Here is a 288,358-nt window from a genome sequence, read left to right on the forward strand (position 1 = left end):
GGAGTTTTGTCCTAAGCTTGTGAGAGACATTACGTATAGGGTGTTTTTCCTAGCAATCAGCTCCATTGTGAGCTCGGAGCTCAAAATGCAAGACTTGTGGGGCTCATAGAGTTAAATTTCAATGCTGTAACTTCCATATTTGCATTCCCTTTTCCTTCCCACAAGTTGCAGAAAGTGTAGGTATGGGAGAGGAGGAAGAAGTTGGAAAATTATCCAATACCAGGAACTCCTTAGGGTGGCATTATGGAGGCATCACAGGAATGTGAGAGGACAGGAGGGAAAGGCAGGCAGAGGCATGACCAAAAAAGTGATGGGAGCATGCCTCCTTTATAATTTTGCAAAGCCTTCTTGATTTTGTGCCTTAAAAATGAAATATTTCATAACAAAACCTAATTAATGTTTGAATTATGACCTGACCTATGGGGACAAAAGTATGGTAGGCAGAATAATGCCCTCCTGCAAAGAAGACCATGTCCTAATCCTCAGTCCCTGTGAATATGTTATCTTATGTGGCGAAGAGACTTTGCAGATGTGATGAAGTTGAGGATGTTGAGATAGGGAGATTATCTTGGGTCACCTAGTTGGTCTTAATGTCATCACAAAGGTCCTTACAAGTGAAAGTGGGACAGAGTCAGGGGGAAGTGTGCTGCTGGTTTTGAAGGTGTAGAAAGGGGCCATGAGTGGAGAAATGCAGACAGCCTCTACAAAAGGCTGGAAAATGCAAGGGAATAAATTATCCCCAAGAGGTTCCAGTAAGGAACAGTTGATTTTACCCTGGTACCATGACATATTTCTGACCTACAGAACTTTATAACAAAAAATATGCATTGTCATAAGCAGCCAAGTGTAGTTATTTGTTACAGTTCCTACAGAAAACTTATAGAAAAGCAAATGCAGTGCATCAAGCACTTTATGGGAAGATCTAAGTGGGACACCCAACATAAACTGGGGAGCTCAGGGAAGGTTTCCCTATACATAGGAAATCAATGGAAAAGGAGTTTCCAGGTCAAAGAGGAGGAGAAAGAACATTCTGGTCTATGGAGTCAGGGTGGTGGTGAGACAAGAGCAACAAAAGGAATAAGGTAAGAAACAAGAGTTGGTTTGGAACACCACAAATCATCCAGCCTTGTTGAAAAACAATGTGGCAAGAGATGAAGCAGGAGAGGTGGATGGGGGAGAGCAGAGCAAATTCTCTCCCTGGGGAAGGGTTTAAGTTTTCAATAAGAGCTCATGGGGGAGGCAATGAAATGTTTTAAAGAATGGTGTGTGTTTGTGTTTGTGTGTGTGTGTGTGTGTGTGTGTATGTGCATGTGTTAGAGGACGGAATGACAGTAAAATTTGCATTTAAAATTACGTGTGTGTGTATAGACACACACACATATATTTTAAATGCAAATTTAAAATAATATTAAAATAAAATAATTTTAATACATTTTAAATGCAAATTTTAAATAAAATAAAGTTGCACTAAATACACACACACACACACACACATATACACAAAACTTTCCCTTTCAGCAAATAATCCCTGAACGGAAGTAAACAACAGTGATTTCAAATATGAACCTGGGTCCAAATGCCACAAGCCACAGGCTCTCAATATCACAAGGCAGGGTGTTAGATTTACAGTTAGACTCTCTTTCAACGTGGGTGACAATTCGTAGTGTTCTTCAGGAGGGGAGACTGCATCTGCTGCATTCTTCTGCACCCTCAATCCCTCCTCTTTTTAGTGGAGTGAGTAGGAGAGGGATTTATTCAATGAGGGCACCCTGGGTGGTTTGGGGATGCTTTAGTCCCCACCTAATCTCTATCAGACCCAACCAAAGCCACTCCAAACATTACGTAATAGTAATACTTTTCCTTAATGTGGATAATCTTAAAAGTGAGAAGATATACAGTGCTAGAAAAATTTTAAATGGTTTGTACATATGCTGTCATAAAAATAATAATCAAAGCAACAGCTGTAAGAGAAATCCATAAACATCAATCCCCACCTCATCCCTAACCCCCCAATATCCAACCTCTGAGAAACACCACTGGAGTTTTAAGTTAATAAATAGTTTATAGATTCTCCTGAGCTTCCCTCTGGAGGTTGCCAATATATTGTGACTCCACACTCTCATGAATTCTGAGTTTTCTCTGCTTCCCTCCACAAAAGATTTATTATAGTTACCAAGGGAATAGTCTATTTGCAGAACAATGAAATAAAATTATGATTTCATTCTAATTAGAATGACCACTTTCACTTAAAGCCTCCCCTCCCCCTGCAGAAACGTACACAAGAATCTCAACTTCATCTCTGACCTTGTCGATTTCTTCTGGAATACTGTCTTAGTTCCAGGGGCTGTAACAAAATAACATAGACTGGTGTTAAACTGGCTTAAACCAGTTATTTATTTCTCACAGTTCTGGAGGTTGGGCAGTCCAAGATCAAGGCACTCGGAGATGTGGTGTCTGTGGGGGCCTGCTTCCTGGTTTGCAGATAGCTGCTTTCTTGCTGCGTTCTCACATGACAGAGATCTTGTCTCTCTCTCTCCCCGTCTCTTTATTTGAGACAGAGTCTCACTCTGTTGCCCAGGCTGGAGTTCAGTGGTACACTCTCAGCTCACTGTAGCCTCTACCTCTTAGGCTGAAGTGATCCTTTCACCTCAGCCTCCTGAGTAGCTGGGACTACAGGAGTGTGCCACCATGCTCAGCTAATTTTTGTACATTTTGTAGAGATGAGGTTTTGCCATACTGCCCAGGCTGGTCTCAAACTCCTGGACTCAAGCGATCCACCTGCCTTGGCCTCCCAAAGAGGTGGAACTGCAGGCATGAGTCACCATTCCCAGCCTTTTGTCCCTTCTTAGAAGGGCACTAAAGCCCATTCATGAGTGCTCTACCTTCATGACCTAATTACTTCCTGAAGAGCCCACTTTCACCACCACATTGGGGATTACGATTCCATTATATGAACTTTTATGGGGGAACACAAACCATTCAGTCCATAGCAGATATGGTGAGACTTAGGTATGAAATGTTTTCCTTTAACTTTTACTTTTGTTGCCATCTTTGTTAAAAATAGTTGAAAGATAGAAAATGACTTAGCTCTGCAGTTCTGGAGGACTCACTGGTACTCCACTGCATCCTGTGTTTACCCAGCTCAACCCAAGCTAATGGAGAAGTAGATTTCCTTCTCCAGGAAGGGTCAAGGCCAGGAAGAGAGGTGGACAGGTCTCAGAAAGCAGGCGGTGTCAAATGCTGAGCAAAAGCCAAGCCCAGAAGGAGGAAATGTAGTGTTTATGGAACCAACTTGCAAATGCAAACATGAGCAAACCAAGGCAATGTAACAAATGATCCTCAACAGCTGGATTTCTTCAGTGCTGAAACTTATAATAAACATCCATGGCTATCTTTGCAACATGATTTGTCTGTAAATATACATACATCTATTTAATAGAACCACAAGGATTAGTTAACAAAAAAAGTTGCCTAAGAACCATCAACTTTCACTTCTCCAATTGGGTCACAATCTACAAGTTAATCTGTTAGTAAAAAAAAAATAAATAACTTTTCTCTCTAATTGTGGTGGGAATCAGTAATTGTAGGATTCCCAGGAAGATTCTGAAAAGCCCTTGGATATTGAAGGATTTGAATTGCAGTTTTCTCAATCTGTTAAATGTTGAGGAGGGGAGTGGAGAAAATTTTTTTTTCCCCCCACAATCCTAAAAGTTTATTAACTTTCAGAGAGACACAGGAGCCAACCTGAAAGAGTTCCCAGTGGTCAAAGCTGGAACCATCTGAGCAACAAAATTAATAATGTAGTATTGAATTCTAGCCAAAAATATAAAATAAATATACATGGGTCCATATTGACATAACAAATACTGAAATAAATGATTGAATAAACAAGAGAGATGGAACAAATCTTCCTTACAGAATAATTCTAAATAATAATATATGGATACTCCCTCCTCTGGGATGGAGTTTAATCTTGCCCTCATCTTGAGTGTGGGTTGAATGGAGTCATGCCATTCAGAGTAGAGTGTATGGAAAGAGAAAAACAGCTTTGCAGTAGATAAACCTGGCAGACACAACCTTAACTAAGGGATCAAGGTCAAGTCACCAGTGATAAGTCACGTGGCCATCGTGCCATCATCCCTGAGAGGATGAGATGGGAAGGCACTTCATCTCTGAGGCTTTCCTCCCCCAAGTCTCATCATGAGAAGAAAACAGTAGACAACACCCATATGAGTGGGTGTCGAGGTACCCCCACAAAACTATACCTTACCAGAATACTTTATCACAATACTTTACTAGAATTCCTTACAGCTGTCGAAGTCAAGAAAAGACAGAGAAACTATTATGAATTAGAGGAGACAAAAGACACAGGAAGTTAAATGCAGCATGGTATCCCGGCCGGGATCCTGAAAGGGAAAGGGGTTAGCTTAAAAGCTAGTGACAGCTACATCAAGTCTGGAGTAGTGTTAATAGTGGCAGATCAATGTTAATTTCTTTTTAAAAATATTTTTAGTAGAAATGAGGTCTCGCTGTGTTGCCCAGGCTGGTCTCGAACTTCTGAGCTCAAGCGATCCTCCTGCCTGCCTTGGCCTCTCAAAATGCTGAGATTACAAGGCGTGAGCCACCGTTCCGGGCCCAGTGTGAATTTCTTAGTTTTGACAAATGTGCCATGGTTGTCGAAGCTGTAGGCATTAGGAGACACCGACTGAGGGGTATATAGAGGACTCTCTCTACTATCTTTGCAACTTTTTTGAGTTCCAAAAGAAAGTTTTTTAAAAAAAAACAACAAAAAAATGCACTTGTACGCCATAAATTTATACTAAAAACAATAAAATCAAAGATTATTTAAAAAACAAAAAAGTTTATAAACTTAGGGTGCAAATAGAAACTTCTTGAAAAGCAGCAGCCGATCCCCTCCCCCAACCCGCCTGTACAGCACCCTAGCGAGGGGTGTGAGGGTCACAGCCTGGCTCTCCCGCGATGGGCGGGCGCGTCCAGCCGCGACTCCTCCCCGGAGCCTCACCGGCGCCGGACTCTGCCCTGGGCGCGCCCCGCGGGGCGGAGCCAAACCTGCGGGCTGTGGCGGCTGCACTCCCAGGACCCTGGCAACCGACCCTGGCCCCAGGGCCCGATCACCCAGGGGAGGAGCAGCACCGGGACCCCGTGCCGGCTGGGCGCCCCCCAAGGTAGGCGAGTCCGAAGGTAGGGATCTTCGGGCCCGGTCCCTGCGGCGCGCCCCCGCATCCCCTCCAGGTATGTGGGTGTCCAGGTGTCTTTCCAGCGGCTTCCCCAGCGGAGCTCCTGGCATCAAAGACATTTCCTGTAAAAGGGTCCTTGGTGAAGAGGTAATCCTTCCTGAAAATCTAGGTTCTGGGCTCGAATTTCCTGGGCGAGAAGTTTCTTCTCCACTGGGAAGAGTTACTTTTTTTCCGCAGAGAGGAACCCCTACTTAACCCGGCGCACACCTGATTATTTATTTAGGTTGTTGTTATACAATCCGTTTGCCAGGGGTCCCCGCGATTTCTGCCTGCTAATTTCAGAGGCTGTGGAGAAAAGTCCTGCGGTAAACGCCCTGACCTGGGAACTCCAGCGTGGTGACTTTGACAGGTCACTGCGCTCGTATTTTTTAAACAGCAGAGATGAATGAGGGTGGCTGTCTTCATTCATTTGTCCGGGCTTCCGCAGCTGCAGGTGTAGTTAAAAGAACAGCCCATTGCTTGACCGTTTCCTTCATGTTGAGTAGGCATCATGAGATTTTAGAGCTGGAAGTTACAGAGTGCTAGGCAGCTAGACAAAGGAACACTTACCTTACTAAAGACTAGTATGGGACCGTGCAGGTGTAGTTTTTAGACTGGATGATAACATAGCTGTGAATTTTCAGCCTTTTTGGAAGTGAAGACAAAATTGAATATAAGGATCAGAAAAAGCAACAAGCCCTGAAGCTAACTGAAGCTGCGTCTGTTCCCCATTATATTCTAATTGTTTTATTTTAGGAATCAAAACCTCTTTTACTTTCTTGGTGTATATAGATCGGATGAAGTGTCAGAATACAAAAAGGAATTATTCTGTGTTTGTGATAGAGAGGAGATAATCTGTCCTTTTGATTTTACCTAATGCTATTAAATATTCAGAGCTACTGAAGTCCGGTTTTCCTGAAATGTGAGCTGGGCAGGAGTGTCAGGTACCCTGGCAGACACAATTGGTGCTGTTGTTACGCTTTTCCCCTGCTGCCCACTCCCTTCTCCACCGCACTCCCAGTTTGAGTGAAGGCCCTTGACACAGAGGAATTTCTGCCCAAGGCAGGGAGTGTCCCCGTGTGGTTCCTCAAATGTTTACAGAAAGAATGAAAACAACTATACTTCCTGGGACCCGGGCTGACGTCACAAGGCCAACGTCATAAGAAGGTTCTTACCTCTTGTTATTTACAAAATAAATTGATCCCTTGTCCTAACTAGAAAGAGACTTTTGAAATTAATACTGATGCTATTTTGTGAATTACGGATAGGCATGTTATTTGTTAGCTTATTTGTTTATAGTGTGCTCAACACTGAAGGTGAGTTGTAATCCAAATTTTGGCCAAAGCTAAAAAACGTAAGCTAAATTTAGACAAAGCTGAAAAATGAGGTGTATGTTTGCTTGGAATAATGACTGAAAAGGGAAATAACTGAAGATTTTGGTGGGAATGTAAAAGTCTTTTAAAGTAGTAGTTTCTCATCTTTTGAACTGAGATATTTACATCAAAATTATATGGCTATTTATTGACTGAAAATATTTCATAATGGCAAAATTTTACCATGAATTTACTAACATGTTTAAATGAATGTCATTTACTAAAATGACATTCAAAAACAGCCATTTATGTGGGTTTGGAAAACGAGAGAGAGAGAGAGATTGTGTGTGTGTGTGTGTGTGTGTGTGTGTGTACATTCAGTTTTAGAAACTATTTGGTGCATCTGTAAATTTGTGGGCCTATTCATGTAATCACTAAAACAATATTTATTGAGGGCACTGTGTTCTGTGTGAGAGAACCAGATGGGAGGGGAAGAAGGTCTGGGCCAAACACAGCCCTGTGTAAATAAGACACAGTTCTGTCCTCCTGGAATTGACTACATTGGAGTCCTCCAGGCCACCCCCAAGTCAAGGCCATAGATTTACAGACCACAATGATCCATTCAATTTCGACCGTGACTGAAACCAGATTAGTTTCGAATCACATATTTCCTTAAATTGATTTAAATAGTCAAATCTAAAAATGATAGAGGAGCTTGTGTGTTATTCTGGTCAGTGGTTTTCTCTTTTGTTTAGGTTGGGGAAGAACTTAGGAATCATGTGTTTCAGGCTTAATGCTATGAAATATTAACTTAAAATAGCTAAGTATCAATTTCATGCAAATTAAATAAAAACTAAACTTGTAGTATGGATCACAATAATCTAGAGACAAAAATTAATAAACAAAAAATTTAAAACGGAAAAAAAATCTATCCATTAAATTATTTTTTTGCTATAAATTAGAAAAATATGACTATAATTAGATTTTCCCCCTGGAGGAAAACAGCATCTTTATTCAAGTTATTCTTACTTTTCCTTCTGTTTTTTTTTTTTTTTTTTTTTTAACAGCTTTATTGGAGATATAATTTACGTACCATGAAATATATCTAAGTGTTTCAATGATTTTTGGTAAATTTATTGAATGGTGCAACCATTAGCACAATCCAATTTTATATCATTTCATCATTCCTCAAACATCCCTGGGACCTGTTTGCAATCACTCACCATTCTTAGCCCAGCCCCAGACAACCCCTAGTCTATTGTGTCTGTTTAGATCTGCCTTTTCTGGACATTTCATACAGATGGAATCGTACAATATATAGTCTTTAGCATCTGGCTTTTTTCAGTTAGAATAGTTGTTGAGATTTATTCAGGTTGTCACATGTATCTGTAGTTGGTTCCTTTTTATTGCTTGACTAGGGTTTATTCCATGCCATGGCTATGCCACATTTTGTTCACCATTTAGTAGACGTTTATGCAATTACATTTGCATGGTAAAACAGATACGTTGGTGCAGCTTCCATGGTAGCATAATGTGAGAATAACTGATGTGAGCCAGCCTCTTATTTGGTGCTTTGACTCTCTTCTATGATAATTTTAAATATGAATGCCAAGAGTTAAACATCCGGGTTCCTATTAAGCAGTGGTGTTTTCTGCGTATAACTGTCTAGAGAACAAACCAACATTAAGAACTTCTTAACTTGGCTGGGCACAGTGGCTCACGCCTGTAATCCCAGCACTTTGGAAGGCCAAGCTGGGCGGATCACGAGGTCAGGAGTTCGAGGCCAGCCTGACCAATATAGTGAAACCCCATCTTTACTAAAAATACAAAAACTAGCCGGGCATGGAGGCATGCGTCTGTAATTCCAGCTACTCAGGAGGTTGAGGGACGAGAATCGCTTGAACCCAGGAGGCAGAGGTTTCAGTGAGCCGAGATTATACTATTGCACTCCAGCCTGGGTGACAGAGGGAGACTCGTCTGAACTTCTACCTTTCTCCAGCAATTTGGGAGGCTGAGGCGGGTGGATCACCTGAGGTCAGGAGTTGGAGACCAGCCTGGCCAACATTGTAAAACTCCTTCCCTACTAAAAATATTTTTTTAAAAATTAGCTGTGTGTGGTGGCGTGTGCCTGTGATCCCATCTCCTCGGGAGGCTGAGGCAAGAGAATTGCTTGAGCCTGGGAGGTGGAGGTTGCAGTGAGCTGAGATCTCGCCACTGCACTCCAGCCTGGGCAACAGAGCGAGACTCTGCCTCAAACAAACAAACAAACAAAAAGAACTTAACTTTGCAAGAACATTGACTTTTGGTATACCTCTATTAGGAATCAGGAAACTGGAATAGCAGTTTCCCGCCAGAATTGTTTTCTTATATATCTCCATTGATCTTCCTTTGTGCTATTATGGCAAATGCATTTTGGGGGTGGGGGCGGGTCATGTTTGACAACTTATGCTTAAATATCCTCTTAAGGAGATTTCTGTAGTTGAACAGAAATCCTTTTATAAAAATCTAGTCAGTTCTGTGAGCCTAAAAAGAAGACAGTGTCTCTCTGAATGCCTTTAAGTTCCTACTCAAATTGCAAGTTTCTTTCGGGGGAAAAAAAAAGAGCATCAAAATAACTTGAGGTCTGTTTTTGTGTGTATGCGTGTTTCAAGACAGGGTCTTATTCTGTCACTCACGTGAGAGTGCAGTGTCAGGATCCTAGCTCACTGAAGCCTCAAACTCCTGGGCTCAAGTGATCCTCCTTCCTCAGCCTTCTGTATGGCTGGGACTACAGGAACGTGGCACTACGCTTAGCTAATTAAATTTTTTTTTTCACAGATGAGGTATCACTGTGTTACACAGACTGGCCTCCAATTCCTGGCCTTAAGCAATCCTTCCACCTTGGCCTCCCAAAGTGCTGGGATTACAGATGTGAACCACTGTGGCCAGCTTTAGAAGTCTATTTTATGGGCAATTTAGAATGCAAAAGATTTTTTTTTAACATCTACAATTTGAAAAGAAGATAATGTAGGTTAAATAATATAGTTTTCCAAAGCTGAATGTCTTCATTTGCAACACATTTTTTTTCTGCTGGAAATGTCAAAACAACTTCCTAAAACTCCTAGGTGAGAATACTACTACTGTTTTGATGATCTGTGTGTGATTGGATGGAGTAATCAATCTCGATTGGTAATACACCTTTGTTTCCTTGATAAAGATTTTTAAAATTCTAAAACAAATGCATTTTTTTTTAGCCTTATACTGATGATTTTATACCAAGTATCTCCTAAGAGGTATTTACCATCTACAGGAATCCACCTTCATCATTCTCACTTTCAAATACTCCAGGGATCAGATTAGGGCGGAGACATTCACCAAGCTATGTTGGTTTATCAAGAGAAAGAAGGCTTGATTGGTATTGAAGTGTAAGCACCTGCTATTTATTTTGATGAGGTCACTTACGTTGTTGTGATCTGATACAAGGAACTTAGTTTTACCCAAAGTGGGAGGCTGCCTCTGACACTTCTGTCTTTCTATAAACACCTGGAATTTGGTAGGACGCTGCTCTTGGATACGTCAAACATCTTCATGGTGTGGGAGGGTGGGCGATGGTATTGATGAAAAGTAGGGTCATGGCCGGGCTTGGTGGCTCATGCCTGTAATCCCAGCACTTTGGGAGGCTGAGGTGGGTGGATCGCCTGAGGTCAGGATTTTGAGACCAGTCATAGGCAACATGGTAAAACCCCATCTCTACTAAAAATACAAAAATTAGCCAAGTGTGGTGACATATGCCTGTAGTCCCAACTACTCGGGAGGCTGAGGCAGGAGAATTGCTTGAACCTGGGAGGCGGAGGTTGCAGTGAGCTGAGATTGAGCCACTGCACTCCAGCCTGGGTGACAGAGTGAGACTCTGTCGAAAAAAAGAAAAGAAAAGAGAAAAGCAGGGTCCTGGCTGTTTCAGACCCTGAATAAGTGGACATTTTCATCATTGATCCAACAGTGTATATGCAGATGGACAAATATGAAGAATGAAAACATATTGTGATCTAGAAAGCTATTAGAAAAGGAATGGATAGATGAGAAAAAAAGTTCTAGGTTCATGAATTAGATTTAAAGTTTGTTGGAAATATTCTTATATTTCCTATGTATTATTATATATTTCCTTCTACTTTATCACCTTTAATAAACAGGCTTTCCTTGTTTCTGTCATACTGAATGCTAAGTTTAATTGACTAGTCACGTAGCATGAGCTAGAATCAACAGCCCAGTTGCCTGTTGTTTTTAACAACACTGATTCCATTGCTATCTATCTATCTCTCTATATGTGTATATATATAGATATATATATTTGATCATTTACACTGTTTTGGGGGTCAAGAATTTGAATGAAGAAAAACAAATCCAATTAATTTTGGCTTCCAGTTACTTCTGATAAAATCAGTGGAGGTTCTTGGATTTTGAAATCTCAATTATGCATTGCTTTTTCTAGATCCTGCCAGATTACTATTTTTTAAAATAACATGTACAAATTCATCTTTTTCAGTGTAGAGTATTGTAAGTTTTGGGAAATTGTTATAGTCATAGAACCATGATCACTAACAAGATATATTCCCCCACCCCAAAGTCCTACGTATTCCTTTTGTAGTCAACCTGTCTCCCACTGCCAGTCCCAAGTAACCACTAATCCCTTTTGATTCCTACAGTTTTTACTTTTCTAGAATGTCAAATAGATGGAACCATAGAATATGTAACCCCTTGAATTTGGCTGTTTCAGTTAGCATGATGCATTTGACACTTATCTATGTTGTTGTGTGTATCCCGTAATTCATTCCTTTTTTTTTTTTTTTTTTTTGAAACAGTCAGACTCTGTCGCCTATGCTGGAGTGCAATGGCACAATCTCAGCTCACTGCAACCTCTGCCTCCTAGGTTCAAGCGATTCTTGTGCCTCAGCCTCCTGAGTAGCTGCGATTACACATATGCCCCCCACAACTGGCTAATTTTTGTATTTTTAGTAGAGATGGGGTTTCGCCATGTTGGCCAGTCTGCTCTCGATCTCCTGACCTCAGGTGATCAGCTCGCCTCGGCCTCCCAAAGTGCTGGGATTACAGGTGTGAGCCACTGTGCCTGGTCCATTCCTTCTTAATGAGGAGTTGTATTCACCTGTTGGTGAACATTTGAATTGTTTGCAGTGTTTGGCAATTATGAACATTTGTGTGCAGGTTTTATGGAATATAACTTTTCATTTCACTTGGATAAATACCAAGGCAGAGGGTTTATGGGTTGTATACTATGTATTTAACTATATAGGAAACTGCCAAGCTGTTGTCCACAGCAGCTCCACATTTTCCATGCCCATCAGCAACAGACAGGAATTCCACCTGTTCCACATCCTCACCAGAACTGTTATGGTTTCTCTTTTTCCCCTTGTTGGATAGTTTTTTAAATGACGTAAATTATGTTCAAGCTACAATAATCCAGGACAAGCTCAGAAAACTGTAGGTATTTTATAAATTCCTGGGCTTTTCACTTCTAAAGTATTTTATAGAGCCACAAATGACATTTTCTAAAAGGACATCATGTAAATGTTGCAAGTGACTGTGACATATGTCATTGACCTCAGCTTCCTTTTATATTTTATTGACTGGCAAGTGTTAATCAGGTTTTGGGGTGACTTGTTAATAGAGAAGTTCAAGTCAAGAGGAACAATTGGCTGATGGATTAAGGAAGGAATTGTGAGGGGAAAACTAAGCTTGGGAACTGACACTTTCAAATCATGTCCTACAAGCAAATGTCCACAATAAGTTGTGAGTATAAACATTATGTTTCAATATTAATTTAATGTGCATGAAGTCAGATACTCCATTAAGCACTTTTCATGCAATATCTCATTTAATCCTCACATAACTCTGAGAAAGTTGGCATTCTCATCTGAATTTTTCTGTTGAGGAACCGAGGCTTAGGAAGTTTAAATCATTTTCCAGGACCTCCCAGCTGGTGAGGAAGTGGAACAGAGTCTTGTAGGCAGAACAACTGAGTGCAAATCCCTTGTTTTTAAGCCATGCAGCCAAACTGCCTTTGTTCATGGAGTAGATCTACTGGGACAACAACATCTGTTCAGGCTCCTGAAGGACACACCTGGGACCTCCCATCAGGAGTTCTGTGACTGTTACTTAGTGACCTACTTTGGAAAACTTTGATTCTTCAGCTATCTTGGGCCCAAGAAGTTGAAGCTTAGAAATTCCTTCAGAATGTAGCGGAGGCAAAGTGGTAAGTTAGAAGGAGCTAGCAGACTCCTGAGAAAGAGCCAGACAACTCGTGGCTTGGGATCCAATGGCCCCCAACTAGTTATCTTTGTTTATGTTGTTGAGCCTTGTTTCTTCGTCTGCAAAATGGGAATAATAATGCCAACCTCTCAGGGCATATGTGAGAAGTATTATAGAGAGCATACCCTACCGGGCATACAGTCCTTACTTAACAAATCCTGGCCCCTGCTTCCCACTCTTCTCCAGATGGGAAGGGATGCGTGTGCTTTGCACCTTTTTGCAGTTTAGTTGCTGAACTGAACATTGGCTGAAACTTTCAGCTGTTTTTCAATGCTTCAAATTATGCCAGTGAACTATGAGGATAGACTATTTCATGAAAAAGACATCTGAATTTGGGGTCAACCTATTTGTGTTCAGTTGATGAGGTTCTTATAACCCTGAAAATCTTACATCTTTTTTGGTGCCTTATTGCATTATATATATATATATACACATATATATATACACACACACACACTGAAGATAATAACTATAACACAGTGTCGTAATGATTAATTTTGGCAATATGTGAAAAATTATTTGGTAAGTGGCACCTGTTTTGTCAATAGCATGTATTTGTATATTGTGTTTACACCAATATTTCATTTTTCCTCCAAAATAGCTTTTATCTTATATCTAAGAATTTTCTGTAGCACTGGCTATAATATATGTGGATATACAAATGAGTAGCATGCAGTTGAATAAAATTAATTCTACTTAGCAAAAGCTTAGATTCTTATTTGAAAACAGAACTTGGGTGCAGTGTAACATACATGTCTTTCGTATACTGTGTGTCATTTTCAGGTAAACTGCGCAGTCACCTGAGATTTAGCCAGCTGACACTGGATGTCACCATTGTGCTGCTTAAAGTAGCTGCAGAACAGGTGTGCTATTTAGTATTCAGGGCACAGTTAGTCTCATCAAAGGTTTGGAGATATGTTCGCTGTTTTCCCTCATATAACCCAATTATCCTTGTGGCACTTTTGTAGTCACTTACTTTTTCAGTTTCTAATATTCAAGCTCTATAAAATAGGAATCAAAAATGAACAAATAATCCCTTAGAACCAGGAAACGAAAACCTGAAAACTCAGAAACTGTACTGAAACCAAGCAGGGCTCTTGATTGCCATCCGGAGTAATTGATTCTGGCTGACTTAGTAGAAGACGAATTTACTGAGAGGATATAGAGCAGCTACTGGAATTGATGGGAATGTTGAAAAACTAGGTTTGGAAAATGGGAGGATCTCATATACTAGGACACCAGTGAAATCAGGTTGTGGGATGAGGAGTTAGGGTCCTCCTGACATAGCCACTAGCCACTGACCACTGGATACTGCCACTGAATTTGCTGCCACTTGAAGCACCACTCTGTGTCACAGACCCCCCCCCCTTTCCTGAACAATGACTGGATTTCCACTGCCTCCAGCTCCAACCAGCCAGATGGCCATTCCCTGAGTTGCACTTCCAGCGGGAGCTCTCATTTGGCTGATTCTAAGTGTTGTCCCTATGCCCTAGCTCCAAGGAGTGAGCATGAACAAGAGACCTTTACTGCAAGACTCATACAGACGGTGCCTCAGCATATCTGGGAAGGAGATTCAAGCACTAGCTAGCCAAAACCTGCCAGACATCCAACATGGTGCTTTTCAATCAGCAGGCCCCAGATGTGAGTGAAGAATACCTCTGTGTGGTCAATCAGATTTTGTTGCCCCTTCTCTGGGCTGACCTGGGGTCAGTTGTTTATACCTTGCAGTACCTGGCAGCTTCACTCTTGTCTTTGCCTCAATCCTGGGGGATCCGTAATAGCAACGGCTAAGCCTGTTTTAATGTGGCCAAGGAGACAACTCCTTAGGCAAACTGGAAGTCTCAAAAAGTTTAGGGCAAAAAGAAAAAGGTCTTGCAACATTAAAAGAAAAGAAAATGGTAGACTTTGCTGTGTGCCGTGGTTTCCTTAGAACACTACTCTAGCGACCGGGTGCCATGACTCATGCCTGTAATCCCAGCACTTTGGGAGGCCAAGGTGGGTGGATCACTTGAGGCCAGTAATTCAAGACCAGTCTGGCCAACAGGGCGAAACCCCATCTCTACTAAAAATACAAAAAAATTAGCTGGGTGTAGTGGTTCACCTCTGTAATCCCAGCTACTTGGGAAGCTGAGGCACGAGAATCACTGGAATCCAGAAAGTGGAGGTTGAAGTAAGCAGAGATCATGCCACTCCACTCAAACCTGGACAAGAGTGAGACCCTGTTTCAAAAAAAACAAAAAACAAACAACAATAACAACAAAAATCAGAACACTGCTCTAGGTACATGCCAGCCTCTGCTCTTGCTTTCCCATTTGCCTGGAACTCTATTCTCCTAGATCCTAGAGAGCCACACGGCTTGCACTTGATTTCTTCATCTTTTGCTCAAATACCAACTCCTCAGATCAGCTTCCCTCACTGCTCATCTAGAACAGCACCTCCTTTTACCCTCAGTCCCCTGATGGACTTTCTTCATGTCACTCATCACAGCCTCCCTTAGACTCCCTCTATATTTACCTGTTTGTTTAATGTCTGTCTCTCGCTCTGTACTGAAAATCCTATGAAACTATGGTCTTTGGCTCAGCCCTGTAACCACAGTTCCTAACACAGTGGCTTTCTGTAAATATTTACTCTCTCAATAAATGAATCAAGGGTCAAGTAAAGAAGGGAAACACCCTTGTTACAGTCTCTACAATATGAACAGTGTGTGTAATCTTTTTCTAGGGTTGCTCTAACAAAGTACCACACACGGAGTGGCTTGAACAGGGAAATGGATCATCTCTCAGTTCTAGAGCCTGGAAGTTCAAGATCAAGGTGTCTGCAGGGATGTGAGCAAGATCTGTTTCGTGCCTCTCCCCTGCTAGTGGTTTGCTAGTAATGGTTGATGTTCCTTGGCATATAGAAGCATCGCTACATCTCTGCCTTCATTTTCACAGGGCATTCGGTGTTCTCGTCTCTCGCCACATTGCTCATTTTCATAAGGATATCAGGCATATTGGAGTAGGGATCGCCCCTACTCCAGTACCTGACCTCATGTTTACTTAACTAATTACACCTGCAAAACCTTATTTCTAAATAAGATCCCATTCTGAGGAACTGGGGGTTAGGACTTTAACATGAATTTGGAGGGAGGACACAGTTCAACCCGTCACAGGCACTTGTTTGTGTTTATTGTATAAAACTTCTGCTGTTCTCATGTCATTAACCAGAGCACAAGGTTCAGGTAGATTCTCCTGGGTGCCTGGTGGTGTGGTGGTTTATCAAATGGATTACAATTCACAATAATATGTGTACATTGCTTTGTGGATTGTAAACTCTTCATTAGATGGTAGCATCATTGTTTGAGGAAACTGACAAATAATCAGTGTATTAGCAATAAGGAATTTGTACCACGGATTTGCTAGTCTTAAAGTCCTCCAAAGCAATTTTTCCTTCATAGCCCAGTTCAGTCTGCAGATTATTTAAAATATAACCTGCTTCTTTCCTGGAAGAAAGGAAACCACTCAGATTGCTTGTCAGCCTTAATTGTGGATAATGGTTTCATATTTTAAGTACTTGTTTGACAAATATGTACAAATAATTTATTATATATTATATGTGCTGCTGTAAGTGCTTGACAAATATTAACTCATGAACAACCCCACATTGATTATTGTTGTTAAGAATTAATATTATTTTCATTTTACTGTTAAGGAAACTGAGGCACAGAGCAGTTAAGGGACTTGATAGAGGTCACACAGGTACGGAGTGGCAGAATGGAGCCATGAGACTAGGCAGGCTGCCTCTAAACTGTTTCGGCTGTGGAACCCTCTTTCTTCACAGAAAGCCTCATGGGAAAATTCAGTGTGTGTGACAGAACAAAGCAGAGCTGCTGTGGTTGAAGTTGAGGTGGCAGAGCTCTGTCTGTTCAGCAGCCCTCCGCCTCCTCCCTGGGAGCCCTGTTTGAAAGGCCCTTGTCTAGGAAATACCTCCTCTTGGCGTGATGCCACCTGTAAGCTGTCTTCAATCCATTCTAGCATAAGACAAAGAAAAGTATTTCCTTACTTTAATTAACTGATTGTGATTTATTTTGAAATTTTTATCCCCTTAATCTACTTCTGGCTGAAATAAAATGCTAACATGGATTTTCCCCAGGATAGTAATGCCATATGGCAATTTGGACTTTGCCGGCTTGTGTTCCCCTTGGGTTTCTTTCTACGAACCAAGGACTCTGGGTACAAAAGTTTTCTGAACCAAAGACAGATATGGAATTTAATTTCATATGGATACAGTTATAAAGCTTTGCAACCAGATAGAGGTGAACTACCTGCCCTGCTTGTCTTCTGTGGCCATTGATAATATAAAATAACAGGGTAACAATATTGCCAGTGACAGTCCATTGAGTGCCTTCTGTTAGCAGGCATTAAAAAAAAAAAAACACAAAAACTTCATTTTCATATCTCTAGGTGTTATCACCCCTATCTGACAGCTATTTAAGTGAAAACTAAGATTTTATGTAACTTGTTTAACATGGCCCAACCAGTGAGGGGAAAAGGTGGGAAGTTTTCAGAAATATCAGTGATCAAGAGACAAAATTCCTTGATTTTAAGAATAAAAGGTACATACGAGAGTATATTTTAGGATAAAAGACGTAAGGCCCGATGCAATTTTCAAATTATGAAAGAGCCTGAGAATGCAGACAGATTCATTCTAAAGAGTGATTCATTCCTGTGATAAAATGCCTCTTATCATCTGTTAATGTACACACTGCATAACATACGAAAAGGAAAATGAAAGTAAATCAGTCAAAGGGGACTGTAGATCAAGGGTACTGTACTGGAGGAAAAAACCAACTCAGGCCAGATCGATTGCTTTGCTTGCCTCTATTTTCCCACTGGTCCTGCCCCACTCCTTGCCAAGCCCTAACCCAGAGGTCAGCAAACGTTTCCTGTAAAGGGCCAGATAGGAAATACTGTAGGCGTTGCCTGCCACATACTTTCTCTGTCACAACTACTGAACTCTGCTGTTTGTGGTGCCAAAGCTACACAAAAGATATGGACACAAATGGCCATGTTGCATTAGAGTAAAACGTCATTTATGGGCACTACGTTTGAACTTCATATAATTTTCATGTGTCATGAAATGTTATCCTTTGATTTTTTTCAACCATTTTTATGAATACTAAATTTGAAATTCATATAATTTTCATGTACCATGAAATGTTATTCTTCTTTTGATTTTTTGTTTGACCATTCAAAAATGTAAGAACCATTCTTAGCTCTGGGGCTGTACAAACAGGAGGGAAACCAGATTGAGCTCCCAGGCTGGGGTTTGCTGACCCCTACCCTGGCCTGACCATCGTCTCTCTGGCTTCCAAGCGTACTGCGTATTGACCCTATGGGTGTTTCTCTTACTTCAAGCATTTAAATGTTGTTTTGCACCAATATCTTAATCCCGGAAGAGACTTCAGAGGACCCAGTAAGAGACGTACTTCCACTCGTAGTTTGCAAAAGCACACTTGCAGAGTTGCTGCTGCCAAATCAACTTCTGCTGAAACAAATATTTAATAGAAGCCATAGCTGCTAAGAGGATTTATAATAAAATGGAAAATTCTTGGCATATTCTGTCAATTTCATTGAAGATTAAAGGACTTTGTAGTGTCCCCAGAAGTGATCTTGTTTCAAAGTGATGCTCTCAAATATGCAAATTCTTTGTTTTTTTCCAGCCTAGGTCATTGTTAGATTTTAAATATTTTGTTGTTGTTATTGTTTCTCTCCAGGGAAGCCAGTCTTAATATAATGGAAACATCTCTGAACTTCTAAAAGACCAAGGTTGGAGTTTTAGCTCTTAATTTTACTTCATCTTGGGTAAGTTAATGTCACTATGGGAGTGGAGTCTTGGCTTCTTATCAGTAACAGAGGATTAATAATCCTACCTCACAGGGCTTTTTATTATAGTTTGCTTATTGGTTATTTACTATTTATTATAGTAAATAATAATTATAAGCTCACTTTACATATTTCTTACCCCAGACCTGGATCAGTCAAGAAGTCCTAGTTTCTTTTTAGTAGGATATGATATTCAAAGACTACAGTCTGGCAATGAGGGATGCTAACCACTACTATTTCTAGGTTTATCGGTGAATAAAGGTAGAATATATATTATTTTAAGGAAAAGAAATCATTATTTTCTACCTCCTGGGTTCAAGTGATTCTCGTGCCTCAGCCTCCCAAGTAGCTGGGATTACACACGTGTACCGTGCCCAGCTAATTTTTGTATTTTTAGTAGAGACGAGGTTTCACCATGTTGGCCAGGCTAGTCTCAGACTCCTGACCTCAAGTGATTGGTCCACCTTGGCCTCCCAAAATGCTGGGATTACAGATGTGAGCCACCATGCCCAGCTTCACCTAACATTTTTGTTCTTTATTTTATTTTTTCTTTTATGCTAAATAGCTTGATTCTTCATGATGTTAACACAATTACCTGTTGGCTTTATTCTACAGTGCGAACCTGTGTACATAAACACACACAAACACAGTTCGCAGTTCAAAATAGCAATACCAATATTTCCACTAATAATATTATGAGTGAATATTTGTTCAAGATTGTTTTGCTGTTCTTTTTGTTCTTAGAATATAGCACAGCAGGGATCGATAGTTCCTGGTATGTCATTTTTAATCACTTGAATAATTCTTGTGGTTACAGAACTTGATATACAGATATATTTATTTGTTTAATTTATTTCATTTCACCTTTATTTTGGACGATTACTTTTTCTGTCAATTTTATTTCATAGTTAAATAAAATATATACGTGGTTTAGTATTAAAACCTTAAGACACAGATTTCTTCCTTCCATTCCTATTTCCTACCCTTCTTGTAGAAAATATGATATTATATATTCTGTTCTGCTCTATGCTTTTTCATGAGATAATAATACATCCTAGTGATGACTCTTTAGCAGTTGATAGTTTATTTAATCTATCCTCTTCTTGTTGGCATGGGGTTTTTCCAGACTCTTACTATTAGTTCTCCTAATAGTAAATCACCTTCACGGACTATGTATGAAGATACAAACACACACAAAAAAATATAATGTTGTTATAATTGTATCATGTTAATTCTACATTTATTATGTGCTTACAATGTGCTAGACTATCTATAAACCTCATTCCTTTTTACAGTCTGAGATTTTAGATTTTTCCAGTCTGAGATGATACTGAATAAAAAGAGAAATTTCAGATTTACCTTCTTAGATTATTTAAATGTGAAATTTTTAATTCAAGATTCCTTCAGATGATATGGCTTTATATGAAGTTAATTCCTGGATTTATGACTATATACAGATACCAATGATTTATAGCTTTTCTGCTATATTTCACCATAGTGATAAAACAACTTATTTCAGTTTATGAACCATATAATCATACAATCAAAACAGTCTGTTTTGCTTAGCTGATTTATGTTTTCTTAAAGCCAGAATTCATGATGACAACGGTGACAGTGACCACAGAAATTCCGCCAAGGGATAAGATGGAAGATAATTCTGCCTTGTATGAGTCTACGTCCGCTCACATTATTGAAGAAACCGAGTATGTGAAAAAGGTATGTGGGTAGCAGAAATCATTAGTATGATATGATTTTTAAAGAGAAATTCCAATATGGGCTGGAGGACTTTGTTTCCCTCTCCATAGAACATATGTAAAGGAACAACTCTAATTTGGCAAAGGACACTCTTCCTAGCTGAAATTTAAACCCATGTTTAGTCATTTCTCTTGAGGATATGAAACTGTTCCTACCCTTGGAGTAAAATAATTTTCCTCACTCAGTAAAATTGAATAATGGGCCAGGAGGGTTCAGAACACCTATCAGCACTTAATTTGTCCCTCACTATTCACCACTGGATTTCCTACTGTTTTATAATGTTTTCCAGTGGTTTCACGAGTGTTGATCGTGTTCCCAAGTAGATGTTTACATTTCCTGCTGAGTTGGTGCCTCTCGTTACCTTGTTCCTTTTCACAGTTCAGGGTAACTATTGTCAGTGACTGTGGGTTGGCATGTCACTTCATTAAACGTGTGAAGTCTTATGAGAATCCAAAATGATAATGGCTGACAAGAAATATATATTCTTAACTGTTTCTTACAACAGACATGTATTAAGCACTTAAAATGTGCCAGAGTAGGCCAGGTACAGTGGCTCATGCCTGTAATCCCAGCACTTTGGGAGGCTGAGGCAGGTGGATCACCTGAGGTCAGGAGTTTGAGACCAGCCTGACCAACATGGCAAAACCCTGTCTCTACTAAAAATACAAAAAAATTAGCCAGGCGTGGTGGTGGGCGCCTGTAATCCCAACTACTTGGGGGGCTGATGCAGGAGAATCACTTGAACCCAGGTGGCAGAGGTTACAGTGAGTGGAGATTGCACCATTGCACTTCAGCCTGGGTGACAGAGTGAGACTCTGTCTCAAAAAAAAAATTATAATAATAAAAAATTTAAAAATGTGCTAGAGTATAAACCTCGCTCCTACTCTCACAGTCTGACAATCTAAGAGGATACTGAATAAAAAGAGAAATTTCACATTTTACCTTTTTGGATTATTTAATTAAATAATGGACAAATTCTGGCATAGTTTATAACTTGCTCAGATCAATTAATTCCATCATCTTTGAGTGTCTTGCAACTCCATAGGTCATCAAGACATGGGGCTTATATTTCATGCATAAATGCATGTGATCTCTCAGTAATTATTCTGTAGTAATTACTTAATAGTAATTATTTTGTAGTAATTACTAGGTAGTAATTATTTTGTAGTAATTAGTAGATAGTAATTATTTTATAGTGATTACTAAGTAGTAATTGTTTTATAGTAATTACTAAACAGTAAATTAGTACTAAATTACTAAAAAGACAAAACAAAACTAAATAATATTAAGTACTAATTACTAAATAATAACTGTTTTGGGGATAATATTTACTTAAGTGATGTGTTTTAGATTTGTCTGAGAAAGAGTTGTAAAGACCAAATGCTTACTTTCAGCAATCCAAACAATATTAGCCTAAATGCAAGTTAGGTTGATGGTGGCAGTTATTTAAATCTGATATCAATATATATGTATTACTTTCTAGGTAATCAGGTACCCTGTAACTGGTATTGAGAAAAAACTTTCGGCATTAAATGCCTTTGAAACGAATTAATTTTTTTTTCCTTTTCTAGATTCGAACTACTCTGGAAAAGATCAGAACCCAAATGTTTAAAGATGAAATAAGACATGACAGTACAAATAACAAACTAGATACAAAGGTAATAATTTACTGCAGAAGATTAGCATAAAGCCATTTAGACTTTTTAAAGTAACTTTTTGGGCAATTACTAAGTTCATTGAAGCTTCAAAGGATGAGTGTTGAAATATTTCATGCATATCTAAAGATGTTAATGGCCATATGTGTGAAATGTTTAACCACAAATGTTATGAGATCAAATTGGAATGGCTAGGCCTTACTTGAATATGTTAAACAAGGCTTACTTATCGAAAGTAAATGAGAACATGTTGGTCTAGCCAAGATTCATGACAGCAACATTTCCCAATGACAGGCAGAGCTTTTAGTCTCACGTGGGCCACACGAATAGACATACACAGTTGAAGCTTTTAGGCCTGAGTTGAGTGAAGATTTTGTCAGATAAATAGTTGATAAGCTTGAATGTACTCCCTTCCCCAACATCAGCTTTATATACCTCAGGTCGAGCAATCTGCACTTAGCTTTGCCTGGATTACACCAAGCTAAACCACATCTGAGCCAAGTGTACTTCATCAGTGTTGTCCACTATAAGCATGGCCACAGAGTCCACCATAACGTGGGGTATGATGCATAAATGTAGTCATTTTCATCACCCTCAGCCTCCCACACTAACATAACTAGCTTCCATTATTATTTAAAGTACTTCTAAACTAGAAAACAAGGTTATGTTTAGGAATGAGAGGGAAGATTAAAAAATTCAGTTTGGGCTATGTTGAGCTGCCTGTTAGACCTCCAAGTAGATGCCCATTCCCAATGTTGAGATGTTAGGAAGAAGAACCATCCCAGGAAGCTGAGATCAGGCTGGTGGATTAGAAGGAACAGGAGATTTCAAAGCTCTAGGGTAGAGCCTAGATGCTGCATTTCTAACAAGCTCCTGTTGATGCTGAGCTGCTGGGACTGTAGACCACACTTGAGAGTACTCTCTAGATTATCATGGCGAAGTCTCTACAGGGCCAGAGGGCTGGTGATTTGATGTGTGGTTGATCTGCTCACCTTTTGTGGTTTGAAGCTACTCCTGTCAAGGCCACTGTAGCAGGAGTCACTGAAGGCAAATGAGGAGAGGGTTTCAGAAGCAGGGCGGGACACCCCTGTCAAATGCTGTCCATGGGCCAAGGAAATTGAGGACCAAATGCCCACCATAGATAGGAGGAGCTTCCTAGTAATGTTGACATTGTGTTGCTGTGTGTCTGCCTCAGCCACCTCAGTCCACAGAAGGTCAGCAGATCCACCATGCATCAAAACATCAGCCCTCTGGCCCTGTAGAGATTTCACCATAGTGATCTGGGGCCTTGCTACTCTCAAGTGTGGTCTGCAGTCCGAGCAGCGCAGCATCACCGGTAGCATGTTAGAAACGGAACATCTAGGCTCTACCCCAGACCTGATTCAGAATCTGCATTTTTTAACCAGATCTATCACCCAGTAATTCATAGGCATATTGAAGTTTGAAAAGCACTGATCAATGATCTTTGTAGCCATCTGCCACTGCTGATAATCTACCTTCTACAAGAGTTTTTTCTGTCAAATATTCTTTAACAAATTAAAAAAGAAAATAATTCCTACTTTGTATATGGAGAGTAGAAATATGCACTAGGGTCTGGACTATAAGAAACCAAATTGTGGCAGAGTTATGGTGAGGGAGGATGTTATCCACATACACTATGTTCTTTTTGTTATTTATTTCTACAGTCGTAGTTATTATATTATAGTGAAAATATTATATATTTTGTTGTTAAACAAACTGGGATTCTAATTCTGGTCTGGCAGTTATTTTAGGTATAACCCTAGGTGTGTTCGTTAAACTTTCATCTTCAAATTCCTCACCTGTGTAAAGGGCCTAGCGCCTTCCAGTGTTTTCAGTATTCAGACAAAGGACTGTATGTAAAACATGTAAAAGATGAGCAGGCGCATAACAGGTGTTTAACAAATAGAAGTTGTTATTATAATTGTAGGGTATGTGTAATTGTGAATAGTTTCTCTGTTTTGAAATAAATTGAAAGAACAGAAAGAGCACACAATAACTATTCAAGAGGCTGTGCCAGGAGCTCTCCCACTCCTTTGGTGCAGAAACTTGGGCCCTGGTCCTCAGTTTCTACATCTGTAAAATGGACAGGTTAAGTTAGATGGTTTATTATTTCTTTTTCACCTCCGTGTGTCCACAATTCCAGATGATATTTATGTTCCAAGTGTATTTTCAGTAAGCTAGAGCTTACATCAAGTTATAATGGCAGTGCCATTCAGTTCTGATATCTCTGATTGGAAATTTAATATGAGGTAATTACAGTGAAGCATCACCAAACATTGACCATTATGTATTGTAACTGTTAGGTCTGACTGTTAGTCTATAATGCAATGTAACAAAAATGTAATTATGTCAACAACTTAGATTTTTTAAAAAATGTCTGGCCTTGTGGACATTATTTATCTCCTAAAAAGCACTTATCAGTATATTTGAAACTATAGAAAATATAAAAGTTAAAATGTCATTCTACCTCTTTCAATATAAGAATCTGTTCAAATTTGAGCAAATATAGAAGACAGGTGCTTCCAGAATTTCTCATTGATATTTGAGATTCAAAAGATGTTTATTTATGCTGACCTGAAGCCTCTTTGCTATACGTAATACTAAATGATCATTACTGTTGTCAAAGCTTGTAGAGGAAAAGATAGTTAGGTCTATGATTGTCATTTGTCTGTTTCAGCACTGTGGAAACCTTCAACAGGGCTCTGATTCTGAGATGGATCCTTCTTGTTGCAGTTTGGATTTGCTCATGAAAAAGATAAAAGGAAAAGACCTACAGCTCTTAGAAATGCACAAAGAGAATGAAGTATTGAAAATCAAGGTATGACTGTTAGAAGTTTCAAATTCTGTGTTTTGAGCCTTTGCGCTAATAGGATGGGTTGTTAGCATTGGTGGCTCTGTAAAAGCAGAGAGATGTATACACACATCCATAGGTCCATCTGTGTGTTCCCTTACATAGAGAAGCATTTTTATATTTCACAAATCATATCTCACTGTTTTATTTTTGAGGCTTCTTTTGTTATTGAAAATATCTCACAAAAGTTCAACAGTTATACAATTTCAGTCATGCAAGATGACTAGACATCTACTGCATAACATTATGCCTATAGTTCACAATACTGTACTGTACACACTTAGTAGATCTCATGTTAAGTGTTCTTACCACAATCCACAATACATTTTTAAAAGTGTGTTCATATTTAATAAATATTAATTATAGCCTTCATAGTCAGATGCCACAATATTTTTTAAATTTGTCTATGGCTGAATGCTTTTGATTTTCTTCTTTAAGGTTTATTTTATATGCAGTCCTGCAATGAATATCTTGATAGGGAAATCTTTATAGTCATTCTTGATTGTTTCCTCAGGTTAAATCCCGGAAAGATTCATGACATTTTAGCATTATTGTCCTCAATACTTTAACCTTGTCCCACTTCTATTTCAGGAAGATACACTTTTTAACACTGTTATGGACATTAATGATAAAAGGCTTGCAAATAAGTGTATACGCTGACAGAGCAGCATAGAGTTATCTGAACAGTGAGGACTATCACTGCAGGGCATTACTGTGCACAGAGCTCTGGTTTGGTTTGACTATGGCAAATCTGCCTTTTCAACAGCCCCTCTAAATAGGGAGTTTCTCCTTTTACATTTTCCTCTTACCAAATAACAGTGTCTTCTCTCCTATCCATTGTCTATGAGGCTGTAAAAGGTATAGTTATACCCTTGGTGTTCTTAATTGCCCATCAAACTGTTCTGCCTTTAAAGTTTTTTTGTTGTAAATGTCAGAACATGCATAGTGACCTTTTTTCTAGCTGGAAGCCTCCAGAGAAGCAGGAGCAGCAGCTCTGAGAAACGTGGCCCGGAGATTATTTGAAAACTACCAAACACAGTCTGAAGAAGTGAGAAAGAAGCATGAGGACGGTAAACACTTACTCCAGGTACCAAACAGGCAGCTTGTCTATGGGAGAACTAGCCCCCACCCTGAGCTGTTCAAGTTCATCTTTCTGGAAGAGTTAGAAATGAAACAAGCAATGGCCAAGTGACTTGGCAAAAGACTTGGGAAAGGAGCGGTGTGCTAGTCTTTTCTGCCAGTTTCCCTCGCCCCTGCTTAGCCCGACACCCCCAGATGTTGCTGAGCTGCTGTGTTGCAGTTGTTGCCCGATCCCCCATGAGCACAGGTGGGAGGGAGGCAGTGCCACCCTGCCTGGAAATCTGGGCTGGCCCTGCGGAGCCTGACTGGTAACCTCTCTTCGGGTTCTGCCATTGACTTGCTAGATGACCCAGACTGAGCCATTCTTCCTGTCTGGATTTGGGTGTCCTTGTCTCTAGAATGAAAGAGTTGGGCTAGACACATGATTTCAAAATTGTTTTGGACTTAGGATACATACTTTGGGTTATAGAAAATAGAAAACAAAATATGTATCTATATGTTTTTAAAAATATATAAAGATATATATTTTTAAAATATATAGTTATATATAATAAATTATATTATATATAAAGTATAATAAATAATATATAATATATAAGTTATATATTTTTATATTTTAATATGTAAATATATAAATTTTAAAAATAAAAATGTACATACACTTATACATGTTCTTTTTTGTTCATTTGTTTTTAAATCTGAAGTATATACACTAGGGCCAATAAAATCTGTCTGAAAAATATATTCTAGAACTGGAGAAGTCAAAAAAGTGTGTGTATGCCTGTATGTGTGTGTTTGCCAAAATTAAAAATATAAAACAGCTAATAGGTAAGTTCACTCATAATAGTTTGGGGCACCCAGGTGTCTGTCAGCTCAGGCTGTAGGAAGGTCCCCAGGGGAGTACAGTAGGAAATTCACTGCCTAGGTGACACCCTTTCATGCAGCAAGCTGTGGTAGTGATGGTTGCATACTCACATGCATGCAGGGTGCAGATGAAGAACATAAGCGGGAAGCTGATGAGGGTGCTATGCTATGGCGGGGGGCTTGTGGGGACAAGAAGCATGCATCCCTGTAATGTGGGCTCGGCACTAGCCTGGAGTGAACTGACTGAAAGGCCCGCTTGGTACTTACAAAGGAAGCCAGACACTTATTTTTCCCTGTGAAATGTCAAGCTTTGTTAAATACACATGCGGAAGAGTAACAAGTTAGTCGACACAGTCCCGCTGTAGCCTATTACCTGCTAGATGGAAACTTCTCTCCTATGATCCCTCAGCACAACCCCTGCTCTATGCCTGTGAAGTAGCACGGTGACACGCTGAGGAGAGTTATTCTGATTTTATGACACTTTCTGATTAAAAATAAAAAGTGTTTTAATTGAACCTGTATGGTTTTTTTTGGTTCTGGATAATAATTGTTGAGAAAAAGTCAACAATGTTGCTTTTGTTAAATTAGCATCTTTCTCTCTTGTATCAATTCAGAAAGTATGCTTTATGGTAACAAATGGAAGCATTCTAGGAAGGATATTTATGTTTATTATAATATTAATTCTTGATTTAATGTTGTTGTAGTCTATCAGGGTTATTTTGAAGGAAACACTGAAATCAAAAAGAGCAATTCTAAGCAAGTATGAATTCTGAATTTTTTTGGCTAATTAGAAAATTGTAGAAAGAGGTAATATGTGTATAGGTTTAATAAAAACAGAGTTTTCACAACACAACTGTTTCTCTGACCATAGGTTAACAAGCTTGAAAAAGAACAGAAATTGAAACAACATGTTGAAAATCTGAATCAAGTTGCTGAAAAACTTGAAGAAAAACACAGTCAAATTACAGAATTGGAGAACCTTGTACAGAGAATGGAAAAGGTACAGCCCTGGAGAATTAGAGGATTTTCTTACTGACAGGGTTAGGATGAGAATGAAATAAAATAATACCAAAATAAATAGGATATTAAATTAAATAAGATAATGTTAAGTGAAAGTATTCTTTACAGTATTTGCCCTTAGGAAGCATTTAATATTAATTTTCCCTTAAACATTTCATATGATCTATACTGTAGTGATTGACTTACCTTTCTGCAAATACTGTAGTCATATCATCATTTGTCACTTTCTAGGAAATACATGACTTAGAAAGGGGAACCAGGTGAGGCTGTGAATGCAACTAATGGAAAAGAGCACAAAGTCCATCTACTAGGAGTATTAATATAGCAGGTCCCTGTAATCACAGCATTTTTATGTATTAGAGTCAGTGCAGTATCCATTTTTGATCACCCAAGTCTACTTTGTGTTTGTAAAAACCTATGGCTGCACTAGGAGAGATACAGTTTACATTAAGAAAAGCCATTCTATAGAAATTGGAACTTTAAGAAGGCACATTTAGAGAAGAGTAATAATAGAATAAAAATTTGAAAATATTTCATGCCATGTTCATTTAACTAGCTAGCATTCCAAATATACACAAAAGGTGAACACGTAAATTTGTGTATGTATGCCTTAGAATTTAGAACTTGGACAAATCAAGGAATATTATTTTTTAATAGCAAAACAAAGAGAAAACTGGCATCTCTGAAACTGAATTGGGGATAGAGAAAAATATAGGCTTTGGATACTAGTAAATATTGCCCAATACATTTTTTATATTTATTGTATTTGCCTCTGTTATTTTTAGCTTTAATTTGTTTTATGAGTCTGCCTGGGTTTATGCCATTTCATAAATATCATTTCAAAAACATCACATTTCAATATTTAGGTTTCTTATCAAAGGAACTTTGATTTGTTTAAAAATATTTCCCAAGAATTTAAAGTTTTATGACATTGTGATTTGGTTGAATTCGTAGTCTTGGTGAAGGACCTATGAGGAAATCATAAAAATTAAATATGCCCATTATCAAGTGGCTCTAAGATAACAGTATTCAGCTGCATGTGTATTATGTGGTAGGTCACTGAGTGTTATACTTTAGCAGAATCACTGGGCTAGAATATCCTTAAGCAATTAGTTTATCCAGGCATGACAGTTTATAATTATGCTGTTTTGGAAAAACTGTAATATTTGGATGTGTACCTGGTAGTGGCAGAATACTTGATCCTATAATAAACAGCTTAATACAACTAAGATAGCACAAAGAATGTTTGCATTAAGGAAAGAAAGACAATTCTGGGAAACGAATAGAATTGCTTAACCAAACAGATTGATTAACCAGCTTGAAATTTAAGTTTAGTGTAGAGCTCATGCCATCTCAAACCCAGTAATATTGGGTCAGGTTTAGTGCCCCCAAATTAACAAAAGAACAGGCTGGGCACGGTGGCTTATGCCTATAATCCCAGCACTTTGGGAGGCCAAGGTGGGTGGATCATGAGGTCAAGAGATCGAGACGATCCTGGCCAACATGGTGAAACCCTGTCTCTACTAAAAATACAAAAATTAGCTGGGCGTGGTGGCAGGTGCCTGTAGTCCCAGCTACTTGGGAGGCTGAGGCAGGAGAATCACTTGAACCCAGGAGGAGGGAGGTTGCAGTGAACCGAGATTGTGCCACTGCACTCCAGCCTGGTGACATAGCGAGACTCCATCTCAGAAAAAAAAAAAAAAAGAACAGTAGAAGATAATTTCTATTTCCTAGTGATCCTAGGAAATGTATACTAGATGTTAGTTCATCTCAGAGTTCTGGGGTATATTTACTTGACTGTTTACTAAACAAATATTTGAACACCACCATGTGTAACAGAACTAGGGGCTGAATATATATTTGTGAATGAACCCGTCTTTTTTTGTGGATATGACAATGTAGTATATCTGGATTGTGTGAGGCTCAAGGAACTTCCTAAATTTCCCTTTCTTAATTCCTCTATGAGTCCTTTAGGGAGGCTGAAAGCACAGTCAAAGGCAGAGGAGTATGCCCTAGAATAAGGTTCAGTGACTCAGATCCTGGCAGGACATTCTTGGGAAGTGATGGCCTAGTTCCTGCCCTGATAATAACTCTTAATAGTGGGCTGTCTCCAGGAGATCTTGGACAAAGGAAGTAGACAGGATGCGCATGACTTAGTAAGGCCATGCAGCAACCTTCCAGAATAATTCAGTGACTTTCTAAAGTGCAGCCTACTGGAATCTCTGGAGGGTGATGGTAAGTGGGGACGATGTGGAGGGGCAATGTGCAGTTTTATTTAAAGTAAAAGATGGTTTAGGCCAGGTGTGGTGGCTCATGCCTATAATTCCAGCATTTGGGGAGGCTGAGGCAGGAGGATCACTTAAGGCCAGGAGTTCGAGACCAGCCTGGCCAACATGGTGAAACCCAGTCTCTCCTAAGAGAACACAAAAATTAGCTGGGCATGGTAGCACGTGCTTGCAGTCCCAGCTACTCTGGAGGCTGAAGTATGAGAATCACTTGAACCTGGGAAGTGGAGGTTGCAGTGAGCTGAGATGACGCCACTATACTTCAGCCTGGGTAATAGAGCAGGACTCTGTCTCAAAAACAAAACAAAACAAAAAAAGCAAATTGGTTTTAAAATACTTTATATTTGTGAAACAAGCAAATAAATAAAACTATAAGGAACAAAGTTGGGCAACATCTTGGTTTAAAGAGAGACTGAGGAGACAGGCTGTGAGGTAGGGTGTCTCAGGGAGGGAGTGTGGGCCAGAATAAGGGGAGGGTGTACTGGGCCTTTTGTATTAATAGGAAAAAGACACAAATTCAAAAAGAAAGTAAAAATTAAAAATGAACATCCTCACAAAGGTTGATAAATATTGCCCTGGTCGTGGGTGCCCCCTGGAGAAAAATCTACTTGCTACTCACTTGAACAATCTACTGCTCCAGTAAATAGCCATTAGTGGTATGAGGTCTGGTAATGAACACATTACTTAAAACCTTCACCATCTGTCCCACTTTAATCAGGAATGCAGTGAGAATGAATTCCATAAGCACAGTGATAAGCTAGCAAAAATGCCCAGTAAGAGCATTTTAATATGGCATATGTTCCGTTTGCTAGCAGTGCAATTCTGTTACATCATATTTATTTTCTAGTGTCATTGATTTAGCTCCATTGCAATTTTAGAGCTCAAAGGCACTTTTGAGACCACCTAGTTCCTCATGATCATTTTGTAAATGAGGACAGCATGAACCTGAAACTGTTCCACAGTCCTCCACTTTCTACATCACAACCCTTTCCGTTATGCCCCCGTCTTCTCTCATGCTGGACAAAAATGATAGAGTTGGTTTCAAAACATTTAGATGTTAGCATTTGGCCATGATTGAAATTGGTGCCTTCTCCGATCAGCCTGGTGAGGGAAACCTGGAGCTGTCTGGAGGTATGGCTCTGGGAATAGTGGGTTGCCCACTGTGTGGTGCTATGAACTCCCTTTCCCTTTCCTGAAGACATTGCCTGAAAAGTGCTATCTGGTATGGTGAGATTTTCTGTGTTGTCAAAGAGGAGGCAAAAAGAACCCAAGCTAGATGGCAGAGCCTGGCCAAGGGAGAGCATTTACTTGTCTGGTTGTCTGGTTCCCTTGACCCCTGTTTATGAAAATCCATTAATCAAGTGTAAGACTATTAAACATTTGTTAGGCACCATTTTCCCTCACCCTACAAATTCAAAATACATTATCTGTGGTGTGTTTTTTGACAATCCAAGTCTCATCATACGCTTGTAAGATGTATCTGTGGGCCGGGCGCAGTGGCTCGTGCCTGTAATCCCAGCACTTTGGCAGGCCAAGGCGGGTGGATCACCTGAGGTCGGGAGTTCGAGACTAGACTGACCAACATGGAGAAACCCCGTCTCTACTAAAAATACAAAATTAGCCAGACGTGGTGGCGCATGTCTTTAATCCCAGCTACTCGGGAGGCTGAGGCAGGAGAATTGCTTGGACCTGGGAGGCAGAGGTTGCAGTGAGCCAGGATCGCACCACTGCACTCCAGCCTGGGCAACAAGAGCAAAACTCTGAAAAAAAAAAAAAAAAAAAAAAGAAAGGGGGGGCGGAGAGAGAGAGAGAGAGAGAGAGAGAGAGAAAGAAAGAAAGAAAGAATGAAAGAAAGAAAGAAAGAAGAAAGGAAGGAAGGAAGGAAGGAAGGAAGGAAGGAAGGAAGAAATCTGTGATCCCTCAGAAATAATTTGAACACAGCTAGGGCAACTCCAGGGCTATTTTTATGTGGCAAAGAATACTATAAGAAAAATTTGAAAAAGCATACAGAACACATAAGATATGAAGTAACCAGTGCCTTCCAATTATTATATATTGAGATCCAAATATGTGCCAGGAAGCCTGTATCTCTTTTACATATATTATCTCTATCATCCCAACATTTCAATGTAGGTAATATTATCCCCATTTTAGGAACACTCAGAAGATACAAATATGAGTCAAATGAATATAGAATGAATACATGTCAAATGTTGTAACTCATTAATTAATGAGGGAAACAGTAAGATGAGAAAGCTGGTTTAAATAAAATATTTTCAGAAACTAGTCATTTATAGGCATTTTGGAGAAAAATTGAAAATAGTATAGGATTACTAGATTAAATTTAAAAAAACAGTTAATATTCTTTAAGGCAATTAAACCATAACCTTTGGGATTATGTCTTCTACCAGACAGAAATCTACAAATTTACATGCAACTTCACAGACCCAGGGCTCTAATCAAATAATAAATAATAAAAGCGAACAGAGGAAAATTCTCTGAGAGAATTAAATAAATCTTGGGTCAGATAATTAAACGATGACCCAATATGACATTAAAACTGCGTGCTGTATATTGTTTTTATTTCCAAGTTTGGGTTAATTTTTCTTAACATTGGTAAGGCCCGAGAGTTGAAAACCTTGGCCAAAATTTAGAAACCAGGTTAAGTCCCTACGTACAATCTTTGTGATGTTTCTGCTAGACAGCACTGCCTTGTTTTGTACTACTCACTGAGATGCTGCAGCAGGAAGTAATTTTAAACAGCATTATAGATAGTTTCAGCACACGTCTTCCAGTCAATTCCATCCAAGTTGCCAATACCAATTCCTGCCTCTTTTCAATCTCCCTTGATTCTTTCCAACTTGGCAACCTAAACCGTCAGGCCAAAGCACCAAATTCCTTTTTTCAGCTGAGTGCCATCAAATATAAAATGAACACAGTCATCTCAGCTTCGTTTTTCATGGTCTTTTCTGTTTTCCTTTTGAATGGAAAGGCTTTGGCTTAATAATCAAATTAAGGCATCTTTTTAAAACATATTCTTTCCCAACATCATAAAATTGCAATCTGAGTTTCTCCTGTATCCTAATTGGAAAGCATTTGTATCCTTTGTGGCCTTGATCCTTCATCAAAAATATGTTTATTGTTTTACTACCTTCTGACAGATGACACGTAGTACCTAGAGGTATCTAGTGTCCTTGGATACCAACAACTCAATCTAATGCAGGGGAAGCAGATGTAAGGGTGGGAGAGCCAGGGTCTAGCAAGGGATGAGCTGGCTGTTTATGTGTGGTAGGATGGGGAGAGGTGAGTGGGAGAGGTTGAACTGAACAGGCTATGGGCAATGCCTTGGAAGATGAGCAAAAGAAGTCCTCCAGGCAGGTGAGAGAGTGAAGACAATTATTTTTGGCCTATAGTTGAACTATGTGTAAAGCACACAGGAGAATACTCAGCTAGGTTTCCTTGAAGATAAGAGTAACAGCACATGGGAAATTAACTCTTTAGCTCAAGCCATAGTTCTAGTATGACAAGAGGAAGGCCTTACCAAACATACACATGTAGTTCAGCAACATTTGTATCTCATTTTCTCCTAGGAAAAGAGAACACTACTAGAAAGAAAACTGTCTTTGGAAAACAAGCTACTGCAACTCAAATCCAGTGCTACATGTGGAAAAAGGTTTGCGAAGCTACCTGTTAAGTAAAAGCAGTTCCTGATTTCTTTCCTGTCCACTGGTATGCCAGCGAGGGAACAGAAGGTCTTCTGTCCCCCAAAGAAATAGGATGACTGACAGTGCAGGAGGAAGGTTGAATTCCTGGGATTAACAGTCATGTAGTTATGTGCCTCCCCTTCCTCAAACTCAGAGGAATCACAGAGCAGTTGGGAGCAGGGGGCAGAGTCCATTGGGGGTGCAGGGAACCCCACGGGAAGGTTAGTCTTTCTGAAGAGTGAATGAGTGAGTAAGCCTGGCACCTCCTGGTTTACCGTTTATGCTAAGGAGGACGCTTGAGAGGTCTTTATTCTCTGATGCTTCTGTCTTAGTTAATGAGTTTCTTTTACAGCTAACATTGCACTGGCCAGCCCACAAGCGGAATTCTAAGATAGTTTCCTGATACTCCTTAATTCTGTAGGGTGAAGGAAATACTAGGGACAATATCCATAGTTCTTTGGACTTATAAATACTCACAGTTTACAAGCAGTCACAGTCCTTAGTATGCTGGGGGTGGGTTTGTGGATATCGCCATAATCGCTGTGCTACTCAGCTGCTATTAGAAAAAGTATCTGTATTATCGTGTAATAAATCATATAATAAGACATTTTCTGAGATTTTTCTTTATTTTTTAAAAATTCTAGTCCAACACAATCATTGTATGTTCTGATATAATTACATTGTTCAAAGTCAAATCAATTTCAAGATCTTAGTTTGTCATCCTAGAACTATTGTTTGCTAGGATATTAGGCACTGTTATGGACAGAATTCAATGATATGTCATTTATTCAATGATATGTACTCAGACATCCCTCTTTCTCAGTCTTTCGATTTCCCCTCTACAGGCTCCGTGCTGCTTCCTTTCCTTTTTTATGTTTTTTCCCACCTGTCCTCATCTGTTGTACCTTCTGCCTGGCTTGTATTCCTGCATTTTGGACCACATATGCCAAAGCCCAGAAATGGGCTGATCCTGGCAATTACACACACACACACACATTTGAAACATACAAGATTCCAATAAGTTATTAATTTTCCTAGCTTCTTCCCTGTGACAAACATGTAGCCCAAAACAGGGGACTTCTAAGATAGTTTTATAACACTGCACATTTCTGTAGAGATTGAAGGAAATACTGCAGAAAGTATCCTTAGGTCTTGGAATTACATATGGATATTCATAACTTCAATCTAAGTAAATCTTCAGTTAATATTTTTCTTAAATAGGCAGAGCTTTTCCTTGTAGCAGAACTACTGATTTGTATGTGTCTTCCATTAAAAGTTCAGGCCGTCCAAGTTTGATTTTTTTTTCCTTTAAAAAATGTGTTTTTAAAAAATTGGTGATAGGGCTATTGTCCGTCTTTGAGCCAACAATGTAGCTCTTTTAAAAACCAACCTGATCTATTCTTTCACTTCTATTCTATATAAACAGTTATTATAAAGAATTCTTTAAAAGCTCCTAAGGAAGTTTTAGAAATTTCTTGGGGAAAGTGGATGTTTGGTGTTTCTAGAAAGGTTTTTCAACATCCAGGCTTATGCAATTTTTATAGATTGTGGGTATCACACATATTTGTGATTACTTATTACTTTGAGCTTTATGTAGAGGCATTCAGTTTCTGAAGTGACAAGAAAATGAAATCAGTAGGAATCAGACTCTTTTGGTTGAAGTAATAGAGACTTGATTAAGCTACCACAAAAAAGAGGGTTTCTGTTAGGTTAAGATTAGATAGATAGGGTCATAAAAAGAAGACAGAGAAGTTAAAAAGATTTGTCTTCTTAAAAATAAGGTTGACTCCATATTTCTATTACCATTACTGGTAATTGACATAGGTAAAATGCTTTGCAGTTTTCAGAATAACCTCAGGTACCTTCTTTATTTTAATCCTTGCATTCACCTTTCCAGGAAAGAGCTGAAATTCTAATTGAGTTGTGCAAGATTGCTCAATCTCTCAGAAGTTATAGAGCTGGGAATTTTCGCTCCTACATTCTCATACATAGCAAAGCATGTGCTCATTTTACTGTAAAAGATTTTGACCATCTTTCTTTTATTTCTGGAAACCTCTGAAGATCTCTCAAACTGGGTTCTTCATTCCTCTGAGTAACGATTAGCAAAAGACCATTTTCCAACTTTTCCCTCTGCCCTGCCACATCACAAACAAATATGCAGGCCTTTTTAAGAGTTATCTTTTGGGGAAACATATTTGGGATTGATACGGTTTGGCTGTGTCCCTACCCAAAAAGATGAGAATCTTGAATTGTAGTTCCCATAATCCCTATGTGTCATGGGAGAAACCTGGTGGGAGGTAATTGAATCATGGGGGTGGTTAGCCCAATGCTGCTGTTCTCGTGAGTTCTCACAAGTTCTGATGGCTTTATAAGGGGCTTTTCCTCTTTTTGCTTGGCATTTCTTGCTGCATGGTTTTGGCCCGCCATGGGAAGAAGGACATGTTTACTTCTCCTTCCAACATGACTGTAAGTTTCCTGAGGCCTCCCCAGCCCCGCAGAACTGTGAATCAACTAAACCTCTTTCCTTTATAAATTACCGAGTCTTGGGTATGTTTTCATAGCAGCATGAGAACAGACTAATAGGGATTGTAAAAATAAACAGTGTTGGCCCTTCCATATTTACATAGATGCCGCTTAGGAATGGAAACTCCTTAGAGGAGAAAAGACCTTGAAGTTGAGGTTGCATGTCAAAGCATATAGTTGCTACCTAAATTGTACATTTATCTGTGGTAGTTTGGGGTGGGAGTGTTCTCTCAAGGCACGCCTTTGGTACCACCAACGAAAATAATAATAAAGAAGAATTTTATGGAAAATAGACACATTCATGAATTTTGTTGAAATGCAAACAGGACTACACCTACATCCAAGTTGATTCTTTCCCTTAGTCTGGCCTGGGAATGGGAATCTGACCTCTTCTGTTCTTGTGGTTGTGGTCCCTAGTTATTCTCTATTCCATGGGGGGCCCATAGTCAGTGATATTCACACTCATGGAAGTCCAGAGAAACAATGGATCCTAAATAGAAGGCAATATGAGTCCCCACAGATGGTAGTAAGATTCTTTTATAGCTTCAAAGAAGCTCTAGGATGCCACTAATCTCACTATCTTCTCTATCCTGTGGGATTTCTATGTAGGGCTATTCATATTTCCAATGCCTCTGAAATCTATAGTGTACCCAGAAGTAGCCTCTTGGAGCCTGCAACATGGCTTTCATTGCTGCTTTTACTTTCTTTGTCTCAGCACCTAGCTCTTTTGGTTTCTTCTGGAATTTTCATTCTCATAAACATCTTACTATATGAATCCCTGGTAATAAATGTACTTTATAAAGACTGAAATGTGTTATATTCTTGGGCTGTGTAAATATGGCCATGCTCAGGCTATTCATGCCCTTTGTGAAGTTTTTAAGAAAATCTAAGGTTATTTATAAAAACTATGCAAAATATAATATGATTGCTTAAATTAGAAAAAAATTAGATAATGAGGACAAGGAGATAAAATAATAGGTATACCATAAAGTTTGTTTACAAAATTAGGCCCATGGATGCTACAAACTTGCTCACAGGAGACCACTGACTCAGTTTTAAATTTTCCAGCAGCCAACCCAAACAGGAAATGATGATTAGTTTTGTGAGTCACAATTCCACATGATTAAAACCAATCAGGTGTTTGCAATCATTCAGTTATTTCTAATCTAGCTATAAGGCCAGAGTATGGTCATAAAAAGAACCCTGAATAATGTTTTCAACTTACCCCTTGTAATAAACACAAAGGCTTACCTCAAAACATCATCTAAACAGAATAGCATGATGCCAACAGAATCCAATAAAAGCCACTATAACAAGATCAGAGGGCACTGTGAGAAAATCCAGTAATGCCACCCTCTGTGGTATAAGTTGACCCAAAGATAGATTCTCGAGTATCGTGAGGAATGGAGGGAGAGACAATTCTCCATGAACTCACTTTCTTTTCACCAACCCTTTGGGAGACGTTGGGGAGTACAGAAATTGAGGGTGGGCTTCCTGTCAGGTGCGGCTTCTGTGATCATCCCATGTTGCTAATTAGAGGCAAAGTAATTTCTTTTCACATTTCTGCAGTTAAAGATAGGATTGACTTCTCTTCTTGAATGCTAAGGAATCTAACAGGAAGTGAACCAGAAATAGTTGTCTCTTCCCCCTCCTTCAGTGATGAATTGAGAGAGAATCCTCAATTCCCTCCCTCAAAAGGGTAGGGCAGAGATTCTCTTCTCCTTTTGTTGGGGCTTTTTTTTTTTTTTTTTTTGCTTGCCCCCATTGGCATTCCAGGCTGCTGTTTTTTTCCAGCTCCAAGTCTGGGATGTGTGAGATAAAAAGAAACCCCAGAAGATTCACCATTGTGTCATTTCTTGGATCCCAGGTTCTGGAGCCAGTCTGCCTTCTTCTCTCCACTATTCAGAGTCTTCTTGTGTTTTTTTTTCATATACAATATCCAGGGCTTTTAGTTGTATTTAGTGGAAAGAATGGGGAAAAGCATGTCTTCTACATTTTCTTAGAAGCCAAAGCTTTTCAGTTCTGCTTTAATTTCCACATTTGCTTTATATCTTTATTCAGTTGCATTGTAGAGGAAAACATGGTCAAAAATTATGTTGAGACATCAGAAAGCAGAGCAGGAATCCTGGATACGGACATTTGCCTCCTTTTTTTAGACTTGACCCTTCCTTATGTTTTCTTCCTCCAGTTTTGCTTGTGTACCTCTTTATTAAGACTGGGCTGGGTGTAGTGGTTCACGCCTGTAATCCCAGCACTTTGGGAGCCTGAGGCAGGCAGATCACTTGAGGTCAGGAGTTCGAGACCAGTCTGGCCAACATGGTGAAATCTCGTCTCCACTAAAAATACAAAAATTAGCTGGGCGTGGTGGTGGGAGCCTGTAATGCCAGCTACTCAGGAGACTGAGGCAGGAGAATCACTTATACCCAGGAGGCAGAGGTTGCAGTGAGCCGAGATTGTGCCGCTAGGCGACAGAGTGAGACTTTGTCTCAAAAAGAAAAGAAAAGAAAAGAAAAGTGCTTTAACAGAAAGATAAACAGCAAAGCTCAAAAGAGGATCAAGTGGCAGCTTACTTAGATATATTTTTACATTTAAAGGTCTTAAATGGATGACTAGGCTTCATGCTTATTGGACAATCCTAATAGAGATTTTCTGCAATTTCCTTTAGTCACTGTTTTAGCGTATTAATGGAAATAAGTGAAGCCTCAAGGCCTTGTGTTTTCAAGAGTGCTTCTAGAAATATTTTTCTTCTACTTTGAGGCCAATTTCAAGTTTTTGGTGTTTTTTTTTCCCACAGTGAACTTTATGGTAATATCTTCAAGGGGTACATGGGAAAGTTTTCTGAGCTTGGTATTTTTGATAGAAAAATAATAACATCTGTTCCCCGTATCTCAAGCCATCTTTTTTCCCCAATGGTTCCAAGGTTCTAGGTCATGGGACACAAAGAGAACCATTTTAAATACTCACCTTTAAGAGCTTACAGTATTTTTATATTTCGTGCATATTCACAGCTAGCTTGCCTCTGCAAGGTGTCTTAAGCTCTTTCTCATTACTTCCCAGGAAAGTCCTGAGTCTGACCATTAAGTGGGTCATAGCTGCTCTTTCTGTTATTTTTATCTTTTCTTCTTTCACTATCCTTGCTGGAGCAATTTTGAATTTTAGCACCAGCTATGGACCCAATTTCTGTTTGCCCTCTGTGTTTTGATTTTTTATATTTTTTTAGACGGAGTCTCGCTCTGTCGCCCAGGCTGGATTGCAGTGGCGCAATCTCACCTCATTGCAACATCCACCTCCTGGGTTCAAGCGATTCTTGTACCTCAGCCTCCCCAGTAGCTGGGATTACAGGTGCACGCCACCACGCCCAGCTAATTTTTCTATTTTTAGTAGTGACAGGGTCTCACCATGTTGGCCAGGTTGGTCTCGAACTCCTGACCTCAAGTGATCCACCCACCTTGGCCTCCCATAGTGCTGGGATTACAGGTGTGAGTCACCACACCCAGCATAATTTTTGTATTTTTAATAGAGATGGGTTTCGCCATGTTGGCCAGGCTGGTCTCGAACTCCTGGCCTCAAGTGATCTGCCCGCCTTGGCCTCCCAAAGTGCTTGGGTTACAGACGTGAACCACCATGCCTGACCTGTTTTGATCTTTATATTCTCCAGTCATCTTTTCCTAGTAACTGAGGTTTTCTTCTGAGGCTCCTCAGTTACTCCATCCTCTGCATGTTCGCAGCAATTCTACCCTGCAAGGGTTCTGAGCAACATCTGCAGATTTCTCAGCCCTGCCCCTTGCACGCTCCCAATCTCCCTGGACTTCTGAAGACATCCTGCCCCTGAAGATTCTCTGTGGGCAGTAAACCTTCTCACTGTCTGTTAGGAATGTTTGCAGACATCCAAAGTCTGGTCTCTCCTTGGAAAGCTCGTCCATCTCCCCGCAACATCCTTAGGGTTTGGAGCCTTACCCGCTGGGGTCCTGAAATTTCGTCAGTCTCCCGTGCCTCAAGAAGCCTCTGAACCTCAAATCTAGGGACAACTGAAATCTAATGTGAATACAGGCTGGTGCTGATGCAGCCATTCTCTGAACTTGAATTTTGGAAATACTGTGAGAGCTCAGTATTGCTGCCATTGCCAGTTCAAATTACATGGGCACAAAGCGTTTTCATCTGAATCAGGCATCAGCTTATTTCTTTTCAAACACTTCCTGCCATGGACCGTGGAAAGGAAAACAAGGGACTTCTTGCTCATTTACGTTGTTTGGATTCCCTACTGCCCCTCTCCAAGAGAGAAAGACCAAGATAAGGCTTTCTGCCAGGTACGGGGTCCTTTAAGTGATCGTGTTATAAAAAGCAGATAAAATATCGGCACAGCTGAACTAGTGATCTTCCTTCAGCCTGTGTTGACAGTCTACATTTCTTTTATGGCTTTTCTTAATTTGATAGTTGCTTGTAGTATTAATTAAGAGGAGGGAAATGGACTTTTGCAGTGAGATTTAGTTGTGTAGGTATGATAATCAGACATGTTTCTGATTATCATCTAAAACAGAGTAGCACACTTGATGCATGTTCTTGTTCCCCCATCATTTTGTACCTTCTCTTTTTGTTCTCTGCATCCTTCTCTCAGGCCCCTCATTTGCTTCCCTCCCCTCACCAATGTCCTAGGCATCCTGTTCCCTGCAGATTTCTTGTGCCTGTACTCCCAAACATCCTCCTATCTTCCCCTCCTGTCTCTTTCAAGAGTCCTGGAAGTTTACAATAATTTATTTTATAATTATAAATTGTAAATTTCTTTTGTTTTTCTTTCCAGGACTCTATTGGACCAATTAAAATAAAGCTTCCTTTTTTTTGTTTTAATTTCAACTTTTACTTTACCTGCGGGGGTACATGTGCAAGTTTGTTATATGGGTATATTGCCTGATGCTGAGGTTTGGGCTACTGTTAAATCTGTCACCTAGGTAGCAAGGCATAGTATTCAGTAGGTAGTTTTTCAACCCTTTCTCCTCCATTCTTTCCACCTCTAGTTGTCCACAGCATCTATTGTTTCCTTCTTTAAGTTTGTGTTTACCCAGTGTTTAGCTCCCACTTATAAGTGGAATTGTGCAGTATTTGATTTTCTTTTTATGCCTTAATTCACTTAGGATGATGACCTTCAGTTGCATCCACGTTGCTGCAAAAGACACAATTTCATTCTTTTTTATGGCTGCAAAGTATTCCAGGGTGTATATGTAACACATTTTCTGTATTGAATCCACTGTTGATAGGCACCTAGGTTGTTTATATGTCTTTGCTCTCATGAATACTGCTGTGATGGACATACGAGTATACGTATCTTTTTGGTAGAATGATTGGGTTTCCTTTGCGTATATACCCAGTAATGGAATTGCTGGGTTGACTGGTAGTTCTGTTTTTACCACTTTGAGAAATGTCCAAACTGCTTTCCAAAGTGGCTGAACTAATTTACATTCCCACGAACCGTGTAAAAGCATTCTCTTTTCTCTGCATCCTGGCCAACATCTGTTATTTTTTTACTTTTTAATAATAGCCATTATGACTGCTATGAGATGGTATCTTATAGTGCTTTAGATGTGCATTTCTCTGAAACAATGTTTTAGTCCATTATATGAAACAAAATGGAAACTGATAACTCCTTTTTTAAATTAGAACATGCTGTATAGTATCTTATGAATTTCCACCATCTTTGTGATACACGTAGAGGCTGAGGCAGGTGGATCACCTGAGGTCAGGAGTTGAAGACCAGCCTGCCAAAATGGTGAAACTCTGTCTCTACTAAAAATACAAAAATTAGCCAGGTGTGGTGGCACATGGTTGTAGTCCCAGCTGTGAGAATCGCTAGAGCCCAGAGGTGGTGGTTGTGGTGAGCCAAGATCACCTCACTACACTCCAGCCTGGGTGACAGAGTAAGACTCTGTCTGAAAAAAAAACAAACCACCACCACCACCACCAACAACAACAAATGAAAAAAGGAAACAGAATTGGGATGACACTGGATAAGAGCAAAGGCCAAGTGACTTCTCTGAGGTCACAATGCTTCTAAGCTTGGTAGTGTTGTCACAATGTATGTGGCTTCATAACTCTAATAATAGTAGCAAGTAGAGAAATAGCCAAAACAGTATAACCAATTCCAGTTACCTGAATGGAGCTTTGGGAAAGTATAAATAATCTAAGTTCAAAATTGACTTTTTTTTACCATAATGGTTGATGTGGACTCAAAAATATTTGCTGGAATTTAATTTCTTCCTTTCTTCTCTTTTTTTTCTCCCTTTCCCTATGGACCAATAGTAGAATTACCAAAAGTAGGAAGCCAAAAAATAAAAAATAAAAAAAGACAATCACAGACAATCTACAACATATGCTAAGCCCAAATCATTAGAAATTGGTTTCTTATAAATATATTAATAGATAAAATCTCCCTTTCTGCTCCCATGTTCTGACTCTGCTATTGCCATGCAATTGTCTGTGAAGTTTGATGGGTGCCAAGTCTGTGGGTGCTCAGACAAGGTAATTTAGCATATAAGTGCTTTATCATACTGAATACAACTTGATTCCACTACCTGCTAGAAGAGTCACAGATGGTCAGAAAGGAACTTTTGACATGAATTGATATTCTCATTCAAGTCAAATCCAAACAAATCAGAGCCCACTTCATAGCTATTTATCTTCAGTGTGTCCTGTGTGGCATAATGGAGCCCTGGGGTCTTACCTACCTGATCCCCAGTAGTAGTGTGGTGTGGAGGAGGGCTAGCAGTAAGGGCAAGCTATGGAACGTGTGAGCCAATCATTTTCTCTTGCTCTTTTTTCCTTTGTATTCCCAGTTGCCAGGATCTTCAGAGGGAGATTTCCATTCTCCAGGAGCAGATCTCTCATCTGCAGTTCGTGATTCACTCCCAACATCAGAACCTGCGCAGTGTCATCCAGAAGGTCAGTTTAATCAACTGTATTTATCTGGTAAACAATATGTTTATGGTGTGGAGCCCAAATATGAGTGGCTTGACTGGACTTTCGAAGCAATGAGATTTCTCTTCCTACTGACATATCCTTTTTTGTTTCTCATGCAATATGGCTCTGTTTCCAATGACCTCTCTTGTTTGTAACACCAACACCTGTAATACTGTCAATGAAGATAGCTTGGAAAATTATATGTAACTATTTTTTAGATGTTTCGGTGATTTTCTAAAAGTATTCTGAGCCAAATAATGTACACTGGTCTTTAGACAATTTCACAGGTCAGGAGATTCAGCCCTTCCTTGAGCATGAAATGATCTATTTATATAACCTCATAATTTATTTAGGAGATGATTTAGGGTACCGGTGTAGCCTGGCCCTTCTTCTCTGGGAGCAGCCTGACAGGTGGCAAAGTAGAGGCAACTGTGGTAGCAGCCAGCTAGATGGTGGAGTGTGTATTTAAAATCTACTTCAAGATATGCATTGATCTGGTTTTGGGGGTCTGTTTTAAAATTTAAAATCAGACTTCTATTCAATTACTTTACTACCAAATAGAAGTCCTCCCAAATAACTCCAGAGCCTTCCTGACACAGATACAGCATTTGTGCTTGCTTGGCTATGACCTCACTAAAAGGCCAGATAATTGAGTAGTGGAATTTGAGAGCCAGGAGGGACTTTGGGCGCACCCCACACCCTCTTTTTATAGAGCAGTTTAATGACAGCTAGTCGTGCCAAAGTTGGTCTTAGAATCCATGTGTCCCCTCTCTTCTTTCACCGCTTTGAATCTCGTCACCCCACCTCCTGACTCCACATTGCCTCTTGGCAAAGCAGGTTCACCTTATTATGCTGCTGCTTGACAAATCTCTACCGCAGGGAGCCTCTGCACACCAGGCAGTGGCCTTGCATCCTGTCCACCAGCAGCTGCATCTGCAGGATGAGAACATCAAGTTGCTGAGACGCAGAAGGGTGGCCAGTGCTGCTTTCATAGGATGCACTCCTGCTGAACTTGGTTTAAACAGGTTATCCAAAGATTAAAGCGAATCACGGCACCAGCTGAGGGCTTTCAGCCCCAGGTGTCAATTTGGCCTGCTACTTTCTGTTGCCTGCTGAGTCTGCTAATGCTGTGGGATTTAATTTTTTTTAAATTTGATGAACATCTTTTGACTTCAGAAATCCATACAATTTCTGACTTAAGTAACTATTTCCTGTGGTCTGACAAGGTTTTTCCTATTGTGTTTTCTAATTATTAGATGGAAGGATTAAAAAATAATTTAAAAGAACAAGACAAAAGAATTGAAAATCTCAAAGAAAAGGTTAACATACTTGAAGCCCAGGTAAGGAGGGAACCTATCTTACATTTTGTTGTGAAGGTGTTAGTGTGCATGTGTGCGTGTGTGTGTGTATCTGTGCATGCAAGGGTATCAGTATCAGTGAGCCTATGTATGAAAGTATGCAATTGTATGCCTGTATAACACTACTAGTATTTCTGTTTGGGAGCGGGCGTGTGAGTGTCTGTGTGATTGTGTGTGCTTTGTCTATGTCTAAGTGTATGTGCATGTGTCTCTGTGTGTATCCAAGTGTCATTTTGTGAGTGTGTCTGTGCATATTCTATGCGTAAGAAATTAGCGCTATGGAAAAAAGGATGGACAATTTAATGATTGTTAAATTATGAAGTGTTTAAAAGATTGTATTATGTTATTAAATTATTAGCATTATTAATGTTAAATATTAAATAAATATTATTAAATTATTATTAAAAGTTCATTCAGATTTTCCAGAATATTCGCTGTAATGGAGAGACAGATGATAACCTCTCTTGATATGGGCTGGAATCAGAGGCTTGCTCAAGTACACTCTTGTGTAAATTTCACTCTAGTCAGATGGCCAGGCTTCCTGTCTCCTGCCTTTGTTAGTACACATAATCCTTTCCTGGCTTGAGATGTCCTCTTTCCTCCTTTCTTCATTCGTATCCATCCTGGCCTCCCAGCTTTGCCTCCAGGATTACCTGCTTCTAGAAGCCTGTTATAATTGTCTTGCTTTTCAGTGTTTTAAAACTGAGCACAATATATCCTAATGTCCTGGGATGAGACATGCTTTTCTTCCCTCCCACTCACTCCCCCTTTCCTCAGGACCCCTGTATTAGTCTGTTCTCAGGCTGCTAATAAAGACATACCCAAGACTGGGTAACTTATAAAGAAAAAGAGGTTTAGTGGACTCACAGTTCCACATGGCTGGGGAGTCTTCACAATCATGGCATGGCGGAAGGTGGAAGCCATGGCTTGCGTAGCAGCAGGCAAGAGAAGTGTCAGTAGGGGAAATGCCAGATGCTTATAAAACCATCAGATCTTGTGAGAACTCACTCACTATCATGAGAACAGCATGGGGGAAACTGCCGCCATGATTCAATGATCTCCACCTGGCCCTGCCCTTGACACGTGAGGATTATTACAATTCAAGGTGAGATTTGGGTGAGGACACAGAGCCAAACCATATCAATCCCTTTGCTGGCACTCAGCTGCCGTCCTCGGCTGGCGATGCCGCTGCCTTGCAGGAAGTGCAGTGAAGTCCCTGCCAAGGTTGGAGTTCCTCTGAAGACCCCACAGCACTTCCACCTCACTCCGTTTCTTGCCGTGTCTCTGCTTCTGTCTCTGTCAAATGGCTCATCACCCACTGCCTGGAGCTGGGGACCTGTTCTCCTCCATCCCTCAGTATTTTGATTTTCTGCTAATTGTCACCTGCCAATGTTAATGTTGCCCAGTCCTGTGGACTGTGGAGATGTTCTGACTTCCCACTGGAGGCCTTATAATCTTTTGGAACTGTTCCTTCCACTACCATGTTCTTTCCGCTTTCCCCAAACAGAAGATAATCCTAATAATAGTTTTTTACATGTTAATTTTTGTAGCCTCATTTTCCATTTCTACCTTCCCAGCAGACAACTGTTCTCTTTTGGTTTTGAGGATAGACCTCACTGAAGCTCACACTCTCCTTAGACTCTCGCCCTCTTCAGGCTGTATGGGACTGATTAACACACTGCTCTCAGCTCTGTGCAGCTAAAAATGCCTTGATTGTGGAATAATTGGCTCAAAACTAGTGTTCACTCAAGTGCCCAGTAATAGCTGGCTAATTTATATCAGCGGACCTTCAGATTATGTGATTCGTGTCACAGTGAAGCCTCCTTGTATGAAATGTTCTCTAAAGACATTTCTTCACAGCCTTTCTTAGTGGCTTTTTGGCAAATGTTACTTGATAAAATATTTTTTCTTATATTATTACATATAGCAATATATTATATATTTCATATATATATATTTTTAAACAGGGTCTCACTCTGTCACTTAGGCTGGAGTGCAGTGGCATGATCTCGGCTCACAGCAACCTCTGCCTCCTAGGTTCAAGCGATTCTCCTACCTCAGCCTCCCGAGTAGCTGGGATTACAGGTGCACACCATGTCACCTGGCTAATTTTTGTATTTTTAGGGGAGATGGGTTTACACCACGTTGGCCAGGCTGGTCTCAAACTCCTGACCTCAAGCGATCTGCCCACCTTGGCCTCCCAAGGTGCTGGGATTACAGACATGAGCCACCATGCCTGGCCTATTTCTTGTATTTTTTATGTAACTAACATTCATTTATTCCATATAAGTTGGGACATAATGGATAAGCAACTAGAACAAGAAAATCACTGATAAAAGTACCATCCCTGAATACTAAATCAGCATAGTTGGGTATATCTATGTTTTGTGGGAATCTATGTGCCTGTTATATACCTGTGTGTACATACTAACTATAGAATATATATGGCACTGCACTGTGCCTATTGAATTTTCGTTTTTAAACTTTCATTCATTTTATTCATTTTTCCACATCACTAATTATGTAATTACTTCTACACTTAATTATTGAGTGGCTACTACGATATAGGCACTAAATTCCGGAAAACAATGTTGAACAAAATAGACATGAGTCCTGCTCCCTGGAACTTACTGGCTAGTGAGTGAATTTCTGGACTAAATTCTTATTGAAACTGTTCCAACAGCAAATCAGCCTATTTTGACTCCAATAGCTTACTGCTTTAATTATTGTACATCTGTAATATGTTTTATGGAGAGGTTGTTTTAGGGTTGGCATCATTCTCAGATCTTTCACTTCATATGGTTCTGGGCTCTGCTCATATCTAATTAAGTGCCCATTCTTGTCACAAAGTCAAGGTGTCAGTGGTACTACTGCTTCTAATTCAATTTTGTGTTCTTTAGTTATGCCTATTTATTTATATTGTTCCCAATGAGGATTTTATCTTCCTAAATAAACTGACAACTTAACCCAGATACTGTACATTATCCAGTTGGCCTGTTGGTTAAACAGTTAGACAAGGAAGATGTATTTGTTTCCATTGTACTCTGTTTGTATATTCCAAAAGTTAGCAAATAATTACTGACTATTCAGCAATTATGCCACAGAAATAGATGTGTGTCCCTCTCCTTTCATGGAAATTTCTTGGTTTGTGGCAGACTCTCTACAGTAATGCGACAGAACCTCTCAGTGTTGTCTTAGATTCTCTGTATGTAGCTCAACCCAAGCCAGTGTTTTCTTTTTTTCTTTTCTTTTCTTTTCTTTTCTTTTCTTTTCTTTTTCTTTTTTTTTTTTTTGAGACAGAGTCTCACTTTGTCACCCAGGCTGGAGTGCAGTGGCATGATCTCATAATCTCGGCTCACTGCAGCCTCCGCCTTCCGGGTTCAAGCAATTCTCCTACCTCACACTCCCAAATAGATGGGATTACAAGTGCCCACCACCACGCCTGACTAATTTTTGTTTTTAGTGGAGACAAGGTTTCACCATGTTGGCCAGGCTGGTCTAGAACTCCTGAATTCAGGTGATCCGCTTGTCTTGGCCTCCCATGGTGCTGGGATTATAGGTGTGAGCCATTGTGCCCAGACTCAAGCCAGTGTTTTCTAACACTTGTATAAAAAAAGGCTTCCAATAATAACAGTATCTGAGGAGTGACTTTATGTTCTCAATATTTATTTTCTTCAATAGGTAAATCTTTCCTTCACAGCAATGGATGTTATTTGCCCATCTGAGCTTTAAAAAGTCCAAGCCATATTTACTTACTCATTCAACAGATTTTTTGTGTGTTTATGGTGTGTCAGGAAATGTTCTAAGTGCTGGGTGTATGGCCATGAATGTGACAGATTGTCCCTGACTTCATCTTACTTATACTTTGAGGAAACAGACAATAAATACATAAACAAGCAAGTTTACAGCTTGCTCAGGAAGGGCCAAGTTCTCTGAGGACGAGTGGAAGAGTGTGGGGAGTCATAGAGCAACAGGGATTAGGGAGGGCATCTCTGAGCATGTGATGTTGGACCAGGTATCCAAATACCTAAATACAGTGACTTTGAGCCATAGTGATTCCATTTATTTTATTTTATTTTTATTTTGTTATATGTTTTTTAGGGACAGGGTCTCACTCTGTTGCCTAGGCTAGAGTGCTGTGGCGTGATCATGACTCACTACAGCCTCAACTTCCCAGGCTCAAGCAATCCTCCCACCTCAGCCTTCTGTGTAGCTGGGAATACAGGCGCACACCACCATGCCTGGCTAATTAAAAAAAAAAAAAAAAAAAAATTGTAGAGACAGAGTTTCACTGTGTTGCCAGAGCTAGTTTCAAACTCCTGGGCTCAAGTGATCCTCCTGCCTTGGCCTCCCAAAGTGCTGGGATTACAAGTGTGAACCACTTCATCTAGCCTCATAGTGAATACATTTCTATCCTATTCCTGGTGAATGGCTTGTTATAAAGCTTTTAAACTAGAATAAAATGTGCAGGAGTACACTGTCTTGCACTGCAAATTTAAGGCCACTGCCCATTTTGGAATTCCTGAAATAACAGAAGGGACTTATTCAGTTTATGAAAAATGATCATCAGAGCTTGAACAACCCTTTAAACACATCGACTTTTTAAACCATAAAGACAGCACCACTTTCTCATTCATGCTAAAATCATTTGTCTCTGTTTAGTCATGCTACATATTTTGTTTTCTTTAATCCTCAAAGCTGCTCCAAGAGAGCTATTATTGACTACATTTTGCAAGTGACAAAACTGAGGGTCTGAGAAGTGAAGCAATTTGTTTAAAATCACTCAGGGAGCAGGTGGCAGAACCTGCATTTGAGTCTGCTTAACTTTGCAGCACATGCCTGCCCATCAATATCTGCCTATCTCTGTATCTGGGTGATATGGTTTGGCTGTGTCTTCACCCAAAGCTCATCTTGAATTGTAGCTCCCATAATTCCCACGTGTTGTGGGAGGGACCTGGTGGGAGATCTTTGAATCCTGGGGATAGTTTCCTCCATACTGTTCTCGTGGTAGTGAATAAGTCTCATGAGATCTGATGGTTGTTTTAAGGAGAAACCCCTTTTGCTTGGTTCTCATTCTTTATTGCCTGCCTCCATGTAAGATGTGTCTTTGCATCTCCTTTCCCTTCTGGCCGTGATTATGAGGCTTCCCCAGCCATGTGGAACTGTGAGTCCATTAAACCTCTTTCCTTTATAAATTACCCAGTCTTGGGTACATCTTTATTAGCAGTGTCAGTACAGGCTAATACACTGGGTGATTAAATGTGTGTGTGTGTGTGTGTGTTGTGTGTGTGTGTGTGCGTATACATGTTTGTGAAATATATATGTGTAGCCAATATATTTTTAAACACATGGTTACAACATTAAGTTTGTGTAATCTTTTACATTGATTTTAGTCATTGTCACAGTTACTATATTAAATATTTTCTATTTTACTTCTAGCTTTCAAGTAATGGAAATACATCCTTTTTTCCTGTGTTGGTCTTTCTATCCTAGCAGTTTTTTTCCCCTCCCTATAGGCAATAACATTGACTCATATAACCCTATCTTTTAAAAAATCTTTAATTCTTCTTAACCAGTTTTAAATATCACCAGAAAATTTCTGCTTAACTCTACCAAAATTATTTACTTTCTTTCTGTTTTTGCATATCTTTCATCATCTTAATTTACAGCTCTGACACTCATCTTATAGTTATTGCATTTCTAGTTTCTTCACTAAGGACCTGCTCCTTAGGAAATGCATTTTCAGAAATTACTGCATTTTCTAAACTTTGAAGATTACCCTACTCTATATAAGCACCATCATCCTTAAAATTTAATTCTGGAGTGTGTTGCTAAAATATTAAGTATGCAAAAAATTATATTCTTTTTGAAAACTATTTCAATAAACTATCCTTAGATGGAACCATAATAATGGCAGGCATATTCTGGCCAGTGATTTGTAGTTTTTAAATAAAACTCATGCATATACTGTCCTAGTTAAAGGAAAAATCAGAAAAGTCTATGAATCAAGACTAAATGCCTAAATCTGGTAGATGAAACAAATCAGCATGGAATTTAAAATAAATTAAAGAGAGTCTAACATAATAACTCTTATGCTTTTATATTATTTGGTACTGAATTGGTTGAGAAACTGGGAGTTTATTCTGGGGAAAACCTAAGTAGCTTATACCTAATTGACCAGTCACAGAATATTTTCATTTCAATGGTGCTTGTCATCAAGAGACTGCATTTCAAATTGCTTTGTCAAGTGTAAAGTACTATAAAGAGGGACTTTTTTCTAGGCACATGCTTGGCCTATAATATGTGCCTGCCCTTGTTTGGAGTGTATAATAGATTTATATTCATTACATGAGGAAATCTTCACCATCAATTGATCAAATCTGAAGTACATTTCCCGGGTGAAACTTAGCTTCACTCTTGAAATTTCACAGTGAAATGATGACTGCATGTGAAGATACTGGCTCCATCTTTGAGTTATTATTCATGATAAATGCTGGGAGCTAAGAAGGGGCATAGTCCAAGGCTGACTCTAAACAATTGACTTACTCCAAACCATCAGGTGGGATTTCAGAAAATACCTTGTAGGCCAGATGCAGTGGCTCTCACCTGTAATCTCAGCACTTTGGGAGGCTGAGGTGGGCGGATCACTTGAAGCCAGGAGTTCAAGAGTAGACTGGCCAACATGGTGAAACCCTGTCTCTACTAAAAAAAAAAAATACAAAAATTGGCCAGGTGTGGTAGCACATGCCTGTAATCCTAGCTACTCGGGAGGCTGAGGCAGGAGAATCTCTTGAACCCAGGAGATGGAGGTGGAGGTTGCAGTGAGCCATTGATGGCTATAATGGGCCATCTGGAGGGGCTATTGCCATCTCACTGGCTGCAGCAGGGAGGTGTGGCAAGGGCTGCATTCTCTTTGGAGCCCACAAGAGCCCCATGCCTGCTGGGCACAGCTGTAGCTGCTTGAACTGTGGCTGCAGACTCAGGAGTCCCTGCACTCCTGGCAGCCCTGGAAGGCCCCCTTTGCCCTTGCAGGCTCTGAAGTGCCTGCTCCCACTGCCTGGCTTCTTCCTGCTGTTGGCACCCTCCCCAGTTTTGGAGCAAAGTTGGGGCCAAGCCTGGGCACTGTCACAGCTCAGCCGGGTATGTACATGTTTGGGTCAGCGCTGACATGCCAACCCCCTTCTGCCTCAACCCCCTCTGGACTTTGGGCACCAATAAGCATGGGAAGGAAGCCAAGGGGGTGCTGAGGGCAGTTTGCTGCTGGCCTGAAGGTGCCCCTTGGCACAAACAGCCTAAGTGCTATGAACCACAGCAGAAGGCAGACAGGCTCCTGGGCAGAAGGGGACAGGTCCCAGTGAGTCCCCACCTCCAGGACAGGGAGGGTCTAAAGGCTGGAGGCCAGGCTGCCAGTCCTATGGACTGGAGTAAGAACTTGTGTTGCCTTTTCGGGGCCCACTCATGGATGCCCATGGAGGAATCAGCACATACTTCCTTCCCCTCGGAGGCCATACAAGCCCCAGGCTTAGCCAGAGCTGGGCAGACATTGGGATGACCAGCTGCAGAGAGGAGCTACACTCCTGGGCCTCCTCTCTGCTGAGACTCAAGCAGATATTGGGACAACCTGCCTGCAGAGAGGAGCCACTCACTCTAGGGCTTCCCCTCTGATGAGAGCCGCACAGACGATAGGGCAGTCAGCTGTAGAGAGGAGCTACCCTCTCTGTTGATAGCTGAACACTTGGGATTACTTGCCTAGCAGAGAGGAGCTACCTTCTCTGCTGGGAGCTGGACACTTGTCAGGACACCCTGGCTGTGGAAAGGAGCTGCCACCTGCAGGTTTCCTCTGAGCTGCTCAATAAACCTCCTCTTTGTCTTGGTCACGCTCCACTTGTCTGTGTACCTCATTCTTCCTGGTTGCTGGACAAGAACTCAGGACCCACTGGATGCCTGGGCTAAAAGAGCTATAACACAAACAGGGCTGAGACATGCCCCTTGCTCTCCATGTTGCTGGCAAAGAGAAGGAAAAAAGAGCTGTGGCCCTTTGGGCAGCCCAGACCTGGGAGCTCCCTGAGCCAGGGTTGTGACTCTCTTTGGGGCCTTGCGGTTCCTGGCATCTCCAAGCTTCTAGATGCCACCGTGTACCCCAGTGCCGGCTGTGGAAGCTGCTTGTGGTGCACCTGGTCTGGCTGCAGCCTCGCAGAGCCAGCACCTATGCCAGTGCCTGGCGCTGTGTGCCCCACTGCAGCAGCCGGCATGTTTGACTGTGCACAGTGGCTGGACCCCACGCTTGCTCAAACACCCCTCACGATTTCACACCTGACTCGCCCTTGATAGGCCTGAGACCTAGGCCAGTAGCGTGCAGCCTGCCAAACTGAGTGGACAAAATGATCCCAACGGACCCAAGTAAAACTTTGGCAAAGGCGCCGCTGGCCTCAAAGGTTTCCGGCCAGAAAAAATTACACCCTGTAACACTGAGATTGCACCACTGCACTCCAGCCTGGGTGACAGAGTGAGACCCTGTCTCAAAAAAAAAAAAAAAAAAAAAAAAAAAAAAAAAGAAAGAAAAGAAAAGAAAAGAAAAAGAAAAAGAAAAAGAAAAATACCTTTTAAACTGTAATTACATGACTCTCTACGTCTGTGTTCCTAGAAAGGGAAGGGAGCTGGTGTGCTGCTGTTCATCACCTGTCATCGTTCCACCCAGCTACCTTTTGGTCCCAGACACTTTTATATGGGTGTGTCCTTTAAAGACCCCTGACCCGACAGTGCAACCCACTGGCAACTCCGCATTGCTCATGATCCTTCACTGTTTTAAGTCTCACTTTCCAGATCTGGGAAGTGAAATTGCTCGCTTGACTATGTTGTAGAGAAAACACTGGCTCTGGACGGGAGGACACAGCTTGGCATTGAGCTCTGCATGAATAGGATGTGGGGCACTGGAAGTCTTTGGAATTCAATTTGTAGTTATAAAAATAGTACTTGAGGCTGAGCACGGTGGCTCACACCTACAATCCCAGCACTTTGGGAGGCTGAGACAGGTGGATCAGTCAAGTCCAAGAGTTTAAGACCAGTGTGAACAACATGGTGAAACCTGTCTCTACCAAAAATACAAAAATTAGCCAGGCATAGTGGCGCTTACCTGTGGTCCCAACTATTCGGAAGACTGAGTGGGAGGCAGGTTGGAGCTCAGGAAGTGGAGGTTGAAGTGAGCTGAGATAGTGCCACTGTATCCAGCCTGGGTGACGGAGCCAGATGGTGCCTAAAAACAAATAAAAAAAGGCACTTGGACTAGAAAATCATAACCAACTGCCTTTACGTCTTAAAATCTGTGCCAGGCACTAGTTGAGCACTTGACATATTTTTTATCTCATTTCAAATCTGTGAAGAAGGTGTTATTATTATTATATCTGTAATACAGTTGAGGAAATTAGGCACAGAGAGGTTAAGTAACCTAAATGAGGTCACATAACCAGTGAGTGACCGTGCTAGGATTTGTGCGTGAGAACTTGTGCTCTAACCATTACTCCTGTTCTTAGCTGTTGCATGAACTCCCAGAATTATGAGAGTGATTCCAGATGTAAAATATTATGTTCATACGACACTTGTTTCTTCCAACAATTTACACAAAGTAGGCAGTACGTGTATCATTTACCGCTAGTATAGATATGAAGAAACTAAGGCTTCATAAGAAAATTGAGGCTATAGAGGCCATGAACTTACATTAATAGTAAAGAGCAGATGGGACCTATTTTCATGGGGTTTATAATCAAGAGATTGCAAAAGGAAGACGAACATGTGATCGATATTATGGGTATCTTTAACAAGGTTCCCTAAAAGTTCTTTTCATTTGTCTGTATTTTTAAAACTCAGTAAAATAAAATATAGATCCTTCAGCTGTTGAATTTCAGATGCTAAATCAGAATACTATATTTTAGTCACTTTGTAAATTATACATTTTCAGGGAGTATCTGCATCTTCAGAGATAATATTTAGTGACTTTCAGCTGTCTATTTTCTTTGTTCTATAGTATAACTGCAATAACAAACTTACTGCCAAGGAGTGAGGCAGGTGTTGGGTTGAATAGAAGCATTCAGGGTGTAGCTAATAAATGTGTTAGTTACTTGATGTCTGCATTTTTTTCAATTTTAGAATAAAGAACTAAAATCCCAGGTAGCGCTTTCATCTGAAACTCCTAGGACAAAGGTATCTAAGGCTGTCTCTACAAGGTAAGGTCTTTGTCTTCTTCCACCCCGTCTTCACAACCTATATTGAACATGTTTGACATTCAACCCACTGAAGAAAGATTCCAGTATGTCACTACTTATGTAATCATTTGTTTACTGTCTGTCCCTCAGTTTCTGTTCAGAACTGTGTTAATCTTATTCATCATTTAATCCTCAAAGCCTAACGCAGAAATACTAAATAAATTAATGAACAAATTTAGATATCTCTTTTTTCTTCTTTGCCCCAAAACAAGCCCAATCTCAACTCCAACACCTAGACATTATAGATCATCTCCTTTATTGTCTTTCCTCTTCTGTTGCTCTATTTTTATGCCATTGATGGACATTTTAATCTTTAATTGTTGGCATTTATTGAAACTGCTATGTTGTCAACTGTAATAAATTATTAATATAAATATCACCAGGGCAAGAATAGTTCTTTTTAATTTCCTGCATTGCTAAGGACAAGGTTCTTCAACAACTATCTAATAATGAATGATTTCAAGTGATGATGACAACCTGTTAAAGAAATTGAAATGATGGTTGAAACCAACTAAGTCATTTTTTTAAGTTAAATTTTTGTTGTGGTTGTTGGCAGAATCAGAATCTGGGCTCAAATCTCATTTCCACAAACCCCATGAAATTATCATTTAAAAGAAAACATAGTTTCTAATTACATGTATCATTTAAAAAGTGATTAAAAACTTCCTCTTCTAGCAACTTTTGAATTTCCCAAGCTAGTCTCTCTTGGGAAGAATCTCATTTTCTAAAACTCTCTTCAGCCCAGTGCCAGAGGTGGAAAAAATCAGACCCACTGTGATTAGCATCAGTCTAGGAATGCAGGAAGATTCTTCTCTCTCTTTAAAACTGTCTGAAACAGTATTTCATTTTGCTAATGATGTACGTAATTAGAGACTAGAAATGAAACTATTAGGATTCAAGTCCTCTAAAATCTTTTGGCCTACAGATGCTTGTTATAAGCTTTTTGGCCACTAGCCCTGCAACTTCTAGGAAAGAAAAGAAATGGAGCCCCAGAGGTTTCCCAGGAGGAGATGAAATGCCTACATTTCAGAAACAGGGAGAGTGGAGTCACTTCAGTTGGGGAAGATGTGAAAGGTTTGGACTAGGAGAGCAAGCGTGACATTCCAAGGGAAGGAAGGATGGCTAATATTTTGCTGCCTTCCATCTGTACCATTCCCATTGGAGTGGTGAAGCACTATGGCCAATCATAGCTGCTTGGACCTGGAGGTAATGGGGCCAGAATGGAGCAGATAAAGAAACAGCTGGTTATCTTCATATGGTAACTACTCTAGTATTGAATGCTGGCACTCTGGCTGGTATATAGGGGTCATGTTGTAGAGAATGACTTCTTTTGCCAACTCTTTAGCTACAGCTATTAATTAGCATTTAACTAATTAATAGTTAAAGGTTTACTGTTCTTTTTCTTCTCCCTGTGACTTGGGAAAGGCCAAATGGGGGAAATTTCCTAACTGCAGTGGTGAAACGAGACTGAATGGCCCCTTTGTTCTGTGATTTTTGATAGAAATTCTTGTGTCAATGATATAAAGCAGCAGTCTCCGACCTTTTAGGCACCAGGGCCCAGTTTCATGGAAGACAGTTTTTCCATGGACCAGGGTGGAGAGGATGGTTTTGGGGTGCCTCCAGTGCATTACATTGATTTCTATTTTTATTACATTGTAATATATAATAAAATAATTATAAACTCACTGTAATGTAGAATCAGTGGGAGCCCTGAGCTTGTTTTCCTGCAACTGGCTGGTCCTATCCGGGGGTGAGACAGATATTCAGGCATTAGATTCTCATAAGAAGTGTGCAACCTAGATCCATCACATGCACAGTTCACAATGGGGTTCGCGCACCTATGAGACTCTAATGCCATTGCTGATCTGACAGGAGGTGAGCTCAGGAGGTAATGTGAGCGATAGGGAGTGGCTGTAAATACAGATGAAGCTTTGCTCTCTTGCCCACTACTCACTTCCTGCTGTGTAGTCCCATGCCTAACAGGCCATAGAGTGGTACCAGTCCCTGGCCCAGGGGCTGGGCACCCCTGATATAAAGGCAGGACCCACATTTGCAGAATAAAATATGGCCCATTGGTTGCTTGAAAAATGTAAGTGGTAGTTTGGTTTTGTAAATCTGGCTTTACAAATATACAATGGAATTAACTCTAGAGAGAGATTTGAGTATAAAGATAACTGTTAAGACTGAAATTAGAAAATTATGTACACATAAAACTTATAGACAAATAGTATTGTGGTAGTTGAGTATGGTGGTCCAGCCATGATCACTAGAGTTTAACATTCTGCATTTTGATCATCATGTTGTCTTTTCTACAGTGAATTGAAGACCGAAGGTGTTTCCCCTTATTTAATGTTGATTAGGTTACGGAAATGAACTGGCTGGCTGAAGATCTGATTTAGAAAGACTGCGTGAGTCTTATTTATTCTCTGAAACACAGCACAAATTTCATGTTAAAATGGCACAATGCCATTATTTAAATGGAACTTATTATATACCAATGGCTTTGCAAGAAGATGACATTTCAGAAAATCAAACAAATATATATTTAACGGATGGACTCTTCAAAACTTACCAAGTAGGTGAAGAAACCAGGTGCCTTCCCGTGATGGAAGACGGATTCTGCTTTAAATTAAAAAAACACAAATCTGAATCTTGTTTTCAGATTTTTTTCTACGGGGACTGTTTTAAGGTTATCAACTCTGACTTTTTTGATAGTGGTTTTTAAGAGTATAAATAGAAGGGAGAGTATATATGTATGAATGAACATACATTTCCTGCATATATATGTATGAAGGGCATATATATGTATGAATGAGCATACATATTTGAAAACTGACTTTTGGATGATAAGAAAAATCTTACAGTGACATGAGTTCATCTCCTGATCCATTGTTTCTTGGAGAATTATACTCAACTGAATTACGGACAGGAGAAAGAGTGGATTTCTTTTAGCTAATTCCCCAACCCATATGCCCCTCTGAAGTTGAGAGTCATGGCTGCCTCACCACACATCAGAGAATGACTGTTCTTCGGTAGTTCTGGGATTAAAAATTGGTTTCTAGAGGTAACCTGTACACATAAACACACAGGGATGCACATGGCGTCCTCTACCTTTGTGACTAACTTTCTTCTTGATATTTATTAATAGTATCTAAATAAAGTATGGGGGGGTAGAAAAATAATGCTGTTAGCCCATACTTCCATGAAAACATTTATTATAGGCTCAAAGGAATAATGACTGCTGTCTGCAGCCAGAAAGAATCTGAATTCATGAATTGGAATGATAGATCTCGTGTTTTTGTGAAAGTTTGCTTAAATTCTGATACATGCCTTCTTTGTAGGTGGAGTTTGTGATTGCAGTGAATAGACCAAATCTGACTTGCAGAAATGCAGACACACAGTCGGGAAAGAACAAACTTCAATTAAATGTATAATGAGAGACCTTGGTCCCCCTAAAGGATGAATTTCCTTTAGGCCTTTGATCTTCCCCTCTAGTGTGTAACTTTAAATATTTGCTCAGGAAAGATGCTGACGCTTTCATAGTGGAATGTGAAATATCAGTATTGTCTATAAAGTATTTGAAGATATATAAAAATGAGATGATATAATGTATTTATAAATTTATCCAAGTACTGTAATCCTTGAATTGTTGTGTAACTGTATGTGAGTTTTATGCTTCATGGTATCTTTGAAAACATTTTTATTGCTTGCTTATTTTGAAGGTATATTTATCTGTTAACATTTAGGGCATAGTTACCCTATGCCAGGAACAAGACTAAGCACTTTACTTGCATTAATTCCTTTTATCTTCCCCAAAACCCTCAGAAGCAGATCATATCATTTCTGTTTTACAGAGGAAGATACTGAGAGTGGTTGAGTAATTTGCCCACCTGCTAACTGTGAAGCAAAAATTTGAGCCTTTTGACTTGGCTATTGATATTCATTCTACTTGCTCACATGGTGGTCTAAGAAATTTCCCAGCTATAGAAATCTCTCTGTTTTTGCCACTTTAATCAACACATAGCTTCCTGGATGTCTGCCTGTGTTATTTTGTGGATGACAGTAAGAAATAACAAATACTGATAAAATCAATATTTTGCCGAAATGAGTTGATCTTTCACCAGTTGGACTACCATTGTGAGAACTCAGTTGAGATAAACTTCCCTGCTAAAAATCTGTTTATCATACATTTATTATTTATGACTTTATGTCACATTGAAGAATTTCTTCGTGATACATTTTCAGGCACACTTGTAGGAAAATTAGGACCATGAATCCTGCTTTAAATATTTGCAGTGTAGTAAGAGAATCCGTCTTTTACTAGGAGACCAGATTCCTTTAATACCTCATTCATCGTGCTGGATTGTAATAAATTTCAGATTTTGGAATGGGCTTATTTAACTGACCTAACAATCTTGATGATCTTAGAATAAGAAAAACTTATTCTAAGGTCAAAAGTGGAAAGACACTGCTGGTTTTTATTTTGATTTCACGATACTCATTTTTGAACATGGAAATACAGTGGTGAAACCACCTATGCAAAAATGATAACAGTGAGAAAAGTACGACAGTGAAAGAGATCTGACCTAACTATCTATCTTGCCTCCAAACTGCCCTTGGTCATTCCTGAGTGTGGGCCAAGCTAACTTTGGGAGAAATTTACTTTATAGGTTAAATTATAGTAGCCCTTCCCAAAACTAAATGATTCTCCTGCCTCAGCCTCCCAAGTAGCTGGGATTACAGGCACTCACTACCATGCCCAGGTAATTTTTGTATTGTTAGTAGAGATGGGGTTTTGCCATATTGGCCAGGTTGGTCTCGAACTCCTGGCCTCAGGTGATCCAACTGCCTTGGCCTCCCAAAGTGCTGGAATCACAGGCATGAGCCACCACACCCAGTCCGCTTCTGCACTTCTGATGACCAGATGGCCCCACCTGGACAAGCAACTCCTCTGTGGCTCCCACCCAAAAGCGGACTTAGCGCAGGAGGACCATTTTCCGCACTCCTATGATTGCGTCCCTGACTAGTCAGCATTTCCCATTCCCCCAAGCCCCCTGCCCACCAAACTGTACTTGAAAAACCCTAGCCTCTGAGTTTTCAGGGAGGCTGATTTGAGCCAGCTTTAGGTGCATTGAACTCTTTCTCTATTGCAACCCCCCTGCCATGATAAATTAGCTCTGTGTAGCCAGAGGGCAAGATAAACACACTGGGCAGTTACAGTGGAACATACTACAGATGAGACCTGTTCATGACATCTTCAGGCTCACTCTGGAAATCTTTGGATTTCCTGAGAATAAATAAGCCATTTCAGAGACCCCCAAAAGTCCGAATTCTTCAAATATAAATGTGTCTTTATAATACCATCAGCCTCATCATTTATGTGTCACATATGGATTGTTTCCTATATCCACTATCATAAAATTATCATTTGAAATGTTTTTTTTTTTTTTTGAAAAAAAAAAAGACACTTCTCAGTGAGAAAGCAAGATTACAAGGGGGAATAATATTTATTCAGCTAAAAGAGTACTCCAGAGGAAATACGGGAAAACAAACACTAGTTCAGTTTTATTCTAAATAAATGTACTTCTAATTGTACTCTTGAATTTATTGGATAGCAAGGTCTGAGGTGGTTCTGAAATTCATACATGAAGTCAGGAAAAGAAAAGAAACTTAATTCTACCATGATTACATATGTCCTTACAAATTATCTTTATGAAATGTTTAAACAATTGCTGTAGTATATCTTTCAAATAATTGCTTATAATATGCCTTACCATAAAGAAAATTGATGCTACATTGTGGAATTATTTGGTTTTATTTCTTTTTATATTAAAATTATGCATAAATAAATTAAGTAGTGTTTTGGGTTTTGTGGTGTTTTTTGTTTTCTGGGTTTTTTTTTGTTGTTGTTGCTGTTGCTGTTATTGTTGTTGTTTTGAGACGGAGTTTTGCTCTCGTTGACCAGTCTGGAGTGCAAAGGTGCAATCTCGGCTCACTGCAACCTCCACCACCTAGGTTTAAGATATTCTTCTGCCTCAGCTTCCCAAGTTGCTGGGATTACAGATGCCCGCTAACCATGCCCAGCTAATGTTTTTGTATTTTTAGTAGAGATGGGGTTTTGCCATGTTGGCCAGGCTGGTCTCGAACTCCTGACCTCAGGTGATACACCCGCCTCAGCCTCCCAAAGTGCTGGGATTACAGGCGTGAGCCCCTGGCGCCAGACCAGTAGTTTTTATCTGATTGTTTATGACAATATTATCCATAGTGTATGTATTGTTTTGGTCAGTCAACAGATTTTTTTTCTGCTGCTTTTCCTTGGATTCAAATTGACAATAAAATAAATCTGCTAAGCTTTTACTCTAAATTTGTAAAAAGAGTTATAAAATTAAGAGGAACACAGACACACACACACAGCTTCTCAAATTCATTCATGTTTCTTTACTTTGAACATCTCTACCTCTCTTCTGACCTGCAAATAAATACAGAATCCTTGTCAATATCCAAGTAGTTACTCTATCTACCCAGAACTGAAAAGTCCCCCAACTAATATTGCAATCATTATAACTTCCTTCTTGTCTCCCTTCCTTCCTATTTTTTGGTGGAAAATATTAAGGAGGCAATAAAGATTTAGGTAATAATATTAATGGATTTATTATTAAAGTATATACTACCCCATGACATGCTATCCCAAAACATGGCACCGTGGCATTTGAGAAAACAGCAGAAGCAGGAAGGCAACCCTTACTTTCTGTCCTTCTCCCTTGAAGCAGGTCATAAAATCTAGCACGAGTTTATTTTTTAAACTTTCCCCTATATGACCCTCATTCAAGAGGTGTCCTCCTTATACCCACAGGAAAGGAATATCCCTATCTGGGAAGACACAGGGATACAGAACCAACAGGGCTTGCTAATTTCCCCCAACTTTGTTAACATTAGCTCATACTCTTTTTCTCCAATATACTTCTTCACAACTATCCACATATTCATCGAAACTAGCATTAAAAAATACACAGCTTTACCTATCTCTTCAGGTCTTAATGTTCTTATAAAGGCTCCTATGCTACATACAACTTATATTAAAGAAATGTGTATATTAGTCTTTTATTAATCTATCTTTTATTATAGGGGCTTCAGCCATGAACCTAAGATGGGAAAGAAATATATTTCTTTTCCCCTGCACACAAAAAGGTGTTTAAAGTTGTGGTAGAATTATGGAAAATTTGGATTTATCCTAGGCATGTAAGGTTGGTTTATCATTAGAAAATCAACTAATGTAATTCACCATATACACATAATAAAGGGAGAGTAATTATATGATAATTTTAGTACATGAAAAAATCACTTTACAAAATTCAGCACCTTTTCATGATAAAAACATTAAGCAAACTGGGAATCATAGAAAACTTCATCATTTCTGATAACGAGCATTTATGAAAAGCTTTCAGTTAATATAATTAATGGTGAAAGACTAATGCTTTCCCTACTGATAGTGGAAAAAAGGCAAGGATGCCTGCTTTTTTTACCACTTATCTTAAACATTGTACTGCAGGTCCTAGTCATTGGAATATGGCAAGAAAAAGAAAAGAAATAAAATGAAAAGAAAAAAGAAATAAAATGAAAAGAAAATAGAAAGGAAGAATAAAAAGAAAAGAAAGAAAAGAAAAAAGAAAGAAAGAAAGAAGAAGGAGAAAGAAAGAAAAGAAAAAGGAAAGAAAAGAAAGAGAAAGAAAGAAAGAGAAAGAAAGAAGAAAGGAAGGAAGGAAGGAAGGAAGGAAGGAAGGAAGGAAGGAAGGAAGGAAGGGGCATACAGATTGGAAAGGAAAAAGTAAAACTATCTACATTTTGCATTTCATATAATTATTGATATAGAGAACTCTAATGAAACTACAAAACTACCAGATATTGTATACTTGAACTTTGCTAAGGGTATAGTTCTTAAATATTTTCACCCCACCCCACACACACAAAAGGTAACTATGTGAAGTGATAGATATGCTTATTAGCTTGATTATAGTAATCATTTCACAATGTTTATGTATATCAAAATGTTATATATCCTAAATATATATAATTTTAATTTGTTAATTATATCTCAATAAAGCCGGGGGAAAAACTGGAAAAAATGAAGTTAACAAGGTCACAGAGTACAAGATTAAAAGGATCAACATATTAGCAGTGGGTGAAAAGACAGACATATCAATGGTTGGAAAAAAGAATCCATAAGTAGGTCCATCTAGACGATTGATTGATTTTTGAGGAAGATGTCACGGCTATCCAATGGAGGAAGGAAAGTCTTCCCAATGGTGCCAGAAATACTGGAAATGTCTGCATTCGGTGGGGGGAACAAATAAGCATTGATCCTTACTAAATACCATACACAATAATTAACCTGAAATGGGCAACATTCCTAGATGTAAAGCTAAAACTACAAAATTTCTAGGAGAAAACCTAGTAGATTATCTTTGCAATATTAAGGCAGGCAAGATTCTAAAAGAGCACACAAAGAACATGAGCCATGAAAGAAAAATAAATTATAATTGAATTTTATTAAAATTCATCTCTTTTGCTTTTTGAAAGATACCACTAGAGAAACAAAAAGTAAGCCATAGAATTAGAGAAAATACAACATATATAGGGTTTGAATCCTGAATAAAGACTCTTAAAACATAAATATAATAATACAATAAAAATGGGCAAAAATGATTGAACCATTGCTTTACAAAACAAGATATACAAATGACAAATACACACCTGAAAAATGCTTAATACATTAGCTGTATAAATACAGCCAAATGCAAACTAAAACCACTAAGAGTTACCGCATTAGTGGTGTCTAACACTCTAACCCATTAGAACAACTAAAATTAAAAGGACTTACCCTTACTGAGGATGTGGGAAAACTGGACTTTTCATTTAGTACAAGTGGAAATGCAAAAATAGTACAACCACCTGGAAAACAGGCCGTTTCTTAAAAATTTAAATATGAACTTGCCATTTGAGCTAGTGACTCAATTCCTCATTATTTTGCCCAAGGGAAACAAAAGATTCTTTCCACGGAAAGAATTGTATGTGAATTTTTGTAGCACTTTATTTGTGAGAGCCTCAAACTAAAAACAAATGTCCATTAACAGATAAATAGATAAACAAAATGTGGTACACTTATATATTAGAATATAACTCAACAATATACAAGGACCAAATCACAAACAAATATATACAATAGATAAATCTCAAATCCTTATGTTACATGAAAGAAACCAGAGAGAAAAAGAAGATATGCTATACAATATCATAATGACAGAGAACAAATTAGTAGAGTTGACCTTGAACAACACGGCATTGAACTGCAAGGGTCCACTTATATGCGAAGGTTCTTCTGCCTCTGCCACCCCTGAGACAACAAGACCAACCCTCCTCTTCCTCCTCTTCCTCAGTCTGTTCAGTGTGAAGACAAAGGTGAAGACCTTTATGATGATTCGCTTTCACGTAATGAATAGTAAGTGTATCTTCTCTTCCTTAGGATTGTCTTAATAACATTTTCTTTTCTCTAGCTTACTTTATTGTAAGAATACAGTATATAATACATATACCAAATATGTGTTAATCGAATGTTTATGTTATCAGTGAGGCTTCTGGTCAATAGCAGACTATTAGTAGTTAAGTTTTGGGGGAATCAGAAGTTATATGCCAGTTTTTGTCTTCCTGGTTAGGGAATGGTCTGTGCTTGCAACCCCCACATTTTTCAAAGGTCCCGGGGACAGGAGTAGAAGGAGGAAGAGACTACAAAAGGGCACGGGGAAACACTGGAGGCCATAGCAATGTTTAGTGTCTTCCAAATGGTGATGTTTTTTATGGGAACATTCCATGGCAACAGTCATTACATTATACAGTTTAAATATGTGCTATGTATTGTATATAATATTTGCTTCAATAAAGTAGTAAAAGACATGAGCACTGTTATTCTACAATCCACCCAATCAGGTTCTCTGGCAGGATTCACTCATTTTTCTTTCAACGAATATTTATTGATCACATCCTATTTGCCAGGCACTGTTCTAGATGCCAGGGCTACAGTAGTGGGCAGTTTGGGGGTGGGGTAGACAGGGAGAGGCAGGGAAGAAAGAAAAAGTCTTTACCTTCATGGGAATACATTCTAGTGAGGAGGGACAGATAATATAGTCAGAGGTGTCTGAAGAATTGAAGAAAAATAAAGCTGAGCCTACGAATAGGGAGTTTTAGGGATGACAGTGTGGTTGCAATTTTAAATTGGGTGATAATTTAACAAATGTTAACTACAGATTTGCAATTTAAATAGGAGAGTAAGACTCAGTATCATGTAAATCCTTACCTATGCAATATATTTTGTCATATTTCCTTTGTGTAAATCGTTCCTTTTATTTGATTAGTAAGTTATCCTTCCAGTTCTTTGAATGCTGAGCAGTGATTAGCGAACAAGGTTTTGGAATCTGTATCTCAATCCCCTCCTGGGTCTAGTTTCCCCAATATACTGAGAAAGCCCATGTTCTCTGCAAAATGCATTGAAAGAATAACTGCGCCTAGATGGTTGAGTTAAGTGGTCTTGCTTTGATCTCCCCTCTCGGCTAGAGGAAATACCGCTGGAAGTAAGGGGAGGAGAAAGGGCCCAAGGTTGCTCAGAGTCAGAGTACTCATAATTCAACTTTCTAAACAGCACAGCTCCAAATCACCCCTTCTGGTTCACTTTCTCTTGAGAGTGAACGAGCTCATGATGTAACTTTCTCAGAGGTATCAATCGAACAGATGAAGTTCTCTCTTGTAATCTTGCTGGTTTTAATTTTTATCCTTTTGGTAATGGACAGTCTTTTGTCTTTCTCAGAGAAATGGTCCAAAACTATGATAATTGCAAAAGTCAGATTACCATCACAAAACATTGAGTACCTATAATATAGCTTTAGTTAAATCTTAATTAGTGTATAGGCTTCCTAAGCTGTAATGCAAGTCATCTAAATGAGTTTCTAAGAGAACAGCCATGCTCATAATATTATGGCTATTCTTTCCCCACAAGTAGCAATCCATACTAGAAATGAAATTCTCCTTGGCATGGAGAACTGTGAATAATACACCTTATACATGGCTTTAAAAACAGAAATTCTATCATTACAGTGAATGTCCAGCAGCTCTTTTTTTTTAATCTTTCCTTAATATGGGTCATGCTATGACTTTTTAAAAATTCTATAAAACCATTAAGAAAAATGAGTTCCCAGTTACTTATCCTGAATTATTTACCCAGTGGGCAAAATATTCTGCCCGTGAGAAACAGCATTATTGCTACTGGGGAATAAAGTTGAGAGAATAGTGTCAAGGATTTATTTGCCTGCAGTGGGAGAACTGTTTATCTTTAAATTAAGAACTCATCATTATCTTGGCAAAGCCGATGTAAGTGACATATGGAGGGAGATCTACTCTGGGAACAAGTCAGCCTTTGCAAATGAACATTGTAAAGGAGGCTGTACAGTTGTGGTCTGGAGTTGGCCTCAAACGCCATCTTTCACCAGTGTGCCACTAAGATAGATACCACCACCCGCTCAGCATTTTCTTATGGAGAAGAAATAGGTTATATTACGTGGAAGTGCTTATGTACTAGGGAACACTTCAACATGTTAACTGCTAAGTTTAATAACTGTTTCCTTCAAAATCATTTTAAAAATTCACTTGCAAAGCCCAGTCTTTAAATAATTAATGAAAAATTTGAAGAGATAAGTAAAAATCGCTTTGCTAAGTCCAAATCACTTATTTCCTAGTTCTGAATGGAATCGATTTTTAATGTGATACAAGTTCCATGCTAATATTGGTTTAATGTTTCCCACTCACCATATACTCAACTTCAGCACAGCAATAAAGTTGCTTTGAGTACAGAAAATAATTGATAAAAATGCATTTTTTATTTGAAAAGTGTGCAGAAACAATCACTGAATACAATTCTCAACCATAATACTCAAACCCAGACAACACAAAAATCATTGGATGCTATGATTTCTGAAGCCACTAGAACTTTGGTACAACAAAATAATGACCTAACAGTGTGCGTCAGGAACCACAGTCTATTAAGGGGCATATAGAATAAAAACTCCATGTTTATAGCTTTTTTTTTTTTTTGAGACGGAGTCTCGCTCTGTCGCCCAGGCTGGAGTGCAATGGCCGGATCTCAGCTCACTGCAAGCTCCGCCTCCCGGGTTCACGCCATTCTCCTGCCTCAGCCTCCCGAGTAGCTGGGATTACAGGCACCTGCCACCACGCCCAGCTAGTTTTTTGTATTTTTTAGTAGAGACGGGGTTTCACCATGTTAGCCAGGATGGTCTGGATCTCCTGACCTCGTGATTCGCCCGTCTCAGCCTCCCAAAGTGCTGGGATTACAGGCTTGAGCCACCGCGCCCGGCCCCCATGTTTATAGTTTTAAGTTACATTTATAGCACTAGACAAAACAGATCTGTGTAGGAGACAGACAAAATAATCAAACGTGCTTAGCCTGAAAATAAGGATAATATTACTTGAAGGTAAACTGTTGGGATACAATGAAGCACTTCAGTGTTATATTAGAACAATGTCTACTTTTAACACACTAAAGCAGGATAATTTATTTTTTAAAAAATAATTTCAGATACAATCAGTATCTCTTGCAAGGCTATGGACACAGAAGCCCTATTTGTACATGGAAGATTTTGACCAAGTTGTAATATACTACCTAGAATTCATTGGTTTCCTTGAAATAAATACAAGATGACATACATATTTTGTCAGTAATGAGATGTATTAAACATTTTCAATCAAATACAATGACTTCAAGTTGCCTGCCCATTTTTAGTTTTTAATACTTCTACTGTACGAAAATTTGTGTGTTTTCCTTGCTATGATACCTCTTTTCACATCAAGCAGTTTAAATTATAACTGTGGTTTTTTATTAGATTTTAGTTTGTGAATAGTGTCTATTTATGAAATGGAACATAATTTACAAACCACTTTCTTATACATATCTCGTTTGAGCCTGACATGAACTCTGTGAGGCACATATAAACACATACAGGGTTTATAAGCCCTATATGAGGATAAATCACTAAGCTATTTAATGACCTACTCATGGTTCCCAAGTTGTTCTTTCTGGCCACTTTCCTTTCTACAACACTAGGTGTTTTCGCAAAGAGCATTTGAAAACAAAATCACCTGGAAAAAGAATAAAGATAAGCATATGTTATTACTTTTCTAGGAACAGAAATTATTTTAATATGCCAACAGACATAAAGACAGAAGCCACTGATTAAATAAGGGATCCATTAAGTTAAGGTCAGACATGCTTGCTCCTACAGAATTTGCTAATAATCCTTGTAGACAAAGTCAGCTGAGGGATGTTAGCCATTACTTCCACAGCCTGCTGGAAAAGAACCAGGAAACCCACTCAGTGAAAAGATGATTTATTTGTATATTAGTTTTTCTGAAAAGATGACAAAATAGTTCCACTATTCTGGCAGTAATGTTTTTGCTTTTGTGTTAGTGATATTCTCTCTATATAGGAAATGAGAAAATATCTCAACCATGGACTGTTGATACAAAGAACTCTGCAGGAAAACGTCTTTGTGATGGTACTCCTTGAAAAACTAATCAAGTGCTTTATGAAAATATCATAAATCTAATTTTTCTGTAAATTAGATTTATATGCAATAAACAAAATATCTCTAAGTGTCCCATATTTTTATGCCAATAACGAAATGTTTTTTGTTCGGATATTTTTACTAGTTTAGTTCTAAGGGCATAAACCTCTACTTGGTAGAAAAAAATGGACACATATTTGCTATGGATCTGGTTACAAAAAAAACTATCTGTTACTAGGTCTTTCTTTATTCGGACTCACAATCAACCTTCTCAAAATCGACCTTTGAAGTATGACCTTCTCCAGGTTCTGCTGTATTCAAGGGCACAATTTAAACAACTTTGAACTCTAATTATCTTTATAGTTCTTGCATGACAATGTCATTGTAGTTGGGTCTCCACCCAGAAATTCTAAGGCAACAAATTTATAAAATTCTCTATATATCCAATCAAAATTTGTATCAGTTTTACTTTATGAGACAAGCAGCTTCATGGATTTATAAAGCATTGAAACGACACTCATCCCAAATAATAGCCTATCTCCATTTTCATGTATAAGAGCTCAGCACTTCCCCCAGAAATAAGCTGACATCACCTTGGTTAAAGATCCAGAAGAAAATATAGCTTATGGTGAATTCTTAGACAACTTTTGCAAACATAGGCAGCATCTTGGCATCTTAAAAAATGATAAAGCTTTCTCTAAAATATTCAAATACACTAGACTTCTTTTAATGTCTTTTTTTTTTTTTTTTTTTTTTGTTGAGACAGAGTCTCGCTTTGTCGCCCAGACTGGAGTGCAGTGGCCGGATCTCAGCTCACTGCAAGCTCCGCCTCCCGGGTTCCCGCCATTCTCCTGCCTCAGCCTCCCGAGTAGCTGGGACTACAGACGCCCGCCACCTCGCCCGGCTAGGTTTTTGTATTTTTTAGTAGAGACGGGGTTTCACCGTGTTAGCCAGGATGGTCTCGATCTCCAGACCTTGTGATCCGCCCGTCTCGGCCTCCCAAAGTGCTGGGATTACAGGCTTGAGCCACAGCGCCCGGCCCGACTTCTTTTAATGTCTTAAAGCTTGTTAGTAGAGAGGAAAAAACAACTCTTCTATCACTTTGGAAAATACCAGCTCTCAGATCTTCTTTATAAACAGTTGTTATGTATCTTAGGAAACCAGAGACTTGGAATATTATTTCTTTATAGTTGAGTTTTAGATTATAAATCCAAAATCCTTTACGAATGAGGATTTTCCCCTCAAATGCTTGGTGTAACATTCCATAAGGAAAGAATTATGTGCCCTTTTTTAAATGAAGAGAGATGCAGAACAATGAACAATCTGTTTCATGAACACAAGGTTATATACTATGCTTAACTAACCACTGCACCAGTTGCACAGTACTGCTTCTCTTTCTAACTGCTGCACTCACTCCACTGGTGAAGAGATAGACAAGCTTCATCAAATTTGTTGATTCCCAGTGTACTCAATTTACAGCTTAAAGAACATCATATTGTGGCTATTAAATTATTTTTAATGTAGTCTTGTCTTTCTCTATGGTCAAGTGTCTCTTTCTTACAAAGGGGACAAGAAAGGGCTGATTAAAATTCTTGCCTGGTTCATCTACCTGTACAGGTTGGCAAAGAACAATTTATAGTAGAAGGATGACAAAGACACCTATCTGGTTAAAAATAACATAAAATGTTTACTTTAGAAATGGCTGGTTTTGAATATTTTGCAGGGCAATAGCTGATAATACGAAAATAATAGTAAATTGGGAAAGTGGTAACTCGCAAAAGTTTTAAAACTCTTACGGAGAGACCCACATGCTCAACTCTTGACATTTAGTATTTTCTCTGCGAATCCTTGATTTCTTATCATCATCAGACCAAGACAAACATTTTGTTCTCTGGATTATTTTTGATAAATTTTTCAAAGGATCTTTCTTTTGCTACCCTGTTAGGTAACCTTGTACCTAATCACAGCTAAGAGTCTCAGGTAATGCCAACTTCATAAGAAGTAAGTGAGGAGACCAACAGAAGGTGGTTAAACTCTCCAGATTCCAATAAAGTCATTGCATCCCTTGGTGATAATATCAGAAGATCTTTAGCTGTGTTAGTGTCTCTGTGAGGGTTTCCTATGATATAACGTTATAGGAAATGAGCTATGTGGTTGGAGGCAAATTTGGTCACAGAGGTATCTGAGGCACTGAGTTACAGCAATGTAAACATCAAACCAGTATAAATACTCCGGAAATGGTTTCTATATCAGAAAGGAGCTTCATGTACATTTTCAACATTTCTCCTAAATACAGTATGTTTTACTAAAGCATTGGGAGATACTTAGTAACAGGACATATCTTAGCTAAAAATACATGCTGTTGTGGGGTAAGTTAGGGGATTTGGAAATCTTTAAAGTAGTCTATATAGTTTATGGCACCAGATCAATTTGAAATTGTAAAATGAATTATACAGAACTATTAATCCTGAAATAATGAGAGAAAGAATTTCTAATAATGATTACATAGAATCTGGGGTCAGGTGTCAAACTTTATGGATAAATTTTTTTTTAGATCAAGCATTTATTTATAAGTAGAACAATATTTTAAATCAATTTTTTCACTTCTCATTCCTTTTGAAATTATTACCCAATAATTTTTACTTTTACAGGAATACCCCTGTAATTATAGGTATCATCAGCCTCTGCTTCATACTACAGCTATCAAATAATGATCTTAAAACAGACCCTGAAAAAACACTCATTAAATAACTGACAGTGACAGAATCTTGGCATAAGTAAATCAATCATATAACTGAAAATGAATAGAAACAAAAAGATATATCAAAACAGAATACTTCTAGAGTTTTATAAAGGCTTCACATTCCTGATTAAGGAAATGCAGGGGACATTACAATTTGAATCCAAAGAAAAAATTGATATAATGACCACAAAAGTTCATCAAAATTTGCCACAGCAGTGGCAATATAACTTGTTCCTGCTCACTTTCCTCCCAGAAGAAACATCTTAAATGTTAGCTTACAGTTTTCTATCTTCATGGCACAGGCACTGAGATAATGAAGAGCATCCCAGAGGAAACAACATGGGAGGGAATACCCAGCCACGATCCATCTTAGAACCTGTTGCGATGCTGCAGAAATCAGAGGAGCTGCCCAATTAATGCTGAGAATTTCATTGGGGACTAACAGCATGAAAGCTTTCAAATTATTAATAATTTGATTCATGGCACATTTATGGGTCTAGTCCATCCTAAGAACATTATAAAGAGACATTTCCTTGTATCTGTCTGTGTTTTTGAAACTGAATCAATACCAGATAGAAGTTGGTAGAGGGAAGCTGAATGATGGAATGGGATTTTTAGGGTCTTCAATGTGTATAACTTCACAAAAAATATGCACAGAGTATGAAAAAAGTAGGTTTGATGGGGAAAAAATTATAGGACAAGGAAACAGCCTGTAAAAAAATTGTATGCTCATAATTTAAAAAATGAAAATATATTGTCTTTCTTATTGGTAAAATTGACTGAAATAAATAATATTTTGATAGGAATGGCTTGTGTTTATCAGAAACTAAGATCAAAAATTAAGGTAATGTTAGTTTAGACACAAGGACAGAATAGGCCAATGAAAAATGATTTCGTTATTATTTTTTAGAAAGAAAAGGAAGCTTTACATTTAAAAAAAATACTGGCCAGTTTTTTGGTGATATAAGATATAGGTCCTTCCTCACCCAACCCCCCAAATACAGCTCAACTATAGGTGTTTTGCCTTCGGCAAAATAAAATCTATTGTAATATAGAATGAGGTATTATCAATTTTTATGTGATTAATGACATGAAAATTCAGAGTGACCACAGAATTGATCCATAATTGTTCCAAAGTTACTGATCAACAAAGTAACACACCTGCAATTCTGCAGCTGATTCAAAGTCAGGAATGGGTGGGATTTGGAGGGAAGAAATATGATTTAGAGTTTCCAGTGCTTTTGTAAACTAAAAGGAAACCTGCAATAATTGTCACTTTTTGTTTCATATCACCATAAAATATTTATCTAAAAAAAAGTTTTCCTTGACTGCATTTTAAAAGAGATTTAATAAACCGTAACTGTTAATTTCTCCTTGTGACTATTTTATCAACATGTGCTAAGAAAAAACGAAATGTAAAGCTGAACACCAAACCGATTTCTAAAATTTTGTTTGAATTGGAAACCTCTGGAGTTCTCTGAATACCAGCTGATAATGTCAGCTTCTAATTGGCTTGAGTAAAATTTGGCTAAGTAACCCTTCCAGACATCTCTAACAGATACATTGAATTTCAGCTGTACAAATGCCAATTTCTCATACTTTCATTTTTTTCCCAGGGTATTTGTCTTGTACTTTGTCATTTACAGTCCTGTTCTTGTCAATGTGCTATATATTAAGAATATAAAGATGGCATTATGACACTATCTCCTGCATTTTAGCAGAAGTGTGACATTTACCTATTTGTAACCTTATCAGTAATCTATTCATTCTAGTACAGCTTATTGGGTGTACATAGTATGTCATTCTTAATTAGCCAAATAGAATTCTTCATTGTGTATCCATTTTTAGTTAATACGTTTTCCCCAATGCAAATCTAAAAGTATACATCTGATTCAATATAAGAAGTAAACCCAACCTTTTAGAAATTCTTGTTTCTGTGTTCGCCCTTCAGTAGCCCACCCTTTTCTCCAATGTGACAGGTAACTTGTTCTGATTTAAAACTCACTGATATTTCTTCTTGTATGTTGTCTTATATACTCATTTTCTCTATAAGAAAAACAAATTGAGTATCCATGATGATGAGATCACATGTGGGAAATCTTTGATCTTGTTTGAAAGGGTCTCGGGGATAACTAGTCAATTCTTTTGAACACTGTTGACTATTCTGGTTTCTTAAAATAGATTTTCTGGCAGAAAAAGAAAGACATGCCATTGTGCATGGTTTACTCAACGACAATTGTGTGGTTTGTCATTGTTTATAAAAGTAATATTTTGGTGGGGTTCTTGATGTTCAGTTTCTATTTAGAGTCTAGCAGACACATTTCTTCTCTGGTGGCTTTTCCCCATCCAACTTTCCAGAATTTCCACCATTGACAGTATCGGGGATTTGTGTCTTCTCCACACACTGTTCCATTCGCTTCATGATTAAGTCCAAAAGGGTTTCTACAGCTTTCTCCACATTCTGTCCAGTTGCTGCACTTGTTTCAAAATATGGTATGCTAGCATAGAAAGGATGACAAATATTTTTGAAAGGAAGAAATCAGAACAGATACAGCAAGATGTACAAGTGAATCACACATGCAAAAACGGCTGGCTGAGAGATTGTGAAATAATTATGGTTTTGCTGGCTAAGTTGGAAAGCATCCTTGTTTTTTCCTCAGTGAGTAAAAATTGGTGAGCTGCTCTTTATTATGATAATAACCAGTTTTACGGGCAAGGAAATTGACACAAGAAGTAGTCAGGAAGTTGAAGCCAAGGCATTATCACTGCTTAAAAAATTAGGAGGGGAAAAATACCCCCTGATCAATAAAACTACTGACCAACATTACTATTAAAATACTGCTTCCCTTCCACTCAATTATCTAGAAATCTGCTTTAAAAATAGGTATGCATTGAATAAGGATATTCATGTGAATACAGTCAATGTTTATTTGGATTTAAAAGTTTCAAGAAGACATGTAAATTGTACCGCTTTCAGAGAGAATTCTTCCATAAAAAATGGCAGATATGATAAAGCTACTTTAAATTTAAAAAATAATGACAGATTCTGCTGCGGAAGTCAATTTACAATTACATGGGGTGCTGTTTCTGGTTTTTTTTTTTTTTTTTTTTTTTTTTTTTAAGCTGCCATTCAAGCTCAGCTGGGATAAAGACCACATTTTCATGCCCATGTCAGGGATTATTCCTTAGAGTTTTACATCTATTGATTGAGAGGCAGAAGAATACAGTGTTTAAGAGCATGAGCTTCGATCTCAGACTGCCTGGATTGAGTTTAAGTTCTGCCTCTGCATTAACTCACTGCATGGGGTGGCCTTCCATCAGTTACTTAATCTCTCTGTGACTCAATTCTTATATATAAAATGGGATAACTCTAGCTATGATGGGTCAAAATGAGTTAATGTCTAGGAACTGTTGGTAGCACATTATAGGTATACAGTAAGTGTTAGGTGCTCTTATTATTAAGTAATTCATTAATACATCACACATATCTTGCTGAATGATTGTTTTAATCCAGGTGCTGTTCTTGGTTAAGGGGATTTCTTCTAATATCAATCTAATGTCTCTGCTCCATTTGTTGAAAAGCAGTGTGCGAAGTCACATGCCATCTCAGTGTAACTGACTTACCCATATTTGTCAGCCAGTTCCCGAGCTTGCCGTTCATTGACTTCCCTCTGGTCTGGTAGGTCTGCTTTGTTGCCAATTAATACTATATCTGGATTTTCACAATAAGCATTTGCTTGCAGTTGGCCTTGCAAAGAAAGCAGATGGAACCAGCAAGTTATTGATAAATAAGTGATGTGAAATGACTGCTCATATTCCAGATTCCTGATCTAATTGTTCATCTCCAGTGTGGTTGCTCACTAGTTATATTAGCCAAGTTACTTCCTCTTCCCAGTCACAATGTGCTTATCTATTAAATGGAGATAAGATCCTACAAATTGCAGATTATGAAGGGGACTAATAATATATATGAAACACCTGTATTAATACCCAACATTTAGTAAATGTTAGGTGCTTTTATTATTAAGTAATTCATTAAAACATCACATGTGTTCCTTTAGAAGATCTTTTTAATCCATGTGCTGTTCTTGCTTAAGGAGATTTCTTCCAATAATATATATGAAGCACCTGTGTCAATACCAAACATTTAGTAAATGTTAGGTGCTTTTATTATTAAGTAATTCATTAAAACATCACATATATTCCTCTGGAAGATCTTTTCAATCCGTGTGCTATTCTTGGTTAAGGGGATTTCTTCTAATAATATATATCAAGTTGCTAGCACATAGTAAGTATTCAGTAAATATGGAATACATCTGGGAGATGCTCTCTGAAATGGCCATAACCACTTCACACCATTTGTTCCTGAAATATAGGTGGAGGTAAATAGAACATGATTTTTAAGTGGATAAATTTGCTTTTTCCTTTAGGAAGTTGCTACCTTTCCTTTCCCTAATCTTTGAAGTGATGATTTATAGTGTGGAACATTTTTTAATCACTACAAATTCATGTAGAAACAATTTTAAGACAAGTAATTTGTTTTTCTCTTTTCTCCAAAAACATTATGTGTTGGGGGGAGGGGTGAGGAGAGAGAGAGAGAGAAAAGAAGGAAGGAAGGAAGGAAGGAAGGAAGGAAGGAAGGAAGGAAGGAAGGAAGGAAGGAAGGAAGGAAGGAAGGAAGGAAGGGAGGGAGGGAGGGAGGGAGGGAGGGAGGAAGGAAGGGAGGAAGGGAGGAGGGGGGAAAGAGGGAGGGAGGGAGGGAGGGAGGGAGGGAAGGAACTTTAGTGAAGTTAAAGATGTGCTGAGATTCACTTCAATATGAGCAATGGGAAAACCAGAGACCACATACAGGGAAGCAATGGAGGGAGAAAGGGAGGGAAGGGTGGGGAGGGGAGGGAAGGGCAGGTCAGGGAAGGAAGTGAATAGTAAGAAAAAAAAGGAAAAAATATAAGAAACCTGTCAAGCTGTGTTTTCGAGGTTACAGAGGCTGCTCTAATGTCTATCATAAGGCAAGCTGTGTGCTACCTTGCCGAGACCAAAGGAAGAAGACAAGGAAAGGCTTAGTCTGTAACACCAATCACTTGGGTGTTAAAATTAAAGTGTTATTAGGCATGACAATTAATTATCTTAAATCCCAGCAATATCCTTCTGGAGATGTTTAAAAACAAGGGAGACTCTCATCTGCCTTGAAAACGGATAAACAAACCATTCTCTGAAAGAATTTAATAAGCTTATTATCTCCTTGTCTCCTCAGAATCTAATGCTACCACCAAAATTTTAACGAAATACAGTATTAAATGGAAATAAAGGACAGATCCTAAGATAAACATTCGTTTGGAGAGGCAATTATGAAAGTCAGAATTTGTTTCCCCATTGTTTACAAGGTTATTGAACCCACACTGAGAGTGGTTCTATATAATTATTATATAGAATAGTGAATTATATACAAAATATATTATCAATTTTGCATAATATGTAGTGATAAGAAATGTATCTATTTTGAGCATCTACTCTGTGCCAGGCACTCACCCAGGTGTGGCATATTGCATTGAAATAAAATGGAAAAGTCTGCACTTTCATAAGAGCTTACATTCTAGTAGTAGAAAGCGTCAAAAACACAAGTAAGCCAAAAATACATCACATCATGTCAGGTGATGGCTGGGACTGAATGAACTCTAAAACGTGTTGAGGGGATATAGAGTGATGAGTACTATTTCTGATGGGGTGGTCAGTCAAGAGACAAATAAAATTTGGATAAAACTTGGAGTGTAGAAATGGTATGGTTTGGAGCCATGTCTCACGTTGAAATGTAATCCCCATTGTTCGAGGTGGGGCCTAGTGGGAGGCAACTGGATCGTTGGGGAGGATTTCTCATGAATGGTCTAGCACCATCCCCTGGTGCTGTTCTCATGATAGTGAGTTCTCATGAGGTCTGGTTATTTAGAAGTGTGTGGCACATCCCCTTTTGCTCACTTGGTGCTCCTGCCATGTCAGATGTGACTGCTTCCCCTTCAGCTTCCATCATGATTGTAAGTTTCCTGAGGCCTCCCCAGAAGCCAAGTAGATGCCAGCAACATGCCTCCCATACAGCCTGCAGAACTGTGAGCCAGTTCAACCTCTTTTCTTTATAAATTACCCAGTCTCAGGAATTTCTTTACAGCAAGGCAAGAATGAACTAACACAAAAAGTAAACCAAAAAATACATAACACATTATCAGGTGATGGCCATGAGCTATAAAGTGTGTTGAGGCGATACAGAGTGATGAGTACCATTTTAGATGGGGTGGTCAGTCAAGAAATAAATAAGGTTTGGCCAGAACTTGAAGTGAATGAAGAAACTAGCACAGGGCTATAAATGGGAGAAGAGGAAACAAGATAAAGAGAATGGCAGGCTTTTCATATTAGGAATAGCATGGGACCCAATTTGGCTGAAGTCTAGTGAGCTTGGCCCGAGTAAGAGGGAACTAGGGAGGAAGCCCAGACATCATCACAGTGACCTTGCAGGTAAGTGAAGCACTCTGGATTTTATTCCAGGTAAGATGGAAAGTTACAGAAGGACTTTGAGCAGGAGAAAAACATGATCTAGTTTTTAAAAAATACAACTCTAGCTACAGATGGCCCAGACAAATCTGGAAATAAGAGCAGCCCCATAGGACGACTCAGCTGTCCTGCTACTTGTATATCCTGCTAGGATCAAAATTCTTATTTGTAATAAAAAATGCAAATGAAATATGCCCTTTATTACTACATCAAGTAAAACATAAAGGAAAATTCCAATACTTCCCTCCTGTGTTGATGTATGTCAATATGACTTTAGTAATTTATTAGGCAACATTTCAATTTGTATTATATCGAAGATTCCACGGAGGCTGGAGATTTGTCTTTACACGGTTTCCTCACATTTGAACCATTTTTTAAAAATAAAATTCCCAAGCAGCTGACTGACCAACACACGTGCTGTGCCTCGCCTTATCATTATGCGACTGGTCTGCTCTGGTTTCATGCCTAATTAACCCACTAGTGTTTAACACACCTTAAGTGCCAGTGTCCCCTCAGAAAATACTGCCAATTTTCCCTGTGATCTCTCCAGGTCAAATGTAGTAGCTCACTTAGGTTTAAGAAGTCCTTCAAGATTTACTGGAAAAGTGGAATTAATGGCCTTTCAATGACAATAATAAAGATCTTAAATACAAGTGGTGATAAAGCAACATACACTTCCTCTAAAAATATCAAAGGAAAATACAATTCCAAGCTACCTAGGGTGGTCCACATAAAGGCTACCACTTTGAAGGTGACGCAGTGACACAGGCAACACTAAACTCATGACTTTGAAAGTTCATCTGTGGTACCCAATCTGGTTTCATCTTGTAAGACCAACAAGCACCTAGGGCAGTTGGGTCCCAAAGCGGCCAATGCACATTACTCAGTCCCACTTACTCATCCAGTTTCTGACGTTTAAGAAGCTCTGTTGACTGGTGAGGTCAAACATTAATAAGAAGCCCATGGCGTCTCTGAAAAATGCAGTGGTGAGACTCCGGAACCTGCCGAGGAAACACAGTGGGTAGTTCTGAAAGTTAGTCCACATAACTTTGACAACAACACGAACAACAGCTTCCCTTTCAGGCATGAATTCTCCGTGGCTAGCCCTTATGGAATATCCTAGGGGAATGGGAATGTGGGCAGAGAGACTGCTGAAGAACGAAGGGAGAAGATTTGGTTGTACATTTTTTTCTAAGACCACTTCCTGCCTTTCTGATCTCACAGCACTTTATACACACAGTTTGTAACATTCAATCACGGATTTGCTTACACAGCTTCTTGGAATCTTTTCGGCTCGTGGGCATTTTGTGGTCCACAATTAAAACGTAAAGCACTTTAGAGTGGGGACTTTAACTTACACTTTCCATCTTTCTTTTCTGTGCCCAGAAGAAAGCTTGGCACACAGTAGCCTGAAAATGAATGCCTGTGATGATATGAAGGAAACTGCAACTTGTTAGCTACAGGAACTGGAATTCTTTTGTAAGGAAAAATATTGATGACAAAACTCTTTTTAAAAAGCACTGTTTGGGGATAAAACTGAGCTTCAGGTTGGCATCTAGGATTCACGAGGAAAAGGAAGATGATTGAGGGACGGAGTGGATGTCAGGACAGAAAAGAGACATAGTCATTGGTGAAAGGAGGAAAGAACTCTCATTTCTAATCAGGATTTTGGAGAATTTGCTCTTTCGTGTGCAATGCAGTTTTTCCCTGCCTGGTCAGCTTTCCATGCCCCCACTCCCGTCCCCAGTCACCATCAACCATCTTTAGTGAAGTTAAAGATGTGCTGAGATTCACTTCAATATGAGCAATGGGTAAAACCAGAGACCACATACAGGGACCAGAGAAGGTTTTGAATTTGGCAATGGGATTTTAGAAAGGCACACAACTTTGAACTAGAGATATGCTTCCTATCCTAAATGTTCTTCTAATTTTTGGTCTCCTATTTTAGCTAATTTGTAGATCCTTTGTGTTGATTTCCTCCGAGGTCTACTGTTGACCCCTCTTACTCTACATACATTGACTGGAAAATCTTATCCCCTTCCCTGGCTCACTTGTAGCCTGTATGTTGAGAAGCCCAAAATTAGAGATCTAGAGGTTTCCTGCCTTTCACATTAGATGCCTAATTACTTGTCGGATATTTCCACCTGGAGGAAACTCAGGCACCTCCAACTTCATACATCCAAAACCAAACTGGCCACCCTTCCTAATTTCTTTTTCCATTTATACATCACCATCCTTCTGGTTGCCACGATGTCTGGTTGTCACCTGATGTCTACAGTTAACACATATCTTTTGACCTGCTCATTTCTGTCCATCTACTCTACCACTGCTCTACATTCAAACCCATTCTGTCTCACCTGGACAACTTCAACAGCTTTCTCATTAGGCTTCCTGTGTCCAGTTTTGTTTGGGACCCTACTCCTATCACCATTCCATTTCTTCCCATAGATTATATCAATGCTCTACTAATGACATTTTTAATGATTAGACATCGCTTGTAAGCTAATGCACAAACTCCTTACAAAGCTGGCAAGGCTCTGCAGGAAGTGATCTTTGTTCATCTATCCAGCTTCATCCCTTTGACTACCCACAGACATGCTGACCTTTTAGTTCTTAGAAATTTCACTCTGCTCCCCTGGGCTTTCACATATGCTGGTCTTTCTGTGGGTTACCTTGTCTTAGTGCTTCCTTTTCTTCCTACCACTTTGTTGAGCCTGGATTGTACTCACTCATACATTGTGCATGAGTACATAGATAATGGTATCAGAGGAAATATCACTTTCCCAAGGGGCCTTCCCAACACTGCATGTGGGCTATGCGCTCCCCCTGGTGGGCCTGCCTATGTCTTTGTTTTCCTGTTACTTTCCTAAGGCTCCATTGCAATTGCTTGTTCATCCAAATTCTTTCCTAGACTGTAAGCTCCATCAGTAAGGGAGCTGTGTTTCTAACTTGCTATCCATCGTATTTTCATGGCTCAGAACATGGTATTTGCTCACTAAATATTTGTGAAGTTAAACAGTGTAAGAGAAAGAAAGAAACAGTAAAATATATGCAATTATTAAATATGTAAATGACTGCAACAGAGAATGATACTTTTCATATGAAAAGATGGGAGAACAGATATTTTCACTGCTATTTATTTCCAAAGTAGGATTTGTTTGTAGGGCATCATCATGATCTAAAAATGTAGAGCAGAAATACCAAAAAAATTTATTCAATTTTTTCTTGTGGATTTGTTTCTACCATTCCTTGGAATCCCACAGAGATTATAGTGCATTGATTGAATAGTTATCCCTCTTTGGAGACTAGCTGTACCCACAAAATTGTCTCCTACTCGACCATAATTGTGTCATGCCAGGAAAACTGCTCTTTGTTCTCTCCTTAAGTGTGTGTGTCTCATTTGAGGACAAGACTTTGTGTTATTTCCTCTCATTGCCCAGAGCATATGACAAAGTTACTGAAAAACGTGCTTGCCATAGTGATCTGATTGGGGCAAACAATTTCTCCTCCACAGCAGCATGGATAGGACATGCTTATTTCAGAGGAGTAACAGACATCCTGCTCTATTCTGTCCAGTATCTTTGATATCCCCCATTTCCCCCACGAGGAGACTAGTAATTCCTTTCCAGCCTCCCCCACCCATCTCATTCTGTCTATTGAGTCAGCAGGGTGGAGGAACCAGTGAAACCATGTTCCAAAGAGTTAAAGAAACCAATGACGACAGGAATTGAGTTTGCAGGATGGCAGATAAAGAAGGAAGTAACTTGCTGAAACACTGACACTCCCTCTGCTTATGAGATAAGTGAACTGGCTGAAATCGACTAGAACTGATATGGCCGACTGGAATCTGTACAGAACGAGCTTGCTAATGTCACAGCCTGAATTTCTACCACATGTTTCATACTAACTCCCCTTGAATTTCCACACGTGACCCCTGAGATAGAATGCAGAGATAAGTGCCCATGTCCAAGGACTTTCCAGCCCTCCCCTTTCCTTCCACGAATCACCTGTTAATCTCAGAACCCATTCCTTCCCCAACCTTTTCTAATAAAAATACTCTTCAAAAAGCCAGAACAAAAAGACAGATTTGAGCTTGACCCTCCTGTCTCCCTGCAAGTCGATTTGCAATAAAACCTTTCCTTTTCTCAAAATTCAGTGTCATAGTATTGGCTTCCAGCACGTTGAGTGATGACTCCCTTTTGCTCCAGAACACTAGGATCACAGAAGAAACAGACCCCAATGCCACATTATCACTCTTCCCCCTCACTGGGAATGAAGTCTGTGCCCTGTATCCTTTAAGTTTCCATAAGGGCCATGCGTTTTCTCTTCCTTCCCATGATGTGACTTCTATCAATACCCATTATCTTTCATGGATTGCACAGCCAGATGTCCTTAGGCACGGGGCTGAGGTGTGAGGCTTTGTTTATCTTGCTTAGCTACACCTTATATATACACAGAATGCAAAATTCTCAGGGGATGAATAACCTAAGTGTTCCAAAGGCTGCCCTGAGTATTCCCCATTTCCCCCCTAGAGCAGCTGCCTTCAGGGGACAGACAGAGAAGGCTGCCATCATGCAAGGCTGACATATCATGTGCGAGGACATATGGGAACCACATTTTCTCATATTACTTCAAAAATGAATTAAAGTGCTCTATAAAACATACATCTTTGTGACAACAAAACTGACATATGAACAGAGATTCTTGTGAGGAATGGCTTCAGAGGAACCAGCAGTGTTGAAGGGTGTGTGTAAATGGAATTCACAGTCAAAAAAGCTAACAGAGAGGGCCCAGCACCTCTCCTGGCGTTTACACTCACTGAAAGCGAGAACGTTTTGGATGCATTTCAAAGACGGAAGTGTTTACAAGCAGAAGCATTCTAAGACATACGATGCAGGATTTGGAGGTATGTGCCTTCTAAATATCCTCTCTGCCAATTTTTTGCCACTTTTAATTTAATCTAATATTGAAAAGATTCATTAGCTTGGGGTCTTTTGCACTTTGAAATCTTGGATCTTTTTTTTTTTTTTTTTTCCATCTGACAATAGAATAGTACCTCCAGCTCTAAGGAATTAACACTACCGAGTATTAGCTTGGACACTGTACCAGAGACAATGTGAAAAGCCAGACAAGATCTCCACACCTGTAAAGATGACAATTTCATTGGGGTGAGAAGGCTCCAAGTGAATCAGTGAACAACAGTTAAAGACAGAAATAGAATGTTCACTTTATGACAAGGTGGCATATAATTATTTTAGACCTTAAGGGTGAAAGAACTGGTGTCTGCAGTAGTTCAGAGGAAAAGTGAGTTTGTTTCAGCTGGGATGTTCAGACAGGCTTCATAGAGGGGAGGAAATATGAGCTGGGCCTGGTACAAGGAGAGGATCAGAAAAAGTGGGAAAAGAGTAAAATATTCTAGCTGGAGGGCAATTGTTTATGATCAAAGTCTGAAAGGACAAAGCCAGTCGCACAGCATGGGACAAAGAGGCTGTGTTGAAATAACAGAAAGAGACAAGGAAGATCTTAACACCCTTTTTTCAACTCCCTCTTCAAGTAGCACTTATAATGGCGTTAATTTCCCATCTTCATTCAACTAAATTCCAGAGAACCTTTTTTTCTTCTAAAAAGTGCAAAGACAGTGCAGAGCAAGAATCTTCAGAGAGATTTTTGAAAGTCTGATTTTTGAAATTCGTACCAACTGCACATGGCTACTGTGATTAATTAATTACAAATCATTTATTTTTATTTCTGGATACAAATGTCTATTTTGAAACCAGGAGAAGAGTTGCATATTATTTCTTTTTCAAATTCACATACAGCATTCATTTTAAAGTAAGTTTTTCTAAGCTACAAATAAAGCAATTTACTATTACCGCTCTTGTCCCGCAGTGTCCCAAAGCTGAAGATGCACTTTAAATGCTTTCCCTGAAGATCCATTTGGTCCTTGTGCATTATAAACCTGAAAGACACAATGTTCATTAGTTGAGGTTGCTTTGGATTTTGTCAATACTCAAATTCTCTGGGTTCACTCAGCATGTTTTTTCTCAATTACTATAATCAAAGTTCATAGTGCAGAATAAATATTTGCTCTATATTTTTTTTCCCAGAATTATCACATGTACTCTCACTTTTAAATGTCAAGTGCAAGTATGATTTTCAACACAGTTTAGGCATATTGCAAACTTAAATTAGACACCTTCTGTCATTTCCTCATGAGGCAGCAAACATCAGATTTAGGACCCAAGTTCTAGGTTCAAACACAAACTCTTCATTTAACCTCTTTGAGTCTTATTTTCTTATCTCTAAAATTGAGATCCATAACCCCTTCCTGCTTTACAGAGTTACTTCAAACTGCAAACTTCAGTGAAATCACAGATGTTAAAGCATTTTTTTAAAAACAGTAAAGTGCTTTACAAATACCCGAATATCTTTTGCTGTAAAATGGACTTTCAAAATGACTTAGCCATGAAATATGCACAGGATTTCTCAATAAGTTGACACAGGACATTTCAAGCCTTTCTTCACTAGTCATTTAGTCAAAGGCTCTTTTTAGGTAAGTTTAATTTTTTAAAAAAATTCTGGCCTTTTTATTGTTTAAGCAAAGCCTAAAATACTTAATATTTACTCAGTTTCCTTAAGTATAGTTTAGTGAATATGTTTTAAAGGAAAATTTCTGCAAGGACATATACCCAGACACTGGAAAGGAGAGAAGGCAGAAAAACCCTGAATGGGTTGTCAGGGAGTTTGCTAAGCCTACACAACCATGTATTGACTTTCAGATCAGGTCCAGCACAATATAAGAAACCATGATTCAACTTCCCAGGCAATGGCTTCCAATTACCATTTCTTTTGTTTTCTTTCCCAATTCTCAAGGAATGAGTGGATTTGTGACATCAGCTGGAAGCCACAGCCATCTTGGCAATCAAGGATACCCAGGGTGGCAGTAAATCTGGCTGAGCTTCTGTGCCCATGCTACACATCTCACATGTCACAATATCCTTATTCCTGTCAATAGTGTCTAGCATAGGAGAAGGAAGTGGTTGTGATTCTCACTTAAACTCTCTTATCTTGGAAAATAGCATGATTGGTGTCTCACATTCTGTTCATAAGAAGCCAGTGATTGATGGCTGAGTCTACACATAAATAAAAATGCAGCAAGAACTTAGAAAAAGCTCATGTTCCAGATATTTGCCAATCATACTTTTAACTTCTTTCTTAAGAGTGGGGAAATGATCACTTGCTCTTATTGAGGACTTTAACTCAGGTCAGAGTTAATGTTTTTAGATTCTAATAATTCAAGTTTTGAAAGATTTCTTAAGAATTTGTAGAAAACACACTACACAAATCAGTAAAATATTGATTTGGATTGCCTTGTATACTTTGGGAGACAAGAGAGTGCCATTTAATACTTTTCTAGGAAAATGTTATTTATATTTGAAAAGCAGCAAATAATATTCTAAAATAAATTAAAATGACAGGTTATGAATCTCATGTGACAAAAGAGACTCCAGTGCAATAAACATAGCTTCTTCATTCTTATTTTATATAGGGGGATGAGTGACAAGGTTAGCAGTACGATTAAAAACTCACCACACGTTTTTCCCGAAAGTCTATTCCTACTGTAGTGATGAATTTGGGATTGAATTTATTGTCTGTGTATCTATAAAGAAATGTTGTCTTCCCCACCCCTGAATCTCCGAGGGCCAGGAGTTTGATCAGATAATCATAGTCTCCATCGGTCATAGTGATGGTCTTGGTCGGTCTGTATAGGAGAGGGAAAACAAGTATGTTTTGATTAAAGTTGATTTTCATTTGCTTTATATCAAAATACAACATAAATTTAATTTTCAGGGTTAAAAAGTCGAATACTTCTATTCTGCCATATTCAAAATTAACTTGATCAAAGCAGCTTTAGGGGTGAAGGCACATCTAGTATTTTACTCAGTACAAATAGTTTTATATCATATCACCTCGTATGGAAAAATATGCAAAATATCAGTTGCCACAGTGTATTAGTCTGTTCTCATGCTGCTGTAACGAACTGCCTGAGACTGGGTAGTTTATAAAGGAAAGAGGTTTGACTCACAGTTCAACATGGCTGGCGAGGCCTCAAGAAACTTACAATCATGGCAGAAGGAGTCTCTTCACAGGGTAGCAGGAGAGAGAATGAGAGCTGAGCAAAGGGGGAAGCCCCTTATAAAACCATCGGATCTTGTGAGATCTCACTATCATGAAAATAACATGAGCAGCATAAGGGTAACTGCCCCCAGAATTAAATTACCTCCTACTGGGTCCCTCCCATGAAACATGGAGATTATGGTAACTACAATTCAAGATGACATTTGGGTAGGGACACAGCCAAACCATATCACACAGCAATAGTAGAACTTAAAGTAAAAAGTCATAGACTTGTGTTTTAAAACCAGTGCATTTGGGATTAGGAGGATGGTATTAGGAAGAGGAGAGAGTCACAGGGAACAGAAAACCCAGTTCAAGATTATGCAGATATCCTACAGAGAGACGTCACTTATAGACAGATAATGGAAGAAAAAAGCAGAGGGATATGTTTTGCATCTATCCATGCAGGATGAGCCTTCTATATAATCTGTATACAAATTATTCCTTTTTAATTTAAAACATTTAACAACTGACATGACAAGCTTTAATCCTGTACTGGTAACACCGAGAATACCAGGACATGTATTTGACTGACACAATTGCCTACTTGGTGAATTCTCCACTCTTGAGTAGAGCAAAATAATTTACTGCTCAGTACAACTTCCTGAATCATGGGCTATATTAATAGAAATGGGTCATATCTCATGTGAAGGAAGGCCTATGCAGATTTTTCTAGAATGCAAAGGTTTATCTCAGTATTATGTGAGAGGGAGGAAAACTTCCCCACTCCCGAAGATCCAGAAAACACTGTATTCTTTAAGCATTCTGGGATAATTAAAATTAAATTTCAACAACAGCCTATTCTATGGACATGATATGGTTAGAGTTTGTGTCCCTACTCAAATGTCATCCTGAATTGTAATCCCCATAATCCCCACATGTCAAGGGAGAGGCCAGGTGGAGGTAATTGAATCATGGGGGTGGTTTCCCCATGCTGTTCTCATGATAGTGAGTGAGTTCTCACAAGATCTGACGGCTTTATAAGGGGCTCTTCCCACTTTCGCTATCTCTCTCTCTCCTGCTGCCTTGTGAAGAAGATGCCTAGCTTTCTCCTCACCTTCCGCCATGATTGTAAGTTTCCTGAGGACTCCCCCAGCCACACTGAACTGTTAGTCAATTAAACCTCTTTCCTTTATAAATTACCTAGTCTTGGGCAGTTCTTTACAGCAGTATGAAAATGGACTAATACAGGACATATCTAAAATTACTAGATAATTCTAATAAATTTTTATGTGTAAAAAAAATTGGTACATGTACATGTTCAAAAAATTAAAACAATTTTTTTGTTTTTATATTGTTACTTTAGTCACCTATCAAAACTGAAAACTTTTATGTCTTTGGGTAAATAATGATGAAGAATAGAATGAGGTACTCATCAAATAATCTGGTATCATTATATCATTTGGAATATTTGCATTGCTTTACATTATACTTTATTATGAATGTATGTTTCTTTCATGAATTAATGCTTTTTGAGGTAGGATGTTTTTAAAGTTGCAAATTCATACTTTTACTCTAAAGCTTCCCTGCCGTATAACACACTTTCTTCACTAGTAGAGCTCTCTGGATGGATTTTTGCTGACCATCGGTGTTCTCTTTAAAAAAAAGAGAAAGAAAAATAAAAGATCTAGACAAAGAATAATCATTTCTTAGGAAGAGATCCACAGCACCCATCAAGACCAGTCTTCCTTAATAAAAGGATACATGTCTCAAGTATTGCCATGAAGGATACACATGTCTCAATTATTCCAATATAGACATTGGAAAATGTCTATATTGTGTGACTGCATAGAATTGACTGGCATCGACCTTCCCTGGCTTAGGTGATCCTCCCAACTCAACCTTCCTGGTAGCTGGGACTACAAACACATGCCTCCAAACCTGGTTATTTTTGTGCGTATTTTTTGTATAAATGGGGTTTCACCATGTTGCCCAGGCTGGTTTCAAACTCCTGGGCTCAAGTAATCCACCCTCTTCAGCTCCCCAAAGTGCTGGGAAGACATGAGCCACCACACCCAGCCTGGTAAAATATTTCACCAGGACTGTATCATTGAATATGTTGCTGCTCTTATTCTTACTTGCTGCTCTTGGTCAACCCAAATGGGTAGCTAAAGGAGTTTTCTGCTGAAGTGGTATGATTTCCCCCCACACTTAAGGTCTGTTATCACCATCACTCTACCTTTTTCTCTCTTCCCCTAAACTTGCTCACGTAAAACTATTTTGGAGGGTGATAATGTTTGCCATTTCACCAGTAGAACTGGATGAAACTGTTAATTTTCAGAAAAAAAGACAGTGCTGAAATTTATTCTAAGATATTAGTAACTAAAGCCAAATTCTTCCCTAGGCAAGAGCCTTAATTTTTTGAGCAGAGTTTTTGGGGTGGGGGTGTGAAATTGAAGACACTAGATTCTGTGGCTCCCTGAAAAAATGAAAAGAATGGAGTCAATAAGACACACCTACATACTTTAAAATTTTGCTTACAGTTAACTTTTTTTTTTTTTTTTTTTGGCAAATGTGTGTGTATGCATGCGTGACAGTCTCAAGAAATGCTAAGTCATGAGCAAATCTAGTTAAATGTCTTCAATACATAGTGTTAGGCCCAAAGATGAAAACTTTAAAAATGGAAGTTCTAGTCTAGCTTCTGACAAGGTATGAATTTACTTAAAAGTGAAATAAGGATGTGAGAAAATACAATGTAATTTTGCAAGATAGAATGATTAATTGATAAATGAGTTAAATCCTGGTTGTGTTTTCAATTCAAACAAAACAGTGTCTTCATGGACTGCAGTGATCCAAGAAGATTGCAGAGGAAGGAAAATTTGCATTTAACCTTATAGCAGGGAGGGGAATTAGACATGAGGAGAGGAGATACAGGACCATGGCATGAGAGATTACTTTCCACTTGTAGAATGAGAACACTACCACTTGCCAACTACATGACCTATCATGTTTTCCTGATTGGCAGGCAGATTGTTCTCCGTTGTTTGCACATAAACCTGCCTGGGGCAATACTGGTGCTACCTCCTAGTCAAAGTCTAATCCAGAGTGAACAATCCAGGCTAACACAAATCAGTTCCACTGTGGCCCACACTGCCTCTTTGCTATAAGTGGGTGCTGGACACTTTGTGACATTTAACACAAATTCCACCTGAAATGAATGCAAAGTTTGGCACTGTGGAAAAATCTTTATTTTTCCATAGGCTATTTGACATATTAAGCTAGGTATGAGATAGTTAACTTCTAAGCTTCTTTCAAAAATGAATTTTACTTCTTATTTTTTATATCACTACTCTCCTCTCTCTCTATGTCTACCTCTCTCAACACACACACACACACAGACACACACACACAGTATTTGGCTCAGCTCCTCTTTTTATTATTATGTGATTTTTTTGAATCCTAAAATCATATAGCCTCAACATTCTATTGTTGGTTGTTGGCATGGCAAATACACCATAAAAAAAAGTCTTGGCAAAGTTTCCTAGAACTGGGCTAAAAAAATGATGTGGGAAGGATCAAAAGGCTGACAAGTTTAACCTTTTGTTTATTCCTGCACAGTGGCTGATGGTCTTGCTGGTTCTTGGTTCTGTGGATATAAAAGGGAAGAAAAGGTCAGAAGACTACAGTGTTTCAGGAAATGCATCTCACTCAGTCCTTATCATGGTGTCACAAGCTGTACCACAAGAACCAGGAGGACTTTTAGATACAGAGGAGCACTTCATGGGAAGGCGAGGGGCTGAAAAGAGTAGGGAAAAGAACTGAAATGTATCACACCCATGAGGCTCTGTTTAATGAATAATTGTAAAGGTAAAAAGGAGCCCAAGTAATCAGGTGGTGTAGCCCCTCAATTTTTGGATGAGAAGTCACATGCAGAGAAGGAAAATCCAAGATTATTATTATAATTTGAAATACAAAGTGTGTTAGATAGGAACAAGGTAGGAATATTTTTATTTTATATAGAAAGGGAATTTTATCCTGGATATATGCAGAAACAGAATTTCCATAGCTAGAATATCTCAAACGAAGTTGCTCATGGATTCACTCTTACCCACTCTACCTCTCAGCTCCCCCTATTTTTGTTTAATGTAAGTTCCATTAGCACAGAAACTTGATCTCTTTTGTCTACTGCTGGATTCACAGAGCTCAGCTCAGTGGCTGTCATATAGAAGGAGCTCAATACATATTTGTTGAGTGTATAAATTTATTTAAGCTATCTGCAGCCATGCAAATGTCATGATTAATGAAATTAATCTCATGAGCCATTTGTGGAAGAGGTATGCATCCGAGTGCAAGGACTTGGATTCTCCCTTCTTATCAGTGAGGTGAGTGCTTAGATTAAAGGATCACTGTAGTGCTTTCCAGGTCTGGCTTCCTGAGCTCATTTTTGTTTTTTTTTCTTTTCTCTTCTTTCTTTCTTTCTTTCTTTTTTTTTTTTTTTTTTAGACAGAATTTCACTCTTGTTGCCCAGGCTGGAGTGCAATGGAGCCATCTCAGCTCACGGCAACCTCCGCCTCCTGGGTTCAAGTGATTCTCCTGTCTCAGCCTCCTGAGTAGCTGGGATTACAGGCATGTACCACCACGCCCAGCTAATTTTGTATTTTTAGTAGAGACGGGGTTTCTCCATGTTAGTCAGGCTGGTCTTGAACTCCCGACCTCAGGCGATCTGCCGGCCTCGGCCTCCCAAAGTGCTGGGATTACAGGCATGAGCCACTGCGCCTGGCCCCTGAGCTCATTTTTCTCTTAAGTTGCACAAGAGTACAAAACCTTCTCAAAATAGAATATTTATATCTTCAGAGGAATAGTTTCAAATAACATGAGAAAAGGCAAAGCACAGAGAAACTGCACTCAAAAGTGAAATTTGTGCTGGCAGAGAACACATAAAGCTGTTAATTGAATAGGTCAGGGCTCAGAGAACTGGGATCCTCCGTATAAGCATCAATTTGCCATCTAACATACCCTCATTACTACCTCTTATTTGCATGGCATTTTGCATGGCTCTGAGGATATACTCCTTGCTTGCCAGTGGGGAGCTTGGCAAATGCTACAGTTACATGTTGATGGCTACTCCACATTTGGAATCACCCACACACATTTTGGTGCTCTTTGCTAGTGTACTGGATAACAATCTCAAGAATGCCTTGACAAACTATGAACCTGTGACTTTAACATATTAAATTAACAGAAACCAATTTAATTTTTTTTTTTTTTTTTTTGAGACAGAGTCTTTGTTGCCCAGGCTGGAGTGCAGTGGCCCAGACAAGGCTCACTGCAGGCTCCGCCTCCCAGGTTCACGCCATTCTCCTGCCTCAGCCTCCCAAGTAGGTGGGACTACAGGTGCCCGCCACCACGCCCGGCTAATTTTTTGTATTTTCAGGGGAGACGGGGTTTCACCGTGTTAGCCAGAATAGTCTCGATCTCCTGACCTCGTGATTTGCCCACCTCCACAACTTAAATATTCTTAAGGCACTTCGGAAATCTCAAAATAGTAGGCAGATAAGGTATCAGCGACATTTCTTTGCATTCCATGTACAAAGTGTCAATAAAATAAAGCTGTCAAGCACAAGATATTGATTGACTATGAAATACTCGTTCCCGTAACCACATTTATGCCCTGAAGGTTAGAATTAAACTATGGGTGGCTAAAGTACTCTAAGGACCTTCTGACTACCAAGAGAACAGAAGGTATGTTTCTGAGGGAAGGGGAAGTTTCTTTAGTGTACTTTTTTTTTAGCATTTTGTTCTATTAGGAAGGCAGTTAATTTTTATTTCAACTCTACTTAAGGACTATCTAGAATTAATTCATGAGTATCCGCATGAAAGGTTTCAGATCACAATTGCAAACATAAATTAACATCAACCAAAAAATTACTTTTTCTCTAAATAACATATTTGCCTTTGGCTTAGTTTAGTTGCATCTTTTGAAACTATAGGAATATTCTTTCACTTTTTATTGCAGAAAGTTTCAAACATATACTAAGTTTGAGAGAATAGTATAATCAATTGCTCAGCTTCTAAATTATCAATATATAGCCATTCTTCTTTCATCTGCCTGATAACTCTCCACCTACCAGATTATTTCGAAGCAAATGTCAGACATGATGTTTTTTCATAAATAATTCAATACATATCTGTAGAACAAGATCTCTCAACCTTACCACGATTGGCATGGTATATATCTACAGAGAAGGTTATTATGTTGACTTCTTAAGAATTAGATAGGTCTGAAATCATGTGTTAATGATATTTTAACCTATATTTCACTTACAACACATCAAAGTCAAGTATGTTTTCATATGTTTAATGGTTTTTCAATTTATTATTTTGAATTTTCTAGATGTACAACCATATCCTTTCTTAATAGAGCTTTAAGGTCTTCCTCTCAAATTCTTATGCTTCCTTTGTTTTTTCTTATCCACTTTCACTGGCCAATATCTCTATCATAAAATTAAAGAGTAGTAGTGGGGAGTGGGTTTCTTTGTTTCTGATTTTAGTTGAAAATGTTTTTAGCGTTTTCCCATTAAGCAACATGCTGGCTACTTTTAACATGAGTGGTTATTAAATATGTTGATTGAACTTTCTTCCTCTATTGAGATGATCTTCTGATTTTTCTCCTTAGCTGGATTTTAATGGATTTCCTAATGTAGAATCATCTTTATATTTTTGAAATAAATTTTACTTGTTCATGATGTATCATTTTTAATGTGCTGTTGGGTTCTGTTTTTTATATTTTATCTAATTTTAAAAATTGGTATTCATAAGTAAAATTTGTCTTGTTTTTGAAACAATCTTTGGTTTTGACCTTTGCATTATATTAACTTCATAGAATGTAAAATGTTTCCATCTTTTCTGTGCTCTGAAATAGTTCATGTATTCTTGGGATTATCTGATTTTTAAATGTTAGAAAGAAATTCTATGTAAAACCACATTGTCCTGGTGATGTTGTCTGGGACTGTTTTCTGAATTATCTTCTGTTTTATTTGGTAATTGGTCCATTTAATCCTGTTTTTTCTTAGGTCAGTTTTGTAAAGCTGAAATTTTGTAGAATATTAACCATTCATCTAGGAATTCAAATGTACTTATATGGAGTTGTACAAACTATTTTCATATGATTTTTAAAATTCCCTCTGTTTTGATACTTATTTCCTACTTGACATTTCTAATTCTGTATATTTGTACCTATTTGTGGAAGGCTTTGGAAAACAAAGCACCAGTGTTATTTCTTCAAGAGTTTATTTTTATTAATAATATAGCCTATGTCATTAATTCTATTTCCTACCACCATTCACTTTTCGCTTAGAGTGTCCTCTTCAGCACTACTCTTGTCTTCTAAATTTAATCACACCCACAATTCTGCTGTCCATGAGTTCTCGCACTTCTCCAGTTTTACTCCAGTTTCTATACACCAACTAATAGACAAGTACTGTGAGGTTAATTTCTAGTGAACCTTGAAAATCTGGACATGAATTTGCTAAAACCCACATTTGCTCAAGGAACATTCTTGCTGGGAACTCTGACGCTTGTCAATAATGTTTTGTAGTCAGTGTTGGGAAAGGACTTTTCCCTGATCTAAGACATTTTGCCTGAATTGAATGTGTTTTTAAATCACTGTTTACTAATAATATTGATCAATTCAGATCAACGCTTGTCATGCATTTCCCTGCTACAAATGATTACAACTCAGCAGGACCCAAACCAGCACAAAGCTATTTTGTTCCCAGGTGCAGAACAATATTGTCAGATACTCCAAATGGATTCCATCTGAGAACAACATGAAAGCAAAGGGCTAGTATTATCCCTGAAGCTCACATACGCCCATGGATAGAAAGTGAATCCCTAATTAATATATCCTTTAGAACACTGTTTTGCAGATAAGACCCAAATCTCAGGGTTAGTTAAAACAATTTAGGCTTTTGTCTTCAGGTGAGTAAATGATCAGGAGGAACAAAACAGTACTACACAAATTTGCTGTTTCAGATTCAGAGAAGACTTTGCGAGATTGTGTTTATGGGCTATAAGTAATTGAGAAACATTTTAAAATGCTGATAGCCTAAAATATCTCTTAATAAAAACAGAGAGTTTAGTTCATGACCAGCCTGGCCAACATGGTGAAACCCCATCTCTACTAAAAATGCAAACATTAGCCAGGCATGGTGGTACACGTCTATAATCCCAGCTACTCAGGAGGCTGAGGCAGGAGAATCACTTGAACCCGGGAGGCAAAGGAGGTTGCAGTGAGCTGAGATCACACCGTTGTACTCTAGCCTGGGCAATAAGAGAGAAACTCCATCTCAAAAAACAAATAAACAAGCAAACAACAACAACAAAACAGAGAGTTTAGAATGTCACATCCTTCTTGGAAACATAAATGATAAATGTGTGCAATGCCAAAGCGTGCCCAGGGTTATGCTGAGGGCTAGGTGTACTGGGCCTTTCTTGCATTGCTATAAAGGAATACCTGAGAGTGGGTAATTTGCAAGGAAAAAAGGTTTCATTCGCTCATGGTTCTGCAGGCTTTACAGGAAGCATGGTGCTGGCATTTGCTTGGCTTCTGGGGGAGGCCTCAAGAAGATTACAATCATAGTGGAAGGCAAAAGGGCAGCAGGCACATCATATGGTAAAAGCAGGAGCAAGCCACATACTTTTAAGTGACACAGCCAAGGTTCCTAACTGGGCATCAGAAGTAGAACACCACACTTAATTAGTTCAAGCTGGTGGCCAGAATAAGAATTTAGAGGCATCTCCCCCACTTAGCATCTCTCCCACTTTTATTTTAATAAAATAAAAACTAATCTTGTGCAAACACACTCACTATCACAAAGACAGCACCAAGCCATGAGGGAACCAACCCTGTGACCCAAACACCTCCCAACAGACCTCACCTCCAGCATTGGAAAACTCATTTTCAACATGCGATTTGGACGGGGACAAATCTCCGAACTATATCACTAGGTGTGTGTGCAGTTCCATGGGAAGCCACGAGTTTCTTTGGTAAATACTTTGCGCTACTGAGGTTTGAGGTGGTGAGAGAGGCAGGCAAGTTCTCGTTTTTTTCTCATGGATTCCTATTGAGTCTTGCTTCCCCTACTTCATGTCCATATTTCTTCGCTGCCCCTGGTTCTGCTAACTTCAGGTTCATAAGACATAAAAGCACCAGGTGGCCGGGCGTGGTGGCTCACACCTGTAATCCCAGCACTTTGGGAGTCCGAGGCAGGCGAATCACGAGGTCAGGAGTTCAAGACCAGCCTGACCAACATGGTGAAACCCCGTCTCTACTAAAAATACAAAAATTAGCCGGGCATGGTGGTGGGCGCCTGTAATTCCAGCTACTCGGGAGGCTGAGGCAGGAGAATCGCTTGAACCCGGGAGGCAGAGGTTGCAGTGAGCCGAGATAGTGTCACTGCACTCCAGTCTGGGCAATGGAGTGAGACTCCATCTCAGAAAAAACAAACAAACAAAAAGCACCAGGCTTACGAAGACTGCCCAGCCAGCTCCTACAATTGCATAAGGTCTAATCTGATTAATAATGCTATTGTTCAGTAGCACTCTGCAATGGGAATAGCACAGCCAAGGTTGTTGACTGCATATCAGTAGTAGAACACCACACCTAACTGGCTCAATCTGGTGGCCAGAGATAAGAATTTAGAGGTATCTCTGCCACTTAGCATCTCTCCCACGTTTATTTTAATAAAACAAAAGCTTATTTTAACCAAAAACTCATTTTTGGTTGTTATTATCGTTAAAATAAGTTTTTAAACTTAAACCAAAAAAAGTGGGCTCCCCACCTCCTGCTCTTTCCTTTAAAGAGACTGTTCAGGCATTTGCTCAATACTTTAGTGTGACCCACAGCCTACTCCTTATATACACTGCTAGTTGCCACGTGCTACGTGCTCTTCTTGTTCTCGGTCTGACTCTTCATGCCTGCCTTGTGTGACCTGGGGATGAAGGGCTGTCTCACTGACTCATCGCACCCTCCCTGCCCAGGATCTGTGCAGAAAAACCTTTGAACTTGTTTCCTGTTACGGCGGTACCTTGAATTTGTGCCTTCCATCAAAAACACGAGGAGTTGCCCCACATTGGGTTTTCTCCAGGACACCGAGGAGAAAAAACGGTTTGGCTCCCAGTGCCAGAATGATGGTCAGGCAGGCATAAACTGGACACAGGTCAGACAAGAGCCACCAGAGTGTCTGTCAGTATAAACATTACCTGTTTGAGGGATCCCTGCCCTCACCTCCCCTCCCGTCACAGGTAAGACAACTAGGGATCTGGGCTTCTGCCAGGTAAAAGAAGGATCCCTGCCAGGTGCAGTGGGTCAACCAGTAATCCCAGTACTTTGGGAAGCCAAAGCGGGCGGATCACCTGAGGTCAGGAGTTTGAGACCAGCCTGGGCAACATGGTGAAACCTGTCTCTACTGGAAATACAAAAAAAATTAGCCTGGTGTGGTGGCACATGCCTGTAATCCCAGCTACTAGGGAGGCTGAGGCGGGAGAGGTGCTTGAAACCAGGAAGCAGAGGTTGCAGTGAGAAGATATCGCGCCATTGCACTCCAGCCTGGGCTACAGAGCGAGACTCCGTCTGGGAGCGCGGGGTGGGGGGCAGGGGCGGGGGCGGGGAGGCGGGGAGAAGGAGCCCATCAGGATCCCCTGTTCACACTGTAAACACCCAAGTCCATCTGCCCTTCATTTCCCTTTAGGACAGTGTTGCTAGCAGGTCTGGGATTGGAACCCCAATTTAGCTGGGGGCTCTCAAAACACACTCATAGTGATTCTGGTTTTTTTGATAAAACTCTCACTGATAAAACTTTCCAGAATGTTGATAATCCAGCATCAGGTACCTGTCTTTATTTTTTTAAGTTTAGAAAATTAAAGTATAGATATTGTTACAGCTAGGATAGGGCCATGAACAGAGCTGCTATTTCAAATCTGACATTCTGCATAACTTACTTTTAACCTATACATTCCAGTTTTGAAAGACAGCCATATAATTACCATATGAAGGTATCCTGCTTATATATCCTAATAACCAGCTGAGAGGGTCTTTCAGTGAACTGGCCTATAGTTGAAGTGTCTATCACATATTCAATTTCAGTATTTCTATACTCACTGAAACAAAGTTATGAGCATTTAACATTAGCTTATTTAACTCTAAGGTGTAGTTTTGGCATTTCCCTCCAAATTCTCCAAAAGAAGACCTGTAGATGCTAACTTGTCTTAAAATCAAATAGCAAATGGATCAAAGAACTTTTGCTTTATATCCATCTATCGACCTTCAGCTCACATTGATGACAAGGAAGGGGAAAATTTGGCTCCTTGTCTAATTTACAGCCTATTAAGCCAAAGGAAGAATAACTGTTTCATGGTTTGGAATAGGGCACCTTCAGAGATTACTCTCAAGTTAAAGGCCTCGTGAAATCCATAAAGGGTAACTGGAAACTTCATAGATAGTTCTTTACAACATTATGGTATAGAATTTTATGGTTATTTACCCAGACAGGTACACTTGGCAATTTTTATGTACCGACTAACATAATTTCCACACAAATCTAATAAGTTTTCACCAAACAAAGCAAATTATGACTATGAAGAGAAAAGGGCCACACACATACACACACACAAAGCCATTGCAGTAACAATAGCAAAAATATAAAAAATTAGAAAGGAATATTTGAGGCAGCTCAAATGATAGTAGAAAAATGATAAAACAGTGCCTGATATGTATGTATGTATTTAATCATATATATACTTAATATATAATATATATTTAATCAGGTACTGTTCTATCATTATTCTATTATCATCTGAGTCTATTATCATTTAGTCTAAGCACTAAACACTAATGATTAACACATTTAGTCTTTAAAACAATGCCACAACACTACACATTTAATTTAATCCCTCTCAAAATCTAGTTGACTTTTCACAAAAATCACAAGCTGATCCTAAAATTCATATGAAAATGAAAGGGACACAGAATAGCCAAAACAATCTTGACTGAAAAATAATAAAGTTGGAGGACTTATACTTCTCAACTTCAAAACTTACTGCAAAGTTATAGTAATCAAGAGAGTGTAGCACTGGTATAAGGATAGACAAATAGATCAAAGGAAGACAAGTGGGAGTCTAGAAATAAACTCTTACATTTAGGGTCAATTGTGACAAGGGTGGCAGGACAAATAAATGGGAAAAAGAATAGTCCTTTCAACACAGAAGCTTTAATAGAAAAATTAACCTAAATGGATCATAGACCTAAATATAAGAGCTAAAACTATGAAACTCTTAGAAGAAAATATAGGAGTAAGTCTTCATAACTCTGGATTAGGTAATGATTTCTTAGACTCAAAAAAAAAAACAACAAATAAATTTAAAAATTCTGTGCTTCAATAGACACCATGAAAAAAAGGAAAATACAACCCCTAGGCTGGGTGAAAATACCTGCAAATCATATATGTGATAAGGAACTTGTATCCAGACTACATAAAGCACTCTTTAGCTCAATAAAAAGACAAATAAGCAAATTTTAAAAATGAGCAACGGCTTTGAAGAGATATCTTCTCAAAGACTGCATATAAATGGCACATGAAAAGAAGACAAAACAGCATTAGTTCTTAGAAAAGCATGAGTCAAAACCGCAATGAGATATCACTTTACACCCACAAGGATAGGTATAAAGAGATGGACAGTAACAAGTGTTGTTGAGGATGTAGAAAGTTGCAACCCTCCTATATTGCTGGTGGGAATGTAAACGGAGCAGCCACATTGGAAAACAGTTTGGCAATTCTCCAAAAATTTAAACATAGATTTAACGCATGACCCAATGATTCCACATCTGGGTCTAGACACAAAAGAAATGAAAACATATATTCACTCAAAGACTTGTACATGAATGCTCATAGCAGCATTATTGATAATAGCCCCAAATTATAAACAAACCAAATGTCCATCCACTGAATGTGTAAACAAAATGTGGCATGTATGTACAATTCAATGTTATTCTCCATAGAAAGGAATGAAGTGCTTATAAGGCAACAATATGGGTAAACCTTGAAGACATTATGTTAAAGTAACAAAATCAGAAGCAAAAGCCAAATATTTTATGATTCTGTTCATATGAAATGTCCAGAATAGATAAATCCGTATAGACATAATGTATAGGCGCTTTTGCCAGCAGCTGGTGAGAGGAGGATTGAGGAATGACTGCCAGTGGATATGGGTTTCTTCGGACGAAGGGTGAAAGTGTTCTGGATTTAAATAGTAATGGTAGCACAACTTTGTGCATATTCTAAAAAAACACTGAACTGTACTCTTTAAAAGAATAGATTTTATGATACATGAATTACATTTCAATAACGCTGTTATTGAAAACCCCAACAAGGTAAGAATGTTATATTTTCTCTTACAAATAATTTTTCAGGCCTAGCTCTACAACACTTGTTTGTTTGCATTGTAGTTACTTACTAGTAAGTATCATGCATATTCAAACAATAATACCCTCCTGAAACCAAATTGAAATTGCCTATAGAATACATTTTATCTATAGGCCATAGAATACATTTCTATCAAAAATTAGAAAAGAATATTTGAGACAACTCAAATGATAATAGAATAATGATAAAACAGGGACTGATGTAGATAAATATATTCAAACATATATACCTTTAATCACCTATATATTTAATCATATATTATATATATTTAATCAGGTACTGTTCTATCATTATTCTATTATCATCTGAGTCTATTATCATTTAGTCTAATCACTAAACAGTAACGATTAACACATTTAATCTTTAAAACAATGCCACAACACTACACATTCAACTTATTCCTTCTCAAACTCTAGCTACCTTTTTCCAAAAATCACAAGCTGATCTTAAAAACTCATATGGAAATGAAAGGGACACAGAATAGCCAAAACAATCTTGACTAAAAAATAATTCTCACAAATAAAGTAATTCATTATTTATAAAAATGTTTGTTATTTGACAAAGTTCCAACAGCCAATCTACTGTGCACATGTGCTTACAGATCAGGAGTGAGTAGTTGAAAATCATTGAGAAACAGCAGGGCAGGTTGGTGATCCAGGCACCGCCAAGCGATCCTGGATCAGAACTGGAGCATGTATATAATCCAGTGGGTCCCACACTGGGGATCATCAATATTCCCTGTGAAGTTTACAAATACCAACTCGAGGGACTCTCTGGATAAGCTGAAGCAGAATGTCTTCAGGCAGGTCTTGGACAAATGGGAGCTTAAATATTCCACTAGGAATCAACAGAAGAGCAACCAGGTCTGGAAACTATTTTTCTCCATCCTCATCCTTCACTTTGAGACATGTCTAGAAGGCACTATTCCAGAATCTTGAGACTCTATAAATCCCTTCAGCACCCCATTCCAGTGTAGAAAACCCATTGGTCAAGAAAAGAGCCTATTTATCTATTAATAATTTGATCCTGTGGCAGTTTAGAGCAATTTCTCCTTACTGATGGCTATCAGCAAAGCTTGGCACATAGCTTGCAGATTTCTCCTTCTGCTGAAAACTGTTATAAATGTCCTTAATATGCTTTCCCCACTACATATGATTTTGTTCCCTCACAAATTCTAAATTTCCCTGAAAAATAGGAGTAGCCCCCAAAATATTATAATTTTACTCACTCAAAACAGATGCACTGAGATGTTATATAAATGTTTGGATTAAATAAACTCACTTCAAGAATTTTTGGAAAGATTTATCATTTGATTTCAAAAATTGTTCTGCTTGTCTTCTTAAGTTGGTTGCATGACTCAATTTTTCTAAGGGAGTCATGCTTTTTTTTTTCTTTAAATGCTTTCCTAGATCCTTTCTGCCAGGACTCCAGCTAAGGAACAAGAAAAATAAATGTAAATTGCTTGAAATTCTGTGAAGCTGTATATTGAAAGAATCTTTCAAATAAGTCTCTTCTGAGACTGAAAACACTTGTGATGCGATGAAGCAGAACCAATGTCATTGAGCAGACTAGGAAGTACACCCAAAGAGGCCAATGCCTTCCCTAAGATCAGTCACCAAGACAGGAAAACGGGTTTTCCTAACTTAGTGGTTCTCAAACTTGGCTGCTTTAAAAACTCCCCAGTGCCCAGGCCATACACCAATTTAAGTATTGTAAATCTGAATTCTGATATGACAAAAGTATGTGTACCTTTTAACACTCTCCCTAATGATTCCAACATGTAACCAGGGCTAAGAAGCACTGCCCTACCTCTTAGTCCAGAAACTCCTCACTGCCAATGAATGATTCCTAAGTCTCACTCTACAGCTACTAGAAGAGTAGACCACACTCATAAAGATATGTCTTTTCCTAAGACAGTGCTTAGTTAGGAAGATGGCTCCTTTCCCACCATAGGCACCTGATTCAATGGGCTCACCAGCACCAGTCGCAGCATGATTCATTGCCCTTATCATGAAAATGATATGCCACCCTCAGTGAAGCAGATAATCCATCATTTTTCTCTGTAGATTTAGGTGATATACGAAAGCATATTACATTTATATATGCAAATTGAAGTTTCTACTCCTAAACAACGTCTCCATAGAGAAAAAGATTTGGTTTTAAGTTAAAAATATGGCTCGTTTAATAAAATGCTTTATTAAGTTTTCTGACATTGGCTTATTACTTGCAAATTGGGTTCATTTTCTAGGTAACAGCTGCTTTGAGGAAGTCATGCCAAAGTTCCACTGCTTTGCTTTGTTATCAGAGAAAGGACAAGCTAATCAAAATATCTGCCTACAAGTTCTGCCTCTCTGAGATGTGGGGAAGCTGAATTAGATAGCATCTATGGGTTCGTAGGCAAATATCTATGAAAATAAGATGTGTCATTTTATTAAAAATTTCTCACTTAAATATAATTCTAGATAACTCACAGAGCCATTTGATTCCAAGGAAAAGCCAAGATCTCTTTAGAAAAAGAATGTTGGCTATTCATTGTTTTAGCAGATATTTTACAAGAAGCATTTTATGAGTTGAATAAATGCTGGAAAATGGATATTATATCTACAGAGTATGGAGTTAGTCCAAAGAAGGTGCGTGTTTGTTTCACCAGTCTCTTTCTACCCTACATAGATGCCTATGGAAATAAAAATCTCTGACTTGGAACTTTCCTTCTGCGATGTGCACAATTTGAAACTGAACAGAAAATAAGGAAGGCAATTACATATGATTCTTAACTCTTATGTGATTGGGGAAAATATTTCTTCATCTGCTAACTTATTTGGAATGAATTCTACCTCAGAAAATCTAGGGTTCTAAATCTGACAGAGGAGTTCAGAGGAGAGAGGAAAAACTCATAAAGGGATGTGTGGTGGGGTGGGCAGAAATAATCAGGAGGGCTTCATGGAGGAGGTGAGATGAGAGCTGGAGTTTGATAGCGAAAGGAGTTAGGGAGAGCTGGAATGAGGAGAGTGGTGGTCCTGGAGGTAGAATATGCACGAATGTCATTGGTTACAGGAGATTCGGTTTAGATGGAAGCAGAAGCTTCTGGGGCCTTGGCAGATGAGGTGGGATCCGAAGGGTCATTGTTGTCTATGGTATAATGGAAAGAGGCAGGCATTGGAATCCACAGCCCTGAGTTGAGAAGCTCAATTTTAGCCATTTACCAACTACAGGAAAAAGTACTTAACCCTTGATTCTTAGGATGTTTATCTGCAGTCGTGCGTATGTAACATACCTGGCTCCCTCCCTTGAAGAGGAATTCACACGAATTCCTCTCCACTCTTGACATGCCAAGAAATAGGGAACCACAAAACCCTTTTGACAAGTACCCAATCTAACAAAAACACAAAACAACTAATCAATTATTATAGGCTACTTATTAATCTAACTGAAGTTACCAACTTCATCAGAGCAAAGGTAGTATAGAAATCTCAAGGGAAAGGCATGGCTGAGTTTTTAAAATCTGGTTTTACTTCTGCTTCACAAAGCACTAGATTATGCACTAGATGATTTCAGCCACTTCATCCCCTACTGGAGCTCTGATTAAAAATACAATATGTCAACATTGACTAATTACAGCTTTAATGAGTCTACTGTTTACCTCTTGGAAGTAACCTAATTGTTTGACCATGTTTCAAACTCGCCTAGTGTTTTCCAATATAAAACATTTATAATTTTGTCTTTGTCGAGTTTCACTCTCCAGCTGTTACTGGTGAGAAAAGTCATCATTAGCACAAAGACATTTACAGCTATGACCACCTTTCCCGCTGCTGGGTGCTTTTTAAAGTTTAATCAGAACAGAGCAGAAGGCAGATTCTTGGTGCCTCACTCAGAGCCTGCTAAGGATATGACAACGGAGAGTGCCATTCCCAATTCTACAATATTCTTTAGCTTTCAAATTGGTGATTTTTTTTGGATTAATTGCAATTTTTGGTTGACAAAAGTCATGAAATATTTGAAAGTGTGGATGGTTTAATGAAATTACACTTATAAAAAAGTTGCTACTTAGAACTGTGCATTATGCTTTTGCTAAACTTTTCATTAAGTTGGGACAGGGATCTTCATATGGAAACATATTCTGTTGACTACTGATATTCACAGTGACTGTTCTTGCTGAAAACGAATCACAAATTCAGTAATAAAATAAAATAAACATCAAGAATTGTAGTTCTTACAAACTAAGATTTGTTATAAGACAGTTGTTATGACATAGGTTTGCCTGTAATTTTCCGGACTTGATCTAAAAGGAGAGTTTGTGGCACTTGGAAAGGACACAGACTGGGCTGTGTTACATCTCATCTCTGCAAAGTCACCGCCCTGAAGCCTACTCCTGGCCAGGAAAAAATATGACAATTTCCATTAAAAAGTGACATGTTAATTTCTCATATATTTGAACAAAAGGGAACATATAACTTACTACATTAAGTCAAACACTAAAAGGTAAATGTTAACATTTTAGTGGAATAAAGATCACAAAAAGTTATCATTCACAAAGAATAGATTTGCTGTATCTGACACTTCCAGTTTATTGATGATCCAGTCTCAAAGAAATTCTTGGGGATCACTCTGCTCCTCCAGTGTCAAAGAATGCTCTTCCTGACTCGTTTCTGTTAATTTTTAAAAAGGCAAATCCAAATCCAAATTTTATTTTATAAGTTTCCAATAACCTAAACTGCAAGCAGTGAAGCGGAGAGAAGGGGATTTTTAACAGCTAAACTCACGAGTTTTCCTGCTGGAACCTGAGCCCATTTTGGTAGGTGTTATTCTTACAACAAAAGGCATAATTATGAAAACTAAAGGTTTACATGTTAAAGTTCAAGTATATAAATTCTAATGCATGGAATAACAAAATAGAAATGCTTCACATTTGCTCTATCTATGAATACATTGAGTTGAGTATATCACTGTATGTAACTATGAGAGGGTTTATATTTTAGAAGAATGTTAGCACTGTCCTTTTCTGATAATATTACTCAGTAGTTAATCAACTAGTTCATATTTACACGATGACGATTACAGGCTAATATAAAGGTCCATTATCTTTCTCCTAATCAAGCAAAGGTTGGGACTATGATGTTGTAAACTTTAAAATCTTCCAACATCATCTGAAAGAGCTGATTTTCCCTGGGATTTAAAATCGAAACTAGTTTTATAAATCTAACTAAGGGGGCGGGCGCGGTGGCTCACGCCTGTAATCCCAGCAGTTTGGGGGGCCGAGGCGGGCAGATCACCAGGTCAGGAGATCGAGACCATCCTGGCGAACACTGTGAAACCCCGTCTCTACTAAAAATACAAAAAAATTAGCCGGGCGTGCAGTCGCCTGTAGTTCCAGCTACGGGAGGCTGAGGCAGGAGAATGGCATGAACCCGGGGGGCGGAGCTTGCAGTGAGCGGAGATCCCGCCACTTCACTCCAACCTGGGCAACAGAGCGAGACTCCGTCTAAAAAAAAACAATAAATAAATAAAAAATTAAAAAGTAAATCTAAGGGGAAGATGATCGTGTTGAATATCCTTTATCTCATGGTATACAGGTTTATATTTTCTTAAGCAATCTAATTAAATAGGACAAAATAGGAGGAATGAGTATAAGGATGCAAGCTACATTTTTTTCCTGAAGCATAACAGCACTGAGTGGGCTATATCATGTTTATGGATTATAGAGGATGAGCAGGGTCATAATGAGTGCATGTGCACATGCGTCTGCATGCCTGCCCACATGTGCACACATGAATGCACATGCATGAACACATGAGCATACACAACATACACAGGCACGTCAAGCATGCGCCCATCATTAAGCTGGTGCATGCACATCTTCTATTTATATGCCAGTCTTCTATTTAACCTGATCGTGCCAGAAGATATGTCTATTTTGAATGTTTATGGAGTAAACTAGAAATATATATAATTTGCAATACAAATTTTATAAATTTGAAATTTTTTAATATTCATAATTCAAAGTAGGAGAGTGAGATGCTCTTTTTTATTGATAATTTGAAAGTTATCCAACATGCAAAAGCTACTCTACCTCTAAAGGGTGTGGTGGGTACGATGGAAATGATTCGTAAGTCTCTTTACCTGGAAGTAAGGGGGAATTATTTCCTGGATGGGCAGAAGAGAACAGAGGAGAGAGTGTTTTGTAAAAGGTGTGAGTGGGTAGGTAAGACAGCACATGTCATCAGACTTGTTAAATGAACACTGACAGAGTACCCAGGTGGAGACCTTATGAGGTTGGGCATTAAATGTGGAACAGGGCGCTTCAAAAGGAAAGATCAAAAAGTTTCCTGGGGACTCTATATTGTTAACGGTCTCTCTGGTTCCTGACTTTGATAAAAATGAATACAGCAAATACATTTATGAAACCTTTGCATGCAGAACACTAAACCTAGGAGAGAGAAGAAAATGAAATTTTTCCTTCATTTATGGAAATATATGTACAGTAGTTTAAAAACATTTGAAAAGCAACAATTATGATGTCCTAGGTAAGAAATTAAAGAAACAGTGTGGGTTTTATCATTGGAATTAGAGTTCACAATATGCTTGTAGCATAGCTTCTTTTACGAAACAAAGATATTAATCTTCCCCCAGATTAACTCATTAACTCGCCCAGCAAACATTTATCAGGTGCTAATATGCATTGGGCACAGAGTTTATTGTGAAGATTACATGAAGCATCCTAAAAGGCTCCACTGCTCCCTCTCCAGCAAGACCACTGTAACACCTGAAATGGCCACATGCCCTGGTCTGCTCAGCACAGGCCCAGCTGACATTCCCTGTTGTTAGTGGCACCCACCTTCACCCTCTGAAAGGCCCTGCTTTGGATAAACTGCAAGGTCACTGCAACTAATAAGAGCCTCCTAACTTGTCTCCATGCCCCCAGTTTTGCCCTTCCCCCATCCATTCTCCACATAACAAGCAGAGTTATCTTTTAAAAATATAAGTCAGACCACATTACTGTTCTACTTAATATTTTCCAGTGGCTTCCCATCAAACTGAAAATAGAACCTAAAGCCACTTGTCTGGCTTATGAAATGCTGCATGATCTGGCTCTGGCTACTTCTCTACTAATACTCTTTGCCTTCTTTCCTATATTTCTTGAAGGAGCCAAGTTTCATCTGGCCCCAAGGCCTTTGCACTTGCTGTTCTCTCTACCTGAACTTTTCCTTCTCCCCAACTTTCATAAGCTGACTCCTAATTATCATTCAGTTCTCAGCTGAAATTTTTCTTCCTCAGAGAGATCTTGCAGAACCCTGTATCTAAAGAAGGCTCCCATTCATTTTCTGTGGCTTCCCATATTTTAATTCTTTTTATAGCCTTTCTCCCCAGCTGATGTCAGTCTTCTTGTTCATTAACACTTGCTTTTCCCTCTAGGGTGCAAGCTCTAGGAAGGCAGAAGCTTTGCACGTCTTGTTTACTTTAGGGTCTAGCTCAGTATAAGTGTTCAACAAATGTTTGCTGGAAACACTAATACATACCCTGTTGGATCTAATTCAGTGTGGTTGTATAATAAAGACTACTGGTCTTGGAGAACTTCAGGGTGTACATATAAGAAAACTGAACACTGCACTTTATATAAGAAAAAGTATCTCTACTCAAAGGTACCTTATATGTTGAATCCAAAGAAGAATCCAGTCCAAAACTCACAAATATAAAAGCTATAGAATTAAGGGATCCTGATGAATTAGTATATACTTTTCAATAGTACACTGAACCCTGTCAATAGCTGCATTTAAGACAGCAAATTACTGAATACCTACTTTTGCTTCTGTGGTTTTCAGAACCATGCTCGGTAAAAATATGTGTTGGGGATTTTAATGAGATACTGGAACGGGTCTTATTTAGGTGCTGAAGGGTAAGACTCCTGAAGAGGAATTCCATTCAAGAGAATCATTGGCTCAAATGCTTACTTCTACCTTGTATCCAAGGCTGCTAATGGAGCAACAGAACACCTTGGACATCACCCTTTGATGATATATATTATATAATACAAATAATTTGTACTTTAAATGAAGGCAAGAATCATGCTAAATCAGGGGTCCCCAACCCTCATGCTATGGACCCTTACTGGTCAGTGGCCTCTTAGGAACTGGACCGCACAGCAGGAGGTGAACAGCCAGAGAGCAAGCAAAGCTTCATCTGTATTTATAGCTACTCCCCATGGCTCACATTACCACCCAAGCTCCGCCTCCTGTCATATCAACAGCAGCATTAGATTCTCACAGGAGCATGAATTCTATTGTGAACTGCGCATGCAAGGGATCTGGGTTGCATGCTTCTTATGAGAATCTAATGCCTGATGATCTGTCACTATCTCCCACCACCCCCAGATGGGACAGTCTAGTTGCAGGAAAACACCTCAGGGCTCCCACTGATTCTACATTATAGTGAGTTGTATAATTATTTCATTATATATTACAATGTAATAATAATAGAAATAAGGTGCATTTGAATCATCCCGAAACCATCTCCCCTACCCCAGTCTGTGAAAAAATAGTCATGAAACCAGTCCCTGCTGTCAAAAGGTTGGGGACTGTTGTTTTAAATGGATAAATATGGCTAGCGTTTCAGGAAAATTCAAGAGAACATTGTCATTAAAGGATATAAATAACTCACATTATATGTAAACTAAAGGATGAAGCTCGTATGGTACCATTATTTTTATTTTGGACTTGATTCTTCAGCAGCTTATAAATTAATTGTTCTGTAAGGGACTGGACTCTGAAAGCAGGTCTGCTTGTAGACAAATTTCAGCTATGTTGAGTTCTCAGAACCTGTATTATAGAGATCTAAATGGTGGGCTAGGAAATTTCACACTTAATCATTTTTTTAATCTCTACATATTTTTTAAGTAAAGGTTATGTTTAATCTCATTACTCCCACAACCACCTAAACTAAGCCTTTCATTGATCTGCAGAGTAGCTAGTAAAGAGGCACAACATATTTGTTAAATGGTTAATAGAAAAGACACAAAGAAAAAATTGGAATGGGACATATTTCTACCAAGGAAAATCCTAAATGGGAAAGTGGAGAACCAGAAGCTTACTAGAATAAAGTCAATAGGCACATGGAGAGACACTTAAGAATGAAAAAGTGTGTATGTGGGTGGGTGGGAGGATCCGAAGTCAAGCGCCTGTCTTCCCTTTCTGACAATTTTGTTCCTGGCTGACTCTAAAGATATTGCAAAAATTTCTAAATATCTGTATTTTAACTGGTCTCAACCCACGTTTGTTGAACTCAGGATTCTAAAGACTAATGTAAATAATTAACCTGGGAGAAACCTCTCTGCCCCTTACTGGTGGCATTTCATTGAATGTACAATATTCTGCACTTTCACTGATCCCCAAAACTAAAGGTATATGTTGAAACAAGATGCAGTAAATGGTGGGGAGTAAAGGAGGAATATCAAATTGTTCATCTAGAAGTTATAAATACATATTGGCATTACTGGATTCTAGATGTAAAAGAAGCCACAGGCAAAAAGCTACACAAAAAAATACAAATGAAAGAGGGTGGAAGAAAGAGGATAATGTGAGGTGAAAAAACATTAGATGTGAGATTATGAAAGGTCTAGGCTGGAAAAAAGGGAATTTTATAAACTAACAAAAGCTATATATCATTCTGCGCTTACAACAGGTAGTCCATCCAAAAGTAGATGAAGGGAATTACTAACAGTAATACCCATAAAAAAAACCCACTGTATATAAATCATGTATGATTGTGATACTTCCAAAAAAGACAGAATCAAGTAATTTCATACCAATTAACAGGATTAGCAAAACATCAAGTAGTTAACCTAGTTTCCATTTCTCTTCTTTCACAGTACTTAGAGAAAACTATACTTACAATTTCATTGTTGCTGTCACAGCATTATCTTTTGAATTCTGGGCCAAGACCCAAGTCAAAACTACTCGAATCAATCAAATTGTGGTTTCAAGATTTTATATATACATACACACACACACACACATATATATATACACACACACATATATATATATATAGAGAGAGAGAGAGCACAAGTCCACAACTTGCCATAGACTGCCAGGAATCAAGTTCTCTCTGAAATTCAGACTTTATAAAGTTCTTTCTCATCTACTTATTGCTGAATGTTAAGATTTCAAGTTCAGTTGCTCTTCTAAAGATGCTTCTAGGTGAATTGAGATTGCCACAATTAAAAGAATTTGAGATCCCATTGCAATTCTATGGTCTCTGACTCATAATTGTGCCCTCACTGACACATTGCCAAGTTACTCAGAACACAGCATATCCTCAGTTTTCAAAAAGAACATCAAGACAGTTCATTCAACCTTTACTGAACATCAACTATATGCAAGAGACTTTCAAAATTGCTTTAAAGATGGAGGCAGATGAAAACACCTAAGCCAGGAATAGAATTCAGTCCTACTCTCCTCCCTGAACCTATGCCTCAAATTTACTGGAAGATAATATTATCAGGAAATGACCTTGAAACAGATACTCATATAGTGTTCTCCGCTGCAGAAACTAGAATGGTTTTGTGGTCTGTCTCTACATCCTGAATTTCAAAACAGACATCCATAAAGGAAGAGAAACAAGATAGTTGGCATGTGCAGGAACAAGATATTTGCCCCTAGTGTTTTAAGTCAATTCTTTCATTTTAGTGGCATGTCAAGGCATGGATACGATATACACACAACTTGAGGGCAACAATAAGGTTCATTAGCAAAAGACACTACTTCTTTTCCCCTGAAATCACAGCTTATAATTATATCCTTTCAACTTTTTTTTTTTTTTTTTTAATAAGCCCTTCATGCTCAGGTGATCCAAGGCATGTGAACCAACAAACACAAAATCCAGAACTACCTTGTAAAGGCTTTAATAGAGATCAAAGAAACTTGAGCCTGAAGAAATTTGACCTGTTTGGTTTCTCTTGACTAGTTCTCTCAAGAAGGCATTTTGGCTGAGATAAGCATCTGCTGAGAAACGGAAACAGCTGTTCTGAATCATTTTCCAAATTAAAAATAGGAGTTTCTGAATAGTGTGAAGAAAGGTGGAATCTCAAAATTATGCCATATTGAGAAGTATCCTTACTAAGAATTTTGGGTTAAACATGTGGTTTGAATCCTAGCTCCTCACAGTATTAGCTATGTGGCTTGAACAATTTCTTTGACCTGGTCCTCAGATCCCTCTTGTATAAGTAGGGATTTGTAGGGTCATACGGTATATGTGAAGCACCTGGCATACCACTTAGCCAGTGGGGAGATCTTGAGTAGGTGGAAATGATCTCTTGGTACTAAGTACTGTCTGCAACCATTTCTTCGCAACCTTTGCATTTCTTTGTTACAAGTGTTGCAACTGCAAACACTCACTAATAACATTTCTCATTTTGTGCATTAAACCTAAATAATAACTGAAATGAAGAATTCTGTTGTTAGTAAACCTGTGTTTCTCTGAAACACAGAATGCTCAAATACAATGAACAAAAGTAGCATAAAATACAAAATGTGCTCTAAAGGGTTTACAATTTAAAAATTGATTTTTGTGTGATCACCAAAATAAGTATTAAGTAAAAACAGGTGGAAAGAATTGAACGGTACGCTTAAAATGGGTGCTTTTTTGTGTAAATTATTCCTCAATTAAACACAATCACAGAAAAAAATACTGTTGCCCAAGAATGATTCTTGGGATTCTGATGAAATTGGTCTGGAGTGTGTAGCTTGGGCATAGGGAGTTTTAAAAGCGTTTTAGGCGATCTAATGCAGAAAAAAAGAAAAAAAAAAGCAGACAAACAGGATGCAGAATAGGGTGGATAATAATTTACTGATGCCATGTTTAGCCAATAAAATTCAGGACACCCAGTTTAATTTGAATTTCAGATGAAACACCAATTTATTTTTTAGTGTAAATATGTCCCAAATACTGCTCACTTAACTGATGTCCCATATTTCATTTGGCAACCCTAAATAGTATGCTAATTCTTGTGCCAAAAAGGGGGAAAAGAATTATATATGTGCCTAATTGTTTTTATATGCGTAAGATAGATTTTGCAGGTTTGCTTCTGGGTAGACAAACTACCACAGGAGACAAGGAGGAAAATGACGTTTTTTACGGTATACTTTGGTGCTTTTTGAATTTTGAATCACATAAACATATTACATATTTTTAAAACAAACACTATTATAAAGTTGAAAGATAAACAATTTCTAACAGGATCTAAAAATCAATATAGGGAGACAAAATGAATAATACATGTGATGCACCTAGCAAACAAAACCAATAGAAGTTTGCCTAAATATTTGGTTCTATTACACTCATTTTCTCAGTGTAGTCAGATATCTATAGAATATTAACAAATACTTTTTCAGTTGCCAGACTATAACTCAAATTAATATTAGCAACCTCCTGTTGCATTGCACTTCCATATATTAGTTCATTGAATCTTCAAAATAATCTTCAGAGGTTTTGCAAATTAAAAGGCTTAACCTCAGAAAGGGTAAATAATTTGCCCAAGACCACACAGCTAATGAGTAGCAGCCTGAGGTTTGAAGGTCTGTAAAAATCCACAGCCCTTTGCTTTTAAATACAACACAACACAACACTCTCTTTAGGAATATGTATTCCTAAAGAGTCAGAAAATTCGTCTTTAGGCATAAATATCAATGCAAAAAGGAAAAGCACTGAATAAGTCCCTTCATCAGTCACTCAGCTATGAAACGTGACACACTGGCAAAAAAAAAAAAAAAAAAAAAAATGTATTCTGAGGCCAGGCATTGTGGCTCACGCCTGTAATCCCAACACTTTGGGAGCCTAGCATGGGTGGATCACTTGAGGCAGGAGTTTGAGACCAGCCTGACCAACATGGCGAAACGCTGTCTGTACTGAACATACAAAACATAGCCAGGCATGGTGGCATGCGCCTGCAGTCCCAGCAACTTGGGAGGCTAAGAAAATCGCTTGAACCAGGGAGGCAGAGGTTGCAGTGAGCTGAGATCGCACCATTGCACTCCAGCCTGGGTGACGGAGTGAGACTCTGTCTCAAGGAAAAAAAAAAAATTTTTATATATATATATAAAATACATACATATATAAATGTATATAAAATATATAAATATATATTATATATAGTTTGTTTGCTTTTAAATAAATATACAGTATACTTCACTTTGTGTAATACTTGTGTTCCAGGAAAGTTGTTTGTAAATTACATATATGCAAATATAATTATATTTAGAATAAAATTGGGAGTCTGCTTCTTAGACAAACCCTGTTAAGTGTTTTTTAGACAGGAAGATATTTTTATAATGTGCCAGAGCACACTTTGTTTATTTTTGGACAGGGTATAACATTAGATGATCTAGGAGTTGGCTAATTGCCCTTTGCATTTGGGGGTCTTAATACAAAACATGGTTTTGTATTAAGTGGTTTATGTGTGAAGAGGAATTTTGCCAAATTTCAGAGGATTTAACTAGTTAGATTAAGTTTCTAACTCGAGCCTACCTTTAGCTAATTATTTCTTTTAAAGGTATGAGTAAATATTTACCAGAGAACAGCTTAACGCCTCTTAAGTGATGAAAGCAGTATTATTTTCACAGCTTATTGGAGACAAGAGTATGTCAGGGGTCTAATCAGTTTCCTTTTGTAAATGGTTTCAAAAACTTTTTTCTAAAGTCTATCTTGTCATATAATTTATATATATTCCCTAGTGATTTACTTTCTTTTTGTTTGTTTTGAGACGGAGTCTGGCTCTGTCGCCCAGGCTGGAGTGCAGTGGCACTATCTCAGCTCACTGCAACCTCCACCTCCTGGGTTCAAGAGATTTTCTCCCGCCACAGCCTTCTGAGTACCTGGAATTACAGGCACATGCCACCACACCCGGCTAATTTTTGTATTTTTTAGTAGAGACAGGGGTTTCAGGAAGTTGGGCAGTCCGGTCTTGAGCTCCTGACCTCAAGTGATCCGCGCTTCCTCGGCCTCCCAAAGCGCTGGGATTACAGGCATGAGCCACCGCTCCCGGCCGATTTACCTTCTTTAGAGTGCAGGTGCTGGTGCGGAGTGAGAGGAAAGATCTAGAAATGGCAATAGAAAGCTAATCTTTCAAGAGCCGTTAAAGTTAATAATTTTTAAAACAGTTGACTAAAAGCTAGCATCCCGTTGGAAAGAGATTCACAGCCTCCCTGGATAGTTGGCAGGATCTGCAACCAACGTCCGGGTGGGAGTGGTGACTAGGTGAAACAGCCCTTCACAGATCTCTCTAGCCTGAGTGTACCAAGGCTGGGCACATGGAGATTCAGGCAGGCCCTGAATTCCCCATGCATTTTCTCCCATTACATTGACATTTCTGAGCTGGCAGTATTACAATGCCAAATCCATGCTTTAAAAAAATCAGCTCAGGACTCAATCTCTAAAATGAAATCCCAGATGTGCTGCTGACCTGGCGATGGCTCCATTTGTCCCCATCGCTGTCTTTGTATTGCAGTGTTTGAGCCATTATCTGAATATTCTATTTCTTATTTATTTCTAATCAGAGTGATAATTTTTTTGAAAGAACAAAATGAAAGAATATGTATAACATGATAGATCTATGTCATCAAAGATTATGTCTCAAAGCAACAAATAATTAAAGAGTTTACATTACTTTTAGCTCCCTAGGAACAGACATCCCTCCTATCCCCTCTCTCCACCATACCATGAAATTTTTTAATGTTTTTATGTATTTAAGTCAGTAGATATTTTCCAGAATGCATTACATTCTGGTAAGGTACTGCCTACAGTTAATCTGCATTAAAACTATGTTAGTTTCAATAAATCAAATTGCATCTCCATTTAATTGTATTTGTTACATTTAATTGAATCAAATTTTTGTTTACTCTTCTAAATATTAAGAAATAGAGGAACTGAATGGTTTGTATCTTTTATAAACTATGATGGTTTTAAACTGAAGCTCTCATTTTTCTCCTTGCAGGTCAGCAGCCAATTCTTACCCAAATGGTTCTTTACCTATAGTCTGGGGAAATAGATGTATATCCATGTATGAATAAATTCCATGATTTTTCCTATTTAAATTTTAATGATATAAAGGACCAAGGCCTAACACAAAAACTCTATAGTGCAAAAATTGTTGATTATGCAGTTATGAGACAGCCATAAACATTATTTTCATAAATTCGTTCTTCCAGAATATGTATTCCTAAAGAGTCTGTTAAATCAAGTTTAGCCTAAAGTTGCCTCCTTACATATTTAAGTTCAGCCTAAAGGTTTTTCTGTACACCATGAACTATACAAATGGAGGTGTAAACCGACCATAGCCCACACCTGTGCCAGTCACTGAGTTTGGCCAAATATAGCCAACTGTTCAAATCGTGTTCAAATAAGGCAAATGCAGAACTTGTAACCAATCCAGTTGTTTCTGTACCTCACTTCTGTTTTCTGAACATCACTTTCCTTTTGCTGTCCATAAATTTTCTTCCACCACATGGCTGCGCTGGAGTGTCCCAATCTGCGTGATTCTGGGCCTAAGGGATTCATGAATTGATCATTGCTCAGTTAAACTCCTTTAAATTTAATTTGGCTGAAGTTTTTTTTTTCTTTTTCTTTTTTTTAACAAGTCCCAAATGTGTTAACAACGATGTTTGGAAAATCAGGACAAATTAAGCTAAAACATGTGGACATCAGCAGCCAATCCAGAAAATATATGGGGAGGTTCAAATGAGTTGATAAGGTTTTACTCAGTCTCCTGTTTTTTTCTGAACATTTCTTTACTCACTATTTGAACCCGTATTTCGTATGTTTCTCCACATAATATCAGAAAATTTTAGCATCAGTAGTAAGACAAATTAACAAATTAAAATGAGCATAGATATTTAAAAGAGTCAAGGACTTGGAGAAGGGAGTTTCAGATACATCTAATGTCATAATTAACACAAGACTTCTAATTAACATCATATTCCTAATTGGGTAGTCTATTATGGGTTGGAGACTATTCTCATTTTTCTGGGCTGCCGTATGTTGACTCTTCAATTTGTAGGCCAATGCAGATGTCTTCTTTTTACAGTGGTTTTAGGGGTACCAACACAGCAGCTCACTCAAACATATCTCCCCTTCCAGTTTACCAGAGAGCTGGGTATTCCTATCATTAGGATAATTTCACAGGTGCAGTAGAAATGCATTTTATGTCAGAGCCCCAGAAACATGCAGAACTTCAGATCCCTGTAGGAATGCGTTCACAGGGCAACGAAAATAGCATCAGTGCCTTGAGCTTCATTATTGTCCATTTAAAAAGCAGTCATGGCTGGGCATAGTGACTCACGCCTGTAATCCCAGTACTTTGGGAGGCTGAGGCAGGCGGATCACTTGAGATCAAGAGTTCAAGATCAGCCTGGCCAACATGGTGAAACCCTGTCTCTAGTAAAAATACAAAAATTAGCCATGCAAGGTAGCAGGCGCCTATAATCCCAGCTACTCAGGAGACCGACGCAGGAGAATCGCTTGAACCCAGGAGGTGGAGGTTGCAGTGAGCTGAGATCACACCACTGCACTCCAGCCTGGATGACAGAGGGAGACTCTGTCTCAAAACAAACAGACAAACAAAAAAGTCATGTGAAGTCCATTTCTACTTTATTTATAAAAGTACAATGGGAAACGTTGCCATTATGTGCTTTGTGGCATAAACTTGCTCTTAGAATTTACTAATAGAAAAAAAAAAGCGTCTCTCCCAAATATCTGATATATTTGCTTTAGCCTGAAAAGAAAAGCTTAAGGTATTCATTGCCTTCTTTTTTGCCTCTATTGCCTGGAAGCTCAGAGTTCAGTTTTTTGCTCAAATATGGTAGGTATCAAAGGTTCTCTGGTTCAACTACTTTACCTCTCTCTACTCCTAGACTACATGGCTTGGTTCTTGCTTGTTTTTTATTCTTCTTTTACATACTTGATTGAATTTTTATCTCTATTCCTAAATGATTGCAAATTATTTCATGGGAAGAGATAGAGTTCATTCTTGTTATTCACAGGAGTTATACGTTCTATAAAGTTGCTACAAACACTGAATTAGTGAATACCAAGTCATTGCTATTAGAGGAAATGGGATTAGGCTCCTGTGAGCCTCTGGCCACAGTATTTTCATCAACTGAGCAAAATAGAACATTATTTTCTATGTGCTTTCATTTAAAGATATCTTATATAATATATAGTTGATTCGTTAACACTGAACTCATGGTCAACAGCACTATAACTCATGCCTGAACGAAACTTATCTGTGTATCTTCTCCTTAAGGCACATACAGCCTGCTTGCCCTTAAGAACACTAGACAGTCCCTCAGCACTGCCCATGGGGGATATTTTAAACAGAGAAACCGCCACTTGAAAGGACAAAAATGTGAAAAATATGGTATTAAATAAATCATGAAAAGGACACTTGTTTACAATATGAGAGCTAAAACAAGAATGTACAGCACCAACTTGTTTGACCTCAGTTGAGAATATGCAAGTTGTATGCAAATTTTTACCACTCTGTATATGCCTGCAAATAACTACAAAAGCACCATGGTATTGATTCTGGGGTCACAAATAAATGTTATTAAGCAGGCAGATTTGCAAATACACGATTATTGAATCACAAGGATTGATGGTATGTTATCTCAAAATTAATATTATTATATTTTGGCCAATTAGCATATTTACAACAATAAGAAGAGCAGGTTAACAAATAGAAAGGAGGGTTCTGTGGGAGTGGAACTGGTGAAAAGTATACTTGGATAACCTTGTAGAAATATGCAAAAGGCTAGAGCAAAGACAGAACGAGCATATTCCAGGGGGCAGCCAGGGGTTCTGACCAGCGACTCAGGGCCCTGGGAACAGACTAGGAAAAACAAGGTAAGGCTAAAAAGGAGACAGCATTAACCTATTTCACAATTTTCTTTTTTTTTTTTTTTTCTATTGCAATGACCCTTCTATTATATTCATTATTGCTTAGCTAGAAGTATCCGGAGAGACTTACTTTCTTCCTAAATAGATTTTATTTTATTTTATTTCATGTTATTATTATTTTTTTGAGATGGAGTCTCACTTGTCGCCCAGGCTGGAGTGCAGTGGCATGATCTTGGCTCACTGCAACCTCTGCCTCCTAGGTTGAAGAGATTCCCCTGCCTCAGTCTCCCGAGTAGCTGGGATTACAGGCATTAGCCACCACACCCGCATAATTTTTTTATTTTTAGTAGACAAGGGGTTTCACCATGTTGACCAGGCTGGTCTCAAACTCCTGACCGCGGGTGATCCTCCCACCTCAGCCTCCCAAAGTGCTGATATTACAGGCATGAGCCACTGCGACAGGCCCCAAATAGATTTTTTACCCTACACTTAGGCTAACACATCAGGCCATGTGAGTGGGCATTGTGATGCTAATAGTAGCCTAATGCATAAGGAGCTTTGGCCAAATTGTTAGTAAAAGTTGAGGCATCAGATTCTAAAGGAAACCTGATGTCATATTTCCAGTGTTGATGATGAAAAACTTTATTAAACCTGAAAGAGCCAACTCCCTCCCTATACCTCCATTTTCACAGCAACACCCACATAAAGACACCCAACCGGTGAAAACTGGTAGAAAGGCAGGCTGGAAAATAAACATGTGAAATGTGTAGGACAAAATAAGCAGATCAGCTCATTTATTTAGGATGCTGCAACGTAGTAGATTCTCAGTGTCTCAGGGATCTATTATGTAAGAAGTAGATCTAAATTTGGCCGAGCACAGTGGCTCACACCTATAATCCCAGCGCTTTGGGAGACCAAGGTATGCAGATCATTTGAGGTCAGGAGTTTGAGACCAGCCTGGCCAACATGGGCAAAACCCCATTTCTACTAAAAATACAAAAAGTACCCAGGTGTGGTGGCTAATGCCTGTAATCCCAGCTACTCGGGAGGCTGAGGCAGGAGAATCACTTGAAGCCGGGAGGTGGAAGTTGCAGTGAGCCAAGATGGTGCCACTGCACTTCAGTGGGTGACAAAGAAAGACTCTGTATCAAAAAAAAAAAAAAAAAAAAAAAAGAAAGAAAGAGTAAATTTTCTATCTGTACTGGGACTGTCTTCAACTTTAACCCTCACAGATCTTCCATTTTGTGAAAATTATTAGGATTATTTGTATCACAGACCTCCTTAGAAATTTTAACTCATAATCATTTGTCAGGGTGATTGGCTAATTCATTGTCTCTTCCCACAGTTATATCCCTCAGAAGATATTGATATATTGAAAAACTATATCAATATGATGTGTTTTATTCATGAACTTGGCTCAGTTCTTGAAGTGGCACCCTCATTATCTCTGATTAATATGACACTCTTCTCCTCCTCCCTGCAGCCATCTCAGGGTTATGAGATGGTTTTTCTTCTAGTTCTGTGGCTCTTATCCTTCCTGTCCTTCATTTGGACTGTGGTCCTAAACCTGTTAGGATGGGTAACCAACATACAGATTATAGTGTAGGAGGGACCTTGCCCAAATAGTCATGATTTTTAACATTAAATGTTTTGATCTTGTTATTTGGCCAAATTTTACAGAATTTGAAGAAACATTTCAGAAAAGACTTTATATTAACATTTTCCATTTTAGAAGAATAGAAATAATCTTCATGTTATTATGATACGTTAAAGTGTTAGGATCAAGTAGATTGACTTGAAAGTTAGAATGCATCTGATTTCCAAACAGGCCAGTTTGCTCTGCTTTCTTTTATAATAGGTTGACATCAGACCCTTGGCCCAGCTGATATGCAGCCGGAACACACCAGTGTGGTTTATTTTGATTGATCAGCAGGTGTCGTGCTCGTTGTTGAATGTGTTTAGTATCACCCTTAGTCCCTGGAGAATCAGGAGAGGAAACAGCAGAGATGAGTGCAGATATATTACTGACACTCTTAAAAATGACTCTTCAAGTGTAAATTCTCTTTGCAGTGAGTCAGAAAGAAGCATCTTCTTAATATAGAATAGGTTAGCACTGCTAAAAAAAAAAAAAAAAAAAAAAAGAGCTTTATTGAAAATCTAAACTTACAGGTATGTTATTACCACAAAGCTTTAACAAAAATCAACTGTACAGGGCATTAATTTATTGTAATTTATTATAGTGTTTTCTTGAACTTCAACAATCAGAGATATTTTTACTACAAATTCTATGTAGGTTATGTTCCTTGCTGACACAATATCCAGTGACAATGGTACAAATGAATTTGAAAGACAGTGATTTACGTTATAGAAGTTTATGTTACCTGTTCATTAAAAAATAGTATTATTGAATAAATTGAAGAAACTTGCAACAAATACTTTTGTCTGAAACTAGGGGATGGAGGGTGAAATTAGTTGCAGCAGCCCTGCAGACTAAGAATGTTTTTAAATAAGCTCTTGAGAATACACAGATAAGACCTAACAGCAAGGTGTGTCTTAAAATTTATTTTAGTCAATGTTTTGATTTTTGCTTTGATGTAAGGGAAAAAGATTTTTACCTATCCTATTAATATATAAGGTTGTCTTGTTTATCTTTCTTGATATTATCTTCTAAACTTTGATGGACTTGAAAATGTCCTGATAAACCTAGTTATACCTAAAATTACTTGAAAATATTAAAAGAAATTTTCTTTTCACATAAAGCTTTACAGAAATCTTTTCTGAAAAATAGTTCAAAGCTGTATGCCCTTGAAGTAAGACTGGAAGCTATTTCAGTGCAGTTCATTAAGTCCTCTAGCAGTTCTGTAAAGAAAAACGCATCAATTCTCTCCAAGAATATCAATAGTTATCTGATCTAGACTTTGCTTGTGCTGGAATAAGCAAGAAACTGTTTACAGATCTTTTCTTACAAATAAGTGGGGCAACCAATTCCACATTCGTTTTCTAAATTTCTCTGACTTGAAATTATCATTTGGAGATAAGCCAAGTACAGATAGAAAACCAGGACTAAATTTCCCTGTGATGAACGAATTAGTTTAGTTTAGAGCTATTTCTCACATAGTAGTCTTCTGTCACTAGACATTTGACCTAACTTATTCCTTCACAGTCACACACACATGTTCATATGGCAGATACTGGACTCCATTTACCTTAATCAATAAGGTATGTTTTTAAGGAGTCAAGCTGTTGTCTGTGATCCCTGTCAATTGTCTAAATCCTTAATTGTGAGCCATTTTATTCTATGTAATGAGTCTATTTTTCTAGGCTGGAGGACTGGAAATTGGACTGAATAGTATATTGGTGTCTTGTTTCTGAAGCCAATGACTGAGGAGGCAATATAGCACTAATGATTACTCTAAAATTATTAAGGTGCAATCAACCAAAAGATCTTTTGCTATCATGTATCTTTGAGGTTGGCCATTTAGTTTGCAACGGTGGACCTGTTTGCCGAACCTACAGTTATTTATAAGCCCATCTCTTATTCTGGTAGTTGGCTAAATTTGGCTTAGAAAATAATGTCATCATTCTCAATGGAAAAATGTTCAGGCTAGTTGATCAGGTACTAATACTTTAGTCTGCAGAATGACCACAGCATCTGACAATTCACCAGCTCAATCTACTTACATATACAGTATTTCTCAGTGCTCATGGGGGATTGGTTCGAGGACCCTCGGTCAATACCAAAATCCACAGGTGCCCAAATCCTTGTATAAAATGGCACAGTATTGGCATATAATGTCCTTCAATATATTTTAAATCATCTGTAGATTACTTATACCTAATGCAATGTAAATGCTATGTAACGAGTTGTTATACTATATTGTTTAGGGAATAATAATAAGGAAAAAAATGTCTGTACATATTTAGGACAGATACAACCATTCATTTTTTCCCCAAATATTTTTGATCGGCAGTTGGCTAAATCTATGGATAATGAACCTATGAATGGGGAGGGCTATCTGTACCTCTCTCCATCTCGAGATGGAGTCTTGCTCTGTTGCCCAGACTGGAGTGCAGTGGCGTGATCTTGGCTCACTGCAACCTCTGCCTCCCGGGTTCAAGCAATTCTCCTGCCTCAGCAACCCGAATAGCTGGGATTACAGGCGTGCACCACCACGACTGGCTAATTTTTGTATTTTTGGTAGAGATAGGGTTTCACCATGTTGGCCAGGCTGACCTTGATCTCCTGACCTCATGATCTGCCCACCTCAGCAACCCGAATAGCTGGGATTACAGACTTGCACCACCACGACTGGCTAATTTTTGTATTTTTGGTAGAGATAGGGTTTCACCACGTTGGCCAGGATGGCCTTGATCTCCTGACCTCATGATCTGCCCACCTCAGCAACCCGAATAGCTGGGATTACAGGCTTGCACCACCACGTCCGGCTAATTTTTGTGTTTTTGGTAGAGACAGGGTTTCACCATGTTGGCCAGGCTGGTCTCAAACTCCTAACCTCATGATCCGCCTGCCTTGGCCTCCCAAAGTGCTGGGATTACAGGCCTGAGCCACCGTGCCCAGCCGGCTATCTGTATTTTTAAATGTTAAATAGGTGGGAAACTGATAACTTATTGTCAAAGATAGCCAGTCAGGTGTTGTTGATAGTATTGGTGAATAAGCCTCAAATTCTATGCAATTCCCTTCCTGAGGATGGACTTAGAAACTCTACAGAGGAAGACAAAAGGTCCTTTCTACAAGAGAGGATAGTGACCATATTTTCAGAACTATGGATCAAAACATTTATTTAACTTGCTAAATATTTATTATTCATTTTACCCTGAATCTGCCAGTGTAATGGAATATTTAAAGTAGTAGGTGCTCCAGAAATTCCAGGCCATAGCACTGCCATCCAGATGGTCACATTAGATTTTACTGATAAAGTTATTTTTGCCCTGCAATTCTTCTCGTAGAACTCTATTTTTAAGCCTGGAGCCTCTAACATTAGGCATGACTTTGGACTTTTGTTACATGTAAACAACTTTTGTTACATGTAAACAAGCAAATATATTTACTGGGAACAGTAATTTATAGTTGTTTTTAGCCATAACTACTTTAGCAGAAATTAATTTATCAGAAAGACTGGCCAACAAATCATTGATTTGCTAGCTTGGGGGCTGCAAAATGGCACTAAGCACTGTAGAAAAACATCAAAAGAGAGAAAGATGGGCTCTGAAATAAAGTTCTAAGAAAGATTAATTTTACCCATGATTTGTACTGCAAGAAAAGAACTTTACCCTCAATTAATATGAAGGATACTCAAGAAGACAATCTTACCTTCATGATAAAATAGACAAGTCATAACATTATTTGCCCAGACAGAATTTTAGGAGCCATAGAAAATGTTTGACCTTATAAAAAGCTTCATTATTTCCAATTAAGTAGGAGAAGCTGAAGTTATATTATTTCTTCACAAATTCTGCAAAAAAGCATCTTTTGATTCTTCCTTACTAAGGTGTCATGACAAAGCAACTATTATTTAGAATGTTATTGACTTATGTATAGACATTATTGCTATAGTGTAAATGTACTTCTGGAAACTCATCACTGGAATAAATTTCATAAAAATATTCACTCCTATAATTCTAGTATAAATCCAGTTCTGATCCATGTGTACAGGGTAATTTTAAAGTCAGAGTAATGAAGTGATATTTGCTGCTAAAAAAGCAAAAAGATATTCACCATTCAGTCTACTTCTTAGACTTTTCTTAATTAGTGTTCGATTTGAGGTATACTCTCAGCATCTGGGGGTGCTAGATAGTACATCACGACAAAGAAATAGGACTTTAGTAAAACCTTTACTTTTCTGCCCTTATATTTATTTGTCCTTGGGACCCTGTGGTTTGGAGAAGACCTAACTGTTGCCTGCATCACCTAGTTCAGTTGTGCCTTGAAATCATTCCTTGGGCTGATTTTGGTAATTGTGTTACCTAAAACTGGACTCAGAAAGACTATGGCTACAATGGGAGAATGTTTGTTTACTTTAACTCTCTTTCATGTTTTCCATGCTGTGCATATTTACAGCACAAAGGTCTTGTAATCTTAACAAGTTATATGTAAAAACGTATTCCAAAGAGAAAGCAGTAGTAAGAAAAAATAGAATTTGCAAAACTCTTCCCATTAAAGTCAAAATTACTAAACTTTTGATTTTCTTATACAATAGCCTAGACTTGAACACTGTTATATTCAATGAATGTATACTTTTGCTGATAATAGTTCGAAGCTGAAAATGGGGATGCTTATTGTTGGTCTTTAGTCAAGGGTTTAACATCAATGTACATTTTCACCCTTGATAACCATGTCAAATAGTCATCAGTTAAAATGATTCACAAATGTTCATCATAAGTTGTAGGAGGACTTTTTCCAGCAATATGTGTGTCTTTCCGTATTTATTATTACTCTCTTATATAAGTCCATATACTCTTTACAAAACAAGAGATTTGTCCCTATAATGTTAGCTTACCTACAATCAAAACACAAGAAAAAACACATTGATATTTCCCAAAAGAATGTGAAATGTTGATCAATTTACAGATAGGGATAACACAGAAGATTAGCAGTTCGATACTAGTTTAGTGAATAATATAAGTAGCCAAATGCTTAAGAAAAAAAAAATTGAAGTCCACAATACTGTAATCAGAAATCTTGCCTGGAATATTTGTAGGTGTGGATTATGTGTCTGACTCGTACATGAGTCATTTAAATGTTCTCCATCTATGATCACCACAACAGAAATAACTCGGATATTGCCATATTATAAGGAGCTTTTATGAAAAACATATTTGTTCAAACTAGATGTCTCAAATGATGGATCCATAACAAAGAAAGAGTTATACACCTGAAATCCAGAAGGAACACAGAGAACATCTCAACTGAACAAGTAGGCATGCAATATGTTCTCATACTAATTATTTAATAGTCAGAAATACTTGTGATGGAGAGTGTGAAGCACCCAGATGGTGATATAAATAATTTTTATAAATTTAATAGAATATCCCCCAAACTTTTTCAAACAGTGAACTAAAAAAAAATTAACATGGAGATGAAGAAGAGGAAGAGAAGAGGCAGGAGAAGAGACAAGGTAACTTTCCCTAAATTTGGTCAATCATTTGACACGTTTTTCAAGTCAATTTCTTGACAATATTTTACATGTTATTGGAATCTACACAAATACTCATTACTAGACAATTATTCTGTAATTTTTCTAGAACATCAAGATACATTTGTTATGCTTTGGTAAGTAGATCTTGAGGATAAAAGTGTCATCAATTTTGTGACAGCAAAGCTAGAACAAAGCTACTAATTAAAATGAAGAGAATGGGAGTTAATTTGAACTTAAATAACATTAGCTGGGCATCAATTATTAGAGCATGATATTAATGAGCCAGAATCACTTGATTCAATCACTTTCTGTTGGGTTCCCAATCTCTACTACTAGAACGTATTTATAATTGAGATATGACTTGTCATTTTTCACAGGGTGGGTTGGGAGAGAACATAAGCGAAGAGAATTTTACACGAAAGAAAAATTACTTAGTGATTGCCCCCACAGAAGCTACAGGCATATTTATTATGTCCTTCCAATTTAACAACAATGATTTTAATGATAAATACATATATATACACACATATATATAATTAGATATATAACCTTAAATTTTCCCTAAGTCCTTCCAGAACTTAAATGTACTTATTAGCTAAAGCAGAGTAGTGCTTGCAGAAAATAAAGAAAATAATTATTCCTCTCTTATGGTTACTCCACCTCCTTCTTTCCAAGACCTCCTTGACAGATGGCATTTGGTCTCATAGATTTTGGAGATCACCCATGTGCCTGTATTTCCCAGTCATTATCATCAGCCTGACCTCTCCTGAGAGGTCTAGATTTCAAGAGTTATTTTCTTGAGCATATGCAATTGAATAACCACAGTTACCTCAAATGCAGTACTTCTTCCTCCCTTAACCTGCCTTTCCTTTTCTATGCCTGATTTCAATTTTGGGGACCACTATTTATCCATCTATTGCCTTAGTAGAACCAGAAATTTAGACTTCATAATAATTTCTCCTTTCCCCCCATGTCTGGTTAATGCCCACTCCTGCTAATTATTTCTTTAATATTAATATAATTTATCTTCTCCAACTTTACAATTTCAGACCTTTGGTATTTCCCACTCCTCACTGATCTCTCTACAGTTTTAACCTCCTTAAATTTATCTTCCTCTTTATTACCATAATACTGCGTTCAAACCACTAACTGAAAACTTATCAAGTTACATTAAAATTATCTGCTCATGTAACTCTCTATTTTACTTGATTCTAAGTTCTTTAAGAGCAGGAACTATGTCTTAATGACCATTACAACTAAAGTACCTAATATGACCTGCCAGATAGTAGGCACTTAATGAATGTTTTAAGCAAAAAAATTCAGATAGACGAAAATTATACCAGAGATTAAATTGGTATTGTCAGGTTTAACACGGTGACAGGTCTTTTGTTGTAATAACATTGTCACCTTTAACCAACTTAACATTTTTCTTAATGTTTATAATGTCCTACAACAGGTAGAAATTTTGCTCTTCAAAGAACGTCATTCATTCTTGGATTTCTTATTTTCGTCTTTCAGATCAAGTGACTATGCACAATGCATAAACTGAACTTTCCACAGTTCAGTTTACTGTGGAAAACACCAATTAGAAAGCAGTTCTGGGCTATTTTTAAATCCTCCGATTCTAATTTCTACGTACTTTTAGAAAACATGATTCCTGAAAAATAAGACAAAAATATTTCTACTGGTTATAAAATATTGCAATGCAAACAGAACATATTTCTTTAAACATATAGTTAATATTTATGAATTTTAATTGTTCCTTTTCTATTTTGAATTAGTTCTCTGTTCTCAAGTTGCCAAGCTTATACCCTCATGTGTCTCAATATTTACAATATTGATTTTAAGAATCAACCTCACTGCTCTAGACTGCTTAGACCTTCACGGCTTTGTTTTACTAAAATCACTAGAATCTAACACCTTCTAGAACTGAAGAATGGGAAACTGGTTTCCGGGTCCCTGGCCTCATGCATAAGTCTACTTTAAAAGTCAAAGTGAACTTTGAAAGGGTGAAAACTAAGGAATCAGAACCATGGAAAATACACTTGATAAGAAGATCTGCTGGGAAGCAGAATAACAGTATAATTAGAGGCAAATTCATCTTCAAAGCAACTCAGTTATTATCATTTAATCATTTCCAAAGAAAACCTCAATGTAGAATTTTATGACTTCCTCAGAGCTTGCACAGGAAACAGATGCCCAGCAAGGTTTCTCCATGTTTGCAGAGGACACAAAGCCTGCAGGTTGGTGTACCTGTACTTAGTGATCAGTATGTTTTGTCTTTATCCATTTTTCATCTCTCCTCATCTTTATCTAAATATAAGCTGCTCCATAATCACAGATGAATAAATTCTTACCAAGTACGTACATTCCTGAGGGCACCCAAATTCAAGGTGTTCAGAAACAATACTAATGAATACTTGTTGGGTATATCTTACTTTTGTCTTCTTGGTTTTCCTAATAGGTAAGTGAAAAAATAAAATATAGCAAAGGAGATCTGGGGAGACTGTATGGGACAATTTCAAAATAAGTAGCACCTGATGATGGCCCAGTGACGTTACAAGAAAAAAGCAAACCCAAAATTGCTCATTTCATCTTATTACTATTACTGCTATGCAGGCTTCATCAACTAGCATCTCGTTTCCAACTGAAGATTAAAGAATAGACCTTTCAAACTTGATGGCCTATTTATTTAAGCCTGTTTTGTTATGTTTTAACCCTCTGTTATAAATATGAGAATATTTTCATCACAGCATTTCTTTTCCTGTAAGATATGTTTTGCAGTGTTGTTTCCTAGGTTCTTCCTAATAGAAGCTTTTACTTCCAAACCTTGAGAGGCAGTATTTGAGAATAGGTATTACAAACCTTAGAAAGATTAAGATCAAAGATTGAGTGGGAGAGGGACAGATATAGGGACTGGGAATGACAGTTTCCATACAGTTAGTTGTGATATCTATCTTTAGTTCGCTTAAAGAATTAATAAATTAGCAAACAGGTTGCATTGCTCCTACATTTTACAGCATTTGGGACAAAGTCCCAGAAAATCAGAGGCTTAAGTTACTCCAAGGAGGCACCTAAGTCAGTATGTGGCACCTCTTGATATTAGAAAAAGTGTTTAATTCTTTTCAAAGTCACTAAGACACGACTAGTTTCTCTTTCCCTCTGAAAAATCTAATTTCATTTTGAATTTTTAATATTTAGATATGTACAGGAACACTTATCAACAGTCCATTTTGTTTATGAAAATAATATATTTTGAATAATAGACCATAAGAACTGAATAATTCATTTAATGAACTTCTCAGGCTTTGATTGCCTTGCCTAAGTTAGATTGGGCAAATATAATACAAGCTGATTTTGCTTTTTCTAATTATTATTGTTCTGGTATATCCCTCAGGTCAGATTTAATACATAATCTCATTTTTTTCTGAGCAAGTTAAGGAGAGAAACAAGAAGAAAACAGATTAATTTGACTCCAAGTTCAATATGATTGAAAATAAATTTATGTGCTAGAACGAAGCCAGAAAGAGGACTAAAATGAAGTCTTGTACTTTTTCCCTAAACTTATTAAAAAGAAATTTTCTGTCTATTATAGAGTTCATATGTTTCTATCTCTTCTTCCATGTTTACGTATATGCACACACACACACACACACACACACACACACATACTTATGCACACAGATTTATGTATAACATAAAGATAACCTTAGGTAGATCTAAGGTTATCTATCTATCTAATCTATCTATCTATCTATCTATCTATCTATCTATCTATCTATCTATCTATCTCTACCTATCATCTATCTAGAGGGATAGACACATAAATGGAAGGAAGAAAAGGAAAAAGAAGGAAAGAAGGAAGGAAGTAAACATAAAACAAGAATTATGTGTTGCCCAAGTCTAGAGTTGAACAGTAGGGATGTTAAAATAACCCTTACCTTTTATTTTACACAGGAGAAAATCAAGATCCTTAAGGAGACTGAATGCCCTGTCTATAGTTATACACTACTCAACACTAGGAATATTTGACTAATAATAGACTTCCTACTGGTTTTATTTAAATCCCAGTCTACATCTAGACTACAGGAGAAGTCTACATCTCCTCTCTATGAAGTCGTTTCCAAAATTATGTGAGTGGGTCTTGGTATCCTTGAATACAGCTGTAGCTACCTAGAAACATTTTTTCTGCTTTTCTGGATATTAAACATTTGCTTTATAAGGCAGTCACTACTTAATTTACTTTGATCTGTTTTATATTTTATAACTAAACTTTCATTATCAATTCTTAATTTAAAATATCTATAACATGTTATCAAATATTAAACAAATTGTGTTCTTGTATTTGTAGGATTACAGCTTTGGATGAGAGCTTGAGGGTTGTTTAGTTCAACCTCCCAGTAGAAGCCATCTCTATAACACCTCTGACAAGTTAAGTTTTAGGTTGCTGCACTTCCTGATCTTCATTGGTCTTGTCTAGTTTCTGCAATGACTCTTCCCCGTTGGTGCCTCCAGACTCACCTTGTGCCTCTCTCTGCCACCTGCTTTCCATTCTCCAAACTCCTTTCCTCAGTTTCTTGAATACTCCAAGATCTTTCCCAGGTTAAGAATTCAGCAAATGCTTTTGTACCATCTGGTTTGTTCTTTTTCAACCCCTTCACCTGACTAGCAACTAGGCAACCTTTAGGTCTCAACTGAAATGCCCTTTCCTCACAGTAGTCCTCTTGACCACTTCTGCCATTAGTCTTTCTCATTTAAAGAAGTGATTTGCAGTCGCAATAACTTCCCAGCTTTCTTTGATTTTAATTTTCTTTTGGTGTTGTGTAGACCTTCCATTTTGAACACTATTTTCTTTCACATAGAAAGAAGAGGGATTCATGGCTGGGTGCAGTGGTACACACCTGTAATCCCAGCACTTTGGGAGGCCAAGGCAGGCAGATCACCTGAGGTCAGGAGTTCAAAGCAACCTGGACAACCTGGTGAAACCCCATCTCTACTAAAAATACAAAAATTACCCTAGTGTGGTGGCACATGCCTGTAATCCCAGCTACTTGGGAGGCTGACGTGGGAGAATCACTTGAACCCCGGGGCAGAGGTTGCAATGAGCGGAGATCACGCCACTGCACTCCAGCCTGGGCAATAGAAACTCCATCTAAAAAAAAAAAAAAAAAAGAAAAGAAAAGAAAGAAGAGGGACTCAAAGTAGAAACTGAGTAATTCTACTTTCTCTCACGTTCACCAGCACCAGCATGAAGGGAGATGACCCTTCTTTATTCACTGCTTTGTTTCAAACAATGTGAAAATAATCTATCACTCTCGTGAGCATTTTTTCCCAGGCTTCCACTCACTGTGCGTTACTCTTCTTCAAACTATGCTTACAGCTCTGACAACACCTTCCTTATTTCTAATTATATGTTTCCTTTATTCATCTGTTCTAGAAGTCATTTAAAAATATTGAATTTATTAGAGCTTCTATGTATGTGGCCTCATGAGTTTTTCTGGGGGCATCCTTCTTTTCAATTATCTTTAGAATTAGGTGAAACGCTATTTTCAGAATTTTTTAAAGTTAGTTTTTCTGAATATCTTATTTTGAGAACCCCATCTCTTTCCTGAACTGTCAATGATTCCACACTGCTACATGCAATCATCACTTCCCTGTCCTCATCTCACTGTTTATCTTGGTCCTGTCTGACCCCATTGACCACACCCTTCATCCTAAAAAACATCCTGGCTTAGGTTCATGATGACATGCTCATCCAGTTTACCTTTCACTTGAATGGCTTTTTACTGACTCCTCCCATTCAAGGTCCCAAATGTCTGCATAAGCCAGAGCTGCATCCTCAAGTCCTGATTTTTTTCTCTGTAATCTCTCTCTGAGTGATGTCCTCAAGGCTATCACTCTAAATAGCATCCATAGGCACTTGCCTCTCAAATTTCTATATCCAGCTATGATGTCCTCTAGGTGTTCCAGATTCATATATGCAAAAGCCCAAGTTGATAATTCCACTTGGATGTTGAAAAACACTTCAGAAGGCTGCAAAGAAATTCCTCATTTCCCATTAAAACCGTTTCTTCCCTAGCTTTATCCATCTTAGGAAATGGCCTTCTGTCTACCCAGTATCTTTCAGTAGAAATCCTGTTGATCATTTGGTTCTTTTGTTTCTTCACCTCCACCTTTATCCAATTTATTAGTAAGTTCTGTCAGCTCTGCCTTCAAATATCTTGAAAATAGAATCTCTCTACTTCTCTAGGTGGCCACTGTTCTGACCCTAATCTATGCCACTGTCATAACTGGTCTATTGGAATAGCCTCCTAACTGGATTCTCTTCTACTCTGGTCACCCTATGACTTAGTCTCTTCAAGGAAGCCAGAGTGATCTTTTAAAAAGATCACCTGGCCGGGCGCGGTGGCTTACACCTGTAATCCCAGCACTTTAGGAGGCCGAGGTGGGCAGATCACAAGGTCAGGAGATCGAGATCATCCTGACCAATGTGGTGAAACCCCATCTCTACTAAAAATACAAAAATTAGCTGGGCATGGTGGCACACGCCTATGGTCCTACCTACTCAGGAGGCTGAGGCAGGAGAATCACTTGAACCCAGGAGGTGGAGGTTGCAGTGAGCCAAGATCATGCCACTGCACTCCAGCCTGGCAACAGAGCAAGACTCTGTCTTGGTTAAAAATAAATAAATAAATAAATAAATAAATAAATAAATAAAATAATAAATAAATAAATAAATCACCTCCCCTGAGGCTTTTCTTGACCACTGAATCACACAGTCCCCTTCAGGTCACTCTCACTATATTATCCTTTAACATTTTTTTTTCTTAGTATCACTAAAAGTTCCAGAATTACTAATTTATTTACTTATCTGTCTCTCTCCAAACCCCAGATATAATTTCCATGACAGCAGAGGCCTCGTATATCTCACTAACCTCTGTTATCCACAATGCTTAGAAGAATATTAAAGTTCATAGTATGCTCAGTAAATATTTATTGAAAAACATTCAACGGGCTATGTCTAAATCATAGTGTTTTGTCATTTTACTTGGAATAAAAAACAAAGGCCAACAAGTTTATTAGGACCTTCAAAGTCCTCCAAGACCTGTCCCCATTATCTCCTCTCTTCCATTTCTTGCCACCCCCACCTCACTCCCTCTATGCCAGGTGCGTGGGCTTCTTTGCTGTTCCTGAAAGATGCCAGAATGCTTCAATCTAGAATGGTCTTCCTCCACATATCCATGTGGATCATTCCCTTACTTGCCTCAGATCGATAATAAAATATCATCTCAGTGAGGCTCTTCCTGGGCATCTGATATAGAATTTCAGTTCTCCCTGACCCCAGCCACTGACACTTTCTGCATGCCTCCTGGGCTTCATACTGTCTGCTGAGCACTTCTCGCTAATGTGCCATAGACTCACCCTGCTTATCTAGTTTGGTCTTTGTCTCCCTGGTAAAAGACAAGCCCTATAAGGTCAGGAATTTTGGTCCACTTCTGTCCACACAGAGTTCAGTGCATAACACTTTTAACAAATATTTGTTGAAAAAATGAACGAGCAACTTAATTAATTATTTATCTCAGTATATTGAGCAGTGGTTTAGTTAAAAAGACTAAATTTATTGAAGATTTTTTTGGCCATTTGATAAACAGAGTGTTACTCTCCTTATTGGCAATCTAGACAAGTTTGTCTTATTTAAGGAGTGCCAATGGGAGGTTAATATTTGGAGAACATGAATAATGATTGCAAAGGGTGTGAAACAAATTGAGTAATACTATCAACTCCATATTTGGGGTTTACAATAGGTTTGTTATTATGCGTAGTGATGTTGCTGCTTCCTACTTCTATAGGATATACTTAAGCCCCATATATACCTAATAATGAATTTTTAAAAAAATCATTCCCCTTTGGCAGCCATCTTTAGAAAGGAACATATTCTTCATGGGAAACACTTGGTATGTCCTGTCTGTTTTTATTGAAATCATTTTCCTGCATCTCAACGTTACAATTACTTGCTTAACAGCTGAACTATTGGTCAACCTGCTGTGATGAATCAACTCAAGAAACTGGATTGATTGAGAGATGAGCTTTATATGAGTAATTGTTCTATATTTCATGCCCTACTGATCTGAGAGCCCAAAAACCTAACCAAAAATTTGCAGGAGTGAGGGTGGGAAAAGAGCAGCTTTCTATTCTGAACCACCTGGACATTTGGATAACTTCCATTTTTCCAGAAAAACAGTGAGATAAATGAACAGCAATTCTGAAACCAACATATAGTTGTAGTGTAAACTGGCATACCAACTGATCTTCTCCTACCAAGAAGATCAATTATATTAGAGTTACCTTCCCTATTGGGTCAAACATGCCTGTTCCAGAAATGACCTATGAGAAAGAGGAACTGTGGTTTGCTTACATTCAACAGATTCCCTTTATTCCTTCTTGGCAACTATGAGAACAGGCTCATCCAGTTTCATCTGCTGTTTTGTTTTCCTTTCGAAGGCAATGTCAGTAACACTGTATGAGAGGCCATAGTCATTTCTGAAACAGGAAAGCCCCATTAGTTTTAAACTATCTGTCAAGATTACCCTTTTTTGGTTATCGGTAGGAGTCACCTCCTGCCTTCAAGGATGGCTGACCCCGTCTGGGTAGAGGATTATACTAGGAAACTGTGAAAAATAACTGAGGGGCAATGGCACATGACAGGTATGTTTTTCTCTTCATCACTGCAATATGGACTTTACAGCAGCTTGAAAATTCATTAAACTCAAATATCTGAGTTTATAATAATGCTTAAGTCCCTCTTTTCCATCAACTTTTCAAAATTTATAACCATAAAACCCTGCATATTTTATATAGATATTACTGAATACATGTGATTATAACTAAATATTGAGAACCATAGACATTTTTCTTATAAACAGAACACAATCAAAATTCAGAGCTGTATTATATTAAACAATAATTTTGTTGTTAATAACCTTGAAATTATATGTTATTACTTTGGACTTAATGCTGTGCAGTTTAAAACTGGAATTGCATAACCTTAGCTTTAGATCTTGACATAAAAAACTCATAAAACATGATACAGGTGTGAAGGCTCTAACCAAACACGGCTTTTTCCTAGGAACGCAGTCTGCTTGCAGTTTACCTACTTCAGTAGTTTTCAGAGGCTTAATTAATATTGCATTGGGTGGGAAAGTCTTGAAAGCTAATTTATTGTGACTACTTGAGTGAACACACATGCACACATATACCCTAGTTGGTGCGACACTTAGATCAGAATTCGAAAGTAACAGAGCAAAAAACTGGAAAACAGAAAGTACTCTTAAGGTCTCTGTGGCTATTTCATGTAAGGAAGTGCATATAAATGTCTTATCACTCTCCTGGCTTGCCTCACTAAGTCACTCCTCCTGGAATGAAACTCTAAGCACATCATCATCCATGCTTTTTCTTATTCATTATTTTGATTGTTTTTTTGAGCTTCAAATGAAAGGAAATTAACATTGCTGTGCCTAGGCTTTTTGGTTTTCTTTTTGCTTTTTTTTGGTGGTAACCAGCTGTTTGATAAGTGTTTACTCAAAGAGAGCCAGGTCGAGTTCACCCATGCCATCCGTGCAGCACACATCACTACTGTCTTCTTTGCAAGGATTTCTGATGGAAACCGCGATCGAAGGTGTACAGGCACTCACACACGCACACACACACAGAGGCCTCACTTAACAACAGTGCAGGCCGGCGCTGCAGCACCCGGGTGGGTGGGAACGCGTTCCAGCAGCAACAGCCCGCCTTCCCAACTCACCAGCCTGCGAAGTTTCCTTGCCGGGAGAGCAGGTGTCAGATTTCAGAGAGGTTTCCTTCCCCTTCTCAAGCCCTGGAACTCCCGGGCTCCACCGCCAGCAAGGAGACAGGATCTGCTCCACAGGGCGACGAGCACGGGGACAGCTCCTTATCTCCTCCAACCTGTGGCTCCGGATGGGTCCAAGGCCAGGCGGTCCGCAGCCCCTGCCCGTCAGGACTGCGAGTGGCAGGGCTGGTGGCACCACCCTTGGAGTCCGCCGCGGTGGCGGGGCTGGGTAAGGTTTGTGTGAGAAGAAGGCGTGTCTGCAAGTCCCAACGCGGATGTGCGGAGCTCACCTCAGGCAAGTCTTGCTGGTGACTCAACTGCTGCAGTGAGAAACACACTCCGCTCCGGAATGAAATCTCCACACTGTGGGGCTTCGAGCCCTAGCAGCGAGCTCATTTTTATTCATTTTTTTTTTTTCCTGTGTTTTCTTTGATGTCTCTCATTCAAAAAGCCCAGGGCGCTGTGAGAAGAACTGGGGCCCTGGCATTGCGTTCTGTCCTCCGAGGGAGTGTCTTATTAACTATGGGGAGTGAAGGTGAGGGATTGCGAGTGGGGAGCAGAGGATGGCCTCGGGAAATAAAAGAGGGCATTGGAAAGAAATTAATATTTCAAAAGTTAGGATGTGTTCATATGAATGCATTAATTGTATGCAACATCTAAACTCACTTCCCAAAGTCCTAATGCACTTCCTAAAGTCACTTCAGAGGTCAATAGGCTACCACTAAGTAAGATAATGAGCACACGGAGGCATTGAACAAATATTTATTAAGCACCTACTATGTGCTACGCCCTGTTCTAAACACATTAGATTCGTCCACAAAGCAACGATCCTGGCTGCCCATCTTGGGATTACATTTTAGACACATTCAGACATCCCTAATTTACAGACTGGTAGTAGAGGTAAGAATACAAGCTTGGGTACATTAGAGTAGCAACCGATTTACTCCTCTGTGAACAGAATTTAAAAGTTCCAAACCTGTGACTTGGATTCATGTTAGTAAACAATGAGATGTCAATGACTGCTTGAATTTTAATTGCTTAACTTGGTTCTTATTCAATGCCCTAGAGACAATCTGGGAGGCACTGCTGTTATCAGCTTCCAGAGAATTTCTTGTAGAAAGGAGCAAAGGAATAGCCCAAACCAAAACACAAAACAAACAATAGCAAAGTAGTGGAAAAATTGAGTATTAGAGAAAACATTTTGGTCTCATAGAAATCTGTCTATTCTATTATGAAACTATTAAAGAAGTTCTATTTTATGTCCTTCAATGTTCTTGAAAGTTGAAAAGAAGAGTAATAATACTTTCATAGTGTTATTGTGAGGAATTGACTTCATATCAGTAATGTGCGTAGAACGTGCCTGGCACAGTAAGTTCTATGAACCTGTTGGCTATACTTATAATTTTGGTAACACTTAATCTACTCCATTTTCACCAAGTAAGATCCAGTTCATAAAAATTATTTTGGATCTACTACATAAAAGCATATGAGGCTCAGATTGTAGATTTTTCAAAGTATGTATGCTTGGAATCTATATTTATGATAAATCTACTTTGCATTTAACAGCAATATCTATGTGTATAACAAGTATGTGTCTATGGTCCCAGACAGAAATAAAAGAAAGAACATAAGAAACTTGAATCTTTTCCACTGTTAACACATTGATTTAAAATCACCCTCTGTGCTATACAATGATAACCCATATTCTTTACCTAGTTCATGTGTTCACCACTGACATTAATCCTAATAGCTATTATTTCCTGTACGCAATATAGTTTCATCTCATTTGACTTTCACAACATTACTGTGAAATAGGCAAGGCATCTATTATATTTATTGTCTCCATTTTCAGAATGAGGTAACTGAGGTTGAGAAAGTCGCAGTAAATCTGTCCAAAGTGATGAAGTTCAAAAGACGGAAGTCAGGTCTATTGATCCTGAATGCCGAGCTCATAGTGGTCACTGCATTGTGCTACCTACTTGCAACTTCTAGAAAAAGTTTCTGCCATGAGAAAATCTGACACACACATTTATTGATTACTCTCCTTGCCACCTTTCCCTAGATAAGTGTGTCACCTGCTTAGGACCAACTCTTGCAGGAATAGCTCTCCTGGAGTGACTTGCCACATAGAGTCCTGTCTCTGAGGTTCCAAGGCTCAGATCCAGTAGTGTTACATAGTGACACTATCAGAGAGTGGCGGAGCATTTCCTTCCCTGGGAAGAGGGGTTCCAAGAAAGAGAAAGAGTAGGAAGACACAAGAGAAATATTGCTTGGCCACTCCACGAAGACCACTTTGACTAGAGGTAGAGCAGAATAAAAAATAATGGAAAACCAGTGAAAACACGGGGACAGCATTATGTGTCATGATAATAGTAATAAGGTCTTCCTCACCTGGAGTTTATGTAGCCCAACTTAACTAGACATAACATCTGTCTAATTCAATCAATATGGCACTGAGGTAAACGTTAATGTACATGGGGTGATATGTCGTTACAAATGGCAAAATTATCACATGTATTTCATCTCTCTTCAAACTGCTTTATTACAAGAATAAATGAATTTTTTAAAATGTTACTGAACCACAAAGTCAAATAAGCAGATAAAATAACAGATAAACTTGCAATGAATTTTGGAAGAAGCTAAATCAGATGGAGGCGTGGTGGCTGATTTGGAAGAGCAGAGGATTCTATACATTGCATGCCTGCAGGAGAGATTACGGATAAAAAGCAAGCCAATTCTTCCTGCAAAACCTGGGCAGACTCAGGCCTAGGAGGCAGAAATCTCAGCATAGAAGGAGGCCAGGTGGTGGGGTAAACACAGGGGTTTGGTTGTACGTCTGTTTACTGGAATGCTTGGACCCAAAGTTCCCTTCCCCACTGTCACACAATCAACCAACCATAAGTTCCTCCATCTGCTCAATCCAGCTTCCAGGAGACTGGAGGTTTATTTTCTGGAGAAAGTAAACTAGAGTAATTTGTGGTTCAACAAGATGAACTGAACACATGCCTTTTTACCCTGCTCCTAGAGATAATGAATAAAAAAAGAAATTTATACACAAAACAGGAAAAAAATCTTTTGAAATTGAAAATATACTCAACATTTACAAAAAACTGACAGATGGGTGAGAAGACTAAGTTGAAAAATCTTCAGGAAAGTAGAGCAAAAAGCTGTAGAAATTTTTTTTAAATGGAAAAAAATTCTGACTAATGGAAATCTCAGAAAGCTCTAGAAAAGAGTTCTTTCTATGCAGAAAAGGATAAAAACACTAATTTGAAAAAAAATGCAAAAACAACACCAGAAATGAAGATGATGAACTTTGGGGGTCAAAAGTTTCACTAAACGTCCAGGAGAACAATCCTTTAAATTAATCAAATAATTAAACTCATTGAGATATATCATTCTGAGATAAAAGAAATGCAGGAATAAAGAGAAAAACCTAAAACATCTTCCAGAAACATAAAGCCAATCACATACAAAGGAAAAAATAAATGCATCTGATTTCTCAAGAGCAATAATGGATCCAGAAGTTTCTTTGAACACCTTCACATTTTTAAATGAAATTATTTTGAACTTAGAATTGTATACCAAGACAAACTGTCAGCCAAGCTTGATTTTAAAAAATTTTCAGATATGCATGGACTTAAAAAATACACATCCTGTGTGCCATTTTAAAGTAGCAGTTCCCCAAATAAGCTTGTAAATCAAGAAAGAGGAAGAGATGAAACCCCAAAAATGCAGGCCCAACATAAAAGGCAGTAAAATAAATTCTCCAGAGCAATAAGTGTGAAGCAGGCCTAAAGAGAGGTGAAGAGATGATCTGCAGCAGGAATGTCTCTGAGAAAAAAAAAATGAAAAGAAAATGATAGATTGTTTGATACACATGTGCATTTGAAAATACAGTAGATAGTGGGAAGTGCCCACCAGATTCCATGTTCTGCTCTTTTTCCTGAGCACCACACTAGATTTCATTTCTTAGCCCCTTGCAGGTGGGGACGCATGTCACTGAGGTCTGGTTCATGGATTGTGGGCAGAAGTCATGTACGTCACTTCCAGGGTATGCCCGGAGATCCTCTACACTTCCCCTCTTCTCTTATTAGTGTGCAGATGCAAAGAACCAACGAAGAGCTCTAAGGCCCTAGAAGACATGACAGCCCTTAGACGAAAAGTCATGACCCTGAACTAGGGTGTGACATGGCAACCCCAGCTGCCACATGCTGGACTACCACATGAGCTAGAAGTAAACTTGTATTGTATAATGCCAAGAAGATATTTTAGAGTTGTTACCACAGTTAGATCATTGTGTTACAGTTGTTAAGATCAGTTGGAGGCAATTGTGAATAATATACAATAGGTACAGAGTGTGCTGAATTAATTTTAAAAGGACATTATTAACTCCATGAGAAACAAAAAGTTGCAAGAGAAAAGAAACATTATGATAGAATACCACTTTGTTCAGATCTGGACATAATAAAAATGTTGGGAACACTGACACGAGTATTAACCCTAAACTATAATAAAACTACAGGTGGAGGATGGCAGAGGGAAAGACTCTCCATGTATATGTGCATGTAAGACAACTAAACCCTCAACTATTATAACAAAAATCAATAAATAATGTGTAAAGTTGCTAAAGAAATAGCAGGATAAGCAAACCAGTTAGAAATATAAAAGTACAGTTAAGAAGCTACTGAAAGAGTCAAATGTTTGCCTGGGGGATTAAGATCAGGGCTTAGGAGGAGACCTGCACTGTTCCACAAGAACCGTAGATTTTGATTTTAAGTTATGAGATATATTACCTTAATAAAAATAAAATTAATTTTAAATTACACTTAAAATACACAAAAGGAAACAAAAGATATTTGTTCTATAGAGAAAACATTATGCTTTATTAAAGTATTTATATATACTTTAATATAATGATCTATAAGCAGTGGAGAAAGTGAATTGAAATGCAGAATGAAGAAAGATTTGATAGGTTTGCACAATGATTTATTCATTCAACAAACATTTATTAAGCAACTTGTGCCTGGTACACTGCCAGGTATGGGGGATGCAGTGCAGAACATGAAGGAAAAATAAAGGTGTGCTCTAAGAGAAAATCAGCATTTTAAGCTTTAAGTAACAAATATATTTGGTTTCTTCTCTCTTGTCTTCAGTAGCATGAGCCACTGACCTTCTGGTCATGACAATGTCTTTCATCCTTCACTATCCTCTTAAAAATTTCTCTTGACTTGACCCCCTCACTGATGAGATCTGAGATTTTGTAACCCTTTTCTTGCGATTGCAGGGAAGGCTTCACCAGAAAGTTATGCACGGGTGTGCCTCTACCTCCTGCTGATATTCTGTTCATGTGAAGAAGTCTGTCTAATCACAAATCAAAATCCACCCTTCTCCAGTTTGAGAAAACCTCACAGCACGACTAACAAGTCATAAGACTGGACTTCCAGACCATGCTAGTTTTTTTCACAACGAAGATGTAACTTTGAGAAATATATATGCTTAAGATACTTTCTACTGGCAAATTACTTTAAATGTATAGCATATAAAGACCTATTTTAGATATATTCTCATTAAACTGGCTATGTTTTCACAATTGTACCTACAGCATCTACTCTGTGGTGAGGTCTCAACCTTCCCAGTTCCAACCTCATTTTGCCTGTTTTTTAGAAAGTGTAATGAAGATATACTTGGACCTTATTAGAAATTATTGTAATTTTGTCTGATTTTTTCTTCTTATGTTAGAGGAACATGCTGTGGGAAAGGTCCAAATAATGTCACGAGTGATGTTCACATATAGCCTTTATGAAAAGTACTAACTTGCCAAGAAGTCACAGTAGTGTGGGTATGCCATGATCCTGTCTATGAATATTTGACATCTTTATTAAAAAACCTATAAGCAGAATTTTAGAAATAATTACAAGAACAAAAATTGGTTAAAGAGAAGAAAAGTTATAAAAATAAGAACTAAGCACACAGGAAAGAATAATTCATTTTCTACAAGTCATATGAAAATACGCATACATAACTATAGTCATTTATTAGCATATATAATTGTATGTGTGGACATAAGTACAGTCATATGCAAAGCCATATAAAATTTATAATTATATTTGCTTTGCTGGTAGCTTTATGGTGAGCTGCAAAATAAAATGTCATATGGGCTTACCATATAAGTACAAATGAATATATGGTGATTTCTCCATTTTCCCAAAAGCTGTTACCTAAAACCAGTGTTTTTGTTACTTTTGCTACTTTTTAAACTGCAAACACTTCAAGCTGTGATGTCATATATTCAGGAATGACTATTAAGTCATCTTAAATTCCTTCGCTGGCCTTTTAACCAATTATAAGGTATTTTTTTCTAGGCATCGCAACTAACACTGACTAATGTAATTTCAGGCAAATACGTCTTTCCTTCTCAAAATACACTTTTATCAAATTAATTTGATGATTGTTTCCTTATAAGAGAACTGTCGGGACTCCAATGTTAAGATAACTATCTCTTTTTTAAGATATAATTTGGGAAATCATCTTGCCTTATTTTTGGCCATATATGATGTTATAAGTTGTAAAGAATAACAGCTAGTTGACTGGGCGTGGTAGCCCATTCTTGTAATCCCAGCACTTTGGGAGGCTGAGGTGGGTGAATCACCTGAGGTCAGGAGTTTGAGACCAGCCTGGCTGACATGGTGAAACCTCATCTCTACTAATAATACAAAAATTAGCCGTGCGTGGGGGCCATGGCTGTAATCCCAGGTACTCGGGAGACTGAGGCAGGAGAATTGCTTGAACCCAGGAGGTGGAGGTTGCAGTGAGCCGAGATCGTGCCATTGCAATCCAGCCTGGGCGACAAGCGTGAAACTCCATCTCAAAAAAATAAAAATAACAGCTAGTTAATTAAGGTTTGATCATAGCCAAGAATCACATGCTATATGATTACTTTTTTAAAACTATACTTTGGAAAATAATGTCAATAAACCTTATTATTATGTGCAACGTGATCTATTTCTTTTTTCTTTTTTTCTTTTTTTTTTTGAGAAGGAGTCTTGTTCTGTCACCCAGGCTGGAGCGCAGTGCCATGATGTTGGCTCACTGCAACCTCTGTTTCTCAGGTTCAAGTGATCCTCCCACCTCAGCCTTCTGAGTAGCTAGGATTACAGGTGCACACCGCTACACTCAGCTAATTTTTTGTATGATCTAGTCAATTTTTAATATCAATATGGTAACAGCTTATATGCCTATAAGGAATTTTTATTATTATGTTTTTTTATATTTCTAGTAGTATACTAAAATATGTAATGTAATGAGTATGTTTATATTTTTGTATATTTTATAATTATATTATTATATTGATTTAGAATTATAATTTTATAATATTGATAGTATATAATATTCATTAATAATAATTATGTTAAAATATAATTATTTATAAGTAAATTTCTATTTTTAAAGTAATGTGAAAATTCTAAATACTACAGCCATACAATACCTTCTGAAATATGTATTGCTGCCATAAACACTAAGTAGGTTTCTGTTCTATGGATTTTTTAGCTACAGATTTCATTGCTACTGAAGGTTGAGTGGCTGGAATAAAATCCCCACATACTTCATATAAAATATGAATATGCTAGAACCATTCAATTTATTTTAAATCAATTATAAACAATATATTTTTATAGTCATATATTTGGTGTGAGTCTTAACAGAAGAGATAAGTTTTATAACAACTGATAAAAAAAACACGATTAGGATAAAGATACAATTAATAAGAACTTCTCATTATCTTGCATTTCTCTCCCTGTAAAATGTGGTGAACACTAGTCACATTGGTATAGGGCACTCAAATCTCTTTCCTGTTTGTGGGGCCTCCTCGGATGCATGTCTTAGTGGGAGTCCACTGAAAAAGTCAGAGGTCAGGTGCTCATGGCAGGAATAGTGGTGTGTAGAACCTGAATGCAATAGCACTGAGTGGTTCCAGTGGAGGCATCCTAACCACATGGTTGAATGCCTTTGCTTATGGCTCTAGTTCCATAAGATGCCCTGGAGTAGGGACAACAAAATGCCAAATGAGGGAGAAGAAGTCTTACACCAAAACAAATATAGAACTTGATCATTTGTATGAGCAAAGTGAGAAACATGTATGAGAATGAATTCTGAGGGTGCTCGTACCAAGGAGAAAGGAGCACAATTTTAGAAAAGGATGAATTGATTAATGTAGATGTAGAGGATATAACATACCAGTTTGATTAGCTGGGAGGGCTTGTAATTGTTTTCTCAGTTTGATGAAACTCAAACTCAGATTAAACCCTGTCTTAATTCAAAGACCCACCCTAACTCTTTAGGAAGGGCATTGCAATACCATTACAAATACACTCAGAATGTATGCTGTCTGAAATTTCCTAAAGGATTGTTTATTGGTTGGTTAATTTGATTGTTAATTACCTTGGTTATTTGCCAAGGTAATTGGCATTGGAGAACAGGAACATTTCCAGAATAATAGAAAAATTGACTCTAAGCTATCACTAACAGCTGGATAACAAGAAATCCACTGAAATTCAAAGATTCAAGTCAGGATTTGTGGCTTAACCAACTTCAACTTCAATGTGGGCTCAGTAGGAGTCTCAAATCCACCTCATATCTATTTTGCTGTTTCCTCCCTTCCTACAGATCAAAGGATAATGTGACAGAAGAGTGAATTCAGAGATACTGAAACTATGCAACACAACTAAAGAGAATATGTCCAGGACAGTCATTTTCTGAAAGAACTGCAGAAATTAATGTCACCATTAAGGACTTGAATCCTTAATGGTGATACTAATTTCTGGTGATTCTTATGAGATCTCCTCTAGGTTCTCTACACTGACTGTGTGGAAGGTGGATGGGATGGGTCTTCAAGAATGCCAGCGAATAGCTATAAACTTAATCAGATAATAACTTCAATTGCAACTAATGCAGCTAACCAAATAGATACATATTCTAATACTTGGTATATTTGGATAGATGGTTTTAAGAGACTTACTTACTAAATTACTTGCAAGACTTTCCAACAAATCCAGATTTCAGACAAAGCCATTCTGTTTCTCATATTTTATGCCCAAGAGATTTATGATAAACTATTTATTGATAATAGAACAGAGTGATGAATAGAGCCTGTGACATTCCCTAGTAGGATAATTAGTTTGGAAGCCTATACATTATAAACTTTAGGGTCTTCCCAAGTTCCAGAAAGGGTAAGATCAATAAGAACTCTAAATCTAAAGCCTTGGATTTTACTGCAAGTTCTGCCAAAGATACGTGATAAATTAATCTTTGATCTTATATGTTCAAAATAGAAGGTTTTAAAATAACTCATTCTGCTGATGAAAGTTTCACACACCTGATGCCACAATAGTTGTCCAAAGAATGAATGTTTGTTGAATAAATAACTGAATGAATCTGCTAATTACCTTCACATCCTTTGCAAGGAAAGTTTCAAGGAAAAGAGCACAGAATTTCTTGCTTTAAATTTCAGAAATTTTGATTTTTTTTTAATAATTGAGATGTAAAATGTTAGAAATAAAGATTTGTGAAAATGATTTAAAGTATTGTATATCAGACTCTCGAAATAAATGTGATTTGAAGTAAAAAAGTCTATAGCAAATACATTTATTGAGCCATAATGATACAAAATATTTGTATGTTTTTCTCTATGAAAATTAGGAAGGGGAACTCCTTCACATTAGTCATTATATTATGACCTTATGTCACTATTGGTGATAAACATATTAGCAACTCTCTGTCCTGCATTTTAATAAATAAATCACAGAAATGCCTTGGCTATTGCTGGTTGCCCTTAGCCTTGCCACAACTCATTAATGGACAAAATGGATTTGTGACAATCAGAAAATACACAGCCCAAACTTGCACTTACTGATCCCAACTCTAAGATCTTTTAACACTTGGCACCACAATCTGGAACCTGCTTCCTCCAACTAACTGGAAGTGTTTTTCACTTTCTTTGAGATTATCATTGTCAAGATAAAAATTATCCTTAAATCTTTTCTGTTTCAAAGTTAAAAAATAAAATAAAATATTTGCTTAAACCATTCATTTTTTTATTAATGATCATTCAACAAATTAAAAAGTATTTAAACGTATAGCTCCAAATATGTCAATCCCTCAGTCATCTTGGCACAGATATACTTACTGATTTAAAAATACTACAAATACACGTTTTGAAAATATTGGAAATTTGTGAAATATCTCAAAGTTGAATTCAACACCTAATCCCATGACTCTATGATCCCATGTTTGATGTAGAAGCAACTATTATTGTATTTCACCCACTCTTGATTTGGCCTTCGCTGTATACCCTCAATTTGGTCAGTAGGGACCAGAAAGCATTTTTAACCTACTAATGTTTTTGCTGGCACAATTGATATTTTTTAGCCATGACAAGGAACAACCAACTTTACATTTCACAGTAACTCCAGAAGGGCTTGCTACTCACACTTAAGCATATTAAAATAATGGATGTTTATACTGGTGAATTTGTGCCATCACATACACAAACTATATATTAAGTCAGTTGAAAAAGGGGTTTCGATATCTAAACTTGATAAATAAACATATTGAAACAATTTTTATACTTAAAGAGAGAAGATTTATTTAGACAGCAATTTATTAATAATAATACTGGCCAGGCACAGTGGCTCATGCATGTAATCCCAGCACTTTGGGAGGCTGAGACGAGTGGATCACCTGAGGTCAGGAGTTCGAGACCAGCCTGACCAACATGGAGAAACCCCGTCTCTACTAAAAATACAAAATTAGCTGGGCATGGTGGGACATAATGAGCTATAACTTTAAGAATTTTTGTGTAGTAAATACCATCATGAATTGCTTTGGGTGATTTCTTAAAATGGTCCTCAATGTAGAAGAATGACATGAATAGCAAATTATTAAAGAATTATCAAGAAAAGTAGGTAAGAGCTTCTCTAAGGGAGTGAGGGGTTTATAAAATGATGCTCCTTGAAGATTTGGCTAAATCAATAAATTGATTTTAGAGTAAGGAATTGATAGACTATTCTCAGGTACACAGATTTTGATAAGTCCAGAGGCAGAGGGATTTGAGGTTATATCTCCCAGGAGTGCTTGGAAAATAGCTGTTATGTGTTGGTGGTTAAATGAGAATCATTATCCTTTAGCCAATGATGTAAGATGATGTCTTGCCACAAAAGCTGAGAAGTCTGACATGGCTATGTCTGCACAAAGGGCTCCCTATTTCTGCTCAAGTTTAAAACAGCGGAGGATCCTCTGCAAGTGGTTCTAAGCCTTCTCTAGTACACACATAACATACTCCCGAAATAATACTTCATGGAAGATTAGTATGACCCTTGGACAACAATTGAAGTAGTTATAATCCATGCATTTTCAGTGAGAAAAATACTGCCCCAGGGAGGCAAAATTTGTTGTTGGGAAGTGAAATAATCTTACTCTTTTTATGTATAAAGCACAGATATATCTATGGCACATAAACGGATACACAGTGTATCTGCGGTATTAAATTTTCATTTGGGTGGCAATTAGGGAAAAAAACGTCTGAAAAGGCTTCTTAGGGTGGGGTCGGGGGTTGAGATGGTTGTTGTGAAATAAAGGATAAGAAAAACTGATAAATACCAAACACAAAATAATAACAGCACATTCTTTTCAGCCCTGACTCACAAACGTATTCACAGGCACTTAAACATATAAACTTGATGAACATAACCTCATTCAATATCCTATAATAAAAACTATTTGTAGTATATATTCTCAAGTAACTGAATGGGTTAACTCAGTTAAATGTTGAAATACATCTATTCAAAAGATTAATGTGGTTTTAGAATATTAATATTTTGGCATGGTTGTTATTCTACTAATCCTATTTTTGTGTCGGGAAGATAAAAATATATGCTTAACAAACCTTGCCTTCTTATTGTTTACAGAAGAGGGATTAGATATAGCTAATCTAAGAAGTATATCCTGTCAATTGCTAAAAATACTTTTAAAACAGCCAGGAGGGTAATCTGCTCTGGAGTATTGAGTTGCTCAGACAAGGTAGGATCACTATTTGGGATTTAATTCTTTTAAAATGTTTTCTAACGGCAACTGGAGAAAGAATACAACAACATGTGAAGAAAAGCCATAGATTTCCCTCCTCCATTTGATCCTATTCCTTTGAACTAAATAAAAAATATTTCCACATTAATGTTCAAACAAATACTAACTTACGTAGGGTTTTAAAAATAGAATATCTTTATTCAATAAATCTGGATTGTAAATCTGGATCTTTCACAGCTTTCCCAGTGCAATGGCAAAGTTGAATAGTTACTGCGACAAAGTAGTTGACATAGCCTACAAGTTTGAAATATTTATTATCTGGCCCTTTACAGAGAAAGTTTGCTGTCCCTAACAATAGAGGATTTGGTTAAATAAATTACTGTTCATCCACTCAAAACAGACTGCATTTATTGAAATGTTATTATAAGAGAGTGCTTCATTAAATGAAAATAGATGCAAAATGCATATGAACTAAGCAACTGAAAACAGCATACATACTGAAAGTCAATTTTTGTTGAAATGTGCACATATACACAAAGTATTATGTTAGGTGCTTCGAGCTGAAAGAGCTTGGCTCTCAGAGTTTCACAGACCCAAGTTCCATTACTGACCATACCAACTAATTATCCTTTGTGTGGGAAAATAAGTTACTTTATCTTCTTTCTCCATTAAAAAAAAATAACCTGGGGATGTTCAAGTATAGATATCGCTCATCTCCTTCCAAAAACTGATTTGAGGTGAACGGACATATTTATATCTACTCCTGTGTTAATCTGTTTATGTTGCTGTAAAGGAATATGAGAGACTGGGTAATTTATAAACAGATTTATTTTGGCTCATGGCTCTGTAGACTGTACAAGAAGCAGGGCACCACCACCTACTTGGCTTCTGGCAAGGCCTCAGGAAGCTTACAATCATGGCAGAAGGCAGAGGGGGAGCCAGTGTATCACGTGGTAAGACAGGGAGCAAGTCAGAGGGGAGAGGTGCCATGCTTTTTGAAACAATCAGATCTTGAGTGAACTCATATCCACTCATGACCATGGGGATGGTACCAAGCCATTCATGATGGATCCACCCCGTGACCCAACACCTCCCTTTACATCCCACTGTCAACCTGGGGACCACATTTCAACATGAGATTTGGAGGGGACAAATATCCAAACCATATCAATCCCTTATGGAGATTTAATCACTAAATGAAGCACGTAAACTTTCTCATAGGATGTCTAGTATGTGGCACAGCAGACTACATTTTTAAATGTTCCTCTTACCTCTGCTTCAAGAAGGCAATAGAAGAAGGTAAGAAACTCCTATCTTATTTATTTTTCAATAAGCAGATGGGATACAGAAAAGAGTAAAGAAAACCCCTTCAGCGCTGGGGTATTCTCCAGCCACAGTGGTAGACAAGAACCACAGAACCTCAGAGAAAAGCTACAACGGAGAGCAGCATTAGAACAAGGTATTAGCATATTTCTATGCATGACATCTTGTTTCTTCTCTGAATTATGTCAACTAAGGGGTATAATTGCAGAGGATGAGAGAGAATCTGCTTCTTTATTCATTCTATTTCTCAGGCTGAGACAGAATTATCATTTGTACCAAGAAGATGGGGAAAATATTTCTTGAATTATTAGTTTTATTTGCAACTATTTGGTATACTGTTGTGTATAGATGTATGTATACATATATATATGTGTGTGTGCACGTTTGTATATATTTTGTTTTCCTCACACTACGATTTAAATTATTCTAGTATTTCATCTTTAAACCACTAGAAATAAAGTATTAACAAAATCAATTCCTAAAATGTCCTTGTTAACTAATGTAGAGTCATAGAATCTCAAAATTTGAAAGCAATCATCTAGGTTAGAGTTTCCCAAACTCTCTCCCATGGAACACTATGTGTGAAAGGTATTAATAGTTGCGTGTGTCTGTTAAAGGAGTTCCATGGGAAATGCTGCCTCTACTACTGTCTCTGCAATGAGCACTAACACATTCAGGTCTCCAAAGTAATCAAACTTCTTTATTTAGCCTGTCTCATCAAAGGTAATTTGGCAATAACATTTCTTTACTCGTAAAACTCCTATTTAACATCTCCTAGGATTATCTCCAGAACATCTATAAATTTTCATGTAGTTAAATCCACTCATTCTACAGATGAGGAAACAAAATCACGTACAACAAAAAAAAGTGAACCCGGCAACTCAGATCCTCCATTCATTTCTGTTTGCCAACTATTGATCTCAATATTACCCGGATTCTAAAATTCTGTTTAATACAACAACATGTTTGTCTTTTCTCCATCCCCAAACCCCCCAAAATGTCAATGAAACTAATAGAAAGGTATTCACTCATAAAGACAATAGCAAGGAAAAGGTACAACAGATATTTTGACATTAGCAAGTGTGCTTATTACCTTATCAGAGCAAACTTACACAAAATCCCTGTACTAGGGGTCATGGAGGAGAGTGATGGATTCGCTCAGAACCACTGAGATGTTCAGCATTTAAAAATACCAGGTAATGTAAAAAGTATTGGGTGGATAGGAAGTTGCAATAGAGGCATTGAGTGAATGTCTTATGAAAGAAAAATAAATCTCAAGACCCCCAAATCATTAAGCCAAAGGGAAAAGTCAAGGTGGAAACTGTGTCAGGCAAACTTGCTTCCCATTTTATTCCTAAATAAGATAGCTACAAAGATAAAAAGCCACATACCTCCCTCACAATTTGTCCACAAGGAAATTCTCTGGCGCCTCAAGATCTTTACCCTAAAACACAGTTCTGTTGAATTTCACCCTGGCAATGTAAATCGATAGCTGATCTTCACAGGTGTAGGACAGAAAGTCATTCCTCTGCCCACCTGAGACAAATGCATATCTGATTGCTTCCTCTGCCCTATTGTTTATGTAAAAATGCAGATTAACTGAGTCAGACTAAAGCATAAGTGACTATTCCTCCATCCTCCTCTCACATGTAAATTGTGTATTCAGTGAAAGGCTGATCAAAGACTCAAAGGACTCAAAATGCAGCAGTTTGTCTCTTCTCTACCTATGACCTGGGAGCTCCCACGCTCTTGAGTTGTCCCACCGTTCCGGACTGAACCAATTTACATCTTATACATAATGATTAATATCTCATGTCCCGAAATGTATAAAAGCAAGCTTTACCCCAGCCATCTTTGGCACATGTCATCAGGACCTCCTGAGGCCATGTCACAGGTATGTCCTTAACCTTGGCAAAACAAACATTCTAAATTGGTTGAGACCTATCTCAGATACTATTGAGTTCACAGTCTCTATGTAGTGTGCCTCTTCCCCCATTCAGAAGTTTAGGAAACTGGAGACTAACCAAAAAGTAATAAAACAATCCAAATTCTAATATTATAATATCAGGCTATATTTTTTCATAGGAAATGTATTCATTTCAGGTAACATTTATTGAGCACCAATAATAATGGACTAGATGCTGAAGATACAAAGATAATTTAACAGCAGAATTCATACAAAAGCCATGATTCCTGGTCTCAAGGAGTCTATAATTGCAGGGAAAGGGTTCACAGAGGTTTTCTTATTTATATATATATATATATTTATATTTTATATGTATATTTTTTGAGACAGGGTCTTGCTCTGTCGCCCAGGCTGGAGTGCAGTGACACAATCTCGGCTCACTGCAACCTCCACCTCCCCAATTCAAGTGATTCTCATGCTTCAGCCTCCCAAGCAGCTGGGATTACAGGCACCCACCACTACACATGGAAAAAGACACACACATACACACACACACACACACACACACCCCAAAACAAAAAAGTACTTTTTAAACACCCAGGTTGGTTAAGTCTAACAGAATAGAAAGAGCCTGAACCACAGTATTATCATTATAAAAATTTTCATTGTGACAACTCCTATAACAATAACTTAAAAATATGAATGGGGCTGGGCATGGTGGCTCATGTCTGTAATCCCAGCACTTTGGGAGGCCTAGGTGGAGGGATCACAAGGTCAAGAGATCGAGACCATCCTGGCTAACACTTTGAAACCCCACCTCTACAAAAAATACAAAAAATTAGCCGGGTGTGGTGGCACACACCTGTAGTCCCAGCTACTCAGGAGATGGAGGCAGGAGAATCGCTTGAACCTGGAAGGCAGAGGTTGCAGTGAGCCTAGATTGTGCCACTGCACTCCAGCCTGGGTGACAGAGTGAGACTCTGTCTCAAAAAAAAAAAAGAATGGGAAAGAAATATATATCTATTTATATCTATCTATCTATACATGTTATATATTATTTATATATAATTATATATGTTATATATTATTTATATATAATTATATATATATAAAATCATTGCTAACATTCTTGGACCCATTTCCTTATCCATTTACTCATTATATATTATTATATAAAAACATATAACACATATATATATATTCATTTGGATACTCTATGCTTATATATACTTGAAATCAAAGTGAAAAGATACAAAAAGAGAGACTGCTCCTTTAACCAGTCTCCTATGCTCCCCACACAGTAACACACCATAGAGCTCCATGTCATACCATACACCAGGCTGCATCTCCCTAAGAAGAGGGCAGTTCTGCATTAAGCAGATGATTCAGATACCAGCCAGTTTCCAGTCCTTGACCAAAGGCTAAGTACACTGCTTATCTGTGCCGGCTGTCAACATGTTTCAAAAACTGTGACTCTCCACAGAGCACAGGATGTGGGTACCAGAACAAAAAAGGAAGCACTAGCAAAATGTTTTATATCTTTAAAGGAAATCCCATGGGTTGCAAGCAGATCAAATGGACTAAGTATATCATTCATATTTTCACAATGCATCATGATGAAACAGCTAAATTAGAAGCTATACAATTGAGTGACCTGGTATAAAAATGAGCACATAGTTTCACATGAATTGGGTTTGTTTCAACTTACGATTAATCAATGTATGATTTTGATGGGGTGGTACTTGTATTTGGAGACTTAAATTATAATTTCCAATGGAATAAAAATTAAATGCTTCTCTGAGGCATTTTTATTACTCTATATAAGATCCAATCTTCTGAAACCTGATCTTCAAAGCAGGAACTTAAGTTTCATACAATAACTAAAACAAGTGCTTGGTGAATGATGAATTAACCTCAAGAAGACATTCAACTCTATTAGTGATTCTTAAGAACTTGTACTGTGCTTTCAAGACATGAATAACACATGATTCCTGAACTCACAAATTACCTACGCTAGAATTTTCACATCAATACTACTGGATTGTAGTCTTTTCAAAGAGGGAAGTCTTCAATCACAAAGGACAAATTTGCTCATGAATTCTCTAAGTATATACAGAAAATTACCACCATTTATTGTTGTGAAAATTGTTTTTGTGCTTTGTATATATACCTGAAATAGTACCCTGACATTTTAAGTAGGAAGACATAAATTTCTACAAGCACAGAAAAAGGAAAGTATGAAATTTTAATATCATACAGTCTTTGAAGGAACAAATAAACCAGCAGGAAAAGAAACCCAGACCCAGAGTAAATCTTTTTGTAGTGTTTTCTAGCATAGCCTTTCCTAGGGATGAATGCCACAGTGACCCCTAGTCTACACGAGTTGTTTTCCAGCTACATCCCTGGCACTTGATAAGATTCCCTCTTGCTGCCTGTGATGCCAACCAGAGCTGAATGCAAGGGAAGTGTGCAGAGTGCCTTGTGTCCCTGGAAAGGCTTTGCTGAGGCTCTTAACTCGCTGAGGCTCTAGGGAGGGTGCTCAGAGTGCCCTTGGATTAAGGAGACCTCCAGAAACCTCCCTGTCAGCTTGGGCACATCATGCAATGGTGGAGAGCAGTCAAAAATTTAAAAAACAAAGGAACAGAAAACTCAAACAAAACAAAACAAAACAAAAAAACCTTTTCAAAGACATATAAAAAGAGTGGCCACAGCAGAAAGAAACTCTCATATACCTCACCCATAGATCCCATTTCCCAGTCAAGTTTGGCCAGTTGTCCAAAAAATATCTTCCAGAGCAAAAGGATTCAATGGGATCATATGTTGTACTTAGTTTTCACGTCTCTTAATTTTTGTTTAGTATGGAACCACTCTAAAGTCCTCCTTTGACCCTCACGATCTTGACACTGTTGGAGATTACAGTCCAGTTGTATTAGTTTGTTTTCACACTGCTGATAAAGATATATCCGAGACTGGGAAGAAAAAGAGGTTTAATTGGACTTATAATTCCATATGGCTAGGGACACCTCTGAATCATGGCAGGAGGCAAAAGGTACTTCTTACATGGTGGCAGCAAGAGAAAATGAAGACGAGGTAAAAACAGAAACTCTTCATAAACCCATCAGATCTCATGAAACTTATTATGAGTAGCATGGGAATAGCACAGGAAATAGCACGGGAAAGATTGGTCCCCATGATTCAATTACCCACCCCTGTCCAACATGTGGGAATTCTGGGCGATACAATTCAAATTGAGATTTGGTGGGGACACAGCCAAACCATATCACCAGTTTTTTGGTTGAATGTCCTTCAGTTTGGATGTTTCCTCATCATTAGATTAGCTGCTCTTTCCTAGAAATCAAACTTTAATATGCATAGGCATCTCATGGAGAATTTAACTAAATTGCAGATTCTGATTCAATAAGACCATAGTTCTGCATTTCTATCAAGTTCCAAGGTCATCAATGTGACTGACCACATTTTAATGGGAGGAGCCCCATAAGACACCAATCAAGAAGAGGGAGAAATAATCAGGACTGATTATCCACCTTTCCCCTCATCAGGACTAATCCCATGATCCTTTGTGATGGTTTAATGAAGTCACTTCCAGAACTCCAAACTTTCCTTAATCATTGATTTCACCACTAGAAATTCCAAACTTCCAGAACTATTGATTCTCTTAATCCTAAATGAACCCCCAAACCTGTCCTAACCAAATTATCATCATCCCAGTGAATGGTTCCATCATCCTCCCAGTTGCTTAAGTCCAAAGCCAAGACCCTTGCTTCTTCTCTTTTGCTCAGCTCATATTGCCAGTCCAGCAGAACCACCTAACTCCAAGACATATCCCAAATCTGTTCACTTGTATTTGTCTCTACGGTTCACAATGTATTGCATATCCCCATCCATCATCTCTTGCTTGCACTACCACTGTAATTTACTGACTGGTCTAACTGCTTCCATTCTTGTCCCCCTTCACCCAGAAGCCAGGGAGAACTTTGAAAAATAAGTAAGTCAGGCTCCCCTGCCTGAAACCTCTACTGGCCACTGATCATGTTTAGGGGAAAACACTAATGCAAACTGCTCATTTTGCTTTCAAGGATCTTTGGGATTGCTCTCATATCCTCTTGCTCACTGCACTCTGGCCACACTGGCCTCCTTGTGTTTTCTCTGATCAGTCAAGCCTCATGCCCCTTTTGCCTGGCATATACTTCATCCTGAACATCACATAGCTTGCTACTTCCCACTCCCAATTCTGCTCAAAGCCATCTCTTAGGAGAATTTCCTATTGCCTTATCTGAAAGATCCTGTATTCCCAGTTTCTGTACTTCTCTATCCCCTATCTTTATTTATTTCATCATAAACATCATCACTATATGAAACTATGCTATTCACTTTTTTCCTTGCTTAGTTAGCATTCCTTTCTTCTTCTAGATATACATTCATAAGGAAAGAAATATTGTATTTCTTTTTTCACTCATGTATTTCAGCTTCAGTGCCAGTTGTAACAAACTCAATAAATATTAACTGAATAAATGAATGAAGAAATAACTGCTACTTTAAATCAAAATGCTTATGTAAGCAAAGGACTGAATGGGGAGTTGATAAAACTGTCACTCCTCACATAATTACTCACCGTTGACAAAACCTTTCCAAATCAGCATGTGTCCCATTGACAAAGACTTGACATAGCCCATTCTCATGCTATGTTCAGGAGCTTACCTAAAGTTTCACAGAATGATCCTGGTCCAGTTAGACTTTATAATGCTGATATGCCCCATGCTAGCCAGGAAATTTTTCCTGACTTCTCCTGGTTTCAAGACAGCAAATTGAGCTTATATGTTTAAACTCTCTTTTGCCTTATGTTCCATTGAAATAACTAAGGAACTTAGAAATAAGAAAATATCTGTAGCAGTTTAGGAATATAGGGAAGTGTAGAATCACACATCAAGAAACCTTGAAAGATTTCAGGAGGGTATAGAGATGATTTGACCTGAGAGAAAATCTCCTCTTGCTGATCATTCAGTCAAAACAGAAAGGAGCTATCTTGGACATAAATTAGGAGATTACTGCAACAAATCCTAGAAAAACCTTGACTCTTGAATCACCATGTACCAGATATAAGAGCAGCAACTGAACCAGTGGGCAAAGGCCAATGGAAAAGCTATGGCAAAAGAACTTCAAGCACCAGCTAACTTCAATTGCCCAAAGCAAAGGAATAACGGAAGAAACTCAACTCAGTTCAGGAGTACAACCTCTGTGTTCTCCTTCTCCAAGGATTTCTACTTCTAACAGTTTCACAGGGGTGTGTGTTTTCCATTCTAGCAAATATTGCAAAGATTGTATTTGTAAACAATGTAAAGATTATTTCAACTTGATTTCATTGTACCATGAATAACCTTGATCCCTGGCTTTACTCCTTCATCTGCTAACCAAAACGAAGGTTTTGTAGCTTAGAGAATCCCATGGTCAAGTATCTTACTCAACAAGAGGGACCAAGGTGCCTGATGGTTGATTGCTTTTGGCCTATGTATTCTGAACTCAAGTCCATCAGCTGTTCCATCTCCTTCTCACAGGCCCCAGATTAGAGCTTGTCCTCAATTCTCTGTAGCCCTCCTCCACACTAAAAAAATAGGGATGACAGTTTTAATAGGGAATAGCAAAAAGTTACCTCCATAGTTGCTGACTGAGCCCATATCTTCCATGGGTTTAACAAATCTAGATCAGAGGTCTCAAATCTTAAGGCAGTGGTTCTCACAGTGAGGCCATAGAGTTCCTCCTGTGGCAATGGTTGGATACATTTTTGGTTGTCACAATTGGGTGGTAGAGTGTGTGTTACTAGCATCTAGTGGGTAGAAGCCAGAGATGCGCTAATCATCCTGAAATGTACTGGACAGCTTCCCAAGCCCCAACAAAGAATCGTCTGCCTCAAAATGTCAACAGGTCTGAACCTGATGAACCCTGCTCAAAGGTCAACAGGCCTAGATGGGCAATAGTAAGTGTGAACTGGCCATGAAGCAATAGGGCATCATGGAGAAGCTGGTGACCTGGGATACAGTGATGACAGATTTTCCAGTTTTTTAGGAGAGAGAAAGACTGTAGGTTTTTAATAGTCATATACTTTGTCGTAAATCAGTTTGATAGTGTTTTTAAATAAATGTTGAAGATCAATTTTAGAATGTTGAAAAACTAAATTAAAACACAGGAACAGGCCAGGAGCGTTGGCTCACACCTGTAATCCCAACACTTTGGGAGGCCAAGACAGGTGGAATACTTGAGGTTAGGAGTTTGCAACTAGCCTGGCCAGCATGGTGAAACCCCATCTCTACTAAAAGTACAAAAATTAGCCAGGCGTGGTGGCGTGCACCTGTAATCCCAGCTACTAGGGAGACTGAGGCAGGGGAATTGCTTGAAGCTGGGAGACGGAGGTTGCAGTGAGCCTAGATCATGCCACTGCACTCCAGCCTGGGCAACAGAGCAAGACTCTGTCAAAAAAACAAAAACAAAACAAAACAAGACAAAAAACAGGAACAAAACAAATTTAAAAATTAAATGACTCCAAAAAATAAAATAAAATAAAATTTAGTGGTCTGGATCTGGCCTGTGGATTGAGGGTTTGCCATTGCAGATTTAGTACTTTACTTATTATATATAAGCCGATCATAACAGCATAATAAAGTCTAAGCACCCATGAGAGCAGACAGCAGTTTAAATATGGGCATTATAATAACAGTAATAACCAGAGAAAATGAATACAATGGAAAAAAAGTTAGTATAAACAAGAGGTGAATTTATAGCATCATATTCCTGGTGAGATTAGAGATGAGGCTGGGAAGGTAAGCAGGGACAAAGTGTTAATATCTGTAATCTATAGCAGTATTTCAAATAGGTACTGCAAGGAATACTCCAATAAAAGTGTAGACAAAAATTACAAAAGGTACCTCTCAAAAGAAGAATGGCAAACAGTTGCAAGAGATGAATATTTGCAATGACAATGAAGTCAATGTAAATTAAAATGAAATGATCTTCATCAATTATACTAAAAAGGAATTAATGCCCAGTGCTGTGGAGCATTGGTTGGGGGGATGAAGAGCACCTCTAATGCAATCCTGGCAAATGTAAACGTTCTTTGCAACCTAGGCTTTGAATCACATTAAAAATGTACGTGTTCTTTCATGCACAAGTCTACATCTAGGGACTTATCTTAGGGAAATAATTGAACAGGTGGATACAGGTAAACACACAATTCTGTTCATTGGAACATGATTTATAATAGCAAATAATTAAAAATAATTCCAACGTCTATTTACAGAAGTTTGGTTAAATATAATTTATTAACAACCACACAGTGTGGCGGTTTACAGCTGCCAAAGGGAATGAACAACTCTATGTATGGAGGGAAGATAGATTATAATATTTTTATAAACTCAAAATATTATCAGTGAGTAAAACATATGGAAAAGCTGACGGACAGTCAGTTAAGTCTTTGAAAGAGAAGTTCTCACTAGTTCAAGTTCCTATTGGTTGATGTCCTTTCTGATTGTCTCTGTGTGGTGGGATAATGGTTCTTCTGCTTAAAAAATCACTTTATTGTATCTTCTGTTATTTTTTCCTGTATATATTGCAAGTATACCTTGCTTTTGTAATAAAAGTATTAACCATTGCTTTTTAAAAAACATAAATTATTTTCATGTATAAATCAATCTGAAACATATACATTTAAATTTATAAAATATGAATATCATACCCTATGGGGAAACCTAGTATAGTATTTTATGACCTACAAAATTATTAACCCCAGATATTACTTGGTCTTTTAAGAATCAAGAAAATTCCAGTTGATTTATTTGTTTCTCCTTGAGTCTGAGAGAAATCATTAGCAAAAGTGCCATTAAGTTAGTACATTTTCTGTCATTGATGATAAATGAAGTGGTCCAAACAAAACTAAACTAATCATGTAAACTTACTATATTTTCCCTCATGATCCTAGCATAATCAATAACACAAATTTGGAAGTTAATGAGTCACAATTTTAGTTAAAAAATATTAGTCTAATATTACACAAAGTTTAATTTTTGTAACTCATTCTAAGCATAGCCTAAAATAAAAAATTGTTTCCAGAAAAAGACCAATGACAATAGTAAATTTCTTTTAAGTTAAAATTGCCAGAAAACTTGAATAAAAGACAGTCCTTACATATGTGATCCTCTTGTGATTGTGGCTGATAAAACATACAATTTGATTTTTACCTTCATCTTTGTCCTTGAGGATTTTAATGTTCTAATAGTTTCTTAAATGTTAATAACACATTTAGGACATGGACCATTATTCTTTTGATCTTATAAGATGTGGCTGTACACTACATTAATTCTTAATAGGAAAATAAGTCATAAATAAATAATTGTATTTAGTGTTCAAACAACTAGTACATCTTTGATATACAGAACATTATGACTGAAAGTTAGCAACTTAGAAGTTTCAGAATCTCCAAGTCCTATCATCTTCATATTAAGTAGTACTTTGAACCGCTGCCAGTACTGTCTATGTTTTTCCTATTTTCTTTGAAGGCCTAACACACAGAAGAACTTCCCAAGTGTTGGTTGACTCACCTATGCAGAATGGAATGGTTTTTCTCTGCCTGGACACTTATATGAAAAGACTCTAATACTCTCCTATGAGACCAGGATGCAGTGGAGACAGAGAAAGCCTGGGTACCCGAGGTCTTGGTTCTCATCTAGCTCCACCAGCACTAGTTCTTTGATCCTGTCATTCATGTCATCTTCATGCTTCTCTTTTGTCATCAGCAAAATGGAAGAGTTGTGCAATAGCTGAGGTCTCTTCAAGCCCTCACCCTCTATGACTCTGTGACCAGATCCAAGAACACACTTCAATTGTGGATTTCTCAGGGTCTCCTGTTGGCATCTCAGCCTTGGAGGAGGCCTGCCTCTATGTTTAGTTCCTCTACGGTGGATGGTGGCTTCCCATGCTTGTGATTATTCAGGAAACAGGACATGAATTGCTAACCAATGGGAAGGAGGAATGAACTCTCAATATAAAACATTAATGAGAAAGAGAAATAGATCAGAGAAAAGGAAAGCAAAGTCAGTTGTTAGATCATAGAATAGATGGTGGTTCTTGCACTAGAACCACCTAAGAAGTTTTGAAAAAATATACCAATGTTCAACTTATCCCACTCAATTAAGTAAGAATCTTTAAGGGGAGAGCTGACACTAATACTTAAAGAATAAAAACAATGTCTCCTGTATATTTATGTTGCACAGCCCGGATTGAAAACCACAAAACAAGATGATGGTGAGTATATCATTTGAGGAAGGGAAGAAGTTAAGTCCATTCAGAAATACCATTATGCAAATAGAGACTGTCTTTAAAAATGACCCAGACCACTCCCTAGACGAGTCTATTGGGCAGCCAAGGTTGGACCCACTAGACCATAAGTCACTCTGCAATCCTTTAATATTTGTTCCTTATTAGACACCAGACTTAGGTCATTGGAAAATAGAGATAGATAGCTGTTTAGTCTGTCACCATGAGTGAGAAAGAGCTGTACTTTAGACTAGACTATTCTGAACAAAGAAATGGATGCTTCTGCATTTTATTTTATACTTTATCTTATATTTTATTTCATTTTGACAGAGTCTTGCTCTGTGGCCCAAATTGGAGTTCAGTGGTGCAATCGAAGCTCACTGTAACCTCCACCTCCTGGGGTTAAGCAATTCAGCCTCAGAGTAGCTGGGACTACAGGCACATATCACCACATCTGGCTATTTTTTTTTTTTTTTTTTTTAGTAGAGATGGGGTTTCACCATGTTGCCAGGCTGGTCTCGAACTCCTGACCTCAGGTGAGTCACCCACCTCGGCCTCGCAAAGTGCTAGGATTATAGGCATGAGCCACTGTGCGCAGCCACTTTTGCATTTTAAAAGAGATGCGATTCCCTAGAAACTATTTCAAATTCTTATAGCCCTGTGCACACATTTGTACTCAAATATCTGCTTGCCTTTCTGCATATATCATTTATTTGCACCCACTTAGAACTAGAAATATATTTTCTCGATGTTGACAGAATTAGAGGCATTAGTCACATTAGACATGATCGGGGTAGATAAAAGTCTGCATCCCTGTTTCTGAAACGGAGCGAAGACTGCAATGACTCTTCTTAAACTCAGATGTTGTAGAAAATTATGTCTTTACATCTTGCTCAGGACCAACTACTGTGTGGCCAAGCTGTTATTACAACTATGATGCCACTATTTTGTCTTATTTTCAGGGAAGTGCTGGGTAGAGAAGGGCAGGGTCCCAGGCGAGAGGTCCACCCTCGGGCCTGTGTTTGCAGACTTAAGTGAGAACAGGCACTCCTGTTCTTGCACCCAAATGTTGCATATTCCAAGACCACTCTGGCCTGCCATGCCCTCACATCCTGTGCTCATATAAACCCAAGACCCTAGCAGGCACACACACAGTGGGTGAACATCGAGAGAAGCAGAGGAGTAGACCGATAGACACCAGCAGACAGCAGCAGACTGGCAAACCAGTGATGGCAGAATGATGCAGCAGAGTAAGAAAGAGGGGGAGTCTGGCCTCTGGGTATCCTGACTCCAGGGGAAGACCACCTTCCCATTCCATCTCCCCTTCTGGCTCCCCACCCATCTCACTGATGACCACCTCCACCACTCAGTAAAACCTTGCACTCACCCTTCAAGCGAACATGTGATCCGATTTTTCTGGTACACTGGGCAAGAACTCAGGATACAGACAGCTATCATACTGGTCCTCCGCCCTTGTGATAAGACAGAGAGTCTATCGAACTGATTAGCACAAGCTGTCTACAGATGGCAAAGACGGAAGAGCACACTGGAACACATGCCCACTTGGACTTTGGGAGTCACAGACACCCACCTCTAGATGGGGCTGGAGCCCAAAAGCACTCCCCATGGCCTCTGTACCTGCCCTTCTGCATGCTTCCTCTAGGGATTTGGGGAGTGGAGCAGCCAAAGAGAGTCACACCCGTCACACATCCTGCAAGGGGGATAAGGGAACTCTCCCATTTCACCAGTCTATAGTAATAGAAAGCAGATCAGTGTTTGCCTGGGGACAGAGGGACACAAGGAAACTTTGGGGATGATGATTATATTCATTTGATTATTGTGATGGCTTCATGGGTGTATACATGTTTCAATACTTATTAAATGGTACACTAAATGTGTGCAGCATATGTTGACTAGACCTCAATAAAGTTGCTTAAATAAAAATGTTAATGATAAATACAGGTTTTCTGCATAACTCACCTTCACACCTGATTCCAATGTGAAATTTAAGCTTTTACCTTATGACTTCATCCATAATACAAAGCATGCATACATGTGAAACTGACCCAATAGTCTTAGAGACAGTTTCTGGGATATACATAGAAATCGACCCTTCTAGTCTTAAAGCTTGAAACTTACATTTGTTTTATCTGAGTTTCTTCCTTAGGAAAGGATGCCCAGGCCTCTCCAAAAGTATCAAAGAACTGAAACTCACTAGATCATCACTTCCAGACAAATGAGGTTCCAGACCCTTCATTCATCATGATTGCTTCCTAACCATTCCCTACTTCCTCTCTTCCCACACAAAGTCACATTTCTTCCCTGCTGCATAAACCTCTAATTTTAGTTAGTTAGGGAGATACATTTGAGACATATCTCCCATCTCCTTGGTAGTAGCACCTGATTAAAGCCTTTCTTGGCAATACTTGCCATCTCAGTGATTGGCTTTTTGTGTGGCGAGGACCTAGATGGAACCCTTGGCATTTCGGTAACACATGTACATCCATAATACAATGTTGGCCTTGTTGCTATGGGGTAAATTTACCAGTGAAAGGTGAAACATTCTCATTAAAACTGGGGGTCTAGCACAGCTACTTCCTAGGGCGGGTGTCAACTCTCTTGACTCAGGTATGTGACAGTGAATGGCATTGTGGCAGCATCACAAATTCTGTAAAATTAACCATAAGTGGGAAAGTTTGAAAAAGTGACTCTAAAGCTCAATTTCCTTCCTGGTATAAAGATGATAAATTTGGAAAGCTGGTGATGGAAACAGACTAGACTGCCATGCTGCAGTTAGGAATGGAAGGTTTCACTGTGAAAAATAATTCTTGTAGTCTCTACATTAAATAGTAGTCAAAAAAGTAACAAATAGATAGTAACCAGCCATGTAATTTAGAGGATGACTTCATTTGTGCATTATATGACAGGATTGCTGGGCTTGTCTCTATTTACATTTTTAATTATTTTGTACTAAATAGAAGAAGCAGGACACAAACACATTGGGGGTGGGGGGAACCTAGAAACTAAACTGCTGGAGATGGTGGCATTCTGGAAATTGCTCCTCACTCTAAAGGGGACCACTTCTGTTGAGCGCTAGCTAATCATCACCATAGTACATATTGTCAAGTCTCTCCTTCTCCAAAAAAAGCTGGGAATTAAGATATTTTACGTGAACTTCCATTAAAACAATAGGAACAGCCATTCCAATATTTTTTCCAACATTGTATGAATCAAATACACACATCAGTATGTGATCTCTGTCAAAACCATTTTAATATCCTCAGACAGAGAATCATCCTACATGTAAGACTGTAATTTCATTTCTCAGAAAAATATGAAGATTTTTGTTTTTACTCTATAAGAGCTTATGTCAAACTTATGCAAAAGGTGTACATTTAATACAGCTACTGGAGCTCATTTTGATTATTCTCAACTTTTTATTTAATAAAAATGCAATCTTACTGAAATGTCATTGATAATGACACTCAGAAAAAATATGCAAATGTGTTCATCTAGCACTCAAAGTGTATAGGGAGTTCTAAGAAGACTAGAGTGTACAATGAAGACTAATATTATCTAGTGTTTTCTTAGTTCAGGGTTCCATACTAACTACTTTGTATATACTAATTTACTTAATTCTTATAACCACTTGAAGTACTAGTTTTATAATCTCCATACAGATAGAAAAACTGAAGCATAGAAATTTAAGTATTTTGTCAAACTTCTTCCACACATAGGAAGTGGCAGAGCTAGGATTCAAACTCAATCAGGTTGGCTCCACAATCTAATTTTAATCCCTCTGACAGCCTGCCTTTCAAATTAAAAAGTTAATAAGTATCCAAATGATTGTGCATTTTTATGTGGATCATGACAATTATACCAGAATTTCAGGCTGTATGCATTCTTGTGATGCAGTAAATAGAATAAATGTAACTATTTTAAAAAATAGAGATGGGATCTCACTATGTTGCCCAGGATAGATTTGAACTCCTGGGCTCAAGAGATCCTCTCACTTCTGCTTCCTGAATAGTTCAGACTGCAGGCATGTATCACCACGCCTGGCTTCTAACTACTTTCAGACTTGATTGGATCATTACAGTGTGCCATCTTCTGAATTTATTACAAATCACCAGTGGTGTTTTCAGCCCAATATGTAACATGAGGAAGACTTTATATGTTCATCACAAGACTTGATTTGCTTACTTGCTGTTATTTCAAACATATCACAATGTCCTAAGAAATGAACATTGGAAGAGACAGATCCTAGGGATTATCTGGTCCAAACTCCCCTTAATTGAGAGCTTGGGAAAACCATGTGGAAAGGACATCTCTCTCTCTCTCTGTTTACTGTCAAAATTGATTCAGCATATGTGGGGATTCTTGTCCTTTATCGCCTATCCATGTTCCTCTCTCATTATGCGGCATATCACATGAAAGAGGATACTCTTTCTGGATAAAGAATACTCAGAGGAGGAAATGAGAAGGTGTCAGATCAAATGGCTTTTCTCTAAGTCGGTTTGCTAGTAGTGGACTTGAAATATTTTTAACCCAACAAATTCTGTTTCTGTTTTGTCTGCTGAAACATTTTTGTTGAAAGGCTCAAGGAAAATTCAAATATTCATTCATTTACCAAGTTTCTAAAGCATTTACATCAGGAACTGAGATAGTCTCAATTTTCACATAATAATATCAGAAGTTAGCCATTATGTTGCTGTCAATAATAATAATAAAAAAATCTACAGTTGATGCTTGCACAGCAGGGGTTTGAACTACATGGGTCGATTTAAATGCAGATTTTTTCAACCAAATGCAGATTAAAAATAATTCACGGGATGCAAAATCCACATATACAGAAGGCTGACTTCTCCTATACTCCAGCTCTACCAGAGGACTGTGGACTTGAATCCTGGAACCAATTCCACTACAGTCAAAACTGAGGAATGACTGTATTATGTTACTGACACTGGTGACAATTTTGCAGATCTCTTACACCCGTGTATTTTCTATTTTATGAGTACTACCAGAACTTTAGAATACCTACTTTTCGTTAGAAATTTGTAAAACACATTTTCTTCTGGTAGTAATCCAGTGGAGATCTTCGTGATTTCCTTAACACCAGAGAGTGTTAGGTCCTGGAGCAGTGAAGAAAAAAATATTTCTTGTTTGGAATATAAAAGAAGACAGTAATAGCAATTATAGTAATAACCAGAGGAAACAAATAAAATGATTATTTAGGAAACCAGGGTCTATTCAATTTATTCACTAAGTTGCAGGCATAAATATATTTCTTCTTGTCTATTAACATGAGTGTTCATCTAAGTTCTTAAATCTTACTCAGTTTATGCTACTGAATAAAGGGGTTTAAATTGTTATTTATTTGACCATGTAGAAAGACCAAGGCGTGGAGCACACAAAGTTAATGAGCCTGATTTTTTTTAAGATAGGGTCTTGCTCTGTTGCCTCGGCTGGAGGGCAGTGGTACAACTATGGCTCATGGTGAAAGGGGAAAGTTTCCCTCGTTCCCCTCGAAGGGCATGTGATGGGAGTGTGGTTCGATTCTTCAGTGCCGGGCTGCTCAAACCTCTAGGGGAGCATACAGGCGGGCAGGCTGTGAGGCTCTAACCACAAGGCAGAGTCTAGGGGTGAATGTTTCCAGCTCCTAAAGCCCCAGTGGGCGTGTGTTATAGGATCTCTTAGTTTGCTGTCTATAGGTGGCTCCAGCTCAATTAGACCCTCTACCTTGTCACAAGGACAGAGGGCTTTCTGTATCCTCAGTTCTTGCCACAGCGTGCTGGAAAAATCGGATCACACCTGGGCTTGGAGAATAAGTGCAAAGTTTTATTGAAGGAGCTGTCCCACCATGGAGAGCCAGAAGGGAGATGGTTTTTCCCTGGAGCTGGGCAGCCTGGGGGTCCCAGCTCTCCTCCGACTGCCCCTCAAACTCCACCTCGTCCCTTGGGTTGATGGCCTGCCGGCTTGCCAGCATCTGCCGGTGTGCTCTTCAGCCAGCGTGCTCCCTAGATGTCCTCTCTCTGTCCAGCTGCTTGTGTCTTTGTCTGCTAATGTACTCCTCTTGATGTCTGGCCACCTGTGAGTCTGCCTGCTAGGGTCTCGGATTTTTATAGGCCCAGGATTGGGGGCGTGGCAGGCCCAGGTGGTCTTCGAAAATGCAATATTTGGGTGCCAAGGCAGGAGTGCCTGTCCTCACCTAGGTCCATGGAGGTGTAGCCCTAGCCAGGGACCACACCCTTCTCTACCCAGCACTTCCCTTCCGCTCTTTGGTATCATTTAAAAGGACCACACTCTTCCCTTCCCAGGACTCCCTTATCAAAGGCAGCCTTGACCTTCTGGGCTCAAGTGATCCTCCTGCCTCAGCTTTCTGAGTAGCTGGGACTACAGGTGTGTTCCACCACACCCAGCTGATTTAAGAATATTTTTGTAGAGATGGGGTCTCACTATGTTGCCCTGGCTGGTCTTAAACTGCTGGCCTTAAGCAATCCTCGGACCTCAGCCTCCCAAAGTGCTGGGATTACAGGCGTAAGCCACCGCACCCAGTCAAGTCTGATACACTTGATCCATACAGAATTGGGGTTTCTTCTTTTCCTTTCTTCACTCTTTCTTTCTTCTTCTTCTTTCTTTCTTTCTTTTTTTCTCTTTCTTTTTTTTATACTCTAGATCACTATTGTGAGACAAGCCTATAAAGTAATGAGAGAGATTAAAATGGAAAACAAATATTGGATGCTAAAATCCAAATGACAAATGATACCTTCTTGTATTAGTCATCTGGGGCCACCTTCTTAATGCAATGTTCCTGTTCAAAATGTGTTCAGAAATCCACTTTTAAAATTGCCCTTAGTGTCTTTGCAATAGTCTTAGCAACAGAAAAATTTTGGTACTTTGAGGATGAAATTTATATTCAGAAAAAGCCAAAAATTATTCTGAATCTAGTGTGATAAATAGAAGAGTTGAAGAAGTTCAGTGATGTCATGCTCTGCATGGTTCAAAATTAAGGCTTGAAGATAATTCTACAAGTGCTAAAATGTTTTACAGAAGTGTTGACAATATTTAAAAAGTCATAATTTTCCAGAGCAAAAAGATTTTAGAGATAGCACTTAATTGGATTTCTAAATTCTCATATGCTTTTATAAAAAACTACACATAGCTATTCTGTAATAATAAATCTTGGAGATAGCATATTGAGAATGTGGACACCTTATACAAAAATAACTCCAAGAAAAAATAAAAAAGTTTTTATTTATTGAAAATTGTGTCTATTAAGATATATGCTAATTACCTTGCTTTTTGAAAGTAATCTGGCTGTTTACTAAATTGTTCATTCTTTTCTCTAAATTTTAATGTGAAAAAACTTATTGTGCTTGTATTCTAGAATCATACAAGATTAAATCACTGATAATTTTTATGTAGTCAACATTCAAAATGCCTCTAGATATGGTCATGGCGGTGGCTAGAGAAAATGGTTGGGAGAATTTGAAAAGGAATAATTTTTCACAAGTACACTCATTCATTTTGAAAAATGTTTTGAGGTTTCCTGGATACTGTTTCTAAATACTGTTGCTAAGCCTCACTTTTACAACCATCTGGTTTATATATCTTTTTTCCCTTAAATATGCCATACTTCACATGTACTTTGATATAGTTTATTTGCAGAGATGAACGTTTAGAGAATATCTTGTAAGATCAACAAATTGTGTGTGTGTGTGTTTAATAAAAACATCTTTAAATACTCTAAATACTCTTTTTTTTCCTACAAATATCGAATGACCAGGTTTCAATGATTCATTGCTCAACTTCATTAATTTTCCTTCAATAAGGAATTTATCTCATGTTAAGCTGTGACTAACAAGAGCTATGAAATCCAGCATTTTGAATGAATTGATAGATCAATTAAAATAATTACAGAATTTAGTTTTTAAAAAGTATAGCTAAATAGCAATTTATCTCAAATTTATCAAAATAATCCACTGCTCAAAGGTAAAAGCAAAACCTTAGTAAATGTGGAATGCACTGGGATAGGTTGTTCACTTGAAAAAGTCCTAGTAACAGATAACTTTACTGTACTTAACTTTAATTCCAAAAATGAAATAGGAAGGAAGCAGAAAGTAATTTTAACATAACCAGTCCTTCTGATATGTTAAGTATATTACAAAGACTATTTGATCTAAAAACCCATGTAAAAGTTACAAAAAGTCACTCATCATATTGTTTTTTTTCTAACAGTAATCATTTGCAACATCTTACCAAGTTCAAATAAAAAACATTATTTTGTGTTGGAAAACAGAAAAAAGAATGTAGAGATAAGACACATGAAATCTGTATTTGGATAATAATATATTCAAACGAACATGTATACATATATTTATGTAGCAAAATGGTATTTGTATACATTACTTTTCTATCATTTATTAATTATTGGGGCAATATTATCTAAACATCTTTCTAATATTTTGTTTACCTAGTATTTAAAAAGAAATAACTGTTATTTAAATGGTATTCCACATAGCAATTTAGAAAACATTAATCACTTTGACTAGAAGCATACCATGGTATACATAATTTTATTATTTTGATGCATAAAAAACAGCATAAAGCCAATGGTATGAATATAGAAATAACATGTTTCAATGTTGACATGTCCTTTTCATTTTCATAATATACTTTTAAGGATGCTGGCCGGGCGCGGTGGCTCAAGCCTGTAATCCCAGCACTTTGGGAGGCCGAGACGGGTGGATCACGAGGTCAGGAGATCGAGACCATCCTGGCTAACCCGGTGAAACCCCATCTCTAGTAAAAAATACAAAAAAATAGCCGGGCGAGGTGGCGGGTGCCTGTAGTCCCAGCTACTCGGGAGGCTGAGGCAGGAGAATGGCGTAAACCCGGGAGGCGGAGCTTGCAGTGAGCCGAGATCCGGCCACTGCACTCCAGTCTCGGCGACAGAGCAAGACTCCGTCTCAAAAAAAAAAAAAAAAAAAAAAAAAAAAAAGGATGCTATGGATATGATCATCAATAAGAATTGAAAATTTTCTTACAGCTCTGCCTGTGATGTCTTATATTTCTTCAACTGCAATGTTGCAACAAAAATTAACTTACTCTACCAGGTGTCTAAAATTCTCCTTATTGGCAAGATAACCAGGCACAATACTTAGGATAAATATATTAGGAAAAAAATGTCACAGTTACTTAGGACCATGAATTTGTGAATTTCATAGTTTGCAGTTTCAGTGACCTCTTAAACACTGTGAAAATCGCACACACTCTTCATCCAAGTGACCATTCCTGTGCTACCAAGTTCCTTGCAATGCAAGCCTTAAGCAAAGGGGTGAGATACCGGCCAAATCCATGTTTTATTCCCTGACAGACAGTTTGCGGATGGAAGCAGAGGCTCCTACACAAAAATAGCTTCTTCTCAGATGTCACTGTTGGCAGATCTACTCCAGTTACTAACTCTTAAGTATTATTATCCTTTATTCTTTATTTTCTTTTTCTAATATTACTTTAAAGTTGAGGGAGAGAACCAAAGGTAAAATGAGAGCATTTCCAAGGGACATAGTCGTAGAGTTGTTGTTCTTAAAAATCAGCTGAGCCCAGTTACAGTGGCTCACGCCTGTAATCACAGCACTTTGGGAGGCCAAGGCAGAAGGAGCACTTGAGGTCAGAAGTTTGAGACCAACATGGCCAACATGGTGAAACCCCATCTCTACTAAAAGCACAAGAAGTAGCTGGGTGTGGTGTCAGGCACCTATAATCCCAGCTATTCAGAAGGCTGAAGCAGAGGAATCGCTTGAACCCAGGAGGCAGGGTTTGCAGTGAGTTGTGATCATGCCACTGTACTCCAGCTGGGGTGACAGAGTGAGAATCTGTCTCAAAACAACCACCACCACCACAACAACAAAAAACACAAATCAGTGGAATCACCATACTTTAGTACCATGTACAATTAACAATTACTCATACAAACATTAAAATGCTTAGAGAGTCTAGAAGTCTCTAAACCTGTGACTCTTTTAGTGAAATTTCTCCCATTTGAGTTTGTGTAAATTTAGTCTGGGCTAATTCTTTCCACTCTATTTTTTGTCTGGCCTTGCTGAGAAAGTAGAGCAAGGAGGGACACAGGAAGAGATACACCAAAAACATTGATGAACGTAACTGGTGCCAGCAACACACTCAAAGTTGAGCTTTTCTTGGATCCCACAATAGCAACTTCTGAGTGACAACTGGGGTCCATGTAGATTCAGATATTTCTGCTCCAACATTCCTTGAGTGGAATCTTTTACTAGAACTTTAGGCCAATTAAATTGACTTGAAAACAATCAATGTGAGTAAATTATATAGCACAAGTGATGAACACTTAACTTAGGCATGTACATATAGAGCCAAAGCCATAAATTCTTCATAAACCTCACTGGACCATCTCACTAGGGATTGGCAAGTTAGAGGCATTTTTGTTTGTTTTTTGTTTGTTTGTTTGTTTCTTTTTTTATCCAGTCAATGTTTTTTTCTGAAAGCTTGCACTGACTTTTAAAGATTTCTCTCCATTTTATTATATTTTTAAAGCTTGATGCCATTACTGCTATTACTTAGATTTTATCTTTTAAAAATTCTATCTCTGCTTCTGTTTGTGTGTTTGCATATGATGAGAAGTCAAAACTTCTGCCTGCTAAGCAAGATATCAGGCCTTCTCTCTGAACAGGGAACAATAGGATCCTCTCCATCTCTTCCTGTGAAAGTTACTTTAGAAGCTCCCATGGGACAGTAAAGATGTCTCTTGTTTTGGTTTATTCAGAGCTCCTTCTCCTTTACAACACTATAGTTATACTTGGAGAATGATTCTTTGCTCGCTTTTAGACCACGTAGTTCCTATAGGAAAGAGAACCTTCCCCAGAATCAACAGTGGGCACGTGACCAGAGTGAAAGGCTCAAAAGCGATGAACTACAACTCCAGATAATTTTGCATGAGAAGGAAATAAACCTGGACCAGCTGGCAGCTGGTACCCCCTACAAGCAAGAAACTGCCTGTCCATGCAGCCAACCTCGGAGAAATGAGCCAAGATATGGGGACTGAGCCCAAATGACAATTCAGATGGTAATATCTTTCACTCCGTCTTTAATACTGGGAGGTTTTTGAGCTTCACTATTCAGAATACCCACTGTGTCTTGAACTGTTAAATTGCCTTGGGCATGATGAATTAAGAAAAGCAAGCGGCCGGGCGCAGTGGCTCAAGCCTGTAATCCCAGCACTTTGGGAGGCCAAGATGGGCGAATCACAAGGTCAGGAGATCGAGACCATCCTGGCTAACCCGGTGAAACCCCGTCTCTACTAAAAAATACAAAAAACTAGCCGGGTGAGGTGGCAGGCGCCTATAGTCCCAGCTACTCGGGAGGCTGGGGCAGGAGAACGGCGTAAACCGGAAGGCGGAGCTTGTAGTGAGCTGAGATCCGGCCACTGCACTCCAGCCTGGGCGACAGAGCGAGACTCCGTCTCAAAAAAAAAAAAAAAAAAAAAAAAAAAAAAAAAAAGAAAAGCAAGCAAACTTAACTCAATTTCTTATTAATTGATGCATATGAGCAAAACGGAATTTTATTAATATCTGCTCATGCAGAGTGATGTGCTTAAATAGTGTTATTCAGGAGGCAAACACCTTGCAATAAATTTTAAGGCCATTTTTATAGCTCAATAGCTTTTTGAAGTGAATTTTAACTGTCACCACTCCTCTTCCAGTTGCAGTTGATAAACTTCAGATAGTCCATTTCCAGATAAATGTTTCTGAGATTTTTCAAAAATAATTACTTGAAAATTTAGGTTTCACAGTGATTTTAAATCTCTCAAATTTATTATGTTAACATTTTCAATGACTTACAGAATAAATAACTTATAGAATAATTTAAAGACTATTCTTATGCACTTCCACTGCATATGTTAAAGATACAAAATATGTGTCTAGAGTTAAATGTTATTTAATTAAGTATTGAAAGATATTCTCTTGTGTAACTTGGGATTTCCATGATATTTCAGATGAGACACTTTTCAGACAGCTGTGTCCTATTTTATTGCTGATTTGTATTAACCAAGTGGCACATTAGGGTATCATCAGGGAATGAGACAGAAATAAAGCCTGGGTCCCAGCTGCTCTCTGTGAACTTCCATTCTTTTCTCTCTGTGTGAGATGACACAGAGAGAGAAAAGTGAGAACAGGTCTGGAGAGACAGTAAGTGTTGTCAAAGGCATGTGACTGTTAATATTACTTTTCTTCAAAAATTTGGAATTGGTTAGAATTATTCAGGAAAGACTCAAGGAAATAATTTTTATACCAAGATGAAAGGACATCCTTTCTCAGACATTTTAGTAACGGACATTACATTATCTCAGGAAGGAGGAAATACTCTGCAGAAGACAGAAAAGATGAAATAGAGGATGAGGAACAGTATAGAAAATCAAGAAGAAGAAGAGAAAATAGAAGAGGAGAAGAAGGATGAGACAGATTGGATGCTAAAAGCATGGAAAGAGAATGTGGTTTTGGAAAGAATCAGTCAGACTAACATAGCTTTACTCCCATTTCCAATGCTTAAAACCTTGGACAATACTTCCCTTTTTGGGCCTCCATAGTCACAACTGAAAGATAAGAAGAATGTTTATGTATTGGTTTCATCTTAGATTGCTGATAAATAAGACATTTGAAGCATCTGCCATGGTTGCTGGCCCATAACTGTTCATAAAATGCATTGCATCTTCTCCTTATCCTTAGGCAGTGTATACATATTACACGTTTAAACAACACATGCCTATTTAATACCTTTCATGTTCCTAACACTGTTTTAGGCATTGAGCATAGAACAGGGAACAAAACAAATAAGACCCCAAACTTTCATGGAGCTTACATTCTGATGGCAGAAGATAGTTATAAACAAAATAAATCAGTATACTGTATACAAATTCGTGTAAGGTGTTGTTACTGGGGTATATATAAGAAGGAGGGGGATAGTCAGTATGGGGGAATCATTTTTTTAAAAGGGTGGTTAGGCAAAGCCCCTCTGACAAAGTGGCATTTTGAAAAAGAAAAAAAAAAAACCCAAGGAAGGTGAGAGTAAAGAACATTCATCCAGGGCCAGGTTCAGTGGCTCACACCTGTAATCCCAGCACTTTGGGAGGCTGAGACTGGTGGATCACTTGAGGTCAGGAGTTTGAGACCAGCCAGGCCAACATGGTGAAACTCTGTCTCTACCCAAAATACAAAAAAATTAGCCAGGCATGGTGATACACACCTGTAATCCCAGCTACTCGGAGGCTGAGACAAGAGAATCATTTGAACCTGGGAGGCAAAGGTTGGGTGAGTCGAGCACCCAGGCTGCTGCACTCCAGCCTAAGTGACAGAGTCAGACTCTGTCTCACAAAAAACAAACAAACAAACAAACAAACACACACACACACAAAAACCCAAAAAGAACATTCAGCCAGATGGAAGGGCAAGTACAAAGGCCCTGAGGCAGGAATGTGACTGGCTGATAGGTTGGGAGGACACTGTGACTGGAAGCATACACCATGGGGAGGGAGCAAAGGACATATTTAGTAAGGCAGAGGAGGGCAAAGTAATGGCAGGCTTTCACCCTGAGTGAGTGCAGAATCCATCAGAGGAATTCTATCTGAGGAATGACATGATCTGATATATGTTTTAAGAGTATCACATTGTCTGCTGCTTTCGACCCAGCAATCCCATTACTGGGTATACACCCAAAGTAAAATAAATCGCTCTACCAAAAAGACACCTGCACTCATATGTTCACTGCAGCACTATTCACAATAGCAAAGACATGAAATCAACCCAGGTCCTATCAACAGTAGATTGGATAAAAATTATGCGATATGTATATCCCATGGAATACTATGCAGCCATAAAAAAACAAAATCACATCTTTTGCAGCAATATGGATGCAGCTGGAGGCCATTATCCTAAGTTAATTAACACAGGAACAGAAAACCAAATATTGCATGTTCTCACTTATAAGCAGGAGTTAAACACCGTGTATGCACTTGGGTACTCCCGGACACAAAGATGGGAACAATAGACACTGAGAACTCCAAAGTGGGGAGCAGAGGGTGGAGGGTAAGGTGTGAAAAACAACCTATCTGGTACTATGCTTGCTTCCTGGGCAGTGTAATCATTAGAAGCCCAAACCACAGCATCATGTAATATACCCATGTAACACATCTGCACATGTATCCTCTGAATCTGAAATGAAAAATAAAATGTTTAAAAAAAGAAAATGGAATGCAAAAAGGTGAAGGCCAGTTATGATGGCAATTGGAAATTTGGATATTATTTGATTCCTGGGTTCAATGTACATCTGTGGATCAGAAGCAGCCTCTCTCCTTCATTCCATGTCACTCTAACTTCTGCTTTGATTGTTTCAACTAATAACATGACTCTCCAGCCATAGGTTAGCAACGACTTTCTGTAATGTGATCAAATTAGCATACTATAGTGAACTTCCTATGGATAACTCTCCCAGTACCCTTGTCTCTGAAAACTGTCTCCCTCTCCTTTCTTTCTCATATTTCTATATGGGAGCAAACGTATTTGGGTAACATTGACCCTACCTCTCGTCACAAACAAGCATTCAGGGCCAGGCACAACCCAAGTGGCCCAATGGGCTCCTACCTATGTAATTATGAGAGTCGAGTCTGACTGTTCTCTTAAGGAGTGAATGTAAACTTGGGACATGTTTGGCATTCATTTTCCACCATGAAGACTGCAGTGGAAGAATATGGTTTCCACAGGGAGGGAAGAATGAAGCCTATGCCCAGAGGGAAGCAGGGACAAGAGAGGAGAGAGTGCAAAGTACCTGCTTCCTGGTCATTTGTGATGTCCAGCTTCCTGGGTTTCCATTAGACACCTCACAATAAATTGCCTTTTCGCTTACCTTAAGCTGGAGTTTGTTACATTCATATGTAATATTAAAACTTTAAGAGCCTGACATGACAACAAGAAACCTAAAGTAGAATAATCACAGTGTATTATGCTATGTATATACATACATACACATACACACACACACACACAAAGCCACAGCCTCCATAATTAACATTTTAAAGCTGAAGCAAAATGTTTACTAATTAATGAGCTGTTAGGTGAAGCAAATTCACCACATTTAAAATGCTTCTTAGAAATGGCTATCAGAGCTGCAAAAATCACAGTAGGGGAGATGATAAAACACATTATTCAAACTCCAAAATAATTGAGATAATGATAATCATCATCTTGGTGTGTTCCCAAAAGCATTTAAAAAGTTATCATGAGGCCAGGCGTGATGGCTCATGCTTGTAATCACAGCACTTTGGGAGGCCATGGTGTGTGGATTGCTTGAGGTCCGGAGTTCAAGACCAGCCTGGCCAACATGGTAAAACCATGTCTCTAATAAAAATACAAAAAAAAAAATTAGCCAGGCACCATGGTGCATACCTGTAATCACAGCTACTCGGGAGGCCGAGGCAGAAGAATCGTTTGAACCCAGGAAGTGGGGGTTATGGTGAGCTGAGATCACATCACTGCTATCCAGCTTTGGCGACAGAGTGAGACTTTGTCTCAAAGGGAAAAAAAAAAGTTATTATGAGACTCTTGTCAATGTTATCCTAAGAAATCCATAATGACCCCACCATTGTGTCAGATGCCTATTTTTTTCTGTTTTCCTGCAGGGTTCTGATACTTTATTTACATTTTTAATGGAACTAAGTTGAATACTACATGCTATATTTTCAGTTACAAATTGTAGCCTCAGCTATTGTTTACTGATTTGTTACTATGATTTTCTGAAGTTATACAAGAGTCATCTTGACTCCTATTCAGAAAATATTCAGGACGTGTATGAACAGTCCGTGTTTTATGATCAAATTTAAGGAATAGCAATTTTGAAAATCATTGTAGACATTTTCTTGGAATTTCCATTATATTTATATGACCATCAATGACAAAAATATATCAGAATAGCCAATAAGGTTATCCCTTACTGTTGTGTTATACAAGTAAAGAAATAGGAAGGAACAATGGAAGGAAGTGAAGTTTCTCAGAGTAAGTAGAATGCACTAAGTTGTTGCTGCAAAAAAAGTATCTTTTCATAGTGGCCCATCCAAAATATCTCCTACATTCAAATTTCTTTTCCTCTTTCCATTACATTTTGCAACCATGCTATCTGACTTTATTGTTAAATTTTCCAAATCTGTGCTAAAATACATTCAGTAACTTCTTGAAGTCAAATTTCAATGCATTTTATTTTGTAAACAGGACATGAAAATGACATATCAGATTGGCTTTATATTGCTATTTTGTCATAAACTTTATGGATATTAGAATAACAACTGCACCAATGTGCAGGATATTCTTTAGAATAATGAATTCGAACAGTAATTAATTTCTTTACCCTGAGCACAGTGGAATGTTAACTATTGCTGGGCATGATAGCCAACAGAAAATAATTTTTCTCATTAACTTTCTAAAACCTTACTCTTTATACTTCAGAATAAAATATCCCTATAATTAATAAATTCAAGAATGTTTAACTTTTGAACTCATTAAAATTTTATTTAAAAGCTTAGTGGGCACATTATTGTACAGGATTGGCACTTGTGCTATTTTTATGAGTATAATCGGTATCTAACATTTAACTTTTTGTGTGAAAAAAATTTCCCTGAGAAAGATGTAACATTTCAGAGTAGTCCTATCAGTAACCCCTTTTTGATCCTAAATAAACAGATATCACAGCTACCTGATTATAATGTTTGCTCATTGGTTATATAGCTACTGCTGAACCAGCAAAGAAGTTTGTCGGCTACCATGTGTTATATGCAATGCTATAAATGCTGTAGCATGGTGCCTGTGGACAGCATACCGGGAACTCCTGCAGAAAAAGGTATGTAGGATGGAGCTAGAACCCAAATGGATGGAAGCTGCAAAAGGAAAAGCCCAAATCTAGTATCACAAGTTGAAAGTTTAAGAAGCAAATTCAAGTCCAGTCTGTGTAAGCATCAAGTTATTAGAGATTCAAATAGGCAGGCAGGACTAGATGCAACCAAGATTTTGTGGAAGCAAGGATTTATAGGGTTAGGCAAGCTCTCTGGACCTTGAATCATGACTAAGACTAATAAAGTGTGGTCAAATTCAGGGGCCTGCTGAGAATGAAAGCTGGCTGAACTAAGCATGAAGATCAGGGATAGGCTCCATTCTCCTCACCCACTGCCCTCTACTCTCTTCCAACTGTCAGAGAAAACTAACACTACGAACTCAAGCAGAAAGACCAGTGGGCAGGTAGTTTGGCCTTCTGTACTAATGTTAGAGACAAAGGCTGCATTGTGATACCTTCAATCAGGTAGCAGCATGGAGTAGTTGAGTATTTCCACTTCCTGCTTGGTGAGTAGGAGGGAGCCACAGCTAGCTGGCCATTTGGGCTGTCACTGGGCCTTAGAGATCAGAGATAATGTAGGGCAGCTAAGGTGAAGCCAGCTTAACCTCACCCAGTGGGTGGAAGAGACCCACACTATGCATGCCCAGCGTGATCCTAATAATTTGGGTACTTCTCCCAGCCCTGCAGGTCATGGTACAACCATGGGTGTGAATATGAGGCTAAATAGAACACTGTTAATGAGCTGTTAGCCTATATGCTACTCCTAATACATAGCTCAGCATTATCCAACCTCCCAGGTGGTTTATCCAGTGGTTTGCAAACCTCAGTGTTCAGTAGAATCACCTGGAGAATTTGTTGAAACACAGATCCCTGAACCTTCTTCGTAGTTTCTGATTGGGTAGGTGTTATGGGCTTATGTCCCGCCTCCCCCAAATCCATATGTTGCAATCCTAACTGCCAGTATCTCAGAATATGACCATATTTGGAGACAGGGCCTTTAAAGAGGTAATTATAGTAAAATGAAGTCATGTGGGTTGGCCCTAATCCAATAGGAATGGTGTCCTTATTAGAAAAGGAGATTAGGAAACAGACATGTAAGTGCAGAGAGAAAAGGCCACGCGAGGACACAGTGAGGTGGAAGCCATCAAGAGAGGGGAGACACGGTGAGGGCGAAACCATCAGGATGTGGAAGACACGGTGAGGGGGAAACTGTCAGGAGAGGGGAGACGCGGTGAGGGGGAAGTCGTCAGGAGAGGGGAGACAAGGTGAGGGTGAAGCCATCAGGACGGGGGAGACACAGTGAGGGGGAGGCCATCAGGAGAGGGGAGACACAGTGAGGGCAAAGCCTTCAGGAGAGGGGAGACAGGGTGAGGGCGAAGCCATCAGGAGAGGGGAGACAGGGTGAGGGGGAAGCCATCAAGAGAGGAGAGACACTGTGAGGGGGAAGCAGTCAGGAGAGGAGAGACAGGGTGAGAGGGAAACCCTCAGGAGAGGGGAAAGGGGAGAGAAGGTGAGAGGGAAGCCGCCAGGAGAGGGGACAGCCAAGGGCAGAGACCTCAGAAGAAACCGACCCTGCTGCCATCTTGCCTTGGACTTCTAGCCTCCAGAACTATGAGAAAGTAAATATCTGCTGTTTAAGTCACCCATCTGTAGTATTTCATTATGGAAGCCCTAGAAAATTAATGCAATAGGTCTTAGGTGGGACCCAATAATGTACATTTCTAGCAAATTCCCATTGACGCCAATATCACTGGTCTGAAGAATCGCACTCTGAGACCCACTGACCTAGTCTTTCCAGCTGATGGAATAGCTTTCACGTCCTGGACCTTTTCACATTGCTGGGTAGATTCCTCCCTGGCTGTGCTGAACTTGAGTTTGACCATGTCCTAGAGGCATTAACTTGAGGCATTAATCTTGGGATTCTGTCTGTGTTGTGCCCCACTGAGCAGTCTTAGGGGATTTGTCCAACTCCCTTCAAGTCTCTGGATGTGGGATTCTCAATGGGATAACAGAAATTGTGTTATGCTATGGAAGTGACTGTAAATTTTTTCCAAAACCTGTACTCTTGATCTCAACACTAAGCAGCCTGTAATATAATGTAATATGTGGAAACAGGACCTGGAAATGGCACCATCAACATCTCTGGTTGATTCTTATATTTCTCAATGGTGAGGACCACAGCTACAAAATTTTAGAAGATGAAGAAATAACTGCTACTTAAAATAATCTAGAATGACATCATTGGAGACAACTAATTCTTGAAGTGTGAAAGGACTTAACTTGGCTGGGCACGGTGGCTCACGCCTGTAATCCCAGCACTTTGGGAGGCCGAGGCAGGTAGATCACGAGGTCAAGAGATCGAGACCATCCTGGTCAATGTAGTGAAACCCTGTCTCTACTAAAAATACAAAAATTAGCTGTGTGTGGTGGTGCGCACCTGTAGTCCCAGCTACTTGGAAGGCTGAGGCAGAAGACTCACTTGAACCTGGGAAGTGGAGATTGCACTGAGCTGAGATCATACCACTGTGCTACAGCCTGGCAACAGAGCAAGACTCTGTCAAAAAAAAAAAAAAAAAAAAAAAAAAAAAAAAAAAAAAAAAAAAAAAAAAGAAAAGAAAGAAAGAAAGAAAGAAAGAAAAGGACTTAACTGTATAGAAAGTAAAGATAAAGAGATTCTAGGTAGTAGAAGTTAAGGTGAACAAAACAGAGTGGCAAGAAGTGCATGATGCCTTTAGAGACCCTGAACAGATCATTTTTATTGGAAGAGGAATGGAGAGGAAGGAAATGAGGGCAGAAAACTGGGTTAAAGCAGAAGAAGATGGCCATAAATAGAAAATAGTAATCAGTTATGGCTCCAATTTACTGAGCATTTACTAAATGCTATACTCCAGGAGGACAGAGTCACTTATCCCTAGAATCAAGCAAATTGTCTGGCAGAAAGCAGAAACTCAATACAAATGGGCTCAGTGAAGAAATTCAAGGGCCTGTGTTAGTTGGTTTCATCAAAAGCTGTCTGCAGGTATTGTTACCTCCCTTTACAGGTTCACAGAGCTAATTAATTAACTCAAGTGTCAGACGCAGATTTGAATGCAGAACTTTGTGACTCAAAGATCAGTTGCCTTCATTCATGCCATGCTCTTCCAGCTAAGGAGTCAGATTCTTATGCTGAAGGAAATGGAGAAACAGTAGAGGATTTGGAGCAAGAGAAATTGGGATTCAGGCAAGCTAGCCATTTTGGAAAAAAAGTTGATAAATATGGCTTTAAGGGCAAGATGCTCAAATGCTAACCCTGGAAGCACCTTAGAGAAAGGAATGTTGATTATATTGTGAGGTATGTCGAGAAAGGACACGTGACTTATTGGTAAGAAGGAAATTGCCAGGTCAACATTAGGCTGAAGATTTTTGAAGGAAAAACTACACATACATGTATAATTATGAAAAGCTATAAATTATTCCTTGTACCTTCACTTGTACCTTGAGTTCTGTAGCAAGTTGACTTTTTAAAAGTTTTCATTGCCTGACAATATTGCTACCTTATATATTTTTTCTTTTTTTTATTGTGCTTTATGTTCTAGGGTACATGTGCATCACATGCAGGTTTGTTACATAGGTACACATGTGCCATATTGGTGTGCTGCTACCTTATATTTTTGCCGGAAACAATCAGTGAAAGTAAGAGCTAAATTAAGAGCAAAGGAAGAAGAGAAATAAAAAGAAGGGGTGGGGGAGAGAGACGATGTCACTCTATTATGTCCAAAGAAGTACTTTAAAACTAGCTAATTTTAATTAAATTCATGAAGAAACTTGTTTTTTATTACATCATAAAGGAAATAAGAAAATACACTTTGCAACTTAAATCTATGTTTCAGAAGGTAATAGGGAAAATTATGACAAGTAGTAAACAAAATTTATAGCTAACGTTAAATACAGTCACCCTAAAGAACTGCAGCCGTGAGTACAGATAATTTACTTCCTGAGTACACAAACTGCATTTGCAGTTCTCTTCTCTGATTACGTAAAACGAAACGTAAATTATTTCCATGCTGCTCCACACATCTCTCTCAACCCCTTCCAGTTTGTATTCTAAAACTCTCCACTGAGTTTAAGTGCAGCTAGAGCTCACGCAGAGTTTGCATGCATGCTGGGCTGTAGAAATACTGCACCCATTTCTAACCCTGTAAGGATCAGTTTTCAAGTCAATACATTTTCTCATTCACTACTTGCACCCATCCCTGTACCCAAGATATCTAAGAAAACTGCAAGTTCTCTGTGCCGCACAAATACTTTCTCTTTCTTCTCACTCACTGTTAATTAATTACCATTCTTGGGATGCCCTTCTTTGCTTAAACAGACAAAAATTCAAATCTTCAATCCTGTAACATTTAATGCATTTTATCAAAAAGTTATTGTAAATTTGAGGATTTCTCTCACACTTCCCGGAATGTATACAAATAAAGCATGCATCTAAGCACCATATTTTTATATGTGATCTATGTTATTATGGCCAGATTTATTTATTATTTTAATTTTTTTTTTTTTTTGAGACCAAGACTTGTTTTGTCACCCAGGCCCAAGACAGTGGTGCCATCTGGGCTCACTGCAACCTCTGCCTCCCAGACTCAGGAGATTCTCCTGCCTTAGCCTCCTGAGTAGCTGAGACTATCAGTGCGTGCCACCATACCCAACTAATTTTTGTATTTTTAGTAGAGATGGGGTTTTGCCATGTTGGCCAGGCTAGTCTCAAGTGATTCACCAGCTTCGGCCTCCCAAAGTGCTGGGATTACGGGCATGCCTGACTACGCCAGACCTGAGATTTATTCATTCATCAAACCTTCACTGTGTGACTGACATGGAGCTGGAGATAGTCTAGGCATTTTGGTCATGAACATGAATAAGACTCCAAAGGTGTTCACAGTCCAAGAGGCGGGCACACAAACCAACAACTGTAGAACATTGTTGACATGGCCCACACAGAAATCCACACAGGGTATCGTGGCAGTACCCACTAGAATTATCCTCTGTGAGGATAAAGAAGTTGTCTGTTTTGTGCACTGCTGGTTTTGCAATCTCCTAAAATGAGTGATGACTACTCTCTTCTGGATTGTCCTTATTATGATTCATTCAACCACAAGAGATGGAGGTTTCAGGAAACCAGGGTTAGAAACAGACCAGCTGGTTGGGCTTTACTGACCCCTGTTGCCTACACAACTCAGGGCTCAGTAATACTCACAATGAATCAGGCTGCTCCTGCTTTCTGCCTGAAGGTCAGAGGCTTGATTTTATTGAGGCCTCAGAAAAAGTTTGGTTTACTCGGTAGATGGGGTGGAATAGAAAAGTGTGGGGAAGAGATGGTGAGCGCCTCTGCCTGTAGCAAGGCTTTGCCTGCCTGAGCAGGAGACCATTTCTAGGATTATGGGCAAATTTCTTTCCTCATCAGAAACACTAACAGGCCAGTTTCTATCATTTTCTAAAAAAAAAAAAAAAAAAACCACCGTCAAGCAAATTCAATTTAATTTGCAAACAAATAGGATTTATACACAGGAATTTGCAGATTCTACATGTTCTGATTTTTGTACAACTCCAGCATCTTTTCCATAAGAGATTTTTGGTGGAGATGCCAGCAAGTCTTATAATTTTCCCATGATTATCTTATGACATCACTACACTTCCTGGTGCCTGGTGCACTGCAAGGCACCTGGATGCCCAGTAGGTGCATGATGTTGAATGACAGTGCCAAGGCTGACCATACACTGGTATAAGTGATGGGTGCATTAGCAAGAGATTGGGGAATGGTAGAAATTGGCTAGGTGACAAAGAGGGGAGTTTCACGAACATTTCAGGAAGAGGCAGCAGCGTGAGCAAGAGCTCTGAGTTGAGGCAGCATAGACACGGAGGAAATTATAAGTAGTTTCATGGGAGAGGGATGTAGAAGTTGATGAAGGGATAGACAAAGTTAGATTGCAGGAACCATTATGTGTCAGATTCAATTCACTGCAGCAGATATTTATTCTGGGGTCAGACTCCAATTGGTACATATGCATTAGTGGCATCCTGAAGGCCAGGAGGCAAAACATGACAATTGACAGAAATAGGAAGAGTTTCCGCGTGATGAAATGACCAGTTTGTAGCCTGAGGCAGCAGGCTTTTGGAGACAAATTACACATTTTCCTTGGCAATATGATGCCAAGAGGACAAAACTTAGGCCAAGAAATCCACCCTGTTCTCTGGAAGAGTAATGGCTGGAATATTGTTAATTTGGCATCAATTCCAGACTTAAGAATAAGGTCTGAAGTGCAGCTGCTCCATTCTATCATTTAGCTAATGGAAGCTTGAGGATTTGCCAGACATTGTTTCTGGGTCTTACGCAATTTCAGAGCTGCTTCATGTTGATGCTGTGGTCATGGCCTCTAGGAAGATGCCACACCAAAGAAGGGGAGACACAGTCCCAAGTTGTACCTGGGTGAGAAGCTGAACACCTGCTCCGAGGTCAGGTTCTCTGAGAAAGCAGTGGGAAGGACAGAGGTCAAGTTCCTCCCAGGATGCAAAAGCAGTGACTGATAGCTCCCGACAACACACAGGCTTTTTTGTGTTTATTCATTCATCTACTGAGCAGATATTAATTAGGTGCCAAGCATTTTTAAGGTATAGTTCTAGGTTCAGGGCTCAGGGGATGCAGCAGTGAGCAAAACACAAGCAACCTCTGATTCTGTGAGGGGAGGCTGAGAATATACAAATAAATATCAGCTATTTCAGATAGAGGAAAGCTCTGTAAAGAAAACAAAGCAGGATAACAGGATAGAGAATGACCAAGAAAAAAGAAAAGATGCTATTCTACTGGCTTGAACAGTTGTTGAACAGTGTTTCTTTATTATAGAATATAAATGAAAGTGGAAATGAACAGTCTTCACCTCTCTGGGTTGTAAAGGGAATTAAAAGGAATGTGTTTATGAAAGACTTAGCTATCTATCTAAAATGCAATAAGCATCACTAATCAGTTGCTTACATTTTTACTGCCAGTTTTTAATGAGGATGAGGATATTCTAGAGGTTAAGCTCTCTTAACAGTAGTCAGGAGAACTGGCTTCAAAGCCTGCCAAATGTTCTGTGTTTGGATTCTGGTTCTACCCTGAAAACCCATGTAACCTGAGTCAGTTACTTTATCTCTATGAGCTTCTGTTTTCTTACCAATAAAACGGAATAATAATAGTACCTTCTTTGTCAAGTTGTTGGAAGGATTATTGAGATTACACATCAAAAGGGCTTGATTCAGTGACTGGCACAGAATAGATACTCAATATAAGTTACCTGTTAACATGTTAATATTTTTGGAAAATTTTCCTAACATTAAAATCAACCTTCTAGGGTTATAATTGTTTCTGAATAATAATACACGATTTTTTCTCTCTTACCATCACTTGTTGGAGGAGGTAGAGTAGAATGCTGGTTGAGGGTACAAATTGGCAGGGATGCCGTGTGTGTTAGCTACTCAGTTATATAGTTTCTTGAAGGCATCTCTTTTTACTATTTGAAGACAATAATATGATAGGAAAAAAACAGAAGTTGTATTTAGTTAAATTAATTAACCTATTCTGGCTGTAGAAAGTAGATTGTCTCAGCCAGGTGTGGTGTCTCATGCCTGTAATCCCAGCACTCTGGGAGTCCGAGGCAGGTGGATCACGAGGTCAGGAGTCCAAGACCAGCCTGGACTTGGTGAAGATGGTGAAACCCCATCTCTTCTAAAATACAAAGATTAGCCGGGTGTGGTGGCAGGTGCCTGTAATCCCAGCTTCTCAAGAGGCTGAGGCAGACAATTGCTAGAACATGGAAGGTGGAGATTGCAGTGAGCCGAGATCACGCCACTGCATTCCAGCCTGGGTGACACAGTGAGACTCCATCTCAAAAAAAAAAAAAAAGGAAGAAAGTAGATTGTCTCTTGCTTTATGTCTCTGTGTCCTCTGCTAGAATGTGAATCCTCATGACAAAGAATCCTTCTTATTCATGTGTATCTATAATACCTAAGATAGTGCCTGGCAGAGTTATGTGCTTGGAAGATAGGGCTACCTGTGAAAAAATTCACAGAAAAAGACTAAAGACTATCATACTGCATCATAGAATGAAACTAATTCATGACCATGGCAATACCTCCATCCCTTCCTTTGCAGAAGCTTTGTGGGTGGTTTCCTTTTGGGAAAATCAGGCCAAATTCATCTCTACCCTTGGTGCAGCCACTCTGCCTCTACAGCCCCTTCACCAAGGCAGCATGCCATGGTTGCTGAGCTTCTATTTGGAAGGTACATCAAGAGCATCTTTGAAGAGAATGCGCATCCCTGTATTGAATGATGACCTTAGTAACAGGAAAATTTTGATCCCTCTAACTGTTTACTTGAGTCTAAAAACATTTATTTCCTTTAGTGCTTTAGAAAATGAAATTTCAAAGCTAATGTCTGCTCAATTTAATTAAATGCAGGACAGAAATATGAGATGGCCTTTGCCAAATGAACCAAAAAAGGACTGGTGAAGGGAAGAAGAAGAAGAAGGGGAAGAAGAAGAAGAAGAAGAAGAAGAAGAAGAAGAAGAAGAAGAAGAAGAAGAAGAAGAAGAAGGAGGAGGAGGAGGAGGAGGAGGAGGAGGAGGAGGAGGAGGAGGAGGAGGAGGAGGAGGAGGAGGAGGAGGAGGAGGAGAAGAGAAGGAGAAGGAGAAGGAGAAGGAGAAGGAGAAGGAATAAGGAAGAGGAGGAGGAAGAGAAGGAGGAGGAGGAGAAGAAGAAGAAGAAGAGGAAGAAGAGGAAGAAGAGGAAGAAGAAGAGGAAGAAGAGGAAGAGGAAGAAGAAGAAGAGGAGGAGGAGGAGGAAGAAGTAGTATTGGCATAGCAATTGATTTATGGCTTTAAAAACATTCTGAAGATACATTGGATTTCAAAGTGCATGTAGATACAGTCATCAAGTACAAAATGTGTGAAAGGAACACTGAATTAAATTCTGTAGCAAATTGATATTATTCTTCCAGACAGCAAAGGGAAAGTTGTACAAAGAAAGGAAGAAACAGATGAAAGCATGAAGGAGGACATGTAATGCAATATACAAGGTAGGTATAGCCTGATGATTATACCAAGTACATCCCTAATGAAAGCTTGTTAAATAAGTGAATGAATAAGAAGCATGGCTTATAGGATTGATTATGCAAGAGATTCAATATTAAATGTAACATCTTAAGGGTTTATTTAATAATTAATAAAAGAGATTGGGTTTGGAGTAAGGATTTTAACTGTCTTAAGTCAATGTAATTAGTTCAAGGCAAAATGTCTCTTGTTTTCACACTTGATGTCTATTTGAAATTTGGCTGCATATAATGATTAAAACGAAAGATCTCACATTTTGATTCAAATTGCTGTGTGGAACGATAGCAACAATCAACATGGATAAGCCTAGAGGCCAATACAGAATTAAGGATGAGCCACCACAACATTCTCTTTTCTCCAGCAGAGGCAGGAGAGCTCTAATTCCCAGGCTTCATTTGCACATGCTGTTATTCACAGATGAATAAAGTGTGCCACTTTGTTAGTCACCCCCTGGGTCCATAGCACATAAGCACAGACAGGAAATGGTCCAAAAACCATTGGCATCTAACCCATGATACATTATGTTACTAGATATCTGGCATGAAAATTGGCTAAACCTCATCAGGCAGTTGCCAAATGTCATTTAACAAAGCAGTCCCTATCCAGGACCTCTATGTGACTATACTGATAATATTGTCACTAGAGGTGAAGAGACACAGTCCCTAAAGAAACTCATCATTAGAAATAAACATGGCAGCTCACCAAAAAGCAAAACCAACATGATGAAATTAAAGAGGAGCTTTTCAGTAAACCAGTGTGTTTGTGTAGGTTGCATGTGTGTGAGTCAACGCGTTCAAATGTGAAAGTCTTTATTCCATTAAGTAATAGAGATGATATATTTTTCTCTTAACTGCCTAAAGTAGTGACTAGGCTTCGTCAACATCATAAATAAAACAAATACTCATTCTTGCTTGTGGTCTTCAGATCACAGTGTCCAAGGCTGCTTGGGTTTTGTCCTTTCTTCTAACGATTTTGGAAAAACTGAGTGAAGATTTCTCCTTAGCCTGGCTTCTTTGTAAGTAGAAATATCCCCTACTACCTTCCAAGCATGAAGTCAAATGTGAGTTTTTAAAGATAAGTGAAGGAGTTCTTTTGATGAACTTTTTTCTTTACAAAGTCTTTTTAGAGCAATCACACACAGACACACACAAACACACACACACACACACAAAATTATCAGCTCTATCACCATAATACCCCCTTTATATTTCCAACCTTGATTTCTCACTTCAACTCCAAATTTCCAAATTATCATCTAATATTAGGCAATTCAAAATGAAATGTGTCCAATGTTGGGCTCATTGTCACTCTACCCTTAGAAATGTTTACCTCACTCCGACTTCTTGTCATGAATGGCACAGATATGAGTCCAGTCACAATCCAGCCAAGACCCTGAGACATTAGACTCTTCAGTATCCTTCAACTTCCACACAAGTTCTGTTAAATACTCATGTTGTTGCAAATTCACCAAATTGTATACATTAAATACGTGCAGCTTTTTGTATATCAATGCTTCAATAAAACTGTTTATGAAAACCAGTTAATGTTGATCTTATCTACAAAAATGACTCTTTTTTCAGTGTCTTCTTAGCCACACTAACTGTTATTGCTTTAGCCAGAAGTCAGCATTTTCTGGGTAGTGGCAAAAAATACACATTGGTCTTTCTTGCTCACCCCATCTTACTGCAATCTAATCCATCCGCCATCCTCGTGCTGCATGGAGCCTTCAAAATACACATCTGTTCATATCTAGCCACTCCTGAAGACCCTCCAGTTTAACAAGAAAGGGACAGAAAGTAAATGAGAAAAACTAGTGTCTTTGCTCCTAGAATTAACATATAAATATAATGCATTTCTAATTTGAACCCAAAAAAGATTTTTTGAATTGAATCAAATGATGCTGATGTTCATAATGGGATAAAAAGGGCTGGAGAAAATGTTGAAAAACAGAGAGGGATATTCTTTATCTAATACTAGAAAGTACTATACATCTGCTATTAAACAACATGGTATAGCAATAGAAAAAAAAATCAAAGAAACAGAATTGAGACTAGAAATAGATCAAAGAGTAGTGGTCCCCAACATTTTTGGCACCATGGACTGGTTTTGTGGAAGACAATTTTTTCATGTTGGTTCGGGGTGGTTTGGGGGTGACTCAAATCCATTACATTTACTGTGCACTTTATTTTGATTATTATTACGTTGCACTAGATAATGAAATAATTATACAACCTACCATAATGTAGAATCAGTAGGAGCCCTCAGCTTGTTCTCCCGTAATGGTCCCCTCTGTGGGTGATGGGAGACAGTAACGGATCATCAGGCATTAGATTATCATAAAGTGTACACTTTTAGATCCCTCAAATGCACAGCTCACAACAGGGTTCGTGATCCTATGAGAATCTAATGCCGCTGCCAATCAGACAGGAGGTGGAGCTCAGGCGGTAATGCAAGTTATAGGGAGTGGCTGTAAACACAGACGAGGCTTTGCTCATTCACCCTCCACTCACTTCCTGCTATGTGGCCCTGTTCCTAACAGGCCACAGACCAGCAGAAGTCCATGTCCCAGGTGTTGGCAATTCCTGTCTTAGAACATAGAACTTAGTGTATGATGGCCAGGTGTGGTGGCTCACACATGTAATTCCAGAACTTTGGGAGGCCAAGGTTGGTGGATCACTTAAGGTTGGGAGTTTCAGACCTGTATTGCCAACATAGTAAAACCCAGTCTCTACTAAAAAGACAAAATATTAGCCAGGCATGGTGGTGCACACATGTAATCCCAGTTACTCAGGAGGCTGAGGCAGGAGAATCACTTGAACCCAAGAGGCAGAGGTTGCAGTGAGCCAAGATTGCACAATACAGCCTGGGAGACAGCAAGACTTTATCTCAAGCAAAAAACAAAAAATAAAAGAAGAACTTAGCATATGATAACAGTTTTATTTAAATTCAGTGGAGGGAAAATGTGGTTTATTTAATAGATAGTATTGGTCCAATGGACTGTTTAACTAGAAAAAAAATGAAACCAGATCCCTGGTTTACATTATATAATACAAAAACAAATACCACATGGATTAGAAACTTAATCATGTATATAAAACCTTAAAATCCTGCAAGAATATCTAAGTAATCACATGGAAGACCTTCTTAACCACAACTGGAAACCCTAATAGTGTAAGCAAAAAGATACCAGATAAAGTTAGATCTTTTGTATGGCAAAATATGCTACTAACAAAATCATAGACTTTGAATAAATATTACTATTGCAGAGGATAGAAAAGAGCTCTCAAAAATTAGCAAAAATAAAAAAATAAAAACAAGACGGACAAACAAAAGAGGCTATTTCTAGAAGATCAAATTGAAATGGTAAAGAAATATACTTTTAAAAAGATGTTCTTATGTAATCATCAGATGGCATTTTACACACAGTGGACTGCCCCAGACAGATGTGAGCCATGGAATCAAAGGAAATTATTTTGGAATTTTAAGGATTACCCTATTGGATTTCTGACTTGCATGGGGTCTGTAACTCCTTTCTTTTGGCCAATTTATCCTATTTGGAATGGGTGTATTTATCCAATGGCTGCACCTCTGTTGTATTCTGGAAGTAACTAACTTGCTTTGATTATACAGGCTCATAGACAGAAGAGACTTGCCTTGTCTCAGATGAGACTATGGACTGTGGACTTTTGAGTTAATGCTGCAATGAGTTAAGACTTTGGGGGACTTTTGGGAAGGCATGATTGGTTTTGGAACGTGAGAAGGACATGAGATTTGGGAGGGGCTGGGGTGGAATGATATGGTTTGGCTCTGTGTCCCCACCAAACCTCACCTCGAATTGTAATCCCCATAATCCCTACATATCAAAGGGAGGACCAGGTGGAGTCAATTGGATCATGGGCGCAGTTTCCCCATGCTGTCCTCATGATAGTGAATGAGTTCTCATGAGATGTGATTGTTTTATAAGTGTCTGTCATTTCCCCTGTTGGACTCACCTTGTCCTGGTGCCCTGTGACAAAGGTGCCTGCTTCTCCTTTACCTTCCACCATGATTGTAAGTTTTCTGAGGCCTCCCCAGCAATACAGAACTGTGAGTCAATTAAACCTCTTTCCTTGATAAATTACCCAGTCTCAGCTATTTGTTCATGGCAGTGTGAGAATAGACAATAAATCCTGAGAAAAACATGAGAGGTTGCTGACACTGATTACCTTGAGAAAGTAGTTTAGTAATGACAATGAAGAGGCAAAGGTGGAATCAAATAAGGAAAGCCTGCATATGACCACTTTTAGTCATATGAAAATTATATATCTATACATAAAGAGTAGGAAAAAAAGTTGCAAGTTACCAATGGCTCTTCAGTACCTTTGAACAATGATTTTTTTAAATTAAAATTTGTTTGCCATTCAATACCTTTCACAATGCAGCCATTGCTACATATTGCTACTTCCAGCCACAAGCCACATATCGCTACATTTTACAAACATCTTCGTGCTTTATCCATAGGAACATTTTTGTGTTCTCATAACACAGCCCATTATCTAATCCTCTCTTTTGGATTTGCTGTTATATCTGAAAAGATTCCCTTTTTAATTACCTAATAAATTTCTACTCGTCCCACAAATGCGAGCCCAAGTTTTACCTCCTCCAGGTATCCACCCACTCTCCCCGTATCTTCCTTGTCTCTCCTCTGCATTGGCCCCTACTAGACAGTACTGTAATTATTGCTGTCCCCATCTTTCCTCTCCAAGTCTCTATTAGCTGGGATTCTTGGAAGAAGGGACTCTCTCTTATTTATTACTATATCCCTGATCATTATTTAATTTTCCCACTACCTCCCCCAACACAAGCATTCCCCGAGATGATTCTAGGTAACTTTACGGAACAAACATCCCTTTACAATCTGATTACTTGCTGGAGATAGGTTGATCTTATTGAGTCCACACAATAAGCAGAACTCAAGTCACACAATTATAGCAACATTCCATGTGTCAAGGGTGGCATTTATGCTTATTTTGTGTAAATTGTGGGAAACAGGCAAATTAATCAAGGTTTGACTTCAGCTGGTTGTGGACAGACCACATGGAATGAAATCAGTATATATTAAATAAGATAAACATTGAAGATAAACAACATCATTGACTTCATACTATTATTCATGGTCATCATCTAAGCACAAAAGTGAAGTGATTTTCTAATTGTGTTTATGAACACCTTGATACGAAGAGTCCTTTCCTACATTATTTTTAGTTGTATCTTGCTTTTCAAAAAGAGTCACTAATTAATCACCATCTACTGTGGTATCTCAAAAATACAGAGTTGAATAACTATGGCAATTAAATACCCTCATGACCATTACCCTACCTGAGAACTATACTATGACCTTTAGCCATTTTAGTTAAAAGAGCTGTATAACTCCTGAAAAATCAATACTGCCCACCACACATTGGCATGAGCTACTGGGTAAACAGTTGTGTGTGGAGTTATTTGCCTTTCCAGGTTATTTGCCCAAGCAAAAACCTGTTTTAGGAGTATTAGAGCAAACATTTAGGAGGGCAAATGGAGAAGGTATTTGGGTGTTTCATTCTTGTAAGCAATCTGTTAAAAATGCAAGATAAAAGAAAGGAAAATCTTTGGTTCCTAGGGTGGGAAAATCTGTAATTGACTAAAATTTCCCTACCTTCCTCCCTATGTGTTTAGAACTCAAATTTGTGGTCACTCACAACTTAGTGAATTGGATGGTCCTCGAAAGTTCCTGGTCAGCTTTGGCCAAATGCCTGCATTCTTGTCATTTGGCACAATTTAAGGAGGAGCCAAAACTGAACCAGTCATAATCTTCCACAAGGCTCCATTAGAAAAGTCACATTACAATGCATTAGCGATGACTAAGCTCCATACATCACATTAAAATTCCCTAGGCAGCCATTGTTTCCTCACTTCAGAATGAATAACAGAAATGACATTTCACAACTAACAACCTGAGTTTATTATCTCTAGAGAACCAGCACAGAAACTACCAGAGGGGATATGCAACATCAGCCAGTCATTTTCAGGAGTTCCTCACCATAGATTACTAATATTTCATTCACTACGCCTATGTCTTTAGGCATATTTCACGGATTTGTATGCAGAGGTAAAGCCCGACTAAAATGTAAAGAATCTGCATTGCAGAAACATAAACATTAGATCTAGGAGGTATTTTAGCACTTATTTAATCTAATCTCTTCATTATATAAATGGGAAAACACACCAAAACAAAACAAAAACCAAACAAAACAAAAAGGAGATGTGGAGACGTTCAACGATCTGCTCAAATTTTAAGGCAATTGAAGGCAAAGCCAGAAATGAAACCCAGGTCTCCCAAATCCTAACCTGATTCTCTTTGCATATGCCTGCCTGCTTCTACTCAACTGCAAAACAACCTCTTTAGCTTCAATTTACAGGTCCATCACTGTCCTTTCACTCATCCATAATGACTCCATTTACTGTGTTTCCTGTTGACTTTGCTTTATATTTATTTCTATCATTTCCTGCTTTGATTATTTCTGGAGGGTCTACCATGAAGATGATGAAGTAGTAAGATGGAAGAAAGTCATATGTTATTCCGTGTAACAATTACAAATCTCAGACTGAACTCCAGGAATTCTCAGGCAATTCTGGACGTGTGATTGTTGCCCATTCATTCTAAAAATGTGTCTTCACCAAAAAGTTGGTTTTTTAAAAATAAGTTTGGAAAACTATAATTTCATCTAGAAGAAATTAATGTCCTGCTGTAAATACATTGGTTTAACTTTAACTCAGAATTTCCCAAATATATTTGAATATGGAAACTCTTCTTGTGTGTACCTAAGTTTCTGAAACAACTAACCTTCCACAAAACAAACATTAGTAAGTTGCTTTATCACAGTGAGCAATGGGGTGTGGGCCAATATCTCCTCCTTCAATACTTTGTTTTACTAAAAAGAATTTACAAAATGTTTCCTGTAGGCAGCTCATTGTGTGGTTGAAGTGGGTATGGGGAAAGGAAAGGAAGAAGGAGATATAAGAAGTTAAAAATGACTCTGGATTTCTTGAGTTTATAATTGTATTGGGTATAAACAAGACATGCAACAAGTAAGCAAAACCCTAAGGCAGTAAATAATTCAGTGTCCAGTATCTCCATAAGGTACAGATGAAGGCACTGGGATTTTTCATTTGAACTTAACTGGAACAAAGCATATTTTAAATTAGATCCTGAAGGACATACAGAAATGAAAGTGCCTGGCACAAGGTTGACCAATGCATATTTGCTTAACAAATGAAGGACATTCTGGGTTAGGGAACAGCACAAACAATATCTTGAAGTCAAATGGAATGAAACATGTTATTCATGGGAATGTAGAACCTAGGGTGTCTGGGACAGGAGTGAGGGTGAGCATTGGCTCCAGGGGATGGGAAATTAAGATCAGAGAGGGGCCGGGCACAGTGGCTCACATCTGTGATCCCAGCATTTTGGGAGACTGAGGCAGCAGGATCATTTGAAGTCAGGAGCAAAATAAAGATTGAAGTGGAGGAATTTAAGCAGAATGTAAAAATCGTTATGCTAATGAGAACTCCAGAATCTTCCCAAAATCATTTTTTTTTTATTTTTATTTTTTGGGTTTTTGTTTTGTTTTGTTTTGTTTTGCTTTGTTTTTCCTTTTCCTCCCTAGCATCTTACAACCTGCCTGGGCATGAAATAGGAATTTAAAAAATGTTAGTTAATTAAAATAACAAATGAGCACGAAGAAAAGAAGCACAGTGGAGAAGAACTGGAGAATTTCTGTTTGGGAAGTAAAATGACACAAGCAGTCTTCTTCAAAAACATTTCTGGTTGGTGATGTCTGATGGGAGTTGAATTGTGAGATGCTTCAGACAGCATGCAGCAGTTAGAAGACAAAGTTTGGAGTTTAGGACAAACACCTTCCCTGGAGTAGATAAATTTGAAATGCATTTTGAAAGAAGAATCAATAAGCCTGAGGAACAATGAAATAAAAGGGACAATGGAAAAACAGCATCCAAGTTTAGACTTAAGATAGTGGTAGGGTCAGTCACAGAGAAAGGAAAATTCTAAGAGGGAATAGGATTCATAGAGGGATTCTATGTTGGGAAATAATGACAAATATCCAAAGGGAGATGTTCTGTCACCTAATGGTGGCGTAGGGAAGGCACAACTACTCAAATAGCTACTCTCACATCTTAGCCTATTTCCCAAATGATATATGGATATGATTATTATCATCCCCATTGTGCAGACGAGAAAAGTGAGTGGCAGAGATATCAGATGTTTGCTTTAAAATACACTCACTCAACAGGGAGTATGGCTAAGACTTTAATTCCTACAATATTTACAATATTGCATTTCAGGAGATACAGAATTGAATTACAAAGTCTGGTCAGAGACAGAGTATTGAAATTTACCCATATGCATATGAGAGTTGAAGTAGCAAAATAATGCTTATTCCTTGAGCATTTAACCAAGTTTGATGGGTGTTCATTAGGTGTCTGGTCTGTGCTTGGCTCTGTGGCAAAATGAGGCAATGCAAAGATGGTAAACACAGGGTCAATGACATCTAGGGAAAGCTAGGAGGAAGAAAGAGGAATCCATAAACAAACTGCAGTAATAAAAATCAAGAACTCCTGCTTCATAAGTATCTACTACAGGCAAGACAGAGAATAGTCTCCTGAAAAGAAATGTGTGCATGAGAAAGAACAACGTTCAGACATCAGAGCTGGCAGAGAGATGACTTGATTAGAGGTGACAAATGTCACAGATAACCAGGGAAAGAGAACTTATAAAGTTTCCCCTTCTCAATACTTAACACAAACCAAGAGTTGAAAACCAGGCTCCATCATACCTCTCATTCATCCAATTTGCCAGTTTCTACCGAGACCAGACACTTGCTGGAGTCTTGAATTGAGTGTGGGACTTTAGTACTTAAAATGGATATGCCCAGAGGAGAAGAAACAAATAAGGCACAGGGATTTAAGGATAAAAGCCTGAGTCATAAAGTTTTTCAAATACATTCAAATGGCAGAGACTCTTCCTACCTGTTTCTCTCTCCTTCGAACAGAACTGGAGGAATCCACTTCACATAGTACCATAGGCAGAATATTTCGGCCTGTATTTCCAGGCTTCTCTCCCACTAAACCTGGACACAGTACACACATGTTACATCCATGATCTCATTTGCTGTCCCTGGAGCATGTACTGATAATCACCGCCTACCAAAATCATGCATCCCATCGTAGCTTTGCTCAAATACCACCTCCCCCATGAAGCCTTCCCTGAACAACTTGGCCTGAAATGGCCTCTCCCTTCCTGGGCTCTATGGCAATTTATGTTTTTGGAAGGCGCTTGTCCCTCATTGGTCTGTTTCGTGACTTCTCATGAATAAATAAATAAATAAATACAGACATATACATAAAATGATGAATTTATTAAAATACATTAAAATATTTCAAACACTAAAAATACCAGTACAGTATGTGAACCATAATACTCTCACTTTAGATTGCTTTCCCTTGCCCTCCCTTACTGCTTTTTGTCTATATTATTTACTTACTCTTTGAAGTTTTAAGTTTTCTGAAAGTTTTCCTTGCCTTCAGAAAACTTAAAACTTTAAGCGTTGTTTTAAAAAAGCCTAATATTCATCAAAGCCTTGAGCTTAGAGACTCAATAAATATTTGATGAATGAATGAATGCATTAAGTAAAAATAAATTTAAAGTAAAATACATATCTTTAATTTGCACATTTATTCCTTTATGCCTGGGTACACTCATTGTGATACACGCTGAACCCCCCAGGTGTGAGGGATATAGGTACAAGCAAAACAGTAAAAAATCCCTGCCCACAGAGCCTGCAAACTGGAGGAAGGAGCTACAATATGCAAATGGAGGAGTAAAATATTTGTCAGAGTGGTAGGTGCTGGGAAGAATAATAAACAGGGAAGACAGATAAGGAGTGGGGCCTCCTTATCTGTATATGGGGAGGAGGAAGGTATGTGATTTTTCAAGATCACCAGGGAAGACCTCAGAGACAAGTAATCTTTCAGAGTGTTAAAGACGTTACTGAGAAAGCCTAGCACACATCTGAAGGAAAGATACTCCCAAGAGAGGAAATAGCAAGTGTCAAGGCTCAAGTCAGGATTGTGCTTTGGATGGTCTAACTTATTGCAAAGTACACAATGTAGCAGAATGAACAAGGGCTGGAGTAGAAGGAAATAAAGTTAGACTATTGGGGAGTGTATTCATTTCCCAGGGCTGCCGTAGAAAATTACAACCAACTGGATGGTTTAAAACTACAGAATTTCCTGGCCAACATGGTGAAACCCTGTCTCTACTAAAAATACAAAAATTAGCCAGGCGTGGTGGCACAATTCTATAATCCCAGCTACTCAGGAGGCTGAGGCAGGATAATCACATGCACTCAGGAGGTGGAGGTAGCAGTGAGCCGAGATGGTGCCACTGCACTCCAGCCTGGGCAACAGAGCAAGACTCCATCTCAAAAACAAAACTACAGAATTATCAGAAGTGTGAAATCAAGAGGTCAACGGGGGGATTCTTGAGGAAGTTCACAGGGAGAATCTATCTCATGCTGCCAATCTTTGTTGTTCCTTGGCTTGTAGATACATTACTCCAATCTCTGCCTCCATCTTCACATCTCCTTCTTTGCTGTGTTTCTGTATCTTCTCCTTTTCTGTCTCTTACAAGGAGATTGCCACTGGATTTAGAGCCCATCCTAATCCATTAGGATCTCATCTCAATTCTTACCCTAATTATATCGGTAAAGACTTAATCCCAAATAAAGTCACATTAGGAGACTCTGGGTGGGCATGGATTTTGGAGTGATGCTAATCAATCCACTACAGGGAATAAGGGTGAAGCAGCCAGAGCAGTTAAGAGACCATTCAGATGTCAATAATCCATCAGAGGCATCGTCTGGTGACACAGAAGTGCTTCTATTTCAGATTTTCAAATAGAGCCAATGAGATTTATTAACACATTGGATTATTGCCTCTTGAGTTTTTCTTCTTCACCACTTTAGAAATAAGAGAAGCATTGGTTTTTGGAAGAGAAAGGGCTATGTGGTAGCCCAGTGATTGTTATTGCCTACTTGAGTCGGCTGTGAACAGAGGATAAACTGAGATGAAGGTTTATAACCGTTGTATGTTAGCAGGGAAGTAGGGTACCTTTCCAGTTTTACTGTTTGGTATTTCTTATTAAAAATACCCATAGCGTAATACATTTTGCTGCAATTCAAATAGAGCAAAGTTTTGAAGATAAATTGTTCTGAAGATAGGAAATACATTTATGTGGCAGAGATGAATAAATGTGTTGAATTTCTCATGCAAACTTTAGTACTGTAACAACTCTATATTTTGATTCACTCTATCTATTTGAGTGAAAATATTTCTTTTTAGGGCAGGAAACTGATCTCACCTATCTAAAAGCAAAGCAAAGACTTACATCTTAAAGAGTTTAAGGAGTTGAGCTCAGCCTGAAAAACGACGATGTTGCTAGGTATGAACTTCTGAGTTCTCTGGTGTCAATTTAAGCTGAAATCTTGATTTACTTCCCACGTCATAACTTCTGGGAGACAAGGCATGCAGGGAGAATGAAGGAAATGAAACACTATAAATTATCCCATTTATGATATCAGATTCTCAAGCAAATATCTTGATATTCAGTACAATAAAAAAAGAATACCTCTCTTTTAACAGCTGTCTCTCCATAGACCTTTCCCATTGATTCAACAATGATCTCTTCCTATATATGATCTAAAGAATATTCTCCTATTTCCTAAGAGTAGTATTCAAAGACCTTCCATCTAGCTGTAATGCTTTCTCTACCTTCCACAGTTACTAACACAATGCCCTAAACATAAGGGCTCAGGTAAGCATTAAGTATGTTGAATGGAACGAATGAGAAGTTACTGATTTTTTTTTTTTTTTAATTACAGTGAAGGCAGCGTCTGTATCAAATGACCAGGGAATTGACAACAATCTTAATTGTCATACCTCTACCTTGAAATTGAATTAAAAAACACTTGATTGTTATCTAACAGAGGGAAACACATTGTCTAGAAAATACAGGCTTACAAAAACCTAGGTTACAAAGTACAACATTGATCTTATACCTAACACTCAAGAGCTGAGATCACGCCACTGCACTCCAGCCTTGGCAACAAGAGTGAAACTCCGTCTCAGAAAAAGAAAAGCAAGTATTGTAGAGGCATGTCAGATAATTCACTAATAAAAACATTTCTAGATTTTGTGAATTTTTTTGTATTTGTCAATTTTTAAAAGAATTTGTAATTTATGGGATTTTTGTCATTTTGAAAGATTATTTTCATACCTAATCAAAACAGTTACTATTAATAGGTTGAAGTCTTTGCTGGTTGTTTTTTATTTCAAACATGGCTGTGACAAAGGACAGATTTTGGTGGCACTGGTATTAGCTTTCTATGTAACATTCAGCTTCCCCCTGTGCAATAGTTTAATAAGATCATTGCCCACTGATACCAGGATGATTTTCCTACATATTCATTTGGCTGATGGAACTCTGATGGCTGTGCTAAAACAGGGGCATTTGCTATTATTGATTTTTCCTTCCAGGAATTCAAACTAAATGTTAATAAAGACGGAGATCTGGTGTCAGATGAGGCATCAGATGAGGCATTTGCACAATAAAACTACTGCAAAGTAGTGATCTGATGTGGATCATACTGTTGGCCTGTTTTATCTGACTTCTCCTTAGCTCTGAAAAGGGTGAAATGCCAAAGCGCCTGGAAGGGGAAATCACCAACTTGTAATGTATCATGGTCTTTAATTGTGAGGATTGCATTGTCATTATCATATAGGGGAAGAATTCTGGAGACTCTCCCTTAAACCTGATGCCATAGAGAAACTATTTTTGAATCCCAAATCCTTTTCAGGTGAAAGTTTTAAGTTATTTATTCATTTATTTAATTTTTTGAGATAGAGTCTTGCTCTGTTGCCCAGGTTGGAGTGCACTGGTGTGATCTCGGCTCACTGCAACCTCTGCTTCCGGGGTCCAAGTGATTCTCCTGCCTCAGCCTCCCAAGCATCTGGGACTACAGGTGCGCACCACCACACCTGGCTAATTTTTGTATCTTTAGTAGAGACGGAGTTTCACCGTGTTGGCCAGGCTGGTCTCGAACTCCTGACCTCAGGTGATCCGCCTGCCTCGGCCCCCCAAAGTGCTGGGTTTACATGTGTGAGCCACCATGCCCAGCCTTAAGTGATGTGTTTAAAAATGCAAGTAAGCAAGCGTTTCCAAAGTGCCAACAGAGCAATATGCTGTGTACTGAAAATGTGCTATTCTCAACCTTTTTCTTTCACAGAAGAGTCAATAAATCAGCATCCTAATAGCAATAATGTCAGGGATGCAGGAGCCCAGGAGAGTCAGAGTTGACACTATTTTAAAGTCAACTCTATCTCAAAACTAGTAAGGCACATTTATTGCCAGTCACATGGTCATAAGATATTTACTACTCAGGAAACAATATAAAGATACCTACAAGGACAAACTCCTACAACAACAGAAAGTCCAGATGTCTCAATACTCATAACAATATATGCTTTCAGGATAATTATAGTTATGCTTTGATGCATTTACACATTAAAATGTCAGGAATAGTTTTCTTTAAATCAATAAAATGATAAGTCTTGTCATGCTGTCAGCCCACCTACACACAGGCATAGCTTAAGCTTAGTTTACCTTTACATAGACAAGATCCCTATATAAGAAAAACTTGAAACAAAGACGGTGCGTTCCTCCACTTGCTGTCTGAGGACACCCTATTCTGTAATGGAGGAGCTTTCAATAAAGCTCAATTTCTTCTCACTGTACTTTGCAATTTGCCTTGAATTCCTTTCTGCACTAGATCCAAAAACCTTCTCTTGGGGTCTAGATCAAGACTCCTTTTTCTGCTAACAATAACTTATATTCATATAGCTAATATTATTAGTCCATTCTCACACTGCTATAAAGATACTACCTGAGACTGGGAAATTTGTAAAAGAAAGAGATTTAATTGACTCACAGTTTGCCATGGCTGGGGAGGTCTCAGGAAACTTACAATTATGGTAGAAGGCGAAGGGGAAGAAAAAACCTTCTTCACATGGTGGCAGGAGAGAGAACAAGAGAGGAACAAACAATTATAAAACCAACAGATCTCATGAGAATTCGTTCACTATCCCGAGAACAGCATGGGGGAAACTGCCCCCATGATCCAATCACCTCCCACCAGGTCTCTCCCTCAACACCTGGAGATTACAATTCAAGATGCGATTTAGGTGGGGACACAGAGCCAAACCATATCATTAATGCAATTTATAAAGCATTTTTTTAAACAAGTGTACACATTCAAAAAGAACAGTCCTGTTTAACCCTCATTCTGTAAACAGGGCACCATTTCCTTAGTCTAATCTCTCTAAGTGGAAGTAGAGAATCCATAAACAGTTGGGTCTGCTGGTATAAATATTTATTCTAAACACCAAGTGTGTGAGTATGTATGGCTCCAGTGGGCTGGAAATTAACTTAGTATTTTATGAAATAGCGAAACTATTGGGTGTGATAAGTGACATAAATTATGCGTTGAGATAATTTATGTGCAAATTACCAAGCAATTAATGTACACAGATATCTTTCTTATTTCTTCTGTTGTTCATTACATTGGACGTACCTGTAAAAGCTTATAGACATGTTTTTGTTTTAGGGAAAAATCTAGGTGAAGAAGAAAACAAATAATAAAATAAATAATAAATAATGCATAGAACTGCACTGCCACTTGATTTACACAAGATCAGGCTACATTATTGTGGCTGCCATTAAAAAGAAAAATCACCATTTTTTTCTCTGGGCTTAATACAATCTGTTTACCACTGAGATGGGTATATTAGATGTGTTATCTGATTTTACCCTCACAGCAAACTTATGTACAGATGAAGAAATACAAAGTAGAGGAATTAGAATAACTTGCCCAAGGCCAAACAATGATTAACTAGTTAAGCCTGCAGGTTCAACAAGGTACTAGAATACAAGGCATGGAAGAAAAATGGTCCATGAATATGCTGCTGGTTTCTCACTCAACCTCACTTCTGAGTTTTGTAGGGGCATTGCCACATTCCAATGACTTCCTAAGTTCATTGTGTCCAAAATTAAACTCAGAGTTTTTAAAATGATCCCTTTAATCTTGTGACCCCCAAATCTATTTAATATTTCACATGCCTAGACTCCCACATTCAAATTTCTAATTACCTGTGATAGCTCTTCCAAGGTGACACAGGCACCTCAAATCAATGTTAAGCAAATTGATCATTTTCTTCATGCCTGCCTCACCTCCAAAATTCTCAGTCACTAGCACTGCCCTCCATCTAGCCACCCAAGCTAGAACTTGGGGTGTCCTTTCTGACTTTCCCCCTCTATATCACTTCCCCTATCAGTCAGTCACCTCCTTTATATCTCTCTGGAGATAGATGCAACAAGTAGACAGCCAAGTGGACAGCTTGGAAAAAGAGACAGACTCCCCAAGGCAGGCAACTACAAATATGCGCTGGTGGAACTCTTCCATGGTAGGATCAATGTCCTGTAGAATGCCTGCCACAGCAGCATCTCTGCTCTGCTGATAAGGGACTTTCATAGACCTCCTGGCTGCTGGGAGGAACATAGAAACTTCTAGGTTGCCTACTGCTCCAGTCAATTGCCTACCTGCCACAGGTAACTTTAAATGTTACAAATAACAAATAAACCCCAAACAGAAAACCTTTCTTGCTGCTTTCTTAGGACTTTGCTATTTCACTCCTCAATGCCCCCACCATGTGAATACACTCTCCCACACATTCCCTATTTTATTCAATTTCTTCGCAGCTACTCTGATTTGGTAAAGCAGGTGTTTTCTTACTTTACAGCAATGATTCTCAATCTTGTTTGCACATGAGAATCACCTGGTGGTTATTTTTAAAATTTATGAGACCTTGGGCCCCACCCCAGAGCAATTAACTCATAATCTTTGAGGCGTGTATTATTTCATCAGTCTTTAATTAAAGCTCCCCAAATGATTCCAGTTGCTAGCCAGAGTTGAGAGTCACCACCCATAAGACTGAATGAACCGAGGCTATGGCTTAATGTGACAGTTAGTGCCCATAAATATGGAAAATTATAAGTTGTCAGCTTACAATTTAAAAAATTTTAAAAAAGTGAGCTCACCACCCACTGTGTTCACCACTGCCTCAATTTACATGCAAAGCAAGTACAGAAAAATGCACACCTGTATGTCATGAAGTGCTAAATTGAATGGCTGCAAGTAGTAATAACTTCTGTGATGGGAAGAACAAGCTCCTTATCATAACGCCACAATTTGGATCTAAGGGCATGAGCCTGTTGGGGCCACTGAGGACTATGAAACCCCAGCTAGTGTAAATTGTTACTTTGTAGCCCAAGAGAAGTGATAACCAGAGAAATTTTCATTTCAGGAACCGGCTCAGTATTTTCTATAATTTCCTGGCTCAGTGTTTTCTGTAATGACTCTGTCATCTCCTCAACTGCTTTCCCACATCCTCATACATGTGATGCTCAATTTCTTATTGTGCTTCTTTATTCTATGCTTCATCAATTTCCCTGTATCTCTTACATCTTCCTCCATCACCTGGGTAGATTTAACTGCCTAGTCAGTCCTACTTCAGGTATTCTCAGAGAAATACAGTCCATGAATATGCTACTGTTTTTTTACTTAACCTCACTTCTGAGTTTTGTAGGGGCATTGTTACATTCCAATGACTTCCTAAATTCGTTGTGTCCAAAATAAAACTCAAAAGAGTTTTTCAACGATCCCTTTAATCTGTGACCCCCAAGTCTATTTAATCTCTCAAATGCCCACTCCAACATTCAAATATCTAATTACCTGGGATGGCTCATCCAAGGATACACAGCCACCTCAAATCAACGTGTCCAAAAGCAAAGTAATCATTTTCTGCATGCCTATTTCACCTCCAACAGTCTCAGTCACTAGCACTGCCCTCCATCTAGTCAACCAAGCTAGAACTTGGGGTGTCTTTCTTGACATTCCCCCTCTACATCACTTCCTCTTATCAGCGAACCAGTAAGTGCTACAGATCTCAACTCTTTTATATCTCTGCTACTATCCTCTTCAGCACTCCTGTCCCTGCCCTCTCACATGAACTTCTCCAGTGCCCCAAGCTCCTAGTATTGTCTTTCTCAAACCAATTGGCTATACAACTGCCAGGGTGTAAAAGGTAAAGTTGTCTGACTGTCCTCTTAACTTCAGTGTCTCTCTAGGGCAGGATAAAGTCCTTTCTCTTCAGGTGGCCACGGGCCTCTCTACAGACTGTCATCTGCCTTATTCTCCACTTACAACTCTCTACTCTCCGCATAGAACTCAATTCCCCAGAAGTAACATTTTGTTTGTTGCTCCTCTCCAACATGCTTTATAACCTGTGACTGTGGCCTTCTGCTTTTTGCTTGGCTAACTCCTGCCCATCACCAAAGACTCATTTCTGTTATATTCTCTTCCAGAAAATGGCACCTTGTTTCCATTGACTTACAGGTTCTTTGCTTTTTGAAATATTCAGTGCAATTTTCTATCATTAGATTTATAGCATTGTATTATAATTAATCATTCTTCTCTGTAAGCTGAGTGTCTTGAATTCAGTGAATGTACTCTGCATCCTCAGCACTGAGACAGAGCCTGGCACTCCAAAAATGAATGAATTCCTTCAGTGAACTCAGTATCTGATGCTTCCACAGTACTTACTAACTTCTATTGGGTTTACTGTGTCCTTCCTCTGCCTCTGCAACTAGATCATTAACTCCTGGAGATCTGTCAAAGGCTGGGTCTTTGTTTCTTTAGTGTTAGCCAAATTGACTGACAATGAATAGGTGTTGTATCAGTGACAATGAAAAGAAAGGAGGAAAAGAAGGAAGGAAGGGCGGTCCAATTTCTATATAGTTGTTCAGTGCAATTTAAAACTTTAAACATTAAAAATTCAAGTAAAATTTGTAATGTTATCCTTCTCTATTCAAGCAAATAAAAAACAAAGATTCCTAACATTTCAAGAGATAGTTACATCTTCAGATTGCTGACTGTTAATAGAATATTTGTTTTATAATATTCTAGCACTGGATCATTATAAGATTCTGAAAATGATCATTAATTTAAATGATAAAAAATGGAAAGAAGCAGTTCCCTTTACATATATGAATGGATAGAGACATACTAGAGTGACTAGTAAGGAAAGCTGGAACTTCTGTTGTACATAAATATAGCATGAGTCATTTATCTTTTTAGTTCAAGCACAGAATTGTTGAAATTATGGCATTAATTGATGCAAAATCCCAAACATCAATGATGGGCCATTCAATAACAGGAGGTATATTTAAAAGTTTGTCTCTATAGATTTTTAAACAGTAGTTATTCTTAAAATTCCAAAACAAAGAGCACAATTACTAAGAGGTATTAATTGACAGTAAAAATACAGCTAACATTATTAGAGCTTGAGGCAAAAAAAAAAACAACCCCCCACCCAAATCCAAAGCCTCTATTTTGCACTTATGAATATTAGAAAAATGTTATTCCTTTGTTCCTTCTGTATTATCTCTCCTTATGTCAAGATAAGTCGCTAATAACTGTAGCTTTCTTTGGACTCTCTTATCCTACTCAGTAGCTTTTAAAAAATATAACATTCTATTTAGAAATTTTAAAAAAACCCTGTTTTTCAGTTTTCTTTGTAGGTGGAAGTGAAATACAATCTAGAGAATCCCTCTGCAATCTCCCACAATAGAGTTGAGTAGGAGGGTAACTCATTAGGAATTAGCAGATGTCAGCACCTGTTGTAAGGAATTAGGCTCTGTGAGCCAAAACTCCTTTGGCTGAGAATATACCCCAGCAGGTCCTAGAGACTGAGAGTTAGAGTAAGGGATTTGGGTTGGAAGGAAGTTAAGAGGTCTCTTTGAGATTGGTGAAGTCAAGCTGCCATTGGGCTCAGAAAATGACTCTCCAAAACCTGGCTCTTCAGCGTGCTGAGTGCTTTCAAAATGGAAAGACCATAGAAATAAGCCTAAGAACCAAGGTCTCTCTCTGACTTTCCCCTACCTCCCTGTCTCTCAGATCCTCTTTCCAGAATCACTGGGAGGGACTCTGTCTGAAATTTTCTTATCTAAGGAAGATTCTTTCTAAAGAAATCCAATTGTCTTAAGGCCCCCTCCCTAGGAACCCCATCAATAACCAGGAAGGATCACACCAAGGAAGAAGAAAAGAGACTGGAAGTCATCACCATGCCCAGACAGTCTTCTCAGCTATTCTTCTAATGGCAGCTCCCAGAGGTTACCTGGGGAACTTTACCTGCATAATAAGACAACCTGTGTTCTGCCCCTCACCTTCCGTAATTTGTTCCATCTATCTTCCAAAGCGAATAGTTTACAAAATGATATCTTCCTCCTGGGTCTGTACACCTTTCTTCTACAAAGAGCATATGTGAACCTCAACCATTTAGCTCCTTTTTGAGTTTCATATTTTGGGTATGGCTTCTGTGTCCATATACACATTAAAATAAATGCTGTTTGCCTTTTTCCCCTATTAATCGGTCTTTTGTCAGTTCATTTTCAGTGAACCTATAAAGGACAGAGGGGAAGCTTTCCTTTGACCCCATCACCACTGTTTGTGAAAATGTGATGTCTATGCATCTGTATCAGAATCACCTGAGTTACTCGTTAAACATGCAAATTTGTGCCTCAACCTAGGTTGGGTCCATCTATCTGCATTTTATCAGCCTCCCCAGGGGACTCATAGTCCCACTATAGTCTGAGACCATGTTTTAAGCCATACACAAAATATCTGTAACTACTGCCTTTTTTCACACTTAAGAGGACCACGTTGTTTTAGGGAGAGTTTTAAATCAATGTAAACTTAAGCAACTCATTTGGAAATGTTTGTACTTTATTAATAAGAAATTATTTGTGACATATGTCATAGTGAATCCCAGTATGTTAAGGCATAGAAGTAAGAACTGCTGTGAGGTTCTGGGAGAATCGATCTCATCAAATTCCGACAATAATCATTCTGACTTTTCTAGAGAGCACTCCAAAGTCCCTTTAGTGCTTATATCTTTATCACAGCATCCTCACAGGAAATGTGTAAATTCTTAAGAGAACTCAAATTATTTCGTAGATATAATGAAATATTATAATTTTAAATAGAATAGGATCAACCACTGAGAAAGTCTTTTGTTTTTGTTTTTGTTTTGTTTTTTGTTTTTGAGGCAAGGTCCACTCTATTGCCGTGGTCGGAGTGCAGTGGCACCATCTCAGCTCACTGCAACCTTCACCTCCCTGGGCTCAAGTGATCCTCCCAGCTTAGCCTCCCAGGTAGTTGGGACAACAGGTGTGCATCATCAAGCATGGCTAGTTTTTGTATTTTTTGTAAAGATGGGGTTTTACTATGTTGTCCAGGCTGGTCTCGAACTCCTGGGTTCAAGCGACCTGCCTTCCTTTGGTTTCCCAAAGTGCTGGGACTATAGGCTTGAGCCACCGTGCCCAGCCGAGAAACTTTTAATAAAGTCTTTATGCACAAAAGTCTTTATGCATAAAGTCTTTATGAGAATATAAAATACGTGAGCTGCAAAGTCTAATTACACAATTTAATAACTAACATTGGCTCTGAAACCCATGCATATTTTGGAATATCATAATTATTTGGTAGGCAAAGTGTGAGAAGCAAAAGAATTTAAATGAACTCATATACATGCATGTGGGCACATACACACAAACACATGTGCACTGAAATGTCAAGACCTATTATTCAGATTTTGTTTAAAAGTCTTCTCACATTCCTCAGACTGAATTATCCACTGTGGTCATTCGTTAAGCCTCACCAGCCATCTTTCTCAATTTACAACTCATATTCATGGCAAAATGGCATTGATCTTACCCAGGTTTTTATTTTTGTTTAAATCTATTTAATACTAAAACAAAGCCAATGTATTAAAAGGACTTGTTAGTTTATCCATGTCATTTGGAAGTAGGCCATAGATATTAACAATTACTATTATATTAACTAGGATTCTTCTATAAGGTAATATGGAGAGTGAGACATTGAGCTGTCAAATTTTCATTATCAGGAGGGGACAGAAAAAGTTATACAAGATAGAGTTCTTCTTTCACAAGCAAAAATGAAGGCAGTTGAGGAGAAACTTGAGGCTATATAGGATTGGAGATTGTGGGGAGGAAGTGCTACTCTTTGGAGAGCAGGCTAGGGTATAACAAAGCCAAACATAAAAATCCTGTCTTGGTCTTGCCTGGTGAAACTTTACAAAAGAATCTGAAGCACATACACAAGTTTTAGATATATAGACACTGATTTTATTTTACTTACAGAGAAACATTAAATCTCTGTACTGTTTTTCTTCACTATCAGGAAGCATATTCTATCATATCCCCTAAGCCAGAATTCTTAGATAAAGGTTGGTTTGTGTTATATAATTTAGTGTGTTACTTGAGGCAAAATCATTATGAAATGCAAGTGTACAAAAAGTGAACTGGGGATTGAGTATAATAAGAAATCTTACGCATTAAGTACTTAACACATGCCAGCCATTTTGCTAAGTGCTTTACGTATATTGATTGTGTTTCCATCATAATTCTGTGATGAAGGCACTATTATTCTCTCAATTTTTTGATGACAAAACAAAGGCTAATTAAAGTAAAGAAGGATAGCAGGTAGGTACTAGAGCCAGAATCTGCATCAAAGCTGATTTATTTCAGCCTCTCTATCTTAATAGCAAGCTTGAATGCCTCCAAAGACGAAAAGAGTGTTAACTACATAAAAACAATTAGTTGTAAGATTCTTATATCTACAAGCATCTCTGATCTGTATAAAATAAGGCCAAATTTGTTTTTCAAAAACCCTTGCAATATTTCAGGAAACTTTTCATGGAATAAAGTATGACCCATATAGCAATACTTCAAAACAAGTCTTTAAAGATTATTGACACCACTGAGGGCTCAGGTCTTATCACGAATCCTCCCAGTAGCAGTAACATGCTTACCATCCAGAAACCACAGTCAACCTCACGAGTTTTGTCTCATCCAATTAGCAATTAGGAGTCTTACCTCACACCTGAGACCTAATCTATGGATATTCTTGCCATCTGATGACACTGGCGTAATCTTCAAGTTTTTCTTCAGTTGTGGACTATTTCATTTTTAGAGGGAGTCCCTACTAATTTCAGTCTTCTCAAACAAAGACTAAAACTTGTCAGTGGACCTGCTTGTCCACGTGTACCTCCTTGAAGCCTCATCTCACATATCAATATCTTGTGGCATGCTTCACCCATATAGAGTGAGACCGCCTCCCTTCTCTAAGTTTTCATAGCATCCTACACATCTGTATCCTGTGGATGGCATCACTCTTCTATGTAGCTGTATATTGGTTGCTATTTCATCAACCAGACTGCAGTATCCACCTTTGTATCTATTTATCTTGGCCAGCATGGTAGCTAATAAATATCCATAAATATTTATGAATACATATCCCAATAAATATTTATAAATACTGATTGACAGTGTGAATGCTTCTAATGACTTTTAAAAATACTTTTTTGCTTTTATTATTATTAATATTTTTAGAAACTGATGGTTGTTTTCCATCAAGCTTATTTCCATCTTGCTTTAGAGTCTGTGAAAGAACAGCTTAAGACCTCTCAGTGGTTGTTCCTACCCATCTGGTGGCCTGAGGAGTCGAGTTGCAGACCAGGCTTCTGTGGCAGGCCAAGAGCTCCAGTCTTGAGTAGGGAACTGCTGAGTGGGCCCAGGGGTATCTGCAGGCTGAGTAGCACTGGACGCAAGAGATGCAGCAGTCCAGTTACCCTGAAATTCCTCCTGGGAATTTCAGCCACAGCCTGCTCTTCCTATTCAATCTCTTCAGGATTCCTGTAGAAGTAGCAATCAGGCGTGACCTCCCATGGGCATTTATGGGAGATGATGCCATGCTTATGCAGAACTTCCCAGGCTGGCATCCACCATGTCAGGCCCAGTGAGGGACCTCTCATTGTTGCATGGGATGACAATGTCCACACAGCAAAGAGGAGAACCTGTGTGACCCACAGCAATGGTAGGCAGGTTAGTTTAAGATGCTTCTGTGACAGACTGGGATCAGTAACCACCAGCAGTCATGGCTCCTGGAAGGCTGCCTGGATCTGGTGCAGGAAGGTTCCAGGAGTGAAGTGGCCAGCAATAAGAGTGACTCAAGTGGTAGCAGCAAACTTCAGCACAGCCCACTTGCCAGTGTTCCTGGAGAATATGACACAGATATCAGCAGGGCTTTCAACAGTGATGATGGCATGAGCCACCAGCAGAAGCTTCTCTCAGGTCCTCTTCAGATTTAGGATGCAGATGTCATCACTTTTCCTTTTGCAGATGTACTGTTCCATTTGGAAGTCAAGCTTGGTGCCACCCAAGTGAGTTCCTGCTGCAAGAAATTTGAGGACATCCTCCTCTTTCGTGTTCAGGACATCACAGTCTCTGGCCATTGTAAAAGTTTCCCTTTAAGTTCTGAGGGGAATTCAGAATAATGCCATATGGACCCTCTCTGGGTAAATGGAAAGGCTATTATTATTTTTAATTGACACATAATTACTGTACATAATTAGGGGGTATATTGTGATAGTTCAATACATGTATACAATGTGTACATGTAATGATCAAATAAGAATAATTATCATATCCATTACCCCAAACATATGTCATTTGTGTGACTGTGATGAAAAGAACATTTTCTGAAATATTTTTCTTCCTCGGATAGCCTTGGGCCTGACCCGCTCTACATTCTCCTTCAAAAAGAAACAAGTTGTTGGGTCTAGATTGCTAATGATGAGATATAGTCACCTACTGTCTAAGCCTCAAAATGCTAGAATATCAGTATAGTCCAAATCTTAAAGGAAAATAAAAACAGGTTTTTATCTTCTCTTAGAAGATTTCTTTATCACATTTTGAAATAAAAATAAATAACTAGAACTTTATCCTAAAATGTGACATGAAAGGTAGAAGAAATATTAAAGATCCAAATCTGCTAATCATTTTGTCTCAGTCCAGTATGAGCTACCTAAGAGATGTACAAGTAGCCATGGCTCACACACTTTCCAATGAATGAAATCAATCTATCTTCTTAATATAACATTTATTCACTGTCTATTTTAACAGATTAGTACAACGGTAAAAAGCACAGATTCAGGCAAATTGCTTGGCCCAAATTCTCTTGAGGGATGATTGCTGGATATAAATTACATCAGAATCACCCCTCTAGGCACTAGTTTTCACCACTAACATCCCTTGTCTGGACTGTGATGTGGTATCTCTGTAACTGGTCTGTGTTTCACCCCGGCTCCCTTACAGTCAATTTCCTAAGAGCCTTCAAGTGATCCGTTAACATGTGACAGTGCATGTCTCTCATCTGTCCCACCTCTTCAAGGGTTTCCCATCTCACTGGGCATAAAGGCCACAGTTCTATCAAGGATCTATGAGCTGATTCGCTCTGTCCTCTGTGGCTCTTTGTTGTGTATCTGATCTCACCTCCTATTACTCTCCCCTCTCCCTCTTTATTCTAGTCATATTTACCTTCTTGATCTTCCTGGAATGTGACAAACACACTGCTATGCAAGGACCAGGCATCCACCAATCATCATTCTCTCTGCCTTAGGTGCTCTTTCCCGTATTTATTGTCTGAATGGCTCATTCCCTCACTAAACTCAGGACTCTGCCTAGTTCCACACGGACTGAGTTTTCTTCCCTCATGATTCAATGGAAACCAGCTCCTATTCTCTTGGCCCTTGATCTTCATTAATTATTCACATCTGACATATTATAGATGCATTTCCATATTTGCATTGTACTGTCCGGAGCTCCAAGATAACAGGAACTCTATTATCAGCCCCTAGAAGAGGATCTGATTCATAGTAGGAACTCAATCAATATGGGCTGAATGAATAATAGAATATTGCCACAAAAGAGCTTCTAATTCAGTTATGTTAATATAGTGACATAAAGTGTTGAAAACTACAGTATGTAAAAGCTAAATAGCACAATAGCTGAATGAGATGCTGCAGAGTAGTGTGGAATTAAGGGCCAGATACACAATAATTGGCTTAGGCAATAAGAGTGGGCGTCCAAGAAAGCTTGAGATTATGTTATACAGGACCCGGAAGAAAAGTGATTTTCTCTGTTTCTATCTAGGCTTCAAAATCTTGTTCCAAATTGGAAGACACACTTCTGAGGATTGCCAGCAACTTCTGCAGGCTTCCAAAAGTAGTACATGGTCTGGTCATCCTGCCAAAAGCTGACCTCACAGGGTGAGTTGACATAGATGCAAAATTTGCAAGGCTTTCCTGCACAATTTAGGAGGCATGAGCCCTATTATCAAGGTCCTGGGATATGGCCAACATCCACAGAGGTAAGCACAGTGTTATGCAACTTGAAGCTTTTGGTCTTCATATGCAAGTGGGCAGCATCCTCCTTGTGGTTAGACTCCAGGGATTTGCTGTTTTCTCTCTCACAATCTAGAAACATAGAAAATCTGGAAGCCAGACTGCCTTACACCTACCACTCAGCTGTCTTCAGGGCACTTGTTCTCATAATTACTTGCTTTATACTCAGAAAATGCAAATAAACTTGATTATCAGCAGAGGCAAAACACAGAAATGAAGGCCAATCTATTGCAGACATAGCAAATGTATTCTTAGAAAATAAATTACGAATGATTTAAATGACCTTATACTCTATGATATTAGTATCACTGACCCCAACTTCCTCCTGCCTTCCGTTCTGATAGATTTAAGTAACATCATATACATGTACTTTTAGGTTATTGAAAAACAAGCTAGGATGCTTACAAACTCAGAAAGATGAAACTGCTTCCAGGCAGTTTAGTCATCAAATAAACTGCATGTACAATAATGACTTCAACACTGTGCTCCACCCACCATTACGACTGCCAGAAAGGTCTCTCCTATAAATTTCCTGAAGGACAGTGTTTCAAGAGGCTTACAGTTTCCTCTAGGGTGACAATTAAGTCACCTTGCAAACAATTGCCTTAAAGGCCTTCTCCTGGTCATTTGTCCTAATCAGAAAAATAAGTCTGCTTTAGATTCTCTTTCCCTTTCAAGCTTTGCATATGAAAACATTCACTCCTCTATTAAAAGCTGTATTAACTTTTACGCTGAAATATACTTGGATTTGTAGCACAAGCCTTCAGGCTAAAACAAACCCCTTAAGACTGATTTTGCCAGAAGGTAGAATGTCAGAATCCTCAGGGCTTGTTTTCACAAGTATTTAACTCTAGATTATGTCTTCAGACATTGTAGAGGCCTTGACTTTTTACCTACTGTTACCTTCTGTCTCTAGGCAAAAGGAGAACTAAGTCATTGCCAGTAGGTAGGTCACTTTTTACTTAAAGAAAGCTTAGAGGCAAGGTACAGTGGCTCACCCCTATAATCCCAGCACTTTGGGAGGTAGAGGTGGGTGGGCTACTTGAGCCCAGAGTTCGAGACCAGCCTGGGCAATATGGCAAGACCCTGTCTCTACAAAAAATACAAACAAACAAACAAACAAAAAATTAGCTGGGCATGGTGGTGCATGCCTGTAGTCCCAGCTTCTTGGGAGGCTGGGGTGGGAGGATGGCTTGAGCCCAAGAGTCAGAGGTTGCAGTGAGCTGAGATTATACCTCTGCACTCCAACCTGTGCAACACAGCGAGGCCCTGTCTTTTTTTTTTTTTTTTTTTTTTTTTTTGAGACGGAGTCTCACGCTGTTGCCCAGGCTGGAGTGCAGTGGCGCGATCTCGGCTCACTGCAAGCTCCGCCTCCCGGGTTCCCGCCATTCTCCTGCCTCAGCCTCCTGAGTGGCTGGGACTACAGGCGCCCGCCACCGCGCCCGGCTAATTTTTTTTTTGTATTTTTAGTAGAGACGGGGTTTCACTGTGGTCTCGATCTCCTGACCTTGTGATCCGCCCGCCTCGGCCTCCCAAAGTGCTGGGATTACAGGCTTGAGCCACCGCGCCCGGCCGAGGCCCTGTCTTAAAAAAAGAAGAAAAAAAGAGCTTAGAGTTCTTGGTTCAGCAGCACAGTACCTAAGATTGGAATGATTCTTATTGGCTTCTCATGGCCACTATATTTCTTAAAAGCCAGATGCGCAACAGTGAGCTTAGTACACTAACTTTTGTGTGACAAAAGGTAGGAAAGAATATACATTTATCTTTGACTGTATTGGCAAAAGGAAACCCTGAATAGGTAATAAACCACTTTAGCTTTAAGGAACAGGGCTGTGGGTGACATGGTGGGATGGGCAGAGGAATGTAGGTGAGTGTTCTAATATAGTCCTTTTGTATTTTTCAAGTTTTGATTTACTAATTAAAAATTTAAAAGGTGTCATAGGGAGATAAGGTCTTAGTAACATTTAACTGTATTTCGCCTTATCTTTGAAAATTATTGTGATACCACTTGCCTCTTAGGTTTTGTATGCCAGGGACATTATTTAGTATCCGTGACTTCCAGAATAAATGCTTCTTATGAAAGCAGGTTATTAGATTATCATCATGACCAAAAACCTAGGTAGAGTTTATTGAAAATGAAGACCAAGTTTTAGTCTTATTATATGTTTTCATCAATTTCTCAGCCTCCTTTCTTCTGTTAATAAAAATGCACTAGCAATAAAATCTCCTCATTTCATTCTTTATATTATCTGTCTATCTATCATCTATCTCTATCTATTTATTATCTATCTATCTATCTATCTATCTATCTATCTATCTATCTATCTATCATGTGTCTATGTCTATCTGTCTATCACTTAGTGAGAGCCTGCTATATACTGGCTTATATATCCCAAGCTTTACATTTTACAAATGAAGAAAACTGTGGCTCAGAATATTTAAGAGACTTGCCAAAGTTGCTAATCCAGCATGCATACCTAGCTCTAATTAATTAGAAAGCTCTCACTGTGCCAACAGGACCACTTTAGCCACTGCCGGGTCATGATTCTACTTGAGAGAAGGTGATACGTTGACTAGAGACATTCCACTGTCAAGCTGTGGAAACTCAGGCAGGCATCCTATAAATAAAACACTGGAAAGAAGGTACTCATTTGCTTTCTTCTTCTAATATCCAGATGAGTTATGCTACATTGCTCTCTTTAATAAAAATACGTTCTGGAAATTTGTGTTGGAAAAATGGTCTGAATACTAAAATATTTATTCAACGTAAGGATAGCAAGAATGACTTATTTCCTTCATATCCCTGAGGCTCTATAACTCTTTCTATTTAGACATCTAAGGGGTTAGGAGGACAATGTCTGAGAATTGTTTCATTATCTGGGGGATTAGCTAATAGAAAACATAAGATACAATCATTCTTATAGAAAGGTCCTTAATATTACTGCCTTATGCAGAATCAATCAAGTAACTGAATTTTAATAATTGTAGCCTTGAGATGAATTCTTCCTCTGTGAACTTGTCACCAGACCATGAAAAACCATAAAAGACAATAATAGGTAAGTGGGACTATATCAAATTAAGCTGTTATGAAAATAAAGAGGCAAGCTACAGAATGAGAGAAGAACACATTTGCAATACATATATCTTACAAATAATTTGTATCCAGAATATATACATAACTCTTACACATCTACATGGGCAAATTATTTGAGTAGACATTTCTCAAAAGAAGACATATGCATACCTAATAAGCTCGCATAAAGATACTGAATACCATTAGGCCTTCAAAGAAATGCAAATTAATCATAATGAGATACCACTACATACCCACTAGAAGGGTTAAACTTAAAAATATTAAGAATACAAAATGCTGATGAGAATGTAGAGAAACTATTTGTACTGGAGAAAGTAAAATGCAATAATCACTTTGGAATACAATTTGGCAACTTCTTACAAAGCTAAATGTACACTTAGCATGTGACTCAGCCATTCCACTCTTAGATATTTATCAAGAGAAATAAAAATATGCCACACAAAGATTTGAAGATCAAAGTCATAGCAACTTTATCTGTAGTAGAAAAGAAAGAAGGAAAGAAAGAAAGAAAAGAAAGAAAGAAAGAAAGAAAGAAAGAAAGAAAGAAAGAAAGAAAGAAAGAGAAAGATTAAGTGTACATCAACAGGAAAAACTGATTTTAAAAAGGTAGTATTTCTGTATTTCTTTTTTTTTTTTTGAGACAGAGCTTCGCTCTTGTTGCCCAGGTTGGAGTGCAATGGTGCGATCTCAGCTCACTGCAACCTCCGCCTCCTAGGTTCAAGCAATTCTAGTGCCTCAGCCTCCCGAGTAGATGGGATTACAGGTGCCCGCCACCATGACTGGTTAACTTTTTGTATTTTTAGTAGAGATGAGGTTTCACCATGTTGGCCAGGCTGGTCTCGAACTCCTGACATCAGGTGATCCACCTGCCTCAGCCTCCCAAAGTATTGGGATTATAGGCATGAGCCACCGTACCTGGCCAAAAGGTAGTATTTCTATATGGTGGAATACTATTGAAAACTAATCAATTAAAATGAAACAAAACACATGACACCGAGTGAAAGCAGACATATACAAAAGAGTACATATTGTATGATCCATTTATATGTAATTCCAGAGAAGGCAAATCAACTTATAGTGACAAATAGCATATTAAAGGCAGCCCAAGATGAGGGTTGACTGCAAAGAAGCATCAGGGAAATTTGGGGGGTGATAATATTCTCTATCTTGAAGACACCCATGGTTGCACAGAGATATACATTTTTCAAGACTTATTGAGTTTACAATTAAAATAGGTGAGGCTTATTTTAGGTAAAGTATATTACAACAAAATTGTTTTATGAAAAACATTCAGGTAAGTTTTGTTCCACAACTAGCAAAAGGTACAGATTAAATTAAAAAACAGATGAATGTGGTTATGTTCTAAAAAGGGATTTAAGGTAGAGGTACATTATGGAAAAATCTGATTGCAATGCCTGGGATATGATAGGTCTATTAGTCTATTTTCATACTGCTGTAAAGAACTTCCCCGGGACTGGGTAATTTATAAAGAAAGGGGCTTAATTGACTCAGAGTTCTGCATGGCTGGGGAAGCCTCAGGAAACTTACAATCATGGTGGAAGGAGAATCAGGCATGTTTTACATGGCAGCAGGTGAGAGAGAGAGAAAGAGAGGAAACTGTCACTTACAAAACTATCAGATCTCAAGAGAACTCATTTACTGTCATGAGAACAGCATGGGGGAAACCACCCCCATGATCCAATCACCTCTCACAAGATCCCTCCCTCAATATGTGGGGATTATGGGGATTATAATTTGAGATGAGATTTGGGTGGGGACACAGAGCCCAACCATATCAATAGGTGATCAATAAATATTCATTTCTTCCTCTTTTCCAGTTCTTCTTATGTGGAAAATGTAAGCAATGTATTCAAAGGCAGTCAGCTATAAAATAAATAATAAGAAATATATGCAGAAAGACAAGATTATGACTCAGTGGTTAGTCATCTAAGAACAGAGGAGTGTGGTATAATATGTAAGCTCTTCTCTCTTATAAACCTGTGATTTGTAAGACATTTTCTCTTTACCTTCCAAAGTCTGGCATCTCTCACTTTTTATTGTACCCATTCATCAGTTAATATACATTTTCTACATTGGCCATTACATTTTTAAGCACACATTTTTCTTGTTCAACTTTGTCACAAGTTTCCAGAAGGCCAAGAAGCATATCTGACATCTCTTTTTATGGCTGATTTGAACCTAGTTGGTGTTCAATAAAAGTTGAACATATTATGAATGATTATATTGATATTCTTATGTTTGAAAATTCTTGCTTCTTCAATATTATTTAGTCAAATAATTTAGATGTGATCACATACATTTGAAGTGAAAAATTCATTTATTTAAGAAAATAATTTAAAGATTTCTCCTTTCTCCTGGTATGTTCACATTCATTTTTTCCCTTGTTTATTCTTTCAATAAACATATATTGAGCATCTCTCTTTGCCAGGCACAGTGGTAAGTGCTGGAAATACAAAGATTATTATGTGCTCACATTCAAGAAAGAATGCCAAACCCAGCAACATATATTTCTAACAGAGTTGGATAAATATATCATAAGAGGTATGTGGAAAGGGAGAATGATGCCAAGATGTACCCGATAAACTTCAAAATTAAATTTTGATCAATCTACTCATTAGCTAATATAAAACTCTGCAATCAAATTTAATGTTATTTACGTATCTTAATGTAGATGCCCTATAATTGAAACTATAAATAAAGGTTGAGTACTTTTGGCAATAAAATTGTGGTTGTTATTCTAGACAAAGGGAGTAGCCTCTTTCTCTTCTCGATGCCTAAAGCCAATAAGCCCATCCAAGACTTAACTCTTAACCCATCCAGGGAAGAAGCCTTGTGTGCATAAGACAACCCAGAGAGTCAACAGTGAATAAGTAAACTATGATACGGTTCAAAACTGACCTTTGTGGAAAGTCCATGACTATGTAAGTAGTTTTTTCTTCCACAGAGAGAATCATTTTGAGCAATTGTGAATGAGAAGCATGTCATTTGGAGGTGGTTTATTTATGCAGTTTTCTTCTGCAATCTGATGTATGAAGATAATCTGTACCAATTTGTTCTCTTTCTTTTTGCCACAAAAGGAAATAACATTTAAAAACTGTACTTTCAAGTCCCTAAAGCTTCCCATTCCTGATGATTACATTCCCGTGGGTGAGTGTACATTTCTGTCTGGCAAAACATAGCTTATTTGTTCATACTTTGCCATTACATACGACCCTCCGGCAGTGTCCCATACAATGAAAAACTCAAATGCTTATGCTATCTCTTTTGTCAGGGCTTATCTACCTGATATCTCCTTCCTGAAATTCCTCACTCAATTCCCTCCACAACCCCCCTTAGCCTAGAAAATCCCTGCTTATCCTCAGGTCTTCTTGAAATATCACTCGCTTGGAGATGACTTACTTGACTGCATCCTCCATACACACACACCCAGAGACTAGAGTCTTCCCTTTGTACTTCTTCATAAAATTTATTAATTAGTTATTCATTTTCTGTCTTCCTTATCAGTCTGCACCCTCCAGATGGGAAGACCCGGTTTCTATCTTGTTTATGTAATGGGCACCTAATAGCTATTAATAGCCATTTTTTTTTTACTAAATGAAGAAATTTACAACAATAATGAAATTCAGGGAAATAAGACTTTCATTTTGCTAATGAGAAAACCATTGTAAAGTAGTTCTTTATTATAAAGTTAACTATCTTCATTTTAATAACATCCAATCAGATAATGTATTTCCTTACTGCACTATTGGGTGCTATTATAAAACTAGGTTCTATTGAATACGAAAGTTACTTTTGCAGCAATATTTGTAATTCCATTTCATCATAATCGAGCATAGAAAAATAAAATTCTACATGAAGCAAAAGGCAGCACAAATTTTCTTAGATACTGCGGTTGCCTTACCTCACATCTTCCCATTTTGACCCTACTCAGTTTTACCAGACCATTCACAAATATCCCAACTTGCATGGTTTTGTAGAGGTTGACTGAATCAACCCCTATAAAACCAAGTAAACCAAGTAATACGTACTATATTTTGGTAATATTATACATTTTTAAAAGTATGTGTTGCTCTAAAGCCACTTCTCTATAATGTGACACTACCAAAAATTATTATGTATAATTTGGTTTACTCATACAATTATCCAGTTTGGCATCATCATGATATATGAAAAGATCTTTCATGCAACAGGCATTTACTACCTAGTTTTACTTTTAAATTGTTATAAATTCTATCACAAAAGTGTCGGCCAGGAGTGGTGGCTCATACCTGTAATTCCAGCACTTTGGGAGGCCAAGGCGGGTGGATCACCTGAGGTCAGGAGTTTGAGACCAGCCTGGCCAACATGGCAAAACCCTTTCTCTACTCAAACTACAAAAAAAAAAATAAAAAAAAAAAAAAAAATAACTGGACATGATGGCAGGTGTCTGTAATCCCAGTTACTCAGGAGGCTAAAGCAGGAGAATTGCTTGAACCCAGGAGGCGGAGGTTGCAGTGAGCTGAGATGCACTCCAGCCTGGGCAACAGAGTGAGACTCCATCTCAAAAAAAAAAGTGTTAGAAAAATTATCTGAAATAAGTCAAAAAGGTGGTCAGCATGTCCCAGTAATATCATACAAGGGCCATGGTCACCAAAGCACTGTCTAGATAGGCACAGCTTTGTCCCAAAGACATTTCTGTAATGTGCAGTATGGTAGCCTCAGAAAGTGTAGCTACTGAACACAAGAAAAGTGCAGAGTGTGACTGAAGAACTGCTTTTTTTACATTAGATTTAATTTTAATTAAAGTTACATTGAAGTAGCCACGTTTAAATAGCTAGCGGCTACCTTACTGGACAGCACAGGTATAGAGGAATGCACTTTTGTCTCATTTATTGTTATTAATGAAAGGTTCTAGTCTTTGTAAAATTACTTGTTAATCTGTAGAATTTTGTCTGTTAGATACGCAAATAATTTTTGCCTGGTGGAACAAGTAATGTCAAAGATTTATGGTAGATATTGGCCAGTTTTATAATGTGACTCGGTAATTTTGTTTTAACATGTCTTTAACTGTTAAATTGTCTAGATACACATAATTTCTCACATTTTCCCAAACCATAAATCTAGTTCTTATTAATTAATATGTTATACAAAATTATTCACATATGTACATTTATGTTTGAGATTCATAATTTGAAAATTGTCTTTCAGCTTTGGATCCCCTAAAATTCACCCATAGAATTATCTCTCAGGTTTCATAGAGGGCACCTGAGAAATTTGTTCTTTTATCTTATAAAATGAAAGATGCTAGAAATACTTAGGTTTGTTTGGTGGCTTCCTATTTACTAACTTGTTCAATACCATTCCAAGAGATTTGTAGAAAGAATAATAAAACCAAAGAAGATGCCCAGGCTTCCTTAGGCTGTTTATATAACTAAAATATTCATATAAATATATCAGAAATTATGTGGTTTTTTAAAAAGGCTTTGGAGATTCTGCAGTGCCTTCCATAATCTAATCTTACCCTCAGAGAAAACATTGATCAAGTCATTATGAAAACCTACTGGAAGATTTTACTGTCGTTTGTTCTTATATTATTGGTTATTGTAATAAATTAACCACAGCCAATACATCTCTGCTTCCTGGTGCTTGCCTGAAGTCTCTGCTCTAAGGTATAGGCTAGAATTGGTATCTGGCACAAAAGACAGTTCCAGAGTCTCATAGAAGAGACAGTATCAAGTGCTCTGCAAAGAACAGGCTCTTAGGGATAGGTTTCCAAATTCTCACGGCTTAGACAATTCTCCGACTCTACAGTGGAGTGAGTCATCATCTCCTAGGCTCCTTTCAATCCACTAGCAGACGTATTATATGAAGGCAGACCGCTGACCTCAGATCCAAGGCGAGAAAAATTAATCACCAGGACAAAATGAGCTCATGAGGAAAACTTAATTGTGATTATTTGTCTGGGATATGACTGACATTGTTTTAATTTTCTACTTTTAGTAAGTATATAGAGAATCACTATCTTTCTTCTTAAGCTATATTAGTAGATTATGCTTTTGTAAACTTAAGTCAAATGTTCTAAATGATATCTAAGTGTCACTGACCCACTCAAAATTTGGAAGCAAATATTTAGAGTCTTCTTACTTTCCAAGGTAATAAGTTATTTGCATAGGATTGATAAGAATCTCTGCCTATTTTTACCAGAACTTAACTGCCTAAATCACTGTAGCAACCAAATCTACACTTGGAGTGTCATATTTGAGAGGGATTCATATTTAATCAAGTATGGCAGCAACTCACCATTAAGGAACATATGTGAGTTGATGCAGGACCTGCTTCTAGAGTCCTAGGACAGGGAATAGGAAAGAAGTAAAATTCTGGAAGGCTAAAGAACTTAGCAAATTTGATGGGCCTCTAGAATAGAAGATTTCACCTAAATTTATAGGTACTATGGGCAAAATCTAGTGGAGGGAATGTTTTTGGGTTGGTTTCCTAGCCTTAGAAAACAACAACAAGAGAGATCAAGAGTCCAACCCAAGTTCCTTCTGAAAATTTCTAGACAGAAGTGAATTTTGTGGCCTTAGTAGTTGCTCAATATTGTAGAGTTCTAGATTGGCAGAGCAAACTCAAGAAGAACTGTATGATTAATTAATGTTATTGACACACCCCCAGAAATAATCAAATCAAACCTGGACTCCAAGAAACCTTCATTCATAGCTGGGTATGGTGGCTCATGCCTGTAATCCCAGTGCTTTGAGAGGCAGAGGCAGGAGGATCACTTGAGCTAAGGAGTGTAAGACCAGCCTATGCAACATAGCAAGACCCCATCTCTACAAAAGATTTTAAAAAATTAGCCAGGCATGGTGGTGTGCACCTATAGTCCCAGCTACTTGGGAAGCTGAGGCAGGAGGATTGCTTGAGCCCAGGCGTTTGAGGTTACAGTGAGCTATGATCATGCCACCACACTCCAGTCTGGGTAACAGAGCAAAATCCCATCTCTAAAAGAATAAAAAATAAAAAGACTTCATTTACAAAACAGGTGATGAGCTGAATTTGACACATAGACCTAGTTGGTTGACCTAATCTAAACCATGAAAATAATGCAAAAGATGAGCAGAAAGTCCTTTCAATAATATATGAGGGAAAAAGCCACTTAGGATTGTCTAGGGGAAGGGATTTAGTTCGTATCAATGTTTTATTGATTAAAAGTCCCAGAATTGGTGAAGTTGCTTGTTAACCTGTAGAGGTTTGTCCTGTAGAAATATAAATTACTTTTGTCTAGTGGAACAGAAAACTTCCATACCTTTTATTTTTAACTCAGCAATCTTATCCTAATATTTGTTTTTAAAATTGATAATTAATATCTAATTTCTTAAATGCTCTCTGAACTGGTCATTATATCTTACTGATATTCTTTATTAACTAATAAGCTAAAGAAAATCTTTTACACATGTTGATTACATATTTCCTGAGAGTTATGATTTTTTTTATTTTAAAATTATATTTTAACAAAACTATATTCTGGTACAAAAATACCTGGTTAAGAATCATAAGCCATGGCTTCTGTTTCCAGTAATGATGTGTCACACTTAGAACCTCAGGCTTGTCACCTCTAAACTGTGGGTGTTGGCCAAGATCTCAAATGTCTCCTTCAAATGTCACTTTATATATTATAAAACTGAAAAGTTTGAAATATATTAACAGAGACGGAATATTATTGAAAGAAATAAACTTGAACATTCTTAAGACAACTCAAACAGACCTGCAATACACCAAATCTTTTCACTGTAATAACAACCATCATGATCCATTCTAAATGAAAAAGTACCATTTAAATAACTTTGCCAGGAGCAATTGCTCTTTTATTGAGCCATTTGTTCTTTAGATAGATAACTTTTGATATGCACATAGAATGAGACAAGATTTATGTCTTTCCTAGAGTTTTCTTCTTGCCAAGACATAAAAAATGGTAATTCTTTATCAGAGAGCTTACACAATACTCAGTATGTCTTTCCACCTTTTTTATACTGACAGCAAAGTTGCCAAAGATCTGGAATAAAATTTTGATCTAGTTTGAATTTAGACAAATGGGAAATTTTAAACAACTAAACTTATCAAGGAAAGACATTGAAATAGTCTGTTAAGGGCCATACAAACTTCTATATCCTAAGATTCTGTTACAATAGCCTACAAAATAATTTTTTAATATTGTGAGTAAAAGATGTTAATTGTATGATATTGATCTTGGTCATTTGTTGAGACTTGCTTTGTGTTGGAACCTAGTACATTTTTGGAAACATTTATGCATAAAAAGAATTTGTATGTATACTTAAAAAAGAATAACTTCTATTGGTTGAAGATTTCTTTTTTTGTTGTTGTTATTTTTTGAGATGGAGTTTCACTCTTGTTGCATCTCGGGTTCAAGCAATTCTCCTGCCTCAGCCTCCCAAGTAGCTGGGATTACAGGCGTGTGCCACCACACCTGGCTAATTTTGTATTTTTAGTAGACACGGGGTTTCTCCACATTGGTCAGGCTGGTCTCGAACATGCAACCTCAGATGATCCGCCTGCCTCGGCCTCCCAAAGTGCTGGGATTACAAGCGTGAGCCACTGTGCCCAGCTGATTGGGTGAAGATTTCATATGCAACCATTGGATTGAGATTTAAATTGTGTTGGTCAAACTTCCTATCTCCTTATGAATTTTTGCCCCGTTTCTGAAAGAACTTTGGTCAAATCTCTCACTATGATTGTGAATTTGCCCACTTTTCCCTGCTCTGTATATTCTGTTAATACATTTTAGGCTGGCTACATCATTAGGTGCTTACAGGTTCAGTATGTATTAAACCAGTGAATTATAACTTTTATCATTATTTCACAATCCCTTGAAATCCTAATTGTTTTCTGCTTTAAAATTTTCTTCCCTACTATGATTATTGCTATTCCAGCTTTCATTTCATATCTGCTTGTTAGACGTTTGTGTATTATACCTATCCCTTGTTTAGTGATATGAATTTATTCCTAAAATCCTTATTGCCAAATTAAATAATTTCAAATGAAAAAATACATAAGACTATTACTTCGGTAACAAAAGTGACAATGTGTTTCATCCCAATCCAAGATTCTCAAAAGCTTTCACAGCACAGCCAGAAAAACAGTAATAATGTAAACAAAGTCATATAGTGTGTTAGTGCGTTCTTGCATTGCTATAAAGGAATATCTGAGACTGGTTACTTTATAAAGAAAAGTGGTTTATTTTGACTCATGGTTGCGCAGGATGTAGAGGAAGCATGGTGCTGGCATCTGCTTCTGGTGAGGGCTCAGGAAGCTTTTACTCATGGCAGAAGGTGAAGTGGGGCCAGCACATTACATGGCAAGACAGGGAGCGAGAGAGTGAGGAGGAGCAGTCAGGCTGCATAAACATCAGCTCTCATATGAACTCATAACCACGGGAGGGCACTAAGCCACTCATGAGGCATCAACCCCCGTGACCCAAACACCTCCACCGGGCCCCACCTCCAGCACTGAAGGTCACATTTCAACATGAGATTTGGAGGGGACACACATCCAAACCATATCATATAGGTAATTAAAAAATAAAAAGAAATAATTGCAGCACAAATATAACTACAGCATGATGACAGTTTATTGTACTTGTCAAGTGAGGAGGACATGATGATGGGGGGGCATTGGCGGAGAACCATGCATTTGTCAGAAGCTGCAGTCTATATCAACACCTGGTTTTCAACTTTTCGGAACTTATGGTTAGCTTTTCATTCCAAATGCACTTGAACATAGTTATAGGCACAGACAACGTCTTCAGGACAAAATAAAAACTAAACACAAGAGCACTTCCTAAATCTATGGAAACAGTGATGTACATGACAGACTAAAATGTCATAAAAGATATGACCTCTTCACCTCTCTCTTTGGGCTTACCCAAACACAATGTATAATTAGAATTATGAATATATAAATTTGTTTTTTAAAGATATTTTCTGATCAGAAAATGTTATATTAAGTAAACTGGTGGGCATGACTTTACCTTAAAAAAACCCAAATAATCACTTCTTATGGCATCCTTCCCTAGTGAATTACACCAAATGGAGAAAAAGAGTCTTCAGTAAATTAGAACTCTTCGAGAGTCATTTAAAGCAAAAGGCATTAACTGAACAATCACTAATGTGAGGCTGGGCTTAACTTTCAACATTTTTTTTCTGGTCCTTTTGTCTTAAAGGTATCTCTTATAAGAAGCACATAAGTGGATTTTTTTTTTTTTAAATCTAAAGTTGTTTTGATTAATTCACTTATAGTATCATGTTCTTTGATGGGGGATTTATTTTGTGCTTTCCATTTACTAAGTTTTGCATGTTTTTACTGTTATACTTGTCTGTTTTGCTTGTTTTTACTATTATACTTGCCTGTTTTCTGTGGATTAATTAGGCTTTAAAAATTCTCTCTTATTCCTTTTCAACAACTTTATAACACACCTGACTTAACAATGTCTGAAGTTAACTAACAGAATTAACCTTTTCTCAAGCAATACAAAATACTTTAGAATGCTATAAATCAAACGATTGCCCCATTTCCATGTTATTGTTTTCTAGTAGTTTAATTCCACCTTGCTTTTAAACTCATTCAAATTTTCTCTTGTCATTGGTGTTCCACGATCTAACTGTAATATATTGAGGATGTAGGCTCCTTTCTAGATACCCTTCTTGGGGTTAAGTGTGCTTATTGTCTTTCTTCTGGCCTTTTTCAGGAAAGCTATTGGTCATCAACCCTTAGAATATCACTCTTCTGCTTTTCTCCCTAGTCTCTTATCTTGAAATTCTTACTAGGTAAATATTTAAACTTAATAATTCTAGGTTCCTTGTATTTTGTGCTTCCCTTTTAATTTTCCTGAATCTCCTTAGAGTGATATTTTATATTCCAAATGGCACTAATAAATAGACACTTTACAAATATATAAGTCCCTGTAGACTGTCTCCTTGATGTTACAGTTTTCACAGGTAACTATGTCAGCCTGTTACAAAGTCCATCAGGCAATGTTATGCTTTTTGCTTTTAACAGTCGTATACGTTATAATGAATATAAGAGGTGAAAAATAGCCCATGTTGTTTACTCAGATATTGAAGATTTCTACTAATTTTTAAACAAAAATTCCTGAATTTGTAGGCAGGTTTCCTTTGTTTTTTTGTTTTGTTTTGTTTTTGAGACAGAGTCTTACTCTGTCTTCCAGGCTGAAGTATACTGGTGTGATCTTGGCTTACAGCAACCTCTGTCTCCCGGGTTAAAGCAATTCTCCTGCCTAAGCCTCTCAAGTAGCTGGGATTACAGGCGTGCACCACCAGGCCTAGCTAATTTTTTGTATTTTTTGTAGAGACAGGATTTTGCCATGTTGGCTGGGCTGGTCTCAAACCCCTGACCTCAAGTGCTCAGTCTGCCTCTGCCTCCCAAAGTGCTAGGATTACAGGCATAAGCCACCACAACCAGCTGGTTTCCCCTTTTAACCATTTCCCTTCCACTCAAAGAACTTCCTTTAGTATTTCCTTTAAGTGGACCTACTAGTGATGAATTTGTTTAGTTTTCACTTGATAATTTTCTCAATTTGCTCTATTTCTGAGAGATTTAATTTTGCTAGATAGAGGATTCTGGATTGACAGTTACCATGGGCTTCACCCCTTAGGGTCTGAGATTGTCTTTCTAGCTGAGGGGGGCAAGAGTAAAAGGTAACAAAAACTTCACCCCACTGAGGCTGCCATCCGCACTGCCACCCCCATGATAGGGAGGGGAGGGCTACTAGTTCTTTGTTGACACTTGGATGGAGATGGCCAAGAAGAGTCTAAAGGCTTTTCTGTAGCCTCCCCACCCCTATCCCACTCCCATCTTCTGGGCAGAGGAAGTGAACTTTTCTGAAGCTTTTTTGGTGTGTTCCTGTTCAAAGATCTGCAGTTTAGTCTGGTTTGGAGCCTGTTGGGATATACAGAATGTAATAACCTCAGGAAATACACTGCTCACTCTCCCCTCTATTTCTGACTTTCCTATGAGTCCCCTTATTCTTATTCACTTTTCAGAGTCCTTTCAGAGACCTTCAAACCTGTCATATTTTATGCAGAGTTTTTAGTTGTAGTCAGGGAGCTGTAGCATGGAGTGTGATTATTTCATCTGCAGTTGTTAAGGTGATTTTAATATTCCACATATGAAACAAAACACTATATAAAATAAAGGAGTACCAGCATTTTAAATGGTGGCAAAATAATGTGTATTTTCTCACTGATGCTGAAACAAAACATATAACTATAAACAGTTTTATCCAAAGGTGTGCTGTTGCTAAATGCTGTGGATTTTTCCTGACTATATTAAAAGGGAAAAAATTAATTTATAGTAATGCATGTGATTATATCTAAAAGGCAAATCTAAATTTGTTTAAAACAATATACAAATATCTTTATTTAGTATTAAGAACTCACCCACAAATATTTAGTTTTTTGTCTAACATCCTTTACACAAAGCTTGTTTTAATGCATACATTTTGCTATCTGCCTCCAAGGCACTCCACTACCAGAACTGAAGCTCTTGAAAGTAAGAGAATGGACCTTACCTGCCTGCCCTTATTCACCCACTAAGAAAATCTCAAATCATATTTATGAAGTTGAATTTGAAATCAAAGTTAGCTTTCCAAAATTTTCTGTCTTGGACTTACATTTTGCTTTTTATTTTATATATACACCTGACTTTCTACTCTTCTGTGTCAATTTGTATTTAACAAATTTAGATTATATATGTGTATGTGTGTGTGTGTATATATATATATATATATATATAAACTGTGTGTATATATATATATGTGTGTGTATATATATATAAACTCTGGGCTGGGCGCAGTAGTTCACACCTGTAATCTCAGCATTTTGGAAGGCCGAGGTGGGCAGATCACGTAAGGTCAGGAGTTCGAGACCAGCCTGGCCAACATGGTGAAATTCTGTCTCTACTAAAAATACAAAAATCAGTTGGGCATGGTGGCACATGCCTGTAATCCCAGCTATAGGCTGAGGTAGGGGAATGCTTAAACCCGGGAGGTAGAGGTTGCAGTGAGCTGAGATTGTGCCATTGCACTCTAGCCTAGACAATAAGAGCAAAACTCTGTCTTAAATCTGTTTTTTTTTAAATAAAGTCTTATTTTGATATGACAATGATGACAACAGGTCAACGTGGATTTTTAGTTATTGTTTATTCTGCTGTATCCTTGCCAACAGGCAAACCCATTAGCAGTCTAGAGATTCTTTACAAAATAGATGTATTTCAAAACTGGCAATATAATGGTTGAAAAGCTAGAATTGCCCTTACAGAATAAATGAAATTACCGCAAAATTAATGACACTGAATCACAATTTGAAGGTAGAAGTGTTTATATAAAGAAAATCATACAAATCATAATATATTTTACAAGAATCTAAAACAATGTTTCCTCAAGGATTATTACTGTAGAATTAAATCTATGTGCCCTTCAAAATATGGGTTAAAAGGCCTTTTTGTGTGTTTACTTTTAATCATGTGTGAAATTAGAAATCCACTTCCTAACAGGGTTTTTTTTTGTGAAACAATTTGAAATCAACTCTGCTGAATGTTAGCTAACAGCAAGAACAGTGGTGTAGTCTGTGTGATAGATGTTCATAACGCAGGCTAGTTTAAAAGGCAGACTGTGGGGAAAATCTTACTGCTAAACATCATGAATTTTTTGGAAACCTGAAAACAAGCAAAAATGATATCATACTTCAGTGTGAGATGTGTTAGAAATTCTCTTCGGCCAACCACTTTTTCTTAATGTTGTGGTCACCAGTTTAATGACAGTATCACCTAGATAATTTAAACTGGAATACTAAATATACTTTGCAACCGTCAGATTTATGATACTTGAGTTTTTATTTAAAAATACAATAGGCTATTGAGGAACTTGGGGGAAAGAGTGGGCCTAGAGTCTTTCTTGCTTGAATTATTATTCAACTTAACTTTAAAAAGTACATTTGTAGTATATTGGACCTTGCTTATGAAAATACAGGCTGTTTCATGTAAAGTGAAATGTTCTAAATTAGTTCCACTCTAACTTTCAGGACATCTGCAGGTCTCATAGATGAGCTGTCATGAGGTATCAATATATTGAAGCTGTCTTCTTTCACTTTATTATGCAGCAGGTTCACCAATTATTTCCATAACAAGTTAGATTCCAAAGAGTTCTTTAAATTTTCTGTAAGCTAGTGTTTATGAACACATTGCATAGACTATGATATGATTTGGCTGTGTCCCCACCCAAATCTCATCTTGAATTGTAATTCCCATCATCCCCACATGTTGTGGGAGAGACCAGGTGGAGATAATTTAATCATGGGGGTGGTTTCCCTCATCCTATTCTCGTGATAGTGAGTTAGTTCTCACCACATCTGATAGTTTTATAAGGGGCTTCCCCCTTCACTAGGCTCATTCTCCCTCCCGTCACCCTGTGAAGAGGTGCCCTCTGCCATGATTGGACGTTTCCTGAGGCCTCTCCTGCCATGCTGAACTGTGAGGCAATTAAACCTCTTTCCTTTACAAATTACCCAGTCTCGGGCAGTTCTTTATAGCAGCATGAGAATACACTAATACAAGCTACAAATATTACCTTTTAAAGAACATACACAACTCCTATAAAGAAATCCAGTATTGTATTTTTACATGGAATTTCAATGAGGTAAGTAAGGTACATTAAAGTCATGTAGTTCAGTCACTGTTTGGAAACTTGAATCCTTAGTAAACTCACCCTAAAATGGTTCTCAAAGGTTGATCACCACCAGAGACAGAAGGAAGAAAAAAAAGAACTAATGTTTACTGGATACCTATTGTTTTCAGTGCTTTACATATATTATCTCATGTAATCATTCTGGTAACCTTGAAAGGCAATCTTCCCATTTTCCTTTTAAAGAAGTATAGGTCACAGAGATAAGTCATAAGTGGCACCCTTAAGAGGTGCCTACAGATCTCATTCCTCAAACCACGTTCTTCCCTCTACACCACATTGCCATGAAACATACCTCTCTGCCACAGGAGTCACCATCCCTAATGAGGTCCACTGAGATTACACTATTGGTCTAGAAAAGTTATCTTACTGTGCCCTGAAGTACAAGTCTCATTCCTCTTTCATGTAATAGCCGTTCAAATCGTTAACGACAGATCATAAGTGAGAATCAAGGTTACTCTTAACCATTCTGTTCACGAAACAAAATATCCTCTGTTCATCCTTTGAAAAAGTTTGAAACTTCTCCATCCTCTTAAAAATCTCCTTGATATGGTTTTTAATGAATCTAGAGCCCTCCTAATGTGAGAAGCCCAGAACTGGACACAGAATCACTGAGTAATACAGTAGTACAGTAGGTTTTTGTTTGTTCGTTTGTTTTTGACACAGGGTCTTACTCTGTTACCCAGGCTAGAATGCATGTGATCTCGGCTCACTGCAACCTTCGTCTCCCAGGTTCAAGCAATTCTCCCACCTCAGGAGCACACCACCACACCTGACTAATTTTTGTACTTTTATTAGGGATGGGGTTTCACCATGTTGGCCAGGCTGGTCTTGAACTCCTTATCTCAAGTTATCCACCCACCTAAGCCTCCCAAAGTGCTGGGATTACAGGCATGAGCCACGGCACTCAGCCAGTAATACATATTGGGCTGTCATCTCTCATGTTCTAGATACCTTGCTCCCTTTAATGTAGCCTAAGCATGCATTAACTTTTCTAGCAGCCACATCATATTGTCCACACAAATTGAGTTTACTGAGAATTCAAACTACTAAGTAATTTTATATACATGCTGTTGCTAAGTCATGTCTTTCTTGACCTGGTTGAATTTTTGGATGCTTCTAAAATATTTTAAATTTTTCCTGCTTCATCAGTATTTTTGTGAGACTCAGCCAGTTTTACCTCTATTTTGACATTCAACTTTTGATGTAAATAAAAATTCCCCACATTTCCACACATGATACTCCTCATCACTAAAATCACATTTGAAAAACCAAGTGTGAATTTATAAAATATGTTCCCTAAAGAGTACACATTTTGGCCACTATGCCATGGTTCTGGTGCCATCCAACAGTTGTATTACAGTCTCATCTTTGCAAATAAATATTTATATGAACAAATATATTTATATTTCATGACCTGTTGCCCTTATTGCTTTATGACATTTACTGGTAGATTAATTGGTAGTGACACTGAAAGGAATCATAGCTATCATAATTAAAACAAAGTTGTAAATAATTTGGTGTTTTAAATAAATACTCAATTGTCTGAATTAAAATGTGGGATAGAAAGAATTATGCAAACTGCTAGATGCATACCTTGAAGATTGTCTTTAAAAGCTGATGTGTTACTAGGGACTTTATCTGTCTGTTTATCTACTGATCTATCTATCTATCTATCTATCTATCTATCTATCTATCTATCTAATTCTCTATCTATTGTTTCTCTCAGAATTACATAATCGATAAAATTTTTTATTATTTACAGTCAATATTACTACTTATATTCAGGATTATATGTGGCATTAGTAGACCTCCTGTACTGACTTATTCCTTCCAGATTTCTAATGTTGTATTTGCAATAAACATAAGTTCCAGAATTGTTCCAAGCATAATAGTTGAATAATAGATAAATTTTTGAAGAAAATGACAAAATACCTGAGATTGTTGATTATCATAAAATCCAATCCCAATACAAAGCATTAAAGAATAGGACCCAAGTAGATCAAGTTACGTCTCTAATAACGTGCTGGTGGGGCACCTCAGATTAGCAGGTAGATTTTCAACAAGTAGCAGCACAAAGTCTCATAAACTTGAATTTTACTTACTGCCCTAACTCTCTCCCACTGCTTCTTTAATCCCCAGCAAGAGGCTTTGCTCCTTCCTGGTTCTGAACAAGGACACATTTTAGTCTGAACACGTCAATTTGTCTGTGGCTGCCACTCAGGGGGAATTCCGTTTTCTTTTATAAGATTTGAAAGTTGTCCCAATCAAGTCCAAACCCATCACAGACATTTTCCCCCAACCATGCCTCTTTTCTTTGCCAGACTTTTCCATTTTTAAAAAATTTAGTTTAGTTTTCTGTTTTGACTTTTGTTTGATAAAGTACCTTCAAATACAGCCAGCTGATAGACTCTAGGAGGAAGGTTTTCCTTTGAAATAACTGGGGGAAAAACATTGTTGAACAATTTTGATCCTATCCATCCATAACTGTAGTGTCAAGAACAATAGAAGGAAAATACTTAAAATCATAACATAGCAATTTTCTACTTTAAAAAAATGTATAGCTGTTACTTGGGGGAATACATGTGCATGTTTGTGTGCAGGTATGTATTTCTGCATGCCTATGAGATGACAAAACCCCAAGCATCTTTAGATGTGAATTTTCCAAGTGTCAATGAACTACCTTCTTTATCCACAAATTTATCAAAGAACTACTTATTTTTATCAATTGCCTCTTCTACTTGAGCTGAAAACTGTGCTGTGCACTATGAAATGCCATGTGCATCTCACTCAGCTTCTCAAGAAGGCGGATGTGATGGGCTGAGCCCAGTAAGCACAGTCCTGCCAGAGGCTATGTCTAACCTCTGTGGATGTAGTCATCTCACTCCAGTATTGCCTGAGAGGAACAGCACCATAATTAACACCCATCCACCAGTGTGTTGGTGGTTTCTGGGGAGATGAGCAAAATTAATAACATCTGCATCTAACAAAGATCCTAGTTGAGGCTTGCTCTTTAGAAGATTCAGGAACAATGCTTTCTTTTTCTGTTGTCTGTGGAAGTGCCAGTCTTTTCTCCCTCAACTCTGTGATAGAATTCACCCAAAAAAATTAAAGAAAGGGGCACAGGAGTGGTAAAACAGTCAAATACTTGTTTATTGGATGAAGTATTTGAAGGAGTTAGTTCATAAAGTCTCAGCACTTCGTAAGTCATCATGGAAATTAAATTCTTCCATAGTGTCACGGACACTCAATGTATATCATCTCATTTTTCCTCTTGTCAAAATTCTGTAACATTTTATCAAACGGGCTCCAAGGGTAAATTGCTCAAGATTTCAAGGTTTAAGAATGACATAGAATGAAATTAAACTGCAGTAGGTTTGCTTCTATATCCATACTCTTGCTGTCATAGCATCGTGCCTCTCACTATCTGGTTAACTTTTTCACCTGGATCCCTGATGATACATCACTTTCTCAGGAAGTCTTCCAAACAACCCTAACTGAAAATGCCACGAAGTCATTCATTATCACAGTATTGTCTTTTAATTTTCCAGTTAGCACTTATCAGATAAATTCTGGTTTATTTAATTGGTAATAAATTATAGCAATAATAACAACATAATTTTAGTAACAATGCCTTTGGTTAATAATATTTAATTGCTTGCTTTTTGCCTCTAGTCCTTCATGAAATGATGGAAACTGTGCAAAGGGGGACATAACTTGTTTACTGTTCCAACTCCCATACTTGCGATATAGCAAGAGATCATTAATATGTATTAATGAAAAATAATCCAAAGACATTAAATGCTGTGTCCAAAAAACCTTACACTGATTGCAACATGCAAACTCCAATGATCACTATTATGTGAAAGAGCAAATCTTATTTGCAATTTAAACATCTGTGAAATCATGATTGATATTTATCGACAAGCTTCCTTAGTGTTAACTTCCTCCCTATCAAATAATATATTTAAGGGAACAGGAGTGAAGGTATATTAATCGTCTCCCATGTTCACATCAGTTACAGTTGTGTCAACCAGGAGGGACGAGTTAAAGCAATGTTTTGGATAAACGTGCATATCAACAAATGCATCAACACATTGCACATATGTCCTTTACACTAAAAAACTGAGTCTCACATATTAAAAGCTTTCTGCTATATCTCCAAACTTATTTCTTTATAAGTAATATCCAGTTCTGGAAACAACAAAACCTTTGCTCTGGAGAAAAACTTCTTCCAAAACTATATGGATAATAACTTTGCCTTTTGCCAAACTCCAACAAAATACATTATTTGTGCCTCCCAGTTCAGACAACTATAACTGATGTGGAGATGACACATCACTCATATACTCTCATTTTCTTTCCTTTAAGTCTTTTATTTAAGGGGAAATCATAATGGGAAAATCTCAAGTTACATGTAATTCCTATTTATTATGGCATGTGTATGTATGTGGCCAACAGATTCTTAAAAACTCATATTAGAACTGCAATTATCTTTCATGACAAATAAAAAAGGATCGTTTGTTATTCTTCTGCATTTCTTTTTTTCATCCATTCAGTAAACACTGTCTCCCACTGGCCTACCATTTGTCCCTGGATGCCTTATTGCATTTTTCTGTGGTTTCTACTAGGAGATATGTTTTCCTGCTTATACAGATGCTCAGAAAAAAACTTTTTTTAAGCAAACTGCAATACCAGAATAATTTTACTGATAACTTCTTCCTTTATGTTAGCTTCTTCTGGATGGCTTAGTACTGTAAATGCTATATTTTCCTATGTAGAAATAATGTAAAAGCTGTCTTTTAGAAATGTCTTTCTACGTATTCTATTCATGAAAGAGTTTCTATTAGGGAATATTGTCTGTCTTTGCGGATGGAAAAGGACTGCTGTTGGTGAAATTGGTGGAATGAGATTTACTATTTATTGGAACTCTTTTAGCTAAAAATATGCATGTTAAAATCCATCTGTTAGAAATGTCTACCTTAACACTAGCCAGTAAATCTATATAATATTGATATCCACCTGAATCTCTTGGGCTGCATGACTTTTCAAGGCCTAGGGATATCCTCAGGCATCAAACTCATTGACAAATTGTCAACGAGTGTCCGTGAAAGAATACTTTCACATTCTAACAAATTTGTTTTAGCCTTTACATTTTATTTCTTAGCTTAAGTCCCATTTGTTTGCTAGTAATTCTGAACTTCTGCTAAGTACTGTGCCAACTGTGTTCATTTGATTAGGTCAAGCCAGTGGACTTAATTTTAGGACCTAAATTCAGGAAGAAAGTTCAAAATTCATGTTCTGAAAAGTGTGTCTGTCAAATTCTGAATAAAAACATACATTCTTGGGATTTTTCCCCTGTCATCATTGAATTCAATGAATCTTTATAGACATGAAACCGAAGTTTAAGGCTGAAAATCATTATATGATGGGTAAAAATTTTCAAAACTAAGTTTTAATTTGAAAAATTGAGTCATCTTCACAGACTTGGAGTATAGGAAGTATTTTTAAAAGAGAAAGGAGAAAACTTTAGTAACACAAAGTTTATGAAGATACGTAATATACACAAACTTGAAAATAAATTGTAGGTGCACCAATGCAAAAATAAGTTTAAAAAATTACTTTGCCTCAGAAACTAACGAAAGTTTATTACTGCCCCAAATCTAATTTCCCTAACTTCCTTCAGAAGCAAGTCATTGTCTATAAAAAATGACTTTCTCTGCCTAAGAAATGTTATATAGCAATATAAACATGTTTTTTAATATATTTCTTTTCATTTGCTAAAGATATTGCAAATTAATGATTACAATCATTTGTAATTTTACTTACATTTAAAAAGTATAGGTATCATACTTATATAGTAAATATTATATCAGAATATTCAAAATATAAAAAACCAGTAAAGCAAAACTTAGTCTCTTTCTCCCTCATATCCTCTGCCCCTCTTTTGTTTACCAAATAAAGAGTTTTAAGGGAACTATAGGCACATTTTCAAAAATTTGATACCTAAACATTTTGAAATCACATTTAGGGTGTTTCAATATATTAAATATAAGAAACTTAAACATATACCTTTTTGAACCATTAAAAGTATTTTAAAAATTCTTTAACAAATGCTTGTCATTCAAGCCACACTTTTCATGTTGATGCCTTGCATTGTGTCTTAGTTAAATATTTTCTTTCCTGAAATAAATTTTGAGGGTACTGTTTATCTTACAATTTTTCATGAACTGACCACTAGCAGAACTTAATATTTTGTTCATTTATGAATACATTTACCTATTACATTTTGGCATAATATATATAAATTTAAACTAATTACTGTGGTCAAAACCACATCTAACAGTTTGGGAAGGCTTTACACTTTTAAAAGAGACTTGAATGCATAAAATTGGCGCCAAGGCTCTTAAAAAGCACCTTCAATTGATTTGTAAAATACTCAAAAAGAATTTTCCATTTCTGCCATAAAATCATAATCATTGGGTTTTCTAACAGCAAACTACTCCCTTATCACACCTAATCAAGATTATTTTTGAAAAGGAAAAACGAATCTTAGATTAGCATTGCTTTTTAATGCTGCTGTGTGCCATCTACTAGCTGTGGTATTGAGTCAGGAAAAAGTGTATGGTATATTGTTAAGAAAAGGCAAACTAGATTTCTCTTCAGTGGCTTTACACTGTGAGGCACCAAATGGCTTCATAGTTTTCTGGCAGTCCACATCTATGATAGGAGTATTTGCAGAAATAAAGAAAGCATAAAAGGACTCCTACACTGCACCATGGCAATGATTAGAAAGGACAGTCTTTGAGCTTTGAAAACAGAAAGCAGAATCCAAGCATGCAGTCTACAGCCCTGAGCATAATCTCTTTCCCATCCAAACTCAGTTGCAAACCCAGCTTCTCTTGCAAACCCACAGGCTGGAAGAGGAAACCACAGCCACTCCAAAGTAGAGTTTCAGGCCCATCATTAGTGGTTTCTGTCACCATCTAATTGCATTTGCTTTATGAATGATTTTTTTATGCAGATAGCATCTCACATTGGCTCTTTCAACGAAGAAGAGGAAGGTCAAGAGACACGACTAAGACAGCCAACACATTAGAGATCTGTGACCAACGTACTCACATCTCCAAATGCCTCCAGATTGCAGCCTCTGGAAATATCTAGCCCATTTCTTTATGGCACTGTTGCTTCGATCAGCTGTGGGAATTAACATAAAATAATATAGTAACCCAATAGGTGCTGGACGGCATTTCAGAGCATCATTTTAAGGGAACACTAAAGGCACATGACAGTATTCAAAGTCTGAGTGATAAATAGCAAGTAAATACCTTCTAATCGAACAGAAAGGGGAAGGATGCTGAGCCGATACTGATGCTGCCTGCTCTCTTCCTGTGTAACAGCAAAGGCGGCTCAGTCCCTCTGACGGGCTGTGAAGCGTGGCTGCCTATCGGCTCCTGGGCGGTCCTAGTGCCTGCGCCAGGTTAGCACACAAGGTAGCTCCAAAGAGCCTCCCTGTTTCTGCTAATTCTTCTAGTGATTATCACCAAAGATTTTCAGGGATGTCAGCCAGCTAAGCATCAGGGCAGTGGGGTTTGGGTTTGGGAAAAATAATAAGTGAATACAGTTTGCTACTGTCAATCAGAAACTGCTGTTGAAACTAGAAAGGATTATAGGTCTTGTCTGTTAAATAAATGATGTTCATGAAAATGTTGAAGCCAGAGGGCTGTTAAAAAGAAAACTAATTTGATAATATACTGTATCTACTAAAATCCATTTGTTTTATTTTATTTTTTCCATTTTTAATGTGTAAAGGATAAAAAGAAGTAGGAGGTTTTTGAAAGTCTGATATATTTACATAACAATTTCAAAAAGTATTTGCTAAAAGCCTAAAGTCCATTAGTAGCCTATGCTGTTCAAACATTTAAAATGAAATAGAAGGAATAGCAAACAAAATGGAGACCTCCAGAAGCTTATCCTATAAAAGAGGGAAAATGTTCAAGTGCTGCTTCATGTAAACACCACACTTCATCTTTCTCCATTCATTTCCCCCACTTTTTTACCCTCATGACATTTATATTTTTTAATTTAATTATTGTTGAACTCCCCTCTGCAATATAGTATCTGTGAAGGAATCTGTTCTACTGACTCTTTTTTTTTTTTTTTTTTTTTTTGAGACAGGGTTTCCCTCCTGTCACTCAGGCTGGTGTGCAGTGGTGCCATCTTGGCTCACTGCAACCTCCTTCTCCTGGCTCAAGCAATTCTCCAACCTCAGCCTCCAGAGTAGCTGGGACCACCAGTGTGTGCCACCACACCTGAGTAATTAATTGTATTTTGGGTAGAGACGGGATTTCACCATATTGCCCAGGCTGGTCTCGAACTCCTGAGCTCAAGCAATCCACTTGCCCCAGCCTCCAAAGTGCTGGGGTTACAGGCATGAGCCACCACGCCCAGTCTCTTTGACTTTGAAAAGTTAACCCCTGGAAGATTACCAGAATGTAACAGGCCCTCAGTAAATATTTGTGAAAAGATGAAAGAGGCAGTAAGCTGAGAAATTACACTACAGAATGCAGGTACAGAAGTTAATCTCATAAGCGATTAAATTCAATTTAGCATACTTCTCTGCACAACTACTTTTAATAAGGGACTGTGCTAAGTATATGTTTGCCTCTAAGGAGCTTATAATTTTTTATTTTTTATTTTTTGAGTCAGAGTCTCGCTCTATCGCGGAGGCTGGAGTGCAGTGGTGCAGTCTCACCTTACTGCAGCCTCCCGCCTCTCAGGCTCAAGTGATTCTTGTGTGCATGCCATGCCCAGCTAATTTTTGTAGTTTTAGTAGAGACAGAGTTTCACCATGTTGGTCAGGCTGGTATTGAACTCCTGAGCTGAAGTGATCTGCTCACCTTGGCCTCCCAAAGTATTGGGATTATAGGTGTGAGCCACTGTGCCCAGCCAGGAGCTTATAATTTAAATGTAGAGAAAAATATTAGTGTATGTCTATAATCAAATAATTACATGTATATAAAATACTTGCCATAAAAGAAAGGACAATATGAGTCAGAATATGCTATATTTGCTAAGGGCTTCTATGTCTGGATGTTATAAGTATGGAGTGGAGCTGAGGGATTGGGTTTGAGAAATTCAACCCAATTGATTTCTTTTTTTTCCCAGAGTATATAGAGTTCGGGTGGCAGTGGGCAGGTTGGTACAGAAGAGACTAGAATCTGGAAAGTTAACTCTAGTAAGATTGGTTAGTAGAGTAAATACAGGTATTAAGACAGGTGAAGAGAGGGAGTACAGGTACAGGTATATGGGCACTGTAGGCCCTGGATCAAAGCCTAACATTGGCAGGTAGTCAGTAGGAGAGTGTTCCTCTCCACCAAGAGATGGTTGCCTTCCAGAGCAGGGAGGGCAGCTCATAGGTTGTGGTCCAGGCATTCAGACCATGTGATGAAGTGTAGCAGCAGTAACAAAGTATATCACCCCATAACAAGGCAACGTGCTATTGAGGCTGAGACTCAGGGCTTCTGCAACCAAAAAGGGAGGGAGAAAAAAAATCAAGGTAAGACTCTTGCTATGAAGAACTCGAGGCTGGTGTTTCTCATGGGAAAAGTACGGTTCCAAAAGGCATGGGGTGACAGTGAACCCAGCCACAAGGGACAGTGATGTTTTATACGATATAAGGATCCAGAAATCAATCTGCTTGTCATGTGCAGGTCAAACAGCTTTGACTGTGGTTAAAGAACTTCAAGACTAGGGAGCTATGTTGATCACTAGAGTCAGGCGAACCCCAGAGTGATTAGTGATCAATGAAAGAATGCCTTGTTGAGCCCTGAGGATTGTGATTTGCTTATCCATTGCACTTCTTTCCGCTTCTTCCTAATTCAGCATGTTTTCTGAAATGAGACTTTTTTTATTTGTAAAAAAGTTGATCAGCAACAAAAGACACTAATGTACCCTCAATGAGATCCTTGTTACTACAAAGTGGTGAATGGGCTGGACTGTAGAAGGGGAGTGGCTAGTGTGTGAGGGAGGCAATGCCCCATCATTAAGCATTTCTCTGTGGCTACTGGTTTTTATAATGTTGGAGAGCTCCCTGAGAAACAAAGCACTATGTCCATAATTGGGCCTCAGACATACACTGACATGTCATCTGTGCAATGACTCCAGGTGGAGTGAGGAAAAGTGGGGCAGCTGAGAGACATGTCACCATAAGTCAGAAAGATCCCAGCATGAGGAAACAGACCTCACCACAGGACCTGGGAGCAGAGGGGAGTGGTGGGTCTCTGTAGAGCTTTGTGACTGAGATGGACACACTTGTAATAGAAAAAGACTCCACACGAACTTAAAACACAAAGATACTGCAATGGACTGAATATTTGTGTCTCCCCAGAATTCACATGTTGGGATTCTAACCCTTAATGTGATGGTTTCAGAATGTGGTAGTTGTTGAAAGATTAGGTCATAAGGGTAGAGCCCTAATGGGTGAGATTAGTGTCCTTATCAAAGAGACTCCCAACAGCTCTTTCACCCACTTTCTGCCATGTGAGGATCGAAAGGGAAGTTGGCAGCCTGCAGCTCAGAAGAAGACCCTCAGCAGAACCTGACTGTGCTGGCAGTCTCACCTTGGACTTCCAGTCTCCAGAACTGTGAAAAGAAAATTTATGTTATTTGTAAATCACCCAGTCTACACTTTGTTACAGAAGCCTGAATTGACTAAGATAGATAGCTCATAAACTCTATAGTATTTTGGCCCTGAGAAAACTTGAAATGTGTGGGTGCTGATATCATCTTCCCTTTCAGGCTGTTTGGCCAACACAGGTGTGTGAGATTCGGTGCCTGGAAGAATCATCGGGGACCCCCGTCAGTCCAGGAACTGCTGGTTCTGCAAGGACAGCTGTGTCATAGTGCCCAGGTTTGTAAAGGGGGGTGCTGGTATCACAGATCTTGGGCTCAACTTGCCAAAAGCCAATGGTGACTATAAGCACAGTGTGACTTGGACCAGTCTGTGGCTTTTCAAGATGACTCTGAAGTGAAGGACATTGTAAGGAGCTAGAATTCATGGATGAGCCAGTGAAGGGGGGCTCAGATCCTATGGGACTGGTTATCTATTACATGTGACCTTATGTGTACTCATGTGCTAGTGAATTGTAGCAGTCAGGTGCCATATGCAAATGCACCTGTTATATAATAGGGTGGGATAATCACTGACTTTGAGACTATAGACCTGGATTTAAATCTGACTCTTTGTGCTTCCATATAGTTGAATAAATAGTACTTCATAGGCTTCTTGTGATGACTCCACGTCAACTACATTTAAAGGCCTAGCACAGAACAGCCGCCCATTACAAAAAGGAAACTGGCCGGGCATGGTGGCTCACGCCAGTTATCTCAGCACTCTGGGAGGCCATAGCCACTGGATCACCTGAGGTAAGCAGTTTGAGACCAGCCTGGCCAATATGGTGAAACCCCGTCTCTAGTAAAAATACAAAATTAGCCAGGCGTGGTGGCACATGCCTGTAATCCCAGTTACTCAGGAGGCCAAAAAAAGAGAATCACTTGAACCCGGGAGGCAGAGGTTGCAGTGAGCTAAGATCATGCCATTGCACTGCAGCCTGGGCAACAAGAGCGAAACTCCATCTCAAAAAAAAAAAAAAAAAAAAGTGTTTATTTTTAAAAAAGGAAACTGCTATATTTAGCAGCATAAAGCCAAAGGCTGCCAGTCTGGAGATGTGCAGCATTGACAACAGCAATGACTTTCAAGCTTCTTTTACTTCGAAGCTTTACAAAGTGAATCTCAGTTTCCTCATAAGTATAATCCAGTAATAATACCTCTGTGAAGAGTTTGTTTAGGATTAGATAGGATCATGCATGCAGAGTGCTTAGCATGAATATTCTACATGTGGATCAAAGAATGGTTAAATAAATTGTGGTGGTTATTAAAATAAAACGGAACCTCTACCTCTTGAAGGTGATACAGGCAGAGGGCAGGGAAATGCTGGGTAGAGTAAGGCAGTTCCCTGGCTAGGGCCCTAACCCCATAGACCCCCCAGACCTAGGTGAGGACAGATGCTTCTGCCTTTGTGCCTAAATGTTGCATTTTCCAAGACCACCCTGGCCCACCATGCCCTCATTTTGGGCCTATAAAAAGCCAAGACCCTCGCAAGGCAGAGACAGAAGCTGCTGGAGAGCGAGGGGAACACATCAGTGGAAGAAGACAAACTGCTGGACATTGAGAGGACATGGAGGGAGCACGCCGGTAGAAGAGTACACCAACACTGAGAATAATTCGTATTTGTAGATAGAGTAAAGCCCTTTTAAGGAAACTTCAATAAATCATCATTGCCATCACTTTTGCCTCACCTCCAGTCCCTATGCCCCTCATTTTAACTGACTTACTCCAATCTGCTCAACAAAACATGCTGACTGATGTCCACACATGCAGAAGGCTAGTGTTTACTCTCAAGCATGTCCATGTTCTTCCACTCTCACTATTTGAGTTGCACATAAACCAAGATTCATTAGCATATCGTACCAAACCTGTTAATGTTGAATGTACTTTTAGTGTAACTATATAATTTAATTGAAAGGTGTTTATACTGATAAAATATGAGTGCACAAGGAAGTTATTATTTCTAAGAAAAATAAATGTAATGCTTTGTAATAAGTAGATAAAGATGAGTTGCTAAAATAAATTGTTGCCAAATCCGGTATGGGCCCAAAATATTCTAGGGAATTCAAAGTAAAATTTTATGCCACGGTGGCTCATGCCTGTAATCCCAGCACTTTAGGAGGCTGAGGCAGGCAGATCACTTGAGGTCAGGAGTTCCAGACCAGCCTGGCCAACATGACGAAATCTTGTCTCTACTAAAAATACAAAAATTGGCTGAGTGTGGTGGTGCACACCTGTAATACCAGCTACTCGGAAGGCTGAGGCACAAGAATTGCTTGAACCTGGGAGGTGGAGGTTGCAGTGAGCCAAGGTCACATCATTGCACTCCAGCAAGAGTGAAACTGCTAGTTACATTAGAAAGCATAAGACATATACTTTAAATCTTTTACCTCAACTTAAAATAGATAAATGTTAACTTATTTGCCACTGTTTTACAATGAGGACAAGTTCTTTCCTTTGAGTGTGTATGAGTATTAACGAGTGTCTATAATTTCTAGTTTTAGTTCTGTTAAGTGGAGCAAGAACACAAAACCCTTGCAAAGCCATCTGAATATATAATGTAACTAGCATTTTTGTTTTAATGACCAAGGTGGCATCCTGATCACATCAGACTTCCCTTGTAATACATCATGTGCTTTGTTTGGATATAACTTCAATAGTCTTCCTGTCCTGAACCAAATTAAACATTTATAGTGGCACAAGGAAAGGACTTAATATGGACTTTGCTCCACTATATGTAACGGAAATTAAAGCAGTATCATCTAATATAAATGCTTTTAATCACATAGCATAGAGCATCTTTGTCAATAAGCTAAGTAGAGTCCAGGAAATGTACATAGACAGGAGAACTCTACACAAAAATTCCTAAACAGATGGAAGGAGTCGTACCCAGTTTGTGTGTATATTTAATGGCACGTAAGGTATGCTCTACCGAGGAAAGGTCACCTTGAAAATATCTTGAAAATATATTCTCTAAAGTCTATGAAAATGAAGACCAAAAAATGGCCACAAATAATCTCATCAGCTGCCATCAGTGATTTTTTCATTATTTACATAACAAAACCCCATTATTAGGAACTTCATCATCATCATCATATAGTTTTTACTTGTCATAAAAACATGATGGAAATGAATATAGTTATGTTAGCGGTGGTGAATCCATAGAGGTCTGCATCAACCCCAATTCTTGCCTCCTCAGAAGAAAGAATTCAACCGAGGGGTCATAAGGCAGAGTGACGGACCAAGACAAGTTTTAGAGCAGGAGTGAAGGTTTATTAAGACGTTTTAGGGCAGGAATGAAAGAAATTAAGTACACTTGAAAGAGGGCCAAGCAGGTGGCTTGGGAGATCAAGTGCACAGTTTGACCTTTGACTTGAGGTTTTATATGTTGGCATATTTCTGGGGTCTTGTTTCTTTTCTCCCCTGATTCTTCCCTTGGGGTGGGCTGTCTGCATGCACAGTGGCCTGCTAGCACTTGGGAGGGGCCCTATGCACAGTGTGTTTACTGGAGTTGTATGGATACTCACTTGAGGCATTCTTCCCTTACCAGCTGAATGTTCCTAGAAGGAACAGTTCAACTCCATCACTTTACCTCTTAATGCGCATGCTTGAGCCCACTCACCCAAATCCTGAGATCTTATCAGGAAGCTACTAATCACCTGTTTCAGGTTTTTCTATTGGTAGACTGCCTTTCCCTGGCACCAGCGGTGACCAATTATTATTTTAGAGAAACAGTGTAATAACTGCTTGGCCATCACCTGATGGTTGCCTGATATTCCTAGGGAGGCAGAGGCTCTCCTGCTCCACTCATGCCTGACTAGCTACCTGCTGTAACAGTTATAGTATATCAATGTTTAATCTACTTTCCAAAACACTTTCATCTTCACTGAATTCTTTGTTAAAGGTGTTGAAGTTATTTTGTATTCTTCAGAATTTTCATGATTGCAGAATAATTGCTAAAAGATGTGTAGTGAGTATGCCTTATTGCTTCTTTAGAGCAAAGCCTTCTCTTGCCTTCACAAGAAGTTGTAGCAGAAAGTTTTCGGAAAGACCCCAGTTCATATTTCTACCATTTAGTGTACCTGGCATTCACACTATCAGAAGGGCTAAACTGGAGGTCATTATTAAAAGAATTCTTGGTTGGGTGCGGTGGCTCACTCCTGTAATCCCAGCACTTTGGGAGGCCGAGGCAGGCAGATAACTTGAAGTTAGGAGTTCAAGACCAGCCTGGCCAACATGGTGAAACCCCATCTCTACTAAAAAAAAAAAAAAAAAAAAAAAAAAAAAATTAGCCAATCATGGTGGCACGTGGCCGTAATCCCAGCTACTTAGGAGGCTGAGGCATGAAAATCGCTTGAACCTGGGAGGCAGAGGTTGCAGTGAGCTGAGATCGCACCACTGCACTCCAGCCTGTACGATAGAGAGAGACTTTGTCTAAAAAAAAAAAGAATTGTCAAATTTTACTTTGAGCTGCTGTGAGTTTCAATAGGGGAAGCCTTTTTATTCCATCTGTATTCAATCACTGTCCCAGTTTTGTGAAAACTAGGAATGTGCTTTTGTGATTTAAAGAGTTAATTCACAGAAGAGCTTGCACATCTAGTCAAACAAGATGCCCTCAATCTGCTCATCACACCCCATGGGGTGTTCCAATATTGCTGGTTTCACTAAAATGAGTTCACATGGGAAGATTTCATGATAAGACACATTCATTTATTTAACACATATTTATTAAGTGCCTACTATGCTTCAACCATTGTGTTAGGCACTGAGGATACGAGAATGAACAAATCTATGGACAGTCTATTTTCATGGAGCCCACAGTCTGCTGTGGGAGACAGACATCAATCAAACAATATCACTGGGAAATTTCATTTACAATCTGAGGTGAAGTCTTGAAAGTAAAGGGAAATGAATCTTGAAAGCAATTGACAATAGAACCAAATCTATCTGAGTATGATGAAGGCTTTCCTTAGCAAGTAACATTTGAGCTGACATTTAAAAGATGGGAGAGAGTTAATTAGGTGAAAAAAGGAAGGCAAAAGAGGAAGACTTCTGAACCAATAGCTCTCAAACCTTTCTGTAACCACAAATATATATTAAATATTTTAAATTATCATACCCATGCAAACATATACATACATCAAATTTAAACAAAACTTTCTTACAATGACACTAACCCTTACTACCTGCAATCCACACTAATTTTTTTCTATTACTTTCAATTTCATTTTAAAAATTTAGTTATGACTTATTAATCTGCAGTTAGACTGTAATAATGGTATTCAACTTCCACTTTCGCATTAGGAACAAAAACCTTAAAACACACACACTCTCTCTCACACGCGCGCTCTGTCTCTCTCTCTGGTATAGCAGTGTTCTCACAGGTGACTATCCAAAGAAGTCTCCATGGATATCCCATGGATATCATATTTGTTGAATATGAAACAAATAAGAAACACAAAACTAATTACATCAGCTAATGCCAGGATAATAAGGAGCTGCCCGTAGGCCAGTGACAGGAATGGGTGCCTGGAAAGGGCAGGGTTACCCCAGGATGGATGCTCACAGCATTTCTTCTGTCTGCAAACTGGTCTTTAGGTCATCTGCAATATGCATAAGGGTATCCTGGGGACAGGTGTTGGTTTGAAGCCCTTCTTTTGACAGGAAAAAATTCTCTCAGGAGGAATTCTTTCCAATTCCCAACTTAGAAACTCAGCACTCCCAATGACTAAAATCAAGTATTAATACACAATTAAATATCACCAAATGCAAACTATAGGTTGGGAGAAAATTTTTACAATCAATCCATCTGGCAGAGGTCTAGTACCCAGAATCTACAAGGAACTTAAACAAATTTACAATAAATAAATAAATAAATAAATAAAGTTGACAAAGGACATGAATAGACATTTCTCAAAAGAAGACATTCATGCAGCCAACAAACATATGAAAAAAAAGCTCAACATCACTAATCATTAGAGAAATGCAAATCAAAACCACAATGAGATACCATCTCCTACCATTCAGAATGGCAATTATCAAAAAGTGTAGCAACAACGGATGCTGGCAAAGTTGTGGAGAAACAGGAATGCTTTTACACTGTTGGTGGGAATATAAATTAGTTCAACCATTGTGGAAGACAGTGTGAAGGTTCCTCAAAGATCTAGAACCAGAAATGCCATTTGACCCAGCAATCCCATTACTGGATATATACCCAAAGGAATATAAATCATTCTATTATAAAGATACATGCACACATATATTCATTGCATCTCTGTTCACAATAGCAAAGACATGGAATAAACCAAAATGCCCGTCAATGATAGACTGGATAAAGAAAATGTGGTACATACGCACCATGAAATACTATGCAGCCATAAAAAGGAAGGAGATAATGTCCTTAGCATGTACATGGGTAGAGCTGGAGGTCATTATCCTCAGCAAACTAATGCAGGAACATAAAACCAAACACTGCATGTTCTCACTTATAAGTGGGAGCTGAACAATGAGGACACATGGACACAGGGAGGGAAACAACACACACTGGGGCATCTTGTGGGGTAGGTGAGGGGAGGGAGAGCATTAGGAAAAATAGCTAATGCATGCTGGGCTTAACACCTAGGTGATGGGTTGATAGGTGTAGCAAACCACCATGGAACACGTTTACCTATACAACAAACCTGCACATCCTGCACATGTATCCCAGAACTTAAAACAAAAATAAAAATAAATATCACCAAACGTACAAAAAAGCCACAATAAGAAAGAATCACTCAAATGTTCAAAATACCATATTTAAATGATCAAGAACTGTAATTTGAAACAACTAGGTACAGAATACAGAAGAGCTGCGTATTTCATGCTTAAAAAAATAAGGAATATGATAAACTGACCAATGAAGAAGAAATAGCCAAGGAATAATCATGCAAGTTTGAGGAAAAATGATGTTTCATAAAATAAAAATATAATTGTTGAAATAATATCTACATCCATCAACCTAATAACATAGTACATATAGCTGAAGAAAGACTACATGAGTTGAAATATATATCATTAGAAATTATCCAAAATGCAATATAGAGTGATAAAGAGGTAGAAAATGAGAGACATTAAGAGATATAGGGGCTAGAATAAGAAAATCAAAAATATATCTAGTGAAAAGCCCAAAATTAAAGATTAAAGAAAGTGGAGATGTAACAACATTTAATTTGATAATGGATCTAAATTTTCAAAGCTTAAAAAGAATCTGTATGGATCTAGAAAACACATACACTAGGCAGGATATAGGACAATAACAATAAAAATAAAAATTCACAGTTAGAATCATCATAGTGAAACTACTTAACATCAAAGACAGAAGCTCTTAAAAGTGGGGGTAACAGATCACCTATAAAGAAATTAAAATTAGATCAGATTCCTCTACAGCATCCGTGGAAGTCAAATGACAGTAGAATCAATGTAGAATCGAATATCCAGAAAAAAAACATCCTTTAAGAATTAGGATGAGGCAAAGACTTTTATAGATTTAAAAATGTGGGTGTTTATCACAAAAAGAACCATATAAGACAATTTCTAAAGGATCATAAATAGGAAAATAATTCAAGGAGAACATCAGAGATGCAATAAAGAATGATACACAAATTAAATTATAATTATGTTGTATATCCATGGGGGAAAATGCAGACAATGAAGTCTAATTTGTGTAGCTAAGAAGAAAGAATTATCCCAGCTACTCGGGAGGCTGAGGCAGGAGAATGGCGTGAACCCAGGAAGCGGAGTTTGCAGTGAGCCGAGATCACTCCACTGCACTCCAGCCTGGGCAACACAGCAAGACTCCATCTCAAAAAAGAAAAAAGAAAAGAAAAAGGAAAAAGAATTAAATAGCATGCAAATAGAAAGGGAGTTTTGCAAATTAAATTATTCCACAGATATTTTATTGTTTGGAAGGATAAGAGATGTTTAGGTTTATTCAGATTTTTAAAGAGAATATGCATGATAAAATTTTGAGGGCAATCACTGAAAGAGTAAAATCTACACTGAATGCATTCAATCAAGTGACAGGAATAAATAAAATTAAATAAATATAAATGCAAAAAACCTCAACAATTCCTTAAACTGTATCAGCTTAGAAAAAGTCATACAATTACAAAGCAAAAGTAACACAAAAGAAACAAGTACAAATAGATCAATATCCATAGTAGTAAATGTCCTAAACTCACCATTTTAAGGACAAAGATTATCAGATTTGATTTTTGAGAAAAGGATACAGCTCTATATCATCAGCAAGAGATATTGCTTAAAGCATAAGAACACAGGTATTTTGAATGAACAAAAACAAAATAAAGCAAAATATAAATCAGTCAAATACCAACCAAAATGAAGCTGACATGGCTTGTTAGTATCAGATTAAAGAGGCATTAAAATAGAAACTTTATAGGAAGAGAGATGAGCACTATACACTGATGAAAATTTTAGTGTATCATTATGTTTTAGGAAGACATGTATAATCTCAAGATCTATCGCTCAAGAAGAGAAAGTTCTATGTCATGAATAAAATAGTCTGAAAATTTGTAGAGCAAAAATGAATAGGAACACAAAGAGTTCTCATTTATCAATAGGTCAATAAAATTATTAGAAAAATCAAAAAGACCCAACATTAAAAAAAAATCTTGATTTAGTAGATATGAAGAAAAACAGAGAATATATCTCCTTCTTATATAGACATGTTACATTTATCAATATAGATCAGACTGGCACAGTGTCTCACACCTGTAATCCCAGCACTTTGGGAGGCCAAGGAGGGAGGATCGCTTGAGCCCAGGAGTTCGAGACCAGCCTGGGCAATGTGGCAAGACCCCACCTCTATAAAAAATACAAAAATTAGTTGGGCATGGCGGGGCATGCCTGTAATCCCAACTACTCAGGAGGCTGAGGTGAGAGGATTGCTTGAGTGTGGGAGGTCGGGGCTACAGTGAACCGTGTTCATGTCACTGCACTCTAGACTGCATGACAAAGCAAGACCCTGACTCAAAAAAAGAAAATTCATCATGTGCTTGGTCCTAATTCAAATTGTAAAAACTTTTTTGTTGTTGTTTTGAGACAGGTTTATGGCTTGCTCTGTTGCCCAGGCTGGAGTGCAGTGTCATGAACATGATTCACTGCAGTCTTGACCTCTCAGGCCAAGTGATCCTCCCATCTCAGCCTCCTAACTAGCTGGGACTACTGGCACATGTCACCATGCCTGGCTAATTCTTGTATTTTTTTTTTAGAGATGAGGTTTCTCCATGTTGTCAAGGTTGGTCTTGAACTCATGAGCTTAAGGGATCCTCCCGCCTTGGCCTCCCAACATGTTGGGATTACAGGCGTTAGTCACCATGCCCAGCCACAAAATTTTCTGAAGAATCAGTATCACACAGGCTGTGTTCTTTGGCCAGAGTGCAATTTCATACACACACACACACACATACACACACACACACACACACACACATATATATATCATATACATGTATCGTATCATATGGTATCATGTATATATCATATGATATATACAGGAGATATATATGATATATATGAGATATATATGATATATACATATGAGATCTATATATATCAGAACAAAATGATAAATAAACCTTTCCTGTACAGTTCATAAATACAACCATGCTTCTCAAAAATTAATAGGTCAAAACCTAAATCACAACATAAGTTTTAAAATAATTAGAAATCAGAAAACACTACATATGGAAATCCATGAAAGCACACTTAGAGATAGATAAATTCCAGGTCTTAAATTCTTACATTAGCAAATAATAAGGCAGAAAATCAAGCTAGGAGATAGTAAATATTAGAGAAGAAATCAATGAAATAAGAAAGAAATCTGTAGTAAAAAGAAAGAAATAGTGTTGAGAATCAACAAAGTCAAAAGTTATTTTTTTATGTAATATAAGAGAGAAAAGGCACAAAAATCATTTAAAAACTTTAGAAAAAAGTTTTTCAGTTTCTTAAAAATTTAAACAGACATCTCTCATATGCTCCAGCCATTCATTCTACTTCTAGGTATTTGTCCAAGAAAGATAAAAACTATACAAAGACTTATACGTAAATTTTCTTAGCAACTTCAGTTTCACTTTAACTTTTATTAGTTTCACTTTAACTAACTTTAGTTTAGTTTCCATTATCCCAACTTTAATCATGATTATTGAAAATGGAGCACAACATTAATCTCCATCAAGAGATTATCTCATAATAAGCAACTGGATAATGGATAACAATGGATAAACGAGTTGTGGTATATCTGTACAGTAAAATGCCACTGAGCAGTAAAAAGGAATTAATGATTGAAAGATGTAACAATGTAAAAGAATCTCAAAATAAGTATGCTGAATTTTTAAAACCATATTTTAAAAAGGGCACAGATTGTATGATTTCATTTCTATAAACTACCAGTGGATGGAAATTAATCTATAGTGGCAGAAATTAGATCCATTGTTGCATGATGACAGGGGCAGAAGAAAGGATGGATTACACAGGGCAAGAAGAGACTTTGGGAAACAATGCCTGATGGATGTGCTCATTTTCTCGATTGTGGTGATGCTTTCATAGAGTGTACTTGTGTCAGTGTTAAGTGGAGTCCTCAAGAAGCAGATATCATCACAGAAGCAGATAGATACCATGACAGGACCAGATCATGAGAGATCTACTGGGGTAATAGACTGCAAGGGAGTTGGAGAAAGGATCCGGGGGAGGCTGGGAGAGCCCGCAGACAAGTGGCAGAACCGACCCAGGTGTAGGGGAGAGAAACCTGAGGAAAGCAGGATGGAAGATAGGAAGGTCATGGGCTAGAGTGGAGCTCTAAGAAAGGTTGGCAAGGCTGATGGAGAGTGCTGCCTTTTGCAGGAATGGACCTATCTCAGTTCCCTACTGCACTTTGTCCCTGGGTGGAAGAAGCAGCCTTGGGAAACTGTGGCCTTGGCACAAACACAGCGATGGATTCAGAGCCCAGTGTTGGTGTCCTCATTCGCCCACTCTCCTAGCAGTAGAAGATGTGAGAAGCACATCCCCATGGTTGCCAGCCTCAGCCAATTAGACGCTTTAAATATGTGTGGTTTACTGTATGCAAATTAGGCCTGATTAAAATTTTAAAAACATAAAGACAGATAATGGCAGATAAAGGTAACAAGAGAACACTATGGACAACTTCATGCCAATAGATCTGGAAACTTGAAAATGGACAAATTCCTAGAAAAAATACAATTTACCAAAACAGATTCAAAAGAAACAGAAAGTCTGATTCATTATGAAAGAAGTTAAAACGAATATCCTATAATCCAGTAACTCTGCTCATGGAGTAATACCCAAGAGACATATACAAGAATGCTCATGAGAACAATATTTGAGTAATAAAAACTCAAACATTCCAATTGCCGTGAAAAAGAGACTAAATAAACCATCAGCACTCTTTTTACACAAAAAATAACATCCAATAGTAAAAATGTAGAATAATATACAACAGTAAAAATGTAGAACCTTAAACTATACACAACCAAATTTTGGAAACATAACGTTAACTAAAAAAGTAAATTCCAGAAGAATAATTTCAATACAATGCTTATAGAAATTTTTTTAAAATTAGCAGAATTAAACAACTAAACATACATGCAAATGGGATAAAACTATGTATTCAGAAAAAGCAGGGGATCATTAGGCCAGTGATTACTTTCAAGATGGGATAGTAAAGCATGACAAGCAATCTATTTATTACTAATGATCTAATTCTTGGGTTTATGGGCATTCCTTATATTATTATACTTTAACTCTTATGTGTATCTTATATTAATCCTTTGTACGTAACAAATAATTTTTATCTTCTCTAAAAAGAAATGAGAGAGCAAAGTCCTATTCCACTCAGAGGAAAGAGCATGTGCAAAGACTTTAAAGCAGCAAGTTCGAGGAATAACATGGAACAATGAGAAATAGAAAGAAAGCTCTGAAAGATGTTAGGATGGTAGTAGGGAGGAGGAGTTCGGCGTGTGAACACCTCTGAAATACCAATGCCGGTGCTATCATAGACATTATCTTATCACCTTGTTAGGAAGATGGTCCTTGTAAACTTGATCTTGGGCTGGGTTTGGTGGCTCATGCCTGTAATCCCAGCACTTTGGGAGGCCAAGGCAGGCAGATCATGAGTTCAAGAGTTCGAGACGAGCCTGGCCAACATGGTGAAACCCCACCTCTACAAAGAATACAAAAATTTGCTGGGCCAGGTGGTGTGTGCCTGTAATCCCAGTTACTCAGGAGGCTGAGGCAGGAGAATCGCTTGAACCCGGGAGGCAGAGGTTGCAGTGAGCCAAGATCGTGCCATTGCACTCTAGCCTGGGTGACAGAGCAAGACTTCATCTAGAGAAAAACAACAACAACAACAGCAACAAAAACTTGATCTTGTTAATTAGCAAGTGTTGATTAGCCTTGCCGTGACTGGCTAAGTTCCTCAACAGACAGAGCTCCTGGAGAAGGCTTTAAAGTTATGGACCATTAACTCAGAATTCATGTATCAATGGAATTTTTCAACTCTTCATGAAGACCTGCTGGGTTTTCAGTTTGGAACCATCATTTAAGGTACCATTTCAGTTGTAATCTCATTTTACTTTTCTTACTACAAAATTTTATATAAAAATAGCATTTTTTCCTGATTACAAAAAAGGAGTAAATAGTTATTGTAGAAAATGTGAAAATACAAATAGGCATTAAAGAGAAATAAAATTCACTGTGATGCCAATATTCAAAGTTACACTCTGTTTAAAGACTGGTATACACACATACACACATGCCACATTTTATTTCACTAATTTGGAAAGCCTGTCATTTCTCACATGGTTAATTGTAATTATTTAAATTGTCATATTGTCTTCAACTCACTACATATTCTTCAAAGAAAGGTGTTGACAAATCATGGCCTTTAGGTCAAATGTAGCCTGCCACCTGCTTTTGTAAACCAAGTTTTATGAGGACACAGCCATGTTTATTTGCTTACATATAAACCAAAGTTTTAGCAACAGAGTTGAGTAGTTGTGATGGAGATTGCACCATAAAGCTAATTGGCCTTTGCAGAAAAGGTGCTAAAATTTGCTAAAAGACATACTTTAGTGCCTATCTATTAATAGTATTCTGTTTTATGAATGTATTATAAATTAACAATTCCTCATTATTATATATTTTAATCTTTGCCACCACTCTTACAATGAAATTGCTGGATCAAAGTATATATGTCCTGTGTAAAGAGTTTAAGCACGTAGCCGGCCACATTTTCTTCCAGAAGGTTGTACCCATTGATATCACCACCGCTATTCACAGCCAAACTTCTGGAAAGAATACATCCAAATCCTCTGCAAGGACACTGTCAGCACCTCCTTGTGACCCTTTGCTTTGTCATTGCTGCTAGTTACAGTGAGAATTCCTTGTTTACTTGACCTCTCCAGGCCTTTGACATGACAGATCCTTTTTTCTGGCTCTCTTTTTCTTGGATTCCAAAGCCCTCCAGTTTTCGCTTTTCCTCTGCTCCTTCTTTTTCTCCTTAGGTGTTCTTCCTCTTGTATCTTACTGGTGGAAATTTCCCAAGAAGAGGCTTTGGCTCTTTTTTCTCTCACAACTCACACCTGATCTTTTCTCACATCAGCTTCTTAGCATCCTACCATCAGTCTCCTCCTCACTCTGGCATATTTTACCTCTAGACTATACCACTGAAGTAGCCTCCTTACTGGTCTACTTCTTACAGTCACATCTTCCTCAACTTTTTTCTTTACATACTTGTGCCAGATTAAGTTTTCTTTTTAAAAAGTTCTAATTAACTTAATGTCCTGTGTATTAGTCTGTTCTCACACTGCTAATAAAGACATACCTGAGACTGGTTAATTTATAGAGGAAAGAGGTTTAATTGACTCACAATTCCACATGGCTGGAGAGGCCTCGCAATCATGGCGGAAGGTGATGGCGGAGCAAAGTCAAGATTGTTGGAAGTATAAGGAAAGTGTCTTACACGGCGGCAGGCAAGAGAGCTTGTGCAGGGAACTCCCATTTATAGAACCATCAGATCTTGTGAGACTTATTCACTACCACGAGAACAGTGTGGGGGAAACAGCCCCCATGATTCAATTATCTCCACCTGGCCCTGCCTTTGACATGTGGGGATTATTACAATTGAGATTTGAGTGGGGACACAGCCAAACCATATCAACCTGCTCATAAATCTTCAATGAATTTAGATTGCTTAGAGAATAAAATTAAAATTCCTTTAATTCGTTGTTAATACTCTTTAAATCAGCCTCAACTTGCCTTTCTGACCATAATTTCCTTTCCTAGTCTGAATGTTTAAGCCCTTATACATTTGTGGTGCATTCTATGTGCATAAGATGTCTTTATATCATTTACCCTGATACCTGCTGCACAGTCATTCAAATCATACCAATTCCTCAAGGCCTATGTTGAAAGTCATTCATTTACTTTTGCTTCATCCCATCAGCCAGAAAATGTTATCTCCCTCCTATCAACTCTCCATAGTAGTTCTATTTTATCTGTACCTGTCATATGTAATATTTTCTTACACAGTGATTCCTGAAAGTATTTTATCTTGCTGTTTATTTTTATACTACATTACTATGTGCTTTGAGCCTTCTTTTTCCTTGAATCTTCATTGTGCTGTGGCTTCCACAAGATGGAGATGTTAGTATCGAATGAATGACTCGGTGAATGAACTGATTATTACCCTAATAGACGATAGAGAGTATGAAGGTAGTTCAATACCTTGTGATTTATGCAACATTGAAATAAAAACCAGGGAATGGTAGATTCGGGCCTTCAACGGTATTGCATAACCTATTACATCAATGTTGCTACAGCTTACTCATGGAAAAAGAGGTAAATATTAGCACAATATACTCACCTCATAATACATCAAGACACAGTAGTAGCACTTCAAGTCAACCAGGGACAAGGGAAGTTCCTGCTCGTCCATTGCACTGAATAGATGATGTGTGGTATGGGGCTGACGTGGCCAATTGAGAAGCAGTGTAGACTTCTCTATTCTAATTCATTACATTAGACATTAACTAAATCATGGGTTTTGCCATATCTTTATAGTGTCAAAGATTTGTCTATTTGCAAAGTTCCAGATGATAGAGGGACAAGAAAGTATACTGTTCATACTTAATATTATCTATGAACTATAACTGAGTTCAATGATAAAGAAGCTTTCGTTACTGGAGGAAGTAAAAACTTCCCCACCATGGTATATTAGTACATTCGTGCATTTTTTACAGAACACTTGCTTTATTTTGATTCTTTTGTAAAATGTGAAGAAAAAACAATCTGTACAACCTATTTTTTTTCCTAGGGTCATTCATTGTCCAGTTGTGTAATCTTGGGTAAGTTATTTCACTTCTTTGGGCTTCTTTTTCCCTACTAGTAAAGTGAAGGGGCTCAACTAGGTGATATCTGAGACCCTTTCCACCTCTGAACATCTAGATTCCATGTCACCCTATGTAGACAAGGAAGGACAACATCTCAGATAGACATTCTAAACCCACCGCCGTAAAGCCTACCTTATGCCCTGTGGCTGCCACTGGAAGTTTTTTTGTTGGAAGATCTTTTTGGACATCTCCCTCCTTACCCAAAACTGAACCCTCATTGTTCAGTGGCTTATACAGACTATGTGTGCTGGGAGGGCCCCAAATCAACATGCTGGGGAATTCGATTTTCTTAGAAGCCACTGAGCTATCAAGGAATTTCTTAATATGAAAAATATGCTATTTTCTATTTAGAAATCCTTTGGAGTTCAGTGTTCTGGCAGCAAAGTAGATACCATGTCCTGGTCAGAAGCATGAATTAATGAATTCATGAAGCCCACCTTTTTTCAATGATTCTGTCAGCATCAGTCATGTGTTTTCAGTGAATTTTTATATAATCTTTCTTTCTACGTTTATTTTCACAATAGTGCAATTTCAGTGACTTTTCTGAGAGCCATGATTAAATCATCTTCATTATAGTAGTCATCAGACCAGGGCAACCCTTTTTGCAAGTACCCGTTCTCCCCAGATTGCATTAGCTTATTTTCCTTATACTTCCACCAATCTTGATTGTGTGTGCCACCAGAGTCAGCTTTCTATCATACTTCCTTGCACAAAAATGTTAGTGGCTAAATTATAATAATGGTATATCTAGTGCTGAAAGGATCATAGAAATAATTTAGGTAAATCCCTTCATTTTACAGTCAAGAAAACTGAGGACTGGGAGATTTAGTAGCTTCAGGTAAATGTATTAGCCTACGTTTCCCAGAAAATATTATAGAACCTGAGGCATGGCTTAAATACTAATGCTTTATTGGGAAGGAAAACCCTGCTTAGTAAGAATTTTTAAAATGGTAATTGAGGGAAGCAAAGAGAGAAAGCAAATGCATTATCAAGCTGACCACTGATTCCCAGAAAGCTGGCCACTCAGCAATACGTATGTTCAGTCTAGTAAGAGAATTCCAGACATTTGTACCATGCCTCAAAATAGTATGTCAGAGCAGGGAAGAGAGGATTTACTGCTGGATCCAACATGTTTCTCTTTCTATCACTCCTTGAGGTTTACCATGAAGGGAGTTCACACTCTCCAACACCTCCAGGTTATGTCACCTGGCCACTTCGGCATCTTCTGGGAAAGAGGAATCCCATGCACTGTGACGTGTTGCCTAGAAGTATTGGTAGGAGCCAGAGGCTCTGGATGTGGAACTGGAAGCCACAGGGAACAGAAACACTAGAGCCCAAATGGAGTTTGTTTCTATTTTAACTGCCAAAGCAGAACAAGTAGCTGAGGATTTGGGAGACAGGGAAGCCCAAGAACAAACTGAAGAGGGCTCCAATATTGCCAAATAGCTTCATAGTAGCAATGTCTACTATCCTGAAACAAATTTAATACTCAGAAGAACAATCAAGTTTTTCAGCATCTTTCAAGATTCTCTGTATTCTTATTTAGTTAGCTTATTGCAGCTACACTGCTTTATGTGAATTAACGTCACCTGCCTGAAAACAACTCAACCATAAGGATTGAGAACTAAGAACACTTGTGTCAACATGACGACTATTTGTTCTGGAAAAATGCTTGTCCAATTTTTTTCAAGTCTCTGTTTACATTAGAAAAATAAACCAAAATTTTTTTTAAAGTCTCTGTTTACATTAGAAAATTCTTGCAAACCCATCTGTCTAGGAAAAGTTTGCTCATCTGGGCAAACAGCTTACTTATAAAACAACAATTTATCAACATTCTATTCAAGCCCATCCCTCAATGGACCCACCAAACCTAAAATGCTCTGTCACAAACTACCCAATTTCTGTCTTCCACCTTGAAGGCTCTACTTTAAATCCTGGTGCGTAGATCACTGTCCTTTGAGACAAACATTTTATTGACTCTGTTGCCCCCCAAACCTATCAAGAGATAAGCACTTATATGTTTCATAGCAATTCAGGTATAAATGCCCAATTAATCCACAGAAACAAAGAAATCATTGCCTGAACCTCTAAATAAGGTCAGAAAAGACCCTAGTTGAAAGGAATAGGATCAACTCCCATTCAATTCTAAAAATTCAAAATTCCACAGAAAAGAAAATTAAAAGAAAATATATCTAATTAGAATTATATGACTATCACCCCAATTTTGTTGTGCATATTCTCCTATTTTATTGTATAAACTCATATTTTACTTAAATTTTCTATTTATAAAACAGTGTGAAAATTTTCCCCAAAAGTAGACTGAAGTGAAAGTCAGTCAATTCAATAAAAGCTTCAGGCTCTGAATTATTTCTTCATAGCTGCAGGTTGATTTATCACAGACATTTAGTCATGGGTGATCATTGTGGAACTAGTAGAAGAACTCTCTCTACTGGTCTTCAGCCATACCTCCTAAAGAATTTTTCAAACTACAGTGTTAGGAAACACCTTTTCTCTTGCAACTCTTCCTTGTCCACTGAAAGTCACATGTGTTAGTATAACACCAAAAATATAATTTTAAAATTGCTACCTAAGGTGGGGCCCTTAAAAAACATAATTTTATTTGGGAGGCCAAGGTGGGTGGATCACGAGGTCAGGAGTTCAAGACCAGCCTGGCCAAGATGGTGAAACCCCATCTCTACTAAAAATACAAAACATTAGTCGAGCGTAGTGGTGGGCGCATTGTAATCTTAGCTACTCGGGAGGCTGAGGCAGAGAACTGCTTGAACCCAGGAGGCGGAGGTTGCGGTGAGCCAAGATCGCGCCATTCACTCCAGCCTTGGTGACAGAGCAAGACTCTGTCTCAAAAAAATAAATAAATAAAAATAAAAAACCATAATTTTAAAATTGCTACCTAAGGTGGGGGTTGTGGTGGGTGAGCTCAGGAGAATGTGGTGTACCAAGAGACAGCTCTGTTTCTTTGTTGAATCTTTCCTTTTCAGGTCTCCTTCCCTGTTATTCTGAGAAAAGCTCAGAATAAAATTTAAAACCATAACAATAAAAGATTTATTAAAACTCTTCATTATTTATACTTGTAAAATCATGTAGCTTAGTAATATGCTAAATATTAAAGAAATGGCTCTGAGACAAATGCAGCATTGATTCAGACATGGCAGAAAACTGCAAGGAGTCTAAGAAGGATGTGTGGGACGAGTGGGTGGAGGTGGAACTTGGCTTGAATAATAGTTACAGTCAGGTCAGGGTGGGAAGGCCGTGAAGTCAGTCACATGGAATAGCTAAGTAAAGACAGGAGTGTGAGCTTGATCTCAGTCAGTTAGAGAAGCTAAATAAATAGATCCATAAACCCTCAATAACCCATGAGATTAAAATGTTATGTAAGATAAATATTCCTAATAGCAACAAAAATACATGAAATTCCTATGTACAAACTCAACTAGAAATGAGCATGAAGAAATGAGCAGAATTACATGAATAAATTCATGAAGAAAAGTATTGATCTTTATTAAAGGACATAAAAGAAGACTCAATTAAAACAGACAGTGAGAGAAAAATTGAGAGAGACTAACTTCCTGTATTGAAATAATTTAACATTATAGGGATAAGTTTCACTAAATTCATCTATAAACATAAGGCCAATGAATATGATATTACCAAAAGTATTTTTATGGGAATTAAAAGCTGATTTGGAAAAGAATAATTAGCTTTCCCTTGCTAATTCTCTATTAAATATCAAACCACACCATAAAACTAGAATAATTTTTTAAAGTGCGGCATTGATGCATAATCTACAAATTTCACAGTGGAACAATTCAGCATGAAAAAGAAAGATATATATGAAAATATAATATGAAAATATTATTTATGACTAAGGTACAATTTAAAATCAGTAGAAAATGACGGACTATTTAAGGAATAGTATGGGTACAATTGGCTATCCATTTAGAGAAAAGGTATCAGATATCTATGTCATACAAGACACAAAAATAAATCTAAATAGATTAAGTAACTAAAAACTTAAAAATGAATACAAAGAAACTATAATGGATTATCTTTATAATCTAAAGAGTTTTTCTAAGCAATACACTAAACATAGAAACTATAAGATTGATAAATAAGAATTTTAAATACATACAAATCTAAATGAAAACTATAAATCAGAGCAAAGATTGATCTCCATAATTAATACAGAACAAATTAAATCAAATTAAAGAAAGTAAAAACAGGTCACCTAATAGAAAAATGGTCAAATTACATGAACAGCAAATTTTCAAAAGAGGAGGTAGTAAGATAAAAGATGCTCAACCTCATTACAAATCTGGGCCATGCTAACTGAAATGAACTAAAATCATGTTTTGTTTATCACATTGTCCAAAATTCAAAAGATTAATTACATTGTTAAGTAGCAAGAGAGTGGGGATACTCACTCTCGTACTTTATTTGTGGCACCCTAGTGACATTCCAGAAGGTTTCTCCTGTTTCCTCCCCACCCCTCCCCACTATGGGAGGTAATCATCATCCTGACACCTACAATTAATATTATTTTTGCGTATTTTGTTATTTTATATAAAAGGAATCATGTACTGTAATTTTTTTGTACCTGGCTCCTTTGCTCAATATTATGATTTTGAGTCACTATTATTGCAGTTTTAGATTTTTCAGTCTCATTGCTTTCTACTAGATGTGCATACCAGAATGTATTGTCCACTCTATTATTGATGGTCCTTTGGGTAGAGCTGCACTGATCATTCTCCCACGTCTTTTGGTGAGTGAACATAGGTGTACATTTATGCTAGGGAAACACCCAGAAGTGGACCTACTGGCTATAAGCTTTTCATGTATTCTTCTTGAGAAAGATGTTGCCAAGCATTTTTCAAAAATGGTGTTTATCAATTTCCACTTCAACTTGTGGTGGATGGAGTTCAGTTTACTCTATATTCTTGCTGACACTTGGTATCATCTGCCTTTTTCCTTTGCCCATTTTGGTGGTTACTTGATGGCATCTTGTGTTTTTTTTCTTTTTTTTTTGAGACGGAGTCTTGCTCTGTTGCCCAGGCTGGACTGCAGTGGCCGGATCTCAGCTCACTGCAAGCTCCGCCTCCCGGGTTTACGCCATTCTCCTGCCTCAGCCTCCCGAGCAGCTGGGACTACAGGCGCCCGCCACCTCGCCCGGCTAGATTTTTGTATTTTTTAGTAGAGACGGGGTTTCACCGTGTTAGCCAGGATGGTCTCGATCTCCTGACCTCATGATCCGCCCGTCTCGGCCTCCCAAAGTGCTGGGATTACAGGCTTGAGCCACCGCGCCCGGCCGGCATCTTGTGGTTTAACTTGCATTTAAAAAAAATAACTAATGAAGTTGAACACCTTTTTACAGATTTAAAGGACACTTAAACATCCTCTTTTATGAAGTATCTGTTCAAGTCTTTTGTTCCTGTTTCTATCAGGGTATTTTGGTTTATATTTTTTCAAATATATATAGATATAAAATATATAGATATATATTACATATTGTATATATTGTATATCTATATAGATAATATAGATATATATTGTATATCTATGTATACATATATAGTATACCTATGTATATTATTATATTGATTATAATATATCAACATATACATATATACATATATATATATATATAAAATCTGCTTTCATTTTGTGGGTTGCTTTTCCTAACTTTTTAAAGATATTGTTTGAAGAAGTTTTTTATTTTAATGTAATTCATTTATCATTTTTTTCTTTCATGCTTAATGCTTCTGGTGCCCTGATTAAGAAACCTGTCTGCTCCAAGGTGACAAAGATGTTCTGTGATGTTTTGTCTTACTTATCTCATCTTTGAAAAGCAATACAAATATAAAAGATTAGTAAAATGTCAGATGTAGTAAAATGGTGAAAACACCAGAAAATTAGAACATTAACCATCTATAAAATTTCATCAGGAAAGTCAGTGCTTTCTTATGACATGATATTACCAGAGGAGATTTATCACTCCCAGTTAAAATTATGAAGCTTAATTCCACTTCAACATTTATAAATGAAATGCATCATTGCTTGACTGTAAGACTAATAACTACAGTGAGTAGGCATACACAGAAGGCGTAGGTGAATGCATTGGAAAAATAATACCTTAGAGTATCTTCAGATTAGCGTTCATTATCCTGACAACTAAAGAGAAAGACATGCTCATCACTGTATGGAATACAAAAATAGGACTTAAAAGATACAATCTGCCTTCAGTGTTAAATTGAAAATGGTTATTGGATTTAGCCAGCACAAACTGGAAAGCTCATTCTCTATCTTACTTTAAACGCTCTTTATTTTCTATCTTTAAAAAATAAATGTCCTCTTCCTCATTTTCTTGGATTAGCACAAGGAATATGCTAAAGATGAACTTTACTGAATGAAATAAAGGTTTTTTTTTCTTGTTCTCTTCGTTCTTTTCTTCCTAATGCTGGGTGATATTTTTGTTTAGAGTTTCACAGATTTACAGAGCTCAAAGAGATTGTAAAATTTTACCCTATCCATCCTCAAAAACATCTAAGCCATATGAAAACCAACCCTGTCTGTATGACAATTTGCCAAGACTTCAACTATAGGGAACACAATCATCTGGTTCTTTTTTTATTTTGATTAAATAAAATGTGAAGACTATAAACAGTACTTAAAAATCACTGAAGTAAACTAGGAAAATTGATTCATTCTATGTCTGTTTTTTAAAATAATTATTTTTACTACTCAATGTATTAAATTATGATTGTAAAGTATTACAAGATTAAATATGTTTTAGTGTCTTAATGAAGAAAGTGGGTTGCATTATTCTCCTAATGGTTTGGAAAGAAATTATATTGAGTTGCTTGATTTCCTATGTATAATGTTTCTTGTATTTATCTTCCTTTTTTTGAAAAAAAAAATCCACTTTTATACTTATTTGTCATTGAAATAGCTCCTAACTATTCTTTCCTTTAGTCTCCTAAACCTCCAATCTACCCTATGTATTTTCAACTTCCTCTTAAAGTACCCATTTTTATGTTGTTTCGTTTTGCTCATTAACCATCAATGGCTCCCCATTATTGGGGAGCTAAAACTTTAAATGTCACAATCTAGCATCTAAGATCTTTTAAAAAATGGTGTGAACCTACTTTCCTATCCAATGCTTATAGCATTCCTTTACACAAAACTTAATGACTACTGGTCTTCAAACATCACAAACATAAATATTCCCTCTTTGCACCTGTATTCAAATAATTTCCTCTCTGTCTTAAATACTCTGCTTTTAAGGGGAGACTTGTCACCTTTTCTCTAAGTAAAATAATAGATCTGGTGGAATTTCACCTGAGGGAGGTCTTGGTCCTGGAGTAAGCTCCAACAATGGATTAGAAGGCCACCTGGGGTTGCTGGAAAGGTAGTCTGAACCTATAGGGATTTAGTTGTAGACAAATGGGCAAATTCTTGTTCTTTCTCTGAAGCCTATTTATGAGAATGTATGTTGGTTCTGAAGCCCAAGATAATCCAAATTCAAGAAGTTTCTTGCCTTTAGATAAAGGCCAGAAAACAGTGAGGGAAATATCCAGATAAAGGCCAGAAAACAGTGAGGGAAATATTTAAATACGCTTTCACCATTATTCTTAAAAGAGAAGATTATTTGTCTTCTGTTGTCTACAATTTACTTCTCATTGTGATGAAAAGAACTATGGTACTTTCTGGCCAGAGTGTGTAAGGAAGGATCCCTAATTTGGGCAGATACTAAAACTCCAATAAATTAATATATAAATGTTGAGTAAATGTATAAGATATTCTGTCACCCTCACCATGATTAAATATTGGAAAAGATTCCATATATGCAAAGATATTTGACCCAATGTATAATTTAAAAACAAGCAAGGAAACTAAGGTATGGAGTCAATCAATGACAGTTTTAACCTAGTTTCTTTGTTTGTATTTGTCCTAAATTCAGCACTTTTCATTTGCTACAGCACAAATATGCAAAAATGGGAGGTATTTATGTTTATATTTAAAACCAGTATTTTATTTTTCTTGTGTAAAATGTTTCTCTTAGCAGATCTATATTTTAAGCAAATCTAAAATGACTTCCAAAGGAAATCTCTGTATGATTCTTTATGAAACTTGAAACTACTTTCTATTGGACTAAGAGGTTTGAAAGCTAACAGTTTCTGAAATTACATGATTAGAAGTCATCGAAATGAGTTTCTGAAGCAATCTGAGAGAATTTTTAGAGATCAGAGAGAGAATTAGAGGCAGGTTTTTTTTTTTTTTTTGTATTTCCTATATTTCTTCTTGTTTCTTTCATTTTGATATTGAGTCACCAGGCTTGCTCACATCCTGAATTAATTTCTTTTCATCTCTCTTCTATGTTGAAGCTATCCATATAATTGTTAGTATGTCATTCTTCATCTACATTTTGTAGACAACTGAACTGAGGATGAATGACTCGGTTTGGGACCAAGTTGTTAGCCTGGGTATACTCTGAGCTCTCAGCTAGAAAAGGACTAACCGTTGTAAGATGTTGTAATTACAACTTACAGCCCCTGATTCTGCAGCACATTGCTTGGCTACTAAGTCATCCTCCTTGTACTGTAATCTATACTTTCCCTTCTGGGCTATTTCTCTTCTCACAAAAGCTATCATCTGCATACACCTCATTGTAACTCTTGTCTTCTCTATGTACGAAATGAATAATTCTGACCACAATTTTATTTCCTAAGAAAACAAAAATAATCCATGAAGAAAAGTGCCTATTCAATTTTTAACCCTTCATTTTTAAAATGACATGTCTGTTGTATCTTTAATATTTGTGCAATGCTGCAAAATGTTCTCCATAAAATGGTGCATATACAGGTTTGGGCTCATGCTTGTGAGTAAAGCTTTAAATTAAATGATTATCAATGCTTTTGGAATACATGCATAGCACATTGACCATCTGTCTTCTAGACTGCATTTTTCAGTAACTGACTCATGAAAAGCAATTCTTCTCAAATTCAGCAATATGTGTAAATAATATTTAATAATATTTTTATTTCTGAAAATGTTAAATACTAAAATATCTTATGGTCTTTTTGTTCCCCTTTATATGATGACTGATGAATTTCAAAAATAATTTTATGTAATAATATTGTGTTGAATGGAAAACAGACTGTCCCTGTCATTTAGAAGACTAAAATCTAAATGCAAAAATAAGATTTAAAGAAATTACATGAAACTGCACATCACTGTCACTATAATAGTAAGTACATAATAGTATGATTCAGATCCTCAATAGTGTGAGGAAATCAAGACTAGGAACAGATTCCATAAAGTTCAACTAATCCAGTAGGACTTCAGAGAGCAGAGAAATATAAAATTTTATTTGAATAAAATGTAAGATGAATAATGTCAGAAGGTGATGACAGTGGTGGGAAGAAAGTTTTTACACAGTAGAACAACAGAGAAATAAATGAAGAATGAACAGAGATGGTAAAGAAGTGTGTTATGTGATTTGAAAGTTGTATACTGGGATGATGAGTCAGATAACAACAGTTGATGGAGAACTTTAATTACCAGGCAGATTAAAAATTTAAATTAATCAAATAAGAAGGTAAAGTTTAACATAAATTAATAGGAAAAATACAGGAGCTATTACATGATAAAAGTGAACATAATTTTTGCATGGGCATTTTGATTGGTATATAGAACTGAGTAGTGGAAGATGTTTTCTAATCATCTTAATGATCTGGAGACATGGATTGTTTCTATGATAGGATGAGCATAAAGAACAGATTTTGGCATTTTATAAAGTAGTAATAAAAATAAACTTAGAATATACTACCAAAGAATTTAAGAAATGAGAATGAATTCTATCTTAAACCTTAATTAAATTTACTATACTAGGTCTGTATTCTTTTTTCTTTTTTTTTTTTCCCAGACAAAGTGTCACTCTGTTGCCCAGGCTAGAGTGCAGTGGCTCACTGCAACCTCTCCCTCCCGGGTTCAATCAATTCTCGTGCTTCAACTTTCCAAGTAGCTGGGATTACAGGTGAGCACCACCACACTAGTTTTTGTATTTTTAGTAGAGACAGGGTTTCACCATGTTGGCCAGGCTGGTCTTGAACTCCTGACCACAAGTGATGCGCCCACCTGAGCCTCCTAAATTTCTAGGATTACAGGCGTGAGCCACCATGCCTGGCCAGAATTCTTTAGTTTGTACTATAATATTATTTGGGTGAAAGTTTTCTGAAGTTGTTTGCATCCAGCTGTACAATGATAAATAATAGGAATTTATTTATTAGGAATGCAAAACTTGGAAGAATAGGAATGCAAAACTTGGAAGAAGTTTGATTGATAGCCATAAATTATTGACCACTATTTGGTTTAATATTGTGGCTAGATAGTTGCTACTCACCACATATCTCATCTGCTGCCCGACATTCTGCAATTCCCATGTAATTAGTTTACAGTCACATGACTATTTCTGGCCAATGAACTGTGAACAATAATATGTGATGTGCATCACTTCTAGGTCAAGACAGTTAAGTGTACGTGTTCTCCTTTCATTCTTCCTTTCCCCTTGCTGCAGTGACTTTGGGAGCTGTACGCTGAAATAGGGACATTGCAAGGTGAAGAAATTATGGATCTCCAAGTCACTAGATGGAAGAGAGCACTTCAAAAACTTTATAAGGAAGAAGTAAGCTCTTCTTGTGCTAAGCCAGGAGTTGGCAAACTATGACCCATGAGCCAAATATGGCATACTTTGTATGGTTTGCATGCTAAGAATGGTTTTTAAATTTTTACACAGTTGGGGAAAGAAAAGCCAAAGAATAATATACCGTGATATGTGAAGTTATGTGAAATTCAACCTCAATGTCCACAAATAAACTTTTTTTTTTTTGAGATAGTGTCACCCAGGCTGGAGTGCAGTGGTATGATCTCAGCTTACTGCAACCTCCACTCCTGAGTTCAACCAATTCTCCTACCTCAGCCTCCCAAGTAGCTGGGATTATAGGTATGCACCACCATGCCCAGCTATTTTTTGTATTTTTAGTAAATATAGGGTTTCACCGGGTTGGCCAGGACGGTCTCGAACTCCTGACCTCGAATGATTCACCTGCCTCGGCCTCCCAAAGTGCTGAGATTACAGGCATGAGCTACCGCACCTGGCCCCACGAATAAATTTTTGTTGAAACACAGATGCTCTCATTTGCTTATGCATTGGCTGCTTTTGTGCTGCAAGAAAACTTGAGTATTTGTGACAAAGACTATCTGGACCACAAACCCTAAAATGTTTACTATCTGGCTCTTCATAGAAATCTTGTGGGGTCAATGCCCCCCATCTCCTAGGCACACACGGGATGGGTCCCTATCATCATGCCCTAGCATCATATTTCTACTAGTTGATTCCCCCCTCCCTAAGATAGCTGGTTAGACAAGAGTTGAAAACTGACCCAGAATGAACAAATACAATTATCTATTTATGGATATTGGAGTAAAACTTGGAATTGAGGAGATTATAAAGATATGTCAGGTGTTTATAACTGCTGAAAGTGAGACCAAGATTATTTGGGAGCTAAGTTCAGTTGTTGTTCCACATGGGTTCAGAGGAGCAGAGATGAGAGTCACAGAATTACAAGAAGGAAAGTGTGAGAGAAGAATTCTTGGTCCCTTGATAGCTCTTCCATTCTTGGTTACAGGTATGGCATATTTCCTTTGCTCACATAAAATATCCCTTTATCTTTATTTTCAATACTCTTTAATTAATTGACTAATTTACCTACTCGAGCTGGTGTGTATGCATTTCTTATACTTTGAGGGGAAAAAAGCATTCACAGATACTGATTTCAAAAACTTGTAATTAAAATTTCCAGAAAGCTTTCATAGATAGTTAGAGATAGATAGGTAGGTAGATAGATAGATAGATAGATAGATAGATAGATAGATAGATAGATATAGATAGACAGACAGACAGACTGATAGAGTCTTGCCCTGTCACCCAGGCTGGAGTGCAATGGCATGATCTCGGCTCATTGCAACCTCTGCCTCCTGGGTTCAAGCGATTCTCCTGTGTAAGCCCCCCGAGTAGCTGGGATTACAGTCGTGCGCCACCACGCCTGGCTTATGTTTTCTATCTTTAGTAGAGATGGAGTTTCACCATGTTGGCCAGGCTGGTTTCGAACTCCTGACTTCGTGATCTGCCCGCCTCGGCCTCCCAAAGTGCTGGAATTACAGGCATGAGCCACCGCACTTGGCCCTTTCATCAATATTTAATAGAGGAAAACTCTAGTGGAAAAGAGGCAATCTATCACAGAGACAACAACATCCTAGAGATAGTCTAGAGCCTCTTGCAAAGTTTCTAATACATTCTGCAAGGTTCAAGGTAATGTTTATAAGTAAGTTTTATATATATTTCCTTGTATAGTTTGACATATTAACTACAGAGGTTTCTTACATGTAATAAAAGAGGCATTTGAGCCCCAAATCCATTACTTACTTGCTATATGACTTTATAGAGTAACTTAGGCAGGTAAATTGCTAGGCTCACTTTTAACCTTAATTAATGAGAGCAATGATCCATAAGCCTAATAGCAGAATTTCTTAACTTGAAATTCATGGATGAAATTCAGCAAGTCCTCAAATCTCCTGAATATTGTAAACAATATTTTCTATGTGTACATATTTTCATTTTTTCTGTAGAAGACACATAGCTTTCATCAGATTCTCGAAGGTATCCATGACCCAAAACAGGGTTAAAATACATTAATGTCAATAATAGTTACAAAGATTAATGAAAAATGTACGAAAAGTTATTAGCACAGTACACAGAACACTCCATGCATGTTTGTTCATTTCCCTTTCTCTCTCTCTTTTTTTTTTTTTTTTTTTTTTTTGACACAGAATCTCTCTCTGTTGCCCAGGCTGGAGTGCAGTGGCGCGATCTGGGCTCACGGCTACTTCCGCCTCACGGGTCCACGCCATTCTCCTGCCTCAGCCTCCCGAGTAGCTGGGACTACAGGAGCCCGCCACCACGCCCGGTTAATTTTTTATATTTTAGTTTCACTGTGTTGCCCAGGCTGGTCTCAAACGCCTGAGCTCAGGCATTCTGCCTGCCTTGGCCTCTCAAAGTGCTGGGATTACAGGTATGAGCCACCGCGCCCAGCCTCCTTTCCCTTTTATCACTTATTCAAACTTCCCACCTATTGGAGCCTTATTCTCCCAATTATGTTACAATCCTCTCGAGGGGAGGGCAGAGGATACCTTGTATTTCTTTGTACAGCTCCCATTGTGATAAAGTACAGTAGAATACTATCAAGTATTTATTGAATAGATTGCAAATGCAGTGATCCCGGGTATGTGTATGTGTGTGTATTACTTGATATTGAAAATATCAAATGGTCCTTTTCCTTCTTTTTATTTTATTTTTTTTCTTTTGGCTTTTTAGACATGGAATAAAATGTGGGTAAATGTGAAAAGAAATGTTTCAGCAACTAGATCTCTTTTGATTCTTATCCATAATTGCATTCTCCTTTAAAACCTTAGGGATCTTCCTGTCCAGTAATTTTGCTCAGAAATTCTGCTGCTGCCCTGTTCTGAGGAAATTCCTTTGCCACGTCAGGACCGCTGACCTGCTGCCTTCCTGGCTTAGACCTTTCCTGCTACTGCATCCCTCTTTGGTTGCTATGCAACCAGTCCCGGGAGGCGGTTTTACTGTGCGTGTGCTTTCCCTCAGATGGATGATTTGTTTTACTGTTTTTTATTTGTTTTCTACAATTTGAATCTCATTTTTTTCCAACATTCTCAACTGTAGCCCTGAATCTTGAGTTTTGATAAACTATTTTGAGTTTTGATAAACTATAGTATACAATGCCTTATATTTTTAAGCTTGATTTCTATCTGATTTCTTCTTTAGGAAGCCTTCTTTTTTGATGTCTCCCAGGATTTTTTTTTTTAAATTATTAAATGTTGGAATGAGTCTCATGGGCAACCAGTTAAGATTTCTCAATCTTACATTTTTTCACTATGCTATGTTCATTTTTGACCTGATTATTTAATTGTAGATTTCATTATAAGCACTGAAACAAGTACATTTAAGAATCACACATAATTTATTGACTTTTCCTCTAGATTTTACATCATATTCTGGAATTTTTCCACACTTAAGTCAAAAACTCAATGACAAAATTGCATTCATTAGTAACTCTTTTTCCTTCAAACATTCATAAAACTAGCTACAAGCTGTGTGTGGTCATTTGAGAGACTGCACTAAACAATTAAATATGTTAAAAGCTAAAATTATTTGTATTCCCTCCAATGAATTACCATTAAAACCTAATTAAATGTAATACATTGATTTATTTAAACATGTAGTTTCCTTTCTAAATATGTTAAAATAAACCCCTTATTATTTAACAAAAATCTGAAAAAATCTGAGAAAGAAAAATTTAAATATCCAGCATTGTGATTTGGACTATCCTATGCTAGCATTAAATCAAACAACAAAAAATAGATCGCTTCTAACCTACCAAACTGCCAGTTTTTGAAAGGGTAATAACTAGTGTCCATACGACATGATGAAATGTTTGTTTTGTACTTTTCGAAGCTTGATAAACCAGTATAGGCTTTCTGGGAGTAATTGTGATACCAAGAGTCTGAAATCATAGTTTCATTTTACTTCCCAACTTTTTGACCCAGCAAATTGACTTCCAGATGTCCATCCTAAGAAAATAAATGAAATTCAGGCAAATTATTAAGCTTAAGAATGATCATTATATGGTTGTGATAATGAAGTCTGTAATGACAAATTACATCATCCTAGCCAAGCTTCCATCCGTTCATGTTCCCCTTCCACCACCCCACGGGGGTGCACATGATCTAAGCCTGGCTTCTTGGAGTTTCTCTCGCAAGTTATTTGAGTTTTGAAAGCATGCACAACACACAGGGATGAATGATGAGTGAAGCCAGTCTTCTGACAGCAATGTGCCAGAGAGAAATTCCAGTGAGCTCTTTCTACTGTGATTCCTACAGCTGCCCTGGTTCCTGTCTTTCCCAAGACTTAAGCACGTAGTTCTTAGTTTTTACAGTTTTTCTAGTGATCCAGTCTTCTTATTTATTTATTTTGGTGTTAATTTAATAGAATCAATTTATTTGTCTGAAAAAAATTTTAATGGATCCAGAAATTAGGACCATAATGTGCATTATAAGCACACTCCCTTAGGGAATTCTGGAATGTTTGGGATGAGTTACAGAATCACAATGGGGTCAAAGGCAGAGAAACTTTGGCTATAACCGAGGAAAGAAAAATAACATCCTTAGGTGAGCAGTGGAGAAACTGTTAACCGTGTTACCTACCATCCATCTCTTGAGACCATGTACCACCCCAAGAGGGAGTTCTGGGAAGGTCAACCAATTTCAAAGTCACTATGAATATCAAGACCAGAGGGCGGAAACAAAACAAGACATTCTAATCTCAAAATTATTACTTTAAGACAGCACACAATAAAACTCAAGATCACTATGTGCCCAGGTGCCAGAATTTCTCTCTGCTTAGCTAAGAACATTGAAAAACAGAGTTAGATTTCACTTTAGAGATTGGTCTGTAATTCAAAGGCTCTGAGTTATAGCTTCACTTGAAAGAACAAGCTTGCCAGATCTCCCATGTGAGGATTAGAGAATGATGCAGAAAGGTTGAGATCTCAGTTAGGGGTTTCTAAAAACTAGGACATGCCAGTAATACTCTGTCTCTGTAACATGTAATACTCAGTAAGTTTGAAATGTAGAACTATGAATCTTTGACTACAAATAACAAGTTATTATAAAACAGAAGTTAACATTAAATAAACCTGGAAGAGATACATAAAGAGTTATGGTACTATAGTGAGATTAATCATCAACCCTGAAAGAGAACTTAGAAGTGGGGGAGAGCATGAAAGTTGAATGTGAAATAATGAATAAAAATGTTAATATATGGAGAAGGAGAGGGGAGATTATATATATATATATATATATATGATTTTAATAAAATTTAGACAATAAAATTTATACTTCAAATTGATCAGTGGAACACAACTGAGGACCAAGAAATAGGCCTAGTCAACTATGCTCAGGTTATTTTTCACAAAGGTAGAAAATCAATTCAAAGGTACTAACGCAATTTAATATCCATAGGCAAAATTGGACCTTGACCTAACTCTCATATTTTATACAAAATTAAATCAAAATGAATCATAGAATTACATATAAAATGTAAAATTATAAAATCTTTAGAAAAATATAAAATCTTTGGGATATAAGACTAGACAGAGTTTTTAGACATGACACCAAAAAATATGATCTATAAAAGGGAAAATTGATACATTTTCTTCAAAAAAAAGTTCTTGTTTTTGAGATGGAGTTTCGCTCTTGTCGTCCAGGCTAGAATGTAATGGTGCTATTTTGGCTCACTACAACCTCCCCATCCTGGGTTCAAGCAATTCTCCTACCTCAGCCTCCCAAGTCACTGGGATTACGGGTGCCCACCACCATGCCCAGCTAATTTTTGTAATTTTTTAGTAGAGACGGGGTTTCATCATGTTGGCCAGGCTGGTCCCAAACTCCTGACCTCAGGTTGATCCGCCTGCCTTGGCCTCCCGAAGTGCTTGGATTACAGACATGAGCCACTGCACCTGGCCCAGAATTTTTAAAATTTGCTCCATGAAAGCTCATATGAAGAGTATGCAAAGATAAGTTTTAGCCATAAGAAAATAATTGCAAACCACATATACAACAAAGGCCTGGTATCAGGAATATATGAGAAATTCTCAAAAGTCATAGTAAAACTCCCAAATAATCATTGCAATGAGAAAATGGACAAAAGACACAGCAGACATTTCATTGAAAAGATTAATAAGTATATAGCAAATAAGTATACGAAAAGATGTTCGACAGCATTAACTACTGGGGAAATGTAATTAAAACTAGAACAAGGAATTACTACATACCTATCAGAATAGCTAAAATGAAAAACAATGACAACATCAAATGCTGGCATGGATGCAGAGAAACTCAGATATTGTAGGTAGGAACTTAAAATGATACAACACTCTTGAAAACAGTTTAGAAAATTGCTAAAAAACTACATATACCCTGTGACCCAGCAATTACAATCCTCAGCATTAATTCCAAAGTAATGAAAACTTGAGTTTATACATAAACTTGTCTATGAATATTTGTAGCAACTTTCTTTGTAATAGCAAAACCTTTCCACATGTCCTTCTAAAGGTAAGTTGTTAAACATGCTGTGGTATATACATATGCCAGAATGCTACTGAGCAATGAAAAGAACAAACCACGGATACACATAACAACTTGAGAGTGGATCTCCAGGGAATTATGTTGACCCAAAAATGCCAGTCTCCAAAGATTACATGCTGTATAATTCCACTCATATAACATCTGAGAAATGAAGACTTGTAGAAATGGAGTATTGATGGATGATTGCCAAGGTCTGATGGGAGTAAGGGGAGCTATGATGCGGGTGGAGGGAGGTGGATGTGATTAAAACTGAACAGTTATAAAAGCACAGGAGGGTCCTGTTTAGTATCTCTCCTGTAGTGATGGATACACAAAACTGCACATTTGATAAAGTTACATGGAACTAAACACATACACACGTGCATACATACTAAGTATACACAGATGAGTACAAGTAAGATTGGAAAAATCTGAAAAAATTGGGGGATTGTATTAGTATCACTATTTTGTTTATGTTGGTATCGTTTTGAAAAATTATAGTATTGGGAGACACTGGGTAAAGTGTGCAAGGGATCTTTCTTTATTATTTCTTATAACTGCATGTGAATCTATAATCACCTCAACAAAAATATCAATTTAAAAATTGATTTAAAAATTCACACCTATAGGAAAGACATATTAGGGGTTTATTATTCCCTTGACTAAATGAAGAAAAAGATTTTAACCTCACAAGATAATTCTCATAGATATATTTAAACTAAATTTACATACGCATTTTTTTCTTTGATAAATTCACAAGGTGGAAAAAGTGTAGACTGTGCAGATATATACCCTTTGTTTAAAGTGAGTCATGTGTTTCTAAAATTTTACTTTTATTATTAGAGAGCAGGCAAGCCCTGACAGAAAGGGATGGTGGCTTTGGTCATCTCTGCCTTGTGATAGGCAAGTCCTGCTCTCTAATGATTTTGCTTCAAATATTTTCTTTACAAAATGGACTCAGGGTGATTGCTTTAGTGTTAGCAAAATCTAGAAAATCTTAACCCTGACATGCTAAAGAGGGTTGGGGAGAGTCTTTAGTAGCATGTGATTTTCCCAAGGACAGATACCCAGCATCTCAATGCTCCAAGCTCCATCTCAGGGCCCACCACTGGGGTGAACAGGAAAATGTTTAAAAGGTAAAACAGACAGAAACATGAGTTCTCAGTGGTCCCCAGAATTCTGAGTCGTCTGTACTGTTGGACATTCTTTAATGCTGTCCTGTTTCCTTCCATAGAACCACTTCCTCTGCTATTCGGGGGTTGGAACTGTTTCATAGGAAATGAGGTATTTTTTCTCAGCATAAACTTACCTGGATACACACTTCTGAAGTTACTAATGTGATCGTTTTACAAAATTTTTTCAAAGTTTCATACTGGCTCATCTTTGTAAGTAAAACACACTTTTAAAAAAGATAGACGTGCAGATGTTAGGTTTATTTTCAGAAAGCATAGAAAGCTTATTGTTGAAGAGTTTTGATATATTTCTAGAGCACTTTGGTCTCTCCTGCTACTTGCCCCAAATAAAAGGTACAAATGTTCATATCGTTGCATTTCCAAACCTACAGACATCTGTGGCTAATCGTGCAAGAACATGATCAACTGAAGCACCACAGAGACATCTACTGGTTGGTTTCTTTTCTTGTGGTCTGTCTTTTTAGAGATTAATTTCTGTGTCATAAGGAATCCTAGCTCAACAGCACTGTTCAGCAATGAATAAAGGTACTGTGTAATTCAACTCTGCAGACAACTATATTGTACAAAACCTGGGACGTTTAATTGGAAGTCTGGAGGGACTGATGTACTCACAGTCCAATCTTTCCATGACAGGCATTCTACTGTTTTTTATAGCATTTCTGACAGTCAATGGCAAAGAGCCAACTCTGTTAAATCCAGCAAGTGAGGCGGAGGATAGGCAACAACAGGAAAATTCACAAATACAGCCCACTTAGAAAAATCTGTAGATGCCATTCCAATCTTTTCATGGATTATTTTCTATCACTCAGGAAGCAGGCAATAATTATGAAAAGGGTTAGAAATACTTGCTTGAGACATTTTCTTAGAATCACATCTGAAGCTGAGACCCTAAGGTTTACTTTTAAGAGGAAAGATCAGGTAGTAAGTCTCCAAGGCTATTGGGCTCTGCTTTAGAAGGAGCTGACCTCTTGGACAGAAAGGGATCGTGGCTTTGGTCATCTCTGCCTTGTGATAGGTTAATCTTTTGCAAGCCTATTTTTACTTTTCTAGAATTGCTCAACTGTTGTTCTGTATTTTTATATTCCATGGACGTCTTTGGAGGCCTGGTGGTTTTAGGTTTCACTCCACGGAATACTTTAACCCCAAATACAATTGTGGAGAACAGTGATAGCCCTAGCTGAGCTGTGCAATACTTGATTGAATTTTGATCAATTGTAGAATGAATTTGGAACATATGAGGTGATTCATGGATTTGCTTCTTTGTTTGTTTGAGACGGAGTCTCACTCTGTCCCCCAGGCTGGAGTGCAGTGGCGCGATCTCTGCTCACTGCAAGCTCCGCCTCCCGAGTTCACGCCATTCTCCTGCCTCAGCCTCCTGAGTAGCTGGGAATACAGGTGCCCGCCACCACACCTGGCTAATTTTTTTTGTATTTTTAGTAGAGACAGGGTTTCACCATGTTAACCAGGATGGTCTTGATCTCCTGACCTCGTGATCTGCCCGCCTCGGCCTCACAAAGTGCTGGGATTACAGGTGTGAGCCATCGCGTCTGGCCGATTCATGGATCTTAAGTCATCATGGCCTAACTATTTGACACAATAGTTATGATTTATTCCTATGGCCTTTCTCTCCCACATGAAGAGAAAGCATATGTTTATACTAGAACCAAAGAGAAGAAACATTATCTGTGTAGCAGATTTCATATAAATACATCTCCATTACCATGTAACAGAAGAGTAACAGTACATTGATATTGATTTGCAGAAGAGAAATGAAGAGGCACACAAAAGAAAAGACACATTTCCTTTGGTTTACTTAATTTTAGAATTGATCATATTGCCATAAGTATTAGCCATGAAAAATGATTCCTATTGTTTTTGATGATTATGAAAGCACATGCACATTGTAAAAATTCAGACCTCTCATTATCCTACGATTTTCCAGAGAAGACCACTGCAAAGAGATTGCTATATGTTTTTCATTATTTACATGTATATATAAACATACATATACACACATAAACATAAATGTGAAAACCTACCATAGTACTCATTTGTCACCTGGTTGCTGCTTGCTGCTTTGTTTTCTAAACTAAGTATGTTTAGGATATATTTGCTTGTAATACAGATAATATTTACTTCATCCTTTCTAAATGCAGTCTATATTTACCTAGATTTGGATCTCCCCTCATTTCCCTTTTGAGAGGACAGGGTTCTTTGACACAAAGTGTTGAGCAGAGGGTATGATCTTTCTACTGAGGGTCTTTCCATTTCTCGTAGCTCTGCTATGATCCTCTATCTCCTTTATCATCTATCACCTCCTATACAGTTTTCCTCCAAATCCAGAAAGTAGATGGATAGTCTTCTCTCCTCACAATGCCACGATTCATTCTTCCTCTTGCCTCTGGAGTCATTCAACAAGTAGGACATAGAGTGCTTCACATATCTCAAGACCTTTGCTGCACATTTAACAGACATGAGTCAGCAAAACAGACATGAGCCCTGTCCTCATAAAACTTAAAGTTAATGTTGTATATCTTTCTTTTTCTTTTTTTTTTCTTTTTTGACTGAATTTCGCTCTGTCACCCAGGCTGGAGTGCGATGGCATGTTCTTGGCTTACTGCAACCTCTGCCTCCCCGGTTCAAATGATTCTCCTCTCTCAGCCTCCCAAGTAGCTGGGGTTACAGGTACATACCACCATGCCTGGCTAATTTTTGTATTTTTAGTAGAGTCAAGGTTTTACCATGTTGGCCAGGCTGGTCTCGAACTCCTGAACTCATGATCTGCCCGCCTCAGCCTCCCTCACACCAGGCCTATATTTCTTGATTAAAAGAATGTATGAGGCCAGGTACGGTGGCTCATGCCTGTAATCCCAGCACTTTGGGATACCGAGGTGGGTGGATCACTTGAAGTCAGGAGTTTGAGACCAGCATGGCCAACGTGGTAAAACTCTGTCTCTACTAAAAATACAAAAAATTAGCCAGGCATGGTGGTACACGCCAGTAGTCCCAGTTACTTGGGAGGGTAAGGCCTGGGAGGCACAGGTTGCAGGTTGCAGTGAGCCAAGATGGACCATTACACTCCAGCCTGGGAGACACAGTAAGACTTTGCCTCAAAAAAAAAAAAAAAAAAAAAAAAAAAAAAAGCTTTCTGTATATTGCTTAGAGGGTGAGGCTGTTGACTGTGGATTTTACCATTAGATGATCAGAAAGAAAACCCCCAGTATCTGTAACTATAGGTCTTTTCATTTGGGCAACTCAGAAAGTTAAACTCTCCTATCCTGGTGTAATGTATGAGGTGTGGATGCAGCCTCCCCCTGCCCCAGATTGCTGTTAAATAGAGATGCTGTTTATTAAGTATAGTTCACATTTTGCTTATTGGTATAAGATCCCATCTTTATTACTAATTCTTATATTGGGAGAGGGAATCTCTTTCTAGATTCTATATGCTTTTGCGTGGGTCTCTGTTTGTGTACCAGTACCACACTGTTTTAATTATTAGTTCTTGATAGCATGTTTTATTATCTGGGAGTTACTCTTGATTGCTCTACTTTTTCAGAATGTATAAAAAACATCTGGATATTGACACTTAGAGGAAATAAGGCCCTTTCCCAGAGTAACTCAGATAATAAGTGGCAGAACTGACATTGGAACCTCTGTCATAATCACTGCCTTTCATGGATTGAAATGCCTTTTTAAAAATATCTCCTCATCTCCTTTGGGAAAAATTCAGAGGAAGAGATATTTCTTCCTAACTCTTTCAAATGCCTCAAAACTCAAATTTCCTTTGGGAACCCCTGGGGACCTGGGTCATATGTCCACTGAGGCTCATGGCCAACTCTCTAGAAATAGCTGGAAGGTGGTGAAACATAGTGAGAAAGAGAGCTCATGTCTTCACATCCAATGAGCAAAGCTAGTAGCAGAGTCTGCTGATATCTTACTTTTTAGTGTATATTTCAAGAAGTGTTCTTACAGGCATGTTCCTTTTCATAGTGGGGCCACAAATATCAAATAGTTATGTCTTCCTAAAAAGTCACTAATTTTCAGAAAATTTGTCTAAACCTGGTAATAAAAATATATCACTTTCATTGTAATTTCTATGTATTTAACTATAATGAGGTCAAGTATTTTACCCTCTGTTTTTATTCATTACATAGACTTCTTCTGTGACGAGCACATTAATGTCCTTTGTTCCTCTTTCTCAGTGTGTGTCTATAAAAATCTTATTAATTTGTAAGTACTCATTATATGTAAGCAATATTTAAAATTTTTTTCTATGTGTTGAAAGTATTTTTTTCCTGGTTTGTTATTGACTTTGGTTTATTGTGTCTTTTCCATGTGAAAATGGAAAGACTTTCACGGATTAACATTTACTAACATTTATGTTTATAATTCTTAGTTTTGGTATAAGAGATACAGTGTGTGTGTATAAACAGGAATTCAATTTTGACTCTAATTTTTAATGAAGTAGCGTAACATAATAAGCTAGGTATATTTTTTTAAATTTACATCTCTCTCAAAATATTTGTTATACACCGTATCAGTTAAAGTACTTAGAAACTGCTCATCATATTTCACTTTAGTTCTTTCCTTGAATTTATACCTAGGTGAATTCTGGCAGAGATAAATTTGGGGCAGAGCCTTGGATCTAAAGAATGTGAAAAAAGTTCCCTATGTTCAAAGAGAAAATCAGCAAAAGCTAAAAGAAAACAAAAAAAATGAAGTGCAGGAATAGAGGATTTAAAATGTTATCCTCTCTTGCTTTCTCAGATGGCCTGGTTTGTGTGAAGTACAAAAGCAGCCTCTGTGTGTGACTAATGAATCTCCCAAGGCATTCTGGGGACTGTGTTGTCAGCCATTTTAATGGACTATTAAGCACAGGATTGAATAGATTAAGCATGCAGCCATCCAAATTAGACTTTGAGTAATCTGACTGAACATGTTAGACCTTGTGTGACACAGCATCCCTTAGGCTGATGTTAAGGACTCAGACAAGGTGAGAAAAGTCTGTACTCTAGAAACACTGTCCTTCCCAGGACAAAATAAGCCAACAAATATGGAAGGCAAAGGTTAGTTGGATGGAGAGCATCATAGGACAAGTACTTCACTCAAAGCCCAGTTCTGCTTGTTAATAACAATGTGACCTTGGACAAGTTATTTAATTTTTTTTCTCTCTTTTTTTTTTTTTTTTTTGAGACAGAGTTTCACTCTTTCACCCAGGCTGGAGTGCAATGGCACAGCCTCGGTTCACTGCAACCTCTGTTTCCCGGGTTCAAGTGATTCGTAAATTACCCAGACTCAGGTAGTTCCTTTCAGCAATGAGAGAATGGACTCATACAGGCTCCTTCATGAGCTTCTCTTCCTGTCTCCTTTTCATGTTTCATCATCTCAAGGCCTTGCCATTCTCTTATCCATTCAAAATCACTTTTGAGTGCTTCCTTTGTGTTAAGACACTATGCCATGGGCTACTAGACTAGTACACTGTTGAATAAAACATGAGTTTTGCTCTAAAAAAAGCTTATAGGTTAGAGAGATGATAATAAAAGTTAATATTTATTGGGCAATTATTCTGTGCTAGATGCTTAATTCTCAGTTAATTCCCACAGCTACACTGAGGGCTACATTCTCTCTTTATCCTCATTTTACAGGTGAGACAAAGTCATGCAACATGTCTAAAGTCACATAACCTGCAAGTGTCTGAGCAAAAATTCAAGCCCAAATATCTATGAATTCAGAGCCCAAGTTTTTAATTAGAATTAAACACTATGTTATACTAAAAAGTAATTACACCGTGGTGTAATATAACTAGAATGTGGTGAATGACATATGAACTACAAACACATTTGCATCGACATTTAGAGGAAGGAGTGGCCACTTTTGGCCACAAATCAGAGAAGACTTTGTGTAGGAGAGATTGGAGATGTACCTTTAAAAGAAATATTAGTCTATGTTCTGCCAAGATTATTATTATTTTTTAACAGAAATGCTTTCAAGTGAGACTGGGAGCCCATCCAATGACAAACCAACATGAGTAAAACACAGCCTTAGAAGTAAAGAGCCCACTGTTGTGAAATCAATGCTCTTGACTTAGACCTCCAAATGCCAAACTTGGAAAGTGGAAATTTTCCACAAAGAAGCAAACACCATTTCACCCTTGGTTAACCATGGGCCAATCTGTGAGCGTGTCCAACATTTTAGCTGGGAGGATGAACTCTGTGTGTGCTGGTGTTGATAGGCCAGCAACTGTGTGAACAAAGACAAGGGTTGCTCTTGGTGCCATCCAAAATAATCTCTTTGAAGCCAGGATTCCCTACAGAGCAGTGGTCCCCAACCTTTTTGGCACCAGGGACCGGTTTCATAGTAGACAAGTTTTCCATGGATAGGAGGGTGGTAGGATGGTTTTGGGATGATTCAAGCCCATTACATTTATCATTAGATTCTCATAAGGAGGGTGCAACCTATATCACTCACATGCACAGTTCACAGTAGGGTTCACACTCTTATGCGACTCTAATGCCACCACTGATCTGACAGGAGGCAGAGCTGAGCTTTGGTCGCTTGCCCGTGGCTCACCTCCTGCTGTGCGGCCCAGTTCCTAACAGGCCATGGACTGTTAGGGGTTGAGGAGTCCTGCTATAGAGCATAGAATTATATTATCTATTTCAGGGAAAGGAGAAAAGGATTTCTCCAGCCTGTGATACGCTAATATTTTTGTGAACTATGTATCAGAAGATATTTTTTATAATACCATTAGAAGCAAAACACAGTGCTGCTAATTTTTTTTTTTTTTTGATGAATACATTTCAAAGTCTAGGTCCCATCAGACAACTGCTAATGGGTATGAAAGGGAACTCATTCCAATCCTACTCCTGCGCCTCCCTGAGCTGTGGATTTTTAGTATCAGCCAAGGTCCATGCCAGGGAGTCATTGCCTCTGAATATCCCTGGTTATATTTTGTAGATGTTTCAGCTAGAATCGCTAAAGACTGACTCTTAATGGGGTAGACAGTGAAAAATAGGTAAAACTCTTCTCTAATTGCCTGTCCTCCCATTCCTGAGACACTTAACCATGCTGATTGGAAGCAGGCATTTGTGGCTGACAGTCTCTCTTGGCCTGACCCCTGACACACACGTGCCCTGCTCAGCCCATGTCATCTTCTTTTGTTTGTTCAACCTGTTTTGTTGCCTTGCACGCCCACGTTACTATGACCCTTAGTCTCAGGAGCACAGATTTCTTACTCTGCTTCTTCAGTCCTCTCAGTCTAAACAGGTGGGAAAGTCCTGAATGGAGGGCCTTGTTGCTCATTTATCAGATGTTGAAATCAAAGTTGACCTCAGTGCAAATAATATTTTCTACTTAAATGTTTGACTTCTATATTTTGACATCAGTGCAAAGAATATTTTCAACTTAAATGTTTGACTTCTATATTTTGACACATAGTACCCATCTTACGGGTATCATTTTGCAAATACAGACTCAGATAAGAAAGAAATGACTTATTATTTTATTTAATTTGCATAAAATGAAATAAAACCTTATTATTATTATTATACTTTAAGTTCTAGGGTACATGTGCATAACATGCAGGTTTGTTACATATGTATACTTGTGCCATGTTGGTGTGCTGCACCCATCAACTCACCAGCACCCATCAACTCGTCATTTACATCAGGTATACCTCCCAGTGCAATCCCTCCCTCCTCCCCCATCCCCATGATAGGCCCCGGTGTGTGATGTTCCCCTTCCCGAGTCCAGGTGATCTCATTGTTCAGTTCCCACCTATGAGTGAGAACATGCGGTGTTTGGTTTTCTGTTCTTGCGATAGTTTGCTGAGAATGATGGTTTCCAGCTACAACCATGTCCCTACAAAGGACACAAACTCATCCTTTTTTATGGCTGCATAGTATCCCATGGTGTATATGTGAATCCTTTTACCACTTGGCTCTTGGGAAATGTAATCACATCACTGCTGGCTTCCCTGTCTTTCACCCTCTGTTTCAGCTGTCAAAATCTGAAGGAAATTAGTGAGAAAGCTATCATTTATGGTTTAAATAATCTAATTGAGCATGAGAATGTGTATTGTAATATGCAAAAAATATTGCAAGACTATCTTCTTAGCTATGTTGAGAACAGGACACATTAATAAATCATATTCACATGATGAATACTACCGTGTGAATTGGTAGTTAATATAATTCATGATTAGGAATAGGTTAATATAATTCATGAAAAGCAAGAGAACAGTCTTGGTACATGATTGTCATCATCATCATCATGCAATTACTGTTTGAACATATCTAGTGAAAGAGAGATCCATATCTCACAAGACAAGTCATCTCAACATTGTGTAGCTCTCATTATTACCAAGTTCTTGTCAATTAAGGTAAGAGAAAGGCTTCAGATTTTAGTATGTGTGAACTCTAGTTTTTTGCATCCCAATATATTTTCAACTGTGCTCATGCACTAGCACCATTGCCAAAGATGTTTTTTATCTATTTATCACTCTGAAGCACCTGCTATTCAATAAATGATGCTGACCAATAAGCATGCACATATGTTCTGTGTTGAGCTAGAAAAAGTGATTATTTAAAAAGAAATTTTATTTAATAATGGTAAAATATAACTTGATACCCTGTTTCTGAAACTAATGAACAAAATTTTATGGAATTACCATCATGATTGTTATGCTGAAATATGCTAGATTATTCCCCTGAAGTATTTATTTGTAGTAAATCATATGCTATCTAAACTAAGTAATTTGGTGAGAAATTACATTCTTTATTAACACTTGTACACTTAATAGCACTATCAACTCACTTCTTCTGCATAGAATAATTTAAAATTTTGAATTAATGAGAAATATATGTTGTGGAGTTTTATATTAGGTTTGAAAACTTCAATTTTTTTCAATAAAAGAGAGTGATTGTAAGCGGTTTGGGCAATCTTAATGTATTTTTTAGCTAATTGAAAAACAAGTTATTTAATGTAATAGGAAACAATTCTAAAATTTGATAGTTCTATTATATCCTAATTTATAAAATCTGAAATTAAAATTGCATACAGTGATTTTATAAATAATAAAATGCAACAAGCCTTTCTGTTAAATAAGATTTTTTTATTGTTCACAAGAAACTAACCACTAGATGGCACTAAACAACTGTCAAAATTTTTCTGACAATGCCTTTATACCAGGTCAAGAAAATGATCCAAGAATTCTAATGATTAATGAGACAGTTGTTCCAGACAGACACATCTAGTCTCAAAGTCACTAAATTACACATAAGGTGATATTGAATTCTATCTACTCTATATTCTCTATATGCAGGGCAAATAGCTAGATCTTAACACAAATGGAAAAATGTAAATGGTTCTTACGATTAAATTGCACTAATCTGAATTCCACTAAAATTCCAGTATCCGACCAAAGCCTGGATTTTCTTAGTATTTACGAAGAAATAGACTTTGCTAAACTGCACTAACAAAAAAATGAAAAAGAATTCCAGGAGCAATAATTTTTATATAGTTTGAACTGATAATTATAACTATTCTTGACCAAGGGCTGGTAAGGGGAGATGAATGTAAAAAAAATTTCACTTCTTTAGGGTTTTCTGGCATTTAGAGCCACCTTTGTAGAAGGTATTGAACTTGTAAATTAAATCATAAAACTGGAAGTTTTATAACATAGTTGCACAAAGCCAAAATGTTAGACAAAAGCTCCAGGTTTCAGATAATGGTCAGGATATTTGTATGTGTTAGCCTATGGAAGCATTCCACTAACGTATTTGGAAATATTCCACTAACTTATTTGGAGGTTGATGACATTCAGCTACAAAATGCATAGTCAAATACTAGATGGCTTTGCAAGCAGTGCATTTGTTACCTTGCACCCATTTTGTTGTATAAAGATGGGGTAACCTTAATGGTGATCACTTTGATGGCACTTCATTTGTGCCCCTAGTTGTGCATGCAGGACCTCAGCTCCCTGAAATGTGTACCCCTTCTAAAGGGTTCAGAAAGATCCCCATGGTCTCTTATTCAGTTACCATCGTGCTCTCTGCCTTTTCGTTTCTCGTCTAAACTAGCGCCATCTCTGCTGGATACCTAGGGGCCTCCTGGGCGCTTCTGCCACTCTTGCCACTATGTGTACTGGGCACTGAAGTTCACCATCACAACTGAGCCACTGAGGCCATGGAGCCATTTGGTTTTGTGGGAGGTAGTTTGCACTGGGTGCTGGGCTAACTTCTGGGGACACCATGGTGAAACAGAAAAGCATGACCCTTACCTCATGGAATTTACTGGTAGTCATTTCTTTTTCTCTACTCTCTATCTCCTTTACTGATTGTAAATAGAATTCCTAAGAATGTGGTAGCTTCATTAAATTATCTTACTTGCATTATGAACAGAAAAAGCAATTAGGTGGTAAATGGTATGTTTTAATTTGGATTCAACTTGTGATTGTTTATATGAGTTTTTCTTGTATTTCTACTAATTAGTATATAAAAGTACTATATATTTATTCATGGTAGAAAATTTGGGGGAAAATACTAAAATATACAAAGAAAAACTAACAGTGATAATCCTATCTCGCAGCGATAATTGCTGCTAATATTTGGGTGAACATCCTCTAAATAAAATAGCATCCTCTAATAAAATAAAATTATTATTTTATGTGTATATTTGCATGCACTATCATTTGCTCATATGTGCACATTTCCAGTTCAGATTAGTCTGAACTTGCTAGAGGTCCAGTCATTAGTTTCATTTATTTACTTTTCCATTTACAATCATTTCAACAACTACTCTCAAATCTCCTTCTTCAGTTCTTAACATGTAGAAAGGTTGTATCATGTAGTGGTAACCCAAGAGCTAGCTAGCCTGCCAGTTTAAGTTGTGTGACCTCTGGAAAACTGATTACATCTCTCTGTGCTTCAGTTCCCTGTGTCTGTTAGAGTCATTATGAGTTGGATGAATTAATAGTTGTAAAGCAATTAGAATAGGGTCTGCTACAAAACAAGGCTGAGTTCCTTAAAGTTACAGGAATTTTTCCTTCTAGTTAAGCTCTAATCTCATCCTTTTCTTTCTCTCCAGCTTCTGCTTGAAATTGGAGGGGAGGAGGCTATCATTTGCTCTTCCATTTCTTTCCTGGTGTAGCTCTACTGTTACTAGGGCATAGGGAAACAGGAGAGTGTAAAATTTGGAGTAAACGGCTAAAAAGATTTTTGCTTAGCAGGAAGAGAGACTGTAAACTCATCAGGAAGTTGTTGCAGTTTCTCTGGGATGTCCCTGGTGGCAGGTGCTCAATGCTGGCTCTTCCACAGAGCATATGTAAAGTTATTGGATGAGGGGAGACTTTCTGGGGCCTCTGCCAGCATCATGAGAGCAGGCTCCAGCCCAGGATGAATCTTCCCACCAACCCTCACCAGCACATCACGCACAGATCCTTGCAATAGGGACCCCCTTTGCTTCTCAGCTATCTACATTTATATGGACAAAAAGGCTCATGCCTGGCTGCTTCCCCTGCATAAACTCCCTGTTCACCCTTGCCATGAAATACAATGTAATGCTGGCCATCTTATTGTTCTGTAGTCTCTTTCTTGTCCTCTTGCATAGGTAGGCATAGGGCAGACCAACAAATCTAAGTAAACATCCAACCAGGGCATGAGATGCCAGTTTCCTCTCCTTACTTGCTTCTTATTGGCACCACTACTCTTTCCGAGAGATTGTTTTTAGAGCCCTTCTCACATGGTTTTGAGATGGGGGTGGGCCACTTTTTCCTCTTTCCTGTAGGGAATAAAAATGAAAAGCCTCTTCAGCCTCTTCATTGTGAACTCTGCACATCCCTGGCTCTGCACATCCTTGCACATCCCCAACATCTGAGAGGTTGAAAAGTCATAACTATAGTACACTCTTATAATTTCTAATCCTATGTAGCAGGGAAGTGGGTGATAGGGTGATGGTCACAGAACCACTTTGGTCACTTTGCAGTAAGACCTGCAGGGCTGCCTGGCCCCTCCGTGACGCTCTATGATATAAGCATCTTAGGATGTGGCTCATGCCTACTGTGTTCAGCTTTGGGGCTTCAGTGAGAATTAAGGCAACAGAAAAAGTGTCACTCAATATCCTATTAAATATGTTTATTTTTATTTTTATCAAAAGTTTGCATCTTTAACCCAGACATCTCTTCAAAGCTCCAGGTATATCTGACATCTTCTCTAGAGCTTCTCAAGGATAACTCAAACTGAACATGTTTAAGATGGAATTTTCCCACAAACTTGATCAGCTTCCATTATTCATCCTCACCAAAAACTAACTCCATGGAGTCTCTCTTTTTTACATTGTAGATTTCACTTTTGAAAGATTTCTGAAATCAGTCCACTTCTCAGTCTCTAAAACTAGCCCATTTGTCAAATGTCCTACACCTCCCATTTAGTTCACTTCAATAGTTTTGTTTTATGATGTCTGCTCCTGACCTTTCCCCATCTCCATCCCCATTCCCAGACGGATCTTTGCAAAATGCACACATAATCTAGTTCTTCCTCTGCTTAAAATGGTTTGATACTCTTCCATTACTCTTTAGAACTAAAACTAAAAATTAAACTTTAATTTTAATTAAAGTAAAACTAGAAATCGTAATTGATAAGATGATTGAGTTCTTACCTATGGAGGTTTTAAATCATGTCCACAAATTCTTTAGCATTGTCCCATTGAAGGCTGAGCATTGAACCTACACCATTCATTACTGGTCAATGAGTGGAGTAGGCAGAAATGGTGTTATATGACTTTTGAGGATAGGTCATAAAAGGCAATGTAGCTTCCACTTGGTTTGCTGGAATAGTTGACTCAAGTCCTGAGCTGTGACATAAGAAGTCCTACTATCCAATGAGAACTTGGCATTGGTGTGGAGAAATCCTTGCAAATAAACTTGTGGGACGAATACACTCCTAACACTCTAAAAACCTGGGTTGAGATAACCGTTAATGGTAACCGTATTAGTCCATTCTCACACTGCTATAAAGACATACCTGAGACTGGGTAATTTATAAAGGAAAGAGGTTTAATTGACTTATAGTTTGGCAGGGCTGGGGAGGCCTCAGGAAACATACAATCATGTCAGAAGGCGAAGCAAGCACATCCTTCTTCATATGGTGTCAGGAGAGAGAAGAATTAGAGCCAAGTGATGGGGGAAGCTTGTTATAAAACCATCAGATTTCACGAGAACTTACTCACTATCATGAGAATAGCATGGGGGAAACTGCCCCCATAATTCAATTACCTCCCACTAGGTCCCTCCCACACATGTGGGGATTTCGGGAACTGCAATTCAAGATGAGATTTGGGTGAGGACACAGCCAAACCATATTATAACTTTGAAATCTGATCTATATCAGTCTATTTTTCCCATACCGTCTGCATTTTATCACAGGGCCCATCATATTAAATTTCATGTAGTTGAAATTCAATAAACATTCTCCAATAAGTAAATGAATGATTACATATAACATCAAGGCAATATTCCACGTACTATTTTTTCAGCTCCTTTCTTCACTTTTCCATGTCATTAAATATTCCTCTACGATACCATTTTTGGCAAGGATATTTTCTATATGCTATAGGTTAATTTATTTAATGAATCTCCTTTTGATGAGCATTTTAGTGGTTTCTTATTTTTTCAATATAAGTAGCACTAGCTTGAACATTCTTATGCAAAAATCATTTTTCATCTCACAGATTATTCCTTCGGGATAAAATTCCTAGAAGTGTAATTTCTTGGTCATGAACCACTTGTATTTTAAAGTTATTGAGATATCCAATATGGCATTTTAAAGTAAATATGTTTTATCTTCAGAGTAGGAAGCCTTCACTGGGTTTCAGCCTGGCTTATATGATAATTTTCAGGGGCATTTGATAAACTGAGTTTCAACTTGATACTCAAGGACAGAATTATACTGCTTTTTAAATTAAATTGCTGTAGAAACATGGAACTGACAAGTCTGCTTGCTGAGAAATAAGACTATTTTAATGAGAAATAAGACTATTTTAATAGCCAAGTGACTTGAGAAAATCATCTTCTAAGGATGTAGAACCATAGAAAAAGGATCTTTTCAATTATTCTTTTTTAAAAAGGCAAAAGTTAAAAGTATTAATGAAAACCCATATGTTCAGCTCCAATCAATTAGAAGAACTTATGAACAGTAATTATAGTAAGTGGCCAAGCAGTTGAATTTGCTTTTACATATCAGTGTGTATTTCATACTTTTATAGCATCAACTACCTTAGATCTTTTATCTTTTACCCTTGAATGTAAGTATTGTTTACAACTCTTCCTGATGATGTAACACTCTGTTGAACAAGCTCAAGGATAAAATCACAAAACGCTACCAAGAACTAAATAGTTGAATTTTGACTAGGGTTCCTGTGTGTCTTGGTCATTTGAAGGATGCTAGTTATGGGACAATAAAATAGTATCACTTGGTTTCATCAAGAACTGTTCTTACCCTCTGCTATAAAAACCTGAACATGAATTGCTGGTATCAGACCCATGGGGTGTCTGCAGTGGAGATCATATTTAAGATACCATCAGCTAGGATCCCACCACAAGGACATTTGGAGTAGAAGTTCTAGCTTCTGTGTATGATGGACATGCAACATATGAGGAAAGAAAAAAAAAAACTTTCTCATTTTTAAGCCACTAATTTTATGGTGCTGTTTGTACTGCAGCAAAGCCTAGTTTGCCCCAACTAATACACCAAGGAATAGTGTGATGTTCCCTGAAGCCACAGTTGTGCCTCATGGGAGAGCCAATATTTGAACACTTGGCAAAGAGCAGATATTAATTAATGCTAACCAGACAAGAATAACAACAAACTATGCCATTTCATAACGAGTTAAATATTTGTCACCACCGCTGCCCATTATCCATCTTTCCTCTTGTTCCTGGAAAATCCAGAACAAGATGAAGGAGGGAGAATGACCTGAAAGAAAAGACTGGAACTTCCTTTCCCTTTCAGCTTCCTGGAGCTATGGAACAAGTTTGAGCTGAACAAAGATATGATCAGGAGTTTTAACTGAAATATTCTCTTTTAGAAAGTGATCACCCTGAGGGATGTTTAAGAAATAGGAAAGAGAAATAAGGGGGGCGGAGCAAGATGGCTGAATAGGAACAGCTCCAGTCTCCAACTCCCAGCGCGAGCGACACAGAAGACCGGTGATTTCTGCATTTTCAACTGAGGTACTGGGTTCATCTCACTGGGGAGTGCCGGACGATCGGTGCTGGTCAGCTGCTG

The 288,358-nt window shown here is 38.1% G+C and overlaps 2 protein-coding genes across 12 annotated transcripts; one reads left to right on the forward strand and one right to left on the reverse strand.

Moving 5' to 3' along the window:
• The first annotated feature begins 5,066 nt into the window (after window positions 1-5,066).
• Window positions 5,067-60,890, forward strand: CCDC68 (coiled-coil domain containing 68). Of its 6 annotated transcripts, none has more exons than XM_065533780.2 (13): window positions 5,067-5,186; window positions 18,609-18,696; window positions 20,305-20,433; window positions 22,044-22,130; window positions 24,826-24,966; window positions 25,961-26,086; window positions 27,815-27,943; window positions 33,839-33,921; window positions 43,300-43,405; window positions 44,680-44,763; window positions 54,925-55,001; window positions 57,356-57,448; window positions 58,382-60,890. In XM_065533780.2, exons 3-12 carry the CDS (start codon window positions 20,314-20,316, stop codon window positions 57,411-57,413), a joined length of 1,011 nt encoding a protein of 336 aa, XP_065389852.1. In that variant the 5' UTR covers window positions 5,067-5,186; window positions 18,609-18,696; window positions 20,305-20,313; the 3' UTR covers window positions 57,414-57,448; window positions 58,382-60,890. The 6 variants fall into 6 exon arrangements, with proteins under 6 accessions (XP_065389852.1, XP_073878291.1, XP_065389853.1 ...); XM_074022190.1 differs by having other exon boundaries at window positions 20,309-20,433; XM_065533781.2 differs by having other exon boundaries at window positions 5,067-5,253; window positions 57,356-60,890.
• Window positions 60,891-69,383: 8,493 nt separating this feature from the next.
• RAB27B (RAB27B, member RAS oncogene family) lies at window positions 69,384-235,884 on the reverse strand. Of its 6 annotated transcripts, none has more exons than XM_065533784.2 (10): window positions 235,806-235,884; window positions 235,600-235,674; window positions 199,165-199,233; window positions 196,566-196,688; window positions 194,147-194,247; window positions 85,536-85,707; window positions 83,819-83,904; window positions 78,843-78,946; window positions 75,030-75,153; window positions 69,384-73,903 (listed from the first exon to the last, which is right to left on the reverse strand). In XM_065533784.2, the coding sequence occupies exons 6-10, from the start codon at window positions 85,686-85,688 to the stop codon at window positions 73,714-73,716; spliced, it is 657 nt and encodes a 218-aa protein (XP_065389856.1). In that variant the 5' UTR covers window positions 85,689-85,707; window positions 194,147-194,247; window positions 196,566-196,688; window positions 199,165-199,233; window positions 235,600-235,674; window positions 235,806-235,884; the 3' UTR covers window positions 69,384-73,713. The 6 variants fall into 6 exon arrangements, with proteins under 6 accessions (XP_065389856.1, XP_065389855.1, XP_005586689.1 ...); XM_065533783.2 differs by having other exon boundaries at window positions 199,165-199,236; XM_005586632.5 differs by lacking the exons at window positions 194,147-194,247; window positions 196,566-196,688; window positions 199,165-199,233.
• Window positions 235,885-288,358: the final 52,474 nt, after the last annotated feature.

This window comes from Macaca fascicularis, chromosome 18 (assembly GCF_037993035.2).
Source record: "Macaca fascicularis isolate 582-1 chromosome 18, T2T-MFA8v1.1".
NCBI lineage: Eukaryota > Metazoa > Chordata > Mammalia > Primates > Cercopithecidae > Macaca > Macaca fascicularis.

What these genes read in the sequence shown, in the direction of transcription:
- CCDC68 (XM_065533781.2), top strand. Translation starts at nt 20,314, where the DNA reads ATGATGACAACGGTGACAGTGACCACAGAAATTCCGCCAAGGGATAAG. An exon ending in AAACCGAGTATGTGAAAAAG is followed by an intron (nt 20,434 to 22,043) that starts GTATGTGGGTAG and finishes TTCCTTTTCTAG; the next exon opens with ATTCGAACTACTCTGGAAAA. An exon ending in TTGTACAGAGAATGGAAAAG is followed by an intron (nt 27,944 to 33,838) that starts GTACAGCCCTGG and finishes ATTTTCTCCTAG; the next exon opens with GAAAAGAGAACACTACTAGA.
- RAB27B (XM_065533782.2), bottom strand. Translation starts at nt 115,087, where the DNA reads ATGAATCCCTTAGGCCCAGAATCACGCAGATTGGGACACTCCAGCGCA. An exon ending in ACTTTCGGGAAAAACGTGTG is followed by an intron (nt 83,905 to 85,535) that starts GTGAGTTTTTAA and finishes TGTGTCTTTCAG; the next exon opens with GTTTATAATGCACAAGGACC. An exon ending in GACACTGCGGGACAAGAGCG is followed by an intron (nt 78,947 to 83,818) that starts GTAATAGTAAAT and finishes TTTCCTCGGCAG; the next exon opens with GTTCCGGAGTCTCACCACTG.